The sequence below is a fragment of the Rhinolophus sinicus genome, linkage group LG11, assembly GCF_036562045.2.
Source record: "Rhinolophus sinicus isolate RSC01 linkage group LG11, ASM3656204v1, whole genome shotgun sequence".
NCBI lineage: Eukaryota > Metazoa > Chordata > Mammalia > Chiroptera > Rhinolophidae > Rhinolophus > Rhinolophus sinicus.
In genome coordinates, this window is record NC_133760.1 from 33,358,726 (window position 1) to 33,632,498 (window position 273,773).

Sequence of the window (273,773 nt, forward strand, 5' to 3'; positions counted from 1 at the left end):
TTAGTGTGGCATTCAAAGCCATCCAAAGATATCACAGCCTTCCTATACAGTTCCCATACTGGCCTGGAAAACTCATCTGATTACAAGCCTTAGCTCTCCTCTACCTGGAATGCCCATGCCCATCTCCCCACGTCCCCCAGGTCAAAGTTCTTCCTCCTTCAAGGCCTGGAGGCAGCTCAGGTGGCACTAAAGGCCATTTCTGCCATTCTGACTGGTCAGGTGGTAACCCATGAATAAGCTCTTAACTTGCTCACTGTCCTACCTCCCAGATGCCTGCCTTCCCTGAGCTGTGTTCACCTGCTTTCTTCCCCCAGTCTGCTGGCCTCTGACAAGCCCTATCTGCCCAGCAGTCCCACCGTTCTTAGTTACCCAGCACCAGGCCCAGGAGCCCTCTGCACCCCCTCGCCTACACCATCAGTTGCATGATTGAGTGGATGTGATTTCTACAACCTTTCTAATCTAGTCATTCTCGAAGGATGTAGTCTGCGGGCTACCTCCCTCTAGTGAGCTGGTTAAGATTACAGATTTCTGGACGCCCATAGACCTGCTGAGTCAGAACCTTTGGGGTAGGCCCAGGAATCTGCATGTTTGACAAGCTCCACAGTGATTCTGATACTACAGTCTGAGAATGGCTGCCTGTCCTCTCCAGCACCAACCCCTTCAGGTTCCTGGGCTGCTGGAGCAGCCTCCCAGCAGGTATCCTCGTCTTTTCTTCTATCAATCCATCCTCCACCTGCGGTTTCACACACGTTCCACCTGGCACCAGCTATATTTGAGCTCCCTAAAGCACATCACTGCCCACACCACTCCCAGATCCCAATTCTCTCAAGGCCAGCTCTCTGCCACCCCCAAAACACCGCAGGGTCTCCCCACCCAAGCCTTTGTGCCCCTGGTTTGTCTCTCCCAACATCACCCATCCAACTTTGCCTGTGTTGTCTGAGCCCCTACACACACACACACACACACACACACACACACTCCTCCCAGAGTCTTCCCACCTCTCAATGCCCTATAGCACTTTCAGTGCTCTTTGCCTTATAAGACCAATAATGCCAAACATTTGTGATCCCTTCCTGTGGGCCAGGCTCTGTACTAGATTCTTCATCATTTAATTCTAACAGCAACCTCATGAAATAAGTATTATGATTATCTTATTGTAGAGATGAAGACCCTGAGGTTCAGAGAGAGTATGTCACATGCCTAAGGTGACTGACAGCTGGGACTTAATGACTAGGCCTTATCGCTGTTAACTTGAGGGCAGAGCCTAAATCACTCTTCTCTTCACACTTGCCCCGGGATTAACGTAGAAAAAGTGACTAAATTTGTAACCCTCACAGTATGGCGAGTCCTTCAGATCTATAGAGACAGGAAGTAGGTTAGTGCTTACCTAGGGCTAGGCAGGGGGTGAGGAGTGGCTGCTGATGGGGACAGGGTTTCTTTGGGGGATGACGAAAATGTTCTAAACTTAGATTGTGGGGAGGGTTGCACAATTCTGATTAAAAACCTCTGAACTGTACATTTTAAATGGGTGAATTTTATGGTATGTGTTATATCTTAGTAAAGACAAGATTTTTTAAAAAGCCCTTCAGACACAGTGGAAATTGAATCTGGGACTGCTGTTACCAGGGATTTCTATCCCTAGATGTTTCTGGACCCCATGCTACCCAATTTGTACCATAAACACTCAGGGTAACCAGCTCTCTTGAGGTTGCCCTCCTACCCGCGACGTGCAGAACATCTATTTATTTGTCCTCCACCTGCCTCCAGGTCTTCAGGAAAGGTTTACCTGGTCCCAGTGTGTGGTGGCTGCATCTTTGGGCACCATGACACCTGACCTCTTGGGTCACTTTCCTGATTGGCCTTCCCTATTTTGTAGACTCCCAGTTCTGTGACCCTGTGTCCTTACAGTGATCCCCTGGACTGCCACTGCAGGCCACTGGAAGGGGACAATAACCAGAAGATATAGGAGAGGAGGGAGGAAGGGCCAGAGGGCCTAACAGTCCTTCCCAGGATCCTATCCCAGAAGCCCTGGGGCAGGCAGTTGGCAGTTTCCATTTCCCTCACCAGAGGCCCTTGTCGCCACCCCCCTGCCCATAGAACCTCGACACATGGACACGGGACACCCATCCATCCAAGAGGTGTTTAATGTGTCTTCAGTTCAAGGTACAAAACACAGGGCAGGGGCTAATCCCAGGAAAGGCACCTGCCACCCAGTCAGCCGCCTTGCCTCTGTAGCCAGGAGTCTCAGCCCCTAGAGCAGTGGACCAATGGCCTTGGGGTGCCTGGCTCCTTTCCTGTTTGGGGAATGTCAAGGGAGTAATGCAGGAGCCACGGCCACTGCCTCCCTTCCTCAGAAAGCCCAGACCCAAGGATCTGAAAGGTCCAGACTTGGATGCAGAGCATCAGATCCCGAGTGACCTGCTAAGAAGCAGCCCTGACCTGAAACCTGGCCCAGCCCTGTGGCCTTGGTCCTGGAAAAGGAGGGACTATCACCCCAATAATTGGCAGCAAAGGGAAGGAGATAAAGCAAGAAGAGCCAGATTCCCACTGCCCTAGAAAAATTGGCTACAACAGGCCGCAAAGCCCAAGGTTGAGGCCTGCTCCACCTCCCACCCCAATTCCCGTGAGGACCAGCCCCTTGAGGAACCTCATTGCCATGGCACTGTCCTTAAGCTGGTGCTGAGGGGGTGGAGGGCAGGAACGGCCAGCATCTGCTGAAGAATGACTGATGCCCCAGCTTTGGGGGCGGGAAACAGCTGCCTAGAGTGAGCCCAGGAAGACCCACTGGGGAATGGGCATCAGCTACCCAAGTGTCGGGGCCTAGCTCCTAGAAGCTCTGGACTGTGTCTTGAGCCAGGGTTAGGGCTTACTAAAAGGGAAGGTGGTAGGAGTTAGGAGCAGGGGCGATGGTGAAGAGGTCAAGGACCAGCCCAGGAGACCCTTCTGACCCACCCTAAGGGAGCCCAGTTGCTACTTAAGTCCAGGCCCCTCTGACCCCGTATCAGGCTGAGTGGGCTCCTCTGCCTTTTGTACACGGCACACTTCCCACAGGGGCTCTGGCCTCCTGCTCCTCCCTGAGTCCCTGGGCTACAGCCGGCCACCTCTGTTGAACTGGATGCACCAGTGGGAGCTGGCGGTGCCTGGGCTGAGGTGGGTGTGGCCCTTGTGTTCCATGAGGGGCTGTAGCTCCTGCTGCCGGGGGATGTCGGCGCTGCTCTCACTGCGAGACCGGCCAGCCTTGGCCAGGCTCGGGGGAAAGGCGAAGCTGGGGCGCAGATCAGAAGGCAGGTCATGTGGGGCCTGGGGCTCTTCAGCGTCCAGTGGGCGGGGAGGCAGTCGGGTCATAGCCGGGGCCTGGGTACAGGGTGGGGATGCCAGGCTCTCCAGGGATGAGATGCTCTGGTTCCAGCCTGTCTGCATGTCCACGGGCACAATCTTGGTGGTTTCCGAGGACACATAGACTGCCAGATCCCCCTGCCCACTTTTCCAGGGTAGCTCCTTCTCTGCACAGGTTGGAGAGGGAGGGATGATGCGTGGGCTTGGACACACCTCAAGGCTCCCTGGGGAACAGACAGTACACACGCGCTCATTACCAACACAATGGAACCTTTAAATATAAGCACATTTTCATAAATAAATTCATTCCACAGTTGCCATATTACATCTATTTGTGTGATTATTTGATGAATGGCTTGCTAAAAGGAAGCTCCACAGGTGGTTTTGCTCTCCATTGTGTCTATCCCCAGCACATAGCACAGGACCAGGCACATAGTAGGTGCTCAACAAATACCTATTGAAAAGTGAAAATAGCTAAAGCAAGAGAAAGCAGGAGCCAGGCAGCAAGAAAGCCCCATCCACAATCAGCTCTCACCCAACGTGTGGCTCCAACGTGTAGCTCAGAAACCACATCCTGCCTAGTCCCGTCCCAGACTGAGATGGCAGCGAGGGTGAGGGAGATCTCAAGGCTCCAACCAAAGGCTTTGCTGCTGGGAGCCCTGCCTGATCACCCACCGCAGCCCTTTGGTGGGACAGAGCCCAGGAGTGTGAGCTCATGCAAACCTAATAGCAGGCTAAAGCCACAAAGGCGATGCCAGAGCACAGGGTACATGAGCTGAGAATCCCAGAATGCTGGTAGCCAAGATGGAAGGCTCAGCCCCTGCATGACAGGAAGTCTGAGGTTCTAAAAGAGGAAACCTGGGAAAGAAAGCTCTCTGGCCACCTACCACCCCTAGCCCTCCAAAGTCAAGTGCAATGCCTTTCATATAGTCGGTGTTCAATACATGTCTGCTCATTGAGAAAGTCCTGAGCAGACCTATAAACGTGATTGAGTACATTATGAAATGTATTGATGCTGTGATTGAAAGTAAAGCTGCCTCTCTTGACAGACCTGGAATGTTACATACTAACAACAAAATTAAAACAAAACGTCAGCAACCCCAAAGGTCTCCAGACATTGCCAAATGTCCCCTAGGGGACAAAATGACTCCATCACCACCCCCTTGAGAACCACACCTAAAGGTTAAAAGAAATATATCAAACAAATGCAATATGTGGGCCTTGTCTGGATTTTTTGAACAAATCTACTATAAAAAATATATAATCAGGGAAATGTGAACGTTGACTGGGTATTTGATAACCAAGATTTTAAATATGATAGTGGTATTGTGGTTATATTTTTAAAGAAGAATCCTTATCTTTTAGATACATGCTGAAGTATTTGTTGATGAAGTGATTATTATATTGGAGATTTGCTTCAAAAGAAGCCAGTGAAGAGAGGGGCATAGTGAGGATATAGATGAAATAAGACTGATTAGGAGTAGGTAAGTATTGAAGCTGGGGAATAGATAGATGGGAGTTCATTTGACTCTTCTGTCTATTGTATATTTTGAAATGTACTATAATAAAAAGTGTTTAAAAAGACACTTGAGTGCTTAAACCAACTAGCAGTGATATTTAGCTTTATGAGTTAGGTCTCCACATATAGAAACATGTACATATTGTTTTTTATCCACAATAATTCCATTTTGATAAATTCAGGCTCCTTCTCCTAGGACAGGCTTCCACCCTCATCAGGGGTTCTACCTGAGGGCAGATACGCTGCGTATGGGTCACACCAGAACCTGGTGTTAGCCTTGTCACCTCATGTTTCTCGCCAAACTATGAAGGGAGAAAGCATGGAGGTGAAAAAGCTTTGGAGTCAGATGAGTCAGGTTCCAATTCTGGTTCCGCTGTGGGATGCTGGACAAGTCCCAAGTCCCTTTGGTTCTCTGGGCTCAGTTTTTCCATGTTGGTTGTGAGGGTTGACTCAGATCATGTATGTCCAATGTGTGATATAAAGGAGATGCTCAGTAAATGCTGGTTGGTGAGTAAATGAGTGACTAGGAAAAGGGAGTTGTCTGGAGTGGAGGCCATGAGCAAAAAGGGAGGAAGCCAACTGAACAGCTCCAGCTTGCTCCAGAGGGGAGGGAGACAGGGAGGTCGCCATTACCTGAGATCTTGCCCTCTTGGAGAATCTCACTGGTGGCCCGAGCCACAAAGATGATTCCCTCATCATCGTCCTTCTCTGTCTCCGAACTGTCGCTCTCGTCCTCCTCCTCAGACTCCACAGTTAATGTCACAGCAGCTGGACAGGGACACGAGATGAATCGGGGTGGCCAGCCCAGCGCTGCCTCTTGCTACTGCCCAACCCCAAACCAGCTCCCTGTCCACCCAGGCAGAGCCCTTGTTGGCAGAGCCACCTGCTTCCTCCTCTGGCTGCTTCAGTACTGGCCTAGGAAGTTGGGGGCTTAAGAAGAAGGGAAGTGGGGCTACAGATCCCAAGGAGGCAACCAGGGCAAGCAGAGTCCTCAGAGGAAGCCATGAGGGAAGTCACACTTTCTAGTTCCCCTATCCTCTTCCCTCAGCTTCAGATTCCATTATCAACTGAAAACATGGCCATTTGGAGAGCTACAACGCCCATCCTCCTGTTGCAAAACTCCTGGTTTTGCAAATGGGACACTGAGCCCCAGGGTCTACCCATCCTTCAAGGCTCTGACCAAGCTTCCCCCTTCTCCATGATACCTTTTCCAAATCCTCAGGGCCTGTAACCTGTAGTTAGCTATCAGACACCTCCTGTTACAAATTGTCTAATCACTGTTTTGAACACATCCAGCTTTGAAATCACATGTGCCCATCTAGTCCCTGAGGGAAAGAGCCCCAGCTCACGGCCATGACTACAGCAGAGGAGGCCTTCCAGGATTCCGGCTGATGGGCCCCTGCCCTTCCCCTGCCCTCCCATCCTCACCTCACCCCCATTCCCTGCTTGCCTGTGTCCTGGAAGCCCAAGTCTCGAGTAGGTTTCCCATTTGTAGTTGCAGTGTTAGCCACACCATTCTTCTGAGGACCAAGAAAAAAAATCTTAAGCCTCTGGCTCCAAACCCTAACCCTGTTGTCTGGTAGGGTCAACAGGACTAGACTTCCTGACCCAGCTGGGGGAGGAATCGGTGTCCATCCTAATGGCCCTTCATCCCTTGGCCCCCCAGGCAAGTATTGTGCAGTCTGAGTAATCCAGGCCCCAGCCAGGGCTCTCGATGCATCAGCCTGGGCTGAACTCGGGGTTTGTAGAGTTGGCCCTCAAGGAGACTGCCTTTCTCCTGCTCATTTCACCTCTTGTAGGAGGTCCTGCTGCCTCCCAGCAGGTGACCACATGGCCAAGAGGCTGATCTCCCTCTGAAGGCCTCACCTTCCCCTTCTGGGGCTCCAGGAAGATGCAAAAGAAAACCAGACTGCTGCAGCCACCAAGTCCCTGAGGTCCCCTTGAGCTGGATTCCAACACTTGGGGGTTCAAAATTGCATGCCATCAGCCTCCAGCCCCAAACAGAAGTCCCCAAGAAAGCACGTGCCTTCTTGCGGCCAGCCTTGCGGGGTCGCAGCTTGCTCTTGGCGAAGCAGACGTTGTGCTTGGTGGATTTAAAGGACTCCAGGCGCCTCTTCATGTTCTGCTGGAAGATCTCCTTGTCCTGTCGCTCCTGTGCGTCCTCCAGGATGAAGTGGCGGCTACAGCTGGCTTTGTACTGGCAATGACAGCCCCGCCCTGCCATGAGGCTGGGTGCCTCGGCCGCCCACAGGAACCCCAGGCTATAGCCCCATGTTCACCATAGGCCCTGCCGGCTGAGTTTTTCAAGAACTAGCCATGGATTAAAAAACAAAACAAAACAAAAAAATACAACAGGAATCCAGCCAGACATCCTATATTTATTCTCAGTTCACTGGGGGAAAACTTTCCTTTACCCCAGAACCTACTCCCCCAAATCTGGTTTTCCCTACCCCCTAGAGCCCTTGCCCAATTCTCTCTGATTTGAAGTCACAGGAGGCAGGGAGCCACTATGAGACCATATGGGATTTTTTCCTTGCAACTCATGGCGAACCTGGTACACTTGCCTGGCCCACACACCCCTTCTAGCCGCACAGGATTCTCTCTCCAGGAGGAATTCTCCACCTAGCCATTCCTACAACTGCCATGACACCTCGGGCTGCACTTGGAACTTCCATAACTGTCTCTCCTGACTCGCTGGAGCCTGTCCGTCCAACAACTATCTGTGCCTAATTCAGGAGCAACCCCATCCTCTGCTCCTTCCAACTCTTTGCCATAAAGACCGAGCCCACTACACACTCAGCAAGACCGCCTCTGTGTCTGCCCTCAGCTCTTGGCAACCTTTTTACTATCTCGTGGTAATCCACCAAGTACTGTCAGCATGGTTCAAGTCATCCTGTCTTGCCTCACACTCCCAGTCTGGGCCCTTTCCTACCTCATATTTTCTGCTTCCCTGAACCAGTTTTAAGAGCTCCCTGCGAAGTCTCCTGTCTGCCCTCCTCTACATCTCACCCAGAGGTACCTCCCTCTCAGACAGGTGAAGGGAGGGGTCCAGCTCCTTCACAAGGCTCCTCACTCCCCAACCACAGCCTCCACTTGGCTCAGCTCCCTCCTTCCTGCCTCCATCAGTTCCTTGCTCCTTCTACTTCTCCCTCTCCTGCTTCTTCTCCCTCACCACCGGCCCCTCCCCTCTGCTTTGAAGCGGGTTCCGACCTTACCTCCTTGAAGAAAGCCTTTCCATTGACGCCATGGCCTCCCTTTTGCCGCCAAATTTTCACACTTTGATTCTGACCCTTTCCCTCATACCCATTACTTCCTTCAATAGCAGAAATATGCCTGCAGGGTCCACACCACCACGGTGCTGCCTTCTCCCCAGTCACTAGTGCCGTGGCCTCTGGTTACGCACTGGCCTGACCTCTGCAGCATTCAGCCCTCCTCCTTCCCCAGGCCTCTGAGGTACCATCTGCTACTGCTCTTCCAAGGGTTCCTTCTGTCTCCTCCTTTTCTGGCTCCCCCTCCTTTCCTTCCATGTGTTTTCCTCAGTGTTGTCTTTGACCTTCCTCTATCCCCAGCATACCTGTCGTTCTCTCCGCTTCAGCTAGCCCAGTGGTAAACATCTGTGGCTCCCAAACACCAGCCGTCAGGCCAGCTGCATTTGAATCACCTGGGAGACGTTCTAAGAGCACAGAGTCTGTGTCCCACCCTATACTACAGAATCCAAATCTCCAGGTGAAGCCAGGAATATGTATTCTGGCAGCTCCACAGGGGACTCTGCGGTAGCCAGGTGAGAAAACCTCTGATAAAGATCGTTTCCAAATCTTTATCTCCAGCCCTTATCTCACTCTTAAACTATAATCTTGTATTTTTAACTGCATGCAAGACACTTCTGTCTCTCTCTGGTGATATTTCTGTGAAGAACATGAGGGATTATGGATTGTGTTATGGTATAACTAATGCATAACTGGCTGAGTAACCATACCCCAAAAATGGTTGCTCCATTTCAGTCTGGAGGAAAGTCCTTAGTAGCATGCCACAGGGCTCTGTCCTCAGCTCTATCCTGTCCAACACTTTTATGTTGATTTGGATGAATACAGGGTTAACAGGCTTAGCAAGTTTTCATGTGATGTGAATCTGAGCAGATGTTTGGTGGCAGATATGGTATCCAAACGATGGAATGATGGGCTAAATCAAATAAGATGACATTTAACAGGGATAAGCACAATCTCACTCCAGCTTTTTTTAATTGACAAGAACTGATTGGACTGAACCCACTGACCAATCTAACACACACACATCCATAGACAACCCGTCATTATGCGCACCCTGATGTGATACAGTAAGGAATACACAGCGTACCTATGAATGATCCTGAACCTGACCAGGCCTCTAGACTTAACTACAGGGGCGGGAGGAACACATTAGCCATAAAATGGGAAATTCTCTGAGACAAAGTATCCAGTTTCTTCACTAAATAAATAATAAGGGGAAAAAAGGAGGGAGAAGGAACTATTATAGATTTTCTTTTAAATAAAAAGACATATTTACCAAATGCAAAGTGTGGACTTTACTTGGATTCTGATTTAAACACATCATCTGGAAAAGGCTATTTATGAACACTGACTGGATATTTGATGTGAAAAGATACTGTTATCTGTTATAAGTGATAACGGTACTGTTTATTTTTTTAAGAGTTCTTCCTACCCAGAGATACATACTGAAATCTTTAGAGATGATGATATGGTGTCTGGAGTCTGCTTCAAGGTAATAAAGTGTGGATGGGGTGTATTGGGGGTCCAGGATGTAGCAAGATCAACTATGCATTGATAATTACTGGAGCTGGGTGATGGAAAAGGGAGTTATTTTATTCTCTCTAGTTTTGTGAATGAGTGTAATTTTCTATTAGAAAAAAGTAAACAAAACAAAAACAGGTTGGATGAGATAGGGTTTAACAGCCATTAACTGAGGAAGATGCTGGGGGTTTGCCTGATGGTAAGGATAATATGGGGCCTCAGGGTGGTGAGCCAAAGCTGAAGGGATTCTGGGCTACAGGAAGCAAATGGCAAGTCCTCGAACTAGAAAAGTAAGACATGCCTTATGCCCTTCCCTTGCCAACCACAGCTAGCTCAGCACCTTCCATTCTGGGCCTTGTTTCTTAAGACCAGAGAAGATACACCAGGGAGAAGAAATGCTAGCCTGAGGGCAGAAGGCCTGTGGGGAAGGCAACTGTCTTGAAAGCTTTGAAAACGGATTCTGCAGAGCTGCAGAGAGTTAAATCTGCGCTACTGGGAGCAAGTTAAAGGAAGCCAATTCTGTCTCAACGGTAGAAGCAGCCTTAACTTAAAACTGCAGGAATGGTTAACAGTTGGCTTCCCATTTTAGGAAGGTTCAAGGTAATGGGTTGCTGCCCCCTTGTGGGGTTGCAAGTTTCCCTCCTGGATGGGATGGGCCTTTCCAGCCCCAAAGCTTCACAACCCACATTGGACTAACTCACATTACCTAAAACATGTCTGCCTTCCCTATGCCAAGCTGGTCCTACAGGCTTTCTCAGCATTTCTGCTTCTGTCTGTGACACCATCAAGCCCTCTGTGCTCTATCTCTCCCCCCCACCCCACGGGCAATCACTCAGTCCTACGTGCTCCTCTCCCTTCCCACGACCCCAGCTCTAATCCAGTGTTTCACTCTGGCTTCCCACATGGCCCCCCAAGCCTCTCAACTACCCCCCTCTCATTTGATCTTCACTCTGCTACCAGAGAAGAAATCTTTCAACAGTAACCCTTACTCAAAAAGAAAAAGCTAAAAGTTATTACCGACAAGTTGAAGCCCCATACTCTTCAACCTGGGTATCTAAAGCTCCCCACCAGCATGTGTCAGCTGCCTCTTGAGCCCGTGATCATGGCCTCCTCAGACCACCCTCGCCCCTTCAGAACTCGTGCCCCGCATGCTCTCACCCTGCGGCGCGGCTTGTAGAGGCCTCCACAGAGCAGATGGTGCATCACTGCATCCTCCCGGTCCCGGCCACTACGGACCGTGTCGATCACCTGCAGATCCAGACATGCTCCACTGCCACTCTCCCTCCTGCAGGAAGCAGGGAACACATGTGCTGGGGAGAGGCCAGGAGGCACAGGCCAGGGGAAGGACAGAAGCAAAAGTGCTCACAAATCTTTCTCGGAAGGGATTCAGAGAGACCCCAGTAGAGAGGAGCTTGGGGCAGGGGAAGCAGGCTCAGGGACTTACAGCAGGTTGGTGACAGAGGTCTCTGCCACAGAATTGCGGCCGGGCATAGAGGGCAAAGTGAGCCCTGTGGAGGATAACACGTGGCCTCCCTGCAGGGGCCAAGACAGAGGTCAGGTGGCAAGCAGATGGAGAGTGGCCCAGACAGTCACAGGGTAATAAAAAGAATAACAATAGTTAACAATTATTCTGCTCTTTCGATGTTTCAGGTACTGTACTAGGCACTTTACCTATTGAGTCCACAAAACTATGACACAGGCCCTCTTATTTCCACTTTCTTACAGTTGAGGAAACTGCGGCTCAGAGAAGATAAGTGACTTACCCAAGGTCACAAGTCTATAAGTGATAAGAACTAAACCACATCTGTTGACTCCAGAGTCCAGCTGTTTCCCACCTTTCTCTACTGCCTGCCAGACTTTGAATATCAGCATCAGGCCAGATTAGTTCCTGCAACTGCCACTTCACAAGACCATTGAGTTTGCTAGGAATTCTCAACTCCCTGCTCAGGGCCTGTCTGCTGTCACTCATTCCTGCCCCACCCTACTGGCCACCTGCCCACATACCACTGGCTGCCAGCGCACCTGATCCACGAAGCTGATGGCATCCCGGATGTTGAGTCTGTAGTACACATCCCAGATCTGGTCCCGGATGCGGTAGGCTGACCGCCGCATCAACAGCTGACTCAGGTACTTCTTGTCAAACTGCTCCCACCTACAGAGGATGCCAGGCCCGGCCCTGAGTGCCATCCCCAAGGCTGGCTGGCTGGCCCTCCCTCAGATGGGGCAGGGGCACCACCAGTCCTGGCCTGGCTGTCTTGGTATGGACCTCAGTCAGGGTGAATCTTGATGCTAGTCCCTGCCCTTCTGGAATTTACAGTGTTGTGGGAAAGCCTGACATTAACTGAAGCTATTACAAATTGCAAAATTGCAACCATGACAAGAACGACCATGGATAATTATACAGTATGATCGGGCTTTGTCCTAGTTGGGGAGGCCAGGGAATGCCTCCCTAAGGACGTGATGCCTATGCTGAGATCTGAAGGATGAACAGAGGTTAAGTAGGTGAGAGGGAGGTGAGGGAGTGTTCTAATAGAGAAAACAACATGTGCAAAGGTCCCAGTGGCCAGGGTGGGAGGAGCATAGTGAGTCCTGAGGTTCTAAACCAGGGTCCATGTAATTAGCAGGCAGACAGTCAAAGGCAGAGCAGAGCACAGTGAGGCTGGAGTCTTGACAGCTGCCAGACCATGCAGGGCCGGGCAGGCCAGCCTTGTCTTATCCTCAGGGCACTGGGATGCCACTGAAGGGCCCAGGCAGAGGTCACCCAGTCTGAGCTGGCTGCGTCCCTTCTCAGGAGTATAGCACACCCCCACCCCTGCTGCCCTGGCTGGGGCTGCGGCTGCTGAAGGAGCCTCGGGGCAGCTCCCTCACCTGTCCCTCCAGTAGTGATAGCCATGGTGGCCCACAACGTCTTCCACTGCAGCCAGAATGTGGTCAAAAGTCTAGAAGGGGGGTGGGTAGGGGGACTGGATCAGGACTCTGCTCAAAACAGGCAAAGGGACAGAGGGGCAGGTGGTGGGATGGCGTTCTGGTACCCACGTGCTCATGCAGCTCCTGGTTCAGGGTGGGTTTGTGATGCTCCCTCCTCTTCACCTTCAGCCACTTGACCAGTGGCTTGATGGTCAGGCCCTACAGACAGGCAGCAGGTGAGCCCTGCCCTATCTAGTTCCCTGATACCTGTCTCTCCCCATACTTAGGCCTTAGCTTCTGAATCCCCACCTCACTGCACTCGGTCTAGGAAGTCAAGTCCCTCTATCCCCAACAGGAAGAGGAGCCCGTCCCGCCTCCAAGGCTCCCCCAGGGCCTGCCAGCCCCTCTCCCCACCCAGCCTTGCGGGCTCTCCCACCTGTACAATGACTGTGAAGAAAATGACCACAATAGTGGTGGCCACAAAGTAGTCCTTGGCAGGGACCTTGGTCCTGTCCAGTAGGATGACGAGCGCGAAGGCCACAGCCCCCCGCAGACCCCCATAGGACATCACCACCTGGTCAATCTTGTCCAGAGGGACCAGCCGGAAGCGATTCAGCACCCAAGTCTGCAGGACAACGCCTGCAGCAGGAGGGAGGCCAGTGGGAGAGGGGTTGGGAGCGGAGGGCACTGGGAGTGACATTACCACGTATCTGGGCTGAGGTCTGCCATGGGCTGGAGGGGTGGGCAACAAGGGGAGGCTTAGGAACTGGCAAGGCTGTGGACTCAGACTGGGGGACGGCTGGGGCAGAGGCAGGAAGAAGAGTGGGAAGGCAGAGCGTGCCAGCAATACCGAGGGCTCGGAAGAACAGGATGAAGAAGAGGGTGCCCAGCACCAGCCCCGAATCCCAGGCCCACTTAGAAGAGTCCACAGCCGAGATGCCAAGCAGCATGAAGATGACCGTCTCAGCGCAGCTGGCTAGAGTCTTCATTGTATATTTGACAGTCGTGCGTGACTTATGGGAGATGTTGGCCTCCACGTACTTCTTACAGCCCAGGCCACACACAGTCACCCTGGGAGACGAATGGAGAGACAAGGCCAGTGACGAGGGGCTGCAGGAGGCACAGCCCCTGGGGTGTGAGCATGCTACAGGAGAGGGTGTTGCCCATCCTAGGATGCCAGACTCAGAGCGGAAGCCCAGGAGGCATGGAGGCAGTTCAAGGATAGCTAGTGGTAGTCCTGGGATAAGGGTCCAAATCTCCAGGCTTCCCACTCAGCGCCTCTGAGCACTTCCCCTGTGGAGGGGAAGGTGGGAAAAACATGTTCTGAAGAGCGTACTGTCTGAGGCACCATTTGAAGTGCTGTGGCCACCAGGGCCAGTGGCACCAGGCCTTGAAGCCAATTCCAGGTCAGCCCACACCCCACAGAGCACTTCAGGCAGAGGAACATTGGGTTCTGGGAACAGAAAGGTCTGAAGGCGGATCCTGGAATATTACCTGAGGTTTACTGTCTCCCAAGGGGAGTCTGAGGCTCCCAGTACCTCCAGGACTCAGGGAAACCTATGGACTCCTCGGGGTCCTGTTTCTGTCCATATGAGGGTCAACCATCTCTAGTACCCCCTCCCAGCTGCCTGCCTGCAAGGCCCCCAGGACTCACGCAAGAATGGCAGAGAGCGAGGCCATTTCCGCAGTGAGGTAGGCTGCGTAGGCGAGGAGGAAGACCAGCAGCGGCTCGATGATGCGGACCCGCTTGGTGAAGCGTGTGGTCAGGGCCAGGAGGAAGGCAAAGACTAAGCCCACGGCTGCCCCGCCCAGACTGACCACAAACAGGGAGGCTGGGGAAGGAGCGGGTTGTCAGCGTGACCCCTGGTCCGGACCCTACCCGGGCTGACAAGACTGCTGGCTGGCAGGGAGGAGAGGGTGATGCCCACTGCATTCCCCGGGGGGCAGGATCCCTATGCCAGGATCCTGGGAAAGCCCCTCCTTCTCAGGTTCTCAAGGCCCCATTTCTCCATAGAGAAGGGAAGGGAACGAGGCAACCTGCATAGCCTCCTGAGGCGGTGGGGACAGGACTTAGCAAGCCAGTGGAGGCAGACCCCCAGTGCCAGCTGAGAGGGGCAGATACTGACCGGCTCCCTTCAGGTAGTCAGCGGCCTGCACATTGGCAGAGCCCATCTCCACAAAGGAATTGCAGACCTTGTACAGCACCTGAGTGAGGAGAGGAGAGTCAGGAGCAGGAAGGCAGCAATGGGACTGCTGGGAGACGAACGCAGAGACTGTATTTCTTCCCCAGGGTGCCCAGAGGGAGGGTCTAAGCCTGCTCAGACACCCATTGGTCAGGGCATGGCAGCCTGGGCTGGGGAATGGCAGCCAGCCTAGCACTCTCACCACGGTGACTGCGTCATTGAGCAGGGACTCGCCAAAGACGATGATAAAGAGAGTCTCGTTGACGTGCACCTCCTCAAAGACAGCCAGCACGGCCACGGGGTCCACGGCTGAGATGAGGCTCCCGAACAGCAAGAAGTCCAGCAAGCCAGCCTGGACTCTAGGGGCTGTTGAGGGACAGATGGGGACAGCAATTGGGGAGGCATTGAGTCTCCTACAGCTGTCCTGGTGACAAGCCCAAACTCTACCCCACGGTTAAAACAAGAACACCCAGAAAGGGCCGGCCCACTGGCTCAGGCGGTTAGAGCTCCGTGCTCCTAACTCCAAAGGCTGCCGGTTCGATTCCCACATGGGCCAGTGGGCTCTCAACCACAAGGTTGCCAGTTCAATTCCTCGAGTCCCGCAAGGGGTGGTGGGCTCTGCCCCCTGCAACTAAGATTGAACATGGCACCTTGAGCTGAGCTGCCTCCCGGATGGCTCAGTTGTTGGTTGGAGCTCGGGCTCTCAACCACAAGGTTGCCAATTCAATTCCTCGACTCCCGCAAGGGATGGTGGGCAGTGCCCCCTGCAACTGAAAAATTGAACATGGCACCTTGAGCTGAGCTGCCGCTGAGCTACCGGATGGCTCAGTTGGTTGGAGCGTGTCCTCTCAACCACAAGGTTGCCGGTTCAACTCCCGCAAGGGATGGTGGACTGTGCCCCCTGCAACTAGCAACGGCAACTGGACCTGGAGCTGAGCTGCGCCCTCCACAACTAAGACTGAAAGAACAACAACTTGAAGCTGAACGGCACCCTCCACAACTAAGATTGAAAGGACAACAACTTGACTTGGAGAAAAGTCCTGGAAGTGCACACTGTTCCCCAATAAAGTCCTGTTCCCCTTCCCCAATAAAAATCTTAAAAAAAAAAAAAAAAAAAGAACACCCAGAAAGGACTTGGGACGGGGAAGACAGCATCGGCCTGTTGGTCAGACCTGAGCTTAAGACCTGGCTTTGCCAATTACCAGCTCTGTGATGTGGTGCTGTCATTGTCACATGACTTCTTCTAGCCATGCCTCCTCATCTGCCTACCTCACAGACTGCTGCAAAAACCAACCCAGGAGATGGCTACGAAAGCTCTATGTAACCTGAAAAGCTAAAGTGGCACAGTCAACGAAAACTGCAGCGGCAGTAATAAGAACCACTAGCAGATGGAAACTGGCTGCTGACCGGCTTTATTATGGAGAAGAAAAGAACATGCTTTCTCCCGCACCTTGATGCAAAGCCTAAGGGATGTGACACTCACAATTCAGCAGGAGGGGGAGAGGGTACCACAGGTGGGACTTGAACACGTCATTTAACTTCTGAGCCTGAGTTTCCTCATGTATATGCTGGGAATAATAACAGTATCTCCCTCACAAAGTTCTTCATTTATCCAGTGCCTAATACATAGAAAGTACCCTATTATAAGGGTTACCAGTTTTATTATGGTTTCATGTCCTCCCCTCCCTTTGTGCTCAAGGAATTCACTAACCCATTAGGAAAAGCAGGCTGGAGTCCCCAAGTGAAAATTGCAAACCTCCTGTTGCATCCTGAAAGTCTGAATTACCAATATTCAGGGCTGAATGGATTTTGGAGGCAGGAAATGAGGAAGAAGGGACCTCTCCTGCTGATATCAAGTGAGTTTAAGGGCCTCTATTTCCTTATCCATTAAATGGGACAATTTATGCTCCAACAGGCTTGCTGTGAAGAGTCAGTGGGATAAATAAAGCGAGAATACCTCACGTAGTATCTTGCATTTTGTGAATATATAACATCTGTTTATTAAAAATAACAATATGAGCCAGGATGGTAGGCCCTCACAGGAATGGTGAGCTATGCCTCAGAGGAGCCGGGCTGGCAAGTGGTAACAGAGGGCAGGAGGCAGCAGAGTAGTAACACAGGCTTCCCAGCCTTGGCAGCCCACACAGAGCTGGGAGCCAGGCCCCTGCTCAGCTGTCATGCTGTGGAGGCCTAGACTCTACTGGCAAAGACTAAACGAAGGCTGAAGGCCCATCTAGAGCATTTCCTTGCACTCCAGGTGGGAGAGACCCAAGATGGAGCTCTCAGGGTATGGCTCTCGCCAACATAGGATCTCTAGAGCTAGAAAAGGGGGTTGGACGATAAGTCTGGCAAAGCCTCCCTCTGCCAGCTCAGGTATTAGGGTCACTCACCCACAAGTCCAGCCTGCTGCAGGCCCCAGAGGGCAACGCCTGTTGTGAAGGCATTCCAGAGTGTGCCCACCACAGCATAGGTGAGGATGGCACCCAAGTTGTCAAAGAACAGCCGGCTAGGCATGAAATAGCCTGAGTCCAGCACGATAGGAGGAAGCAGGAAGAGGAAGAAGGTGCCTGGCTCCAGCTGGTACTCAGCTTTCTTGGCCACAGCCAAGACGATGCCTCCAAGCACCAGTCCCAGCAAAATCAGCAGGCAGCTCTCAGGGACCAGAGATGTCACCTTCCGAGACAAGTGAAACACTACAATACAAGAAGAGGGCCGAAGGTATCAGCTCATGGGACACACACACACACACACACACACACGCGCGCGCCTATAATCTCCCAGTCTCAGAAGGTTATTCAAAGTCAGGACTCCTGACCCTGACCCTGGGACCAAGGAAGGAGAAAAGAAATGCAGGAGTCCTAGAATCTCCAACCTCCCAAGGCTACAAACCCGCCACTGCAGCCAAAGTTTTCTGTTTCTTGGTTCTCCTATCATGGTAACCTAGGCCATTGCTTGCTTTTTCTAGTTCCAGAAATGTGCCTCACTTTCTACTCATCCTCAGGGGACCTCACCTTTCTCTGATTTCCCTTATCCATAGCCATTATTTAAATCTCAGCAAATGCTACTCAGTATACTTTTAGACGTATGTATGACATAATTGTAATTAGACGTATGTATGACATAATTGTAAAAGTCAGACCTCTGGAGCCAGGCTGCCTGGGTTCAAAGCCTAGCTCCTATATTCGTATTTACTAGTTCTGTGACCTTGGAGCAAATAACTTCACCACACTGACTTTCAGTTTTCTCAAGAGCAAAATGAGAATAAAAACAGTAATGATCTAACAGGACTGTTGTGAGGTTTAAATAAGATAGTCTACTCAAAAGCACTTAGCTCAGTATTTTATAGTAAGAGTTCAAAAAATGTTATCTGTTATTATTGTATCCTATCTCCCTACCTAGACCATAATGCATATTATATACCTCCTAGGAGCACTATGCTAGTCCAATGTGCTTTTCATTATATAGGTTCACCAAGGACTCAGTAGTTTTAAAAAAGCATTGGGTTTAGCAGTCAAAAGATTTCCAGCTCTTCTCCATCACTTTCTAATTGTGTGATCTCAGTTGAGTTATTTCATTTACCTGAACTTCAATTTCTTCTCCTGTACTATAGGAAAAATACCCATCACACAGCGTGAAGATAAAATGGTATCATGTGAACGTGCCCAGTAGGATGTCAGACACATAGCAGGTTCTCAACAAACATTAATTAAATATGACTCTGGGGGGAAATAATAACAGATCCATCCCTAGGGAAAGAGAAGGAAGTATGAAATGGGTTTCTAGCACTATTGCCTCTACCTTTGCCCCCTAAAATAAGCTATTTTGGCTTTCCCTTGGGCCCTGGGGCCATGAGTGAACACCTCTCCCATACAATCACTGGGATAGAGGGTAGGTGGGGAGGCTTCTATGTTAGCCTGTGTGAGACCCAAAGGGCCTAGGACAGTGTATGGCATATAATGGGATCTACACAAAGATTTGTTGAATAAAAGGGGAAAAAATCTCCCAGCAATGAAGCTGAGGGAAGTTATCCCAAACATTCTATCTTTCTTCTTCTAAGGATTTGGGTATTTGGTGTGTGTGTTGTTGTTTTTTTTTGGGGGGGGGTGCTGATGAGAAGGAGGCGTCTTCTGCTACCTGCAGAGGAGGTGTCATCCAAGCTAGGGAAAGTACTATGATTTATGGGGGAAACTCCAATAGTTGCTATAAACCGTAAATAAGACAGGAACTCTACTGCAACTCAGACTTTTCAGCAAACCCAATTCTTGGCTCACAAATCTGAGGCTCCTCCCATCTTGCTCTCATTGCTACCAGGCCTAAGGTAAGTTCAGTCACAGATCTCCCCACACACATCCCTACCTTTCATCCCCATCTCCTCTCCTTCAGGGACTGTATTCCATCCTCATCTCCAGAGCATGCATCAACCCCAGCAATCCAAAACCCACCACCAAATCCTGTTTGACAGAATTAGGCTTCCCGAAGGCATTTCAAGCCCCATTTTCCATTATTAATGGGCTGCCTGCCACAGCAGACTGGAGAGAGTTCTCCAGTTCCTGCCCACACCCTCACCCCCTGTAGTGTCCCTGGGGGAGGAGGGGCCAAATTCTAGGTTGTGTGATTCCTCCATGAAGACTGTATTGGTGATATTGGAGTACAGGCTGTGCCAGCATAGATGGGGAGTGAATAGCAACGGCTCAGCTATAATTAGTCACCCCCACAGCAGAGCCTGCACAACAGGGAGAGGGAGGAGGGTCTCTGGTGGGAGGAGGGACCACTGGCTGCTCAGAAGTAGGGAGGACCGGGCTGAGGCAAGGAAAAGCAGCTCTATTCAAGGAAAGGATTCTGAAGCACAACCTTCAGTGTTATGCAGACTGAAGGAGGTCAGATGCATGGAAGCATCTAGTGCAGGCACCACATAGTAAGGCCCCAATAAATGGAAGTTTCTTATACCCTGAAATGTGAATACTGTAAACCTGAGCTGGGGGGGTTGGGGGGGGTTCCCATAGCTAGGCATGGGACATCTTTAGGAGAAAAGAGGAAGAGTGGCAGTTTAGTATCCCAAGAGAGTGGACGCTTGGACCTGGTCTCCAAAGAAGACTATTCCTCAGGACCAGGATGCCTGGGTTTGCCAGAGAACACATTCCCCTCAATGTCCCCACACGTCCTCACCGCTGACAGAGGTTTCTGGGAGGCTGGGGATAGATAGGTGGAGGAGAGGCCAGCCATAGGGTTTACTGCAAGGGGAAGAGGGGAGCAGAGAGGGCACAGGAGTCTAGGGATAAGGCTGGAGAGAGCTGGGGCAGCCCTTAGAGAAGGCAGGTCCTCAGAGCTCCCATGCGAGGAGAAGGGGAGGAGGGAGATCCACAAGAGGCGGCGCAAGAACTCTGTGAGGAGCCCGGATTGTGGAATCGCAACCTTAGTCCCGGCACTTGCAAGAAGCCAGCTCGGATCTGGGGAGGACTGAGGGGATGGGGGCAGGTCCGTAGCCGGCAGCCAGCGCTCGCACATGCACTCACCGATTTTGGCCAGGCTGGCCACCAGGATCCACAGGGCTACCAGGTAGGGGGCCTCCACCTCGTGCCACTGCCAGCGTAAGAGCGCCAACCCTGGGGGAGGCTCGCCCAGAGACCCCAGCTCCTGGGTAGGTCCTCTGGTTGCTGCCGCCTCCACCAGGGGCAGCCAGAGCAGCGGCAGTACGACGCGCAGCATTCTGCCTCTGCCTAGCCGCCCTCCCGGCCCTGCACGGCCGCCGGCCCCGTGTCGCTGCCGCCGCCTACCGGCTGCCCCCGCGTCACAGGCACGTGGGGCGCGCTCCCCACAATCCCGGCTCCGAGACCCTGCCTCGGGCGTCGGTACTCTGACCCCCGGCTCCTCCCGTCTAAACCAGTCTCAGCTCTGAAAATTCCCCAGTGCAGCCCTCCCCCAAGTCCCGCAGCCGATTCCTTCCAGTCAGCTCCCCCAAACCTGTCTAAAACCTCCCCCAAGCTGTATTCAAAACTGGGAGCAGCCACAGCCCTCCAGAAGCATCCGCGCGTCCAACCCGCGGGAGGCGACACTCGCCGCAGGTCGGACAGGGATCTGCGGTGGGCGGGATCTAGAGCGAGGGTCTCCTCCAAACCTCGCAGCGAGCTGCCGCCCCCTGGCACGGAGGCCGAAGACCACGGCGCTGCCGCACGCAAACGGTAGGGGGCAGCGCACAACCGCCTTTCACCCGGCCCCGCAGCGCCTGGGACCCCCTTCCGTCCCCGGACCTGACCGGAGTTGCGCACGCGCACTGGGCGCTCCCAAAAAGCCGTAATGAGCCGCGCTGTCCCCCCATGTCCCCAGAAACTCCAAGGCCTAGGCTGGGCCCTGCACATTCCAGGCTGAGAGGAGGCCGTTTCTTTTAAGCTCCCAAACCGAGGGGCACCTGGCCTCCTTTTCCCTCAAACTACGGGAAACTCTTCTCACCTTTTCCACGAACGTGAAGAGACTGCATCTACCTCCTCCCTCAAACTGAGTCATCCCATCCTTTTCCCAGCACTGAGGGGCACCGGTCCCTTGTCTTCCCCCAACTAAAGGGAAATAAATGACCCCACCTCTTACTTCAAACTGAGTGGAATTTATTTTCATTTCTTGCTCTGAAAGAGATCCATCTCCTTGCTTTCTCCAAATGAGGGAATGCCATCCACTTCATCCCTCAAACTAAAGGGCTCAGGACCATCTGGTCCCTAAACTGAGGGGACCTGGCCGGCCACTATCTGTAGAAATTTCCGCCCCACCTGCCCCAACAATCCCTCGGAGAGATCAACCTCACCGCTCCACGCCCAAAGAAAGCGTCCCGCCCCTCTGCGCGTTCTCCAGGGCGGGGCGCGAGCTCGGGTTTTCCCGCCCTCCTAGCCAGTGAACTAACAGGATCACGATTGCGACCTCTGAATGGCTGGAGACAAGCCCCGCCTCCGGCAGTGATTGCCCCACCCCCGACGTTTTCTGGAACTATTGGCTCCACCCCCTTCCTCAGCCCCGCTTCAGTCTGGCTCCGCCCCTCTTCAGAGGCGTCGGGTCCGGCCCGGCCCAGACAGCACAGCTAGTAGACTGCGGCTGGTCCGGGACCCATCCGGAGGCGCGCAGCGCGAGCCAGTAGCAGAGCCATGGCGGGCGGGGAAGACCGCGGGGACGGGGAGCCGGTATCAGTGGTGACCGTGCGGGTGCAGTACCTAGAGGACTGCGACCCTTTCGCATGTGCCAACTTCCCGGAGCCGCGCCGGGCCCCCATCTGCAGCCTGGACGGGGCGCTGCCCCTGGGCGCACAGATACCCGCGCTGCACCGCCTGCTGGGAGCGCCGCTCAAGGTGAGGGGGACTGAAAAAGGTTGGGGGTGATCAAGGTTCAGGGTTGGCGCCAGGAAAGCTTTTGGGAGGTGCCCTTCGTGGAGAGGCTGGAGTGGGTGCGCTCCTCCCGGTAAGTCATGGGCTAGAACCCAAGGTCCACGCGACCCGGCTAGTGGGGGATGCCTCTCAAGTTGAAGGGAAACTAAAGGAGGGAGATGGGACCTTGTGGTCTGCACCACTCTGGCTGCCCCTTGAAGTGAGGACCACCTGGAGAGGTGCTCCAGAGTCCATTCGCTGCCTGTCTGCCTGAGTAACTGCCTGGGATAGGGTGACGGTAGATGTTTGAGTGGTAGCGGACACATGCGGCAGAGCTGGAGCGGGACCCGCTTCCACCTGCTTCAGGTGAGGTGGGGCGGGACTACGAGGAGGGGCGTACCGGGGGCGGGCCTCTAGAGGTGGCTAAGGTCGAGCAGTGTCTGGATTGGGTCCTGGCGGATAGAGTGTAGCCCCTGCAGGTGGGGTCGGACTTTGGAGTGCCGGCAGAGAGGAGACTTCACTGGGTGAGCGTAGTCCTCTGGAAGGGGCCCGGCCCGGGACACGCCGGGCACGAGAGGCTGCACTGGTGGAAAAGCCCTTTGAGTCACCGCCCCCACCATCCCGTACTCGTGTCGCTGCGAGCCAGCGGCTGGAAGGCAGGGGGCGGGCCGGGATAATTTTAAACCGCCGGTTTGCCCTGGTTTGCCTGCGCCGCCGAGCCGACTAATGCAGTCCCGGGAAAGGCCCTTTTCCAGATGGCCGTCCCTACCTCCCCTCCCGCTCTCCGCGCTCAGGCCCCCGCAGGCAGCCCTTTCCGGCGCGCTGGGTTTCCGGGCCAGGACTCTGGGAGGCGCACCACCACCCCCCGGGGTTCTCCGCCAGCCAGTCCGCACGGAGTAGCAAGGAAGAGGAGAGAGAGTTGGTGTGGGTGCCCTCCCCTGCTCCCAGCCTTAGCTGAGCGTGGAGTTGCGCAAACTTGCCCCCCGGGCCCGGGGTCTCCCCTGGAATGTGCCCCGGGCGCCTGGCCCCCAGCCTGCATTCCTCGTGCTGCAGGCCAGCCCCGCCTCCGAGTGCGGGCGGGAGAGGTGGTGAGACTCTTGGCCTGGGGAATGGCGTGTGCCCGGGCAGAGCCCGGGCTTCAAAACCACGACTCGAAGGTTGCAGCACATTTGCCCACTCCAGAATCTTGATGCAACCCCTCCTTGTCCTGTTGAAAGGGGCAAACTGAGGTGGACCTGGAAGAAGCGCACCCAGCCCAGAGCCACCTCCTATTCGGGACAGGCACTGGGGAAAGAGGGGTGCTGAACTGAGGCCAGGTTCCTGCCTCCAGGCTCCTGGAACTCCTGGTGCTGAAATAAGCCTGGAGCACTACAGAGAACATATTATTCCTCCCACCCCCCACTCCAGGACAGGACTTAGCACTGACACCCCTCTTTCCAATTAGGGGCAGGTTTGGGAAGTCAGCGACAGGTACGAAATTCAGAACACCCCTCCATTTAGGGACCCATGTCCCTACCTTGCCAGGTGCTCTGCCCTCTATTCTCTGCTCCCTAGCTGAGGACACTACTGAGCTCAGATAATATATTGTTTCCCCGCCCCCAACTGAGTCCTTCCTGGTCTCCCCATTTTCAGGATCTCCCACCTGGTGTATCTGAGGACTGCCATATCCACCCCCCCACACACCCCACTCCAGGCAGGATATGGTGGTGGACACACTGGGTTACCACAGTGCCTGGAGCCGGGACTCCCTGGGGCCTGCAGCTCTGCCAACAATGGTCAGATACACTGTGATGTGCTCATCCCAAATATAAACTGTGACCACAGCCCCAGAATAGAAGGCTGGAGAAAGAAGGGCTGAGAATAGGGCAGGGGCAGGGACATCAGAGAGCTGGGGGGGCGGGCAGGGGGGAGTAGGGCTTCTCATTGCAGGAAATGTCAACAGCTGGTTCTGCCCCTAGTCCTATAAGCGGGTAACCCAGAGGCACAGACATGACTCAGGCCAGCCTTGATAGTCTTGTAGAGGGGAGAGGTGGCCCAGAAACCCAGGTGTCCCTGTGCAGGGTTGTAGAGCGGAAATGAGAGGGAGGGGTTCTCTACTCCCTGCTTTATCCTCTGTATGGTTATCCAGCAGAGGAACAGGACACAGCCAAAGTCTGCCCTCCCACACTGGACACTGACCCCCATCATCCCGGCAGACCCTCCCCCCTTCCCTGGGGATGTAAAGAGGCCAGGCCCACTTTCTCTCTGGGGCTCCACCCCACACACCCCATTGGGCTAGGCCTAGCCTCTCGAGTTCCTCTAGAGGCTTCCTTTTTAAACGACTTGGAGCTTTCAGATCTAAGAAGGCCTTGCTCATTTCCTCCCAGTCTAGGAGGAAGCTGCTGGCCACAGCCTCTGACTCATCTCCTGGCTCTTAGGGGGTAAGGGGAGTGTGTGTGTGGGGGGGTTCCTAACAATGCCTTGGGCCATGCCCCAGGGGAACCCAGAAATATCTATCTTCCCTCCAAGCAAGAGCCTCTCCCAGCCCAGGGACATGCCCCTGCCCCAGGGGAGAACCTGGCCCTCTGGCCCTTGTCTCATCTCTTTACCCAGAGCTGCAGAGTCTCACCACCCTGCTACCCTTTCCCTTTCGGGTGGTGCCTCAGGAGTCGCTCCCTAACTCCCAAAGGCCCTGCCACATCTGGAATAGCACTGACTTCTCCCTGGGCTCTGACCCTGAGGCAAAGGCCAGAGGAGCCCCCTACTAGCGGCAGAGATAGCCCCCAAAATCTGTTCATTATAACCTGAAACTAATAAAAATACATAAGTAAAATAAAATAAAAAATCTGTTCCTTATCAGCAACTTTGTTTTCCTCAGCTGTGGCTAAAGATTAGCGTGGACGGGGTGGCATTACCCTGGAATGTTTCCTGACCTTGCCCCCTCCCTGGACTAGCCTCAGTTTACCCCTCAGAAGCAGTTGTGGTAAGGGGGCTAAAGTATAAACCTGAACTGCTGGGACGGAAACCAACTGGAGTGGTCCCATAGGATCCTTAAGGATATAAGATGGGGTGATCTGGTGGGGAACTGAACCCTTTTGTTTCCTGATATGGCCGTTTCTTTGGGAGACTGTATGATTGAAATGTGGGTATGAGTCACGGCCTCCTCTCAGCTTTCCCTAGGGCTGGCATGTCCAATTTGCTGGTCATTCTGGGCTAGGGAGCCTGGGCTGCAGCCTAGTGGGGGACCCTAGGACCTCGGTCCTGGCAGAAGTAGGCACCGTTACCCCAATATGTATGATGTGTGTGTTCATTAGTATTCCCTTGCTGGAACTGGGAAGACCAGTTAGGGGTATTTGCAGAGTCCAGAAAGCTGAGGGGCGGTCACCAGCTCTCAGCAACCCTAAAAGCCCCAGCCCTCACTCCACCTCCACTCCAGGGTTCCCTAGAGCACATCCAAGGTCCATCTGTCCGTGATCTAGGTCAGTTAGCCCTTGTTCCATTCCTGGTTGTTCAGTCTGGGGCAAATTCACCGAATTTCTGAGCCTTGGTTTCCTCATCTGTGAAAGGATTATCAGGAGAATCAAATAAACTAGGCAGCCCCGTGTATGACACAGGAGGCATAAAAAATGTGGGTTTCTCTCCTTGAGGCCCATACATGTCACAGTCTAGTTGGAGACCCAAGATAACAGGAAAAAAGAGTCGTCAGAGCACAGTCTTGTGTTTGTACGCAAGGAGAAGAAAAAGGCCATTAACAAATTATTTCCTAAAACAAGAGTATTTCATCATATAATACTGCCTTCTTCTCCAGCTTCCTTATGCCCTGACCCTGACATGTTCATTCTCATCTGATTATACTGCTATGAAAAATATTGGGGAGTAGACACCAGGGTCCCCTAAGTTTGGCCCTGCATATAAAACCGTATATAACAAGTTGGTTTAGGCAGCCAGAAAAACCTGAGCCCAAAGAATTAAAAGAAAACTGGGCTAGAGACCGAAATGAGGGGCTGAGCCTGGGAAGAATGGGGAGGGACTCCACCCCAAGACAGACAGCAGAGAAGTGTGGAAGACAAGAGCCAGGAGGGAGTCAAGGCTAGAGGCCCCCACTGACCCTAAGCACTGTGAGCAGGGAGGGTTTGGGCCTACTCAGGCCTGGCCCAGCCCCAAGGTGTGAGAAACAAGGCCCAGAGGTTTGGCTCCAGAAGGGTGACCCCAGGAAGGGGCCAGAGGTGTGAGGGACAAGCACCCCCCTGGCTGGCAGCAAGTCTCTGCTCTTTGCTGTTTGCCTGACCCTGACCCACCCCCACCCCACTCCCTCACATCTCCACCCAGGACAGACAGCTGGCGGAGGGGGACAGCATCCTACAGGCTTTGGGCTGTCTATCACCCCTGGAGCTCCTCCCCAGTAATGGGACCCTGGCAGGATTTGACAGGTGACATAGTTAGGGAACTCACTGCTACCAGCTCAGAGGAAAAGGGTTTAAACCTGCTCATCTGAGGAGCCTGGGGATGGTAGAGCACATAGTCGTCAGGCCCCTGCCCCACATGGATGCAGCTGTCCTGGAAGGCGAGGGCCATTCTCTGCTCACTTGGGACTAGAGCATGCAAGTGTGCTGGAGGGGAAGACCGAGTGCTGGGCCCGAGCTTACTGTGGGTGTGCCTCCTGGGCCTGTGAGTGGCCAGTGAGCATATGTGTATACGAGAATATACCCGATCATAAACCTGGGTGTGTAAGCAGTTACCACACATAATCTGATCACCCCTCCAGTGTTTACCTTTACCGCATTCTGCCCCTCCCCTTTCTTAGCAGCCTTGGCCATTGTGCTTTTATTCTGCATTTATTTCTGGCCTTTTTCTGAGTGAAGCCTACCTGCCTCTTCCACTGGACTGGAAGGCAAGGAAGGCAGAGACAGTGTCTTGTTCCCTGTTAAAACCAGCCCAGTTCGTGAATGTTTGAATGATTAAGCTGTTCTGTATGTGTGTGCTTTGGGGATCACTAAGGGGTGTTGTGGCTGTGGGTTTCTTTCGGGTCCCAGAATGCTCCAGTCCAAGGTGAAAGGAGATGGGTGTGGGGAGTGGGGGTAGGCTACTGAGTCATCCCATGGGAAGCGGGATCAGGAGGAATGTGGGGCTGCCCTCAGTTGAGCTGGCCCTGGACTAAGCACCCCAGCCCTGGGGCCTTGCGGCCCCATCTAAGGCCTATTCCCAGTGGGCTTTGCAGAAGATGACTCTGGTCCCAGAGAGGAGAGAGGCCAGGCCTGCCCAAGGCGCGTGAGGGGAGGGCAGGCAGCCAGACAGGAAGCAGGACAGAAAACAGGCTGGAGTGTTTGTCCTGTGTCCCATGTCCCAGGCAGTGGGGGAGGTGGTCACCCAAGGGCCTCATAGGCTGAATTGCCAGGAAGGAGCAGGGTCAGGCTCTCAGGCAGAGGCAAGGGTGGGGGCAGGAGCTGGACTCCCTTTTCCCCCAGGGGACCAAGGGTACCTGGAAGCCCTTGGGCTGGGTCCAGAGCAAAGCGGGGCTGACTGAACAACAGGACAAATGTTGGGTTTGTTTGTAAGATAGAGACGAGAGGCACCGTGACTCTCCAGAGGGGTCTCTTCCTGGGCCACTCAAGTCAAGGGGACTTTGCTATGGAGGAGGTGTCCAGAAGAGACACAGTGCTGCCCTCAGATTCTCCGCAGCCGCCTCACTAGGCCCTTCTACAGGTACTTCTCAAGGGGCCAAGTGCCCAGTGGTGGAGCGGAGCCAGGCTCAGTGGGGAGAGACATGGGAAGCAGACACATGGATGGAGCATGCGCCTTCTTAAATGCAGGTTTCGGAGACCCACTGTAGATTGACTGAGTCAGACCCTAAAAATCTGGTTTTGAGTAGGCCCCCTGGAGGCCTCTGAAGTCCAGCTAGAACCATGGTAACTGTAGCCCACTGGGGGCAGGGCAAAGACCCTCAGGCCTGGAAGGACTGGAAGCCTGTGGATTAGCCCCTGCTCCTCACTGTCTTAATTTGGAGATTTAAGACCCTCCCAGCTGGGTTTATACCTCCCAACATACGTAACCCTTTCTCCCTGGGCTTAAATGTGTTGTGGCTGCAGCTTATCACCCTACAGGGCTGTGAACTTCCTTAAAGGTAGAACTTCCTCCCATCTTCTCTCCATTCCCCTTCCTCATTTGTGTTCATTAGCTCAGCAAATGGTTAGTGAGCACTTACTGTGTGCCAGACGCTGTGCTAGGCTCTGCAGATATAGCATGCAGCGAGACAGACATAAGGCCGAGTCCCGAGAACACACGGTTACAGGGGAAGAAGACTAATGTCTAGGACAGTATAATGCTGTGGGGAAGACCTCAGAGTGGGGTACACACACGGGGGGGTGGGTAGATGGCATAGCATTGGCTAGAGGAGTCCTTCAGGAAGGCTTTACAAAAAAGCATTATCTAATACAAAAATTAAAGAATGGGTAGGTGTTAGCCAGCAGAAGACATAGTACAAAGGGCAAGAAAGTGTGGCACCTGAGAAGGATGGACTTTGCACATAGTAGGCGCATGAGAAATGACTGGAAGAAATGTATGGCTGCAGTGCCGACTCTGTGTTGTGCCTCTCTGCCAGCATCCTGAGTAGGAGATGGGAGGTCATAGGGTCTCTATACATACCCCTGCCACTCTTCACCAGCCCTGACAACTGTTCCCTTTGCCCCCAGCTAGAGGACTGTGCCCTGCAAGTGTCTCCCTCTGGATACTACCTGGACCCTGACCTGTCCCTGGAAGAGCAGCGGGAGATGCTGGAAGGCTTCTATGAAGAGATCAGGTCAGAGATGATGAGGCCAGGAAGGCCAGGCTGGCCCCACCCTGCCGCCACCAGGGGCTGGCTCAGGTGTTAGCAGCCAAGGCACTTGATCTCTATCTAGCCTTGGTCACCTCCTGCTGCCCCAGGGAACTATGCCAGGGGAATCCCAAAGCTTGGCCAGTGTTACCTGCTGCCCAGTTTGGGAGTGTGAGGGGGCTCTCCCACATACCTGAGATACCTGTGTTTGCACAAACCCTCCTGTCTGGCCAAACTTGGGCTTGGAGGAACAGTCGGGAAGAAAGGCACTGGGCCAGGGTTAGCATATGGGGAGGTCTTTGGCTGCATTGGCGTAGGGGGAGGGACCCCAAGGAATGGGCTGGGAGCTGCTGACCAAGCCGCTTGATTCCAGCAAAGGGCGGAAGCCTACGTTGATCCTGCGGACCCAGCTCTCTGTGAGGGTCAATGCCATCTTAGGTGAGTGTGTGAGGGCATCAGTGTCCAGCACCCCCCACCCGAGCCCAGCGGGCCCAGTTTCTTTCCGGCTTGTGCTAGACAGTGTACAGGGCAGATCAGGACAGGATATGTGGCCCCTCCCCATTCCTATCCTGACCTCTCCTTCCAGGGCCAGGGCTGATGCCACAGCTGGACTGTGGTGAGGGTAGCCCAGAGTCAGGAAGTGGAGGAGGAGGTGGGGTGTTCAAGAGTACCAGAATATTCTTTGGTGGGGGGTTGTGGTTGTGTCCCAATAGAAGAGGGTGTCCGTGCTACCATGCCCACCTACCTACCCCTTGCAGAAAAGCTGTATGGCTCCAGTGGCCCTGAGCTCCGCCGCTCCCTCTTTTCACTAAAGCAGATCTTCCAGGTGAGGCCCAGAGGTGGGCTGGGGTGGGGGGCGGTATGCAGCCTGAGCCCTGCTAAACCCCCCCGCGGTGCCCCCAGGAGGACAAGGACCTGGTGCCTGAGTTCGTGCACTCAGAGGGGCTGAGCTGCCTGATCCGCGTGGGCGCCGCTGCTGACCACAACTACCAGAGCTACATCCTCAGAGGTCAGCCACGCCCCGCCCCAGGACCCTTGCCTTCAGTGACCTCTTCCTGACCGTTTCTTGTTCCTGTGTCCCCAGCACTAGGCCAGCTGATGCTTTTTGTGGACGGGATGCTGGGGGTGGTGGCCCACAGTGAGACGGTGCAGTGGCTGTACACGCTGTGTGCCAGCCTGGTAAGTGGCTCTCCACGCAGTCATGCACCCTTCTCCCAGTGCCTCTCTCTGGGCCTCAGTTTCCTCTTCTGGAAAGTGGGCTAGAATGGAGTGAGTCTGTGCCCTCCCCCCCCGCCCCCGGCTAAGCCTAGAAGGCACTTCAGCGCCTGGGTCTGGAGCCAGGGTCTTTCTGCGTAGGCTGCCCTTTCTGGGTCCAGCCCCAGGAGTCCTTCCTTCCACCGCACCAGAAGCTAGCACAGGTCTGGCCCAAGCCCCACTTTACGTGGTGACCCCTCTCCTCAGTCCCGCTTGGTGGTGAAGACAGCCCTGAAGCTGCTGCTGGTGTTTGTGGAATACTCGGAGAGCAACGCACCGCTGTTCATCTACGCAGTCAACTCTGTGGCCAGTAATACCGGTCAGAGACTGTCCCTCCTGCCCCCACCACTCAGAGCCCTCTCCTACCTGTCCCTGCGTGACTGCTCCCCCTTCTGTGTATCAGGTGCTCTTCCATGGGCCAATCTGGTATCCATCCTGGAGGAGAAGAATGGCGCAGACTCTGAGTTGCTGGTGTACACAGTCACACTCATCAACAAGGTGGGGGGGCGAGGGTTTGCAGGAAGGGGGCACCGAGTGCCCATTCTGGGCCCCTCAGACTCCTGACTTATGCGCCCCATCAGCCTTAGCCTTGCCCTCCTATCCCCACCCTCTAGACGCTGGCAGCACTCCCAGACCAGGACTCTTTCTATGACGTGACTGACGCACTGGAGCAGCAGGGCATGGAGGCACTGGTCCAGCGCCACTTGGGCACTGCGGGCACTGACGTTGACCTGCGAGCGCAGCTTGTGCTCTACGAGGTGGGCTGGGTCACTAGGGCCCAACTGGGTAAAAGGAGGGGAGGGAGGGGGCCCAGTTCCCTAGCGAGCCACGCTAGCTCAGCCTCTCACATCTGGGCTCACCTCTGCTAGAGTGCCCTACGGTTGGAGGATGGGGACATGGAGGAAGCCGCCACAGGTGGCCGGAGGGAGCGCAGAAAGCCCTCTTCAGAGGAGGGCAAGAGGAGCCGCCGATCTCTAGAAAGCGGGGGCTGCCCAGTACGTGCCACGGAGCCTGGGTAAGAATGTGCCCCAGTAGGTGGAGGGGGATGGATGGGCCAAGAGTAGCCCTGTCTCCTGACAGACCCCGCTTCCAGCCCTACAGGCCCCGCCTCACCAACAGGCCCTGCCTCCAGCCCTGTGGGCCAGGCCTCTGGCTTCCATACCTCCGTGAACCTCTTTCCTACCATCTCCATGGCGCCGTCAGTCGACAGCTCCTGTGAGAGGAGCATCTACAAGTAAGTAGGGAGACAGAGGCCACCCCCAGAGCCCTCTCTCCACCTGTCCTTCCAGTCTGCACTCCTCCACGGACACTCAGCCTCCTCTGCCCAAACGCGTGCTTTCTCTCTCTTTCCAGACTTCACCAAACTGCTCCTGTTTGGTAAGTGACTGCTGGGGAGGGTGGGGTTCGGCTCTGACTGGACCTCCTCCTCCTGAGGCTTCTCTTCAGTCTCTCTCTGGCATTCCCCGGTCCAGCCATCGTCATCTGTCTCCCTACACCCTACTGTCTTTCTGTTTCTGTCACTGACTCTCTTGTTCTGCTCTGTCTCTTACTGCACCCTGTCCTGCTTCATCAGTCTCTCCCCTCCACTTACAGTTTCCTCTTGTTATGCCTCCCCCACCCCCCTGCTCTTCCCACTGTGGCTGGGAAGGAACCCCTGATAGCACGTCCCAGCTCCATGTTGGTATGAGCAACTGGGCTTTGGGGTGGAACAAGCACCACAATTACCATCTCTTCTTTCGTCCCCCCTGCACCCAGCGCCCCTGAAAGCCCTCCTGTCCCCCAGACCCCTACTGGGCAGGCCAGGCTGGAGTAAGTACAGAAAACAGCCTGCCCTGCCTGCCATGTGCTCAGGGCTTCAGCATTGCTTCCCCCAGCGGGGGTTCCACATGCCTGATGCAGCCACAGCTGGGGGACTCTGAGGCCCATTCTCTCCCAGACATGCGTCCTCGGTTACCTAAGGACTAAGCATTGGGATTAGTTCACTGGGGTCATAATGGTCCCTGTGCTTTAATAGTGACACCTTAATAGCTTTGACCAGAGATGAGGACATGGACTCCCAACCTGGAGCCCCTTCCCCCATGTCCTCAGGCCAGAATTAGGGAGGGGAGAGGATCTCAAATGCTGTGGTGTGGAGGTGGAGTAGCAACCTGGGTGTAGGTCATAGCTTTCAGAAGTGGCAGACATGCAATGGGAGGGACAGTGTGGTGTGCCCATTGGGACAGCTATCCCCTCCCCCTGCTCTAAGGGCTCTTGTCTAGAATCAACAGCAAGGTTGCAAGTTAAGACATTAAGTAGAACTTCTTTCTGTATGTTGAATTGGGAATGCTGGGTTGATAGTGACGCTCCTCAGATGTGGAGGATTGAACAGGGGCTGACCTTAAAGGGGGGGTCCTGGATCTGCTCAGCGCATGGACTATTCCTGTGTGTGTGTGTGTGTGCCTGCAATTAGGGGCAGTGCCCAGGGGCCCAGCAAGGCATGTGCACCACCCTGGGCTGAGGTATGTCAGATGTCCTCACTGACAAGTACCTCCCTCCAGAGCCCGGTTCCTGGAGAATGTGGCAGCAGAAGAAACAGAGAAGCAGGCTGTGTTGGCCCAGGGCCGGGCAGAGACATTGGCTGAGGCCATGCCTGATGAGGCTGACGGGCACCCAAGTAAGTTGGTGGGTGGGCAGAGTCTGCCCATGTTGCCAAGTTGTTCCACAAAGGGCATGATGCTGACAGCTTATTTCGTTTTCCTAGACACCCGGGAACTATGGGAATCTCCCGAACCAGTCCCTGTACCCAGAACACCCCAGAGCCCTACACCCCGAGTCCTGCTCCGGGCCCAGCGGAGCCTTGAGCCAGAGCCCAAGGAGCCACTGGCCCCACCGAGCCCCAAGGCTAAGCCCACCCAGGAACTCCCTACCCGTGTCCCCAAGCTCTGCATTGGGGACCTGGACTTCTCAGATCTGGGGGAGGATGAAGACCAGGACATGCTGAACATGGAGTCTGTGGAAGCCACGAAAGGGGTCCCACCCCCACCACCCCTACCGCCCCTGCTCTCTGGAGGTTCCCCACCCCCTCCTCCCCCACCTCCCCCACCCATCAGAGGCCCCATGGCACCTCCTCCACCCCCAGCTGCCCCTCTTCCCACCTCAGCGCCTGATGGCCAAGCCCTCCCCACAAAGAGGAAGACAGTAAAACTCTTCTGGCGGGAGCTAAAGCTAGCTGGGGGCCAGGGAGGCTCTGGGAGCCGCTTCGGGCCCCGCTCCACCCTGTGGGCCTCACTGGAGCCTGTCTCGGTGGACACAGCCCGGCTGGAACACCTGTTCGAGTCCCGTGCCAAGGATGTGCTGCCTTCCAAGGTAAGTACACCCTCATCTGCAAGGTAACCCCAGTGGAGAGGGGAGGGAATCAGAGCTCCAGGGTCTGAACTGCTGGGGCTGCTACTCATTTTTCACATGGAGAAACTGAGGCCAAGGAAAGAGGAGGGACTTGTCTGAGGTCTCAAGAAAGTGTCAGCAGAGCCCTAACTAGCATCTAAGTTCATCCCAAGTCCTTACACATCCCAGCTCCCCGGTTGTGGGGGGCCATTTATAGGGGGGCCTTGGAGTGCTCTTTTAGATGCTTGTTCCCTTTTTTAATCTTACACTGTCCCTCCCCCAACCTCAAAGAAAGCCAGCGAGGGCCGCCGGATGATGACCACGGTGCTGGACCCCAAGCGCAGCAATGCCATCAACATTGGCCTAACCACACTGCCACCTGTGCATGTCATTAAGGCTGCCCTGCTCAACTTCGATGAGTTTGCTGTCAGCAAGGATGGCATTGAGGTGGGGATACCCAGCGGGAGGTGTGGAAGGGAGGCAGGAGGTCCAGCCCTCTTCTTTGGTCAGTGGCCCTTTCCTGTCCCTCCAGTGGTCGGCATGGGCTTGGCATTTCCGCACAAGTCCCCAGACCTTGGGTTCCCCCACATGACCTGGGGAGGAATTAAAATGAAAACCCGAGGTCTCAGGCCAGCAATGAGTGGCCTATGTGGGGTGGTGGCTGCATCCTCAGAAGCTACTGACCATGATGCCCACGGAGGAGGAGCGGCAGAAGATTGAGGAGGCCCAGCTGACCAATCCTGACATACCTCTGGGCCCAGCTGAGAATTTCCTGATGACTCTCGCCTCCATCGGGGGCCTGGCTGCCCGCCTACAACTCTGGGCCTTCAAGCTGGACTATGACAGCATGGAGCGGGTACCTGGATCCTGGGATGGGACAGGCAGTGGGGGCAGGTGAGCATGGTGACCATGTAGTCTGAGTCCCTGGCCTCACACACTAGGAAATCGCAGAGCCACTGTTTGACCTGAAAGTGGGCATGGAACAGCTGGTACAAAATGCCACCTTCCACTGCATCTTGGCTACCCTGCTAGCTGTGGGCAACTTCCTCAATGGTTCCCAGGTGAGTGACAGCACATGAGGGCTGGGGGCCAGGGCTCTGGAGCCAGCCAGGCCCAGGCTCAGATGAGGTCCTTTCAGAGCAGTGGCTTTGAGCTAAGCTACCTGGAGAAGGTGTCAGAGGTGAAGGACACAGTACGCCGGCAGTCACTGCTGCACCATCTCTGCTCCTTGGTGCTCCAGACCCGGCCTGATTCCTCCGACCTCTACTCAGAAATCCCTGCTCTGACCCGCTGTGCCAAGGTTAGCACCAGCCAGAGGCTTGACTAAGACTGGCCACGGCGTGAGGGAGTGCTGCTTCCTGGGGCTGGCTTTTCCCCTTCTATTTCGGCTGCTATGCCAGGGCTTGCTCAGCTACAGGTGTTTGTGTGGGCTGTGTCCTCTGCCAGAAATGCTTTCCTCTATTAGCCTGCCTACACCTACTCAGTTTTTGGGTCTCAGCTGCCACTTCCTCTAAGAAACCTGTTCCCCATTGGATAAAATGGACTTCTCCCGCATTACTGTGAACACTTGGAGGTCAGGGGCCAGATCTCATCTGGGTCCCTACGGCCCAGGCTGAGCAGCGTGGCACAGAGGCATCCTCAAGTGGTACCTTCCTGTGGAGGGGACAGCCTGTGTACCCGCTTTTCCAGGTGGACTTTGAGCAGCTTACTGAGAACCTGGGGCAGCTGGAGCGCCGGAGTGGGGCAGCTGAGGAGAGTCTGCGGAGCTTGGCCAAGCATGAGCTGGCCCCAGCCCTGCGTGCACGCCTCACTCACTTCCTGGCCCAGTGTGCCCGCCGCGTTGCCATGCTGCGGGTGGTGCACCGCCGTGTCTGCAACAGGTAGGGGCATGGGCCAAAGAGGCAGGACCACCACCACTATTCCTCACGCCCAAGCACGACTCACCATCCCTTCCCATCCCAACCTGCCTAGGTTCCATGCCTTCCTGCTGTACCTGGGGTACACAGCACAGACAGCCCGTGAAGTACGCATCATGCAGTTCTGCCACACGCTGCGGGAGTTTGCACTCGAGTACCGGACTTGCCGGGAACGCGTGCTGCAGCAGCAGCAGAAGCGGGCCACATATCGTGAGCGCAACAAGACCCGGGGACGCATGATCACTGAGGTGGGGGTTCCTTCCAGGTTTTGACTGCCACCCCCAGGGTTTCCTTCCCTGGCCTCCAGCTCACCCTTCTCCCCTCTCCAGACAGAGAAGTTCTCAGGTGTGGCTGGGGAGGCCCCCAGCAACCCATGTGTTCCAGTGGCTGTGGGGAGTGGGCCAGGCCAGGGTGATGCGGATAGTCACGCCAGCATGAAGAGTCTGCTGACCAGCAAGCCTGAGAACAGCACACATGGCCGCCGCAGCAGAGGTGGGACCTGTGGCCACTGGGGACCATGGGCTTTGCTTTGGGGCCACCTTGGCCTGACCTCCCTATCTGGCCTCCCTCAGGCCTGGTCCAGAGCAGCTCCCCAGTCATGCCCACAGCAATGGGTCCCTCCACGTCACCCCCAGAAGAAGCAGCAGGCTCCAGTTTACCCAGTGACACTGCAGATGAGATCATGGACCTGCTGGTGCAGTCAGTGACCAAGAGCAGTCCTCGCGCCTTAGCTGCTCGGGAACGCAAGCGTTCCCGTGGTAACCGCAAATCCTGTGAGTATGAGCACTCCCCACCTGCCCGCTGCCAGCCTACACCGCATCAATGCCCTCCAACCCTGCTCTGTCCCTGCAGTGAGACGGACCTTGAAGAGCGGGCTCGGAGAGGACCTGGTGCAGGCACTGGGACTGAGCAAGGGTCCTGGCCTGGAGGTGTGACGCTGCTGTGACGATACCCATCTGGGCCCCAGCCTGCATGCAAGACTATAGAGTGAGGAGGGACCAGAGCACAATTCTGGGCGTCGTCTGTACCCTGGGGCCACTCTGCCCAATGGCCAGTGCCTTGAACAGTATTAGCTGTGTGTACCTGTGTGTGTGTGTGTGTGTGTGTGTGCATGTGCACGCGTGTGTGCATATATGAGCTCCCTGAACACATGGAGCATAATAAAGTTTTCTTAGCCAATCCAAGAGCCTTTTTCTTCTTTTAAGGTGTAGACCACGCTGGCTACAGTAGAAGAGAAATAGCAAAGGGCTGGTTCTTCCTGCCTCGTGCCTCATCATCACCCACACAGCCAGTAGCCACATTCTAAGCCATTTATTCAATCCTAGACCTCGATGTTTTTGGCCCTCATTGCTCCTGGCATGGGGCCATGCAGCCCTGGTAGAGCCACCCAGGCCCAGCAGCCTGTGGTCACAATGTCAGTGGCTATAACCGTTTCATCTGCCGCCGTTCCTGTCGGCGCTGCCTTTTCTCATTGTGCTCTGGCACTGGAGCACCACTGTCTGCTGTGAACCAAGGGCCCAGCACATTCACCCACAGGAGGTAAAGGGCCCGGCCTGGAGCCTAGGAGAGAAAAGGTAACTTGAACCAGGTACATGAAATAAAAGAAGAGAATGGTTAGATGCCCCAGCCCCTTCTTGGGAGCCCAACAAGCCACGCACCAAAAGCCAGAAGGACCAGATGTAGAGGGAGAAACAGCTGAGCACCTGCACAATGGCTGTCAGCAGGATTACATCCTTAAGGTGCCTGTGGATAGAAGGGAGACTGCAAGGGCCAAAAATAGTCGATGGGCCCCAACTCAGCTCCTTTACCACCCTCTTCAAGTTGTAGGCAGCTGTGGGTCTTGGGCTATCTGGGCCCCAGCACCCCAGCCCTGGGGCCGCTCACCTGGGCTGGCGGTGGGGGACACTCACTCTGCCATGCCCTGCTCCATGTTGAGGTCCATTCCACCATCCATCAGGGCCCCATCCTCAGAGAAGGCTGCCCGTGCCATCGAGCTCATAGAGTGGTAGCTGGCCCCGTATATTGCCAGACTAAAGCCTAGGGCTATCTGCAGAACAAGAATGGGGGTATCAAAGGCCAGCCACTGACCTTATGTGCTCATCCACTTCCCAAGATAGGGGACACTTACCCAGGCCCAAAATGAGGCAGATGAATAGAAGAAGACCAAGGTCACAAGACAGTAAATGGCCTGCAAGCAGACACAGGATCAGGCTGGGATCAAAAGCTACCTTAAATCACAGGCCTCCCTCAACTCTGACCAACAGTTAGGCCAGGCTGTGGAAGGAGACAGGTCATTTTTTTATAGGGTGGGGGAAGAAGGGGTCTGCTCCCCGAGTCCTGAGTACCCAGACTCCCCTCTGACATGTCAGTACAAGAAAGAAATCTGTGTATTTGGGATGGGAAGGCATTTCAAGTCCATCTGAAACTCACATCCTCATTTTGGTTTGGTTTGGTTTTGACTAAGCATTCTCTCTGTGCTAGGATCCTTTCTCATTTCTTTTTAATTGGAGTTTTCTTCTGAAGTCTTGGCTGTCACATCAGCACCACCACCAAACAGAGATGAGGATTGTGGGGCTTGGGTGGGCACAGAAGCAAGGAGGCAGGCACTTACATTGGCCCCCAGTATGATCCGCAGGTAGAACTTCAAGGTCTCTCTGTTCTCTTCAAATATCTGCTTCTTCCCTCTCGTCCCCACTTTGCCCTTGGGCTGCAGAGGGATGATGAGATACTGTCAGAGCCCTCCTCAGCAGGTCCTCCTCACCCTCCCCACCAGTCTGATTAGCTACAGAGTTCCTCCTGAACCTCAGCCAGGACCCCATGGTGCTCAAACCTAGTACAATCCTTGGAAAGTCCAGCTCTCCTCCAGTCCATCCTGCTTAGGGCTGACACCATCTTTCCAACACCCCCAGGTATGATCGCCTCCTGCACGCCCTGGAACAATCCAACACTAAGCTGATATCACCTGGCTCCCCTGATAAGGTCCAGCTTTGGGCTGATGACCTACCTCCTCAAGGGGGACTCCTGAGTGGCACTGAATAGTGCCCCTCTAGCCTCTGTTGGAATAGTCTGGATCTCGGCTGACGCCCACCCCCGTTAGGCCCTTCAGCTCTTTGGCCAGCTCTGGTACTATCTGGTACTGACGCCCACACCTACATCTGCACCAGTTCTGGTACGGTCCTGGGCCGCTCCATTCCACCCGCCTCGCTCTAGTACGTTCCGGCCACTAAATGGCACCTCCCTCTGACCGACCCGTTTCTCTTGATGCCTTTCCTCTGTTCTCAGTCTCCCGGCCCCGAGAACGCTTTGCCCATGCTGATCCCGCCCTCCGTGCCCTCCTCACCGCCATGGTCCGACGCAAATACCCAGCCGGGGGAACAAGGGAGAGCAAACGACACCGCAGTCAGGATACCAACCACATCGGCAGCACAGGCACTTCCGGTGCATACCCAAATCGTAAGCAACCGGGACGGAAGTGGGTGGTCCACTTCCTGCCCTAGACCCGCCCCCAGAGTCAGTGGGACTATACTTCCCAGTAAGACTTGCGCGGGGGCGGAGGCGGTGGGGCTACGATGGCGGAGTCGCTCCCGCTGGAGGTGAGAGGGGGCCGCCCTCAGGCCTAGCTCGCGACAGGCCCCGCCCTAAGGGTCCTGGGCTGTGGGGAGGGGCTGTCAGACAGTTCGCCGGGTCCCGTCTGTCAGGCGAAAACAACCTGCAGGAGGGATCCCAGGACCTGAAAGCTATGGGTAACGGCCCTGCCTTTGGGCCACTCCATGCCCTTAGCTTGGGGGACCATCCTCTTCTTCTCCATCGGCCCCTGGAGATGGCTGCGCTGTCACCTCAGCGAGGACAGGACCTCTGCTTACTCCCCTTCTCTCGAAATGGCCATCCCTCCCCCTCAGGTCTGGAAGATGTCTGCTCCATCCCATCATCCCCAAGGGTAACCGATCTTATCCCCATTCGCCCCTTAGGATGATCGTTCCATTCCCTCCCTCTTGAGAGACGGCTGTCCCCTCCCTCGCGGTGGGAGACAGACTGCCTCCTCCCAGCAACTTACGGTGGCTGAGTTCTTTCACCAAAGACAGGCCTGCTCCCCACTCCTTCAGCCCCTAGTAATGGCCGCCCCTACCTCCGTTGCCCCATGGGATGTTTGCCCCTTCTCCTTAGCCTGGAGCAAGATCACTTTGCTGCCCATGTTCAGACATGGAGAACAGCTTTTGTCCCCATTGGCCTCTTAGGATGGCCTCTCCATCCTTTTTGCCCTGAGAATTGGCCGCCCCTTTCTACTCCCAATAGGAGACAGGGCACCCTTTCCCCGTGCACCCTGGAAGGGCACTTCTTCCCCTTGGCAAAAGTAGGGCTGCTCTTACCCCGTTGAGTCCCCTATGATGCCATTCTTTTTCCCCTTGGCCCCAGGGGATTTCTACTCCATCCCCATAGATCCCAGAAATGACCAATCATATCTCTAGTAGCGCCTTGTGATGAGGTTTATGGGATGGCCATTCCATCCTTATCACTGCCTCCGCCAGTCTCTCTAGAAAAGGTCACCACCCTCCTCAGCCTAAAGAATGGTGTTCCCTTCCCTCCGTGAGGACAAGCATTTTTTTTAAAGATTTTATTGGGGAAGGGGAGCAAGACTTTATTGGGGAACAGTGTGTACTTCCAGGCCTTTTTTTCCAAGTCAATTTGTTGTCCTTTCAGTCTTAGTTATGGAGGGTGCCGTTCAGCTTCAAGTTGTTGTCCTTTCAGTCTTAGTTGTGGAGGGCACAGCTCAACTCCAGGTCCAGTTGCCATTGCTAGTTGCAGGGGCCGCTGCCCACCATCCCTTGCCGGACTCCAGGAATTGAACTGGCAACCTGGTGGTTGAGAGGATGCGCTCCAACCAACTGAGCCATCCGGGAGGCAGCTCAGGGAGGCAGCTCAGCTCAAGGTGCCATGTTCAATCTTAGTTGCAGGGGGCGGAGCCCACCATCTAGGAGTTGAACTGGCAACCTTGTATTGAGAGCCCACTGGCCCACATGGGAATCGAACCGGCAGCCTTCGGAGTTAGGAGCATGGAGCTCTAACCGCCTGAGCCACCGGGCTGGCCCCAGGACAGGCTTTTTTACCCTCTCCCTTTGCTCCTTGGGTTGGCTGCTGAGCCCCAGAAGACAGGATGGCCACTATCTTATCTTGGCTCAGACAGACTTCCCTGCCTCCCCCTCAGATTGGGGTCTTGGTCAGTCCCCATCAGTTATCTCTTCCCTATGTCCAGCCTCCCTGGCCCAGAAGGCTTTTCTCCCCTCTCAGTAATTGATCTGCTTTATCTCCCCACCTCTTCCCTGAGCAAACCTTTGGTAAAAATAGAGGTAGAGAACTGTCCATCCTTAATTCAATCCAGTAAGTATTGGCTGAGCACCTTCTGTGTGTTACGAATGAGAAAAGAGATCAGAATGGGCAAGCTTAAGGAAGGGCATTTCATGAAAGAGACCCACATAGGCAAAAGGAAATAGACATGCTATGTTTGTAGGAGAGTGGAGAGACTGGATTGGGGAAGCTCTGCTGACTCAGAAGTGGAGACTTTGTCCTGAAGGTACTGGGATACCCTGAAGGTTTTCATCAGGGGTGTGCTGCGACTGAAAGCTGTTTTGTAGGAAAATTAACCTTGCTGCAGTGTGCAGAATGATTAGCAAGGATGAGCCTGGAGGAAGAGAGGTCAGGTGGGAGATTGTGGAAGGAATCCAGGTCTAAAATGACGAAAATCTGAACTACTAAGATAGTAAAATTTCAAAGGTAGAAATATTAGTAACAGCAATCTAGCAGCCATTTATGGAACACTTACTAGGTGTCAAGCACATATCAAATGTATATATGTACATAAAATTCTATATACAGTTTAATCCCCGTAAGACTGTGATCTAGATTTTCTAATATTCCCATTTTATAGGTATGGAAACTGAGGCTCAGAGAGGTAAAGTACCTTGCCTGAGGTCACACAGGTTACACAGCTAGGAAGTAGTGGAGCTGCAATTTGAATGAGTCTGAGTTAGCCTGGCTTAAAGCCTGTGCTTTACACCTATATCTGAGAGCAAGGGACAGAAAAGCGTCAAGAGTACAAAGTATTATCAGGATCTTCAGGCAAGATACACTGTTGGCATTGACGCTCAGGCACTGGAAAGTTGGGAGGAGGAGCTGCTTTGGACGGAGGGCAGAATATGAATTTTGGTTAAGATCAAGGTGATCATAAAATATTTGGATGAAGGCTCCTGTGAACAGTTGGCAACACTGCACTAGCACATGAATAAGACAATGAGGAGATATTTAGTTGTCGGGTTTTTCTATAAAGATAACTGTTGAAGCCATGCAAATGAATGTATTATCCTAGGAAGTAAACAAATTGAAAGACACAGGTCTGAGCCCTGGGAGCCACAGAAGAATCCAGAAACAGGGCAATTGGAGTGGAGAGTGGAGCCCTAGAAAACCAGTGTCACAGGAGTCAAGGAGGGAAGATTCCAAAGAAAAGAAAGTGAATATCAGATCATTCCTGGCTCACAGGCGACCCCCTCCCAGGATCCTATGGGGCCTCCAGCCTCAACCCCTACCCCACCCCAGCCTCATAGAGCATAGGTGGAGTGAGGGCCTGCACCTCCCAAGTTTTGCTGGGATTGTATCTTACCAGCTGAGAAGGCAAGTTGGCAGTGGAGAAGACAGGAAAAGAGTGGATTCCTGGAGGCTGACCTGTGAGAGCAGGAGGGAGAGGTATAGCTTCCTGAAGATCAGAGGAGGAGTGCCTGACTTGCTGTGTTCTAGATCCTATGCAAAACATGTTACTATGTTATTTAATTCTCTCAATAACACATTTAAATCTCACTACAATTGCCATTTTACAGATAAGGAAAACAAGGCTTAGAGAGTTCAGCTGATAGAGTAAGGATTTGAATTAGGTTTATCTGGTCCCAGTGCCCAGGCTCTTTTTACCAAACTGAGCAAGAAATTTGATTTTTATCAGTCAGTACAAACCTGCAGCCAGGCGGTGCTCAGGAAAGGTTTGCTCGCTGTAGATACGTGGAGGCTAGAAAGGGGAAGTAAAGACTCTGTGAAGCTTAGGATCCAAGATGAACTAGAAGACAATGGTCTAGTCCCCTCAGACCTACTGTGCTATGAGCTGGAGAAGGTTCCAAAGACCCCCAGCTCTAACAACCCCCAATGCCCTGTCTTTTTCCCTCAGATGCTCACGTATATTCTGAGCTTCCTGCCTCTGTCAGATCAGAAAGAGGCCTCCCTCGTGAGTCGGGCTTGGTACTGTGCAGTCCAGAATGCCCTTCGGGAGGTAAGGTGCCCATATTCACCTGGCCCATTCTCAGTTGTCTCTCACTTCAGCTTGCTCATGGCCCTGCTTATATGTCGTCCATCCATTCATTTATGCATACATATTCATACATACATTACATTCATACATACTTGGCTCTGGGTACAAGGCTGGGCCTATACAGATGAATAAGGCATAGCCCCTCCCCCAAGGGGCCCATAGTCTAGTGAAGGAGAAAGATAAGTGATTGTAATATTGTATGCTCGGTGCTGTGACACCGGAATGAAGGGTGCAGTGGGAACATGAGAAAGGACATCCAAAGGAGACTGGCAACATCAGGGAGGGCTTCCTGAAGGAGTAGGATGAGGATGAAGGTTGGTCTTCCAGGACTGGTAACAACACAAGTGAAGGCACCAAGGTGGGAAATAGTTCTGGGAACGCCCACACGAGTTCCATGTGACTGGAACTTAGATCTGCGTGGGAAAAGTGGTGGGGATAAGGCTGGAAAGGAGTCAAACTGCAAGATGGCAGATGTGCTAGGAGGCATTGCTGGGGCTTTCTCCTGGTTACTCAGAGAGTCTTTTAAGAAAGGGATGTCAAGGCAGGAGAGTGACACAGGTGATTGTGTCTTAGAAGTCTGCAGTGCAGAGTGGCCCGAAGAGGGCGAGTTGGAGTATTAGGGAGACAGCCCAGTGAGGAGGTGAATGCAGACATCTGTGCTCGTTTGAAAGGCAGGCAATGATAACTCTTTGTTTTGATTTTGACTTCTTTGAACAGTTTTCCCATTAGTTGACCATTTATATTTCCCTTTTTTGTTTATTCATGTCCTTTATCCATTTAACTATTGGGGTTTTAGTATTTTCTTATCTATTTGTATGAACTTTTTATACATTAAAGAAATTAATCGTTTACATATTTATTGAAATATATTCCTAGTATGTTTGCCTTTTAATTTGATTTGTATATATGTGTTTATTTATGAGATACAGAGGTTAAATTTCTATGTTGTTGATTTTGAACATCTTTTTCTTTCTTATTTCTTCCATTGCTTTTTAATTTTAGAGATCCCTTTCCTCTCCAGAGACTTGATATACACTCATATTTTTCTTCTGTTTTTTTATTAGACTTTATTTTTTAGAGCAGTTTTAGGTTCACAGCAAAATTGTTTCTTCTGTTTTGTGGTTTTAATTTTTATATTTTTTACTGGTGAAATTTATTTTGGTTTATGCTCTGTAGTAAAAAACTAAATTAATTAGTTTTCAAATAGCCCAAATACCATACCATTTATGTATAATCTTCCTCTTCCCCTTCCCTGCTGGGTTGGAACCCTCCTCTCTCACATATTAAATGTGTAGGACTTGTTGTCAAGTTATCTATCCATTGTCATTGAGCTTACTGTTTAAAGGAATTTGATTTGCAGTTGTTAAAAATTTGAAGTGTGAGACTCTGGATGGTGAGATCTAGTTGGTAGTTGGCTTTCTGAGTGAGGAATCCAAGAAAAGGGTCTGGATAATAAATATACCTTGGGTGTTATTAAAGAATGGGTGGAAGTTGAAATCATGGAAAATTCCCGCAGGGAGAGCATGAAGCACCAGCCATAGGAGCAGCAGGCCACAGAGAATGAATGGCCTAGGGGACGACACCAGTTCTAGGGCATGGAACAAAAGAGCCTACAGAGGGGGCTGAGGAGACCAGCGAGGAGGGCACAGAAGTCAAAGGCAGAGAGCGTTTAAAGTATGGAGTGGATGCTAACAGTGTCAAATTCCACAAAGAGCCTAGAAAATAAAGAACAAATAGTGTCCATGATGTTTGAGCTACAGGAAGGTCACCAATGGCTTCAGCAGCATTTGGTATCTGGAAAGAAAAGCCAGGTGGGTTGAGGAGTGAATGAGAGAAGAAAAGTGTGAAGAGTGACCTTACTTGCAGTAAATTTCCCCACAAAAGGAAGAAAATCAGTGAGAGGTTGAGGTTGACCTGACAAAAGGAGTTGAATTGGGCGACGTCTCCAATATGTTTATCTGCTGAATGGAGTCCCGAGAGGAGGAGTGGGTGTAGGGAGGAGAGGTCAGGAATGGTGGGTGCCACCTGAGGTGGTGGCAGAGGCAGGCTTCAGTGTCCAAGCCTTGGTCTTTGATAGGATGAAGACGATGTCACCTCTCCTCAGGAAGTGGACGGGTGGGGGTGACAGGGTGGAGCCATTTGCTGAGCAAGTTCCTCAGAGGCTAGTGGCCGCTTTGCTTGGTGAATTTGGAGGCCAAGTTGTTTTAGGGGATTAAGAAGAAAGGTAGAGGCTGGGGCATCAGCAGAGAGGTTTGGAATATTCCCAGGACAGAGAGAAGATGGACAGTTACCAGAGACACAAGAAGAGGCCTCACTCAGATGTTGATGCTTCCGGTCTGTGCCTCGCGCTGCGCTGGGCTGGGCCCGGGGGGTGCAGAGCTGAGGAAGACATGGCGCTCAGGAGTTGGTAGTGAGAGGCCTAAGGAGAGGGCAGGGTGCTGCCCTTGTCTCGTGAGGCACACCAGGGGTGCAGAGAGAAGGTTCAGAAAAGGTTCCATGGAGAGGAGGATGCTTGGACTAAGTCTCAAGAGAATAAACATTTGCTAAATAGTCAAATAGGAGGAGAGGGGGGACACCCCACCACATCCAAGCAGGAAAAGCAGCTGAGCAGAGGCATGGCAGCATGAGACGATGGTCAGAAGTTGGCATCCCCAGAGCCGGGGGTGGGGAGGAAGGGGGCAGAGGCGTGGGAAAGCTGGAGCTGGAGAGTAAGCAGGGGTCTGACACAGAAGGGCTTAAATGCCAACCAAGAAGCTCAGCCTTACCCTACAAGTGGAGAACCATCAAACGGTCTGAAGATCATGGTCAATTTGCCTTTTGCCCGGTGACAATACCAAGGATAGATGGAGCCAGAGAGACTGGAGGCCAGGACCCTGATAAGGAAGAAACTGCTGTAAGATATTTTTGACAGACAATAAGGGGACCTGAACTAAGGCAGAAGCAATGAGGTGGGAGCTTCCTAAGGGACATATTGCAATATATCAAGGAGATGGAATGGAAGGGACCTTGGTCATTGGATGTGAGGGAGGAGTCTAGGATGACACCCAGATTTCTGACTTGGGTAACTTTGTCGAGGGCGCTGAGGGTTTAGGAGAAGGGCAGAGTTGGGGGATAAAACAGTGAATTCAGATTCAGGCGTGTTGCATCCCTGTATCTAGAGAGCGGTCCATCAGGTAACTGGCTCCCAAGGTCTGCTGTTCTGGAAAATGACGTGGACCACCAATAAAGTAGTTAGAATGGGATGAAGTACAGGGTACATGTGGAGCAGTGTGTGTGTGTGTGTGTGTGTGTGTGTGTGTGTGTGTGTGCGCCTTGAGTGGAACCAACCATGGGGAACACACTTACCTATGGACTGAGTCATTCTCTTCTTTGGTGACTCCCAAAGAGGCCGATGGGGAGTAGGCTAGAAGATAGGAGAGCCAAGTCAGTTGCAGAACCCCCAGTGGGAGACAGCATCAGGGGGAGACTGGCCATCCATAGCAGGTGGCATGGCAGAGAGGACACTGGGAGGTCTGCAGAGGAGCCCCCAGATGTTGATGACCTTGCTGGAGAGGAGCTGTTGCCAGGAATGAGGGGGGCAGTGGTGGATGGGTAAATGCGTGAAGCCAGGGGTAAATAGGTGAGCATAGTGGGTGCGGGTGTGCCCATGTGCTTCCAAGAAGCATGACTGTGGAGAGAAGGGGAGAAATAGGAGAGGTGAGAAGAGGGGGTACAGGATCTAGGGAGGCTTTTTGTTGTTTAAGACTCGGGGGTGTTTGTGGACTCTGAGGAAGGAGCAGTGCAAAGGCAGAGGCTGTAGGGTTCTCAAAGGAGAAGAGAGGGGACAGGCTCAGTAGCCTGGGAGGAGAGAGTTGCCTTGAACTGAAGAGCAGGAGAGGGAAGGAGATGAGAACGGATTCTGCCAGGAGTGGCCTGGTGGATGTGAACAGAGGGTGGCCTTCCCACCTGATTGCTTTGGTTTCTTTTGGAAACAGAACAGGTCATCTCTGGGAAGGCTGGGGCGATGGAAGGTGTTGTAGTATCATCAGGAGCTGAGAAGGTGGTGGGCTTGGAGAGAAATCGCAAGGGGGATGAGAAGAGAGCCAGGAGGCGGAGTGGGGGAGGCCAGTGCTGACTGTGAGCAAGAGGGGGACCCTGGGTTCCTCAGCACAAAATTCCTTGGATTTCCTACAGAATGCTGTATCCCAGGCACACACCCAAAGGAGGCCGTCATCTCATCGTCCCTGGCCAGGCAAGGGACAAGGAGAATGGGCACATCAGCATGAGGCCCCTAGGGAGGTGTCATCAAGGCAGAGACCTCGTGGAGTCCAGCAAAGAAGGAGAGGGCAGAAGCAGCAAAGTAGGCAGGCTGGGCCCAGGGTGTAGCTGAGATTGGAATAGAAGTAAGGGAGGGAGGTGAAGAAGAGGGCAGCGACAGACTTCGGGATCTTTGAGTCCACCATTTTAGCACTGGGGCTGCTCCAGAGAGAATGTTGACCAAGACCCATTTGGTGCCACTGCAAAACTCTGCCACCAGCACCCCCGGGGCTGGAGGCACTGGGAGGCCAGGCTGCAGGTACCTGGGCATCGAGGGCCCTGCTGACATCCCACCCCACCCGGTCCCAGAGAACAACGCACAGAACCTTACTGGCAGGAACCATCTTCCAGGGCCCAGGTGTGGGCAGGCTGATAACGAGGTAGTGCCCCAGCTAATAGGAGCTATGGAAGATTCTGGTTTACCAAGGCCAAGCGGGCACCTCTGGCTCACCAGGCCAGGCTAGAATGCTGGCCTTGGTGACTTCTTATTCTCCCTGACCTACCCCCACTTAATCCGTTTTTCTCACAGAAGATAGACAAAGGCAGCACCCCCACAAACGCCCAGGCGCTGCCCATTCCTGGGGGGCCCTGGTGGCCTGCTGCTGGGCTGGTCACTGTGAAAAACTCAAGACGGCTCAGCTTCTGCTCTCCTTTGCTTCCTCCTGCCAGAGGTGTTTATAAAGGCCTGAAGGTTTAACTCCTCTCTAAAGACCAAAGGCCCTGGGTGCCAGGATATATGTTTTCCCAAAGACCTTCTAGAGAACAGGTGTGTTAGCTTTGGCTTCCTGTACCAGCAGACATTTCTCTATCAGATGGCTTTCTGAGTCTGCACACCGGCCTTCAGCCTCAGCTCAGGCTTCAGTAGGTACAGTGAAATCCTGGCTTCTCATAAGGGCATGTGTCACTGTTAGCAGATGTAGGGCATTTCCCAAATGACTGAATTTACTCTTAAGATGCCAGAATTTGGAAAGGAGGAGACCAGGAGCTAGTAGGCCCCTCTGGGATGGGGTGGCTGAAGCTAGAGTAGGTACTCTTGCAGTCCTCCCTTGGGCATCTAGAAGCATCTTCCTAGGGCCCGGGAAGGGGGACTTTCCTATACTGGTGCCAAAGACAGGCCCCAAGAGCCTGCTTTCGCCTGCTGCTCTGCCCCCGCATGGAATCCATATCCCTAAATGGCTGCTCCTGGGCTCTTGCACTTTGAGTCCAGGCTAGACCACCTGGGTGGTGACTTAGAGGCTGCCTGCTCCCCACTAAGAAAAATGGTGGGGAGCAGGGAGGTGGTCTCAAGTCTCATACCACCCCATAGCTGGAAGTCCTTTAGGCCAGGCCCTGCCCCTGTATTGGGTGGCTTTTGCTGCCACCAGCCATCCCTGGACTTGGACCCTGCTGACTGCCAGTGCCTTCCCTTGGCCTACCTTGTTCATAGGGAGGCAGTGCCAGAGGGGAGAACATTCCTGGCCCCCTGGGTTCAGGAAGAAAGGGAAAGAAGGAAGACTAAAGACTCGGGGAGCTGGGTCCTATGGGGGTGGCATGTGACTGTGGGGGCGGGTGCTGCACTCCCCCAGCCATAGTTCACTCCCTGCGTCACCAGATTGACTCATCTGACATGCTGGGCTTTGAAATGGCTGGAGGCCTGCTTTACCTTTCCTTTCCTTTGTAAAACCTTTCCTCCCTGATCTTTTCATCACCTCCCCACCCTCACACACTGGGATCTTCCCAGCTCTCCTAAAATCCGAAAGATGAACCCAGGTCCTTGGGGGTCCCAGGAGCTGGACACTGTCCCAATGTCCTCGGGATTTCGGGAGAGTGCTCCTCACCCATAATGACCACATGTCAGACAGAAATAGGGTCTGGAAAGGGAACCTGGTTTGTCCGATTGCCGTGGACACAGCCAGGAGCTGGTCCCCAGCTCAACACATGCTCCTTGCAGTGATGACAGCCATGGTGGCCATAGGTAGCTACTTCTCTCTGGCAGAAGCCAGGCTGGTTTCTCCATACCTGGAGATGAATTCCGGTTGTCTTCCTGGGAGGATCTGGTTCATAAGCGTCTTGCAGGAGTTCATATTATGTGTCATTTCTACTTTTCTGCTTCCCTTTGATGGTGCTCTGTGGGGTACAGCAGGGAACGTGAGCTTATTCTTGCAATTGCTGACAGGACAGGTTTTTCAGGGAGCTTGCTTTCCTGCACCAGGATCATATTGGTACATTAAGACATGAGCCTTCTTTGAGTACCACTTGCCTGTATAACCTGGGCATCTTCAGGGATAGAGAAATGTGGCTGATTATAGAAGCCAAGCCCTCTTCTCCCTCCTCCCACAGACCTATTCCCAAACACCTGTACCAGCTGCCCTTTGGCTCCCTTTGGCACAAGATCAGAGAAAGTTCTGTGAAAAATCTCAGCTGGGGACTCCCCAAACTACATAAGCCAGATTATTCCCACAATGATTTAGCCCAGAGCTGGCCTCCCGCCCACAGTCACCCCACTCCAACCATGTGCTCCCCACCCTTGCACCCCTGTTCTTCTACGGCAGGGCCAGCTCCACTTCCTTGGTGCTTCTAAGATTCATTCTCTTAGCTCCTTCCCCCAGAAATGGAGGCTTCTCTTTCCTCACCTGGATAAGATGGACCCTCCAGAGATGAGCCACAGGGATCACAAGTACATTTTCAGCTGTGGAGCCTGCGGGGCCCACACATGTTAGCACATGCACACACATACATGCATGCATGTATTTTCACTTACACACAAAACCCAGTTTTGCAAACATTCACGTGGCCACAACACTGATGCCACCAGGGAACCTCGGCCTCTGCCTGCCCCAGATCTCTGGCATTTGGGCATCAGGGGGTTATAGAGAGTGACACCTCACTTCTTCCCACCTTCAGCTGCTCGGAGGGCTATTTATATGCTCTCGAGAGTGTAGGGGAGGCTGGTTGCTTAGCTAACGCCAGGCTCTGAGTCCCTAAAGTAGGAGCTGAATCCATGAGTCTCGGCCACTTTCTGAAAGTCCCAAAGGTTGGGGTTCAGCATACTTTGTCCTCTTGCTCCCTGGAGGCTTCACTGGATCTCTTCCAGGACACCCTCAGCCCTCTTGTACCCAGCATGCCAACGCCCCACCCCTCCATGGGCATCCAGTCCTGTCCATCACTAACCTTCCTGCCCTCCCCTCATAGTCATCCCCTTGGACCCCAGTGTGACATATCCTCCCAGCTCCCACCTCCCACCAGACCCCGTCAACCACACGACACTGTATACTACAGTGGGTCCCCCAGTAGAAGGGCCCTTTGCTGGCCTGCCCTCAGCCTCTGGTCAGCGACTTGCCACCAGACCCGATGCCTCCCACTTTCTGAGGCCAGAAGACTAACCCAGGCCTGCTGCCCCCCAGACGAGCGTGCGCTACAACATCCCCGTGGCCTTATCCTCCCTCCCGGCCATCAAGAGCCTGGGCCTCAGGGGCATCTCCTGCATCAGCCTGACCCACCTGGATGGCTCCCCAGCTTCACACCAGGTGCTACAGTCTGTCACCTACCACTTGGGCCCCCACCTGCAGAGCTTATGCCTCGCTGGGGGCAGCCCCACAGAGGCCTCCTTCGTGGCCCTGCTCCTGAGCTGCCCGGCCCTGCGTAGCCTTGATCTCAGTGGCTGCAATAGCCTCTTGGCGTCAGGCCTGCTGCTGGCTCAGCCTGAGACGGCACAGCGGGTCCGGCAGGCACTGAGCGGCCTCCGTGAGCTCAACCTGGCTGGCCTGCGGGACCTGGCTGACTGCAGCTTCAACCGGCTCAGCAGCTGTGCCCCGAGCCTACAGCGCCTCTCCCTGGCCTACTGTCACCTCACCTTTGAGCTCATCCCAGCCCAGGGCTCCAGCAGCCCCCAGGCCTCCTCCCCCTCCCAACTCTCCTTCCGCAACCTGCTGCGATTCGTGAAGGAGCGGGCTGGTAGGCTGCACGCCCTGGACCTGAGTGGCACTGGCTTGTCACCTGAGGCCCTGCAGGCCCTGGGCCAGGTGGCTGGCCTGCAGCTGCAGGAGCTGAGCCTGCACGGCTGCCGGGACCTCTCCACAGGGGCTGTCGCCGCCCTCTGCTGCCAGCAACCAGGCCTTACCTCCCTGGACCTCAGCGGCTGCTCAGAACTTTCTGACGGGGCACTCTTGGCCGTGAGCCGGAGCCTGCGGCACCTGCAGCATCTGAGCCTAAGGAAGCTGCAGCAGCTGACGGATGCAGGATGCACAGGCTTGGGGGGCCTGTGGGAGTTGCGGAGCCTCGACATGGCTGAGTGCTGCTTGGTGAGCGGCCGGGAATTGGCCCGGGCCCTGGGCTCAGTGCGTGGAGCTCCACCCCCACTGGCCTCCCTCAGCCTGGCCTACTGCTCCTCACTCAAGGTGAGCCTACCATCCCCCACCTTCCTCACCAGTGCCAGGGGCTGGATACCATTGGGCAGGCATGCAAACAGATCCAGATGTTAGCACCAGGGAGGAACCGCTCAGTGTTTGTGCCCAAGAAATAGTAGTTAGAACTGAACTTGGGACACAGTCTGGAAGGGGAAAGGAGCCTACACAGACAGTGCTGCCACCAGCACTCCTCCCGGCAGCCCCTCCTGTGGGTTCAGGTACAGGGAGACCAGGATGGCCCAGCCCATGAAGGGGCACACATCTCATGCCAGTGCTCGCTGACTGCTGCACTGAGGGCGGGTGTTTTGGAGGCCAGGAAAACTGGTGAGCAGAGGGGACAGGACCACGCCCTGCAGGGAAGGGGCACTGAGGTTACTTACACAAGAGGGTGCTTGCGCAGGGCCTGAGGGAGACACTGGATGTGCCAGTCACAGGGTCACTTGGCTGAAGCCAGTCCCTTCCACAGGACTCAGCTGTCTTTCCGTGTGGCATCCCTGTCTAGGCAATGTCAGTCCTTTTAGTGGATTCTTCTTTCAGTCCATCAATGTGACCAGGGTATTCACAACCTGAAAACCACCTCTCAGCCTTTCCCCACAAACACCTTTCTTCCTCTCCCCACTCCATGTCTCTTAGCTGGACTCTGGGGCTTCACAGTCTTGTGTCTCTGCATCTCTCTGCAAACCAGCTTCCTCTGCTCCGCCCTCAGTTTCTGCTCCCCTAACCATGACTGCTTCTGGCAGGTGGCAGCCCTATGCCCACTGTGACCTCACACTTCTGCTTCAAATTCTAGAGGGAGCCTATATGATTGGCTCAGTTGGGTCAGATGTTCACTGCTAGTCCAATATGCTGTGGCCAGAGGGCCGCCTCGGCCCACCCCTGCAGCAGGGCTTGGGAGCATGAGCAGGGCAGATACCTTGGAAAGGTCCCCCAGCATCCTTCCTGTTCCAGCCCAGCGAACTTCTCCTGGTTTCCTACCCCATGGCTCACCCTGTCCACTCTGACCTTTCACCAGCACAGGGCCATTGTTGCTTCCCTCCAAGGACCCCTCTGGTAGTTCCTTATTGCCTGTGGGGCAGAACCTTCCTAGTAACCCTGCCACGCCTGGTGACACAGGCACAGCCACCTCAGCCACCTCTGTATTGTTCTCTCCCTTCCCTACTTCCCTCCTAGGATGCCTCTGTGCTCTCCCTGATTCCATCACTGGGCCCAAGCCTCAGGGTGCTGGACTTATCCTCCTGTGTGGCCCTCACCAACCAGACCCTGCAGGCCGTCTGCACGCGTCTCACCCACCTCTCAGTCCTGCGCCTGGCCTGGTGCAAGGAGCTCCAGGACTGGGGGCTCCTGGGGCTTGGGGAACCAAGTGAGGAGCCAGCACAGGGGCTCCAGGTACCGGACCCTTGAGATCATGGAGGGTGGGGTCCGTGGGCTCAGCTGCCCTTCTGCCCCGCTGAGTCTCAAGGATCATTTGAAGAATGAGAAGCAGGGAACTCTTCCCACAGCCACACGGAGAGCTGGAGCTTCAGGCCTTGAGAAACAAGGAGCCCCCCCAGCCACGGGGCCCCTCTCTGCTCACGCTGCAGGCCTTGCAGGAGTTGGATCTCACAGCCTGCAGCAAACTGAGTGACGCCAGTCTGGCAAAGGTGGGGCTGGGCTGTGGACAGGCTGGGGCTCCCGGGGGTGGGGGGCAAGAGCCAGGGGCCTGGGCCCACCCACTGTGGGCTTGGAAAGTTCTTCTCATTGGCTTCTACTGCCTGTGACCACTCCTCTGGCTGGGGGTGGGGAACCTGGAAGGGCCCCAGGCCCTGACCTGCATGCAGTGCCACACGATGCCTCATCCTTACAACCCACATCCTTGCAGGTGCTCCAGTTGCCCCAGCTAAGGCGACTGTCACTGAGCCTGCTGCCTGCACTCACAGACAAGGGCTTAGTGGCTATGGCAAGGGGCTGCCCCAGCCTGGAGCGCTTGGCGCTGAGTCACTGCAGCCTCCTCAGTGATGAGGGCTGGGCTCAGGCAGCCGGCTTCTGGCCGAGGCTACAGTACCTCAACCTGTCCAGCTGCAGTCAGCTCACAGAGCAGTAAGTGTGTCCGATGATGCTGCGGGGCTGGGCTGGGCTGGGCTGGGCTCCCACACCAAGTGGGCACTCATCCAGTGGCATCCCTGCAGAACGCTGGATACCATTGGGCAGGCATGCAAGCAGATCCAGATGTTAGATGTCGCCATGTGCCCTGGTATTAGCATGGCTGCCGTCAGGCGATTCCAAGCCCAACTGCCCCAGGTGACCTGCGTCCAGTCCCGCTTCGTGGGAGGGGCTGACCTGACCTTAACGCTCTGAGGCCAGGTCAGTAAGCAGCCCTGTGACTCAGCTTCCATTTCTCAGCCTGGGGTTTTTGACCTGGGGTTTCCCTCTGCAACATAGCCAAGCCCTTTCCCCCAGCTAGAAACCCTTTTCTAGGACTAAAGAAGGAACCAATCCAGGGCAGCCTGGGGCGCTTCCTGCCTCACAGCCCAGCAGGAACCTCTTTCCAGCTACATGTCGCTGCCATAAGCCCCTGGAAACACCAGCTGCTGCTCTCTTGGCCAAGCCCGATTCCAGAGGCCCTAGGCCCACAGGGGGCCGGGTCTGGTGCTCAGGAGCAGACCTGTGCCTCTTGCTCTGCCCACTTCTCACACCTAAGGCCTGTGCCCCACCTTTCCCTACAGTAGTTCTCCCAGCCCCGAGCTTTAGCAGCCAAGCCACAGTCTTTGTTGTAAACCCAAAGATTAAAAATTCCAGATTTTACCTCCTTATCTGAAGTTCTCAGATTAAAGGGCCCCTTCCCTCTCCACCTCAGCTGAAGCAGCCCAGCCCAGGGACAATGGCGGAAACACCAGACAACTTCTTCCTCAGGCCTGGCCCAAATCCCTACAGGTGCCCCAGCAGGTCCCAGCTTCTTCCCCATGTGGTGGGAGACTCCAGAAGCCTGGAGGCCTCTCCCAGCATGAGCCCCCACGGAGGTCCTTGCAGAAAGGCACATCTGTGTGCACTTGGCCCAGCCAGACCCCAGGGACACACTGCTGAACGGTGCCTGAGTCCATGAAGCTGTCCTCGGGGGAAAAGGACAAGAAAGGCTAACATCTCTGGATAAGAAGGGTCATTAGAAGTCATCTAGTCTAACCTCTTCAACAGGGCCAGTGACATCAACAGCAGCTCAGAGTGTGGCCCTCCAAGCAAACAGAGCGCAAGGAGCTGCTGGCTGAGCTGCCTGAGGGCCTGCAGGCACTGTACTCTCTGTGCGGATTCAGAGGTGAGGGAGTGCTCCCAGCCCCCAGGCCAGGGGAGACAAATTAGCCCACAGGCAAGGACAGTGTGCAGGGTGTGTGCACGAACAGAGGACTGGGAACCCAGGGGAGCAGTGAACTTAGCCTGGAGATCAAGGCCGTGAAAACAATGAGCAGAAGGGAGAGAAGGGGGCAGTCAGAAGGGACTGGGAGATGCACATGGCAGACCAGTTCTGGCGCTGGGGTGTGTGTGGTGGTGGGGGGTGTCCAACAGGGTACAGGGAGGGTGCCAGCATGGACCAAGTACCCAGAACCCTGCAAGCCACAGGCACTCTATCGGAAGGCCATCTCAACTCTGTTCCTCATGGTACTGTGACTTATCCCTTGGACAATAGCGAGACACTGAAGCATACAGGATGGGGTGTGTTTGTGTGAGTGCGATCAAATCAGCTTCGCATTTGAGAAAGCAGCTGGGGTAGCTGGTACTGAGAAGACTGGAGGCAGGAAGTCAAGAGGCTTTTGTCAAGATTATGGCGGCCTGCACAAGGGACTGGAGCATCGAGAAGGAATGTTGGGAGAGTTAACTGCATCTGGGATCCCCACCACCATTGCCACCTTGAACTCAATAGCCAGCGATTCTAAGTGTGGTAGGAAGTCTGGTCCCTGGATGCCTGAATCAGAAGCATAGCTGGGGGAGGGGAAGCTCATTACATTCTCCAAAGAGGATGTCATTTCATCACTTTTCAAGGTAATATGTTGATGGTTAACACTTAAAAAAGATTTTTGAGGAGGCGTTGGGAAAGAGGTAGTGAGAGGCATGGAAAAGGAAGTCAAAGGTTGGTGGCAGCCTTCAGCCTGTCCTGTGGGTGGATGTGCCCCTCTTTGCCTCAGAGGCTTGGGGTCCATGATCACAGCCTCTGAGGTGACCTCCAGCTGGGGCCGACAGTCCTAGCCAATTCTGCCCCCATGGGCTCTGGCCTGTCTGTGCCCCCCCCCCCCCCCGCAGTAAGCTTCAATCAAACTGCAGGCTTTCTGCACTGAATTCCCTGTTGTCAGAATCACTCCATATCCTCCCCACCTGGGGATGTCTTCCAGAATCTTGAGTCTGCCCTTCAGCACAAAGTAGACCCAACTTCACATCTCTCCTTTTCTGCCTATCATCAGAGGGCCTCCAAGTCCCTCAAAGGACAAGGAGCAGGCCAAGCATGGTTGAGGACTGCGCTCAGACTTTCAGGAACCTTCTGGAAACATGGCTCCCATACTAGGCCCCTGTTAATACTGCTGAAGGTATCCACTTGGGGCAATGCCTCCTGCCCTACCACTTCTTCCTCACCAGGCAGGCAGATCCAGACCTCCCTTGGCTAGGGCCCCCAAAACACAGGCCATCCCTCTCTGCAGGCCCAGCACTGAGGGAGGCTGAAAACTCATCCTGGGGAAGGACAATAGGGCCAGCCTGTCCCCAGCCTCCTCCAGAACACCAGCCCCTCAACTGTAGCTGCCCAGCTTTGTGGCCCAAGTTGTGGCCCTGGCCTAATGCCCCAAATCTCATTCACCAGCTAAGTTTGAAGGTAGGCGTGGCCCACAGGGTTCAGAGCTGGTTCAAAACATACCCAGGAGCTAAGCAGGCTTTATTTCTGCTGCAGCCTCTGCTGGTCAGGGAGTCTGCACTGCTCCAGCCTCCACTGGCTGTGGCCCTTGGCCAACCTCACTGTCAAGGTTCAGCGATGTTGCAGTCATAGCAGAAGTTAAAGTTGGTGGGGGGCGGGGGGATGGGAGGTGGCTGTTCAGGGATGGACACGTTCTCCAGCTCCAACAACCGTAGCTTGGTCTCCATGGTCAGCAGCTGCTCCAGGTCCAGTCGTGTCTGCTCACTGCCCATGGGACTTCCCAGCAGGGTGCTCAGCCCATCTGTCCACAGGTGGAACTGGGGACAGGGCTCGCTCCATGAGGGCCTGCCCTGCCCATCTCTCCCCCTGCCCATCTGCCCAACGCAGCTCAGCCTTCCCAGGTACTCACCTCCCGTTTGGAGGGGGCGATGAAGTTGAGGTACGCCTCTTCCTCCCCGTGGTCGTAGCTGACTGAGAAAGCTAACTCATAGAGGTCCTGGGGAGGCAAGGGAGCCGTGAGCCCTGAGCAGCGGGGAAGGGGCAGAGCAGACAGGAAGGAGGCCCGACCCCACTCCCTCACCTTGTTCTTCACGGAGCCCTTCTCCCGGACGTGGGGGCAGTCCTTGCCAGTCAGTAGTGCTCTGATGTCAGCCACAGGGACTGTGGGAAGAAGGCTGGGCTGACCACTGGTGCCCCAGTGGTCTCAGGGCATGGGGTGGTCTGGGGGAGCAGGTGTCCAATCCCTGCCCCTGCCCTCCTTACGCTGCTCAGGGAGGCTCTCGGGGGCGGGTGGCCCAGCACTGTCCTCCACATCCCCATACTGCAGCACCTTGTGGTTGGGCGACAGGCAGCAGAACCACAGCTTGTCTGGGGGCAGCAAGGGGGAGAGGGAAGGCATGATGAGAGGGGCCCTGACCCCAACCCAAACCCTCTCTGCCCCCTGCCCACTCAACAACCCTGGCGCCTCCGGCTGCTGATCTTGCGGAAGAGTGTCCCCTCGCAGAGGCGAAGCAAACGCTGCTGGCGGATCAGGCCCAAGAGCTCTGGCTTCAGCTTCTCTCGCAGCTCCCTGGGTGGGGAGAGGGGGCTCACTGACTGGGACCGACCGAGGGCAAGGCCCATGGGGCACCAGGGAAGGTGGGGACGAGGACTGGGACCCATCCCCACCAACTCACAGTATGGGAGGGGCCAGCGTGCCCTCCTGATGCAACCGCTCAGTCTGCCGCAGCCGCAGCACCTCCCCGTAGGTGAGCGCATTCACCTTGGTTCGGAAGAGCTCCAGAGAGCTGGGCTTCAGGGCCAGTGTGCGGGCCAGCTGCTCCCGAACCACTTGCATGACCTGGAGCCAACCCAAGCTCAGCTCAGGGCCTAAGCTCTGGGCCCCGACCTGGCACAGCCCCGGGCCCTGGCCCAGGTCTCCCAGCTCGCACCCACCCACCTTGTCAAAGTCCTCCTGTGTGGCCCGCATCTCCTTCCAAGTCTTATTCAGCAGCTGGATGCTCACACAGAAGAGTTCGTGGAAGCTCTGGTCTTGGCCGAAGAACATGGGTGAGAAGTCCTGGGCTGTTTCGGAGCCTGGAGCAGGGGGGCAGGAGGGGCTCAGGGAGAAAGTATGTGCAGCCCCTGGCCCTCTCTGCCCTTCCGTCCCCCGTTCCCGGACACACTGTGCCTAGCCCCACTCACAGGGCTCCCCGACTCGGAGCAGCTCACACAGCAGCACCGTCAGCTGGATGCTGCTTCGGGCAAAGGGGCACTCGTGCTTGTCCTCACGGCTGCTGTTCTCCAACACGAACTGGGGGCGCAGGAGCAGAGAGTGGGGCAAGGAGTCACGGCTAAGCCCACGCGGACCCTGCCTAGGTGGGCATCCTGCTCTACCACCCCGCCCCATCACTGACCCGGCTGTAGGCACTGGGTGCCTGTCTGGAGAAGTAGAGCATGTTGTCCAGGGCCAGCAGGCCGGGGGGCACACGCTCTAGGTCCTGCGCAGGGTTGCTGTTCTGGGGGAAGGAACAGGCAGCTAAGGAAGGACCCCAGCCCTCGGAACATTGCCCCCTGGAACAACAGGTTGAGGCAGGGTGGGGAGCTGGGTAGAGGTCACTCACGGAGAAGCCCAGTTTGCGGAACTCGCGGGCACAGAGGGAACGGCGACGGTCAGCACTCAGCCCGGCACCAAGGGACTCCCCCTCCGGCTCAAAGGCAGCCTGGCGCAGGGCCTGCAGCTGCTCCCGCTGCTCCTGGGGGTCATTATTTGGGGAGGGGGTCATGCTCATAGATTTAAGGCCAAGCTGCAGCTGCTCCCAGCCTTGTGTACCCCAAAGGCACCCACCTGGCTGTAGGGGTCCACTGGTGTCCGCATGCGCGGCTCCAGCAGCCCCAGCGTAAGGGACTGCAGTACATACAAGTGGTGAGCCATCTCGTCACCCAGGGGCGCTGCACTGTGGATGATGTTCTAGAGGATAGCCAGTCCACGGGTGTGAGTGTGGGTTCACAGGGAGAGGAGGCGTGGGGAGGGGGCGGCCTGGCCCGGTCATTCCTACCTTATAGATGAATTGGCGAAAGTTTCTCTGCCACAGGTAGTCAAGCATGTGCTGAGGTGGGTGGGAAGGGGGCTTAGATGATTTAGCCCCATTGAAAGCACCCACCCTGTAGGCCCACAGTGGAGCACAGTGCCCATCAGCTCCTGCCCCCTCCAGCCACCACATGGACACCCACCTTACGTTCAGCAGGGCTGGCCCCCTGCAACAAAGCTGTCAGCAGTGCCATGGCCTTGGTTTGCAGCTCCTGGTTCAACCTGGGGCAAGAAGGCTCTCAGCCGGCCATCCAGGATCTGGCTCCGCTCCCATCACGTGTACCCCCCCCCCAATACACTTACACCTGCAGGTGCACCAGCAGCCTATCCAGTGTAACCTCACTCTTCACCAGCTGAGCCAGGGCAGGGCTGCTCAAGGTCACACTCTCCAGCAGCCTGAGGGCCCGGGGCTGCACAGACGCGTCCATCAGGTTCATGTTCACATAGGACACCACCTGTGAGAGGGGCAGGGGCTGCTCATCACCGCCTGACCCCCGGAGATGGCCGGATCCTGACACCCCCCACTGCCCCAACCTGCTGCCCCTCGAAAAGCCCACCTTCCTAACAAAGGGGATGCTGAGCGTCTCCCAGGACACCACGCCGTGCTCCATGAGCTCCAAGAAGGCCTTCAGTGCCAGGGCCAGCACCTCCCCTAGGCTGGGGGAACATCTGGGGCTAAGCATGGCCAGACCAGGAACCCCAGCCCCACCATGTCCACCACCCACCACAGCCAGCTGCTCACTCATCCCCATCCTCAATGATGGTGCCTAGTCTCTGAAGCCCATCACGGCTGATAACCTCCTGGGCAAAGGTCATGTCGGGCGCCAGCTGGCCGAGGTGCTGCAGGGCTTCCCGACGTCCTTCACGACTCCCACGCTGCAGCCCACCCAACAGTTGCTCAGCCTCAAGGTCCTGGCAGGGGCGGAAGCAGAAGCAAAGTTGAGGAGGCCAATGGAGGTAAGGAGTGGGAGCTGCAGGTGTGGGAACGCGGGTGTCCATTAGGTGGCGCACGACAGGGATGTGGCTGGGGCAGAGGCACAGGGGGGCAGAAGGGAGGCACCCCAGAAGGGAGGGGAATGAGGATGGGACCAGGAGCGGGCATTACTGGGGCAGTGCTGAGGCACAGGATGCTACCATTCTTGATCTCCGTGCGGTTCTGGAGAAGACAGCAGAAAAGGGAGATAAGTCAAGAAGAGCTCTGAGGATTAGTTAATTGGGGTTGTCAATAAGGGAGGATTTGGAATTCTGTGAAAGATCACATTCCAGTGGGATGAGGAGTCTGAGGAATCAAGGCCAGGAATCAGGAATTAGAAGGGGCCAACAGGGAAACGGGACTCACATTCTCAGTGATGTATCTCCTGTGCCCATCAGCAAACTGCAGGGCATAGCGCTCAGAGTGAGCTAGGCTCCACCTGCGGGCAGAGCAGGCTCAGTGAGGCCGGTAGGGGGCGCCCCCTCCCTCCTGCCCTTCCGTTTCCCCCTGGCCTGTCAGGCCCACACTCACGCGTCGCACACCTCCTTCAGCACAGCGGCCAGGGGCTTTGCCTGCAATTGGAGAAGTCACTCACGGGGCCAGGAATGGGCAAGAGTTGGGGGAGAACCTGGGGAAGGGGTGGGGTGGGCTGTTCCAATGGGAAGGGGGCGACCCAAAGGTGGGTTGTGGGGTGGCTGTTGGCCGGACAGGCCGGGTGACCTGGTCCAACTGGATGAGCTGCGGGATGGCGTCACGCATCTGGACGGCGATCTTCACCACGTCCCGCGGGGGCGGCATGCTCCGGCTGGTACGGGGTGCCTTTACCTTCCAAACCGTGCAACCTCCTGCCGAGGGCGCACCTGGTCTGGGGCCCCTGAGGATAAGGAGGGCGTCCCTGTGTCCACCGCCTGACCTCCGTGGCCCGCACTCACGCCCCGGACCCACTCCTGGCCAGGCGCCGTGGCCTTCCCAAGGGAACGGAGGCTAGTTCCGGGTTGTAGTGTGGGGGCCGGAGGACGGCGCCTGCCCTGCCCCGCCCTGAACAGGCGGCCCTGCCCCGCCCCAAGGTGAGGTAGGTGGGGGCAGAGTGGGCGGGCTGCGGGCTCCGCCACACCTCCCAGCAAGGTGATCCACCCAGCCAGCACCAATCCAGCAGTCCCAGGGAGGGGCCCGCAAAGAACCAGACCAGAAAGAGCCTTAGGCAAGATCTTTATTCACTTGGACACTGTACAAATATTACAATTTTCTTTTGTTGCAAAAAGTATAAAAATAATCTTTATATAGGAATCCATTGTTACTGCAAATCTTTCTAAATCTCTGCAAATGGCTCTAAATGAGGGTAAATGAATAGAGAGGTGGGCTATGGGGCAGCAGCAGGTTGGGCCAATCCTCAGGGACTCACCTGCCCAGATTCCTAGCTAGAGACCTCTGCTCCTTTCTGTTGGCACCCACCACCACCACCTACAGGTTCTCAAGGCTAAAGGCCAGGCAGAAGGGGGATACAGGAGAGGTGCAGGAGGGGCTATAGGCTCAAAGGGTGGGAAGAAGTGAAGGAGGCTAGGGGTGGTGCTGGCAAGTGCTCAGCTCCACCCCAGCTTCCCTCTGTGAGGGGGAGGACCTGGCAGGAACAAGCTGCTCTTTCGAGTGAATTCGGGTTCTCATTCTGACACTGGGTGTAGCAGCCGATCCTGGGCTCGGGGAGGGCACAAGGTGGGGAAAGCCCCAGTACAGGAGAGGCAAATATTCTGGCTCCACCATGGAGGGGGCTGAGCCCCTTTCCCCTGCTCTCCCAGCCCTGTACTGGTGTCGGTGGTGTAGTGGGAGTTGTGGCCAGAACTGTGCAGTCAGGAAAGGCTGGGGAAGCCAGGAGTCTGTGGTTCTCAAGCTGGGTAGGAGTGGGGTGGGGGGAGATCCCCAAGCAGCCCTCAGGTTAGACAGTCTGTGTCCCAGCCACACAGGGCATGTCCCCCGTCAGTCAGAGGTTGAGAACAGGCACATCAAAGAGGTCACAGACACCTTCACTCTCATCCAGGTTGTAGATGTAATCATGGTCTCCGGGGGGCGGAGAAAGGCGGAGAAGAGGGGCAAACACTGCAGAGAACACCAGGCTGAGGCCGTCGTCCCACCCAGCAGCTGTCCAACCCCCTGCCCACACCCACACCCACCTTCTTGGGCCACCCACCTTCTGAGGACATCAGCTCCTCCAGCAGCTCTGAGCTCATGCACTCTGGGGAAGGAGGGAGAGCTGTTACATTCTGGGTCCTGCCTCTCCACCCACTAAAGCTGATAAAGGGGACCCCCCCCACCTACCCCTCAGGAATTTTTACACTTTGCCCAAATACCGAGCGCCACCATAGGTCCTCAGAAGGGCAAGAAATCAGCTGTAAGACCCAATGAGCTATTACCAGCCCCAAGAAGGAATGCAGCCCTACCTCGTGTGGGATCAAAGATTTCTGACAGTTCTTTGGGGAGTTCCAGAACTGAAAGACAAAAAAAGCCATGCTCAAGGGCCCAGAGGTCCAGTCTGGTCCCACTCTAGCCCCCAATTTCCTCAGATCCTGTACCACCCACCCTGGGGCTCCACACAGCTGAAGAGATGGAGGCCCTGCCCCAGGCCACGCTGGCATCGTCTGTCAGTCTCCCTTATTGACCCGAATTCCTCAGAGCTGGGCCCAGCGTACCAAAGGCCCATTGTAGGTGACAGGTAGAGCCCTTCTAACTTGAAGTACTGCAGAAGGGCAAGCAGACCCCCTCCCTTTCTGGGCTCAGCATGCATATCCTGTCTGATGCCCTGTTCCTCCCACCTTTGCTGAGCACTAGCTCAGTGTCAGGCTCAGACACCACATCCCAGGTCACGTCACCTGGCAGAGGAGGAGGCAGATATTTCAAAGGGCTAGCGCTTCAGGGCGACAACTCTGCTACAAAGGTCTGACTGGGAAGACACACATGGGAAGCAGAGGAAAATGAAGCTGGAGAGCAGTGCTGGGGCTGGATGATGAGGGATTTCATAGGCCACAGTTAGGGGCTTGGTTTTATCCAGCAGGCCTTAGGGAGCCATTAAAAGTACTTTTGTGAACAGAGAAATGCCAGTTAGGCTGTGTTCAGATGGGGTAAAGAGGATGCTACAGAAGAATTTAGGATAGAGGAGACCAGCAGTGGTCCTGAGGATGAAAGAGACCACCGACGGGAGACGTCTGGAACAGAACTCATTTAGCTGTTGTGAGGTGGGGAGCAGAAGGAGGGAGAAGGAAATGGAACTGGAGTTGACGCTCAGCTGTCAGGCCTGGCTGACAAGGGCCAAAGGTAGGGTATAGAGAGGTGGAAAAGCAAGTTTCAGTTGAGGACACGTGCGAATGAAGTGTCCATTGGATGTGCACAGGAAGGCATGTGGACACAACAGATGTGGGGTTCCAGTAAAAGACCAAGGCAAGACAGAGGTTGGGGGTTCATCTACCCAGAACTGGGGCCCTCCACAGTTGTGGAAGGGAACAGAGACCTGGGAAGTGCCAATGTCTAAGGAAATGCCAGGAAGAGATCAGAAGAGAAGCCAGTGAGAGAGAAGAGCCGAGATCTGGCATCATTAAAGCCAAAGGAGAAAAAAAGTATCCATACGGACTAAGCACCAGAGCTCATCAGCCTAGAAACCTGCTAGGGCTGGCAGTCAGGGTTGGGCAACTTATCAAGAGCAGCACTAGGGTAGCATGGGAGGTGGAGTGGGTGCAGGACTCCTGACTGCTGGAACCTGGAGGGTGACTAGGAGACCAAGATATACAGTGGAGTGGGGGTGATTTTTTCAAGGAGTCCAGACAAAGAGGAGACAGGGGAACACAGGACGAAGTATCACTTAGTGAGGAGAGAGCGGTGCTTGTGGGCTGAGGAGAACGAGTCCTAGGAGAAGCAAACACGCAAGTCGCTGGATGGAAAGGAAACACCAGGCAGATGACACCACCTCTCCTGGGAGGGTACTGCCCACCTTTGCAGCCTGAGGACCATACCACAGCCCCTTCCCCAAGTGAGCGCATACGCTTTCCTGAGATCTGAGTCCAAAGGTGGCAAGCAGGGCTTGAGAGAGAGCCAGGGAGTTCTGTCAGCCCAGGAAGGGGGGCACTGAGCTGGAGGCCAGGCTCTCCTCATCCTGGCTGGCAGAGCTCTGGTCAAGGAAGGCTTGATGGCAAGGGCCAGCCCTTGGGCTGGCCAGCTCTGGCTGAGAAGATAGAAGAGCTGGGTTCCAGCCCCAGTTCTGTTTCTAACCTGTGATTGGCTGAGGCTGTGTTCCCCCAGCTCCCGAGGGAACAAGTACTCACCACCTGTGGGGTCCGCCTTGATGGGCTCAAAGGAGGTAGAAGGGTTGGGTCCAGATGAACTGCTATTGCTGCTGCTGCTGCTGCTGCTACTACTGCTGTCCAGCAGGGCAGAGGACTGCAGTGGCCGAGTGTCCAGTGCTGTCAGGCCCAGCGGAAGTGAGCTGAGCTCACCACTGTCCTTGCTATTGGTTCCAGGGCCGCCACTCACTGCAACCACATGCCCCAAACCCAGTCACTTGGGGGCAGGAAGTAGGGCACTGAAGCTGGCCATGCTAGAACCCACACCCAGGATGACTACAGCTCTGGCTCCCAGGCCCAAGGAGGTAGGCACTGCCAGTCACCCATGAAGAGATAACCTAGAAATGATGCCTTGAAGGGGACAGTGGCATAAGACCAGTAGGAGGGAAGACTCACGGACAACATGGCTACTGAGACCACACTTCAAGAGGGGCTGCCAGGGCAAGTGAGCCACAGGTGGATCTGGGGAAAAACTGCCACCACTAATGCCCCTTCACAGTCAGAGCTTGCCTGTTAAAAAGGGCTCCCCTGCCATAGCAAGGGAAGGCCAGCTGGCAGCCATGAAAGGGACAACCCCCATAGGGTCTCTTGCAACTCTGAGTATGGCATTCCACAACACAGAAGTATTGCCTCTTGGGCCCCAGAGATCACTCCATCCATCACCAGATGCCCATCTTGCCTTACCTGTGATTTCAGCTGATGGACTGGTCACCCCTTGGGCTTCGGTGCTGCCAGGTACACAGGTGGGGGCAGTCATCTGGGGACTACTTGGGCGTGAGACATCCTGGGTCAGGGCCATAGCAGGTTTGGGTGGAGTTGGAGGGGTAGAGACAGCAGGTGGGCTCTGGAGCAGATCTTCAGGGGGTGGCACAGGCACTGCCACCGGCGGCGAGCTCCATGCCTCCTTGTTCACCAACAGCACCTCGATGGGGCCGCTCATGCTCTTCAAATGAATCTGGTACTTCTTCTGCCCATTGAGGCCCTGGGGGGTGGGGCAGGGGGCATTGGAAGCAGGCTTGGCTCCTGCCTGACTCTGGGCCGGGGCCAGTGTCCTCTCCCACCCCAGGCTGCCCGTTCTCCTAGATAACCCCAAAGCCCAGGCCTCAACCTACCTGCCCCACCCGGAACTTATCGGGCTCCACAGCCAGCACCCGCCCGCAACCAACCCCGCCTGCCTGGGCTGAGCACCCACCTCTGGGATGGGTACCTCCAGGCTGGTGCCCGATGGAGCCCGGATGGCCAGGAGGGTGTCTCCTAGAATAACAAGGAGAATGGGTCAGGCTCCAGGGACTCAGTTTGAGATGGGAATAGGGGTGCCTGTCCATTGGAGCAAGGAAGGAGATCACAGTCTCTGAGGAGCTAGACAGTAAGTCTCACCCATCCCCCACAGTGGCTGAGGCAGAGAACTAAAGCTTTTCTCCTTCCAAGAGCCCGGGGGGCGGGGGGGTTAGTAACCAGAAAATCTGGATTCAAACACGTGGGACGAAAGATTGCTGGCCAGGGGCACCTCACTCCTCAGTTGATGGGGCTGCTCCCTAAGTGCAGGTGTTCTGGCCAAAGCCAACATCCCTTCCTCAGAACTAGTATGTGGGGTGCAAGATGAAGAAAGAACAGTTCCTGTATCCATAATGCAATTAAACTGTAAGTTGAAAGCGGGAGTCACTGCCCTCTGCATACAAGCATGCACACACACATACCCCCTTATGCTCATCACACCTGAGAAGCCAAAACCCGGGGCCGGTGCAGATGGGGGCTGACCAGGGACCCAGCCCAGGACTGTTGTACCCTCAGTATGGTTAGCCTCCACAGGGTCCCAGTGACCCTCAAACCCAGGACTTACCCTGCCTGGTTCCTCTTTGGGCAGGCCCCAGGAACCCTCTTAAGAGATGGAACTCTCCTTGGGCACTGAGCCCACAGCTCAGGGGGGTGGCTCAGCCCAGCCCCACCCCCATCTCCCCCGACCCAGGCTCTGCTCACCAGCAAAGCATCTGCAGATGTCCTCATGAGTCACGTAGGCCAAGGTGTGGGGGTTAAGGAGAACGACTGATACCCTGCCTATGGTGACAGATGGCAGACCACAGAGAAGACCCAGCTCTTTAGGAGAAGTCTGACATACAAGCCCTCAGAAGTACTAGGGCTTGGGGGTCTATGTGGAGACGGATCACAGGCCAAGACTGTTGGGGGAGGAGCTCTGAGAGGGGAGCTGGAGGCTGGGATCTGGCCAGAAGCTGCAGGACCATCCTCCCAAGAGGCATAGAGCCCGGGGCACCACAGAGCAAACCCAGCTGACTAGAGGGACCCTCGCCCACTCCCCGGGAGCATGGACTGCCAGGAGGATATCAGCTGTTCTGCACGTCCTCTGTGACGTTCCGGATGCTCTGCTGCACCCACACCTTGTGCTGGTCCAGTTCTTGCTCTCGCTGCTGCAGCTCCTCGATCTCTGCCTTGAGCTCAATCAGCTTGTCCGCAATCTCCCGGGTATTGCAGCCAGGCCCCACGCCCCTGAGCCCAGGGAGTGGGGCTGAGGAGCTGCCGGGAAACTCTGGGTCCCGTGGCCCCTGCTCTCTCCTGCACCCTCCACCCCCCACCCCTGACACTTCTGGATAGGAGATCCCATTACCCTCCCAGGTGCCCCCACTCACTTCCACTGGATGCTATTCTTGGATTTTTTCTCGATCAGCCCAATACCTTCCAGCACGTTGGTAATGTCGTAAATCCGCCGCTTCTGGCGCACAGCTAGGGTGTCAGCTGCCTGGCACACAGAAGAGAGTGGAGGATGCTCAACCCCACTCTCAGGTGTACCCCCAGCTACCCTGAGACTTGGTCTGGAGCGGTCTGAAAAGGGGGTGAATTAGGTCCCAACCCTCCTCCCAGGCACTACAGCAACTCAGGACCGCGGGGCGGGAAGAGGCCTGGCGCACCCTGGACTGATATGCTGATGCCCTTTTCCCCACACCAGGCGGGGAGGGCCACGAGGATCAGCACCTGCAGCCCGGAGACTAGCACACAGCGGACACCCAACGGCCTCGGCCGAATGAATGAAACCGCGCCCGGTCTCCTTCCTCTGAGAAAACACACGGATGGCGGCCTGCTCTCTGAGGGCTCCGCTGGGCCGCCCCGGGGGTTCCCGCTACCGGCCCAGGCCTGGTCCACCATTCACCCCTGTCTTCCCTTAGCCCGGGCCGCACCAGCTTGAGGTCAAGCACGCCGTCCTTGGCCTCCTGCAGAAGCGACACGAACTTGGTAGTGAGAAGTCCCAAGCTCTTCTCATGCCGGCTTGGGGTACCCGGGGGCGGCGGCGCCTGTGGCCCGGCCTCCGCCATCGCGCCAGCCCGCAGCCTCCCTTCAGCCAGGCCAGGCCAGGCCGGCGCCGCCGCCACTTCCGCTTCCGTTCCTGGCCACCCCGCCGCCGGCGCCAGCGTATCTGCTTCCGCTTCCGCTCCGCGCTCTCCCAGGGAACCTGGCGCAATGCCTTTCTGCCGGCATGGTCGCAAAACTTCGGGGACCATCAGCAAATGTTCAACCGCCGAAAAAGACGAAAACAACCCGCAAATCCTGGGAGATAGGACATGGTGTGGAGGCATGTGGAACAAGTCGGTGGGCAATCCCGACAGTAGAAAAAGGGCAGCCACCAGAACCTTCCTGACTGGCCAACCTGCCCCAACTCCACTAACTCTGTCCCAGCCCCCCATCTTAGGAAAAGAGATCATGTTGCCTAATGAACCCAATATATTTTCCCAATTCTGCTCCTGGAAGCTGCCCTACTCTCTTGGGGTCATCCACCCTATTTTCATACCTCACTTCCTGCCAAACAAAAGCACTAACTATATCTAGCTTGTCCACTTGTCTCCATTCTCTTTCCCCTTCCCTGATTCCAGCCTCATCTTTTGTCTCCATGCTGCAGTGCTCAGAGACCATGGAATTATAACCAGTTTTCAGCCTATGCAAACATGTTTACCGGTGTATGAATATATGTAAAGCACTTAGAGCAGTTCCTGGCATGTAGGAAAAATATGTGTTTGCCGGTATCATTTTGTTATTTTACACATTGTCATTATTTATCATTATTTATTATTTTTCATTTTAGGTCAAGTTCTCTGGGAAACAGACTTTGAGACAGGGATCTGCCTGCAAATCCCTTTATTGGGGGGTCCACGCTCATAAGGAAGTAAGACAAACAGAATTGGACAGAGAAGGAATTAAACTGCAAGGCAGTTAAAATAGAGGCTTCAGCCCATCCTACTAGGAGAGGCTCTGAAACTAGGGTGGCCTTCCCAAGGCGTTCCACATCCAGGCAAGGGTACTGGGTCTTTGTATCTCAAAATTGACCCAGAGACTCAGCTGTGAGACCTTAGCAGCCTACACTCCTGGCAACTAGGGGAACAAGTGCCTTTGTCCTGAAGGGTAGATTTGGATGGTTCACCAATGACCACTACATTATTACTATCCTGTAGTCCCTTCCGTGGCCCCCTTTAACTCTCAAGATAAACAGCTTTCATACCCTTTGGGCCCCTCTCCTGCCATCACCTACCACAAGCATTCTTCACAACAGCCTGTGATCTCTCACTCCTCTGTAGAGGTACACACCCTCCTCTGAGGGGCCCATCAACACAGTTTTCATATTGTGACATTGTTGTCTGCATCCGTGTTTGCACAACCCACTCTGCACCCCAGGTTGAGGCCACCTGGTTCATGTCTGTGTCCCGAGCACTAAGAGGTCCTGGGTGGACTCCCCGCCCCCCAAGGAAGTGGCGCCCTGCCCTCCCCACCCCATCCCACAGTGCAAATGCTCTTTCCTGTTGGGAATAAAATGCCAGAGTCAGTTTCCTTCCTTTCTCTACGTGGCCTTGGGGCAGGAAGGACCTTGGAGGGAGGAGGAGGCTCCTGGGCAGGGAGGTAGGACACAGGCTTCCTTGGGAAGAGGAATTTTGCTGTGTGCTGAGGTGTGGGCCAGGGCCACCCAGGCCCTCTGAGTTAGTGGAGGGAGTGTCCAGTTCTGCTGCGAGGGCTGGGGGAGAGGGCCATCTCAAGGCCAAGGCTGTGTGAGGAGGACGGAGGACTGGATGCCTGGTCAGGCTTGGTGAGTTCCATATCAGACTGTCCTCTGCAACTCAGCAGGTGAGGTCTGTGCCTACCCTGCGTCACTTGGCATCTACACAGGCAAAACTAAGAAACCCAGCAGGGGAAGGCTTCCAGGGTACCTGCCCATCACACCACCTCCCTTGCATTTCCGCAGGGGGCTGGACAAGAACTTCCCTCCTCCTTGGAGGGGCCTAGGCAGAACCTGCAGCTCAAAGGAGCATCCACTCTGCCTGCTCTAACCCAGATTCTTGCCCCAACTCCCACCTCAGCTCCCACCTCAGCTCCAGCTCCTGCGGGGCCTGTCATGGACTCAACAACCAAGAACGAAATGCAGCCTGCACTTCTCCCTGGTATGAGACCTTCCGGGTGGGTTGGGAGAGGGATGTGGCAAGAAAGATGGGAATGGTGGGGTTGGGTCCTCCTTGCCAAGTCTGGCTGGAGCTCTATCGGTCAGTGGGATGAGTGGACCACCCTGGGGGCCAGACTAAAGAGCAGGAAGGGGAGCAGTTTCGGCAGCTGCTTCCTTCAACTGACATGGCTGCCCAGGCTCTTCCTGCCCAGGCTCTGAGTGGCCGGAGCAGGAGAGGGCGGAGCGGCTAGCCCGGGGTGCAGCACTCAAGTGGGCCTCAGGCATTTTCTACCGGCCGGAGCAGCTGGCCAGATTGGGCCAGTACCGCAGCCGTGAGGTGCAGCGTACCTGCTCCCTGGAAGCACGCATGAAGGTGGGCATCCGGCAGGGGGCAGGAGTGCTGGGGCTGGGCGGCAGGGCTGGCCAGGCCTCACTGGCTGCCTCCCTCCCACAGTCAGTGGTGCAGTCATACCTGGAGGGTGTGAAGACTGGTGTGTGGCAGCTGGCCCAGGGCCTTGAGGCCATGCAGGAAGCCCGTGAGGCCCTGGGCCAGGCCCATGGGTTGCTCCGGGGCATGGCCGAGACTGTACAGGCACTAGAGCCCCTGCGGGAGCAGGTCAGCCAGCACAAGCAACTGCAGGCCCTGTCTCAGCTGCTGCCCCGGCTGCAGGCAGGTGAGTATGCAGGGGCCCTGGGCCTCAGCCATCCAACAGTTAGTCAACAAACACCCATCAAGGGGCTGGGGCACTAGTGGGAGACTGCGTGGAGGGACACACCAGGAACCTCCCAGAGAGTAACTCAGGCTTCAGATGGCATATGAAGCAGGGTGCACATTAGCTCATTCTGGTGTTCCTGAGCATGGGATGTCTGAGTCAGGAAGGACACCCAGTCAAGTGGCTCTGGCCATCCTTGTTGTTAAATTGAAATATTTCCCTAACAGAGTGGGTGAATAGCCATTAGAATGATCCTTCAGTTCCTCCCTGCCTTCTTTCCAGGATCCCTGACTTCCTCATGTCCCTTTAGCTCAAGGGTTTACCCCTGGCCCACCCGGCCTCTAGGACCTTCCCTGGATCCTTTCAGATTGGCTAATGCTCTACTATACTGGTTATTAAATATTTTACACATCATCCCAGCCCCAGGACCTCCGCATCTGATCCTGAATCCATTGCACAGGTGGGAAGGCTGAGACCCAGGGCGGTTTCCTCTTTTCCCTCCTTAGTGCCAGCTGCAGTGGCCCACACACAGTCCTTGATTGATGCCCACCGGCTCTTGGAGGCATATGTGAGCCTTCGAGAGCTTGAGCAGCTGCAAGAGGAGACATGGGCATCTCTGGGGGACATGGAGTTGCCAATCTTTGAGGGGTTGGGCCCTCTGTCTGAGGCACTGGGCCAGGCTGTGGAGGCAGCTGTAGGGGCCGCAGGACAGCTGGCACGGGAGGACCCAGCCCTGCTGGTGGCTGCTGTGCGTGTGGCAGAGGTGGAGACGGGCCGCACAACTTCCCTGGAGCAAGCCCCCCGGGACTGGCGGCAGCGCTGTCTGCGGGCACTACAGGAGGGCCTGGAGCAGGTCCACTTTGGGACACATCTGCTGCCTGGGCCAGGGGCCCTAGCAGGTTGGCTGGAGGCTCTGCGGGTGGCTTTACCAGCCGAGTTGGCCACAGCTGAGGCGCTAATAGCACCCTGCTGCCCACCGCACTACAAGGTGGTCCAGCTATGGGCCCACACCCTGCATAGTGGCCTGCGCCGCTGCCTACAGCAATTCCTGGAAGGGCCTGAGCTGGGAGCTGCTGATGCCTTCACCTTACTGCATTGGGCACTACATGTGTACCTGGGGTCAGTGCTCTTTGGGCAATGGGAAGTGGGTGGATTGGAAGCTGGAGGCTCAGTGTGACACTGGGCCACCTATCACCAGGCCAGAAATGATGGGGAGCCTGGACTTGGGGCCTGAGGCTGATGTGTCTCAGCTGGAGCCCCTCCTGACCCTGGAGAATATTGAGCAGCTTGAGGCAACATTTGTGTCCAAAGTCCGGGTGAGTAGTTGGGGCCCAGGTCCAGAGAAGCTCTGCTACCAGTTGTGGGCCTGTATTTGCAGAGTCACATGTCTAACTGTCTCTAGCAGGGTCAGTGCCCTGCTATATCCTGCTGCCCCTCATCCCTTCCCCCAGGCAAATGTGGTGCAGTGGCTGCAGAAAGCACTGGATGGGGAAGTAGCTGAGTGGGGCCGGGAGCAGGAGCCTGACACAGACCCATCTGGCTTTTACCACTCACCAATGCCAGCCATCGTGCTGCAGGTGAGTGGGAAGTGGTGGGCAGCTGGGCAGCTCCCATAGGGAAAGGGGAGGAGGGCAAGACTGGGACTCTGCTAATGGCTGCCCATTCCTGCCTGTAGATCCTGGAAGAGAACATTCGAGTAAGCAGCCTGGTCAGTGAGTCACTGCAGCGGCGGGTGCATGGCATGGCACTGTCAGAACTGGGAGCATTCCTGAGAAGGTCTGCCAAGGCACTGATCCATTCCCAACACCTGGCCTTGCTCCTGGGGCAGCCCAGAGGGGCTCTGAGAGAATAAGGCCCACCAGTGGGAAAAGGCTCCTTCAAACAGGGCCTTGAGTATCTTGGAGGTGGGGCTAGAGTACCCGGAACAGAGATTGTCGGGGCGCCAGAGTGACAGCAGGTACAAAAGCCACCTCTGCCCTTTGCAGCTTCAGTGATGCCCTGATTCGATTCTCCCGAGACCACCTCAGAGGGGAAGCAATGGCCCCTCATTATGTGTCCTACCTACTGGCTGCCCTCAACCACCAATCAGCACTCAGGTACCAGAAGTCTCCCACAGAACCCCACCTCCACTAACCCCTGACTGAATATCTATTAGGTATCTATTCAGCCACATTGGGCCATTAGGAACTTTGGACTCACATAGCTCTGGGGTTCCAATCCCAGTTCTACTAATTACTAGCTGTGTGACCTTGGGCGAGTTACCAAATCTCTCTGAATGTCACTTTTCTTATTAGTATTACATTATATTATATTATATGTATAAGAACTGGACCTTCTGAGAATCACATGCAATAACAGGTGTAAAGTACCTACCACAATGCCTGGCACATAGTCTCAAGCATTTATTTATTCAACATATACTTACCAGCTCCTACTCTGTGCCAGATAATGTCTGGGGTTACAGCAGTGAACAAAACAGAAAAAAAAAGCCCTTCCTCTTGGGTCTTACGTTCTTTGGGATGGGGTCAGAGAGAGCAGACAAACAAGTTGCTAATTTTTACTCCCTCCAGACTGGGATAAACTCTCTCCCCTTACGGATGAGTAAACAGAAACCGAAAGACATGACTTATGACTTGCTCAAGGTCACACCACGAATTAGAAGCTGGGCCGTCCGGGCTGTGTCCCTGTTAGCTCACTGAGCCTACCACTCCATGCTTTAGTTGACACCCCAGACCTTCAGAAGCGCGGGGAACCGCCCTTGCCCCCTCCCTCCACACACTTGCGCCACTAGGTGGCGCCCGAGCGGCTGGACAACGAAGGTCCGTTAGGGCCTTGGCCTTGGTCCTGAAGCCGTACTTTTGGTTGGTCCAGCTCCTCCGTGTCGGTCTTGCAGCCCGACGGGGTGGCTTTAGGAGCCTTGGCTCCGGTGGAGGCAGCGCTGGAGGAATTGCAGAGGAGGATATGCCGCCTGGTGTTAGAGGCACTGCTGGTGGAGCTACAGGTGAGGTTTCAGGTGGGGTGGGAGGAGATACAACGTATGTATGGAGGACTCTACGTGCAATACGGGATCTGCATCGGCCTTCCAGTCCCGCCTCTGTCCCCATCCCCTAGCCCCTGTTCATGGCTCTGCCCTCGCGCCAGTGGCTGTCGAGCCCGGAGCTGCTGGATGATGTGTGCGAGAGGACGGCGCGCTTCTGCCGGGATTTTTGGCGTGTGCGGAATCCCACTGTCCAGGTGCGACTTGGGGTAAGGAGGGTGAGGGGGGAGATCCAATGGAAAAGGGGTCCAGGACCCACCTGAGTGCCCTCCCCGCAGCTGCTGCTGGCCGAGGCTGAACGTACCGTGGTGCTGCAGTACCTGTGTGCGCTAATGCAGGGCCGCCTGGTGTGCCGTGGTGCCGACGAGCGGAACCAGGCTGCCGAGCGCCTGCAGCACGATGCCATGCAGCTCCGGGATCTTTTCCTCGATTTGGTGAGAGCTTGTTGGGCGAACAGATGGGTGGGAATCTCAGTGGTTGGGTGGGAGCCGAGGGCCCGCACGAGACCTACCCCGACGTGTTCAGGGCCTGGAGGAAAGCTTTCAATGTGCGCCGGTGCTCCTCACTCTGCGAAAGCTGCTGAACCTCCGCGACCCCACGATGCTTGGCTTGGAGGTGGCAGGCCTGCGGCAACAATTTCCTGACGTGAGGTGCGAAGACGGTCGCGAGAAGGGAGGAGGGAACTGGGAGGGACGAGGAGGGGCTGGGCGGGGCTGACGCACCTCCGTGGTGCCCCGTAGTGAGGATCACGTCTCCGCCCTCTTGGACCTGCGCGGGGACGTGTCCCGAGAGCAGCGCCTAGCTGCACTCAGCTCCCTGCAGGCCGGCCCGCAGCCATCGCCCCCCGCGGGTCGCCGCGCACTCTTCAGCCTCGTGCCAGCACCTACGCCTGCTCCATCCTCCTGCCTTCCTTCGGGGCCCTGTGCCTGACTCCCGACTGCCAGCAGAATAAAGCCTCGGCCCCTGTACGCGTGAATTGTGTGTGTTGGGGAAGGGAGGAGGTTGAAATAAGTGTCCGTGAAGATTAGGGGGTCCACACGCAGTGACACGCCTAAGGTATCCTGGCTCCAGTCCTGATATACCCGCTGTACCCCACCTATCCCAGCATCAGTGCCCGGGCTTCTGCCACCGTACGCGAACTGTATTCCCCCGTATCCATCCCGGGGCAGTGAGTTCGTGTCTCCCTGGCCCTGACTCCGAGGCCGGGTACCAAATGAAGCTCTGAAACCAGCCTGGACCTCGTGAAGAGGGCGGGCTCAAGACAACGCCCAGCCCATGGACGTGACCTAGTGGCGGACACCGTCCCTCTGCCTGGCCTGGCCCCACCCCCAGCTGTGTTCTCGGGCGCGCGCCGCAGCGGAGATTGACGCGAGTCCGCGCGCTGAGCGTGCGCGCGCCCGAGTGCGTGCGTCCCCGGCGAGAACTCCCGCGGGCCGGGAGGCCGGCGACCGGTGTTTCAGAGGGGGAACGGCGTCGGCGAAAAGAGCAGCGAACAGGTGGGGGTGCGGCACGGAACCCTTTCATCCCCTAGAGGCCGAAAAGGCGCGCGATGCGACCACGCCTTACTTACCAGGGAATTCCCCCTCCATTGTCCTCTGGCCCCGCCCTCCATTCGGCACGCCCTTTGTCTCATCCCCCTCCGTTTATTGGCTGCAGGTGACGCCCCTCTTCGATATACCCATCCCCATTGGCTCCTCTTTCACGTTATCCTCTACCGGAGTTTCCTATTGGCGCAGGCCACACCCTCTCATTTGTCACCAGACTCCGCCTTCAGTCTGGGTTCCTCCCCCAGCCATCTTTCATTCATTCTGCATCTAGTGTTGGGTGTTTGAGACAATGGGGTGAATCAAATCCTTCCCTGCCCTCAGGGAGTTCAGGAGATGGTGGGGAGACACGGACCTAGGCTATGAAAATGACAGCCTAGGGCGGTATAGAGGCCGCCTAGGCACTGGGAGCCTCTAAGACGCCTGGAAGGCTTCCCGGAGGAGGTGAGGCCTAAACCAAGCCCTGAAAATGGTTAGGTTTGCTCCAGGGAGACATTGGGAGGGCATTCTTGGCAGAAGGACCTGAGACATGAAAGAAACAGGCGTATTCTGGTAATTATGAAGAGGTAGGTGGAAGAAAAGGAGGAAAGATGAAGGGGGCTGGTCCAGTTAGAGGACAGAAGACCCTGAAGGAGTCCAGGAAAGTGTGTAGTTAGTTGAGGGGAGTGCAGCTTGAGGCCTGAAATCTTTTCAGTCAGCTGGTCCCTAGGCGGGTAGAAGGAAGTGGGATGGGGGGAACAGATCTGGATGGGGAAACAAAGTGCAAGGAAGGAATGATTCCAATTTTGAGAAGCAGAGGGCTCTTGAGCAACTGCTCTGGGTCAGGTACTATTCTGGGTTCTGGGAACACAATGAACACTCAAGGAAACAGCAGATAACTAACAAATATACTGTACTTCAGATGGTGACAACTGCTACAGAGAACAATACTGTGGGGAAGGGGAGATTGTGGTGTAGAGGAGAGGGGAGGTTTACTATTATATAGAGAGTGTTTGTTGTTAGGGAGGCTTTTCTAATATTTGTGCAGAAGTCAGAAGAAAGTGAGAGTGACTCCTGCAATTACATGGAGGGAAAACATTTCAGACAGAGGATGTGTTCAGTTTGACATGCCTGTTACACATTCCAGTAAAGATGTTGAATTGAGAACTGGCAACACTGGTCTGAAGTTTATGGAAGATGTCTGGGCAGATGATTTTAAAACCTTGAGAGTGGATGAGATCACCTAAGGAGTGAGCATAAATGGAAAAGGGGAGAGAAGTTTCCATAGAAGTTTCCAGGTCCTGGGGCATTACAGTGTTAAGAGGTCAGGAAGATAGGGATGACCAACAAGGAAGAGCAAGAACAAACAGCCAGTGAGGTAGGAGATTTGGTGAGCCAAGTGGATGAAGTGATTAATTGTCAAGTGCATGAAGATCATTGATGACCTTGGTCAGATCAGTTTCAATAGAGATTGGGGGGAAAAGCCTAACTGGAGTGAAATTTAAGAGAGAACAGGAAAGAAAGAAATGAACAATGAGCATAGATGACTCTTGACATGTGCTGCAGTGAGCAGCTAGAGGGGTGGTGCTATTGCTGGAGGAGTGTGGGGTCAAGTGAGGGTTTTGTTTTGTTTTGTTTTGTTTGACAAGAGAAATGACAGCATGTGTTTATGCTGATGGAAAGAATCCAGCAGAGAGGAAGAGTTTGATAATGTAGGAGATATAGGGGAGAGGAGAAATGCTGGAATTGTGTCCCTGAGCAGACAAGGGAGTTCAGAGCCTGGAGCCTTCAGTCAGTCTCTGGAGAGAGACTGGATTGGACTGAGCCCTCGTACAGAGTCAGGGGTGAGTGCCCCGACCATCTAGGAAGATGCTTCTGATAGGAGACATACCAGGGATTGGCTTGGATTTGCTGCAGTTTCCATCTGCCCCCCAAAAGCTGATTCTAAATTGGATTTGAACAGATAGCCCAGCGGAGAGAAAGCATTCCAGCTGGAGGGACTAACATAAGCAAGGGGTATGCAGGCATTCAAACTGACTGACGCCAAATGGTCTGGAGGAGGTGGGTGGAGCCAGGTGGGAGGGAAGGGGTAGAAATGAAAAATGCCATAGGTGGAAGGCAGGTAGAAGGTAGTGAGGCTCCCCTCACCCATCAACCCAGCAGCTGAGGCTATATTGTACCAGCTTCCAACCTGGGTGAGTGCTGAACACAGGGATTAGAATCATGAGTATGGGCTCAGGCCTTGCTATCAGGACCTCACAGGCTGAAGGGCATTCCAGGAACCACCATCTAGGTGGGTGTATAAGACTCTTCCTCCTGCTTTCTCCCAGCCCAGCTTGCTTTGGTGAGCCTGCTGAAGGGAATGGACACGGGTGGGGTTGAGAGGGCAGGCACCCAGACTCCGGGGGACCCAGCAAAGGCAGTGTGGAGCACAGGGCCTGCTGGTCCTCAGGCCACACCCACTCATGCTGTCCTCCACATGCCCTTCTGTGTCCCCAGAAGACGACAGTGTGGGGAGTTGGAGTGACCAGGCTGGATGTGATCCCCAGGACAGGATGGTGCTCGACTCAGGGGCTCAGGTGTATGAGCAGGCACTCCCCAGCCCACCAGCCAGTCCCTCATCCTTGGGCCGTAGGCTGAAGCCCTCAGACCAAGATGGGACACCGCTGTACCCTTGGCCTCGGTCCCTGGCCTTGCCCCTGGCTCTGTCAGTCTCCTCAGGCCTGCAGCCCCGGCCTGAGCGGCAGTCCTTCTCAGAGCTGCGCTTGGGCCGCCGTGGCCACATGCGTCGCAGTGAGAGCACCCACACCGTCAATAGTACTGGTCGGCGGGGGGGCAGCACCCAGGGTCGGGCCCTACCTGGACGAGGACGGGATCCAGGTGGGGGCACCCTGCGGTCTGCAGCCTCCCTGCCTCACATAGCTAAGACTCGAAAGGAGGTAGGCCGTGGTGCCAGCAGGAGCCCCTGCTTGTTGGTGGCCCTGCGGCCAACCAACATGGACCATGAGCGGGACAAGTTCTTCCAGTCCCATTACACCTACAACCCACAGTTCGAGTACCAGGAGCCGATGCCTACAGCTGTACTGGAGAAGTACTGTGAGGCCTCTGGACAGTTCATCCATCAGGTCAGTCAGCCTGCCCACCTTACCCTGGCCCTGACCACCCACGAGGCCTTGCCTGACCAGCCACTGCGGCCCTGTGTGCAGGCAGTTGGCATCATTGAAGCTGTCCTGGAGAAGTTTGGCACCTACGAACACTTTGAGGCTGCAACCGGGGGCCAGCTACTGACCAAGTGCCAGATCTGGTCCATTGTGCGCAAATACATGCAGAAGGAGGGCTGCGTTGGGGAGGTGAGCTTGCCCTGCCTACAAGGCCCCTCTTCTACATGCCCCAAACTAGGCTGCCCAGTGGGTGGTGCCAGGCCCAGCTCCATACCTGGCCAGCTAGTGACCCCTGGCAAGCCCCTGTCCCTGCCCCAATAAGGTGGGAGCTGGCTCTGAGCAGAGATGGTAACGGGTGGGTAGCCTGGCCAAGTGTCCAGCCTGGTGGCACTGTGGCATTAGTGGGTTGGTAGCCATGGCTCAGGACACTGCCGCTGCCTACAGGTTGTGGTGCAGCTGAGTGAAGACCTGCTGTCCCAGGCAGTGATGATGGTGGAGAATAGCCGACCGACACTGGCCATCAACCTGACTGGAGCCCGCCAGTATTGGCTGGAGGGCATGCTGCGGCACGAGATAGGTCAGGGTGTGGTAGGTGGGTGGGTGGGTAGGGATGAGAGGGACTGGGATGTGGGAGGCAGTGAGGGGCCCCAGTAACTCCAGCCCCGCTCTTTCTCCCCCTTCCCTTCGAGGATGGGCCCTTTCCCTTTGTGAGCAGTCACCTCTTCCCTCTGGCTCACAGAGGGAGGCCCAAACACCCCTGCCCACTCTGTGGGCTCACCCTCCTCTCTCACTCTTCTTGGGTATCTTTTTCTCCCTCCACTTTCTCTCTGATTTCCCTTGACAGTAGGGACAAAGCTGCTGGGGCCCCAACAGGCCAGCGGAAGAACGCTGAGGGTCCCACTAGCCCAGCCAACATATAGGCCCTCCAGGGTGGAAATGGAATTGGCTGAGGACACACAGAGCTAGGTTTAGGAGGGGACAGACCAGACTGGAGAGGAGAGCACAGGACACTAATTACTACTGTCTGTCCCTCATCATCAAGAATCCTGTTGCTCTGGGCAAAAGGTGGTTTTTGATGGGGACATCAGCATGACAATCAAAATGATATGGGTGTGCAGAACGCGGGGCTGGGGTGGTGTGTGAGTTCCTGCTCCTCTCTGGGGGGTTGGGGGGCAGTGGAAGTTCGGGAGAGGTGTGTGTTTGTAAGGACTCTTGCATGTGAAACTCTATGGGTCCTTGGGTGCAAATTCACCCCAGGAGGGTCTTCATGGGTGAGTATGCAAGGTGGGGCAGGGGCGGTGGAGAGGGTTTATGTGAGAGCCTGGGTCACTGGCTAGAGGTGCAGCAGGGTCGGTCCTCGGATGCCCCGCCCAGCGCTGCCTCCGCCTTGCTCTCCCACAGGCACCCACTACCTGCGGGGTGTGAACAACGCGCGGCAGCCATGGCACAACGCCGAGGGTCGGCTGCAGTACGGGCTGCGGCCAGCGAACCCCACCGAGGAGGGCCTGGCCAGCCTGCACAGCGTGCTGTTCCGCAAGCAGCCCTTCCTGTGGCGCGCGGCACTACTCTACTACACCATCCATCGCGCTGCGCGCATGTCCTTCCGCCAGCTTTTCCAGGACTTGGCGCGCTACGTGCAGGACGCTGATGTGCGCTGGGAGTACTGCGTGCGGGCCAAGCGCGGCCAGACGGACACCTCACTGCCAGGTAGGTGCCTACTGGGGGAAGTGCCCTGAGCTGGGGTTGGGGACGGGGCTGGCTTCAGGTGTAGGGGCTTACTGCTCTCCCGTGCCCACAGGCTGCTTCAGCAAGGACCAGGTGTACCTAGACGGCATCGTGCGCATTCTGCGGCACCGCCAGACCATCGACTTCCCGTTGCTGACCTCTCTGGGCAAGGTGAGTGGGGGACCACGGGACTTCATAGGTCCCAGGATTTCCTGATCCTCTGATGGATGCTCAACTGAGTCCTGGGTGCCAGGCCTCTGATGAGACGCAATGAGGCTAGCAGGTGCTTGATCTAGCTTGCAGGGTGTGTGTGTGTGCGTGTGTGTGTGTGTGTGTGTGGGGGGGGGGTGGATACTGCATCTCAAAGGAGGTATTCCAGGCCAAAGGAGCAGTCAGGAAGGAGGCCTGGGGAAAGAGGCTGGAGAAATGGCCAGGGACCAAGTCCCTGGCACTGGGTATTTTTGCCAGGCTGAAAAGGTGAACTTCACCCGAAGCAATGGGGTGTCAGAGGAGCTTGAAGCAGAGGAATGGCACAGATGTTTGCTTTAGAAGGCTCCTGGATGTCAGATGGGAGGTGGATTAGAGAGAGGGGCTTAGGGAAGGGAGTTCAGGGGGAAGAGGAGGAGGTCTTTCCAGTCACTCCTGTAGAACTGATGGAGAGGGAGGGTGAGCTGGAGAGCTCTTCCGAGTGGAATTCCTTGAACTCAGTGGCCAACCTTAGTGGGAGGGTGACAGAATCCAGGGCCCCTCCCTGGAATCTGACCTAGGGGACTGTGAGGAGGGTGGGGCTGGCATAAGGTGGCATCTAGGAGTTCACTGCTGGATGTGGGAAATCTGAGCTGCCTGAGAGCTATCCACGTGAAGGTGTTCAGAAGGCAGCTGGATACCAAGGTTTGGAAGTGAGGGGTGAAGCTAAGCAAGTGACAGGAGTAGGACTGTAGGACCTAGATGATAAAGTGTTGAGAGAAAGCGTGAACACCCAGGACTGAGCTTCAGGGTACATAACATTGGAGTGGATCAGGACGGGGAAGGGAAGAGTTCCAGGAACAATGGGCAATGAGCCATTCATCGGTAGAGATCTGGGACTAGCTGTCTGAAAGCCAGGGCCTCTGCCTACCCCTCAGGCCCAGCTTCCTCTCTACAGGTGTCCTATGAGGATATAGACCACCTGCGGCCCCATGGGGTACTGGACAATACCCGGGTACCCCACTTCATGCAGGACCTGGCACGCTATCGGCAGCAGCTGGAGCATATCATGGCCACCAACCGGCTGGATGAAGCAGAGCTGGGCCGCCTGCTGCCTGACTGATGCTGGCTGAGGGCTACAGACAGAGGGCCCCACATCAGCCCCCAGAACATGAAGCTGGCTGCTCTGTGCTTCCATGACCTGGGTGTTTCTTGGGGAACTGGAAGGGCAGGAGCATCTCAGGAGGGAGGAGCAGCAACATTAGCGGGTTTGTGTCCCTTGCTAGCCTCCCTGGGGCCTGGGGACCAGCTGCATGTCAGGCAAACTGAGTGCCCTCCTGCCTTTGTCTGTGGAGCAGAGGAGAGGCGTAGGGGCAGCAGGGAAGGTGAGCATGGATAGGGACGGGGAGTGGTTTCGGAGTAGAAACCTGTTCTTGCATGAGATGGCTTCAGGTATCTGTCTCCTCCAGTCTCCCTTCCCCCACCTGGCCCCTTGGTGCTCCTTCAGCTTCTATGCTGTCTACCTCTCACTGGGTCCTGGTGGGTGGTCTCCCTTTTCCTGGGGTGACTGCCTGAGCCTAAGGTCCTGGCTTTCACACAGACTCAAGGGGCAGGGTCCTGGTAGTTAGAGACCCAGCTGGGCTGGGATATGCTTTCCAGCATTTAGCCTGTCCTACTGGTCGTGTATTCCTTCCCTATTTATGTCGTACTTCCTGGGGCTGGGAGGCAGCAGCTTCTGCAGGTTTGGTGGGAAGGCAGAGGGCTCCTCTGGAAGGCACTGACTATTCTTAGCGCCACACACACACACACACACACACACACACACACTCACACACTCCTTCAGGCCTTGTGAGTGGAGCCTGAGTGCTCACTTGCCCCCCACCCCCTCCACTGGCCTCTGCTATCCTTATCTTTGCCCACACCCTCACAGCTGGTCTCTGGCAGAGGTTGGCATAGTCTGGCTACAGCCACAATCAAGCCTGAGGGGCAGGCCCCTAGTTTTTGTCCCAAGTCCTGAGTTCATCCTGGACCAGGAGAGGTGCAGAGATTGTGGTTGCCTCCAGTTTCACCTCAGACTCCGTTGTGTGAGATTGACCTAGTCCCACTCCCACTCTTGGCATTAGTTTTCCCAAATGTAAAACTTGGAAATGCAACTGGAAAGTCCTTGTTCATGTAGTCAGTGAATATGCGTAGAACGCCTTCTGTGTGCCAGTCACCGGTCAGAACCCTCACTGAGCTCCCAGTCCTGAGAGAAGCCAGACAATTAAAACAATTACAGTGAAGTGTGTGGTCTCTGTCTACCCACGATCCCTTCCTTTTTCTCTCTCCTCATCTTATTTCCCAATGCTGTGAGTGCTAGCCCTCCCTAAGTGGAGAGAAGTCCCTCTTCTCTTCTCTGGCTCTCTGCTCCAGGCCCAGGGGCTTTCATGGGGTAGGGCTGGTGACTACACATGCCCCCAAATGGTTCAGGAAGGTAAGAGGGCCCAGGTCAGGCCACTGTCCCCCAGGGGTGCAACTTGAGCTATTGATGAAATAGGGCTGAGGACTAAGTGGTGGGGCACAGGACTACCCAGGTCACTGGGACGCAGAGCACGGTTCACACCCTAGTTCCTGGGCCAAGAGCCAGAGTCACAGATAGCCCAGGTCGACCCTCAGGAGTTTATTCACTTGCAGTGAATACTGGGCCAGGCAGAGTCTTGGTGGCATCCCACCTTGCCAGTCAGTGCAGGATCCCAGGTCCTATCCGGCTTGGGCAGGGAGCGACCTGTCAGCACTCTGGCCTTCAGGAATCTAGAGACAAAGGGGTAAAGTGGTCAGTCAGTTAGGGCCCACCCGCCCTCCCTCCAACTTGGCACTGGGTTTGGGCAGCCTCACACCTTCAGACTCATTCCCTGCCTGGAAGTCTGCCTCTGGCTCTGGCTCTGGCTCTGGCTCTGGCTCCGGCTCTGGTTCAGGCTCTGGTTCTGGTTCTGGTTCTGGTTCAGTCTCTGGTTCTGCCTCTGGCTCTGGATCCGGATCCATCTGTGGTTCCAACGCTGCCTCATCCCCTTCAGAGGATTCAGGCTCTTCGGCGGCCTCAGCGTCCACCTCTGGCTCAAACTCCTCCGAGGTGACGGATCGCACTGCTTCCGAGCCCTCACGATCTCCAGCCTCATCACAGTGTGAAGCTCTGGGCAGCCCAGGGCATGGGGTCCCTGAGCTAGCTGCCTCAGGCGTCCAGTGGCCTGGGCATGGAGGGTCGTAGCTTCGTTCCCGGTAGCCTGGGACAGAGGTGAGACGTCTCAAGTTCAATTTCCCCTTTTGCAGTTTCCCCTGCACACGTCCATCTCTGCGGAAGACTAGGACCCCGCCCCCGCCATGCCCCCTACTCTGACCTAGGTCCTGCCCCGCGAGCGCTCACCAGTGCCCACATGCTGCCAGTCCCAGGTGGGGTCGGGCGCGCGTGCGGTCCGCTGGGCGCAACGCAGTAACTCATGGCAGGCGGCTTCGCCCTTGCTCTGCACCATCAGCAGCAGGCGGCGCACCCTGCGCTCGGCATCAGGCAGCGCGTCCAATGCCTCGTACTCGGGCCCGGTGAGCACGCCCCGCGCCAGCAGCGCATCCAGCAGCAGTCCGGAGTCCGCCTGCAGCGTCTCTACCAGGCGTTTCCGTTCGCGATCGATCGTCTCCGAAGGCCTCTCCTGCGCGTTGCCCATAGTCAGGGCTGCCTGGGGAAGGGGGAGAGAGGTAGTGGGGGCCGAAGCTCCCCCGCTCTTGACCTCTCTCCCAGGGCCTGAGTGAACACTGGTGGCAGGAGTCTTAAATTCACCTCGACCCCAGCAGCGGGACAGCCCCGCAGCACCGTACTCCTCGTGTTCCTGCCTCTCCAGCCTTTTCTGTCCGGTCTCCTCATCAGGCTTCTCCTTGGGTCCCTAAACATCAGCTGGCCCTCCTCTCCTCTCCTCCACTCCCCAGGACCCTTATCTATCTATGATGGCTCTCACCAACCAGGACCTCCCTCCTGAGCCCCAGCTTCCTGCAGATACCGCGATCTGTTCAGACCCAATTTATCCAAACTAACTTCTCTTTCCCAAACCTGCTTCTCCACTTTAACAGGCAAAGACCCACACCCAGATAACGGTCAAGTCCTTTACATTCTATCTGCTGAATAATTTCTGTCATCCTCACCTCTTTCATAGTCTAGCCTTTCATCTCCAGCCTAGACCCTGCAGAGGCCTGAATCTCCTCTGCACCCAGAGCACAAAGTGCTGGGAGCCTCCCCTGCTGCTCTCACCCACTGGAAGAAGTCCAGACCTTTTATTCTGACCCTGAGCTCCATCTTTCCAGGACAGGCTGTTCCCCTGCACTCCCTCCCCCCACACACACTAATGCCACCACCATGTTGCAACCCCAGTGTGGTCGCATGGCCCTTCCTGGTTCCTTACCACCTGAGCAGGATACCTAAATTGTTTTGAATCCTAGCTCTGACCAAGATCTTCTGACATCACCTGAGACTCAGCTGTCTCCCTGCTGCACTGGGAATGACTCACGGCCATCTCTTGCTTCATCTTGTACCCAGGGCCCAACTCGTAAAAGCTACCAACAAATACTTGCCAAACTTTTACTGTTTTCCTCCATAGATCCTCCCATTTTGAAAGACTGTCTCTACCAAACAGGCAGGTGTTAGGCAGAAATTAACCTGCTCTGTCCACTAAGGACAATGGCCCATCTCCTCTTGGGTGGCCTGACCCAGGCAGCCAGGCTCCTGGCATTAAGGGGCAAAGAGGTCTGCCCCTGTACCATTCCTTCTCTCAGCCCATTTCCGCATAGCACCCTCATGGTACTTTGTCCACATAGCCTCCTCCTGTCTCATCCTCCCTTTAGGGTCCCTCCTTTCTTGGCTCTAGGTCTGGGAGAATGGATTTGGTCCTAGCCCCCATCCTGCCTCCCAAGTCTCCCTCACTATGACCTGGTATCATGTTATTCAGCCCTTCCCCTAGGCCACTGCTCAGAGACTAGGAGTACCTCCTGCCCCTCCCTCTCCATTCATGTTCTATCTGTGACAAATGCTGCTCCTCCACTTCTCACTGAGTCTCTATCATCATCCCCCCACAAACCCTCATGATCACCTCATCTCCTATGACAGTCTCTCTGAGTACCTCTCACTCCCATCTCATTACCCCGACAACACAGTGATTTTGACCATTTTCTGGGGCAGGATTTACTGTCCCCATTTTACAGATGAGAAGACAGGCTCAGAGAGACCAAATGGCAGAACTGTAATCTGACTTGCTCCAGTCTGAACTACAATGAGATCTCCAGCCAAGCAGAATTTCAGCCCTTACTACCTGCTCCCCACTGTCCATCAGAGAGAATTCAGACTATGCAGCCTGGCTGCTCTCCCACACCCCTGGACAGCCAGGCTTTCCCCAACTTCCCTCCATCACTCAGTGCTGGAAGAACTCATCAAGCCCCCTGTACTTCTGAATCTTTGCAGATGCTGTTCCCTAAGCCTAGAATACCATTCCCCTTCCTCCATGCTGTGGACCCATCCTCCAAGACTCAAATGTCCACTTGTCCACCCCAATACCTGAGTGTGTCATAGGCAGACCGATTTCATCTCATCTGCTATTACACCAGTGAACAGCATATACCCTCGTCACTGCGCTGACAGTACTGCACTGTGTACACGCGGACCCTCTGCCCTCTTTGAGTAGCTGAGGCTTCCAAAGCTGCCCCCCAACCCGGGGTGCAAGAAGGGTGAGGGGATAGAACCTGTTCTTATACCGGTGCAGAGGGAGGGGGCAGAGTGGATTGGTCCCTCATCCTCCCTCACTCTTCCCCAAATTAGTTTTATGTTAGCCTCCAATTCCCATCACGCCAAGTCCTGTCCTTTGTCCTATCTTGGACACAGAAACCCCAGATGGTCTGGGCCCTCCCTCTGAGACTCACTATTCAGAAGTAAATACTGTACCAAGTTATATCGCCGCCAGTCCTTCAAGCGTCACAGGCCAGATTCTTCTCGGGGCACCAGGCAGCTCCAAGTTCGAGGCGAGGAGGGGGGGTCTCGGCCCCCCTCGCCACCTGGCTGCGCGTGCTCCTTTGCTAGGGAGCGAGGGTTGTGGGAAACTGCGAGAGTCTTTGCACAGGTGCGACCACAGGCTCCCCTTTTCTCCCTCCACTGGGGCCCAGAGTTAGTCCCGCGGAGGGGCGGGGCTCACAGACCTAGTAGCGCGGCTGGTTAAGCACGCAGATTCTGCCCAATCTCGGTTTCTTTTCCCTCCCCCAACAGTATGGGATGGAGCTCCAGGTCCGGTGAGCTCCGAGCGGCCAGACTCACGGGTCGGGCCTCGGCGGGTCAGGAGATGACGAGGCAGAAAGGGCTGGGCGGGGTGGGAGCAGCAGCTGTGGCGGGGGCGGGGCGGCCAGGGCTGCTGGGAACCGGGAGGGGGGTGGGGGGAGCGGGCTGTTCTCCCAGCTGTAGAAGGCAGGTCGCCCGAGGCCGTGTTTCGCCTGGGCTCTTACACGTGGTTCTCTTTCTCCCCCCACCCGGGGCGCACTGAATGAGTCAGCGAGGGGGCAATGCGACCCACGGCCTCGGCTCCACGTACCCGGCAACCACTCTGGGCCTGGCAATTCCCAGGCTCTTTACCCCTAAATTCTTGTCGACCCCTCTTTATCTGTTACAGATAAGGCTCAGAGAAGGGGACCAGCTTATCCAGGATCACGGAACGGATGCATTGCGGAGCTGGGTGTGAAGCCCAGAGCCTCCACCTCCCGGAGATTGCAGTGGCTACGCCCCAGCCCTGGATGCAGGCGGGAGGATCGGGGCCTAAGCAGAACTAGAAGCCGGCTCCCCAAGCACTCCACTCTCCAGTGGTTCTCCATTAAAGCCCTAGGATCTGGAGGCTTCTACGAATGCAAAGTAGCCCCCATCCACCCATGACTTTTGTGCTCCCTGGTCGGTAGAAAAAAGAGACTAAAAACACAGGGAAAAATGCGGTTTATGTGCACGACTTGGTAATGGAAAGGGGCCACCGAATAGTAGGGTCTTGGCTCAGCCTCCGCCAGGGGGCGCTGGGAAGCCGAGAAGGATCTGCGGCTGCAGGCCAGCCCCCTCAGTCAGGCTGGCTTCAAAGTGGAGAGCTTCTCAGGGGAATGGATCAGCGCCCGGGACCAGGTAGGAGGCCCGGCTCTCAGGGGGGCTGTAAATGGTTAAAGCTCCAGGCAGGCCGAGAGCTGGGCTTCCCAAAGCCGCGTGGACGTCCAGCAGGAGTGGTGCCTCTAGAGTGGAGTCCTTTCCTACGAGGAGTGAGGCTATACTCAGCAGGGAGAAACAGTTCCCCCTTCTTGGTCCCCCACCCCCACCCCCCCACCCCGTCCTGTCTTCAGGGAAGGAGAGCCTCACCTGACTTGCCATCTAGAAAGTTAGGATGAAACATCCATTCTCAACCTCCCCACACTCATCCAGTGGTGAGGGGATGGGTGGCTTTAGTAGCTCTCTGCAGGGCAGCCTGAACTGACATCACTCAAAACACAAACAGCCCAGTCTATCCAATCACGGTAGCTCAGGCCATTCAGGGCCTCCCCGAGGTCCTGAGTCACCACAAGCATTACCTGGGTCTGGAGAATTTAACCCCTTGACCGCCAGCTCAGTCTCATCCTTCTCTGGAACCAAGGGTTGCATCTGCATAGAAGAACCCCAAGAAGCAGTTGCGGAGCAGAGCTGGGGCTCTGGCTGAGAGAGAATGACCATGGACCAAAGGGCTTGGCTCAGCAACCCATAACCCCCTAACCTCCTCCCTCTTCACCCTCATGTTACCAGAGACAGCTCCATGTCCAAGTCCATCAGGGTCCATTCCTTCCCTTGGAGGCTGGGGCCCAGCACCTGGGGGGAGCTCTGGGTCAGTGGTGGCTTCCCCAGGCTGCACAAACAGCTGGACCCCAACAAGTACCATGCCCCTGCTTGCTGAGGGTGTACTCACATCCAGGGGCCCTGCAGGCTCCACACTTTCAGGAGGGGCCCGAAGTAGCATTGAAGACAGCAGACTCTCTGGGCTCTGGCCCTCCCTTTCCAGGCCCAGAGGTCCCCTGTGTACAGAGAACTGCTCTTAGCCTACAGTACCCCCCACCCAATTAGGTTCCCAAGGAACCTGGAGACATCAGGATCTAAATCTGACAATATATAGAGAATGCTAGGAGAGGACCCACCGTGCATGTGCGCAGGCACGCACACACAGAGGGCACATAAGAGTGCCTTTGCTTCCGAACTTTGGCCTGAGGTTTGGGTTGTAGAGCTGGGGTCTTGGGATATGTCCCCTCCCTATGCAATTGTCAATACCAGTGCTTCCTAAACTGATGTGTACATTACAATCTTTATAACCACCCCAATGAACTCATTTAAAATGTAAATTCCTGAGCCCTACCACAGAGATGTTTCCACTTTCCAGGACCTCTGATGCTGGTACTCCTTAGAGCAACTCTGAGAAATCAGGTCAGATCATAGTGCCCAACAGCCCCCCAGCCACCAAGAGGCGGACAAGGCTGGGAAGTTTCAGGGGCCTACTTAGTGCTGGTCTAATTGCAAAAGTGGCCCACAGGGCTCAGTCAAGAATGGGCTCTCTGCTCACCTGCCAGATACCTCCCTGGGGCCCCTTGGTTCAGGCTGTTGGGCATTCCTGGGCCCCTCAGGGCTGAAGCTCTCTTTCCCTTCCAGGATGGCCTGCACTACAGCCACAGGCAGCGGTGGGGGGGCTGTCACGCAGAAGTCACACCCATTTGGGGCCAGGGCCAGCCCAGCCTCACCTTCCCCCGCTGGGCTGGCCGGCTCTTCTTTGAGCAGTGCCAGGCCCTTCTCCCTGCACCAGAGAAAAGCTTCAACCAGACCCTGGCACTGACTTCTACCCTACCCCCCCACAGCTATCTGTGCTGTCAGGCCCTTCCCCACAGGCCCCCCAGAAGGCTGCCCTTGTCTGTCCCTCTTACCTCTTGCCACCACTGGAGGGAGAAAGCCTGGTTCCTTCAGGGGATGGAGAGTCTTCTGGGATGTCAGAGATGGTGGGACCACTGGCCCTGTAAGGGCTGCTGAGGCCCAAGGTGGTCTCTAGGTGGGGCTGTAAAGAGAACACTAGGCCCAGCCCTTCACCTGAAGCCACAGAGTGAACCAGAACCCAATCAGTACCCACATGGACCAGTTCTAAAAGGGAAGGTTTGAAGTCCATGCTGAGGCGCCTGGTCTGGTGTGAGAGAGGAGATGCTGGCCTCCATCTTCTCTTCTTGTGGGGGAAATGGAAACGAATAGGCTCTTCATAAGCTCAAGGGTACCCTAGGGAAGGGAGGAGAAGCAAAACCTACCGACTGGATAAAGTAGTGGTCTTGCAGGAGGGCACCAGGTAGGGGGCAGGCACTGAATTTGGCCGGTGTTGGACATGAGCTCCCCTCATCCAGCATCAGGGACCTGTGCAAGGTAGGGGAGCACAGGCAGGGTTCTGGGTAGGTTCATCTCCCATGCCCCTCAGCCTGTACCACCTCCCTCCCACAGGCCCCAGCAGCCACGTCAGCAGAGCTGAGGCCTGTTGCCAGGGCATCAGTCACATGCTGGAGGCAGAAGGGGCTCCCCCCAGAGATGGAGGCCCTTTGGGGTTAGAGAGAGGAGGGAGGGAGCCTGACTTGAGCCCCAGACCCTCTGATGTTGGGATGCTTTTGGGTGAGGGGGAAGAGGCTGCTGGGGTGGAAATTTGAGGATAAGGTCCTAGAACTGAGGGATCTGAGAGTGGGGGATTTGGGGGTTTTGGTGGTGAAATTGGAGGAGAGAGGAAAAGTCCTGGAAGGGGGTTCTTGGGGAGATGGCTATGGGGTGAGAAAGACTGGTGGATGGGGTGAGAATGAGGATTCTTGATGAAGAGGTTTCTGGAAGGAGTCCCTCCAGCAGGAAGAGTGCTGACAGAGGAGGTGCGGAGGGTGAGTGTCCCTGGTTTTCTCACTCACAGCTTTCTCTTAGCTCCTGCACTGCTGGACCCTCCCTGAAGTGGCCCAAAGAGACACTGGATCAGCTGAAGAGGAAGTAAAGGGTTAATTCATCCTTTGGCCCTTGCCCCCACCCTAACAAGGCACTTCCAGGTAGGTTAGAGGACTGGGGGAGGGGGAGATCCAGGGGGAGGAGAGAGAAGCGGGGTGGGGGAAAAGAAATACCTTGCCAATGACCCGGTGCTGCTGACCATGACTCTGCCGCAGCGACACCACCTCCCTCCATAAGATATCGTTCTGCCTGGGGGGAGGCGTGGGAGGGTGCTGAGGCATCTGAGAGTTCGCCCAGTCACCACTCCCCACACAATGGCCGGCCCCAACCCGCGACCACCCGGATAATCATGCATCGAGAACAGAGTTCTACAGCTCGGCCCATTTGTTTGGATGGAGGCACCAAAAGCATGAGAGGAAGGAGCTGCCCAAACCTCCTGTCAGCCAGTGTCTTCTCTCTCAGACGCCCCTGCCCCCTCCCTGCCCCCTCCCTGCCCTCCTCCGGCTCTTCCCCCGCACTGCCTGAGCTCCCGCAGCCGCGCCTCGGTGCTCTCCTGTACTCCCCGTAAGGCCTGCACCTCGCCCAGCAGCCGGCCCAGGTCCTCAGGGCGCCAGCGGCCGTCGTCGCTGCGCAGCGCAGGCACCTGCAGGCGGGAGGCACTGTGGGGCCTGAGTCGCGTAGAACAGGGCAGCCGCCCCAACACCCCAACCCAAGCTGGCTGGTTCCTGCATGCCGCCTCACCTTGCGCCGCACCCGTTCCAGTAGTTGCTCGCGACCGCGCACGAAGCTCGGGTGCTGGAACTCGACGTGGTCGCGCTCAGGCCTGAGCAGGCCGCCGTGCTCGATGCTCACCACCTTCCGAAAACCATCTAGGGAGTGGGACGTGGGGGCGTAAATTGCCCCATCCTGGCGCACCAGGTCATCCATCCCCGCTTCCCGCCCGTCCCTAGGGACTCACACATGTTCAGTTGCCGCACAAAGCTGGCCATGTTGCTGTGTTTGAAGTACTGGGGCAGCACTTCCTTGGCGAAGCGGCTCTGGTCACTTACGAGGAAACTGGTCCCGCTCTGCAGAGAACACCATCCGTCCACCCACCATGCGGGCGGAGGCCCGACACTGTGAGAGGTACCCGCCCACGGCCAGGCCCGCGGGCGCGCACACACACTCACACTCACTCTGGGGACTGTCACTCATGGAGACACGGGAGGAGACCAGGCTAGAACCAGCTCTGAGTCCAACCCTGGGGCGGGCGACCACAGTAAATCCCTACCCCAACACGACCCAGACTCCGTACTCGGTTCTCAGGAAGGAGGAGCAGAGGCCAGACCTGGGTCCCAGCCCTGCGATGTGACTGAGCTAGAACCAGACTCAGGCCTTCTCTTCTGGTCTGTTTTCCGATCTCTCTGATGACGTGGGGTGGGAAGTAAATTACCACAAAGATTCCTCTGGCTCTAGGTCTCCAGAAAGCTCCCACCCTTTCCTCGGCCCGGAGGAATTCGCCTCACCTCCATCTCACACACGCCCTCCAAGATAAACTACCCTGGGCAGCTGAATTGAGGGGCCCACAGCCACATCCCAAGCCACGGTTGGGTATGGATGTTCACTGACGTTGAGGGATCCCGGGTGTCACTGGGGGAGTCGAGGGGCCCCAGCCCTCACCGGGCTCCAGCGGATCAGGTGGTCGGTGCTGGAGTCACCCACCAGCGTCCACAGCTTGCCCAGGAAGGCAGGCACAGGGCTGGGGCCCGGCTCCGTGGGCAGCGCGGCTGGCGCTTCCAGCATGGTGCAGTCTCAGCCCGGCAAAGCTCTCGGCCCCGGGCGCCGCGGGCTTGTCAAAGCCGCAGAAAGTGCTGTGTTTGCCTCCCGCCCCGCCCTGCCCTACTCCGCCTCCGGGAGCTGGGTCAGGTGGGGGCCACGTGCGAACCCGCCAGGCGGGGCTCAGACCCAGGCCTCAGCACGGGCAGACTGAAAGGGCAGGCTGGGATCGGCTGTGTGTGAAGGGGTGTGGTGGGAAGGGAGACCTGGGTTCGATTCCACCCTTGTCAGGCCTGCTGTTTCCCGTTTTTTGGGGTGGGATGGGAGAAATAGCTGATATGGGCTGGCAAAGTCCTAGATAGAAGGCGATGGCCGTGGGAAAAGTGAAGCCCAGAGTAGAGCGGGCCAAGAGGGATAGGGAAGGGAGGGGGTGAGAAGTGGACACCTTTCCGCCGAACCGTGGGCGGAATTCCAAGAATGCGGGATGCTCTCGGCCCTGACTCCCGCAGCCGCATCAGTACACCGGAACTTGAGGTCTCGATGTTTCTCATCCCTGTCCAGCCGGCTCCTCGGGCCTCTGCAGGCTCCCCGCCCTCCCTCTCCAGAGCCAACCCAGGCTTTCACAGGATGCAGGGTTTATTTCACTCACTCTTGATGTCCGGCTTGCGCCTGTGTCATCCCCTCCCACACCACGCTGGGGCTGCAGAGCTAGCGCAGCGTTTGCAGTAGACGGAGGTTGGAGGAGGGTGGTCCCAGTACAGGGACAGTGGGTGTCGGCAGATGTCGAGAGCACCGAGTGGACTCATGGACCACCCACCCCATCCCCAAGAGGCAACAGAGTCCTGAAGGAAGGGCTTAGCAGTTGGTGTGTGCCTAGGCAAACCCACCCAGCATCTTAGAGGCCACACATCAGCTGGGGCAGGGGATGGGGGGACGGATTCGCCTTATCACGCCACATGCGTGGGCCTCCAAGGATGTGGCTCCCGCGTTAGTTTAAGAGTGTAGCTGCGCAGGCGCGGGCAGTGAGCGCGAAAGGCCTGCAGAACCGAGGGTCGTACCACGCAGAAGCAGTGCACTTCGCGCAGGCCAGCACAGCGCGCCGCCAGCAATTCCAGTGCGGCGTACAGCTCCGCGGAGGCGGCGGCGCGCACCTCGAGCACGCGCAAAGTTGCAGCGTAGTGCTGCGCTGCGAAGTGTAACGGACCTACGGTGTCTGCAGAGAGGCAGAGGCGCAACGCAGCCACGGGTACTGCAGGCTGCAGGATGCGCGTAACGCTCTCAGCAGGCAGTGCCGGTTCCAGTTCCAGCTCCACGGACAGTCCAGGGTGGCGGCGGCGCAACGCGGCCCAGGCTTCATCAGGGAGAGGGGGTGCTCGTGCGTCCTCAGGGCACGCGCATCGCAGGGCCAGGAGAGCGAAAGGCGTGCGGTGCGGCGCCGTCAGCGCCTGGAGGGCTGTGTACGACAGGCTGGCTAGGGGCAGGCCGAGGGCGCGCAGGCACGGGCAGGCCTCTAGTAGCTCAAGCACGGACCCTGGACCCACGCTGCCCACCAGCGTACTGTTGTTCAGGAAAAGGCTACGGAGCTCGGGGCAGCCGCGTGCCACCTGCAGCACTAGCTCGTCGTCTAGAGTGAAGGGCAAGCGCCGGAGGTCAAGGTGATGCAGCTGGCGGGCGGCCCGGCAGATGGCCTGCACGGCGTCCAGGACGTCGCGGCCCGCGTCGAAGAGTGGTTTCTCTCCGCGGCACTCCAGGCAAAGGCTTCGAAGCCCCGGGGAACGTCCCACAAATGCGGTCAGCAACTCCGTGGCCGCCCTGCGGCTCGGCTTCTTCGACGGCTCAAATTCTAGGCGTAGGTTGTGAACATGGTCCAGGCCGGCGGACAGATACGGTAGCAGTGTGCCTTCTCGCTCACAGTCACAGCTTGGGGTTACAGAGGTGGAGAAAAGGCATCGGCCATGTCCCCGCGAGCCGAAGAGAAGCCTCTGCCCATTCCTCCGCCTGGTTGCCAGATACTATCCCCTCTTCCTGCCCCCTACCCACACACCTCTGTCCCGACCATGCCTGGTTGCCCCAAAGTAGCCACTAATGCTAGGAGAGAACACCCATCCTAGCAAATTATGAAGACTTCTGATGCGTCTGCCACAAGTTGAAACTCTGGCAGGGAGAGCCAATGATATTTTAGGAACTGGGCTTTCTCAGCGGTCTCTAAGGAGGCGGGGCATAACCAAGTTCACATTCTGCCCGTCACTCCTTAGCTGAATGATCTACAGGACATGATTAAATCTCTGCCTCAATGTCCTATCTGTGCAATGGAGATACTACTACCTATTAATTAACATATGTAAGGCACTTAGAATAATCGTTGGTACATACCATGTTTCCCCTGAAAATAAGACCTAACCGGAAAATAAGCACTGGCATGATTTTTCAGGATGACATCCCCTGAACATAAGCCCTAATGTATCTTTTGGAGCAAAAATTAATATAAGACCCGGTCTTATTTTTGGGGAAACATGGTAGTAGGTGGCCAAGAAAGGTTAGTAATGATTATGCTTTTTAATATGGGGAGAGTCACTGAATCTCCCCAACCCCTGACTCTACGTAGAGGGAGAAGGGGGTAGGGTGGCAGGAGGAAGGAGGGGAGAAGCCAGCTTACCTGATGTTCGTGTCATGCCACACGGTACTGCAGGTGGCAGCAGCAGCCCAGGCTCTGCAGACCCTGGCTGCTGCCCCACGGTCCCGCAGGGACAGGTGGCGAAAGATGAGCGCCAGCACCTCCTCAGGCAGTTGCTGTCCAGACTCGGCCATTGCCCGGGGCTGGGTGGGGGCTGCACTACTTCCAGCAACTCCGGCCTGGAGAGAGACGTCCCTGAACTCAGTTAGGCCAGAGTGTTGAAGGGAACACTGGAGCCTATGTATACTCGTGGCCCAGAAGCCGCTACATAATTTGCAGTGCAAAATTAAAATGTGGTGCTCTTTGTTCAAAACATTAAGAATTTCAAGTCAGTGACAACAGCATTTAACCAAGTTATTAAATCAAGCATAGGGCCCTGTGCGACTGCAGAAGCCTCAGACCCATATAGTCGGCCCTGGATGCTGAAAGATTTCTGATTCTCCTTTAAACTACGTTATCACTTGTTGAAAATAAAAATGCCCATTTTATGCAGTATTAGAAGGAACGCAACCATGCCCTATGCGCAAAGTTGATAAAGCCCAATACCCAGATTTTGGACGATGCTATTGGATCTTCCCCCCAGTTACTAAAGCCTTTCATGGGGAAGTTGGAGGGCGCTTGCACAAGCCTTGACTCTGGACAACCCGGTCCTCCCCACCCCCAACTCAGAGAAGACGCCTCGCCTTCCCCTGCTTTCCTGTACATGTACAGAGTTGCCAAACTAATCGTCCAGGGGTCACAGAACTGCTTCTCTCCCAGCTTCGACCCTGAGTACTAAGAAAGGACTGGATCCAAGCCTCACCAGAAGAGCCACTGAAATCAGGGCTTCTCAGACAGCGCGGGACCACATAATCACCCGGACACTTGTTCACAATACAGATTCCGCGGACCCAACTACGGGACTAAATCAGGCTCTCCGGAAAGAGTAAGGCCTAGGAATAGGAATTTCAACAAGCGCCGGTTGACTCTACAGGTCCCAAGTTGAGAAACCCGTCCTAACCCCGCCAGTCACAAGAGAGTGACGACAGGGTTAATCGGGCAGCTGCATTAGAGATTTTTAATTGGCAGAGATCACAAACCAATCAGGAGGCGGGGACTCGGGTGGGGCACCGTTGAATCCGCCCTAAAATGGGAGGTTCCTTGCCTTCTGCCACTTCGCTGGGGAGAGGTTCTGAAAGCCTCCAATGAAAGGCCGGTGGGAGAAAAGCTTAGGCCGGAGGAGCTCTGGGTTCAAGTTCAGATCCTGACCTCGGAGCAGCCCAGACTTCCCGTGGGATTCTGCAGACCCAACCCAAAGTGCAGGCTTTCCCCGGCGGGCGTTGTTGGAAAGTGTGCGTCCTCTTTGAAGCTGCCAATTTAAAGCTGCTTGAAGCAGCTTAAATGTACACAACATTGAACACCACCTGCCGGTTTTCTGTTTTCCCGTATTTTCCAAGCTAATGGTCCTTGCTGGAATTTGCACGTGTATCCTGGAGCTTCAGATACCCTCGGTCAGGCTTGAACCTGGGATCCACCAGCACCCCGTTCTGAGTGTCAGGGAGTAGCAGAGTTCCTCGAGCTCGAACCCTAGAAGGCACCAGAAAATTCTGTTCCCCAGGGGACGCCCCCTTGTTGATTCATCCGTTTCCCGCCGGAGGAAGCGGGGCAGCTCTCATCCTGGAGCCCTAACGGCCTTGTAAGAACCGCAAGTCCCTGAATCCCCTTTCCGCGGGCAGTTCTTCCTATGGTCTAACCTCGGGTGTCTTACCTGCTCAGTGGGCCAGGTGGGCTTTCCCCAGAGGCTGGGGACTCGCAGTGGAGGAGTGGGCTAGGAGCCGCGGGGAGTCGGAGGGGCGGGACGCCGGGGCGGACGGGGCGGCTCGGACTGGGGCGCCGCCTCTGCGCTCCGCGCACACCCGGAAGCAGCACGAGTGCAGTGGAGCCCGGCGGGAGTAGGAATCGGGGCCGGGCCGGGGCGGCCAGGTTAGTGCAGAGGGTGGGGGGGAGGGCTTCCCGGTGCGGGAGCTGAGGTGGATCCTGGCTCAGGAGCGTTGGTGCGGCGTGGTTGTCACCAGCGGCTGCCCGGGCCAGGTGGGTGCGGCGGCCTATTGGGCTGTTTCCGTGGGAGGCGGGAGAGAGGGTACTGACCTTCGCCCCCGCAGGTTCCAGGTCCCAGCTAGGGGCTTTCGGGAGGCCGTAGGGCTCTGGAGGTGAGAGGGCGGGGCTGGTTCTGAACGGATCTGTGAGCGGAGACCCCTTGCCCGCCCCAGCCAGCAGCGCCTGCGGAACACCAGTATGAAGGTGGGCTAGAGGGAGGCTGGGGAGCTTCTCTCGAGAGCTCGGAAGCGGCGCAGCTGAGCAGGCGGCACGCCTGCCTGGATACTGGGAGTCCAAAGCTTTCAGGCCGTCGCCGCCTACCTGGCTGGCTGGAGGAGGGGCTGCCTCGGAACTGTTAGACTATGTTAGTGGAGCTCTGGCCCCTGGTGGTAGGGGCGTATTTTCTTGAGTCGGTACCCATGTGTCCGTCAGTCTCAGGTCAGGTAAGCGTGTCCAGGCCCAAAGAGAGGCGGACACCGGGTGGGTGAGCGCGGGGCTTCCCAAGGAGGGGCTTCTGTGGAAGGACACGTAGGACGGAATTCCCAAGAGGACGATGGGAGCCAAAGGCTCCAGCCGGCCTGTTTGACTTCTCCCATTTGTCCAGTCCTGTAAGTGTGATGGCGCATCCCCCACTCCTCCAGGTTTCCAGTGCCCCCTGGCAGGTCTGAGGGGAAAATTCGGCCCAGTCCCGCCCCCACTTCCACCCCTTGGGCAGGACCATATCCATCGGGTCAGCACCCTCAAGTGAGAGGGCTAAGAAGGCATGAAAGAGAAAGAGGAAATGTTTCCAGGATAGGTTCCTACACTCGTCTACCGCCTGGGCCACTCCCCCAGGGTGCCTTGTCTCCCTACAACTCGTGGTCTCGCTTGTCACAGAGTGTCTCACCTTTTTTTTTTTTTTTTTTTTTTTTTTTTTGGCTTTTTAAGAAAAAACATTTGCCTTTTTAAAACAAAGGAAATGTGTCTAATTTATAGATAGACTATTGTTAAATACAATGAAAATTAAAATCCCCCAAATCTCCTCCCACCCCCATTGACTACTAATTTAGGTAAATACACACGTATTAATATGTTTTCTATCAAAAGGTTACTGGCAGCTGAGGGGGGACTCAAAAGGCGTGTCCCCTGTGCTCAGACCCAGAGTAGGACCATCACCAGGTATCATTTCTCTTGCCAGGTCTGAATGATGCTGGGGAGGGCCCCTCCCCAGTTATTGTCCCAGCTTTGGCTCTCAGGTTAGGGCCCGGGGGCAGATCTGAAACAGCCTCTCCTTTGAGCTCAGGATTCCTACTCCCTCCCCAACAATGTCCAAGGCTTGTGGTCCTGGCTCTTTCTGGTATCTCTCCCCTGAGGTTCCCTGTCCCTCATGTAAATGGATGCCAGCTGGGGCTATCTGCCCTGCCCAGAGCAATGATGTCCAGGGTGCTCAAAGCTAGGGCTCAGCACTCCCTCCTAGCCCACCATATGTAAGTGCTGAATACCAGAGATTGAAAAAGTGTGGTGGATGGGGCAGGAGGTGGGGTCTTGAACCTATGTTTCAAGAGTGGGCCTCAGGGGAGGAGGTGAGGAAGAGGCAGGGCAGTTTCCCACCTACTGCCTCATGGGAAGCCACTGAACTGAGGCTCAGTGCAATGGTTCCCTGGCTGGGAATTTTGCCCCTTAGCCCTCAGGATTTTGTCAGAAGATAGATGGAGGAGATTCTAGCACTAAGGGGCCCTGGCTCTGTCTGGACAGGGAAGAAATCTGTAATAGAACAATTTGAGTTGCATAAGACAAAAGCCCAGTTTCAAGGCCTTTAGAACAAAAAGGAATGATTTAGCTCACATACTGTGTTTCCCTAAAAATAAGACCTAGCCAGACTATTAGGTCTAATGCGTCCTTTGGAGCAAAAATTAATATGAGACCTGATCTTATAAGACCGGGTCTTATATTAAGACTGGGCCTTATATTAATTTTTGCTCCAAAAGATGCATTAGAGCTGATGGTCCGGCTAGGTCTTGTTTTCGGGGAAACACAGTAACTGAAAAGTCCAGAGTGCAGCTAGAGCCAGGGGCATAGTGTGGTTATGATTGCACCTCTTCATCTCTGGGCTCTGCTTTCTGCTGTGTCAGTTTCATTCTCAGCCAGGCACTTCCCAAGCAGTGCCAAAGGAGACCCACCCTTCCTTCCAGCTCAGCCTCAAAGGAAGGGAAAAAACTCCTCTTTCCTATTGGTCCAGCCAAAGTAGCAGGTTAATGTAATTGGTCCAACTTGAATCTACCCAACTCTGAGCTAATCATTTCAGAAAGATGAATGGAATATCCAGATTGGCCAGGCCTGTTTCACATGGCCACACCTGGACTAGGGAGTGGGGCTGCCCTCCCACAGGCACATGGATTGAGAAGATGGAAAAGGGAATGCCCCAAAGGTCAGTCAGGATTGTGGAAGGGAATCTGGTTAGGCACAAACTATAGGTGTCCTTTAAAGTGAAAAAACAGGATTATAGTAGGCATGTCGGTGAGAAAACTGCTGTGGGGGAGGGGAGCTGTGGTCCCACAGGGATCAAGTTTAAGCTGAGGGCTTACCAGGGCATGGTTCCTGTTGGCTGTGGGGCATGGGCACCATTCAGGATAAAGATGTCTCCTGTCAGCTTTGGTAAGAGACACCCTGTCCTGAGGAGGGGACAGAACTTCTCTGCCCCCACTGGAGGACAGTACCTCTCCTCTCCTGCCACTGTGACCCGGGGCTCTTTCTACGAGAAGGCAGTGGAGGGACAGTCCTCACTGCAATTTTGGGCTGAGCTGGGCTGGACTGTGCAGAGCCAGACACACAGGGCTGCCTGTGGGATGGTGTACTTCCTCTCACAGGTGTGCTAGGTGGGTGGACAGCTGGGCCACGTGGGACTGGAAGGTTGTCTCCAGGGCTGGGATGGGAGTAATCTGGATGCCTGTCTGCATCTCCAGGAGGCAAAATGGCGGCTGGGCCAAAGGGGCTGGAGGAGTGGGTGGGCAGCGCATACCTGTTTGTGGAGTCCTCGCTGGACAAGGTGGTCCTGTCAGATGCCTACGCTCACCCCCAGCAGAAGGTGGAGATGTACAAGGCTCTGCGTACTGCATTGGCAGGTGCGTGGTTGACCCGGCACTTGGAGCGGAAGGGGCGGCCTGGGGGCCTTTAGTGGGCGGGCCAGGGCTGAGACCCCACCTTTCAGTTCCGTGGGCCTATGCTTAACCACCGCGTTAGGGAAAAGATTTGATGGGGAGGAGAGGGGGTGGACGACTGGCTTCATAGGCTGTCTTCTGTGTTATGCAGGTGTGCCCTTGGGTGTAGACATGTGTCTCCGTGTCTTTGTAAGATCTGCCTATGAGTGCACTAACCTCCTGCTGCTCGATGTCCCTCGCTCGCCAGACCAGCCGGGTCACTGCTTTCTACTAATCGCACATCTGTTTTCCTCTCTTACTGCTGCACTCCTTGCCCAAGACCCCTTCCTAGTACCTACCTTTCGGGTCCCCATTTACCATGTCAGGGCAGAGGCGACAGGAGGCTGAAGCCGGTTGGGGGATCTGGCTCGGGCCCCAAAGTGGCTAGAGCCCCTCTCCTTCCGGGGCAGCCGCGTGCTTGGAGGCGGAAGATCTGAGACCTCTCGCCCTCCCCTGCCCTGCCGGCCCCCTACCCAGATGGCTTGGCTGCCCAGGGCATACTCCCCTTTCTGTGCTGCAGTCTCTCCCCCACGTCCCTTTTGCCCACCTTAATTTGGGGCTCCAGGGATGGGGCTGGCGGGCACTCACTCCGCCTAAGGGTGCTCCCTGTGGTAGGTCCTGGCCTTCATTCTGGGTTGTTGCTGTTTGCCTCCCAATTTTGTCTCCCGGCTGGGAGCTTTGGGGTAATCCCGCGTCCCCAGGTCTAGGGATGGGAAGGGCTCTGAACGTGGACCTCACCCCTCCTGCGTCCCCGCATGGGGACCGCCTGACGCCTGACTGCCCGTCTCGGCAGAAAACGGGAGCCCAGACATGCTGCAGATGCTCAAGATTCACCGTAGCGACCCGCAGCTGATCGTGCAGTTGCGTTTCTCAGGGCGCCAGCCCTGTAGGCGCTTCCTCTGTGCCTATCGCGAGGGGGCGCTGCGCGCCGCGCTAGAAAGCCGCTTGGCTGTGGCGCTCGCGCTGCGCTCCTTGCGATTGCAACTGGAGTTGCGCGCCGGCGCGGAGCTGCTGGACGCCTTGCTCACGGATGAGGAACGCTGTTTGAATTGCATCTTCGCCCAGAAGGTGCGGCCGGGCGGGGGCCAGGACAGGGTGGTGCGGGGATCCGTAGCCAAGACCCCCACCGACTCCGCACTCTCCTCCCTAGCCCGACCGGCTGCGGGATGAGGAACTCGTTGAGTTGGAGTATGCGCTTCGGAAGCTGACGTGCGGCTCCGGGGGCCAGGGTGGCGACGTGGAGGTCGCTCTAGCCCCCTCGCAGTCCCAGTCGCCCACTCCATCGGAGGAGAAGCAGCCGCCGCCATCTGGCCAGACTTTTCTGTTCCAGGGTCATCCCGTAGGTGAGGCGCACACAGAGAGGCAGAGGCAGAGTCACCGGGAAGATTGAGTTGGGGAAGGAGTGAGGTCTGGGTCGGGAGATCGCCGGGCGGCAATAGCAAGGTACCGGCACTGTGGCTCCTTGAGCTTACTCCGCTTCCTACTCCCCCCAACCCGCAGTGAACCGGCCGCTAAACCTGCAAGACCAACAGACGTTCGCGCGCTCCGTGGGCCTCAAATGGCGCAAGGTGGGGCGCTCTCTGCAGCGCAGTTGTCGCGCGCTGCGGGACCCGGCGCTTGATTCCCTGGCCTATGAGTACGAGCGAGACGGGCTGTATGAGCAGGCGTTCCAGCTACTGCAGCGCTTTGTGCAGGCCGAGGGCCGCCGCGCCACGCTGCAGCGCCTGGTGGAAGCGTTGGAGGAGAACGAGCTCACCAGCCTGGCAGAGGACTTGCTGGGCCTGGCGAATCCCGATGGCGGCCTGCCCTAGGCTGGGTACCAGACAAAGGGGCGATCAACTAGTTGCCCAGCCGGGGTTTGGAGCACCTGAATGATCCTAGGTTCCCTTCTGCTGCTGCTGCTGACCTCCTGTCCACCCACAGGACCCTGAGAGACCACAATTACAACCCTACTTAGTCAAACTGCTGGGCAGAGTTGACCGCCTTCTTCATGAGTCAGACACCCACCATGCCTACTGGGGTGCCACTGGAGATTCTGCCCAGGGTCACCTGCTGCAGAAGGGGGCCTCACCTCACCCCCCCCTAGAAGAGGGGCTTTAGGCCAGCCTTTACCTCTTAACTCATTGAACAATCGCTCATTAGGCATCTGCCATGTCTTCGGCCTCATCCTGGGTACTGCAAATACTGTGGTGGACAAGATAGAGGAATCCTGCCTGCCCCCAGTTCACACTCGGTGTCGGATTCCGAATATTAAGCAACAGTAATAAAATATTACCTGTTTCTTAATGTGAAAAATACAAGGAGTTGTGGGAGCACTGAGCAGGGGCCTAACCCAGGTTAGGGGTTAAGCTTCCTGGGAAAGACGAGTCTGAACAGGGGAGGAGATGAGGGGGCTAACAGAAGGGTGATGCCCTGGGCATAGCCAGCCTCAGGTGAGGTCTTAAGGAAGATAAGAGGGATGGCAGAAGAACAGAAAGTTTGAGTGGCTGAATCTAGGGGTAGGTAGATTTGCAGAGACCAGTTCCAGGTGGGGAAGGTAGATAGTGTGGGGTCTGGTAAGCCATTTTACAGGGTAGGTTTTATCCCAAGGCAGGTGAGAAGCCTTTAAAGGGTTTTGGGAGAGGGGGCTGGGAGGTTGGTGAGGACGCAGTGAGAAAGAGGTCAGTGGCCCAGGCTGGGACAGTGGCAGCAGAGATGGAGTCAAGGGGTGAACACCAAGAGCAGTTCAGTAGGCAGGATAACAGGCCTGGTGACACTGGATAAGGAGAGGTAGGAGGACCCAGGAGTTTCTGCCTTTGCCAGTTGGATGGAGGGTGAGGCTTCCTGCTGAGATGGGAGCTGGGGGAGGTGAAGTGCTTGCTGTTTGGCATAAGTTGGGCATGATGTTCCTGTAGAACATCCAGGGAAAGTCTGAGGGCAGCTGGTTCTATAGTTTTGAGTTCAGCAGGGGGTTAAGGCTAAAGATTCACGAATGGACAGGCGGTAGTGGGTGGGGAGGCCTCGGGAAAGGTCCTGACAGACACTAACCAGAAAAGGAGCAGCCCAAAGAGGGAGATTTGGAAGCCAGGGAATTCTCTCCTGCTGTGATGGGAGCTGCAGATCAGTCAAGGCCAAGGAATGTTGCTGGAGTCAGGGAAAAGGCTACTAGGTGGGGGCTGTTTCTGGGACATGGTAGGGACAGCCTGAAGCCAAACCACAGGAGGGATGGGAAGTGAGGCAGTAGAGAAAACCAGAACAGAAGACTCCTGAGACGTCTGTGAACAGAAGAATGAAGCTCAGGAGGTAGAGTTTGCTTTTTAAGGGAGAACATTGGTGGGAAGAAGTCAGAAGGAGCAGACATAGCCACTGGAAAGAAGATGGGGCTGGGTAGCAGTGCTGGTTCCTGTAGCTTGTCCTCAAACTCTGGGGCAGGAGCGGGGGTTGTCTACTCCAGGCCCCACTGCATGGTTTGGGACTGGGAGCTCTGAGTTCTAGGAAGACCGTTGGCAGCAGAGCTAGGCAAGGACTGGACGCTCAATCTCCAGAGCACCTCTCTGCCTGTCTGGGTCCCAGATCAAACCTTTTGCTCACTGGCCTACTTCAGGAGTCCCCCAATCTGGCCTTCAGTGGCCCAGGCTTGGTTATTTCTATCTGCAAGGAGGCTATGCTGGTCTGGGGCACTAGGGAGAGTGGGCCTCAGAACTGCCTCTAGAGAGACGACTGAAGGTTAAAGCACACAGGGTGGGCCCGTCCTGTATCCCAGTGGGGCCAGGGAGAATAGAAGAGTTGGGGACAGAATTCCAGAAGACGTGAGGCAGTGCTCTTACCTTCTGCCTGTATGATCCTGGGCAAGTCACTTAGCTCAGGAGTAGTTTATGGGTCCTTTCTGGTGGAACCAGGGATCCTGGTGAGCTGAGGAAAGGCACTTCCAAGGATGAGCTGGGATAATGGCCCCGTGGATGACTAGGACACTGGGCCCTAGGGATTTGGGACCAGCCTGTCCTGGGGCTTCTGCCAGCCCAGACCCTGCCCCACTCCAGAGAAGTAGGGGTGGGGGTGGGAAGCCTAATGAGAGAGGCTAATGCTTCTTCCTGCCTGCCTCCTCTCAAAGAAAGATTTGGGGAGTTTGAGCCTGTAGCGAGACTGGAACCCACCTCTTCCGGCCTTCCCAGAGTTGCCCATAAAGATCCCACTCAGATTAGTCCTCACTCGGACACAGCGCTCCCTGCGGCGCAGGGGTGGAGCTGAGCTCCAGCTGTCTGGGCGCGCACAGCTGGAAGGTCACGTGGCAGCGGCTCCAGCCCCCCTTCCTGCCAACGCTGCATTTGGCCCACGTCCTGTCCATGGCCGCCCTTGGGACCCTGCGCTGAGCCCTGGAGGCCCCGGCGTCCGGGGCTGCGCCGCTCCCAAGGGCCGAGCGCGTCAGGATCCCAGGGACAGACGTGGTGGGTAGGAAGGGGTGCAAAGGATTCGGTCTCAGCGTGGGGAAGGCGGGCGGGGGTGGTGCGGAGGCTCAGTGTTTCCCCTGCCCCGGCCTTGGGGCACGGTCCTGGGCCTGAGCTGAGGGGGTGGGAGTTGGCTATTTGGGGGACTTCTTGCCCTTTGCCGATGCGGGTGGGGTAGTCAGGGCCTAGAATAAGAGGACACCGGAGGGGGATGAACGGCCAGTAGTTGGAGACTCCCGGGGGTGTGTGGCACCGTCCCCTGGGGGGTGCGGGACGGCGGGGATGAAAGCCCCTATCCGCGGCTGGCTCCCACATCGCGAGCTGTTGAGTCTCTTTGCAGGTAGCGCGGGCTGCGGCCACACAGACATGAGGCGGAGGCTGCGTCTACGCGGGGACGCCTCGCTCACGTTGCTCCTGGGCGCCGCCCTCGGCCTCCTGCTCTATGCGCAGCGCGATGGCACGGCCAGGACGACCAGCGCGCCGGGAGAGCCAGGGAGGACAGTGCCGGGGCCCACACCCGGGTTCCGTTTATTCCACGCTCCAGACAAGGGCGCAGACCTGCAGGCCTACGAAGAGGACACGCTGGAGCCGCCCACGCCCACTGGACCCTTTGACTTTGGCCGCTACCTGCGCGCCAAGGACCAGCGGCGCTTCCCCCTGCTCATTAACCAGCCGCACAAGTGCCTAGGCGGTGGAGCACCCGGCAGGGGACCCGACCTACTCATCGCCGTCAAATCGGTGGCGGCGGACTTTGAGCGGCGCCAAGCTGTGCGCCAGACGTGGGGTGCTGAGGGTCGCGTTCAGGGGGCACTCGTGCGCCGTGTTTTCTTGCTAGGCGTGCCCAGGGGCGCGGGCTCAGACGGGGCAGGCACGCAAACTCACTGGCGCTCCCTGCTGCATGCCGAGAGCCGTGCGTACGCGGACATCCTGCTCTGGGCCTTCGATGACACTTTCTTCAACCTAACGCTCAAGGAGATACACTTTCTGGCCTGGGCCTCGGCCTACTGTCCCGACGTGCGCTTCGTTTTCAAGGGCGACGCTGACGTCTTCGTGCACGTGGGAAACCTGCTGGAGTTCTTGGCGCCTCGGGATCCGGCGCACGACCTGCTTGCGGGTGACGTGATCATACAGGCGCGGCCAATCCGCGTGCGAGCCAGCAAGTACTATATCCCTGAGGCTGTGTACGGCCTGCCGGCCTATCCGGCCTACGCAGGCGGCGGTGGTTTCGTGCTTTCAGGGGCCACGCTGCGCCGTCTGTCTGGCGCCTGCGCGCAGGTTGAGCTCTTCCCCATCGACGATGTCTTTCTGGGCATGTGTCTGCAGCGCCTGCGGCTCACACCTGAGTCTCACCCTGCTTTCCGCACCTTTGGCATCCCCCAGCCTTCAGCCGCGCCACACCTGCGCACCTTCGACCCCTGCTTTTACCGTGAGCTGGTTGTAGTGCACGGGCTCTCGGCTGCTGACATCTGGCTTATGTGGCACATGCTGAATGGGCCTCATGGGCCACCCTGTGCGCGTTCAGGACCTGTAGCCGCGGGCGCCTTCCAGTGGGGCCCCTAGCCACCTACCACAGCCCCAAGCACCCCTCATGCAGACCCAGGATAGGAGTTTGAAGGGTAGGTTTCCCAGGTGGATTATTGCAGTGTATGTGGTTGTTCCCCAGAAATTGGCCGAATTCAGGATCCAGTTCCAGATTGCCAGGTGTCTGCTTCCAAAAGGTTTCAGGGAAGATTGAGCCTGGTTCCTTTTGTCCCTACTGGGAGCGGGTCAGGAACCATCTGATGACAACACTTAGAGATAGCCAGGGCTGAGGTGGTGGAGCACCAGACCCTTTGTCAAGCAGTGGGATATGTTCCATTCTCCAGTACCAAGTAGGTGATGGTGGGGGTCATGGAATCTGACTAGACACCTTGGTCTGGAACCCCTAGGATGTTGCAGACACATACATGCAGGTCTTTCTCATGGTTGGACTCCGCAGGTGATGGGGCCTGGCTTCAGGATTCATGGAATTGGCAGGCATTCTGTCAAAACTATTTGAAAGTAGGCATCTTGCTTCCCACCTGTCCCTCCAAATTGGATTTTAGTACTGCTGAGGTCTTTAGATCTTCTTTTGAGGTCTTTCTTGGAGCCACCCTGTCCTGGGCCCTGGTTTGGCTGGAACACTAGTGATGGAGGCACAGAGGGACGACCATGCTTGCTCCTACCTAAAGTCCTTCCCCACCTCCAACTACACTTGGTACAAGGGCCTGTACCCACACAACTATGCCAATCTCTTACTGGAGGCTGTGCTGTCCCCTTCAGAGGAGCCAAGGAACCTCTTCTCCTAAAATGACTCCATTATACATTTTCCCATTCTTAAAAAAAAAAATAAATCAATGCCCCTAAGCTTATTTTAGTACAAACATCCCAGCAACAGCACATGGTGAGCTGTTGCTGACAGGATAGGTCTTTATTTGAGGAGGGGTGTGGGTAGGGCATGAGGAAGGTTCCCCCATTCCAGGGGATGAGAACAGTCCTGGCTTACCCAACAGTGGGATATGCGGGGGTCTCTGGCCAGGCCACAGTCCAAATGGGAAGACACCAGTCAGTCACAAAGTCACGGGAGTGCCACACAAGCCTGGCTGTAGGCCCAGGAACCACACAGAAGCCCGGGGCAGGCCCCCTGCACATTCATTGTTAAACTATACAGGATGAGGCTGTACATGAGTTAATTACAAAAGAGTCATATTTACAAAAATCTGTACACACATTTGAAAAACTCACAAAATTGTCATCTATGTATCACAAGTTGCTAGACCAAAATATTAAAAATGGGATAAAATTATACATTTCTCTTTTCAATTCTTTTCAAAAGGTTATTTTTAAAGCACATATGCTACTTTCCTTAGCAAGACCCATGAAGAGACTGAGCAGCCCAGCCCTCCTTGAGTCCCCAGAGGCCTTGAGCCACACATGGGCCAGACCAGGGGACACTGCCCAGGGTCGGGGCAGGGGAGCCAGCCCACAGTGCAGAACAGAATGCTGAAACACAAGTGGAGGAAGATGTCTTTGGCTGAAACTTTGGCATTAAATAAAAGAGGCAAACCGGATGGAAACATGCAGCCCTGCCAGTCAGCTCGGGGCAGAGCAGACACAGGTGACCTTGAAGGCTGACTCCAAGAGGGGTGAAAACCAGGCCTGGGTATGTAACCTGGATGGTAGAAAGCTGTGTTTCAACCAGCTGGGTGTGCCTACTGGGCCTGGCAGGGAGCGCGTGCAAGAAAGGAACAGGGAAGGGCAGGTGGGCCACTTTGGCCACAGCCAGCTCATCAAGTAACTAAAGTGGATGTAGTAGTGCAAAAGTCGCAACCAAGTACTATGGACATGCCACCTGCTGCCTTAAGGGTCATGTGGCGATGCTGAGTCAAAGGCAGGACCCTGTCCTCATCCTGGGTGCCTGTGTCCTTAGCCACAGAGAGCCCCACGTTTTCCAATGTGTGTGGGACAGGGGAGACAGAACCCTGCCTCTTTACATGTTAGTCGAGAGATCCTGGGTCCAGGTATCAAGGCTCAGAGTTTGTGCTTCTCTTTACAGTCTGCGTCCCCTGTTGGCACCAACAGGCTGAGGACAGACAGGAATATCTGGGCCTCTCACCCCAGGACAGAGCACCCAGCCTGAGCCCCACCTCAGAATATCCCAGCAGCCCTTCAATACTGGCAAGGTGTCCAATAAAACCCACAGGGTGGCACATGAAGGCCCGCCAAGGAAGATGTGATGCACAGTTCCACAGGGCACAGGGGCATGGGTGGTGATGTCCCTAAGGGAGCTCTGCTGTTCTCAGATGGGCACCAGGCCTGGGGGGGCCATACAGGGTCACCGAGGCAATGTGGTTATTCTGCATGACCTGGTGTGAGAAGAGGACAACAAGTCAAAGGGGAGGAGTAAAAAGGCTGCAGGCGGAGCAGGCAATCAGACCCGCAAAACCACCAGTGGGGTCAGCACTGGGGCTGTGACTGCAGAAGAGACCCGAGGCAGGTTCTGTGCACAGGTGCTGGCGGTGTGTGTGGACAGTACACCTGCACACAGGCTGGGCGGACCCTCAGCGTCCCTTAACTCATGCTAGGCGTCCTCTCTGCCCCAGCGTCTGCTGTGCCTCATGCGATACCTAAACTTCGCATACCCTTTTGCCCAGTTCTTTTGGAACACTTAGGGGCCTGCTGAAGGTATGGCATCCAGAAGGGAAAACAGGAGCAGCCCACTGTTCTCCCAAGCCAGTGTGGGACCTCGATAGCCACTCACCCACCGCATTCAAAGGTCCCCAACACCCCTGGGATGAGCCCCATTTGCCTTGTGTTTCCCATCCCTGCTGTACTGTTTGTAGATACAAAGATGGGGTCCCTATTACCTCTCATCTTGTTAGATGTAGACCACTGCATAGACCACTGCTTTAGTTTCCATGACCCTGATTTTCTCAACCCTCACTGTTAATTGGGTAAGCCAGGTTCTCAGCACCCAGAGTTGCTGGGGAGGGATTAACCTGCTCAGCAGGGCCGTTAGTTCCGCCCCAATCTCTCTCAATCATTTGCTTGTCCCTCCCATGACCACTGGACCCCGCCCCCAGGCCTTACCTCAAAGATCATCCGCTGAAGACCAAAGCAGAATGTGGAGCCAAATGGATTGGTGTTGTTTGGGGAGGAGGACCTAAGGCGGGGAAGCCAGAATTAGAGGGGCAGACAGAGGCCAAGGCCAAGCAAAATAACCAGTCCCTTCTGGGATGGGGGCTCTTGGCAAGTGGTCTCTATGTCCCACACAGGCCCTTGAGGTCCTAGAGGTAGCAACAGGTCTTACTCAGCTCTGAATCCTACACAGCCCAAAAGGGCACAGAAAGTTATTGTGCAATTGGACTGGGTGGTGAGAAATCAGAGGGAAGGAGAGCCTCAGGTAACATGGCAATAGGTACTGGGTACTGGGCTGTGGACTACAACAGGTAGCAGCTTTGATGGGAAAAAAAGAGCCCAGGACAGCCAGTGAAAACTGCCTCCCTTTCTAAATAACAAGTGGTTAAAGGGCCCCCATACTTGGAGGTAGGTGGGGGAGGGGGAGCTATCCCCAGTGGGTAACCTCTGGTGCAGGTAAACATGTGGAACAGCAGGCCCAGTGCTAATGTGCAGGGTTGGGGGCAGGAAGTATGTTTGTGGCGATACCAGAAACTTCTGTCCTTTTCTAAGCAATTGCTAGGCTTCCCTGGGCCTTCTGGGCCATGAGGAACTGGCTGGGGTGGTCAGAGACAGCAACCTCCCACACTCACCTGTGCAGGACAACAGGCTTCTCCACAGGGTGACCCAGGAGCTCCTGAATATTGTCCCACTGCAAGAGGGACGGAGGCGGCAGGGGTTAGCAGGGCCCTGACCATGCCTGTGACCAATGGCTGGCCCAGAGGACATGGGCCCCAGGCTGCTGGCAGGCACATGCCCACCTCATTTTCAGGCTGCACCAGGTGGGAAAATAGGAGCTCACCTTGCTGTAGGTCGTGCATGTTTCTGTCTGACCTTCTGCGTTTTCTGAAAAGAGAACACAAGGTGGTTGGTAGTCCACCTGTGACCCCAGCCCTAGGCAGAATCCAGACCTGGCCACCCTTGGCATTGGGGTTGGAGTATGGAGGAGGATAGATAGGCTGTTTTTAGAGTTCCTGAATGGAAGAGAGTGAGGGGTTCACAGGAGGTCAGCCAGGTGTGAGCTACACCAGGCAGCAGTGGACAACAGTCACCAGGCTGGGCAGGGAGCACCCAGATGATCACCTGTAAGTAGGAAACTCTCCCCTCCAGAGACCAGTGCTCCCAGGGCCACAGGAAATGACCTCGAGGGCCTCCCGGAGACTACAGACCAGGAACAGAGCATCCCCCAGAACAAAGAGCTCAGCCCAGAGGAGATGAGGGCAAAGACTCCACAAACCCATCCTCTCTACTTGGGTCACTTGTTCCTTCTCATCATGACTAACCCCAAACCCTTTCCTTAACCTTGAAGACATTCACTACTCACCTTTCTTTATGGCTAGTGGGATCTTGAACTCACAACGGTGATAACTAAAGAGAGAAGGCAGACGGGTAAAGGCTAGACCTCCTGGGAGGCCTAACCACCCTCACATCCAGGAAAAACAGAATCAAGCACACCTGACCAAAGCCCTGGCATTGGGCCTGACACAGCATTCACTGGGGGTGGGGTGGGGGGGGAGGGCACATTTAGGCACTGGAGTTCAACAGAAAAGGGCATGGCTGTGCGGTCTGAAGACTTATCACCTTGGATAAGACACTAAGCTTTCTGAATCTATTTCCCTATTTGTTAAAACGGGTACACACTACCAGGAACAGAACAAACACTCAAGAAATGTTCACTTCCCATGAAACAGCAAGAATTCAGATACAGATAAATTAGCGAACTGCAAAGCCCTACGCTCTTTCCTAGGGATTTTCATCCCAAAGCTCAGTTCTCAGAGGGGCACATACAGGTATACTCACATATTAAAATTATAATGCCCAGGGTAATTGGTGTGAAGGACAAACTTCTTCACTTTGTGTGTATTCGCGTCGAAGAGGATGTCCTGGGATAGAAAACAAGGATTCTCAAGTAGGGACAGTTACCGAGGCAGTGCAGGAACCTTTCCAAGGGCATGTCCAATTTGGAGACACCCACTCCACAATGGGGAGCCTACAGGCAAGAGCTTCCTCCCAGGGAACAGTCAAGGTTACAGCTAAGGCCAAGAAGCCTTACTTAACTGGATATATTCAGGGAGGGAGGTACCCAACTATCCATAGGCCTCCCCATTCCAAACCTTGGACCAGCAGTTCTGGCAGGCAGAGGGGCTACAGCTCTTACTGCTTAGGAACTCAAACAGATCAGGGAGATCTTTCCTAACAAGCACTGATTAAAAAAATCTGAGCACAGATTTTGGCTTAAAGGCTACCAAGAAGATTCAGAGGACATCTGCCCCGAGGGGCTCAAGGCACCTGGCTCTTCTGATGCTGTGACCTGCTAGACCATCTGGTTTCCATTAGGCCCTCTCAATGGGAGTTAGCAACCCCTGGCACTGAAGTTCTAGCCTTTTACCAGGACTCAGACCTGGATTTCACGGTGCCTAGTGAACACTTCCTCCTATCCCACACACCCTTCCCAGCTTCACACCCTGCCAGCTGTTCAAGCCTGTGACCCTAAGGTTCCCGACTCTAACCCTCCACACTAAGTCCTATTAGGGCCAATGCATTTGCTCCATCTTCCCTGCCACCCATCATCACTGGCTCCCTTGGGCTCCTATTTGGTCTTTCCCACGTCTCTCCTTTTTCCCTCTCTGGAATCTACCCTTTCCTTGCTGCCTCAAGACCTCAGGCTCCAGACAGCTCAGAGGTTTGGGTCAGCCCGGCCCTGAGATATATCTTGCTGGTGTAGTGTTTACACAGTCATTTCTCACACAAGCAACCCATCCACCAGCAAAGATGGTGGCCATCAGCTCCATTCAACACCCTTGGTCCAGAGCATAGGGCTGCAGCATGCCTCTGGGGGGATCCCCTAAAAATATATAAGCACACTCCCACTGTTTTTGGGCCTTTTTAGTCTGCCTGTTTTGTGACTCCAGAAGAAGGTCCTATGCTCTATAAAAGGGTAGTTCCCAAAACATCTTAACCTGAATGATTCCCAAAGCCTCCACCTGTGGAGCATGTTTCTGTCAGAAAAGAAGTCAAGACATACCACAAAATCCCGTGTGTCTCAGCAATCTTAGTGGCAGGAAAGGTCTACTTTGGGGTACCAATGTAAGAGAACATTGGGCAAAGCCAGATGGGGCTAGGTTCTCTGCTGCCAGGCAGCTATAGCTGCATGTGTACACACAGATGTGCCCAGGTACACTGCCCACACGCACAGAAATGAAACGCTTCTCTAAGGAATCATAACTTACCACTCCAAGAGTGAAGTAGTTAAAAAAGTAGTCATTGCACTTGGATGGAACTTGCTTATGAGGGGAAGGAGAATGAATTTTCATCTATTAGGGAAAAAATAACAATGAATTAAAATCCAACCCCTTAATCCAGTTCTCGGGTTAAAAGGAAGTCTAGTGTTTCTTATATAACATTAAGCTGTTCGGTAAGCAAGAGTATGGGAGTCCCAGCTGCTGGTGCTAACCAACCCAGCCAGCTGTGACTGACTATAGACTGGGCCCGGTCTCCAACGAAAGGCAGGACAGTCTGACCAACAGGGGTCAGAAAAGAGCTTTCAATTTACCGCTCCATCTGCTTTAACAGAACAGGTTCTATGGGAAATAGCAAACAGTTTCTATTTACTTAATATTAAGTTCATGTTGATTTAAAAAAAATTAAATTGTTTTATAAACACATTTCCCTTACCTTATCTTCTGACTTATAGAAGACTTTGTGTGGAGAGCCAAGCATGCTAAGAACATCTTGGCAGGAATCACCAAAATACACTGAACGTTCAAATACCCGCATCTTGGCATCTGCTAACAGGCCAGGCCCACAACCTGCAGAGAACAAGGGAAAGGTACTCAGGTTCCCGGTCAGAGCCTGAGATCCTGAAGCCCCGGGCCCTGGGGGCCCCAGAGAGGCTACTGGCTGCATACTGCATTGTCAGGTCTGGCGGAGGGGCAAGACTTCATGCAAGCGGAAATACCAGGTTACCAGGCCTTGAGACGCTACCAGAGATCACTACTCCAAATCTACCATTGACTCACTCCATCCCACAAAAATGACACGGAACCAGGGAACATCATTCACTCACTCAGCAAATATTTACTTATTGACCACCACGGGCTAGGACGCTTTGCTAGATGCTGAGGAAACAATGGTGAGCAAAATAGGTGCAGTCTCTGCACACACGGGAGTTTATGGCGTGAAGATCACAATTAGATCATCACACACAGCTGAAGTACAATAAATAGCAGCACAGGTACTATGCAAGTATATAATGGGGTGTTATTTCCTGACAAGATACAAGGTACTTCAAGAAATACTTCTCAATGGTAACCCAACAAGAGATTGGAGCTAAAAGTCACTCTATTAAGAGCCAAGAGTGAAGCACCTATTAACTCACTACCTAATTTTACAAACACCTGACAGACACACTAACACTCAAGAGACAAATCAGGGAAGTGGGAGAATGAAAAAACCTGATTTGTCACAAGTTTCTTCTTTGGGAAGAACCTTTAAACCCCGAGTTTGTCTAGCACATTTTACAAATGGTTCCAGTCACACACACACACACACACACACACACACACACACAGCAGTGGTTGTGTAATAGCAATAGACACACCAATAGTAAAATTTCCTCCATTCTGTGGATGGGAAGACAAAATGTTTAGCTCCCCACCAAGCCACTGAGATTCCTGGTCCCATGATAACCACCAACCTCACCTTACTCTGCACAGGGCTTTAGAGTTGACAAGACTCTTTCATGGATAACAATCCATTTGTTACACACAGAAGACTTCAGGGATCCAAAATCTGAAATAACTAGATGCCAAATACTCCAACTAACCCAAGAGTCTTTATTCACCGCACATACACATGGAATGGCAAATAAAGACTGTTTAAATCAACTAGGTCCTGGGCAAAGCACAGACCACATTAACCTCTGTCCATAAATTTTGCATCTTAGGCAAGTCTGGAACCCACCAAAAGTCCTGTCAAGCTGGACTGCGTGCCCAGTCTCCAGGTGCCAGAGACTTATGAATGTCCAGATGGGGCTACAGGGAAGGCAGCCTCCACAGGCCAGCGAGCTTTCTCTTTTGTCTCACTTTGCTTGAAGCCTACCCAGGTAAAATTACCTTTATTTTCAGGAGACTATTTTATAGTTTCTCATTCCCTGGAATGAGTCTTCCTATAAATTATTGCAGGGACCAAGATAGTTGAACTGACTTTCTGTGTTAAGAACACGACTGTAGCCATAAGAAAACAGATGGGAGAAATGAGTTGGCTGAGACAAGCTACGCTTCAGCTTACCAAAGGAAACTCTCGATGAGTACTGGGGTTTCAACAATAACTCAGTGAGGCCCTGATTTAACGAAGTGTTTTTCCCACTGACCCTGTAAGCTGTGAGATGTGACTGTTAGGAGTGTGCTGTATAGGGTGGCAGTCAGAATTGGCTGAGACACCCCACCCCCAAACAGGTTCCTCCTGCTGTCATCTGGGGTAACTGCGCCACCCTTGATTTTTCTGTTGTTTCAAGCAGCAATCCGTTGGAGAAGACAGACCCTAAATCACTTGACCTCTCTGTTACATCTCAATTCTCTCAAAAACTATAGCTCAAGTGCAACACTTCTTTAAGTGGCTGGTGTTCTGCCTTGGCTGAACAATCACATTTTAAGAAATTTCTAACCTGGAGGTTGTGAACTGTGTAATTGTTCAGGGCAGTAAATTCAGTTTGTATACCAGATTCTTAACAGTTAAGAACCAATATCCAGAGACTGAAGCAAGACCCCAACTTATGAACAAAGTCCAGCTAGACTATGAGTTCTGTGAAGGCATACATACCTCTGTGTCGGCTCGCAGGCCGTCTATGAAGGCAAACTCCACACTGGATATCCCTGTCTACTAAGCAGGATCCAAGGTCCCAAGTAGCTGAGATTGGCCAGGTACAAGAAATCACAAAACAAAGCCTGCATCCTGGAGAGACTAGTTACTGAAGGCAGCAACTCTGTTTTTTAAGGTTAGCAAAGCTCTCAGCAAGGTGTGGCCAAACCACAATAAAACAAGTCCCTGTCAGCCTGCTCTGAGAACTGGACATAAAGGGTGGAGAACACACAACCCTGCAGCCCACAAGGTACATCTCCAGGAAACAGCTTGGGAACCACTGCAAAGCTACATAAGCAGACAGAAGGCGTATGCACACGCTGAGGGAAGTAGTGCTGTTATATATTAAGACATGCTGATAAGACTATGTCTTGTCCCTTCACAAATTTAAATGAAAGCTTTCATCATAAATATCTGTATCATTTGTCTTCCACCAACTACCTCTAAGCAGTGGGATTTTAGACGGCCTCAATATGGACATAAGAGGGAATCGACCACCCCAAAGCCAGTAACTGACCTGCGGCAAGTAGGCGAAGTCGTAAACCTGAGGGTCCAGTTCCATCTCGAAGAACATCTACACTCTCAGCATACACATTGCCCAGGAAACAGTTCAGGGGCATCACAGGAGCCCTGGGGGCAGGCACAGAATAAACACAGGCTTTGCCTTCCCTCCCAGGAAGCCCGTGGCCTTAGCATGAAGCTCGTGCTCCCTAACACGTACTTGGTATCCTGTAGGCTATTTCCACTGTAGATGTACATTCGTTTCACAGTTGCTCCGTGGGGTATCTGGAGAGAAGCTAGACCATGGGCAAAATTGGGCTACAAACACAGGACAAAAGTTTTATTAAGGGCACACAGCAAGCCATGTGACTCAAGCTTTGGCATTTCCCAGCACTCATGGTCTTCAAGAACTGGCCAGGTCAAAGCACACAGTCAAATCTGGCTCTGAGTCAATAAATTCACCCCAACCATACAGGTTCATCTTTAATTTGGCTTAGTTTTTCTTTCTTTCATCAGAGAAAAACTGCAGTAATGCCTCCTTTAATAAAATGTAAGCCTTACGAAAAGCTATTTCATTACCCTAAAGGGCGAATGAAACATTTTGCTAAAAGCAACAGTAACTAAAAATCTAGGATGAACTCTCCAATTCTAGGCCATTGAAAAAAACACATTGATTAGGTATTTTAAAGCAAGGCATTTATCTCTGACAAGTGAGCTTGACCTCTGCAGTGGTAGGTGCCCTCTTTCTGGGAATGCCAGCTTGGGCTTTGTTCTTCCTGTCAACCCTACCCACTCTACCCCCCTTAGCCCCTGGGGACCTCAGAGACGAGGACACCAACGAAAAGGTACCTATCCAGCCTCCCTTAATGGCACTGTCTGCTGACCCATATCACCTGGGCACTGGGCAGCACATACTAGGGGAAGGGAAGGGCTAACCTCGTACTTGGGAGCCTCTGTCCATGAGTCTAACTGAAAAGAGAAAGACAGTCCTCTGAAGTTGAGGTGGAAGAGCTGCTCCGCGGAGTTGTATACTGTGGGAGCGGGGAGAAGAAAATGACATGGTTGAGTGGCATCAGAAGTTGCAAACACAAACCAGCCTGGCAGGGAGGAATGACTGACAATACCTTCCTTATGTCTCATTTCTGAACTGACCTACTAGTGGGGAGAGCAGCTTTCCCTCACACCCAAGTACCAACCCCCATATCCTATAGGAACCTGGCTTCAGGGGGTTGTGGCTGGGATGGTACCACTTGCCAGGTTGATCATTATGGGCTGCCACAGATGACCAGAGGAATCAGATGCACTTGGCTTACCTCCAGGATGGGTTGCACCAAAAGACTGGTCAATCTGCTCAATGGTGGGAGCTATGGCCTGAGAGTTAAAATGTACTCCACTGAAAAACAAAGATATTTTTCAATACCAGGCTTTGCAGAATAGGCTCACAGATCATTGGAGATGGTGACTAGAAGAGCTATTCTTAAAACATAGGCAGGGAGTCTACAATTATATCAAAGAAAAGTTTAATTAAAGAACTTTTAATAAGAGACAATTGAGATCAGAACAAGTCAATTCTTCTGAGGCTGGTGTACAGCACTGATACTCTAGGGCCTCCCAAGACCTCTGTGGCCACGAGGCACAGTTCAGAAGGAAATAAATCCAGTTTTAGCCCCATGGCATTCAGACCTGGATAAAGAGTAGCCACAAGAGTAGAAAGTCGCAATGTGTTTTCCCAGGATGCCTACTAGTAGTTTGGCTTGAAAAAGGAACTTTCTTAAAAGGGATGAACATCTTAAGAGAAGAATGTAGCCAAGCAAGCCCGCCTGTTTTCCTAACAGGCAGAGGAATTGGGTGAATGGGTAGATGGGTGGCGGAGGGATGGATCCCATGCAAAGGAAACACATCTGGGGTTTGGGCTTGGGAGTCCAGGGGGGGCATATGATTTCAGATGATGAGCATGAAGCTAAGGCATTTATGACTTTAAGTAGAATGCTTAAAGGTTAAGAATAATTTTTTTTAATTAGTATCATTTATGGAACATCTCTTCTTAACTAGGCACTGTGCTACATGCTTCACTAGCATTATCTCATGCAATTTTCTTAACACAGGAGCCACATTATTGGTTTCATTTCTCTAATGAGAAAACAAGCTCAAGAGGTTAAGTGACTTGCCCAAGGTCACAGAGGTAATAAAATGATGAAGCCATAACTCAAACCCAGGGCAACCTGACTCTAGACCTTACACTCTTAACCACCACTGACTCTTAAGAGGGTAAAGAGAAGCCAGACATCAAGGTATGAAGGCCCCAAGACTAAAAGACAACTAGAGTCTGCAGAGGCCAGGGCTAGTACACATGTTTTATCCACTCCTTTATCAGCAAATGCTGCTTGAGCCAGCCCCAGAAACGCTCTCTCAAAGGGAAGCCTGTTAAGGAAGCTTACTGAACAGAGCATTCTAGATGCTAGAACAGCACCTTGCCATAAAGAGAGCTCAAATATTTGTGCATCAAACAGGCCATTCCCATTTGCATTCAAAAAAGCAGATTTTGGCCCGAAATATTGGTCCCTTTGGCATTTTCTTTAGCGTAGGCTTTGGAGTCAGACCTGTCTGGTTTGTCCCACTTCTATTGCTCATAAAAGCATACAGAGGAGCCAAAAGAGGCTTTGCAGAGGAAGGCAGCTATGACCCAGGAAACAGTCACATCACCTCTGAGCTGAGGTCCTGCTTTGTTGTGAGGATTAAATAAGCTGACATATATGAAGTGTTTTACACACAGCATGTTCTTAATAAGGTTTCCTTCTCTTCCCCTGGAAACTGAGTAAGCTTAGAGGCTACCTGAGGGAATTATGGCACTACTATAATCCTGGAACTACTGAAGATGAGATTTCTTTACTAATATAATGAGGGTAGTAGATAAAGCCCACTTGTACCAAGCCTGTGACATATGCTAGCAGGGGAGAAAACTCACCAATATTTTAACTTTACTTTAGTCAAGTCATATACTTCAATCACCTAAAAAAAAAAAAAGTTTAAGAGTTGTTAATGCTCTGTAGTTGAATATTAAGAAGACATTTATAAAATAGTAAAGAAAAAAAATCTATCACTAGCTGAAATTCTCCTGAAATATTGCACATTACCTTTAGTTCTCATTTTTAAATTTGGAGCAAAATCCCGTACACACACACAGCATAACCTCTCCTTCCCCATCTTCCAGTGGATTGTTCAACAGATGTCTGTGGATACTCTGGTCAAGGTTCTTATATCTAATCTACTGCTGGGTCACAGAGAAGACTGCACATACCACCCCTACAGGACAGTGAAACCCCCCACAGAAACAAATTCATGCAGCTTGTTAAGGTTGTACCCTTGGACACGGATCCTCCTTCCTTCTATTCCATACTTGGCTGAATTATAAAACCCCAAATCAAGTCACTTTCAAATATAGCTTCAAAATACTGTGGTTTATAAAACAAAAAGATGGAGGGGGTGGTCTATCGTGCTAGAAAACAAGTCATAATACATTAACTTAGGACAACTGTGAAAATATTCAGATGTATCTCTAATGAAAGGCATCTGGTTAAACCTGGAAAACCTTAGGACCCTTGTGAAGTTTTGGCCCCTTGGCATCACAATGGGTTCAGTCTTGAATGTGATGCCAAGCACTAAGGGCAGAGACAAATGAAAAGGTATTGAACACTCAGCCACTAGTGCTCAAGTAATAAGCACTACGAAGCCCTCTATGCCAGTGGTGTTGAGGCCCTGGCAGCCAGCAGGATGGTTTTCTGGGGCCTGGAGCACCATCTACCATTCTCCAGCTGGGAGGTCTGGCCCTCATTGTAGAGGCACAAGCAGAGCTGGGTCAACGTCTGTTTGCCCTCACAATCTGGGCCTGATCCTGGTCGGGGCTGTGGGGCGTTAGGAATAGAAGCATCTGGCATTGCCATAGAAACAGATGTAATAGGCAGTATATCCTTGGCCAGAGTTTGTTTCTAACTTTGTTTAGCGATCATAACACTGAACCACAAGTTGTACAGACATCTCTTAATTATAGTGCAGCCATTCTGATCCTACCTGCTGCTAAGAATTGCTCCCTGCTTGGCCATCATAGCACGTCAATCAACCCCTTCCTATACTACTTGTGTATGCTGTTCACAGGTCCCACTAAAATAAGCCCTTTGTAGTCTGGCTCATTAGTTTGCAAAGGGGAGGGACTCAATACATCAGGCGAGTCCGCCTGGTATGAAGCTCACTAAGGGCAACATGAAGCTTGAAAGTATGAAAATAGATGCCAAGAGAGGTCATGTAAGGAAGGGTAGGGAAATTGCTGTGATTCATGACACGTAGTGTCCTTTCAGAAAGCCTGGGCATGGCAGTGTCATACCAAATTGGTATTCCGTTTCACTGAGGCCAAGGCCCCACGTTGGAAGAGGGCCTTAACCGTCAGCCAGAAGCCCTGCTTGTATAGCAGGGCCAGGCACTTTGCCTTCCTGATTACTACTCCCACGGCCGGCCAATGGCCCCTCAAGGGCTTCCCACTATCCACCCTGTGGGGGTGGGCCTCCAGGATATCCATCCTATGCCACTGTCACCCATCTACCATAGCTCAGACCAACACTTACAGATGCTTCAATCCTGCCTGCCCAATGCGAGAATAGTGGAACAGAGTTAATTATAGGGTGACACTTGTGGTAAGGGACTGACAGTGCTGACCACCTTGGAATCCTTCATGTCACCAGGAGAATCAACAAGCAGATTTTGGTCTGTGGAGCCTACTGGGCCACAGCGACAAACAGCTGGGGAAGTCTAAAGCCCATGATTTTCTACCTTCTGGGCTGAAAAAGGCCTTGATTTTACCAGAGAGGAAGAGATATGGCAGCAGCCAAGACAAAAAAGGAAAAGTCAGGTGGCTGTAAAGGTTGTGACTTGTGAAGCCTCACTCCACAGAGCTTGCTCCCAGGCAGGGAGTGAGGGCTGGGGAAACTGCAGGAAACAGCATCAGGTCCAGGTAGATTCTGACGCCCTTGGATGGAGGGGCAGGCAGACGGGTTAGATCTGACCTGGTACCAAACAAAGGTACCTGAGAGTCTGCTTCTTCAGCTTCCAATGGCTCGGGCAGGGCCCCAGCCCCTCCTTTTTTATAGGGACTACACAGAAGACAGAAGACAAGGTTCCACTTAACCTCCTTTCCCATTCTCATGTACTTCCCATTCCTCACATTTTTACACAGTGTGCTCACACTGTCTTTTTCAGCTTTTATCACATTTACTTCTCATACCCGTCAATAGAGCCTAAGCCATTTCAACTCTCAGTGGATAGTAAACACTCACTGGCAATATAGGGTTAAAAGCTTGGCGTCAGGCAGATCACTTATCCTCTGTCCCTCCACTGTCTCACTGTAAAACGTACCTCTCACAGGCTTGTGAGGACTAAATTAGGAAATGCACGGGAAGCCCCCAGCCTCGCATCTAACACATACCAAGTGCTCACTAAATACATGATTCTGTCTTCACCATGCTGTGATTCGACGATGGGCGGCCTAGCCATCTCCTTTTGTTGTCAGTGTAGGTTATTTCCAGCTTTTCATTACTATGAAAAGTGCTGCTATACACACCTGGCAACATTACCCTCTCCATAACCTCTCAGTGATGTTTCCTAAAGTGGATCTACCAAGTCCAAGGCAAATGACTCTTTGCAAAGGTGCTTCCAGGTAAATCCCCCCAGTTTGTAATGAAGTCACAGTGCCGGCCACCCTCGACCTCTTCCTGTGGGACTGCGCGTCAGTGAGGACAGGGTGACTGAGTCCACAGGGAGAGGCAAGAAGATGGGCTAAGAATGTTCACATCAAACTCTGCTTTCTGAAAAACCACCACAAGTGAGGAATTCTCACTGCATGTATAGATTCTTTTCCATGTTCTGTCTTGCCTCCTCAGCAGCTCAACTTGAATGAGATGTCGAGAACTAGGAAGTCTTTTGGAAAGGCAGCTGCATAACCGACCCAGGACAACAGCTTTGGCACGCCACTGCTCAGAGCTGCATTCAACATGTGACTCTCAGGCATGCGTCTGATGTCACATGACTCACCTGTGATGCCCAGGCATTTGTAAATAGTGTATTAAAAACATCCTGGACTGAAATAGGTATTAGTAAATTGCACTTGAATGCCAATGAAGACAACCCATTCATGCCAGCAAGTTGTTGGTTTACAGCTCCTCAAAGGAGTTAAAGAATCAACTCACTGCTGGTGGTATTAAGCCCCAAGCCCCCGCATTTTAGGAAGAACAGTTCCATTTTTCATCTTTTAAGTCATATTGTTTGACCCAAGAATGAAGTAAAAAACAAGGTACATAAAGCTGACTAAAGTCTTTTGGTTCTATCCCGTAGTTGGGCTCCATTTTTGGTACCTTTTTAAAGGCTCAGGATAATCTATGCCAAATACTTAGCTCCCTTCTTGTTTTTCTATTTAATATGAAAGCCCCGTCTCCACAGCATGTTCCCTAAATTCTCAACATACTTTCCCCTTCATCTCTAGAGCTGGGACTGGAGTCCTCAGAATCTTCCCAACCACTTCACCCCACCCCCAGCTTCCCTCTTTTAGGGAAACAGGCATATAGCTTCAGTCCCCTACATCGAGGTGGTCTCTGAACCACAAAAATCTATTCCCACTTAGGAACTTCAGAAACATCTTACAACAGCATATGTCAGCCTAACATGAAACTTCAGTTGTCATTTATAGTTACCTTAAGTCTCTGATTGAAAGCATCAAACAGTAGTTTGATCCCGTCCTGAGTCAGGTTAAGGATGAGGTCATGGCTTAGAGGAGACTACGAAACAAAAATAAAACATGCTCGGAACAATTACTTTACTCACCAGCACCTACTGAAAGCTTTACAATATAAATGCAATACACAGAGAATATCTAAGTGCAGACAGCCACTCCCTCCCCCGACTAACAAGATTTGGAAACCAGAAACAAACTGTTGCGTGAAAACACAGCACAGTGTCCTCTATTTCCAGCCTACAGCTATGGCTTCATAATATTGCTGAAAAGAGCTTCTTTCTTCCAGGCTTTGACTAATAGTACCTGGGGGAAAGGGCCAAAATTATGTGAGGATATAGGCCACTTACTTTTGAGAGTCTAGGGTCCACATTTGTAGCATGGGTTTACTGCTGTCAAACCTACAGGGAGCTGATGAGGAAATGTGAAAGGCCATGTGAAAAGGCCTCATCAGGATCCAAACTCAGCAGGTAATGCTCAATATATGTCAGCTGAGCCTATGTCCCTTCACTCCCAGGCTGTTTGTATCATCCACAGAGACCACATTTTATTCTTTGACTGTTTCAGTCCCTATTCCAGGACAAAGAAGTATTTTGTGATCTGATTAAGTATGAGATGACACTCTTAGTCTTTCCTTCCCTCCCTCCACCATCTCATATCACATGTGCTTCTTTCTAAAAGACACAAGTCTAAGATCTAAGGAGTCGTATTTCTACATTTGCCCCTTCTGAGTCCTGGGGGGAGGGGAGTAGCACCACAGAGTAGTGGACAGAGCTGGCCTTGAGTCTTGGTGAACTGGTGACCTTAAGTGACTCTCAAACTTCTCTGAGCTCTAGTTTCTTCATGGGAATACCATCATTCCTTCCCTCCAGAGTTGTGAAGACAGGAGGTCAGAAAGCACCAAACACAGCACTCAGCACACTGCACTCTTTCTTCATGTCTGCCCCACTGCCTGCCTCTGGTCCAATGCAATCAATTCAAGAACTCAACATCTGAAGACTTTCCATAGCCCTAATCCCGCTACCCAGAAGAAAAACACCACCATCCAAAACCATGCCCCGTCTTGAATTTGGCACACAGCTCTCAAAAGGGTTTAGAGAAGTTTCTTTATAGAGCTTCTCAAGGTAGGCAGTAAATGATGGAGGTGTGGCTGTCAAGATAGAGATGAGCCACTGCTGGTGTGGGTCTCACTGGAAACATTCTCTCCAAAGTGCCTTCTGGGATCACACTGCCTGCTCCCCTCCACCCCAATGATCTTCACAAGGTAGCAGGCACAGGTGGCACCATCATGCCTGGCAAAAACTAGAAGAGACAATGTTGTAATTTTCCAGTAGGTCTGTATGAATGTCTAAAACCATTAGGTCTCAAGCAAGATAATGAAATAATGAACCCTGACCTTAGGTCAGTTACTCTCCATCCAGAACACACAGTGCCACTTCTGAGAGGCCACTTCACGGGGAAAGTGAGATGAAGCAACGTTTTAGCATCTTTCAAGATCCTTGCTTGGAAGGAGGATGCTGAGAGGATCTGGATTTTCTTATACTCTCCCAAGATCTGATCGTTTTCTTTCTGGCATTGTTACAATTCAGGACATAACTAAGCAATTTTCAAAAGCAAGCAAATCATCTTCACAGTCAATGTTTTATAAGTACTTTGTATCTATAGAACCAAAATACCCAGGGTACTTAAGCAGGCCCTTCCAGTAAGCCAGTGCTATGTAGTCCTCCACATGACACAGTTCAGCAAAACCATCTGCTTCTAGTCAGTAACATCTTCTCCCTCTAAGAAAGATGGGACCTACTTGATACGCACATTTAATTTCCAGGGTGTGATTTGCTGCACGGAAGATATTGCTGAAACGTTCAATAGGGCCAAATTATTCTCTGTACTTGATGGGAAGCAAGGAGACAAATAGGAAAGGAAAGAAGGAGGGCAGAAGAGGACCACATGTAAGAAGCACCATATCGGAGTTCTGAGAGACCGTCTTCTCTTGATCCTCATCAAAAGACTATTCTAAGGAAACTATATCCATTTCATAGGCGAACCAGACTGGTTTATTAACTTGCTACAAACCTCATGACAAACGGGAAGAGCAAGGAACTGAACCAAAGTCTGGACTCAAAATCCCATGTTTTCCATCTGATTTCAGTTGCTTAAAAGATATTGGGGAGAATTAGTTTAATGCTAAAACTGCTATTTGTACCCAAAGACTGGAACAACAGACAACAAAGATAGTGATATAAAAAATAAAACTCATTTTTAAAAATTGGTTAAGAATGTTTAAAGCCTACTTACAAATATATCTAATGTTGGGGTGCCCAAATTTTATTGAACTGAATGTGCAATGACTATAAGCTCAAGAACAAGCCTATTCTCCCTGTTTTGATGGCTACTACTACTTGTCATGAGAAATTCCCTCTTGATCGAATACTGAAAGTCAGATTAGGTTAGCGATGAGCTGAGTGCAACAGAAAAAGCTATCATACTTCACTTTATAAATGAGAAGCCACTTTGGCTCTATGGCTCGAGGAGCCCCTGCCCACTCCTACAAGTCCTTTGTTTTGTGGTAGGCACCACAAGAACATCCAAGCACTTGCTTGAAATTTGATTAAGCTTTCCCTGTCTCAGAAGGATCCTTTGCATCGGGCCCCACTAGGCTGGCAGAAGGGTACAATATGAACATAATTTCTGGGTAGAGGTTAACAGGCTCAATTTGATACTAAGCCAAACTGGGGAGCTTGACAGAAATCTCACCCACTTCTAATCCACAACATTCTTCATGTCAAAAATAATGTCATTTGTTTTAGGATCTGAAACTAATTAGAACAAATGGAACTAAAATAATCAAACTGGTACTTAAAAGGGTCTCAGAAAAGCCTCAGAGGGCATCTTGTAGCCTATGTAGGCTCAAAACTATTCCCTGAGCTTTGTGACACACCAGGCACCACAAAGGTTGCATGGTCTTTGTCACAGAAGAACCACAGGTTTCAGAGAGTTCAGTGGAAGGAAGATTGTATTTTTAAAAAGAACAGTCCTATTTCTAAAGGCCTATAGAAAATAGTCTCTACTTTTATGTACTTAAAAAACCAAATATTATTTTTAAAATTCTGATGTTCAGGAAGTTCTTCTCTGGTGCTAACCTAAAATACAGAGGATGCCAAAAAAATGTATACTATTTTAAGAAAGGAAAAAACTGTATTAAAATTGTAATACTCAATATATACAGATAACAAAAGATGACTATAAGTCATGTGTATACATGTTTTTTGGCACTCCTGGTATACTCTTTCTGTAAACTGAAAAGGTCTTTGTAGGTACATGCAACGTTATACTATAGGGGTTAATTCCTGGCACAATTAATCAACATTTAATAGAGACTACCATGAATTGGACAAAACAAAGAGTAAAATATGTTCATTAATTGGGAGTTAATATCTTGCAATCTATCAGATCATTCTCACTAAAGGCGTGAGGTATACCTCTTCAAGTACAGGATGCTGTTAGCTAGAAACTGCACTGTAACAATCCTGAACACAAACCAAAGCAACTAACAAAGCAGAAAAGAGTATTTTAAATTAAAAAATGGAAAGCAAGCCATCCTAGAACAGGCAGGACCTGAGGTGACCTCCCACTGAAAAGTCCCTGTCTAAGGGCCAGTATGTATATCAAACACAGTAAAAAAAACAAGTTCAGTTATTACTGCTCTTCAAAACCTGGCAGCACTAGATTATCAAGATCAAAAATTTCAGAATGAAAAAAAAGTGCTTGGTAACTGACTAGTACAGTAGAGTCTCCCATTCAAACATACAATTGACTCAACAATCCCGGTCAGAGCATCAACCTATGGAGGTGACTCACTGATTAGGGATGCTATTTCAGTAAACAAATCAACTACCACTCACCTGTTCACTGTAGAGAACCTGGACATTTTTGATGATGCGACAGTGCTTCTGAAGAATGGCTACTGCCTGAGCCAGAGGCATTCCTGAAATAAAGCAAGGACAACTGTGTGGTTACTTGGGCTATCCATTTACTGACATCTACCAGTGTGTCAGGCATTAGTCCCTGCAGTAAAGCCTCGGCTGGGAGTGGGGTGCCACTAAGGTCTATAGACATATAAGTAAATAAAAGTTCAATAAGCAGTAAGAGCCTAGGGCAGTTCCTTCCTCTCCTCCTTTGTAGCATGTGTCCTCATCTCTCAAATGAGAGTTGCAGGAGCACATGACTTGTAAGCGCTCGTTAAAAGAGTTAAAAATCACACATGTACCAGAATCAACTTATTTTACTAAAGATTTTCACTGGATCCTTACTGATCTACCCACAAAATCCTCTAAATGTTAACACTGATTTTTGAACTCATGACCCATTATAAATAGATTTATATATGCCCACTATTTAAGAAATACAAATCCCAATGGCATCTCAAAGATTTCAGGGACTCACAGAGAACACCAAAAAGTAGGTTTTCAGAGTCCATTATATTTTGAAACAAGAAACATACAGAGAGACAAGCTAAAGCAAAATCCTAGACAATCCAAAAACAGACTCATAGCTTTATGAATCCAAGAACAATATGCCTGTGTTATTCACCTCTCTGGATCCTCAGCACCCAGCACAGGGCTAACCACGTAGTGGCTGTTGAATAAATATTCAGTGCAACTGAAGGATTATGGGGTAGGTAATAAACAAGAGAAAGGGAGAAAGAGGGACCACCATGACATTGGGGCAATACAGTGGCTCACATTCAAGATCAGTTTACCCACGATTCAAGGAGAGAAGATGTACACAGAAGAGCTTACACACAAAGAATTAGAAAGTTAAAAACATATGGCCTATCTACATTTAAACAATGATCCAACCCTGCCTTCATTCAATGGTCCATTCTCCAGTTTGAAGAAAGTTGGAGGGAACCACACCTTAAACAAGATACTTTCCAGCCTTCTATAGCATAGGGCCTGGCACATAGTAGAGGTTTAATAAATGTTAGTTGAGTACATGAACAAGTTGGACACATCACTCAGCTTTGCTATTCCTGAAATGGAAGAGCATCTGTGCTGTCTCTCCCAGAGGGAACCAGCAAACATCTATGTGGAGAAGACAGATAAGCTCAGTTAGGGGTTGAAAAGGTCACATGGCTTCTCTGACCCATGTGGCACAAACCAGTTTCTTGAGGGAAGGTTGTTTTTCTTCTAATCACATAAAATTCCCAGTCTTGGAATATCTGCACCCTGAGTCATCAGGGAGAAACCACCTGGAGGAGACAAAGCAGCCGAGATGACCAGTCGTCACACAGCTGCTAGTAAGGAAGGCTACAAAAGGCCTTCAAAGGGAACCAGTCATACATACAGCAGAGAAACCCAAGCACTGTCCCAGCTCTAATAGGTTACCTAACCCCAAAAAGGGGGTGGAATCTCTGGTTAGCCTTCTAAACTATGCAAATCCTTGTCTTACAGATCTCATTATTTGCCTGCTTGTAACCCTCCAATGGCTTCCCATTACAGGGGGATAAAACCTAAACAAAATGCCATCACCTAAAGGCTTTGTATATTCTGTCTACCTCCGCCTTTCTTTTCACCGCTCACTATGTTTCCCTTTGTTCCTAGCACAGGTCAAGCTTAGGCCTTTGCACTGGTTCTTGACTGCTGCAATGTTCTTCCAAAAGCTGGTTTCTTCTCATTCTTCAGGCCTTAGCTCCCACCTTACTTCCCTGACTGCCTTATCTAATGAAGACTCCCATCCCACTTATTTTCTGTTCGTCTCCTCTACACCTCCTTAAGGAAAGACACGTGGCTGTCTTACTGCTGTATCCCCAGGCTGTATTACTGCCTGGCACAACAGCAAGTGCTCCTATACACTTGTTGAGCTCTGAACGAGTGAAACAAGGCAATTAGGAAAAACACATAGGTCCTGTACCATAGACCCTGGCAATGACCCTCCCTCTCTGAGAACTTGTATCCTCTCTCCTCTACCAACAGCACTCTCTCCTGCCATGAGTTCAAAAATCAGTGTTAAGATTTAGAGGATTTCCCGTAACTGTCCGTATCTCTACGATTGGCAGTATTTCCTTCTGCCCATCTCTCATTCCTTCAACCATCTAGTTTCTGACTCACACCTCAGTCTATTTTCTGTATATACCTAAAGGCAAATAAAAAGTCGACAGATTAAAAGTATTTTTTCATCTTCTCTTCAATCTGGCTTCTCCTTTATATTCTGGGTCTCACTTAATACTGCTAATATCTACCCAGTAACTCAAGGTAGAAAACTCTAGATTCCTCCTTCCCCATCTCTCCAAATCTAGCCTCCAAATTTTCTTCCTAAACCCATGCCCACAAAACACGTTACTAACACATACCCTCTTTTCCAGTGAACTCAGAGACTCTTTGATAGTGTCCCAGGCAGCTACCACCAGAACTGGGACTCTGGGGAACCTATTTTCTACTTCCACTAGCACATCATGCTATAATGATACCAAATTGCTTATAGTTCCCTACATAACATCTATCTTTCCCACTGTTTTGTTTTGTTTTTTAACTTGAATGGAAGATTTATGTCTATGGAGACAATGTAGATATAGGAAATCTGGCAGTAAACCTCTGATAGCCTGCCTGGTGCTCACTAGTTCCAGGAATGGTACTGGCTCCTGTCGATTGATGGGAAGCCTTCCCTGAACCCCGCAGGTCAGGTCAAGTCCCTTTCCCCTACCATAGCACCCTATGTAACCTCCACCCTCATTATAATGAAATGAACCTTTTCTGTAATCCTTCCTTCCCACTAGACTAAGCACTTCAGGGCATATGACCATTTCTTATTCAATTTTCTATTTTTTTTCCTCCTCCTTTTTTCGCCTCCCCCCCACTCTGGTTCAAACTGTTGTTTCTCAATCTAGTTGTGTAGGACACAGCTCCCTGGCCCATACTGGTATTTTGAGCCTTGCACCCCCCCCCCCCTGCTGAGGCAGTCGGTCACCAGTCGTCGGTCGGCCGCTCACAGCAGCTCACGGCAGCTCTCTCCGGCTGCCGGCCGCTCCTGGCAGCACACAGCAGCCTGCAGTTGCTCTCGCCGACCTCTGGCTGCTCATGGCAGCCCAGCTCCAGGGAGAGCCGAACCAGCGACCTTGGCGTTAGGAGCACTGCGCTCCAACCACCTGAGCCACCTGGCCAGCCCCTTCTTATTCAATTTTCAATGTTTGTAAGCGGAGTCCACAGAGGTAGATGCTGCCTTCAACAGTGAGCCTTCAGTCTCTCTGGAACAAGGTAATCTCAAAGGCTATTCCCCAGTGACCCTTTAAATCTATCCTCTTTGGGCATTTACAACACTAATTTCAAAACCAAATTCAGAGGCATGCCTCCACACCAATACATTCTGCAAGTCTCATTGAGAACATTTCAAAGTTGCACTGTCTCTGTTCCACCACTGATCAAGTCATCAGTGGCACACTTCCTCTGGGCCTAAGCTTTCCTGTACCTGTGTTGTTGGCACTTCCCTAATCGCCCAACATCAAACAAAAGCCAGGAAGGCAGCCAAGGAGTTGGATGCAGCTCCATTATGATACCAGGAGGATAACGGCAGGGGCTGGATACATCTGCATTTGCACAGATTCCAAAAACAAGCCTGGAGATAAAGCTGAGCCCATCCTCAGAAGGGCAGAGCAGTGGGAAAGAAGAAATCCCGGTCCCCTTGTCTTATTAGGGAGACCACTTCAGGGATGGTGTAGATGCCTGATCACTGCACTGTACACCTGAAGCTGAAGCTGAACAATAATGAATGTCAACTACAATTTTATGTATATATAGTTACAAGACGTGGAGTACAGCATTAGGAATAGAGACAGTGGAAATGTAACGCTGTATGCGATGTCAGAAGGATAGTAGATTGGGGGAAGGGGAGTTATCACTTTGTGAGGGATATAAATGATAAATGTCTAACTATTACATTGTTTTGTACCCCTGAAACTACAAAAAAAAAGAAAAAAAAAAGAAATCCCTGTCCCACTCTTTTTTAACACCTCTACCTTTCTGAGCCTGTTCCTCATCTGGCAAATGGAGATTACTTTACAGGGTTGTGGTGACTTGAATTAAACACTGCCTGGTTCTTTAGCCAAGGAATGTAATTCTAAAGCACAGATCCACTTCTTAGACCTATCCCTACCTATCAGTCCCAGCTGCAGTTTAGATGTGTTGAGGGCTGGGGAGACCGAGAGGGCAAAATGACTGCTTTTTTTTAGCCCAGGGAAGTTAAATGATCACCATCTCTCAGGCAGACATGATCTTATTAAAGTGTGGATTTTTAAGACCCACAAAGGAATTACCAAGGTTCAGCCCCTATATGAGCTTTCTCTTAAAGTTCAATTCTGGCCCTAATGTATAGTAATGCTCTTTTCACTGTTTTTGGTTGCTATTTAGACAACTTGAAAGAACTAACTATACCCTTGACTCCTCAAAACTGGCAAAAGTTAGTAGTGGGGGTTAAAGTATCAAAACAACAGTTGACAGAGGAAGCCTTGCTCTCCCATCCAGCTTTTTGGAAACCCTGGTATCAACTGATATCCTAACCACTACTTTTGGCCAAGAGACTGTACCACAGAGATCCACATCTTAGTTGCAACATCAAGCACAGTTTGAAGCTATCGTTGTGGTTCTCGCCCTGCCCTGTTAAGTCCTGGTAGGAGCAGAAGCTGTGGGTGGGGAGATTCTTTCCTAACTAGAAGCCAAACAGCACCAGCATGATGAATGGGTCTGGAGGCAAAGATATCAGTGGCCTCCCAATCAAGCTCTTTGTGCTTCACAAGAGGCTGGGGAAGAACTCTGCAGGAGTGGTGTCAGTTATAAGAGAAGTTGGCTGAGACCTCTCAATAAAACTGGCTCCTACAACCCAGAGGAGACATAGTTTCGTTCATGTAACAACTGAGCACCAGTAGGGCCCTACCAGCAACCTGTCCCACACAGTTTCTCACGTACCCTGTCTCCCAGATGAGTCTTTCAGATTCAAGGATAAGTTATAGCTCAATGGAGCAGCTGACTCAGCCCAGTAGCCCAAATTAGTGTGACAAAAGTTCAGGCCTGCACAAACAAACAGCACCAACACCTGCTCCCCACCTCCTTTTCCTAGTGCCAGAACATCAAAGTAAACACACATTAGCATTACTAAAGGCAAATATGTGTACACAAAACAGTCCTGACGGTGGAACACTGGGCCCAAAAGCATTTTCTACAAACTGAATGTTCCTTTCTTTCCCTGAACTCCTATTTCATTCTCGGCTAAGGTCTGGGTTTAGGATTACACCACACATCCACATTAAAAACAAGGAGGAAACAAGTCAGAAGTTCCTTGAACGTACACAAACTCTCCTCCACGCCTCTGACTAGATCCCCAACATCTGAATATGGGATCCGAGCCTAGGTTCCCCTTCTGACAGCCCAAAAAAGCAACAGGAGACAGACTGCTGTGACATTTACGGGTGTCAGTCACTTCTCAGCTATTTCGTTTGTAAACTGGGAACAGGAATAATAAGAGTCCCGAACCTCAGACCCCAAGGAGATCAAGTTGAGATAATTACGCACCAGACAGCAGGGCTTGGCCTCGAGTGTTTGGGGCGTGTCAGTCATTGTTATTATTATTACCACGGTACCACTGCCCCGGGAGGGGCCGTGTTGAGGCCTGAGGCGAGGGCTTCGGGGTCCAGTTGAGCAACACACGGGCGGGTCAGGCCGGTCGGAGCGGGTATCTAGTGCCTGGAGCCCAAATAGTCAAGCGGGCGGAAAAGGCCAGGAGCCGCGGGCTCAGGAGAGTAAGGGTCAGAGACCAGAGCGGGAAGGGCCCGGAGGGAAGTAAGGACCAGAGAATAGAGTCCTGAGGGTGGACGCTACCCTTACCCAGCGTGAATTCCCATTGCTCGTTTCCCAGAGAGCGCTCGGGCACCACCTCCAGATCCAGCATTGGTTCGGCTCGCCGGGCCGGGGCGGCCTCTCTGCGGCAGCGCAGACGGGACTGGAGCTGAGGAGGCAAAGCAGGAGCTGACCCGCCGTCGCCGCCGTCCCGCGGCGGCCCTGCTCCCCACCGCCTCCCCAGTCGCCAGCGGCACCGGCCCAACACTACACCTTACCTCACCTCACCTCACTAGCAGCAGTCGCGGCAGCAGGGGCAGCGGCGGCAGCGGCAGCGTCTGCTGCAAAAGTGGTGTACCGGGCCGTAAAGTGTGGCGAGGGCGGGATTTCGATGGCAGGGGAGGAGTCTAAGGCGGAGTCGCGCACGCGCACACTCCAGATCAGGCGGCTGTGAAAGTCGGGCCACAGGCTGAGGAAGACCTGGCAGTACCATGCGGAAGGGCTCTAAGGAAGAGCCGCATTCTCCGTGAACCCCCTCATCTAGACCGCGCACGTTTCACACGTCTACACAAGAATATGTACACCACGCAACGTACATATGACAACCCCCGTGTGCGGTCTGCACGCCCGTCCCACTCACATTCACGGGTCGCAAGGCGAGTTCCGAGGGCGCACCGTCTGAGGCCCAGCAGTTAGGAAGGACGCGGAGGCCGTGAGACCCAGGGCCCGCAGGCGCCCTCCCACACCGGGTGGGAGCGAGACTGACGCCGGCTGCAGCTACCTGTAGTTGTCCAGGAATAACTCCCCCACCAGGCCCCCCGGGCATCAGGTCTAACTCGACGCGAATGAGGAGTGTGTTTGAGTTCCTGTGTTGGTGCGGGTGGGGGGGAGATGGGCGAAAGGAATAGATAGAAGGGAGAGGAGGTAGTCGTGGGCTCCCAGCTGAGCACATCCAGAGGTCGCCGGCAGCAGCTCAGACCCAAGCCAGCCAGAGCTAGCTTTGCTGCCAACGCTGTGTGGCTTGACCAACCTTTGGTGATCTTTGTGCCTCAGTTTCCTCATCTACAAGTCCGGGGAGGCGCCCCTTTAGCCGATTCAGCCTGAGTTTTGGCCTGTGCCCTGGGTCACTCTAAAACTAAAAGGTATCCAGGCCTCGTCTGGAGCCAAGCCTTCACGGAAGCCGTTTCTGGATTCTCACAACCATTCTGAGACGCAAGATAATGCCTCACTTTACAGGCAGAAAAATGAGGCCCAGAGAGGTTAAAGAGGCCTTCTGGTTTTAGGTGGTAGTACCCCAGTTCCTTCTTTTGCATTGCCCCTTGAAAAGTTTTTAGCAGGGGAGAAGAGTGACATACTATTCTCAAACTGGCTTAGTAGGAGCGTAACTTAGGAGGCTCAAGCAAAACTTAAGGTCACTGCTATTGGAAATAAAGCAAACATGGAGAAGCATTTCCATTGCAGCAATGCATGCCAGGACAACTAAAACTAAACTCTGATATATGTAATAGGATATGTTTTAAAAATGAAGAATATCCCTTATATGCTGATGTAGAAACTAAGAGAAAAAACCAGGAGCAAAATAATAAAGTATGACCCTTTTTTTCTATAAAAACAGAAATATAAGAAACATTGGCCATATCACAAGGAAGAAAGAAAAACAAAAATTATCAATATGTAACACAGGGAGGGAAACAGGGAGCAGGGATTAGGGGGACATTTACCTCTTACCATGCATGGCAAACATTAAAGATGTGTTTAGGAATAGTTGGGCCACTGGCCTAGATAGTGTGGGAAGGAAACCTGGAAAAAAAACTTCGAAGGCTGGTGAGGAGTAATCTTAGTCAATGTAAAATGTCTGCATTGAGCTCAAATCAAACACTAGGAATGGTTCTTCTATTCAAAAAACACTTGGAAGGATTCCTGTCTGGTGGACAAAGTGGGGTTGGGCAAGCCGGGATGGGTGTGGGAGAGGCAAGACAAAGTGAAAGAGAAAGCCACACACTCTGGATAACACTGTGAAAAGGATTTTGTTTGGAAAACCCAAGAAACAAGAAGAACAAGGTTGGGAAGGCCCCTAAGAAATTCCGCTGGGATAATAGGCAGATTTCTGTGAACAATGTCAGTCAATAACAAAATGGTTATCTTTGCTCATTGTACTATCCCCAAACCTTTGGAGTGGGAGTGACAGCTTTCGGATGGTGATCTGGGAGGAGGCCATAGCCCAGAGGCTGGTATACAGAGCGGAAGACATGCCTCAGGGGAGTAGGCCAACATGGGATAATGTCAGCAACTGCCATTCCCCCAAACTGAGGTTGGGAATGTTCAGAAACACTGAACTGGCGGCTGGTGGACTAAGTGTATTCAGGGAGCACAGATAGTCATTGCGGCAGTCCAAGCAAAACAGGCAAGAACAGGCTCGGGTCAGAGTACAAGGTCAAGCACATGGACCAGGAATTTGAAACCCAGTTCTGCCATTTGATAGTTTTGTGCCTTGGGCAAGTTGCTTAACTTCTCCATACCTTTATTTCTTCATCTGTAAAATGACACCTCAAAGATGTATTAGGATTGCACTTACAGGAGTGTCTGACTTATAGGTAAATCTGCTGTATCAAATTTTTAAAAAATCTAATAGTGACAGAGAATTGATGGAATCCATTGGTAGGATCTACAGATTGGATGTAGAAGATGAGAGAGAAAAGGAGTCAAGAATAAAAACACGGGTTTCCAGCTTGGGAGCTGGATGGACAGTGGTGTCAGACAGGAAAGTGACTGGAGGAACTGACATTGGAGGCTGGAGGGATACCAATACCTCTATTAAAACTGTCACATGTCGGGGGGGGGGTAGTAGATGAGGGTAAAAGGGATCAAATATATGGTGATGGAAGGAGAACTGACTTTGGGTGGTGAACACACAATGGGATTTATAGATGATGTAATACAGAATTGTATACCTGAAATCTATGTAACTTTACTAAAACAATTGTCACCCCAATAAAAAAAAATTAATTAAAAAAAAGGAAGAAAAACAAACTGTCACATGTGATAACTTACAGGGCAGGAAAGGTACTATGTTTGAAGCCCTAGGTGAAGAGCTTGGAAAACAGAATCTTAGTACCATGGTTACTATAGATTATATTTGTCAAGGTAAAAAAGAGAAAAAAGAAAAAGCCAGTTTGAAAGCAGAAATAAAAGGATAAAAGGTGACTGCATCCAGCAAATCAGGGATGAAGGCAAGGGTCATGGAAAACAGTGGATTAGGAGCCCTTCCCAATCAGCCTTACAAAGTACTATCCCCTTAGAGGGCCCTCAAATGGTCTCCCCAGTAACATTTCACAATTATTACAGACTAGTGACTTTATTCTTCCCCTTTCTGAATGGAAGTGTTTCCTGCAGTTTTCCTGTCTCTATTTCACCACTGTATACTGGCTCTGTAGAGGGCAGATAACCACATATCCTAGAATTGTAGCTCAATGCCTGACCAGCTGGGGCCTTTGAGGTTGTCTCCCATGGTAGATGTATTTCGAGGGAAGGAGAGTAAAATTAAATATTTAATAATTGAAAGGGTGGCTAGTGATAGTCATTAAAGCTATTCACAAATATTTTGACTCATTTCTGGGCAAAAGGTATGATTGTAGTCCTCTGCCCAGATAGTTGGACATGGCTCTGTGATTTGCTAGGTTCAATGAAATGTAAACAGAAGTCAACAGGTATCAATTTCAGGTCAAATTTAAAAGCCAGTGCACTTTTAATTACACTATCTTCTTGACTGTGACACATGGCTGGCAACGTTCCAGTGACTGCTCTATCAGCTTAGGTCAATCACTGATGATTATTTAGCAAATAAGAGATAAGCCAATAGAATTTGGGGGGTTTTAAGGCAACACAACCAACATATCCAGGTAAGAAAAAACTGGTGGCTTCCTGTTTGTCCTTGGGAATGGTCCAAACATTTTCACATGGCTGGAAAAGCCCACCCAGCAATGCTTGTGGCCCTCACCCTGGCCTCTGCTGACCCTTTCAGATTCACCTCACTCCTGTAGCCCCCTCCATTCCATGTTCGTCATCCTCAACTGCTTTTAGTTTCTCAAACTTGCAATGCTGTTGGCCTGGCTGCCTATATTTTTGTCATTTTGCTGGCAAAATGTCTGCCACTCTTCAGATTTCAGCTCAAATGTCTCAAGGAAGACATTTTTGACCACCCAGACCAGGTTACATGTACCTTGTAACAGCCAGTACTTCTAATAACTTAAAACGTTATTGCTTTTGGTCAGTTTTTGAGCTAGACTATAGATTCTCTGAGGGCAGGAACCATGTATATTTTGGGCACTAAATATACATTTTTTCCCCCTAAATATCCTAAGGGGTAAAATAATCCTACTTTGTTTTAATCTTTTTTAAAACAGTAATAGCCTCAATATTTTAACTTATTTTTTCCTTTTGGTTGTACGATCTATGCCTTTTGCTCACTTAAAATCTTCATATTGATATGAGCCAATATATATAATTATACATTTTCTAGTAGCCACATTAAAAATGAGGATAAAATATATTTTATTTAACCCAATGTATCAAAAATCAATATAACTCATAAAAATATATGTAATCAAAATAAAAAATTAGTGAAATAGCCTACATTCCCTTTTTTATAATAGATCTTTGCTATCTGGTATTTCATATTAACAGTGCATCTCAACTCAGATACTAAATTTTCAAAGGCTAAAGTGAAATGTAGTCCTCTCAAAGGATCTGTTTAACAGAAAAATATTTCACACTGAGTTTTAAAATAAAAAAAAATAAAAAATCCAGTTTCTCAGTTCAACTAGCCACATTTCAAATACTGCATAGCCACACGTGTCTAGTTCCTACCATATTGGACACTGTGGATATAGATTATCTTCTCTCATCAAAAATTTCCCTCTGTATCTTCAACATTTCCCAGTTTCTGAAACCTGAATAAGGTCAGATAAAAACTTAAGTTGCTTAAATCATTCTAACCAAAAGTTGGGAGTTGACTAATAGTGCCTTACTAACCTGTTTGAGTACCCTATAAACAAACAAACCTAGCTGCCATTTCCACCCTACAACTTTCTAGCCTCGAAACATTTTTGAAAGGCTATATATGAATACATGATGGTGATGCAAGAAAGGAAATTGATGTTATCTAGGGGGAACCATGTTTTGAAATCTGCCTGCAAAAGACTAAAATCTTACCTTTAAAAACTGGAAGATCAAAACACCAATGCTGTCTTGTAAAAACACACACACACACACACACACACACACACACAGAGTTGTGGCAATATGGCTATGGTTTTAAAATTACATCCATAAACTCTTTGATATCCCATGCTTCAAGAAATGAAACTTAATACTCCTCCCTTTGAGTATGGACCTAACCCAGTGACTCACTTCTAATATACAGAATATGGCAACACAAGATTAGGTTATTAAAGATTGTGGCTTTCATCCTGGGCATGCACTTTCTTGGATCACTTGCTCTGGGGGAAGCCAGCTTTTAAGCTATGAGCTGCCCTATGAAGATACCCACATGGCAAGGAACTGAAGGAAGTCTCTATCCCAACACCTAGCAAGGAATCAAGGGTTTTCCTACAACAGTCTCTGAGAAACAGGCCAGTCAATGACCACATGAGTGGACTTGGAAGGGGATCTTTGAGATGACTGTAAGCCCAGGCTGACAACTTGACTCTAACTTCGGAAGAGACCTTAAACCAGACCACTGAACTTAGCTTCTTCCAGATTTCTGACCCACAGAAACTGTGAGATGATGTTTATTGTTTTAAGCTGCTAAACTTTGGGGCAATGTGTTATGCAGCAATGGAAAATTCATACAACGGCTTATAGCTTGAAAAAGGTCCCCACTGCCAAATGAGGCATAAATCAAGTAAGGTGCTTCTTTTCCCAACAGTTCCCAACTAGTAGTATCCAAATACCTGTTTTTAAAGGTGATATACTTACTAAAACCATGATGCTACTGGCTCAAACACCTTTTGAAATTAACCCTGAGTATGAATCTTATTCTTTGGAATTGTGCTTAATGGTGCCAATTCAGCATTTAAAGGTATTTGTCGTTTGCATTAAATCTGCTGGGGAATAAATAAGTAAATATTTTCATATGGATCAAACTTAAGGCATGCTTCTAAAGTAAAAGGCTTAATTTTCTGGTGTAGGAAAATGCCAAGGAAAGTCCTAAGAATGTTTTTTTTTTTTTTTTTTAAATTTTTGGGGTGACAATGGTTAGTAAAATTACATAGGTTTCAAGTGTACAATTCTATAATACATCATCTACGTATCACATTGTGGGCTCACCACCCAGAATGTTTGATATAACACCCAACAAAATCAAATTAAGTGTATACTCCTAAAATGACTAGCTTGAAAGATGGTACTAATTTGGATGTGTAATTTTTGGAATTTTTCTTCCCATCCAAGGTCACTACTTTATAGTCATATCTCATAGGATGGGTAAAGCAAGCCAGACTTTTTGAAAACCATAATATACATTGGAAAATTAGTATTCTTTGTAATATTTACATTAAAGGTTTTCTTTGGAATTAGCAGAAATGACCACTAGATGCCAGTGTTGTTGTTTTTTTAAGGTTAAAAAGCAGGCTGAAAGGACAGTTCAGAAAAATCAATGTTCACGTCATAACGAATGCTAGAACAGAAATTATTGGATTATGTCAATAAAGAGTCAAGACCCTGTTTTCACTACACAGAAGTTTATTGTGAAAGTAAATTAAACATACAAACACACAGTATGGCTAATGATGGCAAAAGCAATCTCGTAGCTTAAGGCAAGTTTTAATGGAGATGAATTTAGAAAAGATGATGCAATGATGTAATTTTGTTTAAATATAGATTATGGAAAAATATCAAATTGCATCAATAACTTAATAAAAGTAGTTTTCAAAGCCTGCACTACTGGAGAAAAAGGGCTCATGATCTTAATGCCAGCATTAAGACAGATGGAAGCAGCACAGTGCTAAATGACAGGAAAAATTCAGTATTTACAGAAGGATGGCAACATGAACATTTAACAATATTTGATCTAAGTTACCGGTGGACTAAAAGCCCTCAGCTAGAAGCAATAGAGAAAAATGTACCATCATCATTGTGTTTATTTTTTAAAAAATTTAAGTGCATAAGTCAAAAATCAAGGAGCTCTGTGATAAAGTAACCTTAAAACACCACTGTAAGGACCACTTAAAAGGCGATTCCCTCAGGGGAAATTAGGGCACTGAGTGTGTAAACATATGAGCTGCACAACACCAAATAACAACCAAATTCATTCATAGTACTTAGTTATACAAGATCAGCATGGTCTTTTATGATGCATTATTGTTTATTAACAATTTAAACACACTCCTTACCATGCATGACTTCAAATATATAACAAACATTTTTATTCTGAGATACAGGATATGTTTATGAATTGTAAGACCTATATACAATGAAAGTCACACCTCCCTCATTAATCAAGTGTGTGTGTGTATATATATATATGTGTGTGTATATATACATATATATATATATATATATATATATGTATATATACACACATATATATATATATGTTTTAAATGCAATGACCTTATTCAGACTTCAGTTCATTTTCTGAATTGACCATGTCAGTTTTTCATTCTTTAAAATAATGCCATTCTATTATGATAAAATACATTTTTGCAAAAATTCAGAAATGTAGTAACATTTAATGAATGTGATCATGAAAAATATTTGTAAGGAGGTGCCAAATGACTTAGCACTTTTTTCCAGTTTTGTATTAAAAAAAAAAGTTGCATTCAATTTGACAGTGAGCCTATTTAAAAAATATTCTTATACCAATTTATTTCAAAAGGTTCTAATAATCCTTTTGGAAAATACCTATATATAACCTGTGAATTTTTTTCCAGATTAATGGAAGAAAATGTATCCTTTTTCCAGATTAATGGAAGAAAATGTGCACAGATGCACATTCTCTCTGTAAGACTAATCTTTCATCACTCAGAACTGTTTTTACAAAAGCATGCATTATAAAATACACATCAAAGCAGCTATGTTAAACATGATTTTAATACAATATTACCTTTGTAGCTGATTCATCACTGTCTCCAGTTTAATATGCTGTTACATACATGAAGAAGCTCCAGTATCCCTTTTCTGATTGACTTAAAAAAAAACACAAAATCCCTGAATAAAACAGAAGCCAGCCTGCGACTTCTTTAAGCATTTCAGTAGAATATTATCATCTGTGGAGAATATCTCCACACCAAGTCATGATAACAGAACAGAATCTAAAACAGATCTGGGGCAGATTAGAGTTAATACCAATTTAAATTTTTTATGTTTAAAAAGGAAAGTAAAGGAGCTGATTATCAACATTTAAAAGGATACTGCAACTTTAACAACTGTAAACTTTGTGTTAGAAGGCTGTGGCAGACAGCTCTATGCTACTAGGTTTTTAGCTTGTAAATAATGCAAACACATCAGCAGTTTTTAAATGCCATAGACAATAAAAACAAGGCGAAAACAAAATAAAATACCAAGAATGCCTAGCTAAAGTAAAGCTGTATAACCAACACATCTAAAATTACAGAAAAAAAAAAAAATTAGAGCAACCGATTAGGGGGAAAAAACCCCTTATAAAAAAAATTTTAATTTCTTGACTAGTTTCTTGACTTTTAAATTAAAATGGAGGGGGAAAAAGAGCTTTAGAAGTACATAGTTTCCACTTACTAAAATAATGCCAACAAGGTAAGCTTGCATAGAAAAAAAATTAAAATTATTACTGGCTACATGCATACAAAATTAGAAATGCAGATATTATAATCATAGTGCAAAACCATGGCAGTTTGTGATGTCTTGTTACTGCCTAAGGTTGAGAAGACCGTAGTACCTCCAGTTATCACAGTTTCTGGTCTTTCAATCAATTATTTTTGCCGACTAGAAACAACGTATATGTAAAGATTGGGTAGCACATCTGCTGTGCTACTAATTAACGAAGTTTGAGGTCATCACCACCACCTATATTGGAACCAGGACTAGGGTCTTGTTGCCTTCTTGCCTGCAATGACAAAATCATAATTTGGGGTCAAAACGTGTTTTGAAAATCAAAGTGCTAGAAAAATAAAAGACAGTAGCATATAAGATTACAACTAAAACATTTCAGCTAATATCACTCCACATGTAAGAGAAAAAGGAACAATTTAAATAAATTATGTACAAAATATTTTGCTAAAGTTTTCTTAAAAACCAAGAATAAAAATCTCATATTTAAAAAAGCATTACTAAAATATCTACTGTGCATAAAAGAACAACATATCTACATTTACAGTTTTGGGACTAGAGAGTTTAGCACATCATCCAATCACCTTAGAAGCAAACTTTCCCTTTTGGTAATAGCTGACATTTACTGAGCACTGTTCTAAGTACTTTTCACGGATGAACTCATTTAATCCCTGCCAACCACCTGCAATATACGTATTATTATTTATCCATTTTACAGATAAAGAAACTAATCACACATAAATATATAGTCTACTAATCACATAATTGAAAAATGTAGTAGTGAATTTCATCTCTTACTGAATTCCTTTTCTGTCAACTGACTTCGAACTAAAAACCTCTACCTCAAGTAAATCCAGAATTATTATGGATAAAGTCTTTTGTCTCAAAAGCAAAACAGAAATATAAAATTAGCCTTTGGTACACTTATATACCTAGAAATATCTTTACAACAATATTTAATAACTAAGAGACTGGACAATTACAAATACTGAGGATTTCAAATTTTACTTTAGAAGATTTCTAGTTAAATTATTGATGGCAAATTAGTTAATAGAGAACATTTAACAACTAACATACTGTGCATAACATTCTGCTTAATAAAGTTTTATAGAACATGCGGTGCCCCTTTGGTCTACACACATTTACTTTCAATCTCTTACAAAAATCCAGTGCATGTTTCTTCCATAAGCATTCTTTAGCAACTACAGATGTCAGTCAAGCACAAACATCTGTTTTGTAGACTGAACCTGGCTCCTTCAGCAACAGTTTCCTTATGTTAAATAAGGACAACTCGATTTTACCAATTGTTTAAGCAAAAACCCTTGAGGTCACTCATAACATCTCTTTCTCTTACACCCAAGAGCAAATTATGACAGCTCTACATTTAAATACATCCTGAATCTGAGCACTTCTGACTACCTCTACCATTGTCACCCTAATCCAAGCCATCTTCTTTCATCTGAATCTTGTTTTTAGCCACCTCTCTTATGTTATATGCCAGCAATTGGGACTAACTGCAATTACCTATGCAAGCTTTAACTAAATGGAATCATGTATTAATATCACAATTCAATCTCCATTGTCTATGTCAGTTTTTGGAAACAAATTCAACCAAAAATCAAAATACTGATTTCAATTCTTAAGATCTCAAACAGCTGTTTGAGAAAGAGCATTCTTGATCTTCAAAGAAACATCTCAACAAGTCACACTTGTACTGTAAGATCAAGTTCAATCAGAAGCTCCAGCTATGTAATGTCATCATTTCTCAAGAGGGTTATGTTGTTTAGACAGAAATGACACTGCCTTATTCACTTTCAAACAAATCAAATAACACCCAACACAAACTTCTGTAGTCTTTCTTATAAATGTTGACATAGATTTTAACTATTTATTATCAGATGGCACACTGACTAAATTTTAGCACATTCCTCTCAATTTACTACTCAGGTTAAAGTTATACTGCATGGTTAGACTAAAAGAGCTAACCATGATCCATAGAACACATATGGATCAGAGAAACAATTTATGTTCCCTACAGAATCAATGCTAAATGTAGTGTAAGGACAGATCAATTCTGCAAATCAGAGATGGTGATATGAGCATCTGGTTTCAGTCAATGAAGGTCAGAAAGGGGCTGAGCAATGAAAAAACACAGAAAAATCAATTCTAATTATATATTTATACATCAGTACAAACCTACCAATTATACTTTGTGAAAAGATATTTTAGCTTTTGTCTTGGGATAAGAGTAATTTTCAAATTATTTTAATAATGGGATGATTCCAAAGGAGTACAAAGAAGTCATCAGCAGCTGGAATTCTCCCTATTGGTCACGGCTGTGCAGAGGTTGCCATGGGTTTGTTTATTATTTTTGGTAAAAGCATGGAGAGGAGTAAAGTCGTTTTGCTATTTGTGTTTTTAGTTTCTATTTACATTGTGAAGGAATGAGGAAGATGCAAGGAAGACATTGTGAAGAAGGGTCAAGAACAGGAAAAATAAAAGAGGAGGTGACGTCTGATAGAGTATGAACGAGAGCAGAAGAGGGAAGAACGAGAACTGAGAGACTGGGAGGAAATTTAACGCGAGAAGGGAAGATGTCTGGATGGTCACGTGAAGGACACAAATAAGAGAAACAGACTTAGGTTCAGTGAGAGAGCTTCCACAGGACTGGAATTCAACAACTGGATGAGTTGTCTTGAGAAGCAGTGCTTTGTACTGTGGCAGTTTTCTAAAGAAGGCTGGATGTTTTAGAAGGAATTCTTCTGTGGGTAATAAGCCTGACTAGATGATGGCAAAGAAATTCTCTGCACTTGATTATTCTAAAAGCATAAAGTCCATAATTTCTAGTTTCTTTCTCCCGTCAATTCACATGGGCCCTTGATTCTAACTTATTAAGTTTTTCAGAATAGGATTTTAATATAAAGCAGATACCCACAAGCCTGTTCAGAACATAAATGTGTTTTTAATATTTATAAAGAATTAATCTACATATTTTACTACAGACTATCAGTTGCTCCTATTATTTTTCTTTTTAATATATCATCACCCAGAAACACGGTAAATCCAATTTCTAGGAGGCCATCGTGGCATGAGTCCAAGATGAAGAGACAAAAAGTCACCAGGTGCTGGAGTTTTCCCTACTGGTCAGGGCTGTGCAGTAGCAGGCAAGAACAGGGATACCAAATGAAAAATAAAACTTCTTGGTTGATTTGTTCTTTTATTATCAAGACCATCAAACTGCTGAACATTCTTCAAGAGAAAATAACTTAAAATAGCTACTATTTAGGGAGTGTACACTATGTCCAGATACTGTGCTAATCATTTCATGTTTGACACCTGGCTAAAAGAACACAGAATTACAGAATTTTAGAGCAGCACAGTACTTCAGAGATCTGGTTCCACTCTCATTTTACAGATGATGAGCCAGAGCCCAAGGAGTTTAAGCAATTCCCCCTAAGGTTAGGGTTGGCTGGTGGCAATCAGACCTCTGGAAGAAGACGAACCTTTAACTCACAATTAGCATGAATGTCAGCTCTTAAATCATTGCTATTTTTCCCTATTGCTAAGGCTGGAGGAGACACAAAGCAGAAATTTTAAGTCCTAATATGAAAGAAAGAAATGCACTTTTCCCAAACTTGTAAAAAAGGTAAAAACCAGACAATTATAAACAACTGTCACATAAGTAGACCACAAGTCTAACAGCATGTCAAAAATAAAGTTCTTATAAAGAACTTTAAAGAACCACTTCAGGAATACTTAAAATATAAAGTGACATTTCAAAATAAAAGAGTGGAACTAATCTACATTTCTGGGCTTGGATGGGGATGGTCTACCACCTTACAGCTTGGCTATGTGACCTTAGACAAGCTTCTTATCCTCTTTCAGCCTCAGTTCCTTAAAATGGAGACACACCTTATAAGAGCATTTAAGAATCAAGTGTAAAGCAAATATTGTAGTGTATCCAGTATGTCATCATTTCTCACAGGTGGCACATAGTAAGCACTCATGCTGCTGTTATTACAACAAAGCTGCTCATCACTTCCCAATTTATCTGTATAAACTTTTCAAATGTTAAAATCTGCATCCGGCAGATAAGAATAATTTTTACAAATTAAAACAAGGTTAAGACAAAATAAATTTTAATAAAGTATAAATCTCTTACGACAGACAGACTCTCTTAGTATGGGAGAAGACAGATCTAGTATCCTGTTTCTCATTAATCCTTTTACGATTTTCATTCTGAGTCTGAATTCATATTCCCAGTTCACTCTCATCTACTGCCTTTACCCCAAACATACCTCGGGAAGGCCCAGTACAGATTCTTATGTTAATTTGTCCTTACACAAATATGAGTGTTGGTAAAGTGATTTGAAAACTGAAGTCTGTGGGAATTTAAAATAAATAAGGCTGGGATTTTTTTCTTGGACCACACAGAACTGAAGGCTCCCAAAACACACAAAATACAAATACAAAAACCACATAAAGACTCTTGACTGTTTTTATTTCCAAATAGTTTCCACATAAAATTCTCCTATGATTTGCTGAATTGTATTAAAACTGCCTATAGAATAAACAATAATTATTTACCCATTTTCTGACACTATAGACAACAATTTATTTGTTAATGCTTTATAACATAACCAACTGAAACGATTTTCTAGATAATAGAGAAAATCCCTTTCAGTGCCCTGTCACCTTGCAGCTGAATTAAGAGCCAACAGTACCATGTTACAGTTTTAGGTTAAGAGGCCAATCAAGATGAAAGCAAGCCTCCAAACACAGAGTGTGTACAAGCTGCTGTCAAGCAAATGACAGAAGTATCTTTCCAATTTATCTATGATTAGAGCACTCATTCTGTCCCTTACTGACCTCAATCTCCCTTCACAAAAGCCAAAAGTAAGGTATTTGAATAATAGTAATAGAGATGTGTAACCTCAAGAGAACTACCATGGGTTAAATCAACATTTTCAAAAAATAGAAGAATTCTCAAGTAGAAAAGGCACTGGGCTACTTCTACGTGGCAACAGACACCAAACGGGTAATCATTTCACAGAAGAAATGTCTGTGATTATTTTTTCTTTGTTAAAGTCTACTTTTTATTAAAGTACTGAAGAGTGCACAAATCATAAATATGAGGTGCAATCAAAAAAAGGAGAACGCTGCTGCCGAGGAGCACGCCATCCAACAGAAAGGCAGGGATCTTCAATATGGGAAGCGGTGCGCTGAACCTTAGTAACAGTGTGTGATAAGTTTCAATTAGTTCGGTGGAGTCAGTTGGGTGTGAGCCATGATTGAGAGAAAGTGTGTTTTAAAGTGTGCCATATATCATCCTCCATCATGACAACACTCCATGTCACACATCGCTGCTGGTATACAGCAATTTCTGTCAAATGAAAACATTAGTGTGTCCTCACCCACCTTATTCACTGGATCTGGCACCATGTGACTTCTGGCTTTTTCCCAAAGTTAAAATGACTATGAAAGGTAAATATTTTGAATCGATTCAGGACGAGGCAGCCACAACAGTGCAACTAAAGACATTCATGAAAGAGGACTTCCAGAACTGCTTCAGAAAGTGGCAAGAACGATGGGACAAGTGTGTTTGAAGTGTGTGTGTGGCGGGGGGAGAAAGGGAGGTGTGTGTGTGTCTTTTACTATAATAAATCTTTTAAACATTCACCACATTTTTTTGGTCACACCTTGTATATAACTAGATGAGTTTTCACTAAGTGAACATACCCATGTTAACTAGCACTCAGATCAAGAAGTATAACATTAACAAAACTTGGAAAGTTTTTGTATCCTTTCCCAGTCACTTACTTAGTCCCCTATGTAATGGCTATCTTGACCTCCCACAAAACCAAGAAGTTCAAAATCCGTTATTGTTGTTAACAAACAGACAAACAACACCAGGATCTAAAGTAGCTTGGGAAAAAATATCTGAAGTTAAGATACGCCTACCTTTATTGCCACTTCAGACATGCTGTGAGCCAAGGTGCATAGAATGAGGGGGTGAAGAAACTAGCTTTCACTGGGCCCCAATGTAAGTGTCAGATACTGAGCTAAGCAGCAACCCAGGAGGAAGGGTTGCTGTTTTACAGATGAGGTTCAAGAGAACAGGCAGCTTTCCCAAGGTCACATAGCAATAAGCAGTGGAGCTAGGATTTTAAACCAGGGCAATCTATTATAAACCTCATACTCATTCTTCTATATCAAAGGTTCTCAAGTTACATGCTGCCAGTTACTAGGTTCCGTGAAAATACCCCAGAGACTCCAGAGGAAGCCCAGAATAATCTCTACCCTGCTTCACTCAGAGAAGTGTCCCTATATCTATTTTGTATATTAGGATTTTGTATAAAATTTCAAATGAAGAAAGGATTTCATAGTTTTAAAAACAGCCTATATGCCAAATACAGATAGCAAGTTCTAGAATCTTCTGTTTTCATCATTCTGTGTTAACACTAAAAACATTTTATTTTTTTTTCTTTTCTTAAATTGCTGTTGGTAATATCACCAGTGGCCACCATGTTTCTAAATCCAATGGATACTTCTCCCCTCCCCTCCTTCCGCCTCCCCCCTCCCCACTCCGGTTCAAGGCATTCTCAGTCTAGTTGTGTAGGACACAGCTCCCTGGCCCAAGGTGGTATTATGAGCCTTGCGCTCCCCCGGGGCTGAGCAGTCAGTCGCTGGTTGGTGACTCACAGCAGCTCAGGGCAGCGGCAGCGCTGGCAGCCCAGCTCCAGGGAGAGCTGTTGCTCACAATCTTAGCCGTAGAGGGCGCAGCTCACTGGCTCATGTGAAAATCGAACTGGCGTTAGGTGCACGGCGCTTCAACCACCTGAGCCACCAGGCCGGCCCTTTATTTCTTTTATAAATAGGTAAAACAGATGCACATGACACAAAATTCAAAAGGCACAGGAGTGGCAGGATGGCTCAGTTGGTTAGAGCGCGAGCTCTGAACAACAGGGTTGCCAGTTCGATTCCCACATGGGCCAGTGAGCTGCACCCTCCACAACTAGATTGAAGACAATGAGCTGCTGCTGAGCTTCCAAAGGGGTGGCCGGATGGCTCAGTTGGTTAGAGTGCGAGCTTTCAACAACAAGGTTGCTGGTTCAATTTCCGCATGGGATGGTGGGCTGGCTGTGACCCCTGCAACTAAAGATTGAAAATGGCGACTGGACTTGGAGCTGAGCTGCTAGACTGAAGGACAACGACTTGGAGCTGATGGGCCCTAAAGACACACACTGTTCCCCAATATTCCCCTATAAAAATTTTAAAAAATTCAAAAGGCACAAAAGATAAATAGAGAAATCACCCTCCTCATGGTCCCTAGACAGCCAATTCTCCTCCACAGTTTCCATTTCTAGTTTCTTACATACCCCACTAGAGAGACTATGAGCATTCAAATAAATATGTTTATGTATTCTTTTAAAAAATACCCACGGGGTAAAATATTATACAGTGTTCTATACCTTTTGGTGTATAATCATTTGATTATACACCAAAGATTTAATGGTATTTGGACAAGATTACAAAAATAATGTTTCTTCAGTTCACTATAGTTTTTCATTTGCCAAGTTAATGATAATCTGCCATTATCTCTGAAAGGTAAAGAAAATATACTATTAAATTATCCTTTTCCAGAAAAATCAGAAACAAAATGCTAAATCTTACCATGAATGATAGATTGAAAACTTTCTAAATTTTATAGATGATGAAATAGAAACACGCCCAAGGAGTCTTCTAACTGATTTCAGGTTAAAAGATACTGGCGAAAATCAAAATACCTTGAGCCATTAACTAGTTGGAGTTCAGCTTCCCACTGTCAGTAACCTCAACCTTAAACATATATTAAATGCCCATGAACACCACCATTACAAGTTCAGTATGGCAGGGCCAGAGGCCTCAGAGGTTATCCAAACAGGGGCGGGACATCGCTATGCCTCGATGCTGCCAGGATCTCAAGCTTCCAAGGACCATCTCCTGGGTTACTGCCACCCAAGAGTTACCACTGTTCCTTGGCCCTCGTCTCCAGTCAGGCATCAGGACCACCCACTGGAACCATCATTATTCTGTTGTGCCTCAGCTTTTTCTTTTCCAGGCAAAACAGTTTCTAATCTCTCCTAGCAGATTTTATTTTTCAACTTAATCATCTTTATGGGTGATGTGGAAATTCATTTCCCAGTGCTAGGCTGTATTTGTAGAGACCTTTTGGTTAGGAAACTGGTTTACGTCTTCACTCTTCCTTGCATTAACCAACTATTTGAAAGAAAGCAAGTCAATTTTTCTCAGAGTCTCAGTTTCTTCAACTGTAATAACAATGTGAAGTGAATGTAAGAAAACCATATTTTTATAAAATTGTAACTTTTTAAAAAACAAAACCAAGAACAAAGAATGTCCGATTACATAAGGCCTCCTACAGATGTTTAAATTACAGGAGAGGAAACATTTTTCTCCAACATTCTCATTTTAGGAAAAAGTAGTTAAACTGCAAGAAAATAAGCTGACACAAGGAATTTGTTATGAATTTTTTTTAAGGGAAGAAAAATTACACATGTGCAAAGTGCCAAAAGACAGCACACCCCAAACTCCCCTAAGTGACTGCCAGTGTGACCTCTGGAGTCCGATTCCAGCCCAATTTTCTAAAGGACAGTTCTCTACAAGAACTGACATTTTAAATTACTGCCACAAGGGACTACAGAATCTTAAATCATTGATGAAAATCTAACCATTTTTTTCTATGCTCTAGGTCATAATGTAGGGAAAGTGCCCTGATATACTTTAGAGAACTAAAAGGATGTTCTTGTTAGCCAGATAATTCAATTAACTGGAACCATCACTGTGGTAGAGCTTTTAGTGCTAAAGAAGTACTTTAGAGCTATTATTTACTGTAGGCATACACATACCAAGCACCACACTAAGTGCTTTACAAGCATTTCCCCATTTAATTCTCACAACAATTTCTATGAGAAAACAGGCTTAAGAGAGATTGGAAAGTAATGGAACAGGAGTCTCACCTAGGCCTGACTACAAAGCCCATGCTCTAAAATCAATGACATAAAACCAACTGGAAACAATCTATCGGAGCAATAAATTCTTCAACACCTCCATCAACAGACTATGTTTTTGTTCATGAACAAATAATAAACACACACATATAAACTCACACACCAAAATGTTTTTCTTCAGGTAACATTATTTATAAAAACAATCAAACTAACATTTTAGAGAAGACAATTCTTTTTTTTTTTTTTTTTTTTTTTTTTTTTTTTTTTTTTAACAGAACTTTATTGGGGAACAGTGTGTACTTCCAGGCCTTTTTTCCAAGTCAAGTTGTTGTCCTTTCAATCTTAGCTGTGGAGGGTGCCGTTCAGCTTCAAGTTGTTGTCCTTTCAGTCTTAGTTGAGGAGGGCGCAGCTCAGCTCCAGGTCCAGTTGCCATTTTCTAGTTGCAGGGGGCGGAGCCCACCATCCCTTGCGGGACTCGAGGAGTTGAACTGGCAACCTTGTGGTTGAGAGCCCACTGGCCCATATGGGAATCGAACCGGCAGCCTTCGGAGTTAGGAGCATGGAGCTCTAACCGCCTGAGCCACCAGGCCGGCCCCCGACAATTCTTAGTCTCAACTAATTTAGTATTTTATTTAAAGCAAAATATATACAACTTCCTAAATAACTGTTATATTGTTAAATAGTTATTCTTCAAATATGATGTAGCTGAAGGGCACTTTTTAATAAAATTATTCTTACATTCATTTAAAGCCATGTTAGCTTGCTTCAGAAAGACTGACCAATCATATTCTCTGACATGGCAAGATCTCTTACTCCTTCACATATACTACTGTTCCTTCTGCCCAGAATGTTTTCCCTAGCTTGTCCACCTGGTAAACTCACACTCTTCCTTCAAATCCCTGAAAATGTATTCTCTTGTGAATCCCCCAGGCAGAGGCAGATGTAAGCAATTCATCCTACACAATGCCACTGTTCCCTTTCTGAACCTCCATTATATATGGCTGCTGCTCACGTAGACTGCAATTATCTGTTTACACATTTATTTTCCCTCAAGACTGATAGTTGCTCAAGGACAGAAACCAGGCATTTTCATCTATATATTTTAGTCCCTAATGCAGAATCCAGCACAACACAGTTGGGGTTCATTACTTAATCAATATCTAATTAATATAGCCCAACAAATTATAAACATTTTAAATCTCTCCAGAGATCATTAACATGTATTGTTCTACTTTAACCTACAAGCTATTCTGTAACTCTAGTTTACAGACAAGCAGGATAGGAACTGTTTTTTGATGACCTCCATTTGACAACTAAATACAATGTTAAAAAACACTGTGGTGGGTAACGTGAAAGTTAAAAAATGAGAGGCCCCCGTCTCATTGGGGAACGTAACAGAGTGGAGGACAGACACATTTATAATTGTTTCAACATACTGTTCAGTAAGAACAATAATAGAAATAAGCGCTCTGGAAACTACAAAGGGGAAGGGCTAATAATGATTAAGAAGACTGGAGAAGAGACTGACAGATAACATTTAAGAAGGGCCTTGATGAATGAGTGGAAAAGTATATTCTTGGTTAGGGAACCAACAGCATAAGTCAAAAGGTTCAGAAGTATAACAAATACATATTACATATTTAAAAACTTCTTACTATTACAGATACAAGCATTCTGAAAGAAAATGCTGTGGGCAGTTTGATCACAAGAATTATAAAAGCTTCAATGAACAAAAATGTATTGCATTATAGCCCTGTTTCTTCTCCTGGCTAGTAAGTATTCTTGGGGACACCATCAGTTACTATCAGACTGTTAAATCAATTCATTCATTGATAAAGGGAAATATTAATCATTAAAAGATAATTTCATTAACTATGGAGCAGGCTTGAGTTTTTTCATTTATTTTTAAAAAATTGTAACATAATAGGAAATATATATATGAAATAATATCAATAATAGCTGACACGTAGCCAGTGTCACATACTCTAAAAGTGCTTTCACATGTATTTACTCATTTAGTCCTCACAATGACCCCACTGAGAGAAGCATGATTATTAGCCCTATTTTATAGATGAGGAAAGGCAGCCATAGAAAATAAGTTGTCTGATGAGTGGCAGAGCCAGATTCAGAACTTGCAGTCTGGCTCTCGAGTCTGGGCTTTTAACCACTGTTGTTGTTCGCGTGTGTGCGCGCGCACACACACATACACATTTTTGTGTTAATTTAAATAATAGTGTACATAAAATTTTGTGCATGGAAACGCCACAGATTTTCTGTATTATTACATAACACTAACTTAAAACTTTTTTTTAATGTGGTAAAATACACAAAACAAAAATTACCATCTTAACCATTTTTAAGTACACAGTTCAGTAGGGTTAAACATTCACTCGCATTGTTCAACTAATCTCCAGAACTCTTTAATGCCTGGAAATTATTCTATTTAGTTGATACACCATAATTATAATTCCATTTCTTTTGATTATCAAAGATAAATGTGTTTCTATTTCTATTTCTTTTGTTTCTCTTTCTATTTCTTCTTGGGTAAAATGTTTATGTTGATAATTAAGTATATAAACTCAAAGCACATGACAGAATATTAATATTTGACAATATTCTCTTTTAAACACATGTTCTAATCTCGATTATTGTTTTATTCAAGTATATTTTTTATAGAATTTGGATTTTTTTTTTTAAACTTTTATTTAGTTTAAGTATGTTTTTCCAGGACCCATCAGATCCAAGTCAAGTAGTTGTTTCAATCTAGTTGTGGAGGGCACAGCTCACAGTGGCCCAAGTGGGGATCAAACTAGCAACTGTGGTGTTACAAGCATCACGCTCTAACCAACTGAGCTAACCAGCCGCCCCTAGAATTTGGATTTCTGAACAATCTGCAGATACTTTATTAATTTTTATAACTGAAGTTTGCTTAAAGCAGAATATAATTTTACCTAGAAAAAAATTAAACATCTGTGTCACTTAAAAGTCTACAACATTTAAACACTGGACAAGACTAAACTTGAGTGTCTAAGACTAAAGTAAACATGGGTAATAAAACTACTATAGAAAGACACAAGAAAGTGGTTACTATAAAAATTGAGGTAAGGATTACTTTTGAGAGAAGGGAAAGGGTCATAATTAGATGCATACATGGAAGGGGCTGCTGGGTCAGCTGTCAAAGTTTTATTTTTTGACCTGAATGATATTTATAAGGGTATTAGCCTTAAAATAATTAAGCTACATATTTCTTTTGTGTAGATTTCTATATCTGTATTTTACTTTACCATAAAAAGTTTAAAAGAAAACTAGTTTAGGTTAATTCCATTCTTTGAATAGTTTGAAATACTAAACTAGCCTCTAGTAAAGAGAATAGAATACACAAGTGACCGAAAGTTATACTGTTACAAAATCAACACAAATATTCATAGAAAAATGGAAAATATTACTCAAGTTTTAATAATGTTCTCAAAATGTTAATATGTATTCTATGATAACATAAAGAATTTTTTTCCCAAGTAATCTGAAACATAATTAAGAAAAAAGAGGTAAGGTGTTCGGATCAATGAATTAAGAGAAAATACATCTTATTATACTAAATGATTTTTATAATGACCAATAAATAAGGAATTCATGCACAACCTTAAAATTAAGACTAAGTTTCTTTATAGCAATTACATCTAATAAACACAAAGTCACAGAGTACAACTTTTTAAAATGAAAGACAAAATTAAACTTAAAACTACTTAAAAACATTATGCACAAATATCACAAATAGAGCCTGAGAGTTTTGGGGAAAGTACTAACCAGTTACTGCCAGCAGCTGTGAAACTCTCACCTCCATTTCCTCCCGATGAGACCTGTCTCTATCTTCAAATTCACGTGTCCTTCTCCGAGCCTCTTCAAAGGCCTGTTGTGCTAACGCATCCTCCTGCTATCAGCAGAATACAATAAATGGATTTTTAATTTTGATTTATAATAAAAATTAAAACTTAGGGTTATTTTATTTTTGGAAGGAAATAACAGCAGGATATTTCTCAAAACATCAAAACCACACACACACAAAATCAATGTCAGAGTTACTTTTAAAAAAAAGTCAGTATTTTCATGTTTCATATCACAATAGTAATTGTGTTCAATCATTCTAACAACTGAAAATGCTCTTCCCTTTTCTTTCCTTACCTCATCCTATTCACCCAAATAAAATCCTGATCAAGTCAATATTTAAACCATAGAAGTACAAGAAAAAATATTTGGTATATACTACCATAATTTGGGATAAGACAGGCCAGGCTCTCTAATTATGACAATGAAGTCAGAAACATAAAAGGGAACAATTACAGAACTGATTGTACAAATATTAGAAACTCCTAGACAACCGAAAGTAAATAAAATTCCAAGGGATATTATCAAGAAAAAATACTTGTGACATCTAAAAAATCTATCCTAATCCTTTCCCAATTAATGGATAAAGATCTGCACGTGAAGGAAACCCAGATATCTTAAACTCACTGTCGTCTGAAAAGGCAATCAATTTAGCCTTTCTTTTTTAATCTTTAGTCTCAGTTGGTGGCACCACTCATTCATTTTTGCCAGAAACATGAACCACCTTTGATTCTTCACTCTTCCCCTGTCTCCACAGAGCCAATCACCACCAAGTCCTATCCATTCAACCTCCTAAATATTTTTAGACTCGTTCAAGTCTCCTTCTTATTCCTACAAACATTTTTCTAGTTCAGATTTGTAAGCTCTGACATAAATCACTGCAAAGGTCTCCTAAACCGTCTCTTCCGGCTTCCATTCTGTCACCCCCCAATCCACCACACAGCCATCAGAGCATTCCTTCTAAAGCACAATAGGACCACAACACCCCTCAACTTAAAAGACATTTCACCTCTTCTCCTTTCTGGGAACTGATGCAATGCCCAGAGATAGAGTAGCCACCTTGCAAACATAATAATGAGGATATAGTCACATACAGCAGGAAGATGAAAAGACCTAGGGCCCCTGATAATATAATTCAGTGCTATACCACCAGGCCTGGACTATACTGACGGATATCTTGTTCTGTGTGATAAATCCTTTGTTACTGTTAGTAGAGTTGTTTAATACTTAAATTTTCATGGACATAAAGCGTATAATTTAAACAAAATCGAAAGGTGTGATCAAATTTCCATTCTTTGTTTTTGTAAATAATGTGATTCTTTTTTTAAGCTTTTAAAAATTTATTTATTATTTTATGTGTGTTTTTCCAGGACCCATCAGCTCCAAGTCAAGAAGCTGATGTTTCAATCTAAATGTGAAAGGTGCAGCCCACAGTGGCCCATATGGGAATTGAACAGGCAACCTTGTTGTTAAGAGCACTCACTGCGCTCTAAACAGCTGAGCTAAACGGTCACCCCCAAATTTCCATTCTTATGATGCATTTACTAGCTGTATGTCTCAGGGCAAGGTATTTCATTTCTCTAAGCCTTAGTAAACTGGGCATAGTAGTAATACTTACTTCACAAGATTGTTGTAAAGATTAAATGAGATAACATAAAAAAGTGCTTAAGCATACTACCTGACAGCATTCAATAAGTATTAGCTATTATTGTACAAACATTTATAGATATATAAAATTTACACAGTTAACTAAACATTATTACACATAGCTATTGCAGTCTCAGAATGTACTATATAAGGCAGAGGTACCTGCAAAAGAACACTGTTCCCAACTCCCAAGGGCTTTCTATTACTTAGTTAGGTATCAACCAGGACACATATGCTGATAACAGAATTCCCCTTCTGTCCTGTGCATTCATTCATTCACTTTTCCACTTATTCCACAAATATCTAGTGAGGTTTTATTACGCTCAAGTCACTGTGCTAGGTGTCATGGATACAATGTGAGGAAACAAATGGTGCTTTTCCTCACAATTTCTAGCCTATTGGGGCAGATGGACAATGAATTACAATAATTACAAAATAATTACAAAAATCAATATATAATTATCAACTGTGATTTACTATAGTAGAGGAAAATTACATGATGAAATGAGAGCATATAACATGAGATGTGATCTAATTCCCTAAGGAAATGAATAGCCACTAATGTGTATTCTAGCAAAGGTCATAGATTTTTATTTAATTAAAAAAATATATTATTACTAATAGTTGTAGTAAAATAAGCCAAGAGAGATTTGGTAGCCCTCCACTCTCGAATTCCAGCTTCTATCTTGGTCTCTTCTAGTGAGATGTGAAATAAATATGCAGTAAACAGCTTGCATTTTAATAAATGGTTAAGTCTGAAAGATGATCAGCAATTACTAGTGTTATCCTGATCCTTTCCCAATGCAACCTTAAGTAACACCTCCCTTTCAAGATCAGTGTAAAAGGGTACTTGCTGATAAAACTACACACTCAAATGGCCAGGGACAACTACCTCACTCTACCAGTCTCCGGTAGTAGTGGGAGAGGCTTTCAACACTCTCATCACTGCTGGCAACTTATGACATACGAATCTGTGACTCCATGGTCTAAACCACAATCTGCACAAAGTAGTCAGGTGGGGTCATCATAAAAGGTGGTTGGATGTACGTGAAACCCATGTGGAAAATACAGGCCTAGAAGTTCTTTCATAGAGCATCTACAGAATATTCTGACTATTCTTGCTGCAGTGATTGTGTCTTTACTGTATTACATAAATCTACAATTATATTAATTTTACAGTTTGGTAATACCTTTCTGCAGCAATGAATTTAAAAAGTGGAAGTGCATGTTTAATGAAAAATTAAGAATCAAATTCGATCAAATACATGGTGATGGAAGGAGAACTGACTCTGGGTGGTGAACACACAATGGGATTTATAGATGATGTAATACAGAATTGTACACCTGAAATCTATGTAATTTTACTAACAATTGTCACCCAATAAATTTAAAAAAAAAATTTTAAGAAAAAGGATAAAAAATAAAAGAATCAAATTCATTTCCAAGAACATTGATGAATGTGTAATTTGCACAAAATAATGACATTTAGTATTTTCTGTGTGGACTAGAATGGTATCAACTGATCAAATGAAAAGAAATAAATCTGCTGAAAAAGCATCAACATATACTTCAAAGAAGACAATTTAACATGTGCAGCTGCAAACAATACATTTAATGTCCCTTTGTAGAACGTAACTTTTTATTTAAATCAAATGACTCTTTTAAATTTCACTCTCTCAAGCACATACAAAAAAAGCTGTTGATATGTTGGCTTCATAACAGAAAAACCTTGCAAAAAGCTAAAAGACACAAATTTTCCATCAGTGTCATCAGGTACTTCAAATAGAAAATCGGTTAATTCCAATAATAGTTCCATTTTTCTAATGTGATCAGAGAATCAAAATAAAGGCATACCTCGTTAATTGTACTTCACTTTATTATCCTTTTTAAAAAAACAAAGAAACTGAGGGTTTGTGGCAACCCTGCCACAACAGATTACAACTTGCTGAAGGGTCAGATAGCAGCATTTTTAAGCAATATTTTAAAATTAAGATATGTACATTGTTTTTTAAAAAATATAATGCTATTGCACACTTAACAGACTACAGTATAGTGTAAACATAAGTTTTATATGTGTTGGGAAACCAAAAAATTGGTGTGACTTGCTTTATTGCGATATTTGCTTTATTGCAGTGTATGGAACCAAATTCCAAAATATCTCCAAGGTATGTCTGTAAAACTTTTTGAAAGGTCAATACGTTGAAGGTAAAACATACTTTTGTGAATGCCAAAGTAAATTAATTTAAAAAGTATATCAATGAAGATTAAATTATTGACTCTTCTACTGATAATACAAATACAAATTGGGGCACACATTTGATAAAAAATAACGTTCTCAGTGAATTTTTAAAAACTACAAATAGAAATTTACTAGGAACTAATTGTGGTACACACATAATTCTTAATTGTTATCCAAACAATTCTTATTCAAAGAAGTAAGATATTCTGCCATTTAGAAGTTACAGTTACATAAATTACAAATATATTTATGTACCCAGTTAAAATACCTGAACTATAAAATCTCCGTGACAAAGCAGATGCTGAATACAGAAAAATTCATCACAACAGTATGCATGCACTTTGGGTTTTAGAAAATATGAGCCTTTTAAAAACTACTCTGAAATCAACTTAGTGCCTATAAATGGCATAGACTTTTTTTTTTTTTTTGGTAAATGACTCCTCAGTTACATTTTATTCAAAATTAGTTGGAAATCTCTAATTAAAGTATTCAATGCTAAAGTGCCACATTTTTCAGTTTTTCAAGCTTTTACAGAACTGCAATTACTGAAAATATTGAAATTTATCCCTATAAATTACAGAAAATAAAAGATGAAAATACAATCAGCAAACACGATTTAATTGTGAATTTATGTAACTGTACTCAGAAATATCTTCATTTGTGGGAAACTTAAAACATTTTATTGAACTACATTATGTAGTTATATGTTGCACAATGATGGGGATATGTTCTGAGAAACACATTGTTAGGTGACTTGGTTGTAGTGTGACTATCAGTATATCACACAAACGTAGATGGTATGGGCTACTGCACACTTCAGCTATATAGTACAGGCTATCGCTCCTGGGCTACAAACCTGTACAGCATGTTACTGTACAGAATACTGTAGGCAATTGTAACATAATGGCAAGTATTTACATATCTAAACATCTAAACATAGAAAAGGTACAATAAAAATATGGTATAAAAGATAAAAAATAGTACACCTATAGGGCACTTACCACGAATGGAGTTTGCAGGCCTGGAAGTTGCTCTGGGCGATTGGTGAGTAAATATAAAGTCCTAGGACATTATTGTACACTGCTGTAGACTTTATAAACACTGTATACTTGGGCTACACTAAATTTATAAAAAATATTTTTTCAATAATAAATTAATCTTAGCTTACTCTAACTTTTTTTGGTAAACTTTCTGATTTTAAAAAAAACTTTTTGACTCTTGTAATAAAAGTTAGATTAAAACAGAAACACGCTGTACAGCTGTACATAAACATTTTCTTTCTTTATATCCTTATTCTATAAGCTTTTTTTTATTTTAAAATTATTTGTTTTTGTTAAAAACTATGACACACACACATTAGCCTAGGCCTACACAGGGTCAGGATCATCTACAGAGAAGCGCTGACTGCTGACTAGATTACTTAAGACCTCTTATTTTATTAGTTTACTATCACAACAGCTGGCACTTTGTAGTAATAAAGTTCAATTTGTGACTGGGGCAACAAGGCTTGAAAAATTCTAAGTATGGAAAATGCTGTAGGTTAAACTAAAAATTTTTACCAATCATTCTAATAAAACATTTCAGTTTTAGAACTCAATCTGAAATTTTCCCTTATATAAATTTAATCTGTTGTAGCATGTCTTACAAAAACAGCCTTCAAAATGGCCAATTATTTGAAAGAGTTGAGAACTAATCCCTATAGAAATCAAGGTAACAGAGATTCTTTCTTAAGAATTTTAATTTTAAATCTTAATTTTTTTACTAAGAAGGTTTTCACATTCCATATATGGAGAACAACATGGGAAGAGATAAGAGAAAAAAACAACAAAAAGAAAGCTCCTTTTTATTCTTATTATTTTAACTTTAGCAAAACGATTAGTATTGAACAACTGAAAGAAATTAACACTTGATAATAATCAGATACTTCTACGTGTTCTTTCAGCATTTTGAACTTGTTATCCTACTACCTGCTGGCCTTCGTAATTTCAACAGATGTGACTCCCTTGTATGTGATGCAGTGTTTTTCTTGCTGCTTTCGAGATTCTATTTGTTTATTAAGTTTGACTATGATGTATCTAGATGTGGATTTCTTTCTGTTTATTCTACCTGGTGTTCACTGAATCATTTATTGGACTTTGAAGTGGTATGAAGATTAGTATTTTCTATCAAATTTAGAAGATATCAGTTAATTATTTCCTAAAATATATTTTCTGCGCCTTTCTTTCCCTCCTCTCCTTTTGGGACTTTTCATTAAACGCATGTTGGTATGCATGCTGGTGTCTGACAGTCTCTGAGACTGTTCATTTTTCTTTCTGTTCTTCAGCCTGGATAATCTCTATTAATCTATGTTCAAGTTTACTATTTTTTTCTTCTGCTAGCTCAAATGTACTGCTGAGTATGTGAACTTTTCATTTCAGTTTTTTTTGATTCTAGAATTTCTATTCAATTCTTTTTAATAATTTAGATCTTTATTGATATTCTTTAATAAGAATATAAATTTATTCATAATTTTCCTTTATTCTTTGAACATACTGATAAATAATTGCTTTTAAGTCTTGTCACTAAGAACCAACATTTGGCTCCTTCAAAGATAGTTTCTATTGCCTGCTTTTTTTCCTTGAGCATTAGTCATACTTTCATGTATTTGCATGTCTCAATTTTTTGTTGAAAACTGGACATTTTAATAGTATACTGTAGTAACTCTGAATTCTGACTCCTGCATCCAGCTTGTTGCTTTTTTGTTTCTCTGTTGAGTGACTTGCCTGGACTAATTCTGTAGAACCTGTTTCTCCAGCAGTGTGCAGACTCTGATGTCACTGCTTAGTTTAATTTTTTTTACGCCTTGTTTTCTGGGGGTTGCCCCTGGATCAGCATAACTTAGTGGTCAACCAGTGACCGCTCAGAAGTTTTGCTTAAACATCTGGAGTCAGTAGGCTTTCCTCCTTTGCCATTGTATCTGTGTACAGCTTGGGGAAACACTGTCAAAGTACAGGGATTTTATCAGTCTACCCTGTGTTCAGCCAGGGATTAGCATCTTGCAGAGGCTCTCTGTTCTCTCCTAATCAGATGTAGCCTTGCATATGCACACAGCCTTCTGGACCAGGAGGGGTAAGTGTAATCTTAGTAGGGCCCACTTTAGTTATCTCTTTCCCTAGATCTGTGATAAATTTCTGCTTAGTCTGCCATTTTGTTGCTTCCTGCAACATTAGCTAGCCCAGCCTGGACTGTTTGCCACAGAGACCTCTATTGTTTTAAGTAACATCCCTGGACATGGATTTTTCCAAGCGCTCCTTTAAATAAAGTCAGATCCCTCTGACAGGAGAACAGAGCGGCCAGCCCTCAGGGCTTGCCCTGCTTGCCCAGGGCAGAACTCGAGAGAGCATAGAGCTGAGAGAAAAGATGGGAGCAACTCCTGACGAAAATGCCACAGACTATCACTGTTGCTACTGAAATTCAGTAGTTTTGTTTGAATATATACCACTCAATTTATGTCCTTTGGTTAATGTCCAAAGACCTTAAATGGTTTCTTCTTCTTTTTTTTTGTTTGTCCAGTTTAATCATTGCTTTTTGGGGAAAGGATTTGCCAAGCTCCTCACTCAGCCATTCCAGAAATGCTATTTCTACATTTTATTTTGAACTGTTTTTCTTTCCTCATAATGTTCTAAAGATCAAGAACAAATATTAAACAGAACCATTTACTGGACTTTGAAGTGCCCCATTCAGCAGATAAGAATAAGCCAATGAAATTTAGAACCACTGAAGGAAAAACTTACCTAGCACCAGCACCAGAATTTGGGTCTCAACATCTTCAGGATTCCTCAATATTACTTGAACCTAAGACTTCCTACACTTACTCTTAGAGACTGGGTAAAATAGATCCCCAGACAAAGGCAAGAATAGGGATAAAGGGACCATGCTCAGTAAAGCCGGAAGTCACCTACCTGGGCTCGCTCCTCATCAAACTCCAGGCAGCCCATACCATCCAGTCTCTGGAGATCAATCCAGCCTTTCCAGATAACACAGACTCCATTCAGAATCATGGGAGCCTTCAAATATACCTAAGACACAGAAAACAAGGATGAAAATCAATGATAAACCACCGCACACATGAAAAACAAAGGACAAAGTTACTTGTGAAAACTGTGGTTTTCTCAGGAAATAACAAGATGAATACAATTATAAAATTAAGAATTATAGGGAAGTATACAAACTATAGCCTCTGCCCATGTTCTGTAAATTAATCTGGTTTACTAGAATTTTATTTCTGGTCACAATTCTTCCAGATTACTTTTAAAAGTAAGTTTTAGGGCAGGCCCAGTGGCTCAGGTGGTTGGAGCTCCATGCTCCTAACTCCAAAGGCTGCCAGTTCGATTCCAACATGGGCCAGTGGGCTCTCAACCACAAGGTTGCCGGTTCAACTCCCGCAAGGGATGGTGGGCTCTGCCCCCTGCAACTAAGATTGAACACAGCACCTTGAGCTGAGCTGCCGCTGAGCTCCCGCTGAGCTGCCGCTGAGCTCCCACTGAGCTCCCGGATGGCTCAGTTGGTTGGAGCGTGGGCTCTCAACCACAATGTTGCCGGTTCGATTCCTCAAGTCCCACAAGGGATGGAGGGCTGCGCCCCCTGCAACTAGCAACGGCAACTGGACCTGGAGCTGAGCTGTGCCCTCCACAACTAAGGCTGAAAGGACAACTTGAAGCTGAATGGTACCCTCCATAACTAAAATACACAACTAAAATAAATACAAATAACTAAAAGGACACAACTTGACTTGGAAAAAAGTTCTGGAAGTACACACTGTTCCCCAATAAAGTCCTGTTCCCCTTCCCCAATAAAATCTTTTTTTTTTTTTTTTTAAAGGAAGTTTTACAGATTTTTGTAAAAACTACAGTAAGATGATACTTGAAGTAGACATCACTGCTCTTCCAGCTGAAGCTAGGACAATTAGGTACTCTGCCTTGATTTTTGAATCTTTTTTATTTTAATTAAAGTTTATTGGGGTGACAATTGTTAGTAAAGTTACATAGATTTCAGGTGTACAATTCTGTACTACATCATCTATAAATCCCATTGTGTGTTCACTACCCAGGATCAGTTCTCCTTCCATCACCATATATTTGATCCCCTTTACCCCCTCATCTACCACCTCTCTTCCCCCTTACCTGATTTTTGAATCTTGAGTAGAGACATATAAAGATGGAAAACAACTGTAATCACTAGCCCCTGAAGAGAGCACGCACTGCTTCCCTCTGCTGGGATCCCTGGAGCCACCCAGGGTCAGGTTCTTTCACAATTCCTTTCAGCTTTATAAGTAATCTCATAGCTTCCTGATAAGTAATGCTGCTTTTTCCCTTTTTCTTTTTTCACTTAAAGTTAGCCAGAGTTGATTTCTACTGCTTCTAAGCAAAGAACCTTAACTAATGTAGCATTTACATCTTCACCATTCTTTTTCAAGTAAATAAATAACCCTACAGCAAAAGTCACTTTAAGTATGATTTCCAAGTTCAGATCACTTTCATTTTTAATCACCAAATTAATTCTCATATTACCTGAAAATATAATTGTTCTCGAGAGCAATTAAGGATCCATCAAAAAAGTAAAGGTTCTAATGCTATGATCTTGAGGTGAGTATTTTACTGTGACAGTGAAAAAATATAAGAAAAGTTTACTAAAGTTCTTACAATATCCCCCACCCTAACCCCATACTATTCTAATAGTTACTTTAAAAAATGATTTTACATTTAAAAAAAATTTACTTTAGGTCTGTGCTATCTCATTTAACATGGGCTTCTAAATAAAAATCACCATAATCATTTATGCCTTAACAAGACATTTAAAATGCAGAGGAAGCAGGGTTTAAATGAATTTTCAAAACTACAGATTATCAAATATCTTTATAAATAAGGTTCAGATTTCATCTGCCTATACCAAATATACTTTCTATGGATAATCCTAGTGTTTTTGTGAGCTAAAACTAGCATTATTTATTACCTATAATTATATAAAATCAGTAAGACAGCTTCTCATTTTGAGGGAAAGGCTGAAAACATCAACTTTTCCTTTACTCAATTTAGCAATCTGTACCATAAAAAACCTTGGGGCATTCTTGTTTTTAGAGAGATTTCATAGGAATAATTGACTATCAATAATTATAAATATTCCAGAAAAATTACTACTGAGATACCTGTAAAATAAAACCCATAGGATTTTTGCCTTCTTAGTACATATTTATATCATTCCTCTCCACTACTAAATACAATCATTTTTCCTGTGAAGGACTCCAATCAACCATGCTGAATCAATTTCTACTTATACTGGAAAAAAGCCAAAAACATAAGGTTCCATTTCTCCTCCCATTTGGACCAAGGGAAATAGTCTACAGTTATAGCTGAAACCGTTTAACCACACATTTCCTTCTGTTCTGATAAGTGCTCATTCCCTTCCACATTATAAATTTAAAACTCCACTGATGTGCACTAATTCAGACAAGTGACTATGACCTCATATTCAACACCTCACAAAACCTACAAACAATACCTCTCTAGAATACTGCATATCAATATAACTTGACTTACCACATCTTCTCATCAAGATTCCTACCTACTCTTTCTAAGGGGGCGGTGGGGTGTCACACAGTGAGGAGTGTAACATTTCACATATCAATGTGACTCATTATCTTAAATTCTCATATTAATCATAAAGAGAATTCTTCTAATGGGAGAGAAAGGTCAACTTCGCAATCAGATTCTATGCTCTTCATTAATGGTTTATATCTTTTAGAATCAAAGATTCCAGAAATGCAGCTTATTCATATTAATTTACGTATTCAAAAATATTTTCATCAAGAAATTATTAAATTTTTTAAAAGCCCATTTATTACTCCTTTATAAAAGTTCTCTCATGACAAAGAAAACCACTGATCTGTTTTGGGAAATTTCTAAATGGGTTCAGAAAATGGCTATAGTTCTTAATCAAGGCTAATGGGTAGAATTGTAATTTAAAATAATATTTAAATGATCCTGGTGATTTATTTAGATGTTCACATTCAAATAAATAGTTTTATGTGTAGATCTTTAAAGTAAATGTTTGGTAATTTCATACATTCATGAATACCAAACCTCAAAATACAAATAAAATAAAATTCCGTCTCTTAACAGTGTGACATTTTGTAATGTAATTCAATAATGTCATTTAAACACTAACACATTTTTCACTGAAAATAATGCCTTATTTCAAACTGTGAAAAGGAAACGTATTAAAATATGACCTAAGTATTAAACCCATTGTCCTAAAATACTTTAGGAAAATGTTCACTTTATACAAAATGAATTCTATAAAGTCTTTAAAATGGGTAGAATAAGCTAATTGCACATAAAAACAAAAAGGCCTGCTTATCTTTCCAAAAGTAAAATATCAGAGAATATATGTTTGAAACTCCACAGAAAGTTAAAAGGGAGTACAGCTTCACATTTTGTGCTCAGTATTTGCGATATCATCAATCCAAATTACATATATCACTTAATCTTCATTTCTGTAGCTTTAAATTCCTTATCACTGTAGCAGCAGAGCTTCAGGAAAAAGATGTATGCACCATCAACTGTGGCATTATGCATATAATAGAATATTTGGCCAAATAAAAGGAATAAAGTATTGATACATGCTACAACATGGATAAATCTTGAAAATACTATGCTAAGTAAAAGAAACCATAAAAAGGCTACATATTATGATCGACATATTATGAAATGTCTAGAATAGGCAAATACCGAGACAGAAAGGAGATTAGTGTTTGCCAGGGGCTGACCGGAGGGGGTAATGAGGAGTGATTGTTAGGTACAGGATTTCTTTTTGGGGTGAAGAAACGCTTTGAAATTAGAGCGGTGATGGTTGCACAACTCTGTGAATATACTAAAATCCCTGAACTGTACACTCTAAATGGGTGAATTTTATGGTATGGGAATTTTATCTCAATATATTATAAAAATATTTGCAGAGCAGGCCCGGTGACTCAGGTGGTTGGAGTCCTGTGTTTCCCAACACCGAGGTTGCCGGTTTGATTCCCACATGGGCCAGTGATGCCCCTTCTACAGCTAAGATTGTGAACAACAGCTCTCCCTGGAGCTGGGCTGCCTTGAGAGCTGCTGTGGGCTGCTGTGCGCCGCCAGGAGTGGCTGGCGGCCAGCATGAGCGGCAGGCAGCCGGCGAGAGGGGCCGTGAGTGGCTGACCAACTACCTCAGACGGAGGGAGTGCAAGGCTCATAATACCAGCATGGGCCAGGGAGCTGTGTCCTACACAACTAGACTGAGAAACAACGGCTTGAACAGGAGTAGGGGGTGGGGGAGGCGGAAGAAAGGGGGGGGAAATATTTGCAACAATTTTTACCTGTTATATAAGTGACACCTATGATGCCTAAATGGAGATTTTTGAGTAGGCAGTTGCCAATGGGATTCTAGTACTCTAAGAAGAGCTATGGGCAGATGATGTAAGTCTGGCAGCCATCAACAATACAGTGGCATTTAACTCCAGGGGAAAGAAAGAGATTTGCCAAGCAGTAAGTAGAAGGAGAAAGGGGCGGGGGGCAGGAAGAACCCTGAGAAAATCCAACTTTTGAATGCTGGTTAGTAGAAAACAACCCAGCAAAACATGCTATGACCAGCCAGTGAGAAAAGAGGAAAACATGTAAGGAGCCTAGGGGCTGGGCTCAAGGTTAAGTTATAAGTCTCCAAGTAAAAATTCCCTCTTTGTTGGATGCATTAGATATCTAAATATTATGTTACAGGATCTTTTAGCACTCATAATTTTTAGCAATGCTTTTATCTAAGGCAGGAGTTCTTAGGCTGGAGTTCAAAGAATCTACAGGAGTTTGGGTTTATGGATAAGTTTCAAGAACAGAAACCCCCTGAAATTCTGTGTAAAAATGTATGTTTGTGCCCATGTGCATTTTTCTAAGAAAGTCCAGTGCTTTCATCAGATTTCCAAAAAGGTGTGCAAGACAAAAAGGATTCAATTATGATAGTAAAACTCCATTGTTCCCCTGTCCTCACAGATACCAAGGCACAGAGCTTGAGAGATGATAAATACCGTTCATTTAGGAATTCAATGTTTTTAGCTTTTAGGTAGCTGGGTGAATGGAAATTGTAGGTATAAAGGGAAAGCAAAAAGAGTTCCCTTGAGTGGTCTAAAGAAGATAATTTCAGATAATTAAAACAGAGTAACTGTAGATTTGCAAACAAGACTCCCATGCACACCACTACTGAGCCATAAAATCAATATACACAGAAACCAAGTGTCAAAGCTATTGACAAAAGCAAAAGGCAGATACTTCACTCTCCAAAAACCCATTTCAGTTGGAAAGAATATTTCACTTCTCTGTAGCAAACCACTACAGATTAAACATTTGTGACTCTATAAATTGAAGTATTAGGGAAAACAGTACGAGGGAATGGTCAGCACCCCTTAGACCCTCAGAAAATATTTGAATAACGATTAAACAAAGAGCAGAAACACAGCTGAAATTTAGGTGTTTTTCCCCCCTCCTTGTATCTTCCCTATAAATTCAATTTGAAAAGATCCACCTATTCCACAAATGTTTATTACTTGTCATTTTGTAAGAGTAGTGGGAATATGTAATTTAAAAGATTTATATCCCACCACCCAAAAAAGACTCCAACACTAGTTAAAGTCTTTAATGAGGAAGAACTGAATACATAAAAGAACTGTTAGAATTAAAATTGAATTATCCTATTACATTTAAGTAGAACTTACTTAATTTAAGATTAATGAAATGAATGTACTACTGATAGTAAAATTATAAGCTGGATCCAGCAGCTTTGCATACTCCTTTTAAAGACTATAGATCTAACAAAGGTGCATATAAATATGACTAGGATATATTATCTAAAGTTATCTACCTGAAAAACCAAGTGAATTAATGAGTTTAATAAAGTGGCTGGTTATAAAAACAATACACAAAAAACAACTTTCCTATATTACAATAGTAATTATTTAGAAAATAAAATGAAAAAAGAAACAAAAAACCAAAACCCTTATTTTAAAATAGCAACAAACGTATCAACTACTGAGAATAAACTGAGTAAGAAACATGTAGGTTCTATAAGAAAAAAATACCTTATTTCTGAAACATAGAAAAAGATTTGAATGCCTAGTGAGATGTCATGTTCTTGAATGTAAGACTACAAATGCCAATTTATCCCAAAGTAATCCTTATTTAAAAAGAATTCCACTGGTCAGAATGGCTATCATCAACAAGACAAATAATAGTAAGTGTTGGAGAGGCTGTGGAGAATAAGGAACCCTCATACGCTGTTGGTGGGAATGCAGACTGGTGCAGCTGCTATAGAAGGCAACGTGGAGGTTCCTCAAAAAATTAATAATCGAATTACCATAGGACCCAGCAATCCCTCTCCCAAAAAATCTGAAAACGTTTATCCGTAAAGATATATGTGCTCCAATGTTCACTGCAGCTTTATTTACGGTGGCCAAGATATGGAAACAACCAAAGTGTCCTTTGATAGATTACTGGATAAAGAAGATGTGGTATATAGACACAATGGGATTCTACTCTGCCAAAAGAAAAGATGAAATAGTGCTGTTTGCGACAACATGGATGGATCTTGAGATTTTTATGCTAAGCAAAATATATCACACAGAAAACGTCAAGAACCATATGAATTCACTGATATGTGGGATATAAAACTGAAAGCAACAAAGGAACAAGACAAATAAAAAAAACAAAAACTCAAACACAGACAACAGTTTAATGGTTACCAGAGGGTAAGGGAAAGGGATGGTAGATGAGGGTAAACAGGGTCAAATATATGGTGGTGGAAGGAGAACTGACTCTGGATGGTGAACACACAATGTGATATATAGATGATGTATTACAGAATTGTATACTTGAAATCTATGTAATTTTACTAACCATTGTCACCCCAATAAATTTTCATTAAAAAAAAATTCCAACAAAATCTCAAAATAATATTTTCTGGAATTTGAGAAGTCTATGGTTCTTACAAAAGAATCAGACTATCCATTAAAATATTAGGAAAGAGTAATTTTCTGCCCTTTCAAATATTAAAACACGTAACAATGCAATCAGTACATTTGTAGTAGTGCTGTGGCAGTCAGAAAGAACTTAATGGAATAAACAAAAACAAAAATCCAAAAATGAAACCAAGTATACAAGCACTTAATAAATGAAAAAGGCAACATTTCAAATCAATGGTAAAAGGATATTTTATTTAACCAGTGGAGGTGGCAAAACTGGCTAACCATTTGGAAAAAATGAGTTTAGAACAAAATAAATATAAATGGTCAAAAACTATGAAAAATTTTCACTAACAGTAATCAAAAAAGTTAAAATAACTATAACTATTTCTAAACAAATATAAATATAAAAAACAAAAACGTTTTAACAATGTTGATGAGGAGAGAAACCAGGTTCTACTACATTATCAGAAGCAGTATAAAGTGGCTAACAATTCTGGGAAGGCATTTTTGGGCAGTAAGTGTGAATTTTCCTTTGACCCAGCAATGCCATGTCTATGAACGTATCCTAAAGTTTAATCAAAGATGTACACAAAATATTTTATTACAAGGATGTTCACGCTCAAGGGTTAATGATGGCAAGAATTAAAAATAACCCAGATGCCCCAAATCTTACTGTTATTCAAAGTTAATGAATCAACACTATATATAAAACAAGGTGTTTTTAAACAAAAACACAGATTAAAACAAGATTTTGTATTGATTGATTGGTTGAGGAAAATGCTGTGAGCCAAGACACTTGCAGGCACCTAATTCTGTATTTTCCCTGGAAGCAATTGTTCAGTATTTGCTAATTCAAGCCTGCGGCGACTTTAGGCATGAGTATAGAAGACAACTGCCATAAATAACAAGAATCAACTGTAATTATTTTTAAAAGGAATAACATCACTACACATAAACCCAAGACAGCATGGGAAGAGTGAAAACAAAAATATGCTTTGGAACCAGATAGAACTTGGGTTTAAATTGTAGCTCTATCAATGTGTGAGACAAATTATTTAAGTTTGCTAGTCAGCCTCAGATTCCTCACACAGAAAATCGGGGCTAAGTAATGCCTCTTTCATAGGAGATAGAAAAATTAGTAAATCAATGTACATAAAATTTATGAGACATATAGAGTACTACAGAAACACTGATTGCTTACATACACATTTCCACCAATGTTTTATATAGTAACTTCTTTCCAAGGGAAAGAAACCATTTTTTGGAGACAATGAACAATTATTCCCACCAATAAGCCAGCAGACAAGTAGTAATACTGCGATGGCCATGGGCAGCAGAAAACAAGATATTCCACTAAGGAACAATGTATCCTGCTATTCGGTTGTAATAATTTCTTTTGTCTATTTAACAGATTCCTTTTAGAAGATACTTGGTTCTGACTCATCCTCCTTTAGCCACATGCAAAGACCTCCCTGTTCAGTCAGCCAGCTGCTTGCCTGTTGGATAATCGCTAGACAGTCATTCAATCTCATTTGCCTGTGAATCATAACTGGGTTGCATGTAAGTATAAAAAAATAGCTTCTTCTACAGTAATTTAATGTAATTGACCAATCTACCTCTTACAGTTCCAAAGAGAAATCATAACATGGATTAATACAGAATGTGCCTGGAATTGTGTGTGTGTGTGTGTGTGTGTGCATCTACATATACACACATACTGAATAAAAAATTGATAGTGTACATATTTTTTGTACCTAGTTTTCAGAATCTGGTGTGTACTTTTTCATATACAGCATGTCAATTCAGACTAGTGGCATAAGTGTCTAGTGGCTACCATCCTAGAATCACATTTCTAATGCAGTAGAAATGCTGTATCTTAAGTAGCAGGTACATGGATGTTCCTTTTTATTGCTATTACTTATGTTTTTATCTACTCTCTTATTTGTAATATACATTTAACAAATGAAAGATGAATTGCATTTAAGGGGAAAATGAATTAAATAAGGAACATGTTAAAAAATGTAGAACTAGCCCACCTAATTTGGAATATAAGATATTGTAAATGACTTAACAAGAATCACATTGTTGCAAAATTTAAACACAAAATGCATGCTGAACTATTATACTTGTTTTATCATATAGTTCCACAGAAAGTCAATGTCATGTGTTGTAAACTGAACCATTTTCACTAAACACCTTTTCAGAAGAATGCTCCACATAGAAACACTGATGAGCCCATTGTCTGGAACAGCCATGCCTTCTATGCGCCATCTGAGAAGAAGCTTTAAGCACCAATTACACTCAAACTCTGAGACATACATGGTTTTAAGTAGAAAACATTTTAGTCTAATCTAAAATTTGGGAATATGTAATATGATTTATATTCTTACAAAGAATTTTTCTTCATGGAGGTATATTTAAAATACCTGCTGGCTTTCCCACTATATAAAAAAGTAATGCTACATTAGCCTATGCATCACAAACCACCATAAACTTCAACACTGCTGAGATCTCAAATGTTATTTCTGGACTCTGCAAGTCCATGCCTCTACTTTGAACTCACTTTGCTTAAAGAAGTCCCTACCCCACCCCAAAACAGTTCCAGACAGTTCCCTTCATTTAACTCTGTCTTCTTAATACCTTTTCACTCAGGTTTCCTAGCATTACTACCTTAAGTTTATATAAATTTTTCATAGCTTTCAAAACTTTTCCAAGTCCTATTTGACCTTTACAACCATCCAATAAGAAATATTTAAAATGAGGAAACTAAAACTGAGAAAGATTAAATAATTCACTGGCAGAAGGTCACACAGCTAGTAAGTGGTAAAAGCTATCACCCAGAACTCCCAACTCTATATTTACCTAAACCACAGTTGCATTAATGAATTGTATTACTAATGTTTTCTAAGTATTTCAGGGTATGTGAAAATAGACTATTTCCCTCAAGAATAAATAGAGACTGGATAGTAAATTACATGGTTAAATCCACAGCATCTAGAACAATATTGTGAACTATTTACATAACTTTACAATATATCATATGATTACTTTCCCCTCCCCACAAAACAGACAGCTTACTAATTCTGCCATCTTCATTCTATGATTCAAAGTAAATTATGCATATTTAAGACAGTCCTAAAACATTTTGACCCCAGGAGGAATGTTCTAACCCCAGAAAGTATAATTTTAAGTGAAGTGTACAAAATTAAATTATAAAATTCTTTGTTTCTTAATTAAGATAAAAAGTAATGAAATAAAAGATGCAGATACTATTTACTGCAATCCATTCCTGAGTCAACTATGTAAGAATTTTTAAAGTACTACAGTAGACTTTACCAAATTATTACCGGTAACGTAATATTAACAACACAAAATAATTGATTATGTGTAGAGTTCCAGAAGTGATCATCACAAAAATCTGCACTGAAACTTAGTAAAACAATTAAAGTTAAATGTTAAAAGGGAAAAAAATGAGGGGTGGCCTGTTAGCTCAGTTGGTTAGAGAGCGGTGCTAATAACACCAAGGTTTGATCCGCGCATGGGCCACTGTGAGCTGCGCCCTCCTTAAAAAAAAAAACGGAAAAAGATGAAGTTTAAAGGCTGTTTCAAAGTCATCAAAATGAAGTCTAAAAAGACTATGTTAAAATATTAATGGTTATTCATTCTGATGGTAAGAGTAACTTGGTGGGCCAAAATAATATAGACTTTGGAAGGTGGTATGTGGAGTTCCTGGCAACTTAGGGTAAAAATTATTTATTAGCAGCAATGTGGTACACTGCAAAGAACACAGACTCCGGGGTATAAAAAAAAACGGTTTACATGACTTTTGAAGATTTATTTAGCCTCTCTAGGTTTCAATTTCCTCAATTGTAAAATCAAGCTAACACAAAATATGTTCTAAAATCAAATAAAAGACTTCATTTATATAGTGCAAGGTTAAGAAAATTAGTGATAAGGTAAATCATGTGGTGGCCACTGGTGATGCTGATCACCATAAAAACTGGCTTGCAGGTTGTCAAAATGTATTTGAAATGGTCTAGTAGAGGTTACCAGAGGGTAAGGGGGCGGGGGGTGGGAGATGAGGGTAAGGGGGATCAAGTATATGGTGATGGAAGGAGAACTGACCCTGGGTGGTGAACACACAATGGGATTTATAGATGATGTAGTACAGAATTGTACACCTGAAATCTATGTAACTTTACTAACAATTGTCACCCCAATAAATTAATAAAAAAAAAAAAGAAATGGTCTAGAGTTCTGAAAATGTACTGGAATTAGATAGCGGTGAAGGTTGCACACTGTAAATACATTAAAAACCACTGAATTGTATACTTTAATGGCAAATTTTATGCTTTGTGACTTTATTTCAATTTTTAAAAATGGCCCAGAAATTTTCTGGATAGCAAAGGGACGGCAAACCAGGACTGAAAAGCTGGCATGATGAATAGGCAATATTCTCAAAAAATTTAGAAGGTTCTCCCAAAGGCTATTATTTAAAACAATATTCTGCAAGTAATGCCAGACTCTTATTAGAAATTGTCCTTTAAAAAAATATGGGCAGGGGCCAGCCCGGTGGCTCAGGCAGTTCTGCTCCGTGCTCCTAACTCCGAAGGCTGCCAGTTCGATTCCCACATGGGCCAGTGGGCTCTCAACCACAAGGTTGCCAGTTCAATTCCTTGAGTCCCTCAAGGGATGGTGGGCTCTGCCCCCTGCAACTAAGATTGAACACGGCACCTTGAGCTGAGCTGCCGCTGAGCTCCCGGATGGCTCAGTTGGTTGGAGCGTGTCCTCTCAACCACAAGGTTGCCGGTTCGACTCCCGCAAGGGATGGTGGGCTGTGCCCCCTGCAACTAGCAACAGCAACTGGACCTGGAGCTGAGCTGCGCCCTCCACAACTAAAACTGAAAGGACAACAACTTGAAAACAAAAACAAAAAACAAACAGACAAAAAAACAAAAACAAACAGAAAAAATATGGGCAGAATATTTTGTTTGAAAAACATCTAGGCCCAGCCAGTTGGCTCAGTGGTTAGAATGCAGGGCTCATAACACCAAGATCGCTGGTTGATTCCCACATGGACCAGTGAGCTGTGCCCTCCACAACTACGTAGATTGAAGATGACTTGACTTCAAGCTGATGGGTCCTGGAAAAACAAACTGTTCCCCAATTATAAAAAAGAAAGAAAAACATCTAAATTCTCCTAATGGAAATGTTGAAGTCATATATTCTAGGCTATCCTTTTATTTAAATTTGAAGATTAATTTGCCTTAAATCTGAAGTTTTGAAACACGAAAAGGCTCAGGTATTGGTTGTATAACATGGAAAAAAGGGCTTCTTCATCCACAAATACAACCTCCAACCATTCCCAGACGCAGCCCTTTCCTTCTTAGGATACACAATATAGCATAGCATCCGAGTCCTAAAAGTAGTTATACTGCCAAAAGGCACATTTTAAGTGTTATTTTAAATTCTTAGTTCCTAAATACAATTTAAGAAGGCCCAGCCTAAACTGAAAAGCTCATGATAGATAATAATTCTAACTGTTTACATTGTATACTTCATAAAAGGTAACAATTAAACTCCCTACGATATCACTGTCTATAACATCAAGAACATGGTAGCTAGTCTGTGGCTTCTAATCCTCTGTAGAAAACTAAGTACAAACAAATGATATTGAAGAAATAAAATCTCTGGTCCCACTCAAGCTAAACAGCATTAAAATTTACTAATGTTTTCTTTGCAGTAAAATGGAGATCATAAAAGTATCAGCATATGTTATCTATGTATCGATTAAAACAGAGCCTGGCACATAGCCAGTGCTGCAGAACTGTTATTAGAAATTCTAATTCTTAAATGATGAAATAAAAGTATACAGTAAAAAAGGGAGCCCCATCTACTCAGAGGTAGTTAATAAGCTCTTTCAGCCCCCCTCAAATACCTTTACTAAAATGCCCAAAGTTTTCTGTGAGAAAAAGATTCTTCCTATGATTGCCACCCATACAATTATGACTACTGTTTCCTAGATGAATTTGCAAAGGATTCCTGGATGGATGCACATTGTATGTGTGCTCATTAAGTACATCCATGTCTACTATATTTTTCATCTTTTCATGCTAAAAACTAACACTGATAATCATTTCGTTGCTTCTTTCTTACACAGAAGTATCAACTTATTTCTAATTTTTCTGTTCTTTCATGGTTAATAACAGTAAGATCATAAAGACATATATATATTTTTAAATGTCAGATACACAGTGAAGGCCACCTTTACTTTAAATTTGACTCACAATAAAACTTCAATCTGATACAAAGATCTTATATTTAGAATACATAAAAACTCATATCTCAATAATAGCCTGATACAGAAAAATGTGCAAAGGATGTGATCAGACACTTCACCAAAGACATACGAATGGCAAATGAGCACACAAAACATGCTCAACATCCTTAGTCACCAGGGAGATGCAAATTAAAACCAAAATGAGACTATGCAGTCACTAAAATGGCTAAAATCAAAAAGACTGACAGTACAAAGTGTTAGCAAAGATGTGAAGTAACTGGAACTCTCATACACTGGAAATGAGAATGCAAAATTGTACGGCCATTTTAGAGAACAATTTGGCAATTTCTTAATTATCCTCATGAAATGACCCAGCAATTCATGCACTACATACCTACCCAAGAGAAATGAATACATAAAAAACTTGTATGTAAATTATAAAAGGAGCATTATTATAGTCAACAAAAAGGGGAAAATAATCTAAATGGCCATCAACTGGTAAATGGATAAATAAAATGTGGCACATTCACATAATGAAATACTACTCAGTAATAAAAAGGAACAGACTATTATATATACAACACAGATAAATTTCAAAAGCATGTTGTTAAGTGACAGCTAGACACAAAAGACTACATACCGTATGATTCCATTTATATGAAATCTAGAAAAGACCAAACTATAGTAACAGAAAGCAGATCAGTGGTTGCCCAGACCAGGCAGTGGGAGGACTGACTGCAAAGAGGCCTGAGGGAACCTTCTGAGGTTATGAAAATGTTCTATATCTTGATTGTGGTGGTGGTTACACCACCAACTACACACTTGTTACAGAATTGTACACCTAAAATAGGTGAATTTTGTTGTATGTAAAGCACACCTCAATAATGCTGATTTAAAAAAATCAATTAAAGAGAAAGCGGGAAGCAGTAAAACCAGGATATAGCAGTCCTACTCAAAAATTAATTCCTTCAGTTGACAACATTTCAACAATCTTTATCCTTGCAGTGTTTGGACTAATCATTAAAAAAATACTGGGGTAGAAAGTAGAAGCAAGGAGAGGAAGAATTAAAGATTTCCTCTCAAACATATTATTTATGTCTTCTCTAATTTGGAATATATCATTTAGATAAAGCCAAGACTGAAATTTTACCTATACACTAAAAGATAAATCTAGGCAAATAATGTAATTCAAGAGAAGGGAAAAAGGGGCCCGGTGGCTCAGGCGGTTAGAGCTCCATGCTCCTATCTCCGAAGGCTGCAGGTTTGATTCCCACATGGGCCAGTGGGCTCTTAACCACAAGGTTGCCGGTTCAACTCTTGAGTCCCGCAAGGGATGGTGGGCTCCGCCCCCTGCAACTAAGATTGAACAAGGCACCTTGAGCAGAGCTGCCTCCTGGATGGCTCAGTTGGTTGGAGCACAAGCTCTCAACCACAACGTTGCCAGTTCAATTCCTCCAGTCCCGCAAGGGATGGTGGGCTGCACCCCCTGCAACTAGCAACGGCAACTGGACCTGGAGCTGAGCTGCACCCTCCACATCTAAGACTGGAAGGACAACAACTTGACTTGGAAAATAAAAGTCCTGGAAGTACACACTGTTCCCCAATAAAGTCCTGTTCCCCTTCCCCAATAAAATCTAAAAAAAAAAAAAAAAAAAGAGAAGGGAAAAAGAAGAATATACAATCTTCAAATACTTCAGAAATACACTTACCATGTATGCAAATTAATGTAACTGGGAGGTAATATGACATGACATCCTAATTTTTAAACATTCTTCTTTATTCATGAAGCCAGTCAACTCTCCCTCTTGGATTTAAAAATTACTGAAATAAAAGTTTTTGTTTAAAAATATTAGCTCATGGGGCCGGCCCGGTGGCTCAGGCGGTTAGAGCATGTGGTTAGAGCTCCATGCTCCTAAATCGAAGGCTGCCGGTTCGATTCTCACATGGGAGGGTGGGCTCTCAAGCATAAGGTTGCCAGTTCAATTCGAGTCCCACAAGGGATGGTGGGCAGCGCCCCCTGCAACTAAGATTGAACACGGCACCTTGAGCTGAGCTGCCGCTGAGCTCCCAGATGGCTGTTGGTTGGAGCGTGTCCTCTCAACCACAAGGTTGCGGGTTCGACTCCCACAAGGGATGGTGGGCTGTGCCCCCTGCAACTAGCAACGGAAACTGGACCTGGAGCTGAGCTGCGCCCTCCACAACTAAGACTGAAAGGACAACAACTTGAAGCTGAACGGCACCCTCCACAACTAAGATTGAAAGGACAACAACTTGACTTGGAAAAAAGACCTGGAAGTACACACTATTTCCCCAATAAAAGTCCTGTTCCCCTTCCCCAATAAAATCTTAAAAAATATATAAATAAATATATATATATGCTTATGACTTCTAGTTCTAAGTTCTATGACTCAGTTATTACAAGATACTTAAAACAAATTTTTTAAAAACCAAATTACTTATGCACTAAACTGTTGATAACTAAATGCTGAAAAATATACTTCATATTCTAGTTAAAGTGAAATACTCAAAATCTAGATCTGACAAGCTAGTTACAAAGTTGCTTCAATTTCTCTTGGGGAAAATCACATTCCAAAAAGCTTTACCACAGATATCTTTTATTTGGAGTGACTGGGTTGTCAAAGGAGAAGGAACTTGTTGAGCTTGAATAGAATTTCTCAAAGCTAACATCAAGGAGTCCTCTAAACCCTGCCAAATTGTGGATGGTATATAAACAGACACAATATTTATTTTGGGACAAAGATCCTGCAGGCCAGTAAGCAAAATGCTCCAGAAGAAGCAGAGTCACAGACCTTTAAGCCTTTAAGAAGCCATTTAAAACAAGAGTCTGTCCTCATTCATTAAATCAAATGCTGTTAAATTTTGCTTTGCCATTTTATGGTCATGAAAAACAATGATAAAAGATTTTTAAGTATAAAAGTTCAGAAAGGAAAAACATAACTTATCAAAAAAGGTATCAAAAAGTACCTACTCTAATGACATATACTTTACAACTACTTCTCAATATATGCTATGTTATCTATCAATTAAAATCGTAAGTTATAAATAGGAATGTAACATCTGTAAAAACAGAATTTAAGCTCTTTCTGGGGCCAATGTAGTAAAACTAGATAGTACATTCATTTTCCATAGAAAAAATGGTAAACAAACAGTAGCACTGTAAAGTTCATCTTTTTAGTTTATATTTTTCATATTCTTTATTTTTATACTCAAAAACTAGGATCATGTAGTAAGGATATACAATCATTAATTCAAAATCCCAATGAGGCTTTATGAAACACAGAATGCACGCAAAAACCATTAATCTGACCACTCAAGACTAACAAGTTTTGGTCAACCATAATCATTTGCATTTGTTTGAAATAAAAAGTAATTGGAAATGGGTCCTAAGAGGAAAGATCAAAGGAGTTGCTTGGTCTACAAAAATTTAATGTAAGAATGATTTAAATTCTGATCTTGCTTTCCTTGTCTTCTGACAGCTAAATTAGAGGAAAGCAGTTTAGATTAAGGAAGAATTAGGAACAGTTGGCTGTCAGGATTTATTAAGACACTGTGATGGACCACTTGGGAAAAATGTGGTTTTCCACCACTGCACAGCTACCTGAAGTAAAACTGATTTAAGGCACACTACAGCACCAAAACTCCATGATTTAGTTATCTATAATCTCACCCTACAAAATCATCACACAGCCTAACTTTGGATAGAGCTTCATAATTTAAAAGGCATTTTCACGTATTCTAGTACCTCATTTAATCCTCACATGAGGTATATGAATAGGGGAGACATTCTGATCCCATTTACAGGTAAGGAAAATAGTCATGATTGTCTTTTGACTCAAATCCAGAGCTCTTTCCGCTACAATGTATCACTTTTAAACCCTCTTCTGAGAGACCCTTATTAAGAACCAATGTAGACAGTTCTCTAGACACCAGGGTACAGAAGTTTCAAATACATTTGTATAACAGATTATAAATTGTGTGCTCTGACTTGATCATACATAAAAATACTTATTTATGGTCACTTATCCATTAACGGACCTTCCTTATTAAAGACCCTTGGTTTGAAAATATTCCTACAAACACAAAGGCAGACAGAGTAAGAGGACTGATTTTGCTGAGCCCATTTTCTTAGATCATAAAGCCGTATTTCAAATCAGAGAGAATATAGAGCTTCCGTTTCCTACTGACATTCTAATTTTTTCTGAATTCACTAAATCTAAGTGAATATTGTGGCAGCCAGCCTCCAAGATAGCCCTAATAATTCCAGCTTCCTGGTATTCACACCGCTATGTGTGAATAAATCTCCCCCCTCCCTAATGAGTGGGGGCTAGACATAAGTGACTCACTTCTAATGAACAGAGTAAGACACAAAGTGATTGGAGAATAGATCATAAAAAGCAGGTGACTTCATTCTTTTTCTATGGAGAGACACACATGACTAGGAACTAAAGCCATCTACCAATAACCATGTGAGTTGAGCTTGGAAGTGGATCCTTTAGCTCTAGTCAAGTCTTCAGAGACTGTACAGCCCCAGCCCTGACCCAGAAGCATCCAGCCAAGCCACTCCCAGATCCCGGTAAAAGGGCATGAGGGAGCTTTTGGGAATAACTGAAACATTATCTTGATTGTGGGGGGCTTTTACATGGGTGTGCACATTTGTTAAAACTCAAATTATACACTTAAAATAGGTGCATTTTATTGTATGTAAACTATATTTCAGTAAAGTTGCTTCTTTTTAAAAGGCCACTGAACTCTTGAGATAAAACATATGAAGGGTCATTTATGAAAAAGCAGTGCCATAACTTAAGGGTAGATGGTGAGAAAATAGAAGCTGCAATAACAAGCTACCACCACAAACTCACATGTCCTAAACTGCTCCTCAAAATTGTTCCACCCATAGCCTTTCCTATCTCAGATGACAGCAATCCCATATTCCCAATTGCTCTAGCCAAAAAAGTAGGAGTCATTCTTGACTCACACCTCACATCCAATCCATAATCAAATCCTGTTGGCTTTACCTCAAAATACATTCAGACTATGACCACTGCTCACCAATTCCACTGCAACCACCCTAGCCTCAGCAAGATTACCCTAATAGTCAAATTGGTCTCCCTGCTTCACTCTTGCCCCTATAGCCTATTGTTTACCCAGCAGTGAGAGTGATCCTTTCAAAACCTAAGGCAGATCATATCATTCATCTGCTCAAAAACCTGAAACTACCCCCCATTTCCACTCAAAATAAAAGTCCATCTTGTTACAATGGCCACCAAGGTCACATAAATTGGCTCCTTGTCATCTCCCCGATCTCATCTCCTATACTCTCTTGCTTTCTCAGTCTACTCCAGCCACACTGGCCTCCTTGCTGTTTATCAAACACACAGTGCATGCTTCCACTCTAGGGCCTTTACAATGGCTGTATTCTCTGTCTGGAACATCTCTCCTCCATACCTGCATGGCTCATCATTTCATAACCTCCTTCAGGTCTCTGCTCAAATAAGAACTTCTTTACCCAGACCATCCTACTGAAAATCCTACTTATTGATCACCTTATCCTACTCTACTTTTCCTTTTTTTCCAGAGCACTTGTCATTTTGTAATATAATATGTAACTTATTTATTATGTATATTATCTACTCTGCCACTCCTTCCACTGAACAACCCCCAGGGCGGGATCTTTGTTTTATTTACTGACGTATTGCAAGTGCCTAGGACAATGCTCAGTACAGAACAGGTGTGCAGTAAATACCTTCTGGATGAATAAATTTTTGAATAACTGTGCCAGGTACCAGGCTAAGCACTTTACAGACACTATTTCAATCATTAGGGCAACCCTAGGAAGTATACATTAACCTCATTTTACAATTGAGGATCATAAAGGTCAAATAACTTGCCCAAAGTTACATAGTAGTAAATTAAACCAGAATTTAATTATGCCTAACTCTAAAGCCTTAACCATTAGTTTTCTCACAGCTGGGTGTGGACAGGAAAAGAACTAAGCTGCTGCAGTTGAGAGTATGTGGAAGGAAAGACATTAATTTGTGATCCAATATAAGGAGCAGAGGCAAATAATTAATGTTTGGGGAAATTCCTTCAATTTTTCTTTGCTTCTAGTCCTAGTCCTGTGGGAACAGAAATAAAAGCTAATGGTTACAAGAGGCCACAAAAAAGGTGGAGGAGAAAGAGACCACATAGCCTGAACTCCATGGATGAGAAAACATGGGTCAGTACCTTTTCTCCAAATTCATTGCTATACTTTATTTATTCCAGCAGTGTGGGGCAATATACAAGCAGTTTGTTTTTTTTGTGAGGCCTTTTTTTTTTTTTTTTGCTTTAAAATGTCTTCTCCTCTAGATTCTTCTGGTATATCATAGGTGGTGGCAAAATTATATTTGAGATATACATGATCTATACATAAACATTTACAGATTTAAATCTGAGGGAAAGGATACTGATTTCTGCCAGTGCTACCATTCTTGGAACACAACCACACTCATTTGTTTACAATAGCTCCTTTCACAATCTAACAGCAGAGTTAAGTAGTTGCAATACAGACCATTATGCCTGCAAAACTGAAAATATTTAATATCTGGTCTTTTACAGAAAAAAACTTTCTAAAACAAATATTAATAAAGTGTAAGTTTCCTGATAGCTTATATCAGTTTTATCACTTTTCCTGATAAATTTGAAAACATATCCTCTAAATACTAGAATAAGCCATCCAACATTTTTGTTACTATTGGTCACATAACTAAAAACATCTCAATGGCTTAAGTAAATAGATATCATTAATTCAAGTAAACATACTTTCTAGTAGAATTAACACCCATTTAATAGTTATTAAATACTGGAAGACTTAAGTAACATTGAGATGTCAATTCTGAAGTCTTAAAATAGTTTAACATTGAAGTTCAAAGGAAAGGTGTTTTTTTTTGTGTCTATGTCTATAGTATTTGAGCTACTATGTTAAACTTTAAGGAAGTGTTCTGAACAAAGAAAACAATTTCTGGGGCGCACAAATGGCTCAGTTGGTTAGAGCATGAGCTCTGGGCAACCGGGCTGCAGGTTGGATTCCCACATGGGCTGGCGAGCTGCGCCCTCCACAATTAGAATGAAGTTAATGAGCTGCTGCTCAGGCTCCCGGGTGGCCAGATGGCTCAGTTGGCTGGAGAGCGTCCTCTCAACCCCAAGGCTGCTGGTCCTCGACTCCTGCAAGGGATGGTGGGCTGCGCCCCTTGCAACTAACAACAGCAACTGGACCTGGAGCTCAGCTGCGCCCTCCACAACTAAGATTGAAAGGACAACAACTTGACTTGGAAAAAGTCCCGGAAGTACACACTGTTCCCCAATAAAGTCCTGTTCCCCTTCCCCAATAAAATCTTAAAAAAACAACCCACAAACAATAATTTCTTCATTTAGTCACACATACATGCACCAAATTAGACAAAAAAGCAATAATCCTACAATAACTAATACTTCTCCCTTATATATAAGAATTACCTAATAGTAAGATCTGGAACGTTTGCTTTTAATCTTCCAACCAAACAAGCTAATACATAGGAAAGCAAATTACTTAGTATTCATTTTTAATATTCTGTTATGTATTTTCCCTCTCCCTTTCCAAAGATTAGTTGGTTTGTCACCAATAAAAGATCAAACCTTACTTTGTAAAATTAAAGAAAATAAAAAACCTCTTCATTGTATACATACAAGATCAGAAATCCTTTTCCTAATACAAAAATCTTTTAAGTTCCTCAAAGGAATATTTAGATGTTTCTTATGTTTTGCAAACATAGTGATAGGTTGTGCTATTCACGATGACACTTAGAAAAGTAATTTAGCAAGTTGTTAAAACCAGGTACGCAAACACTGCAAAGAAAATGGGAAAAACTGAATATAGAATGAGGTCAAAAATTTCTTTCTTTATTGAAGAAACTTCTTATTTTATTGAAGTCAACTTTTACATAAAAAGATGAACTGGTCCAAGATATTAATTAAAATTTCACCAAAATCATATAACACATTTAACATAGGTTTTAATAAGGGCTGTCAACTTAAACATTTCCACTTACATTTTTCATCTTCATCCTAAATTTTCAACATAAAAATTTTAAGCCATCTATTTGTTTTCTCAGAAGCTTTTTCTCAAAACAATTATTTCCAAGTCAAAGTTTTCATATTGTTTTTTCCAAAATTAAATTAAAATATTAACAGAAGTAAAGTTATCCATGACCTATTTCTAAATATTAAATGTTAAGCCTACAGAGCCTTTTCCCATTTTTCCCTTAATTTCTTTTTTACAGCACTGTAGTCACACACATTTTAGTTTAAAAAAAAAAGAAAAAGAAAAAAAAAAAGAAAAAAAATTCCTGTCAACACTTAAAGAAATTAAGTTTTGAGTGTTATGTGGAAGAAAGCACACTATTCTGCTTAAAGGCTAGAACTTTCTATGGTGAATGTTATATACATGAAATTAGTAATGAAATGATATTTAAAAATTTGACAGTGATTTTTAAAAATTGTATTATATCCTTATAACATGAAAACAAATCTGACCATACGCCTGTATAATCAGACCTGTAGTCTTTTTATTAAATGTAAGTCATCAGACAATCTCTAATAAAACAATCCACAGTATTTCAAATTGCAAAGAAATGTTTCTTACCTTGCCTGCTTCTCTTTCTAAGTCGACATACTCCCGGCTAGGTGTTTGTCGCTGTTCTCCCTGCCAACTGGCCGGAAAAAACTGGAGAGACAGATTGGTTCCTGTGGCCACAAAAGCCTTTTAGAAAAATCAATATAAACAGGATCAGGAGCAGGACATTACATAAATTATGCAGGCAGTCATTTATTTTTACATCAGTTTCTGTCTTAAGCCAGGCAGCACCAAGAATACTTAAAAGTAAAAAACATGCACTCATCATTTTTCTTAAGTATTAAGTTACAAACATCTGATTCCATTTTGAGGACATTTGCCATTGGCTGTTTAAATATAAAATCAAGACATGGAATCAATACTTTCTTTCAGGTCATTTTCTGCTGACGTTAGGATCTTGCATTGCTAATGTCTAACCAGAAGCAACCATCCCTGAATTTAAAAACTTACATTCCTAAATGTGAAAATCACTGAAGATCTAAATATTTTGAATTTTAAAGCATACCACAATTTAAAGTTGTGTAAATGAGACATTTTAATTTCCCTTGTTCAAGGAAACACTATGCTCTAAAGCCCATGTTAAAAATACACAGGACCGCCTCACTTATGATAAACATACATTACCACCACAGCACTTCCCATTCTCTCTAAAACCTTGGGTGATTAAAAAAAATATGCATTTTCTAAAATCTGACTTTAGGATAACTGGATTTAACTATAACAAAAGAGTATTCACCTAATATTTATAAATGATTTGGATGGCACAGCTCAACAGACAGAACAACCTAAAACCATTTCAATAAAGTGTCATTCTATGTAGTCCCTAAGCAAATTAACTATATTTCCCCCACGTAAAAATGGAAATAACATTATCCCTCTTCCTAAGGGAAATTAAAAAATAAATAAGTAAAAAGCATTTTGAGAAAAATACATTTTTCATCATATAAATGTAAACTCTTCTTTGTTGAATTTTTTTTGTTTTCTTTTCCTAATTAAAATAGAATGATTTTGTTTTCTTTTACGAATTAAAGTTCTAAAGCATAACGTGCATGTTTTCAAGCACAGAGTCTTCATCTGAAAACCAGGGGTTCACATTTTCGGCAATTTGTTTAAAGCCATTAGCTGACTCAACTATCCACTAGTTACCCTGATGATTAACAGCTTAGATTCTTTAGAGGTGAAAATTGTACTTCCTATTTCTATTACTGGTACCATTAGGTACAACTGTCAACCTAACTGCTAAATCTCTACATCTTTGACAGCATTTCCCTAATCAACTGAGATACCCTTTCTTGTGGTATTTTATATGAACAGTGAACAAATGTCATTACAATATTAACTTTAAAATAATCTTACCTCATTATTAGCATAAGTTTAAAAAACAATCAAGTGAAATAAAATGAACCAACAATAGTTCAAATGAAAAACAGACTCGAGGAGGCAAACTGCCTAGGATATTTGACCTGAGGCAAGTTATTTAACTCTGTACTTCAGTTTTCTCACTAATTAATATTTTCAAAGTGCTTACTTAGAACAGTGCCAAGTAAATGCTATATAAGTATTTGCTAAATAAAATAAGAAATAATTTTGAGCTGAATAGAGCCAACTTTTTCACCCTCAGATAATGAAATTCTCAGAGCCAGAGGGGTGGCAGATAAGAGATTCAGCCCATGAAATGAATGCTCTGTGTCAGAATCTCCCAGGTGTGTTTCTTCAGTAGTCACCTAGTAACAAATCCTTCTGCCCCCAGTGTACCCCAAATCAGCTCTGTGCTAAGACAGTCTACAGATCTCATGACTTCACCTCCTGTCTGAAGGCCAACCTCAGAAGACATTTCCTGCTTTGTCACTTTATGCCCATTACCTCATCAAGACCCCTCTCTCTGAGACAGGAGAAGTGATAAAAAACACATCATTCTAGAATAGCATTTCCCAAATTTATTTGACCATGGAACTCTTTTTTTAGTGGAATACCAATACATAGATAAGGGTTGGGAAAACTCTGTTTGAAATATAAAAATGCTACACTGGTATCAGTATTTCATGTGTAAAATTTCCAGATTGTCCCAATTGTATTTTGTAGGTTTCATAAATTATAAAACAACACACCTTGTGCCAATCCAACATAGCTTTTATCCTTCCATGTTCAGAATTAAAATATAGTTTTTACTGCTCTCACAAAAATCACCATACCTGTTATTAGTATTTTTTTCTTTTATCAATCTTTAATGTTGAAGACATCTCCAACACTTTTATTACAAGAACTCACATAGGGAATGAATCAGAGTTTACCAAATAGATTTTACCCCTTATCCATCATCACTTTTATTTGTGCTATGACAGGGACTCTGGGTAAGAAGAGATGAGCGTCACAGCCCTTAAATTGTTTTACATCTAAATACAAATTCACTAACATCACATCTAAATTCATTAACCTCAACTGATACATTAAAGAGATATTCAGAATAAAAAGAGAAAAAAGGGTTGGGAATAGCTTTGGGAACTCTGGATATATTTTACTGTATATAACTGCTGTCAAAATAGAGGCCAAAGAATGCCTTTTCCACATCCATTTCCACAACCAAATAAGTAAAAGCCACTGCCTGTTCATATGTCAAAAGATAAATTTTAGGCATTAAATTAAATAACCTCTAAATTGAATTAATCAAGTATCTATGACGCAAAAGGCACTGTGCAAAGTACCTGCATAGAAGGGAATGTATTAATGAATATACCACAGAATTAATGTGGCCTCCACCCTCTAGGAACTAAGAATACTATAATTTAAATGTGCAGAACACTGAATTAAAGGGGGGAAATGAGAAAGAGGGGAAAATGTGAAACTCTTTCCCTAATACAAATAGTTACATTACTTAACAAATGAAGACATATATGCTGTCTTAAGTGCCAATCTTACACAGAATTCTATCTACCTTCAACTTTTAATACTTGTTAGATATTAAGAACCTATTAAAATTTGTAGGATCAGATATTGGGAAGAGGGGAAGGCCTAGAACATCTGTCTGATTTATCCCTGGAAAGAAATTTATGACAAATACAAGCAACCTATAATACTGCTATATTACAGCAATATTATAGAACAGCAATTCAGATATACTGTGGGTTGAATTATACTCCTAGTTCATAATTACAGGCAGTAAAGTCTGATACGACAGAAAAATCCTAATAGCGATGCTTCACTAGGTTTCCAAAAAAAACCCCCCTCAGCTTTAAAAAGTCCTGACAGTACTTTCTACCTTATCTTTTACACTTACATCAATTACCTCCAGCAAATCCACTGGTATATCACCCACCTTTTGCAAAAGGAAACCCAAAGAATGATATAATCAATGGGCCAACTAATGAATGATTCTTCTACCACTCAATGCCAAAACCAAAATATATTTCTCACACGTTGTAATAACTATTACAACTACTCAAGAAACTTGGCAGTGGGCATGGCTCAAGTCCCAAGATCTTTCAGAACATGCGATAACAACCAACTATTCTAGAGCTCCTGATAAATTTGGCCAGAATCTTCTCATTTTCTGTAATACAATTCTAAAAAGCCTACATTTGAAATATCAATATATTTATATTCTTTAAAAATAAATTTGATTTTAGTGATGAAAATGGAGAATTTTATGGTACATGACTTATATCTCAATAAAAATAAGTAGATTCTCTAGAAAGGAGAAGGGAGAAGTAAACGTTCCAATATGTCTTCCTATTGTTAACCCATATTCAAACTGCACTGTCGCTTTCAAGTCTTCAAATGTACTGGGCCCAATTCATGGAGTAGATAACTGGATTCCATTATACAGCACTTCAACTATTTCTTTTTAAATAAATAATCAACTTTTCTTTCATTTCTTCCTACCCACTCTTTGGCTTCTTCATTCCCGCATTAGCAACTCCAATAGAACAAACCAAAAGGAGATGAGAGGCACTAGAACACTTGAAATTTTTTAATATCAGGTTTGGTGGAGGCGAAGCACCTACCACCTAAATCACGGCCTAAAACACAGCCTCAAGATCAAATGTGGTTTTCGCAAATCCATGCTGCACCAACGGGCTTTCTTAGGTTTGGGAAAAAAAAAGAAAAGAAAAGAAAACGATCATGGTTTCTTTCTGATTCTCCTGAGGTTTAACATTTTAAGAAAAAAACAGGGCACGTTCCTTAAGGGCTTTTATTCTCAATTAGGACAATAGATAATATTGGCGTAAAGATTTATTCTCAGCTATACTGGGCGTGAGAGCTTCACACATAGATGTACCAACAAATCTAGCGTCTCAGAAACAAACTATCGCCCAGGAGTCAGAAACTTGAGTGTTTTCTTTACAAACACCCCGACCCTTTACTGGTATCACTGCCTCGACAAACAACTTTTTCTTGTTTAGCTGGCCTCTGGTTTGAGTTCCACTCGCGGCAAGCCGCCGAGTCGTGTCTGGGAAACATACCCACCCGCCGAGGGCCACAGGGAAGCGTCTCAGCGGGAGGACGCGGCCCGCCAGTGTCTGGTTTCGCATTTTGAATCCCGAGTAGGAAGTGAGACGGCGCCCGCTCAGTTCCGGGAGCCGCGGAGTCCGCGGCGCGATCCGGAACCGGCCTGGGCCGCGGCGGCCCCAGCGCAACAAGTGACGCGCGCGCCTTCATGCCCCGCGCCCCCCGCCCCGCCGACTTACGATTTCCGAGCGGCCGTCGCGGCAGGCGTTCTGGAAGCGCGCCTGGCGCTCCTCGTGGGGCCGGTCCCTGAAGCCCGTGTACTTAATCTGCAAGGCAGAGACGGCCAGAAATCAGGAGCCAAATCCGCGGCGCCGCCCGCGCGCCCGCCCGCCCCGCGCGGCGCCGATAAGGGCAAGCAGAGTCTGCGGGCAGACGGCTGCCGGGTGAGATTGCCCTTCGGCGGGCGCGCCGACGCGGGACTCCGGGGGCCGCGCCGCCCAAACTTTTCTCCGCTCGGGCCCACTCGGGGCGCGCCGCGGCCTCTGCGCCGCCCGCCCGCCTCACCTCACATTCGCGGCTCAGCTTCCTGAAGAACTCCTCGTTCTCGAACTTGCTTCTCTGGTCGGGCACGACGCGCGGCATCTTCCCGCCCTGAGGCCGCGCCGGCCGGCCGGGTTCGGGGCTTTCGCGGGCACCCGCTGGCCGGCTCCGCGCTGACCGACTGACCGCACACCCGCGGCGCCCAGACTCTCGCTTCTCTTTGTTTCAGGCGCCCGCCCGCGTGGGCTCCTGCTCCCTGGAGTCTGAGGTGCCTCCGCCCGCTGGAGCCCAACACACGCCGTCGCAGCTGCCTCAGCCGTTGCCTACCGCCCGCGCGGACCCAGCACTCGCCGCCCCCAGCCGCCGCCGCCACTTCCTCTCGCCTCCCACCTCGCTAGCCCGCCGGCCCCGCCCCCGTCGGCCCCACCCCTCCTCCTCGCGCGCCCGCCCGCCCCAAACTCCGGCAAACAAAACGCACCATTCACAACTCCGCGAACCCGCGCCGCGCATGCGTTGCCCTCCAGCTTGCGGGCCGTTGGGCTGCAGCAAACCTGAGCTCCTGCAGGGCGGCCCTCTTCCCTTTGGGGGCCCACGGGCCACTCGTTGTGCACCGCCCTGTGGGGATCTGCCCGGTCCTTAGAGATGGAGAGGCCCATGCAGGTCTTTCTTTCGACTCTGGAACTTTTCGGCTCCCCAGCAGCGCGGAGTAATTGTGTCTTGAAGACAGGAAATTTAAGTCCTTGGGGACTTGGCGTTCCTAAACCGATGGGGAGAGGTGTAAGCTGTGCATATCAAAGACTAAAGGTGGAAACAGACCAAAGCATCCCACTGAATCTGCATCTTGATAGGAAGGTCGGAGCTGTTGCTGTCTGACGCGTCCTAGATGGGATCTCACTCAACTCTCCTGTCTGCTGGCAGGGGCCTTAGACAAGCACTGGACCTCTAAGCCTCCGTTTGCATGTTTCCAAAATGCAGACACACGCTCACAGTGTTAGCGTGAGAGCCTTTATATACGTCTAACACATAATGAGCACTCAATAAATTTAAGTTTCTAAAGAACAAGCTATATATATATATATCTCCAAATGCCAGTCCGTATATTTACCCAAATGTGCGATCAATATCCACAAGTTCTAGGAAAGTCATTTAGCCCAATCTGGAGAGTCTGACATGGGATTTATGACAGACCTCGACTCAAAGTTGGTCCTCAATAAATTTTCATCCTTAAAATACCAGCTTGTCAAAAACAGTCCAAGGATGGCAAATGTTGTCAATTCTGATTGACAGTAGCTGGCCATATTGCAAAAGATTGAGAAGATACACCTAAACTCACAGGAATTAGTGCCAAGAACAATTGGCAATGTCTGCATAAATGCAGGGTTTGGCAGAATTTCCTACCCCTGTCTAGTCCAATCTCATTTTTACAGATATGGAACTGAGCTAGGGTGACCAACTGTCTTGGTTTTCCTGAGACTGTCCGGTTTTAGCAATAAAACTCCCATGTCCCAGGAAACCACCCAGTCCCTGGCAAAATGGGATGGTTGGTCACCCTAACTAAGATCCAGAGAGTGATCCATCTCCGGAGTTCAGGGAAGGAATTTTCAGCAAAGTCAAACCTGTAGGCTGGTGGTTTTAACAAATACACTCTTTCTGAATAGCAAACATAGAATCAATTCCTTCCAAGGGCATTTCTCCATTTCTTCTACTGCTTAATTCTCTCAAGCTCTCTTGATGGCATTCATTTCCTGGCAGAGAATGGGAGCAGCCATTCTCCATCTCCAAGTCTCAAAACTCCTGGGAAGGACTCTGGCCCAGTCTGAGTCACACTCTGCCCTCTACCAAATCACCATGTCCAGACAGATGTGATGACCTGGCCAACTTATGTCACATGCTCTCCTTCAGGGGTTGGGTGCCTGGGATTGGCAGCCTCAGAGACAACCTAATGGTTGAAAGAGGGGAAGAGCAGTTTCACCCAAAGGAGGGAAATGCCTTGTGGGCCCACTGAACAGTTTGTATCAGCTACACCTGGCAAAGGATGTCATTTTTATTTTGCTGCCTAAAGGCTCTGGTGAAACTGGAGGGGTAACTCCACATCAGCACAGGCAAAGTGCAGACAAAACCAGTCTTAAAACATCTGCAACTTATTTTGAGAGGTGAGTGAGGCAACCTCTACCTCAAAGCACCAAGGCAGAACTAAGTCACTCACAGTAATAGAAGCTTTCATCCATCTGCTGCCTCTATTTCAAGTCTTCCCAGTTCAGCTAAGACCTTTGGACACTAGGACAACACAGACATTGTTAAATGAGAGGAAGACGATGACTTTGCTCCCACTCAATAAGGACTGTCTGAAGGCCAGTGGTCAGGGAAGCAGTTTGTGCTGTTGGCCCCCACGGTAGGAAAAAAGGATATCCCCTGTGATATCATTCAGCACCATCATATTCGGTTTAGGTAGACATTTGTATAAAACTTTCCATTCCTGTCTCTAAAAAATCCATAAGGCAGCAGCGGCACACTTACTCCACAATGGGACCAGGTAGGGCTCACAGACCTGCAGCTGATTCTGGTCTTTGGACTCCAGTAATAATTGTTTCTGCCATGGGCAATATGGAATAAATAAAAGTTGAACCAGCACTAGAGTGGCCTAGTGTCATGCGGGGGACCCTGCTCACTGCGCCATTTGTCGTGCGGGAGACCCTGCTCGCTGCACCATGTGTCACGTGGGGTGGCCTGCGGGGTCTCTGGTCCCGCTCCCCACATAAGAACGCAGGATATGGTGAGGCCAAAAGGGAACACCCACGGAGCCATAGGTAGGGGAGTCATACCATTATAGTCTCGCTAGCGGCTGGGTTGGAGAAACAGGAAACAGGAGCCACACGATCCGCAACCCTCACTCCACCTCTTGTTAGCTCAGCCACCATCTTCTTGCTAGCCCCCATTTTTTGCTAGCGTAGCCACGGCAGTTATATTAGTAGCCAATGGCTCACTGGTTACAGCTGACAGCCAACTAGCCACAGATGATGGCCATCCAATCACAGTTGATGGCCATTTACTAGCTGAGCCAGCACCTTTCTATGTGAGGCCGAGAGCCTGGAAACTGCTCTCTGGGGCTCTGTCCCCACACCTAGATGCCCAGACAGACACCAGGAACTTTGACAAGGAAAAGGTCAGGACCAAGACAAATCTTTTCTATGTTCAAGGGAGCTGGAGCAGGAGGAGTAGGAATACGGAACAAGGCAGAGTACTCTGTCAGCCACATGAGGGTGGGAAATGATGTCCTGAGGGAAAGGGATGAGAAAGCCTGCCAGGCAGACCCAGAACAGCAACACCACAGACAGCCGGTGGCAACTCCAGGCCACAGGGTAACCCACACTCGGCATTGTCTGGCATCCAACCGGCCAGGATAACTGGGAAACAAGCCGGAGGCTGAAGAAGGCCATCTCCTCAGCTGACCTCTGTGTGCCTTTTTTGTTGTCGTTACTAAAATATTTTCACTTATTTTAAAAATTGAATTAAAGGAAATTAATAAAGAAAAATTTCATCCATGTCAGCTATATTTAGCTCTGTGCTTCTGTGCAGCTGGGTTTGGATTGATCCAGGCATCACCCCATGGAGGGGTTTGCTAAGAGCTGGCTTTAGGAGGGTCCACAGATGAAAGCCTGAGGGTTCATTGCCTAAAACCACCCTCCCTGCCCCCAAAATCTGGCTGAATTATCTGAAGCCTCACTGCCTGGAGCCAGGGCCTCCTCTTTCTTAGTTCCTGGGAGGGCAGCTGCTCCCAGACTGATATTGTATGGATGGGTGGAAAATGCACAGTAACACTGAGGAGGGGATGGGAACCCTCAATTTTCTGGCCCAACAGTGAGCTAGGTGGTTCTATGCCCCTTGTCTCAGTTAATTCATACAACCACCTTCTAAGACAGGTCTTCTTGTCCCTATCTGACAAATGAGGAAATAGAGATTCCGAAAAGGTAAATAAGTGACCATAGGACAGTGATAAGACCTTGACCCATTGAAATAACAAAATGGCAAGGCATTGGAGTATATCATCTTTGTTCACTCCTTACCATAACCCTGCAAGTTTGGTATTATTGACCCTATTCTACAGATGAAGAAACTGAGGCTCAGAGGGGCTGATGATCCCAGGGTCTTGCTCTTAACCATTCCATTCTAAGGCCTCTGCTGCTGGAGATGCCAAATGTCCTGCTTATCTCCCTAACTGAGCTCATGAAGAGCTGTGGCTGGGATTGTTCCTCCCTATCATGCTCCCAAAGGTCCCCAACAGGTTGGATGAAGTGGTCCTACTGTGGGCCTTCTGGCAGGATGTGGCTCTTGCCCTTGATGGTTGTGCATTCCTGCTTCCAAGTCCAACTGTTTGTCCTTTTTTGACTTGAAAGATCAAGGCCCAGACGTCTTGTCTCCTCAACTCCAGCAGAAAGGATGGCTTTATCCAGGTCTGGTGACCCAGCCACCTACATGTGCCTCTCCTTGAAGAGAGTGAGGTCCTCCCAGGTCCCTGAGCCTCTGGTTCATTTTTCCTAAGGAAACAGTTTCCCTTCAGTTACTGAGGAAATAGTGTACCATCTTGAAGCTGAAATAGGATCTGGAGCCACAAAGGAGACTTGAAGGGGGTGGGAGAGAAGGGAAATAAGTGGCTGGCACAGTGCCTAAAGCCTTAGCTCTATCCAGCTTCTAGTTTCTGGATGGAGATGGGTCTAAGTCCAGGATAAGGATGTCATCTGCCTGAATGAGGCAGTTTCCAGAATCCTAAAGAATTCTTTTCTGAGATAGAATTTATATACCATAAAAGTCACCCTTAGGCCCTTAAGGATTCCCCCTCCCAGGAGGTTCTCCCTCTTCTTAGCTCTCTTGCCACCCTCCCCCAACCAGCTCAGCCATCCCAGAGGGAGAGGAAAATGGAGAGGAGCAAGTTTCCCCAGAAGAACATTTCTTCAGTGTCGGGATCAATAAACCCGTTTGCTTAAAAGGAACCAGATGATTTCATCCTTGTAATTACAAGTTTGACGTTTGCAAATCTTGCCCAGGCTCCAAATGAGCCTCTTTGTCATAGGAGGCAAGGGTTTTGTCTGGGTGCCTGGGGATGGGTACCAAGCCTGATGTGGTGGGAACAGGGCCAGGCTGGGGTCAGGAGGCCTGGCCGACCGTCTTTGAGGGCTGCTTTGGACTGCTCCCCTTCCCCTTTACTACACTCAAAGTTTCTGGTGGGTGATGGGAAGCAGACTAGACTAGGGGGCTAGAGAATGACAGTGGTGAGCTCTAACCACACTGCCCTCTTGCCTAAGCCCCTCCCCCCAAGTCTCCAATTTGCCTGTGGCAGAAAGGCAAAGGCCCTCAGCCCAGCATTCATGACCCCCTGACAATAATTACTTTCCTTTCCAATCTCATCTCCCATCATCTCTCCCCATGGCACCCTGCAATCAAGCCATACTGGCCTACTTGCATTTCCCACATGTCTTAGGGCCTTTGCTCTTAACTGTTCCCTCTATCTAGTATGACTTTCTCTGCTGGAAAAACTCATATTTTTTCTTTAAATATGAGTTCGGGGGCCTTTGATTGTCCTCCACAGTGTGACTGCCCCACATTGTCCCCTCATGCTATCATTTGGGTCCATATGATGTGCCAGGGAGATGGTCAGCACACCTAGGATGCAGCAACACTCTGGGTTCTGGGAGGATTGGGCTCCCCACTAATTTATGTTTATTTTACTACTGCGCAACCTTCATAACAGTGTCTCTCACCCCACCCTTAACTTTTGTTTTAATTATTTAAAACTTGTACATATTTTTGGTAGAAAATAGAGAGAAAGAAGAGAATCTTACCACCTCAAAATAATCATTGCTAACATTTCAGTATATTTTCTTTGGCCTCCTTCCATCCACATTTCTTCGCATAGTTATGACATTCTATAGGTGCAGTTTTGAATGCTCCATTGTTACCTACCCCTACGGCATACATATTTTCCCATGTAATCATATAAAACTCCTAATGGCATTTTGGCCTATCCCCTAATGTTGGACATTTATTTCAGTTGTTTCCTATTATTCGTTGTTATAAAATAGGCTTCTGCAAACGTCATGGTGTTTAAGGCTTTTTCTTACAAGTTTTGGATAGTGTTTTTAGGGTCAATTTCCAGAGTAGAACCACCATATCAAAAGGTATGGGCATTTTAAGGTTCCTGATACCTGTTGCCAAATTTCTCTTTGATATTGCCTCTTCCCTCTTCCTGAGTCTTAAAAATCTGTGCCCTACCCCACATTTCTCTTGTCAGTGTCTCAGACACAGGAAATGCCAACCAAGAATAAACCAAAACCTGCAGATAGAGATCAATGGATCAATAAAGGAGGTTGAATAATTCAACATGCACTTCTGGCTCATTATCGACTCCTGAATCCAAATGCATCCTCTTTTACCTTCTCTCCTTTTGTGTCCCTGTAGATGATACCTTGACACCGTGCCCTGTTCTTGGATTCTTTCCCAAATTTTCCAAGCTCTAAATCATCTTGGCAGGCTGGGTATCCCATCATGCTGTAACATTGCCTTGTAAACAGGCATTCAGAATTACTAGCCCATGCCACCTCACCAGACTGCCTTCTCTCTAGGAACACAAGAACAATGAATAAAGGAGACAATAAATCTCTTCTTCTACATGATACTTCTGAATGAATGGGCAAGGAGTTCACCTTCAGCCCTGGCTAACTTTCTCTCTCTAGCTTGCTTCTCTCCTCTTTCTCAGCCAAATACATTTATCCTCTTTCCTTAAGTGTGGGTCCAGAGGCCTCTGAGAAGCCTTTCTTGACTGTACTGGGTCGAATGACACCCCATAGCATCCCCTCACCAATGCCTGCCCTGGAGACTGAACCCAACCTCCTCAAAGGCACCTCACAATCTTGGTAGCTTCCCTAGTCCCACCTTATGCTAACTTCATCTTGCTCCCTCCTGTCCAAGGGAAGCTCCCAGCATGCCTTGCAACCTAGGTAATGTTGGTGATTGAGATGGACTCAGAGATAGGCTGAAGGGAGTATGTTGGGCTGTAAAGACTACCCAATGTGGATATTTTGGGTTAGGTGGTGACCGAGCAGTCAGCTAATCGGAGCCTTCACTGAGGCACGTATGGCATAAATGTGTGTATAGGTGGCAGGCCCAGAAAAGGCAAGTCATGGAGCTCGGGTTATATCCAGGGGCTCATTCACACTGTAAAGCAGGTAAGTGGTGCCCCCTGGAGATGTGCGCTGCAACAGCTCTTTTGCCTGCCATGCTTGGGTGCTGGCTGTGAGAGGAAGGCATATGCTGTCCAGTACAATAGGTTCCATTTCCAGGCTGTTTCCCTGCTTTTTCCATTAGACTCTCACTACCAAGGTTTGTTTGAATATGGTTGTATCCTCACTCTTGGAAAAATTATTCTTTTCCCGATGTGCTGAGTCTTATAGAAGCCAGGTAAGGTCAGGATTTCTCCTGACAGGGAGGATCAGTGAGGCCAACTGAATGTCAGAGATCACACAGCAGTGGGAAGAGTTGTATTAGCACCCATGACCCCTGCCCATCATCAGCCTTTCCTAGCAATGCAGAATCCCATGGTTCTGGAGCAGCAAATCAATGGGGGCACCTCCGACAGGTGTTCAGAGGCCCAGCATCAGGACCAGAGATTTAGAATCTTGGGCCTGGGGTCTCTGGAAGGCCCTGGAGAACACCAGTCCTTCCCCCAGGCCAGAAGAGCTACCCCTTAAGGCAAGAGACGTGAATCAGCCACAAGCACCTCTACCAGCTTTTGATGAATTGTCCCGTCACTGGTGCTAATTTCCTGAAAGGTTTTTCTTCCACCTTCAGGCTCCCCCTCAAAAGGGTTCTTGTTCTTTCACAGTAGGAGATCCATAATGATCACTCAGAGACTCCTTGGGGAGGTCACCAGCATGCTCTTCCACAGTACCTGTGGCTAAAGGGACTGAGAGTGGAGAGGGAGCCTGGACCACGGTTGGTGGGGGCTGGGCTAGAGTAGTGTCCTACCACAGGCATTGTTCCCAGGGCACAGCGAGGAGAACCAGGCCCAGAGACACAAGTGGCTTGTCTGAGGACACACACAGAGGAACAGGCCCAGGCAGGAGCATGCAGTTTCCAGCTCCCAAATTCTGCCTAAAAAAGGCATGCTGAACTCTGTTCTGCGAGGCCATGTGATCTCAGCCTCTGAGGTCTTTCAGGGCTCGAATGGGCCTTCCTCCCCTTCTGATTTGCTCCACAGACAAATATGCATGAACCCAATCCCTTGTGGCCATGGAGCTATCATTGAGATTACAGAAGGTCAGTGGTGAGAGGCTAGATTGCTGTCCTGATTGGCTTTCTATGGGGGGAAGAGGGCAGTAGAGGAGCTGCCCCAGCAACACCTGGCCCTGCCTGTATCCCTCCCACAGATTGGACTTGCTCTTAGGGCTTTTCCTGGGCCCAGTGGGTGGGGGCTGAGGTCCCCCTGACCCTGGGGAAGGATCACGTGAATTCCTGGGCTAGGCTGGGGGAGAGAACTCTGAACCAGAGTGCCCCAGGGACCATCCTATGGGTGGTAGTGGGGGTGGGGTGGAGTGGGCAGAGCTGACCTCCTGCTTTGGCCCAGAAACTCCTTAGAACAACAGGACACCAAGAATCTCTCTCAGCTTCTACCTTCTCTCCCCTCATTGTCAGCAAGTCCTTTCCGTCTGCTTTATGAACTTACTTGCCCTGTTCCATGAAGGACGTATTATCCAGTTTTGCATGCGCCCTCCACTGGTCTCCCTGCTTCTACTTTCTCCTCCTCTAGTTACTCTGTACTCTGTAACCTCAAAGATTCTTCTGGAAGATAAGTCTGGCCGGGATATGTCCTTCCCATGGCTCCCCAGTGCTTCAGGGTAGGGTCCAGGCTCCCTCCCAGGTTTAGAGGTGTTGTGCCCCAGCTCTGGGCCCTGTTTCCTCCTCTCTTAGACTTCCTGTGTGGGCCATACTAACACAGAGCTGCTGGGATGGAACAGGCTAATTCTGGCCTCTAGGTCTTTGCTCCTGCTGTATCCTCTCCACCTCCATTCCTTCCAGGCTTTCCTACTTGTCTTTTCAGACACTCCTTTGGGAAGCCTTCTCTGACTCACCACCCCAGCCCAAGTTAGGTCATCTCCTTAGTGCTCCCACAGCCTTTCCAACTGACCCTTTCCATCATCCCCCAGGGGATCTCAGGGGTCATGCATCTGGGATGAGGAACATCCCTGCCCACTGTCACTTTCTGCGTGTCTAGGTACTGCCTTTCTCCAGCATGAACAGCCCCAGTACTGCCCTGGCTCGCTGTCCATGTGCCTGTCTGGCCATGTGTCTACTTGCTTCTGTTTCCTTCTTTACCCGCTGACTTTCTTGACAGTCAGTCCTGGAGAAGCATAAGGTCTTGAGCAGAGCTGGCCCTCTCAATCGCCGGAGACTGGTGCTGGCCCGCTCCCACCTCGTCTGTCCGGGGCGCAGGCTGTTAGGGTACAGGAGTCCTCACAGGGAGAGAGGCCCCATCTTGCTTGCCCCAACCACCCAACTCAGCTCCAGGCGCCCTCGCGTCCGCCCGGGGATGTGGCCCCGCGCCAGGCGGCTGGATCTATCACTGGCAGTTGGCAGGAGGCCGGATGGCGCGTCCCGCGGGGCTCCCAGGCAGCCAGAGCTGTCGGCCAAGCATGGAAGGCGGCGGCGGGAGCTGTGGTCAGCGCCAGCACAGCGCAGGGGCCGCGTCTCCCGCACTAATTGGCCCTTCCCCAGCCACCTCGGCCGGTAATTGCTACTTGGGGGTGGGGACTCGCGGGGTGTTGAAGGAGAGGAAGGGGCGCCGCTTCCGGAGCGGGGACTGAAGCTCCGCAGGAGCTGAGCTTCAGGGGCCCTCAGGAGACACGTGTGTGCGCTGTTCCAACGCCAGCTTTGTACTGGGCCCTTCGTCTTAGCCGTGGCCTGGGGAAAAGCCACAGAGGCGTCTTGGGGCCTTCACCAAGATCAACCAGTTCTGAGAACCGCTCCTTGAGAGGTAGGGCCTGGCTGGGGCTTTAGGAAAGACTCTGGGTGGCCTCAGGGGGTGCCAGTACAGGGTGGAGACAGGGCAGTGGGCCCTCCCCTCCCATCTCATCCAGCAGTGCCACCTGGGGAGGACCAGACAATAGAGGGGTATCTTCCCTAGGGGATGGGATAAGGGCAGTAGGAGGCAAGGGCCAGCCCATGATCCAGTCTGCTCAGCCCATGGAAGTTCTTCCAGGCTCAAGTTTCTAAAGGAAGTCCTAGGGTTTCCTTGAGAGGCCTTTCTGATCCTGGTATCTGCTGCTGCCTGGATGGGCCCTGACTGAGCCTCTGCTCCTGCTCAGGGGCACTCCATCTAATTTGGGAAAGGATAGCTTCCAGGCAGGTGGCTGTTTGGAAAAGTTTACTTCTCCAGACCTGTTTGAGAAAGGCTGGAGGGGAAAACTGAGGGACCCTTTGAAGCAGGCCTGGACCAGCCTGGAGTCAGACCTGTGGACCGGGTCCCAGGTCAGGATGAGCCCTGTAGGCACTGGGGTGAATCAAGCCCAGCTGAACCTCAGTCCCTGTTCAGTTCTGCATAGGTTGCCTAGGACCACCTTCCAGGGGGCTGAGCTCCCAAGCCTCACTCAGGCTTCCACTGATGAGTGGCTATGAGGTTGCCTGTCCCCTTGTTAGAGGTGGGCAGGATGTTCTGCTGGCTCTGCCTCCCCTGAGAGTGGAGCTGTCATACTTCCTCTGGGGGCCACTCTTCCCCAGAGATTGCTCCAGATCTAGACAGAGGCCACAGGTAAGTCAGACAAGCCTGGATTGAATTCCCACTCTGCCACCACGAGGTCATGACCTTCTGCAAGACTTTTAGGTCTTGTGCCTCAGTTTCCTCATCTGTAAAATAGGGGTAATAAAATCCAAGGGAGAATGTTACCGTGAAGATAAATGTTTGCTTGAAAGGAGCTTCCCCCCCCCTTACAACTATCCCTTTGCTTTGGGGGCTTAGATGTTGGGGTATGAAAGATCTCTAGTAGGCCACCAACTCAGAGCCATCGTCCTTGGAAGCAGAGCCCAAGAGGAAGGTACCTCCTGGGAACCAGACCATCACCTGGGCAAGGAAGGCTGAGCCTGGGCGTGGCTGTGGGGTGGCAGCGTGGGATGGCATGTGGTTGAAGACTGAGTACTCACCGGCAGTGGAGGGTTCCCATGTGTACGCACTGGCACGTGCTTGTACAGTCCTCGCTGAGGTGCACCCATTTGTATTGTTTCTACGTGTTGCGGTACATAGAGGTGACCTGCAACCCTAAAGGATTCCTGAAGGCACCTGTGACCACCATGAGGGTTTGGGCCCAGTAAGGCTGTGGTAGTGCGAGAATGGTTTCAACCCAGGTTTCTCAATGAGGGAATAGAACCAAAAGGAAAATCCAGGCAGTGTGGTGTGTGTGTGTTCAGACATGGAGGTTCGGGTCCAGGGATGGGAGGCATGTTGGTCTCCCCAGGATCCACTCCTCTGCCTTGCTCCTTGCCCAGTGGGTCAGCCTGGGGAGAGGTTCCCTGCTCCTGTTGGAGATCCTGTTGGTGCTGTCAAGTCAGAAATCTGGGTCCTCTAGACACCTCCCTGTCTTTTATGCTTCACCCTCCGCTCAGTTTCTGTTCTGCCTCCCAAACAGCTCTTGAGTAGGCCCCCTCCTCCCATTGTAGGGCTGCTGCCCTGTGAAGGCTGTCACCACCTCTGGCCAGGACACTGCCCCAGCCTCTTCACACTTCCTTCAACTCATCCTCCATACTCTGGCCAGAGGGACTGATAGAAAACACAAATCTGACCATGTCACTGCCCTTCTTAAAACCTGCCCTGGCTCCCTGTGCCCTCAGGATAAAGTCCAGATTCACCCACACTAACCCAGGCCCTCCTTTCCATCTAGCCGTCTTCTTCCCAGCCAGCCTTCACTCCAGCTGCACATGGCCCCTTGCCTCCCACCTCCAAGGCTCTATACCTCTGTCCTCTCTGCCAAATGGCTTCTCCTCTGCTCAGCAAACTCTTCATGTTTGATGTCCAGCTCAAGTGGTGCCCCTTCTGTTGGGCACTTCCCCGTCTGTGCTCCCCAAAGCGCTATCCACCATTGATGAGGGACATGGATGGGAGGACAGGAGAGGCAGGACCAGGGAAGTAGGGGCTGCCAGTAGCTCCGTCTTTCTGGAGACCAGGTCTCTCTCTTTGGACAACATTCCTCTTCTCATTGCCTCACTCTGCCAGCCTCCCTGTGGGTTGTGAGTAGCCACTTCAACAGGAATATAGGGTCCAGTCTATGTGATGGAGCTGCTTGTTTCTGCTGCCCAGTCTCTGACAAGGTTGGTTTAGCTGTGTGCACTAAGCATGTGTTACTCAAAGCAAGGACCAAGCTGGGAGGTGGTGGAGAAGGCAGACAAGACTGTGAGTCCACCTGCCAGGCCTGGGGGCCAGTCACATGTAGAAACCTCCACCCAGCTGTGCAGTAACTTGTCCAGTTCTGTGTGAGTCTTAAAGACTGGTCCTGCCAACAGCTGGCTCCACTCCAGCCACCTCTCCCTGGGGAAGAAACAACCTTTCATCGGCTCGTATGGGAAGTAGATGTGCCAGGCCAGGGACCTCAGTGGAGTGCCTAGGACTTATGTGGGTCCCATCCAATACTTGGCCAGGTCAGCTAGGTGGCGCTGGTGCAGCATTCTTAGGGATAAGAAGCTGAGATTCTGGTATTTAATGCTAGGTGATTCCTCCCCTGAGTCACCTGGAAGCCTGTTTTTTTGGGTGGAGACTGAGGCCCCATCTGATCCACTATTGCGGTGGGGTGTCCTTAGAGGCCAGATTGCAGAATGACGCCAAGGTCCTAGAAAGAGGAGCCTGTGCTCAGAGGTGGCCTAGCAGGTGGTGGGCCTTGGGGAAGGCAGAGTATGCTTCTGGGCCCACTAGGATTCACACTTGACCTCCCACACATAGGGGGCAGTAAAGGGTACCTATGAGGGTGAAAGAATCATCTCACTGAGCTGAGATCCTGAGATCCTGAGATCCTGGGCCCAAGCTGCGTGGCTGTGGGAGGGCCCTCACAAGAGTACATCAAAATGGGAGGAGTTACTCTTCTCCATTCCACAGAGCATCAAAGGTAGCAGCTGCAGGGCTGGGAGAGTGTGTCTCTGTCAGGATGGAATATCAGGGAAACTTCTGGAACTTCAGGCTAGCAGGGATTCAAGATGACCAGCACTGAGGAGGCCTAGAGGCCAGTGCCAAGGAGGTGGTGGGTCGGGGGGTGGGAGTGTGGCCAAGACCAAATCACAGAGGTGGATGCATATAGGATGCCCTGGGAGTGGCTTGGCCAGTACGCCTGGCGACCTCTGTGTCCACAGGTGGCTGATGAAAAAAGCACAGTTTCAGCTTAGCTGTGGACTTGATGACTCCTAGGGCTCTTCCATGGCCCAGAGGCTCCTAAACAAAAGAAGTCCAAAACTTATATTCTGAAAACTACAAAACGTTGTAAGAAATTAAAGTATAATAGATCTAAATGAATAGGAAAACATCCCATGTTAAGGGGTGAAGACTTAATAGTAAGATGGTACTACTCCCCAAATTGATCTACAGATTCAATGCTATCCATTCCTACAAGGATCTCAACTGACTTCTTGGTAGAAATTGACAAGTGGATTCTAAAATTCACATGAAACTGCAAGGGGTAGCCTAAACCCAATCTTGAACAAGAAAAAGTAGGAGGTCTCACAGTTTCCTATTTCAAAACTTATTACTAAGAAATGGTAATCAAGAAAGGGAGGTACTGGCATTAGACAGAAATGTAGATCAACAGAATAGAATTTAAGAGTCCATAAATAATCCCATGTGTCTATGATCAACTGATTTTAGACTAGGGTGACAAGACGATTCTGTGGGGAAAGAATGATGGTCTTTCCCACAAATGGTGTTGGGACAACTGGGTAGCCACATGCAAAAGAATGAAGAAAGTGAAGACAGCCCGCAGAATGGGAGAAAATATTTGCAAATCATATACCTGTGTAGGGACTTACATCCCTTAAAAGATATGTAAAGAACAGAATATATAAAGAACTCTTAAAACTCAACAACAAAAAAGACAACCCAATTCAAAAATGAGCAAAGAATTTGAATAGATATTTCTCTAAGGAATATATTAAAAAGAACAATAAATATATGGCAAGATGTTCAACATCTTTAGCCATGAGGAAAATGCAAATCAAACTAAATTAGATATGTCTTCACACTAACTAGGGTGGCTAAAATAAAAATGTCAGCTATAAATGTTGCTGAGGAAGTGGAGAAGTCTAAATTTTCATAGACTTCTGGTGGGGATGTAAAATGGTGCAGCCAGGGGGAAAAGCCTCAGAATTGGGGTGGAGGGGTGGTGGAGGGAAGGCTGAAAATCAGGGGGGAAAGGCTGGGAATCAAGGCAGAAAGGCTGGGAATCAGAAAGTATTACCTGCTTCAAATATAACCTTTGGTCACCATAAATAAAGCAATGCTGGCTCCAGGAGGAAGAGAAGGGAGGATCTAAGAGGTCTGCTGACTGGGGGGTGCTCAGGGAGCTTCTCTGGGGCTCGAGAGTCACATCCAAATTACCAGGAAGTATGTTTGGGAGCCCCTGGGAGCATGGAGAGGCCCCTAGGTGTTGTTATAAAGTCCACAGCTGAGCTGAGACTACACTTTATTGAAGAGCCAGCCGTAGATACAGAGGTGCCAGGCACACTGGCTGAGTCCCTGTCCAGGTGGACCTGCCCCCTGTGGGTGGGCGGTCGGGTCAGAACCCTGGGAAGTCCCGAGTCATGCTCTCTGCCATTCCCCAGGCCCAGCGGCTGAGCCCACTCTGAGTACAAGCTCCTTTCTCTCCAGGACCTTGGCCTCACACTGTAAGGACACCCCATCCCACTTGACAGACATGCCTACATATGTCTAAAGCCCAGTAGTGGATCAGGTGGGCCCTGGTCTCCCCAAAAAAGGGATGCCAGATGATTCAGTGGAAGAGTCACCTAGTGCTACATATCAGAATCTCAGGTCTGGCCCAGCCAAGACTCCTTCTAAATGTCCTATTGTTGTCATCATCATTATCATTATTCTTATTGTCTAGGTAAGGAAACTGAGGCCCAGAATGGAGAAATGACCTGGCCAAGGCCCACAGGCCATGTGAGCTGCAGTGCCACAGATGGAAGCAGGCTTATTGCCAGTAGGAAAGAGTGGGAGAGCAAAGGATGGGGCCTTCGCTTCTGTTGTTCCCTTTTTGAGCAATGCTTTCCCCTGCATTATCAACCAGGTGAACCACCACTTATCCTCCAAAACTCAGCTCATCCCCTTCCAGGGTGTCTTTCTGGATGTGCCAAACTCCTACAGAGCCAGACCCCTGTAGTCCCTTGCACAAGACCAACCTGCCCCGCCTTATGGCATGGACAAAGAACCGGAGTCTCTTCTGAAAGGGAAGGACCTGACAGAGCTCATGGAGAGAGACCCATGGCTCCCAAAGACTGTGCTGGCTGCCCACGGGTGGGCTTACCCCATAGCCTGGGATCGGGGTTACAGAGTTTAAAGCTCAGACCTGAGCCTGTTCTCATCAAACATCTGATCCAATGAGATAATTCAGGAATTCCCACTGCCCACCAGCATTTTTCTGGTGGCCCTAACATGGGGCAGTCCCAACTGTGGCCTGAGAGGTTATGAGGTATCTTCAGACCATTTTGCTGCCGCTGCCAATGCTGTCTCTGTCCTAGAACTCTGGCCTGGCACTTCTGGTGCTACTCCCCAGGCCCAGGCTGAGACCCAGCTGTGCTCCACTTGGCTCCCTGGGGGCCAGGGCACAGCCCTGCAGGAATGGAGGTCCTGGGGACCAAGGCGTGGTGTGAGACTCTGGGAGGCTGGGAAAGGCCAGGAGACACACCTGGGTTTTGGTAGGAGGGTCATGGAGAGCCTGACAGGGGCTTCCCCACTGGGAGTCACATTCCTCCTGGCCCTCGGGGTGGTGACTTCAGGCAGTTCCCACCCCAGGGGATGGTCCTGGCAGAGGCTGGATACCAGCTTCTGGGGGCTTGCCTGGCTCTGCCTCATCCCTTGTCTGCCACACAGAGGTCCCTTCAGGACACGACTACGTAGGGGTGATGGGACTCTGACCACCCACCTGTCATTCTTGCTGCTCTGAGACCCCTGTGGTGACTCTGGGTCTGCTTGGAAGGGCAGCTTGGTCTCCTAGGAGGCCTGGGGTGGGGAGGCTCGGTGCTCCCACTGCTGCTTACTTCACCTAAGAGGAGTCATGGCTGGGCTGAGTCTTCACTTCCTGGGGGCCTCAGATGGTATGGGGGTATAATGGGGCCTGGACACTGGAGCGAAGGATGGCCTAGATGCGACCTCCATGGGTAGGGAGGCTCAACCCAACCTTTTACCTGCACACTCCCCATACCTGCAGACCCAAGCAGTGGGGGTGAGGCCCTGAACTCTGGCTGGGGCAATATTGTGCACACTGACAATCCCAACATCCAGGCCAGAAGGTCAGGGGGCGCTTGTGCTGGCATCTGAGAGCAGCTCTGTGGGCAGTGCTGCCACAGTCTGAAGCTGTCACCTTGTAAAACCCCTCTCTCTAAGCCTCCCTTGCCAGCCTTGCTACCTGTTAGGCTCCCAGTCCCTCCACCTCTGTCAGCCCATAGACCTCAACTCCAGCAGTTGGAAAACACGCTCTAGATATGAGGCTACATTCTGGAGGAGGAAGGACATGCCATTTGGAGGCCAAGAGACTTGAGTGTGAGTCCTGGCTCTGTCCTCACTCTCTCTGTGGCCTCAGGCAAGGCACTTCCCCTCTCTGAGTCTCAGTTTCCTCATGTGTAAAGTGGGGATCCACTCAGGACACTGGAGGACTGTTCAGAGACCTGAAGGAGAGGATGGATGTGAGTAAGCTTAAGCGTGGAGGAGAGCGCAGCAAGTCTCACTGCCATCAGATGGCCTTATGCCCTGGGCCCTGGTCAAGCCCCCCGGAATCAGGAGAGGCTAGCTCAGGGACAGTAGGGAGGGGCAACCCCACCTCAGGAGAGGCTCAAATTGGCAATGACACACCCTCAAGGCATAAGGGGTCTGAGATGGATGGGAAGAGAGGCCCAAGGGCCAGGGCAAAGGAGAAGGGATGTGGGGCATCACTATTTGCAAGTAACAAAGCTGGTGGCTCCCTGTCAAGTTTCTTTCTGTTCTTTGAATAACCTTCCTAGGGCCTGGACAAGCTGGGCAGTGAACTGGAAAAGTTGGGGAGGAGGTGAGTTTAAAATCCAAGAGGAGGGGCTGCAGACAGAGTGGGGACAGACTTGTGATGGCTTCCCTGAGACCCTGAGGGTCTCTTCCTTGAGAGGGCACTCGGCCCGCCATCCAGGACATCATAGGGATCCGCCTGCCACCTCTTGTGGGCAGATACAGGCCCAAGGGTTATTTTAAGGTGGAAGAGGCCAATGCCAAAATCATGACATCCCTTAACATCTCCCAATCCTTCCATCTTTAAATTGTAGGCAGGGAGTCATGATTTTTTTCAGACAGTATGATTGGAATCTATGTCCATACAAATACCAGAAAGCATTGTTTCGCGCATTTGCTATGTGTCAGGCACTATTCTAGGCACCTCACAGCTAATGATTGTTCAATGCTCACAGCAGATCTATGAAGGGAGAATACTATCATTGGCCTCATTTAACAGATGGAAAAACCAGGGAAAAATAACTTGCTCAATGATACACATCCAGTAATATGTGGAAATGGATTCAAACCCTATTAGTGAGCACGTGTGACTGCCCGTGTGTGTGTGTGTGTGTGTGTGTGTGTGTGTGTGTGTGTGTGTAACTAAGTTTGTCTATGTCTACTGCGAGCATCTGCCCTTGCCTTGGCTGGGTAACTGGGTCCTGGGGTGCATGTCTGATCCTGTAGTACCCCCTAGTGGTCACATACTCACACTGCTCATAGGGCTTTTCCTGTGACTACGCCACATGGGAGGCTCCCTGAGTCCACCAGTCTGCCCTGCAGGCTCTGGTCAGTCTGCCCCCTTGCAAGTCTGATGTACTCACGTTGAATATTTGCTACTTGGAGTGCAGGGATCACAAAGATGGAGTCCCCCATCATCTCATGAAACTGAGTTTGGGGGGGGGGGTCCCTGCTGTCTCCCATGTACTCCTCCATCAGCAGGTTACAAAACTCAGGAGGCAACATCTACCCCAGGTGGATCAGGAAGGGTCAGGTTAGGTAAGCTTGCAGGGGCAGAAAGGCAGCAGGGTCAGGCCTGGGGAGATGGATCCTGGGATGGGATAGAGCATGGGGGGAAGAGGCCAACCTCTTGAGTGAGCCCAGCCTTTGCTCATGAGGGACACCGTACAGACAGGGTATCTGGGGGATGGGTTTTCCCTACCTCTCCTTTGGGGCAGGATCCCGGGAGCCTTATCATCATTGCTAATATTTTCTGTAGAACAGCCTTCATGGTCTCTCTGTCCATTTCCTTCTGGTTTCAGAGATATCTATGCCCTGGGTAGTTGGGGAGTCTCAAGTTGGAGGTAGGATGGGCCTAGAGCTATGAAGCCCTGAGACCCCCCCCAACTGGATGGACTCCCCAGCACCTAGGGCATTGGGGCTTGGCCTCACTGAGGGGTTGAGCCAACTATACTCATCGTTGTTGACAACACTGCTATTGGGGACAGGTTGAAAGTCAGCAGAGGACAGCAGCTCTTGGGGGTGTCTGGGCAGGAAGGTCTCATCCACCACGTTGGGGATGATCTTTAAGCATTGAGGGGTCACACAAGGTCAAGTTCCCAGACGTTTTCTGATGTTCTGAGTGCTTTCCACGTCTTCCTGGCTCCCCCAGGATGCTTACACCCACCCCAGGAGGTCCTAAATCTGGTTTAGCATGGCCTGGCCTCGATTTCCCTTCCAGGGTTGGGAGGACATCAAGACATGGAGATATGGTAACTTGCCCAGGGCGTATGAAGGGCATACTGCCCCAACCTATTGGCTCCCTTCTTCCACAAGCATGTCCATTCACTCTGACCTTGCTGATGGCCAGAATCTTCTCTTCACTCTTGCTCTGCAAGCAGTCCACCAGGGCCTTTGAGCCAACCTCGCCACAGGCTGACCAGTTGGCCACCATCTGTAAAGACAGCAGGTAGGGGCTGGCTCATCCTTCCAGGGAGGGGAGAGGGGTTTGTTCAAGGCTCCAGTCTGGGGGCAGGTGCACCCCAAATCTTAGAAAGTACAGTGTATGGATTCCTACAATTTTGAAATTGTTCCAACTTCTCCAACGCTCAGAGATCTCAGCCAGAGGAGCCATCTCACTTGCCCATGATGGGGACCCCCAGGGTGGCAGTTTTGTGGGCCAGAGAATATCCTCAGCCTCTGCAATGGCAGAGGTCTGTGGACTCTGACCCCTCAACCCCTCAGCAATCCCCAGATAGGTGGCAGTTCCTGAAGGGCTCTGATGGCAGGGGAGTGCTTATTATCCTCATTTAACAGGCAGAGTAATGGAGACTGAGAGGTAAGAGATAAGGCAGCAACTCTGGGCTTCCTACAGCTGGGGGCACTCGTGGAGTCCACATCAGATGAGCTGGTGATAAAGCTGAACATCAGGACTACCCCACTCTCCACGATGGCACAGTGGAAGGGTCCTTGGGACATGAGGGACATAAGGTGAGAGGACACAGTTATGCCACCCACGGATTTGACAAAAAATGGTGACACGGCCAGGGTCGCCTCCAAAGTAGGGGATATTCTGCTGAACCCAGCATAGCACAGCCCCTTGGCCCACGTAGCCCCAATTGCCGATTGCATGCGTACCCTGTGCTGAGAAGTGGCAGGGACGGGGACCATGGGGCTGCCCGGGCTCCGCTTGGCCTGTGTTGCCCAGCCCAGCCCACCTCACCTGAAGAAGGCCAGCACACCCAGGCGGTACTGGATAATGACTATCAAAGGCTGCCAGAGAGGCGTTTATACATGGAGGCCATGCCCGTCAGAAGCCCAACACCATGGATCCATACCATCACCTGAGGAAACTGAGGCACAGACAACGCGTGGCTCCAACCCAGTCCAAACCCCACCAGGTCTACGACCCAGACTAACCACCACTTTGGCTCTGTCACATGTGTAACCACATAGAACTCCAGTGAGACAGGGTGGTGTGTTTAGGACTTCAGCCAAAAGTGACCCAAGTTTTATCAGGAAAACCGGGCCTCCCATACATTGGGGTCCACCCACGTACCAAAGCCTGGTTCCATTTCTTCCAGAACCCTCTTTGAGATGGAAAGAAAAGGGGAGTCTTTCTGATCATCCATGTGCACATTAATTTAAAGTGGCTTCCATTTTCACTGGTCCAGTAGATAACCCACGGCTGGGTCTCTGGCACCTGAAAGTGCAGTCCTCAGGCACCTGAATGGGTCTCCTGGGTATGAGTTGATTGGGCGAGTCCTGGGTCCATCCTGGGGCCACAACTTCTGACCTCTGAGGGCAGCCAGGGTTCTGTGACCCTGTGTCCAGAGGTCAACCACCCACACTGGGTAAGAAGCACTCACGGACCTGATATTGAGACTTGTCAAGAGGGTTTACACTGCAGCGGGGCCCTGGCTGATCTTGTTCTTTCTAATCTTCTTGCAGAGGAAATGCCCTCCCATGGCCCAGCCAGCTGTGGCCTGGCACTCATAGGCAGGTTGGAGCCCTTGTGGGTATGGGCAAGTGTGTAGATGCGGAGGTACACGTAGTGTTCAGACACGGTGGTAGAAGGCAGGGTCAGATTCAGCAGTTTCAGAAGCACTGCACCCACGCTAGCATTGTCCTGCTGACACCTGCTGGCCACGGCTGGCAGTCAGTCCTGAGGCCATGCTGTGGCCCAAACCAGATCCTGGGCCGATTTGCTCCCAGTGCCCTTAGTCCACTTCCCCATACCCTGCTCATACACAGTTCTTCCCTAAAGCCCTTCCACGCCAAGTTACAGGCCACAGGCTCTGGGGAAGCTGGGATGGAACCCCATCTTCTAAGGAGGGCTCAAGGTTAGCAGGGCCTTGGACACTAATCCTCGTGAGGCTGGGAAAGCTTGATTCTTGGGGGTCTCTATGAGAACCATCTGGTGCATGTGTTGAATTCACCACTGTATCCTTGTACCCAGCCAGGCCTGGAACACAAAGTAGCCCACGTACCTGTGCTGCCTGAATGAATGGATGTTAATTTCTCATGAGAAGGGCAGTGGTTCATCCCACATCCCAAGTCAGACTCTCAGGAAACCTCATCGCTCCCCCCATTTCCAGTTGTAAGAACATACACATACCCCTTGGCCCATGGCACCGGGCCCTGTTGGTTGGCGCAATGACTGTGCAGAATGGGGGTCCCCTACTCCTCAGGGAACTACAGTACCTGCTTCTAGAGTCAGGGGCTCCTACAAAGTTCATGGAGCCCACCCAAACCTCTCCCAGAGACACCTTCCCTGGTGGCAGAGAACACTTGGCATAACTGGAACCTAGGGAGATATATGTCTCTGCTCATCCTTTTGGCAGGAGCTAATGCCCTAAGTGCCAAGCCCTGAGCCTGGGAAAGTTACTTCACCCTTCCAAACCTCAGCAGGCTTAGAGGAAATATGCATGTGGGAATCCACCAAACTCAGAGAGGGAACTGGCCATGGGGTTTAGATGAAATGACAACTGCAGCGCAGCCCAGAGTTCAGAGTACCCTTTACCCCAGGGTGTGGAGTTCCCTGAACGCCCTGCTTACGTGGTTGGGTTGGAGGTCCCATCCTTTACACCATTCCAAGATTCAGGGGCCTCTCAGGGTGCAAATTGCAGCAGCCCTGGAAGCGACTTGGCAAAGGGATTTCCCAGGAAGGTTTGGACCCCCACATTGGTGCCCTTCATGTGGGTGAGGCTCCCCTTCACCTGTCTCGTTTGTGTGGTCCAGATGGGGCTGGCAGAGTCCTGGCTTGTGGGCAGAGAAATAGACATTGTGTCTACCCAATCAGCTGCCCTCCCAGACTATTGATGTTGCCCACTCCTTCCCATCCTCAGCTCAGTTCAAGGGACTCTGATCTACAAATATTTGTTTTATAAATTTCCTGCCTGTAATCCTGCTCCACCTTCACCCACTACTGCCTTCACTGGGTCCAGCCCCAGCCTTTTCCACACTTAGTGAAGCCCCCTGAGGCCTGGCACCATGGCTTAGTCCAAGGAGTTTCAAGCAAATGGTCACATGAGTTTGATGGGGTGAGTGTCCTTTCCACTGACTGCATGCCAGGTCATATGAGGAGTAGGAGAACTGTGAGAATCAGACATTCAAGGTTCTTGTCTCACGCTCTAGGTGGCAAAAAATGACTTAAAGAAAGCATCCTCCAGACACAGAGTGGGGTTATGAGGAGAACTACAAAAGAGAAGTGGAGCTATGTCTGCAACGTAACAGGCGCAGCCTGTCCTGCTATGGGGATTGCCCTAGGGAGGGAGTGATTGAAAGTTATCTAACAGTGAAAAAACCGATATTCTTAGTAGACAAAGAATTTCTACAAATAAGAAATATGCCGGCTGTGCATATCTGGTGAAAGAATATGAAATGGTGAAAGAATATGTTCAGATAGAATAAGGAAAACAAATAAATGGCTCTTACACAAATGAAGAGATGTTCACCTCACTCACGCTAAGAGAAATGCACATTGAAATCTGTTATGTCAACGACTTATTTTGTCACAAAAAGCAAGACACTCAGACATTGTATGTTTTCTATTGGAAGTCCATAGTACCACATGTGAAGTAGTTCTGCTCCCAAACAAAACAAAGTAACACATGAAACTTGAATCTGATAAAGCTTCTAGAATATAAATACAAATTTATAGGCATACAGGGGACAGAAAAACAGTTAAAAGACACCATGGGGTATAATCAGCAAAACCCAAACTTTGGTATCCACTCCAGAACAAATAAACTGGTTTCTTCAACACAATGAAATTACAAGGAAAAGAGAGGCAGAGGAGGAATCTGAAGATTGAAAATGACTCATGAAACTCATAAAAAAAGATAAATAATAACAAATATTGGTAAGGATGTGGGAAAACTGAAACCTTCATAGATTGCTGTGAGAAGGTAAAATGGTGCAGGTGCTCTGGAAAAGTCTGGCAGTTCTTCAAGTGATTAAACGTAGAGTTACCATATGACCCAGCAGTTCCACTCCTAGGTATAAACCCAAAAGAACTGAAAACATGTACACACAAAAACTTGTACATGAATGTTCATAGCACACTTATTCATAATAGCTAAAAGTGGAAACAATCCAAATGTCCATCAACTAATAAATGGATCAATAAAATGTATCATATCTACAGAATGGAATATTATTCAGCAATAATAAAACAGAAGAACTGAATATGCAACAAAATGGATGGACCTTCTTTTAGTGAAAGAAACCAATCACAAAGGACCATATGTTGGATGATACCATTTATATGAAACATTCAAAATTGGCATATCCACAGAGCTAGAAAGTAGATTGGTGGTTGCTGGGGCTGAAATTGGGGTTTGGGGTGGGGGAAAGGGGGAATTGATGTGGTAAACACTGTGAATATATTAAACACCATTGAATTGTTCACTTTAAATGGTGAAGAGTAGTAAGCTATGTGAATCATATCTCAAAACTGTTAATAAAAAGAAAAACATATTTACAAATTTTCAAAGTATAGGCCTTATTTGAATCCTGATTTTTTTTTTAAAAAAACACCCTGTAAATCTATCATTTATGAGATATGAAATAACATTTTAGATATTTGATTATATATACGTATACACAGCTTTTTTTAGTAGGACATGATGAAAAATTTATAGATGATATGTTTGGAATTTGTTTCAAATAATGGTGCATGGGAGAGGTGATAATCCAGACAAAACGAGCTTTTTGATCATTGTTGAAAGTAGATCATGGATGCACTGGGTTCGTTATACTATACTCTCTACTTCTGACAGGGAGCCCCTTGGTGTTGTGTGGCCTTGGGCAGCCCAGACCCTCTCTGTGCCTCAGGGAGCAGGGAGGTATCCAGTTAGGCTCCCCAATTCCCTGGTGCTATCTTTACTGACTCCCACCTCCCTGGTGCCTTCCCTCCTGTAGGCTCAGATTCTGCATCTGCGGAAATTTTGCAGATCTGAGCCTGGTTTCATAATACAATGTAAAAAATGAAAAGAAAAATCCTCAGGGAGTTGTACTACCCTATACCTTTCAGACCAACATGAGTTAATATGATTGATGCCACCTGATGTGAATAAGGCGAGAGTCAGCAATTGCCACAGAGGGCAATTGAGCGATGCCTTTCCAAGTCAGAAAGCCCACCCCTCTCCTGAGCGACATGCTGTCTACACACAGTTCCTTGCAGATGTGATGTTTGTCCATGTAATTCACTGCCACCACCAGCCTCTAATGCCTGATGTTTGTTATCGCTCAGGTCGGGAGTTTGAACTGGGCAGGGAGTAGGTGGAGCACGACAGGTGGGCGACAGAAAGGTGGGTTTGGCAGGAGAGCCGAACTGAGCAGGCAAAGGTCAGTGGCAGGCGGGCACTGGCACGGCCGCTTCCCCTCTGCCCAGGCCCCCGTGGGTCACCTCGGAAGGGGCCAGCGAGGTTTCTGCAGCCCCTCTGCAATACCATGAACCCTCTCCTCAAACCTGAGTTCACTGTCCTTATAGTTACAGGCCTGACAAAGGTGTTCCGGGGTGGAGCAAGGGAACTCTAAGCCAGGAAAAGGGAAGGGAAGAAGCCAGGAACCCAGGAGAGCTTCCTTGAGGAGGTGCACCATCAGGATTCCCACAGATGGAGAAATGGGAACCATCTCGGTTCAGCATGAAGGGAACCGCATGAGGAAAGGCAGGGAAGTGTGACCGCCCTTCATCCTGAAAGTTCCTCCTTCCTTTCAAGATCTTTCCTGGGTCCACCTTCAAGGTTCCTTATCTCTTTATTGTCTGTCCCTAGTCTGAGGGTCTCCGCGGACCCCTCCCTACTGCGCCATAGCTCACTTTCTGAAATGCACACGTGACTGTGGCACTTGTTTTAAGGCTACCCCCAACCCTACCACGTGGCTTTCCCTCTCCCCACCTCCCGCCAAGATCGAGTTAACGGTCACTTATTCATTTGATAAACATTTAAAGAAGGTCTCCTGATTTGCACTGTGGGAACCCTGCAGGGTACTCCTTGGCCCATGGGGCGGCAGGGGATGCACGCGCATCCCCGGGAGGTACCGAAACGTACGCCAGGAAAGATGCAACTATGGGAACCGGAGCGGCCGCCCCGCCTAAGGGACAAACTTCCGAGGAAGTGGTGCCTGAAGATACACCTGGCTCAATCTCAGACTGGTCTTCAGTGCCCCCGAGAACCAGCTGTGGCCTCCGCGGTCCAGCACGCTACGGGACCTCGCCGCCCAGCGCGTCTTCTCTGCGCCGAGATGTAGCGGTCACAGCTTCCGGAGTCGGCATAGCGAGCGTGCGAGCGGCGCAACCCCTCCCACAAGGCCCAGGCCGACCGGCCGCAGCACTGCGTGTCCCTCGCGCGACCCCGTCGTCCCGCTACGCCCCTTCCCGTTCCCCGGAAGTACACCCTAAGGAGCGGAAGTGCTTACCGACTGGGGGCTGCAGCGGTTCCGCGATGGTGGGCGGCAGTGGGACGCGGCATGGCCTCCTGGAAAACGCTAACCCCCTCATATACGAGCGCTCCGGGGAGCGGCCAGTGACCGCGGGCGAGGAGGACGAGCAGGTTCCGGACAGCATCGACGCGCGCGAGATCTTCGATATCCGCTGTTGCCGGGCGCGGGTTCGCAGGGGTCTGGGAGGGGGCATGAAGTGATGTCCGATAGTCGGTGGAGCTGTATCATGTCCAGGCATTCCCAGAAGGGGGTTCTGAGTGGGCAAAGGCGCAGAGTCCGCTTTCCTTCACTTGCCACATCTGATTCGCTCTATCAATGACCCGGAGCATCCACTGACGCTGGAAGAATTGAACGTCGTAGAGCAAGTCCGGGTTCAGGTGAGTTACTGCCAGCGTCCCAGGTGAGCGACTTGTTTGGGAGAGTCAGAAAGGCGCAGCCGAGCGCCCAGGGTCTGGCGTTCTTTCAGTTCACGGACGCTTCAGGGGATCTTTGGAAGGGGGGATTGTGTCCATTTTATGGATGAGGAAACTAAAGCCCATAGAGGTTAGACGACTTGCCTGAAGCCACAAACTAAGAAGAGGAGCTCTGGGCTAAAAGGGCCATGACTAACACCCCCCACCAACCAGGTGAGCGACCCTGACAGCACAGTGGCAGTGGCCTTCACACCCACCATTCCTCACTGCAGCATGGCCACCCTTATTGGCCTGTCCATCAAAGTCAAGCTTTTGCGATCTCTTCCTCAGCGTTTCAAGGTAAGCTGGAAGTGAGCCCTGGGGGTGGGGCACGGGTGAGCATCTGCTAGTACTAAGGGGGACATTGAGAGCATGAACATGGACATCAGAGTGAGACCTGGAAGGATCCCAACTAGCCCAGATGAAACTGGGAGGAGACTTTTAATTGAATGTGACAACAAGAATAAAGGCCTGCGCTGCAGGTGTGAAAAAATAGTGAGGAGTGTGGCAGGAAGCACAGTACGGTGCTATAGATAGATTTGGAGCAGGGATGGGGCACTGGAAGGCCTTTAACAGCAGTTGGCCTGTCCTTTGAGTAGAGATGGCAGTGGCCCTGGGTGGGTTTGCGGTGTACTGGAAAGGCCAGTGTCCAGAGGCATGAATAGGAAGGGAGAGAAGGGGGTAGGTCAGGGGCGAATGCTCAGACTCCGCCTTACTCCCTCCCAGATGGACGTGCACATTACACCAGGAACCCATGCCTCAGAGCATGCAGGTAAGAGAGGGCTGGTGTTGAGGCATTGGCCCTGAGGCTTCCCCCTTGCCATGGTGGTTTGTAGGGCAAGGTGGGGGGAGGGGTGCTGGGTGGTGACTCCTCAGTAGAGACATCAGCTTAAGACTGAAGCTGGACTGACTTGAGTCTCCTGTGCTTACTATATTCCCCCGCTCCTGTCCTCTCCCTCTCCTAACTACACAGGACCAGGGGTGTCAGTGTTTATAGTAGTACAGGAGGCAGGCATGAGCAGTTAGGTGGGAGGAGTCCCAGAAGGTGGCATAGGTGTGGGCTCAGTTCGTTGGGGTAGCCTGATCGAGGCTTGGGGTCCTGGAAAGGAGGTGATGGAGGGCTTGGTTGGTGGGGGTACGTATATAATTCCCTCCTTTCTACCCAGTGAATAAGCAGCTTGCAGATAAGGAGCGGGTGGCAGCTGCCCTGGAGAATACCCACCTGCTGGAGGTTGTGAACCAATGCCTGTCAGCCCGCTCCTGAGCCTCGCTTTTCACCCCCAGTCCCACCCAGGGGTCATGGCCTTGTTTTCTTGAATCACTGACAATGAGAAATTAATATTTGCATTGTATAATAAATCCTTAATTTATATTCATTTCTCAGCATGTCTTAGAGTCTTTCTTCGTGGTGGGATCACTCTGGGTTTGGGAGGGGGTGATGCTAGGTCAATGAGGTGCAGTTTACTTGTATTTAAAAAATTTCTCCGAATGGTTTGATTGGAAAAGTTGCGAGTATACCAAAAAATTGAAAGACTAGTGTAATGAACACACCTATGAGGTGTGATCAAACAATACAGTGAATGTTTAAATTTAAAAAATGTATTACAGTAAAAGACACATTGCCATCAATCCTGCTCCAAATACTCCCCCTCGCTTCAAACACACTTATCCCATCGTTCTTGCCACTTTCTGAAGCAGTCTGGAAGTCCGCTTTTGTGAGTGTCTTTAGTTGCGCTGTCATGGCTGCCTCGATGTCCTGAATCTATTCAAAACATTTACCTTTCATAGTCATTTTTACTTTGGGGAAGAGCCAGAAGTCGAGATCCGGTGAATAAGGTGGATGAGGACACACTGTAATGTTTTTGACAGGACTTGCCATACTAGAAGCGATGTGTGACATGGAGCGTTGTCCTGATGGAGGGTGATTTATGGCATACTTTGAAACACACCTTCCTAGTACCATCGAATATCTAGTCATATATGAATTTCCCCAAAATGTCATTCATAGTTGTTTTGTAATCACGCTCCAATCAAGGTCCGTAGCTCACACCTGACTGACTGCACTGAACAAGTTGAAACTTGTCACACACTGTTACTAAGATTCGAAGCGCCGCTTCCTGTATTGAAGATCCCTGCCTTTCTGTTGGATGGCACTTGGCAGCAGCATTCACTGTAGTTTTTTATCACAATGACTCCGTGTCACACATCATTTCTGCTATGGCAATTTCTGTCAAATAAAAACATTACGGTGTATCCTCATCCATCTTATTCACCAGATCTGGCACCGTGCGACTTCTGGCTGTTCCCGAAAGTAAAAATGACCATGAAAGGTAAATGTTTTGGATGGATTCAGGACATCGAGGCAGCCACGACATTGCAACTAAAGACACGAAAGAGGACTTCCAGAACTCCTTCAGAAAGTGCCAAGAATGATAGGCTAAGTGTGATCGTAGCGAGGGGGAGTATTTGGAGGGGGATTGATGGCAATGTGTCTTTTACTGTAATACATTTTTTAAATTTAAACATTTACCATATTTTGTAATCACAACTCATACATACCCACCATATAGATTCAACAGTTAATATGTTGTAACATTGGCTTTATTTGTATGTGTATAATAATATTTTTGAGAGTAAGCTGCAGACACATGACTCTTCACTCCTAAGTACTTCATCCTGTGTCTCCTAAGAGTAAGCGGTATAAGCACAGTACTGTTTTCTAGCCAACAAAGAACAATTCTCTAACACTATCGAATATCCAGTCATATATGAATTACCCCCAAATGTCATTCACAGTTGTTTTTTTTTTTTGTTTTGTTTTTTATAAAAACAACTTTTATTTATTTAAGAGTGTTTTTCCAGGACCCATCAGCTCCAAGTCAAGTAGTTGTTTCAATCTAGTTGTGTAGGGTGCAGCTCACAGTGGCCCATATGGGGATCGAACCGGCAACCCTGCTGTTAAGAGCACCGCGCTCTAACCAACTGAGCCAACCAGCCGCCCCAGTTGTTTTTTTAATCAGGCTCCAATTAAGGTCCATGTATTGCATTTGGTTGTTGGCTTTCTTTAGCCTTTTATAGAACTCTGTCCTTGCCCCCCCTTTCCTCCCCTCACACACACGCCTTTTTATCTTTCTTATCACCAACTTTTTAAAAGTCCAGGTGAGTTGTCCTGAAGAAATCCCTCAATCTAATTTGTTCCTTTGCTGTGTTTTCTGTAAACCAGAAATTTACTGATTTCAGACTTAAGTTTATTAGTGAGAACCTTGCCCAGGAGTGTTGCATGTATCCTTTAGCATCCACCAGTTGAGGGTGTGGTGCCAGCTTGTCCTGCTGTTGGTGATGTTCAGCTTAGTCTGGTCCCCTGGTCAGTGCAGTGACAACAGAGTCCTCTGTTGAAAGGAACCCGAAGCACCCTCTGCCAGCACTACTGGAGGTGTGTGTCACCCAGCTGCTCAGGTCTAGGGCTTCTGCCTCTCCCAGCCCTGTGACCAGAGCACAATTGGTTACCAGGACAAATAGTGGGTCTTAGACCTCGGGTCAGCCAGTTAGGAGCCATAATGATATGATTCCCCACCTGTTTCTCTGAAAATAGATGAGGAAATTAAGCCTTGCTCTGCCCACCTCATGCCTGCTGAGGCTCAGATGTGACAGGGCAGAGGCCTCAGCAGGGAGCCTGGCACTTGGCAAATCTTTTTATGAGGGCCACTGACAACAGTGAGCCTAAGAGTGGGCATTGGCAGAGGGCTTTACATATACTACCTAGTCTGGAAATTCTTAATCCAGCTCTGTGTTATTATTCTTTATTATCCCTATGTTGCTGGTGAGGAAACGGGCTGGAATAAGTAATTTATTCCCTAAGACCTCCAGATAAGGAGTAAAGAGGAACCTAAGCAGTTTAGCAGGTACTGCTCAGCTGGCAGGGGGTACTGTTGCCTGGATGGAAGGCCTATGCCCACCCGCACCCCCCAGTTTCAGGAGAGAGTGGCTTTTCCACCTAGTGACCCAGATCTGGCTGCCCAAGCTCAGAGGTGAAGTCATCAGCACAAGTTGCCCAGTTTCTTCGTGTGTGATGTGGGGTAGTTGTGACAATTGCGTGGAACTGCTCTGTGGAGATTTTCCATGGATCTGGGCCTATGTCAGGTAACCTTCCGGGCATTGTACCCCCCCACCCCATTTCCACAGCTAAAGAAGCTCAGTGCTCCAGAGAGGCAGGGTGACCAACCAGGACCCCTCAGGCCCATGGGAGCTTCCCAACCACCGATACCTGGCTGTAGGCTTCACCATGTGTATACACCTCTGCACTGACGGCCCCGATCTTTCTAAGGTGTCTGTGGTGTCTGTTCAGCTGGGGGTGGGAGGTCATGGGGGCGGCAGGTGTCACTGAGTCATTCAGCTGACCCTCCTGGCAGCCAGGCCACGGTGAGCGAGGGTCATCTAGCTGCTCATATCACAGCTGGGATGTCAGCTCCCTTTGTCAGGCTTGACTCATCTGCACCTGGCCCATGGCTGCCTGCAGGGACACCATCTGTGAATCCTGGGGTTGCGCCCAGAGAACTTTCTGGAACCCAGCTGCAGTCTGAAAATACGGGTGCAGGGTGATGGGGGTAGTCGTGAAGTTTTATGTCCCTGAAGCCTTCCACCAGATGTATCTGGTTCTGCTGTTTCTGGCCTGTGACTTCTCAGGCCTCAGTTACCATGTCTACAAAATAGTAACAACAAATCATAGCTAAGGGAGATTGATCCAGGGACTAGATGACATGTATGAACATGCCCAGCTATGTCGACTTTTGCTCATCATCATGCCCACAGCACAAGGGCCAGGCCCACAATAGGTACTTCGTAGAGGTCGGTGGAATGAAGAATGATTTGGGCCTTAGAACAGAGGAACTGGAGTGGGGGGGGCTGTTGTGTGAGGAGAGCTGGGGATACTGAAACCCAGCCAAGTTCCCTTTGCAACATTTTGCTACTTGAAGGGGGGAAGGGTGTGGGGTCCCACAGAGAGAAGTAGGTATGGGACAGAAGAGGTATCTGTGTCTGCCCCTCTCCTAGGCTAACCACTGTTCTGGAGAGAATGAAGCAGAAGCAGGACAGGCCTTACCGGTTCACTCAACCTGCCCTGTCCAACCAAGCATGACAATAAGTTTTATTGAGATACTCTGTACCAGACATGTGCCAACCACTTTATGCCTTTCATGTTATTTATATCTTATAACAACCCCCGTGAAGAGATTGTCCCCGTTCTATGCAGAAGGAAACTGAGGCTCAGCCAGGATAAATGGGCAGAGGTGGGATTTGAAGGCTGAGCGATCCAGAGAGCTGGGAGGACCAGGACGTGGGAGTGTGGGCTGTCTCCCACATGTCCTGGTCTTGGTTCCGGGGGCCCCTGGCCATACCTAGGCTTGTGGTGAGTGTGTCTGGCCTGTTGGGGAATGCCTGGGGCCTGAGTGGCCCAATGTGGATGCAGCTTCCATGGCAATGAGGAAACACTGCTGAAGTCAAGAGCTCAGATTACCAGAGGGGAAACCCAGCCCTAATTCCTTGCATGGCTCCCTGCTGGGAAGAGCCACAGGTTACCCCCCATCCCCCAAACCCACTCTCTGGGTCGATAACCAGGGGCTCTTTTCAATGGCAGAGTCATGTGTGAGGAGGGTAGAAGGGGCCATAAACAGTCCAATCTAACTCCTGATGGGAAGTGGTTTGCTGGCTCTTGAGACTTGCATCCCCTGACATCAGGCTTGACCCATGATTCCCTTTTCCCACTGGACTGAGTCCAGGAAGCTAGAGCCAGCATGGGGTTGCTCAGGACTCCAAGACACCCCCTCCCCCCAAGGGCATGTGAAGGACACAAACGGACAGGCCACCCCGCAGTTTGGTCCTTGCCTACTTTGGGGTTCATGAGAGGGGCCTGCATGAACCCCCTAACACCTAGCCATGCCCTCCTCACTCCAAGTTTCTCTCATGTTGCCAAGGAAACTGACACAGCAGCTAGAGAGCCATACCAGGTCTCCATGACAACTTACAACAACCCACCAGGATCCATCCATCTGTGATGTCGCCTGAACCCTGAATGGGTGCCCCTCACCCTTGCCACACTCTTTAAAGCCAAACGTTACATTCTGATAGCAGGTCCCTGTCACCAGTGCCTCACCGTCTGCCTGTCCCCAATCCTCACACACCCCAGAAATGAGCAAGGGGGAACAAGTCATGCCCAATTGATAGGTGGGCACCCTGAGGCTGGGACACAGGAAACTGGAGGCAGAGCCAGGACTAGAAACCAAGCCTTCACATTACGTCTCCTCCCCTCTGTTACCCAGCGCCAACCCTAGGTCCGAAGAGGGGGGTGAGCTCTGGGCAGTGGTGGCACCAAGTGGTGGTGAAGAGCTTTCTGCCTCCACCCCACATCTGTGCCCTTCATGGATGGGAGTCTGAATCCCAGGCCCTGCATATGCCCTGAACAGCAAGCTCAGTCTGGGGCTTAGAGGGAAGGAGGGAGACATTGAAGACTTCAAGTGGCTAAATCCAGCTCTGATCCAGTTCTGGTCCAGTTCCACCCCTAACTGTGCCTACTGGCATCTGACACCTGCCTGCCAGGATTTCCCCAACTTTGGGCAACCTCCAGCCCAGGAGCCGAATGACCAGGGCCAGGGCCAGGTATTTTTAGCAGGTTTGCTGGCAGATGTCTGGAGGGTGCTGGGGGGTGAGGTGGTGCTGAGTTCATCCTTTCCTTCTCCGGGCCTGTGTTCCCTCCCCAGGATTCAAGCTTGCATCTCTACCTTCAACACACTGCCAGGGGGCTTCCCTTCCTTACCGTCTCCCCCAAACAGCTCTCCAGAGGCTCATGGGGTGACAGTAATCCTCACCCTGAAGGGCAGGCTCATCAGGTGGAATCTTCCCATTCAGAGGAGTGGGAAGAACTTGGTGTTGAGACTAGAAGCCCAGTTTAGGACCCCTAAATTCTAGCTCAGATATGGCTGGGTGGGGTAGGTGTTAACAGGGCAGAGAAGGGTGAAATTTCTCCAGCCTGTAACTGTTCTGCTTGCTTGGGCAACAGGCCAAGACTAGGCGAGAGGGAAGGGAGAATTCACTTTTAAAGGGCCAGACTTAATTCTTCCCCAGAGAGGAGTGGAACACTTGGTTGGTCCTTGCCCCAACCCATGATGGCGCTCTCCACCCCCACCCACCTCCCCAGCACCATTCACATACTCTCCCCCCTTTCCTGCCCCCTCCCCCAAGCACACTCAGGCTTTGTCTGCCAAGTCTGCCTCTGACCCAGCCCCGCCCTGGCGAGTGGGGCGGGGTCTCTGGGTGTGAGGTACTAGGAGGAGGGTGGGGGATCCCCCTGGGGGGAAGGGGAATGACACGTCAGCCCCCGCCTCAGCATGGACGGGGGCGAGAGCGGGGGTGGGCAGAGGCTTAAATAGGAGGCTCTGGAGCCCCGACCCAGTGCGGACGGAGAAGGCAGCCGCGGGGACAGCACCGAGTGCCCGAGCCCGAACCTAGTCCTGACGGTGTCGGTGTGCGAGCGGGTGAGTGTCCTCGCGGAGCGGGATGGGGGTAGTCGCACCCTCTGGGCTGCCGATCAGGAGGATCAGTCACAAGTCGGGGCGCAAGGACCATCACAGCTGGGATGGGACAGCGGCAGGTCGTCAGCCCCGAGCATCTTGCCTGACTGCGGGTCGGGCAGGTGCGCCTGGGATCCAGCCTCTCACTCCAACTCCACTGTGGCTTACATGGCCGTCCCGATTCTTCCCCAGACGGCGTTGGACGCGATGACTCTGAATGGCGGCGGCAGCGGAGCAGGCGGGCGCGGCTGCGGGGGCCGGGAGCGTGAGCGCCGTCGGGGCAGCACACCCTGGGGCCCGGCGCCTCCGCTGCACCGCCGAAGCATGCCGGTGGATGAGCGTGACCTGCAGGCGGCGCTGGCTCCCGGTGCTTTGGCAACGACTGCGGCAGGGACCGGGTCCCCGGGTCCGAGACTGGACTGGCCTGAGAGTTCCTCAGATTCGCTCAGCTCGGGGGGCAGCGACTCAGACGAGAGCGTTTACAAAGTGCTGCTGCTGGGGGCGCCTGGCGTGGGCAAGAGCGCTCTGGCACGCATCTTCGGTGGTGTAGAGGATGGGCCTGAAGCAGAGGCCGCAGGTGAGGAGCTGGGACTATTCAATGGACGGGAGATCCCAGGGTTAAGACTGGAGGCTACAGGGCTGGGGACCTGGATTAAAAGTGGGAAATACCAAGGGATTCTGAAGTCAATTTCAGAATTATGTCTCTACCTACCCATTTCACAGATGAGGAAACTAAAGAAGGAACCCCCAACTTTGGTAGGGGAAGAAATGCTGAGTAGAAGGCCCAGAGCATACATAGGACTACTCTGTAAGATGGAGACAAGACATCCTTCCCCGCCCGGACTGGCAGGAACACAGCCAAAGGGAGTTTCTAGGAGAGGTCCCCTAGGTGACCAAGGCCCTCAGGGCATGTGACTGTTACTCTTCTAACTCAGGCCACTGTATTCAGAACCACCCAGGGGCCCAGGCAGCAGGAGGGCAGGGAGCATAGGAGTAGCCATCCAGGACACTGCTAGCGTGGAGAACGGGTGTCAAGGTGGGGGTCAGGTACAGCATGCTCTCCACCCTCCACTTCCCAGCCCCATCACTTCTGTTGCCACATAACAGCCATCAGTGGAGGGGAAGGTTGAGGGGGCTCTGGGGAGGATTTGGAGGACGTGGCCTGGCACAGGGGTGGGCTTTTGGCAGCCACAGGCAACCTGACTACTAGTCTCCTGTTTAGGGCACACGTATGATCGCTCCATCATGGTGGATGGAGAAGAGGCATCGCTAATGGTCTACGACATTTGGGAGCAGGTAGGATGCAGGCTAAAACCCAGGGCAGGGTGGGAGGGGTGAGCTGGGGGTAGGGGCCTGACGGGAGTCACAGCCTTATTGCTGGGGTGCAAGGATTATTAGGTAGATGTGTGTGTGTTCTTTAGGATGGGGGCCACTGGCTACCTGGACACTGCATGGCCATGGGGGATGCATACGTCATCGTGTACTCAGTGACGGACAAGGGCAGCTTCGAGAAGGCCTCAGAGCTACGAGTCCAGCTGCGGCGGGCGCGGCAGACAGATGATGTGCCCATCATCCTAGTGGGCAACAAGAGTGACCTGGTGCGCTCTCGCGAGGTCTCCTTGGATGGTAAGCAGGAGGCGGGCTGGAAAGAGAGGGAGATCCTGGCTGGACTCCGGTCCACTCAGTCTTGACTCAGCTCAAGGGGATCATGGGTGGCTAAGAATGTTCAGGAAGAAAACTTGTGGGGCAGAGGGGGAGGGAGAGAGCTGCTGTCCTCCCACACGATTCCCCAAAGTCTGAGAGCGCTGGGGAGAGGAGCAAATGCACTAGGAGAGATGCAGGCTGCTGGGTCACCTCAGAGCCCTCTCTGCTGTCCTCTGTCCCTGGCCTGACAGATGAGGGTGAGAAGAGTGCAAGGAACCAGGCCAGGAGGTCAGAGCCTGGATCCCAGGCCTGGGCCAGTCTCGAAGTAGGCTTGCCTCTGGGGAGGATGCTCCCCTCTTGGACTCAGCATCCTCCTCTGTGGCCCCCAAACTGAGCCTCATAGGGGAACCTAGCAATGACTTGATGATGTTCTACTCCCTCCACCCCACTGGTCATCGAATCATAAAGCGCTAAGCTATCTGATCAAGTTCTCATCTCTTGTGTTGACTACTGCAGCACTTCGTTTACATATCAGACTTCAAATTATTTCAATAAACGAGTCTCCTTTCATGGGCCTTTGTGAGCTCCTTAAACTCTGTCAGTTGGGTGACTCAGCAATGCCCGGCACCCTTGGTCCAGGAACTGGGGTCTGTTTCTGGGAAGGACCCAGGCCTCCACAATCCCTTCCCCGCAGATTCCTGAGTGGTAGCTGCTATGGGGTGGAAAGGATTTGAGTAGGCTCTTCACACACCCACCCTTTGTTTACTGATGTGTGCCTGTCCTACCTGCACCAGAGGGCCGGGCCTGCGCTGTGGTCTTCGACTGCAAGTTTATTGAGACATCGGCTGCGCTGCACCACAATGTCCAGGCACTGTTCGAGGGCGTTGTGCGCCAGATACGCCTGCGCAGAGACAGCAAAGAGGCCAATGCCCGTCGGCAAGCAGGCACCCGGCGGCGAGAGAGTCTTGGCAAGAAGGCAAAGCGCTTCCTGGGCCGCATTGTAGCCCGCAACAGCCGCAAGATGGCCTTTCGCGCCAAGTCCAAGTCCTGCCATGATCTTTCGGTACTCTAGGCCCCACGGACACTCACTGCGTTGTGCAGATAGGTGGGCAGATTGGTGGGCTGGCCCAGCCAACTGCCCTAGGTGCCTCACGGCTTGCTCAGACTCTGGATTTCCCCCACCTCATGGTCATGGACAGACAGTGCTGCCCAGGGAAGTGGTTCCCAGGGTCCGTCAAGGGCTGGGCCCACAGAGGTGGGTATGCCGGCCCATGTGCATCCCAAGCAGCAGCCGGAGCCAAGCCCATGGGGCAGGCCTGTGTGTGGGGAGAGGACACTGCCTTTCTCTATACCCAGTATGCATGCCCTGGAGGGAGGCTGTTCAGTGCAGTGGCTATTTGTTTACATGCAGATTTTTGTAATAAAGATTATTTCCTGGTAGGTCAGGGCTGTCGACTCTGTGTTTCCTTGGTGGGGGTGGAGGGATGCTGCAGGACCAGGCAGGGTTCCCTAAGTTGAGGGATGAGGGCTCCCTGCCCCACCCAGTGTGTGGCCTTGACTATCCTAATGCTTGGGCCTGGATATAGCCCACTGGGTCAGAGGGAGCAAGTGTGGGTTGGGGTCTGGTTGGGGGTCCAAGCAGCAGGAGACACGAACCCCTCCCAGCTGTTATCCCACTTCTTCTCCTGCACTGGGGCCTGGCATTGCCCAGATGATCCAGGGTTTAATCACCCCACTGTATGTAAGGGAAACTGAGGCTGCTTGAGGGACCACGCCCCGCCTCAGGTCTTGTGGCCAAACAGTAACCTTGGGTCTGGCCCTTGGGCTGGTGTCTCTGCCCTGCTTCCCTGGAGGGGCTGCAAATCCTCTCAGGTGGGGTGACTATGGAAGGCTTTGAGACTCCCTGGCTGGGGAAGGAGGAAGCTAGTTTGTTAAAGGTAGGGTGAGGAAGTCACATCCCTTGGACTTGACTCCACATTGCTCCCCACTTCCCTGCTGAGGCTGGGCTACTGAGGGGGCTCTCACTGTTCTCCCCAGTCTGAGTGGCCAGGCCAGAACTTCCCATGCTCAGCACTGGCTAATGTGGTCTTGGTGGGAACATGTCCCTGGAGCCCTCCCTGCCTGGAATGAGAGGGAACGTGTGCATGTTCGCTGATAAAGGTGTGCTTGTCTCCCCACAGCCCACATCCAGACAGAGAAGCCCATCTAGGCACAGGTGCCTACTGGGACTTTCACGTACATCATTTCATGAAGGAGTATCCCCATTCAGCAATGGCATATGGGGAACAGAAACACTTGCCCAAGGTAACGTGGGTAGAAGTGGCTGAGTGGGGACTGGTATACAAGTCTGCCAGTCTCCAGAGCCTGTAGGCAGCCTGGGGCAAGGCTGGGGTCCATACATTCCTTCATTAGCTCAATTAGTTAATTCCACTAGGAACCCTCACAACTTGGTTAGAATCCTGATTGCAATTTTTCAACCGTAGGAAGAGGTTTAAAGGCTGCTCCTCAGTTTGTGTGACCTCTGTGACTAACCCACATGCCCCCCAAGGCAATTTTAACTGCTCACAGCTGCTGCTGCTCTCCACTCCCACCCTTCAACATACTCTAAGGCATGTGGGGGGCATAGTTTCCTTAGAGCAGGTGAAGGTCTTGAGGCCTGAAGAAGAATCCAGAATTTCCTGGCTCTGCTGTTTATTGGCTGTGTGACACTCAGCAAGCCACTCAACCTCTCTGTGCCCCAGTGTGTGACATGGGGATGATGTCCCCTTCAGAATGGAGTGGGTGAAGGTATGTGCTTAGAGCAGTGCCAGGCATGTAGTGAGAACTTAACACGTGTGAGATCCCTCAATATCCCTATACTGCACTGCTCCAGGTTGGGGTGCCTGAGGAGCCTGAATGACTCTGAGGCAGGCATTCAGCTTGTGACAAGGCTGGGGGCAGCTGAGGGGTCCTGACTCAGCCTCCAGCCTGAGAGAAACTAAGCAGATACATAGTGGGAAGGACTCGGGGCAGACCATGGGAAACTGAGGGCAAGGAGAGATGAGAGACCTTGTGATCCTTCTCACCCTCATTCCTCGTCCTGGGCTTCCAGGCCCCAGAAGCTTCTTTTGGCTCTGCTTGGCTGCCCTCACTGGGGGAAGGGCCCCTGGTCAGCTCTGCAATTCCCTCAAGGTCACCTGAGCTGGCTCAATCTTTTCTTTCCTTCTCAGAGGCACCAGCCAGTCCATTGTTTCAGCCCTGTCCGTGTCCAGGGGCTAATGTGAACACAGGGAGCCTCAGGAGAACTCACGGCCACTTTCCTCCCGCCCCCAGTCCACTGGTGGGTGGTCTAGAGGCCTGAAGGCCCAGTTCAGGTCGTGCACTGCTTATCTGTGCTTCATGTGCAACCCCCAGCTCTGTGTCTTAGTTCCACAACCCAGCAGGGAGCTGCTGAGGCCCGACAAGGGCCAGCCGGGTCCCGGGGCGCTGAATGCTGCCCTGGAGGCACTCCCAGTCTGATGGAAGAGACAGACAATGAAAATCTGGTGTCCTCTCTGCATTGGGGTGAGGGCTTGGTATTTTCACGAGAACCCTGAATAAGCCTGGGAACCCAGGGAAGGTTTCCTGGAGAAGGGACTATCTGAGCTGAGTAGTGATGCCTGAGCAGGTGTTTACCAGACAGAGGAAGGGGTGGGAAAGGCATTCCAGACAAAAGGAACAGAGTGGGCCAAGGTGGAGCTACGGACGCTGGTGCATGGAGGAGAAGTGGGATCGAGTCTGGCCGGAGCCACAGAAAAAGTACAGTCATCCTTCTGTATCCACAGAGTATTGGTTCCAGGACCCCCACAGATACCAAAATCTGCGGCTGCTCAAGTCCTTTATAGAACATGGTGTAGTATTTGCATGTAACCTATGCACATCCTCCTGTATACTTTAAATCATCTCCACAATACTTAATAAATCTTATAAACATCTTATAACACCTAATCTTATAATACCTAAAACTTAAATCATCTTACAATACTTAATACAATGTAAGTGCTGTGTAAGTAGTTGTTATACTGTATTGTTTCAGGAATAATGGCAAGACAAAAAGTTTATACATGTTCAGTACAGACACAGCCATCATAGGCCTAACCAAATAGGACATGTCAGCAACAATGTAATCATTTCTTTTTGGAATATTTGCAATCCACAGTTGGTTGAATCTGCAGATGTGAAACTCGCAGACTGTAATGTCCAAGCCCAGAGGGCTAAGAAGTGCCCACTGGGCTGTGTAAGGTGAGAGGAGTGCCAGGCTGAAGCTCTCCCCACCGCCTGGTGCTGGCAGTCACGGATGCTGAGCAGCCCCCAGCTTTCCAGAGTCAATGAGTAACTTGGGGGGCTGGGCAGGGCTAGGCCTGCTGCTGTGGGCCCAGTGGTGTTTTCCACTCCTGAGCAAGCGTGGCCGGAACGCCTACCTGCTCAAGTGTGTGCCTTGCCCTCCTCCACCTGGCCTGGCCTGGCCAGTGCTCCTTGGAGAAAGAGCCCTCTCGCCTGGCAGCTGGACCAAGGGAGCCAGCTTCAGGCACCAGCAGGTGAGGGCCTAGGAGTTGGGAGTGGGGGTGTGGGCAGGGCTGAGGTGGGGTTGGTGGTGGGGGAAGGAGAAACACGGCCCTGTGCTCCTGTCGTCCAGGGAAGATTGGACTGGTTGTTTGTGCTCTGTGTGCCCAGCTCTATGCTGAGTGCTGGAAAATGCTGAGATGAGGACAGGTCTTCTGCCCTGAGGGGACTCTGAGTCTGAAGGATGACAGCAGAAGGAAGAACAGTCCTGCAGACCCTGAACCAAGTGTCCTCTATGCCAGGAGGAATTTGCCTACGGTTAATCCTCTGTGACCTTGGTCAGGCCCTGTCCTTCAGGCCTTGCCTACAACATGAGGCAAACTGCAGGAAGAGACTTGCAGAATCGTCAGGGTCTTTCCAGCATCAAACTTTTGTGATTTTTCAGGGCTGCTGGGAAATTACCACTTTGGGATCCACTAGCTGGGCAGGCTAAAGTGGGAAGGAGACAAAAGTCTGGAGGTAAAACTCCCATGGAGATCCTTGTGGGGGCGTAAACCAAGAGGCAGCAGGGTGGCTGGGCCTGGCTGAGCAGCTGGAGGCTACTCTGCAAGCAATGGGGAGCCACAGGCCCTTCTAAGGGGAGGAAGAGGAGTCTGTCATGAGGTCACTCTGGCTATGTGTTTGGAATAAGCTGAGGCAGGGGACACGGGTAGGAATGGGTGGTGACAGTGTCCATGTGGGTGGGTTAGGGAGGAGCATCTCTGATAGTTGCTGGGACAGCATAGAAGGACAGGGCACAGGAGGAGGCCTGGTTGCCTGCCCCATAGTGACCAGGTAGGAGGAGGTGTAGCTGAAGAAGGAGGAACAGTTACATGCCATGGGGATTGGGGAAGCCAAGGCCTGGGGCTGAGTGGGGATGAAAGAAGGAATACTTTCTAGGGGGAAGGTGATGGGAGGGACCCCCTGCCCAGCAATCTGGGCTGGATTCTTACTGCCTTGGCCCTCAGGTGTGTCCCGACCATGGTCCCTGCCTGGCTGTGGCTGCTTTGCCTCTCTGTCCCCCAGGTGAGCTGGGCCCTGCTCCCCTCCTTCAGATCCTGACTTTGAGTGTTGGTGCTCTTGCCCCCCACTCCACCTGGACTAGTTACACTGACCATGGATGGTAGTAGTTGGGGGAGGGGTCAGAGCTGGCTATAGGCCTGTTGTGGCATCATGAAGTCAAAGGCCAGAGGGTGGATGGGCTATGGCATGGCCAGGCACAGGGAAGGGGCAGAAGTTCCCCTCTGTGCCAGGTCCCCAGCACCCATGTCAGGGACATAGGGCCTGGGGACAAGGTGAGCATCTTCCCGCAGGCTCTCCCTGAGGCCCAGCTTGCAGAACTATACGTAGAAGTCCCGGAAAACTATGGTGGAAATTTTCCTTTGTACCTGACCAAGGTGAGCCTGAGCGCTGGGGTGGGTTATCCTCCCCCCGAGTCATTTTTACCCCACCTTCAGTACTCCTTTCTCTTTTCGCTCTGGCTCACTTTTAAACACTGCTATCCAGAAAATATGTGATATAGTATGTATGACTAGCAAGATTTTAATCCCCGAAAAAAGTAGAGCTTTAAGTTAAAGAACGAAAATTTGGGGGAGGGGTTTCAAGCTTTAGAAAGAATGGCAGGGAGTATTAGGGAGCGTCAGGTACAGGGGAAAGAGCTCTGGCTTTGAACCTCAGTCCTGTTACTGGCTGTGTGACCTCAGGTAACTGCTAGCTCTCTCTGAGTCAGTTTTCCCATATATAAAACGGGACCATTGGGTGCTGGGGCCATCCCCCAGGCCTGCCCCCCCCTTTACTTTTGTTCTCCCCTACCAGCTGCTGCTGCCCCGTGAGGAAGCTGAAGGCCAGATTGTGCTGTCAGGAAACTCAGGCATAGCAACTGAGGGCCTCTTTGCTGTGGATCCAGAGTCTGGCTTCCTGCTGGTGACAAGGGCCCTGGACCGAGAGGAACAGGCAGAATACAGGCTACAGGTAGGGCTGGGCAAGGAGTAGGGGACAGCAGTGAAGGTGGAGCAGGGCACTGACTACCCTTCCCTGCAGGTCACCCTGGAGAATGAGGAAGGACGCGTCTTGTGGGGCCCACAGCTTGTGCTTGTGCATGTGAAGGATGAGAATGACCAGGTGCCCCATTTCTCCCAGGCCATCTACAGAGTTCATCTGAGCCAGGGTACCAGGCCTGGTGAGTCCCCAGGGCAGCCGGCTCACTGCAAGGTCAGGTGGGCACTGACAAGAGAGCAGAGAGTAAAAAGATTGCCAGAGAGTTGGCATAGGGACAAGGCAGCTAGGGGGCCAAGCTGCCCCTCCCATTTTTGTCCCATTCTGTATTTCACTGAGGGTGTTCAGGTGAATCCATCCTTTTTGGGCCTCAGTTTGCTCATCTGTGAAGTGGGATGAAATGCCATGGCTCACCTCGAGTCCTGATATGATGATGGATATGGAAGGAAGGACCAGGGAGCAATAGGGAGGCATGGGAGACACTCCCACCCTCCCCAACCCTTAGGTTTGCCCTCTCCATACACACCAGGCATTCCCTTCCTCTTCCTTGAGGCTTCAGATGGGGATGAGCCAGGCACAGCCAACTCGGATCTCCGATTCCACATCCTGAACCAGGCCCCAGCCCAGCCTTCCCCAGACATGTTCCAGCTGGAGCCTCAGCTGGGGGCTCTGGCCCTCAGCCCTAAGGGTAAGCCTGAGCTGGGAGTGATGGGGAGGGAGGGTCAGGGGAAGCTGAGGAAGGAAGGTGGTAATAGAAGGACGGGTTGGAGCTTGAGAGATAAAGATGAGGAAAGAGCATTCTAGATGGAGAGAATAATAAGGCAAAAAGCCATGCTTGAACAACACTTGGAGGCAAGACCCTGCATGGAGAGTTAAGAAATGGTGTGGATGGAGTATCTCAGCTCTACATTCTGGAGACTCAGGTCTAAGGTACAAGGATAGGAGAGACCTGAGGGAGGTTAGCCTAGGATGTTGCTGGGAGACCTTTGGACTGACAGCAAGAGAGACCTGGACGTGGGAGTTCAGACCAGAGGCACGGGCTGGGAGGAAAACTAATCATACCCCCAGACCCCAGCTAGCTACCCACTCACTTATCTACCACCCAACTATATATGCAGTCCATTTACCCAAACATCCACCCAAGCTAACCCATCCACACACCCAAATCCCCATTCATCTACTGCTCCCTAAACCCCCATCCACCTACCTGATCAGTCATCCATTCATCCACCAGTCATCTGCTCATCTACCCATCCACCCATGTGCTTCTACCCCACCCCACCACATCCTGGTAATTCACCCATCCAGTCCATTAGTCATTCGTTGTGTGGATAGGTATGCAAATGACTTTGGAGACTATCAGGTCCCGCTTGGCTGCTCACAGTAGAGATAAAAGTCCTTCTCATCCCTTGGCCAAAAGCATATCCTGAACACCTGCCATATGCTTGGCTTTGTGCTTGGTACCTTGCTGAGAAGGGTGCCCTGAACATGGCCTTTAGCTCAGCTGACCACCCTGTCCCTTCTAGGGAGCACCAGCCTAGACCAGGCCCTGGAGGGACCCTACCAGCTGTTGGTACAGGTCAAAGATATGGGCGACCAGGCGTCGGGCCACCAGGCTACAGCCATCATAGATGTCTCTGTAGTAGAGAGCACGTGGCTGCCCCTAGATCCTGTCCACCTGGCAGAGAACCTCAAAGTTTCGTACCCACACCAGGTTGCGCAGGTGAGTAAGTGGCTGTCAGCGGCGAAAATAGCCCCCTGGATGGTATAGCTGGGCCTGAGTCTCATGGAGATTTTGGGGGGTGGGTCCAAGGGCCCAGCTTGACTTCTCTGCCTCCCCTACCTGTGCTTCTCCCTCCACTGTCCCTATCAGTTCTCATCATGCATTGGGGCATTCAAGGTCCTGGGACCAGGCTCACAGCCCTTCACCTGTTATCTTCTGACAGGTGTGGCTCTGTGTTCTGACCTCCTGACCTTGCCCCAGGCTTCCTCAGGAGGAACAGCTGCCACCTCCCTGCTGCCATGGGGATTGTCACCCAGAACAGGAATGTTTCAGGCCTCTTCTAGGAATGCCCTGGGGTCAGGCCCAGCCAAGAGGGCAGAGAATTAAACAACCTGGTCATTCAGGCACTTTGGGCAGGGTCCAGGCTTGGACCAGGGCAAGGCCACCATGGAACTGCCACAACCACAAGTGCCCCAAACAGAAGGACCCTCCCTGGACTCCAGGGAGGACAGCAACTTGCCTGGGGTCACACAGTAATCGGGGCCCAGTCTTCCCACCTGGGAACAGTTGGGCAATAAGGGCTGACACAGGCTGTCCTTGCCTCTTGTCCTGGGCTGCTCTCATTCTGTGTCCCTTTCCTAGGTACACTGGAGTGGGGGGAATGTCCATTATCACCTGGAGAGCCAGCCCCCTGGACCCTTTGATGTGGATGCAGAAGGGAAACTCTACGTGACCAGGGAGCTGGACCGAGAAGCTCAGGCTGAGGTGAGGTGAGGGGGAAGCCAGGAGGGCTGACTAAGGGGTGCTTGGTCACTGACTGGTTAGCTTCTGGGGGTATCACATTCACCTCAGGCACGGAGGCAGTGCAAGAGTGCCCAGAAGAGCTGGAGCTGGCCACCAGAAGGGAACCCAGACCCAGGCCAGGCTGAAGCTGCCCTTGGCCTTCATCTGACGCCCCCCCCCCCCCCACTGCCTACTACAGTACCTGCTCCAGGTGCGGGCTCAGAACACCCGCGGTGAGGACTACACAGAAGCTCTGCAGCTGCAGGTGGTTGTGATGGATGAGAATGATAACGTGCCTGTTTGCCCCTCACCTGGTGCCTCAATCAGCATCCCTGAGCTCAGCTCCCCAGGTGGGCTACGGTTCTTGTCAGGAGCTGGGGGAAGGGTGAAGTCCCTATGAACCATCCGTCTTGCTCTTCTTTGAGATGGGGCCAGCCTCAATGTCCTCCCACAACACACACACACACACACACACACACACACACACACACACACACACACTCACGCGCACACACACACGCTCATGCACTCAGATTTAGTCCAGTACAAAAGAGGAGTGGGTGAAGTAAGGCCTCCAGACTGGGCCCTGGTCCCACTCAGGTGGGTGCTGTCTTTGCAGGCACGGAGGTGACTAGGCTGCTAGCAGAGGACCTGGATGCCCCTGACTCCCCCAATTCTCACGTTGTGTATCGGCTGCTGAGCCCTGAACCTGAGGAGGGGACAGAAGGGAGTTCCTTTGAGCTAGACTCCACCTCAGGCAGTGTGACACTGGGACCTCGTCCACTCCATGCTGGCCAGAACTTCCTGATTCAGGTGTTGGCCGTCGACCTAGGAGGAGCAGAGGGCGGTAAGTGCCCTGACGGTGACCCTGATGGCGACCCAGTCTCCTAGCCCCCTTTGTTCCTATCTTGGCCTCCCCAACATGCCCTCCCCTGCCTCAGGCCTCAGCAGCACCTGTGAGGTTGCTGTCACAGTCACGGACATCAATGACCATGCTCCCGAGTTCATCACTTCCCAGGTAAGCAGCAGGGGAGGAGGCCTTGGGAAGGCGCTGATGGGGGACTCACGGCCCCTCCAAATGTCTCCAGATTGAGCCCATAAGCCTCCCTGAAGACACAAAGCCTGGGACTCTGGTGGCCACACTCATGGCCACTGATGCCGACCTTGAGCCTGCTTTTCGCCTCATGGACTTTGCCATTGAGGCAGGGAATATGGACGGGACCTTTGGCCTGGATTGGGAGCCAGATTCTGGTCATGCCCAACTGCGACTCCTCAGGGTAAGGGGCTGGGGGTAGGAGAGGGGCACACATGTGCACTCATGCATGCACAAGTATGCTGCACCCCGGCCCACACAGTGACCCAGGCCCCACTGTTCTAGAACCTCAGCTATGAGGCAGCTCCAAGTCACAAGCTGGTGGTGGTGGTGCGGAGTGTGGCAGAACTGGTGGGGCCAAGCCCGGGCCCTGGAGCCACAGCCACAGTGACTCTGCTGGTGGAGAGGGTGGTGCCACCCCTCAAGTTGGACCAAGAGAGCTACGAAGCCAGTGTCCCAGTCAGCACCCCAGCCGGCTCCCTCCTACTGACGATTCAGCCCTCAGACCCCATGAGCAGTCCCCTCAGGTGAGCCAGAAACCCAGCCCCTTCCCTGAGCTGGACCTCCCCTGCTCCCCAGGGATGACCCCAGGGCCCTAGAGGTGGCTTGGAATATTCCTCAGACCGTGGCTAATGCCAAGATTGTGACTCCTGGGGCTGGGGGGTGGGGGTGGGCTTGGGCATGGGCAGTGTGGGATCAGGGCTGGGTGAACTGGACAGGACATGGAGAGGGGTGTTTGGACCCCGTGAGACCTCAGACGGTGCCTCTTTGTGCTGCCTGGACGGGGCCCTCCTCCAGCCCATCCCCTCATCCAGACAAGGCTGTCCTAGGTTCTGGCCCCATCCTGGCCCTTTGTTGGGGTGACCTGGGACTAGTGGAGTTGAGTCAGGTCCCCCAGGCTCTGAGGGTCCCTTCCCCACCCACAGTACCCTTTCAAGCCCTGACCTCCTACGAGTCCCTGAAGCTGGGGAGAGAGACTAGGTGTGGGGGGCACTGCTGCCACCCCCAAGTCACAGAGAGGCTGTGGAACTTGAGCAGGTCACACGGCCTTGGAGGTCTCTGGGAAAGACCCCATATATGGTCCCAGTGCCTCCTCACTACCCCCATCTTCTCTGGGCCTCAGGTTTTCCCTGGTCAATGACTCAGAAGGCTGGCTCTGCATCAAAGAGGTCTCCGGGGAGGTGCACACGGCCCGGCCTCTGCAGGGAGCCCGGCCTGGGGACCGGTACACAGTGCTCGTGGAGGCCCAGGATGCAGGTATGGCCAGGCGGCGGTGGGGGCCTCTGGAATTAATACACTCCTCAGACAGACAGATGGATAGGCAGGACCAAGCTGCCTCCCTGGGGCCCCTGCTGGCATCTACTTTGCCTCAGGCAGGAGGGAGGAATGAGGGGCTGGGTCCAGGGTCCCTCTCTAAGACCTGGCTAAGACGTTCGTCTGGCCTCTGCCTTCCCTCTCGGATCACCCTCCCGAGCCGGACACTTGCAATCTCAGAGGACCCTTTCACCCCAGAGGGCCTCTCAAGGTGTCAGCTTCAGACACAGGCTGGGAGCAGAGGGTGTGGGACTGGGCAGATGGAAGGAGGGCCAGGGGCTGTCTCCTGGGACAGGTGAGCTAGGAGGTGGGCCTGAATGGGACACTGAGGCCAGATGTGGAGGACTCTGAATGCCACTTGGACAGGATAAAGAGCTGGCCCAGGGAGGCAGTTTTCAGCTCTGAGCTGGGCTGTTCTGTGCTGTAACACAGACCCAACAGGGATGAGCTCCTTTCCAGTCAAGACATCTCCACATTGTTGCGTCCTGGCACCAGTAGTGTGACTGGTGGTGGTGGCGTGGTGAGGGCAAGCTTGGCATCCAGAAAGGCACAGAAAGGTCTGGCAGCGGTTTGGATAGTGAAGGGGATGAAGTGCATTGTGAGGACGAGACTGGCGTGGGGATTGATGATAGGGATGGAAAGGAGAGGTAGCGTGGGGGGAGGGGGGCTGGCAGGGGAATCTGCAAGGCGAGATGATGGGCTGTTGGGAAAAGGACCAGCCCAGGGACTCTGGACTCACGCCGGCCTCCACAAGGGCCCAGGCCAGCTCAGCAGTGCTTCCTCTGCAGGCGAGCCGACACTAAGCACCTCTGTGACACTCGTGATCCACTTCCTGAAGGCCTCTTCTGCCCTGGCCCCAACTCTGATCCCTGTGCCCAGTCGACACCTCTGCACACCCCGCCAGAACCATGGCGTGGTTGTCAGTGGACCCAGTGAGGACCCCGACCAGACCAATGGGGACAGTCCCTACAGCTTTGCCCTTGGTCCCAACCCTACGGTGCAGCGAGATTGGCGCCTCCATGCTCTCAATGGTGTGTGGTGGGGGAAGGCGGGGAGGCTGTGGCCCAGGCAGGGAGGGGTGGCACTTGGAAGTGAGATGCCCTTCTACTGCGAGGGTGGAGCTGGGCCTAAGGAGAGCAGCCCCCAAAGGGCCTGTCCAGGCTAGTGACTCTGGTCACATGGTTCCAACAGGTTCTCACGCCTACCTCACCCTGGCCCTGCATTGGGTGGAGCCACGTGAACACGTAATCCCTGTCGTTGTCAGCCGCAATGGCCAGATGTGGCAACTCCAGGTCCGAGGTGAGGCCAGGGCTCCTGAAGGAACCACTGGCTGCTGGTGGAGGGGCTGGGTACAAATGCATGCAGGCTCACACAGACAGTATAGCCTGTGCACACCTGCGGCCGGGCATACAGACTCACGTGCACCCAGGCACGTGCACAGAGGAGCATGCATCCCTTTCCCCACATGAATGTACGCGTGCCAAAAAAGACACATACCAGCCAGCTGGGCCATGCTGGGGGCTCCAAGCGGCTGGGGAGCCCTTCCCCTCCGCCCTTACCTTCCCCCCGTGCTTGCCCCCAGTGATCGTGTGCCGCTGCAACATGGAGAGGCAGTGTATGCGCAAGGTGGGCCGCATGAAGGGCATGCCCACGAAGCTGTCGGCGGTGGGCATCCTCGTGGGCACGCTGACAGCAATCGGTAACAGAGGCTGGGCTCCTGTACGGGGGAGGGCAATGGATGGCCAAAGCCACAGCCTCCACATAAACAGTGGCCCTGTCCCCATCGTGCCCCCTGGGCTGGAGAAGGAACCTCTGCCAACTCTCCTAGTCATTATACTTTTCCTCCTGTTGTCACACTCATCATCATCACCATTAGTAACAGCATTTACTGTTACATTATTACCCAGTGACTGTGTGTCAGGCTCAATGCCAAGCATAGGATTATTGCATTGAATCATCCCTACAACCTTGTAGAATCCTGGCATCTCCCCATCTTCCAGATGAAGTCTCTGATGGTCAGAGAGGTTATGTGACTGGTCTAAGGTTACACAGCCAGGGTGTGGCAGAACCCAGGTCTTGCTAACCTAAGTCCAAGCCTCCCTCTCCATCGTCTTTTTTCCTTCAGCCCTTCCACCCCAAATGTTTTCTTGGCTAGTTCTAGCACAATGCTACCATGTGGCTTTCTCTCAGAGGTCCGTGGGAACAACTCACAGGCTCCCCGGTGACCCCCACCCAAACTGTTTCCCAGAAAAGGGGACCTGGGAGGTGGTGTGTTCTGGGGCAGCCTCAGGGGGGCAGGGCCTGGTGCCAGCCAAGCAGGCCAAAAAGTCAGGCTTCTTCAGGCACTAGGGCCACAGCGTCATACCAGCCCAGCCTTGGGGATGCTGTCTGGGAAACTGCCTCCTTATTAAACCAATACCAATAATGGGGAGGCCCTAGTGATGGACACGTCCCACGGCTTCTTCTAAGGACTGATCCATCCCTTTCGGGCCCCTCAGGCATCTTCCTCATCCTCATATTCACCCACTTGACTCTGGCAAGGAAGAAGGACCTTGATCAGCCAGTGGACAGCGTGCCCCTGAAGGCAGCAGTTTGAACGGTCCAGGCAGCCCCAGCTGGGAGGTTGGCCTCTAGCTCCATCTGAATCCACTGGGAGAGGACCCAGCACACAGCAACATGGGGAGCAGGACAGAACAGAAGTCCCTTCACCTGCCCTGGGGTGGAGGCAACACCACCAGACATGTCTGCACACTGGCTTTATGGGCTGCCCGCAGGAGTGCTCCAAATGTTGGCATGTTTGTTCAATAATAAAACCTCGGAGAGCTGGGTATGGGCCCTCAGGGATGGCTGTGCCCATGGCCAAAGGTCCGTGTGTGTGCGCGTGCGTTCACTGTGTCCACCTGCCCCTTTATCCTTTCTTTATTTCCTGCTGCACAGAAAGGGCTTGGGGACTTGAAGGACAAGTGGGGGTCCCCAGTAGGAAAAGTCACGGGGGTATCATATGGGCTCTTGGTGAGATCTCGACGCTAGAGGAGGGTGGGTCATTTCCATGGGCATTCGGAGACCACTGGCTGTAGACCCTGGATGGGTCAAGTCTGTCCAGGTGATGGTTGAGGAGGTCGTCCTCGAGAGTGTCATTTCTGTGTTTTTCTGCATATCAGCTTTGCTATGAGAGGACACTTTGTAAGTCCATGTCCTGTGCTCATGTTCCTATACATGAGTCACCTGCACACGGGTGGGTAGAAGTCCCTCAGTCTCAGAAGGGGTTTGGGCAAGAATTGTGAAGGCCCCATGGGGCTGTAACAGGAGAGGTGAGGCTGGGGATGGGTTCTTCTGCCCCAGTGCTGGCCCCAAGGCACTTTTGGGTTTCACACACCGGCTGATGAGCACAAGGGGAGTCTGCAGCAAGTCAGAGAAGGGGGAATCACTCAGATGGATACCTGGGGTAGGATAGAAACCCCCATGGCTACCCCTGCCCCAGGTAACCCCATCCCCTGGCCCAAGATTGAGCCACTGCCCTGGTGCCCTGCTGAACCCTAGCCACACCTCCAGACTGACCGCTAATCCCTGACCCTTAACTGACCCCAGACACATGCTGATTCCCCACAACCCCATGCCAACAGTCTCTGGGGAGCCAAGGTGGGACTTGCTGTCCCAGGCACCCTGAGCTGATGATGGTAAATCACGGGGAAGGGAGAAAAACAACTTCAGTGGGGCCCAGGCCCTATTTTTAGGTGATAATCTCTCCACTCCTGGCAGATTCTGTGGGATGCGAGCCAAGAGAGATGGGGCGGGCATCCTGGTTGGCCTGGGGGAGCCTGTGAGTCTCAGCCAGTATCCCCAGCCTAGGGATGGACTCTGAGGCTGGTTCTAGCCGTTCTGGGCCCAGGACCCCACACTGGAGGCTCTGCCCACTATTGTGGTCCAAGCAGAGCTTCCTGCCCCTTTCCCAGGATCCTCCGCTAGGTCTGCACCCACTTATAAGTCTTCAGGGTACAAAGCTCTTTGAAGGCAGCATCTAATCTAATCTTCCCATCAACCTGCACTGTGGGATTACTGGCTTCATTTTCCAGTGGAGTATCCTGAAGATCAAGGAGGTTAAGTGTTGCAGCTGAGAGTCTTGGGAATAGGGCACAAGGTGGGACTGTCTGGCCAAGGTTTGTTACATCTCCAGATGTGTCCACCGCCTTCAACTGGTCTCTGCTCCATGAGAGCTCCCAGAAGGGCCTTAGAGATCACCCAGGCCAGTTCCTTCTTTAGGAGAATGAATCACAAAGAGGTGGAGGAATCTCCCCAATTCATCCAGCCAGTAGAATGCAGCACCTGAGCTGGAACCTCAGAATTATTTGCTTTTTGGGTCCTTGTTCTGGATGGATAGACAGGTGGAAAGGTGGGTAGGTGTATGAATGAATGGATGGTTGGGTTGGTACATGGATGGATGGGTAGATGGGTGGATGGATGGATGGATCAGTGGGTGGGTAAATGGATGGATGGATGCGTTAGTGAGCAGGTGAGTGGGGCACCAAAAAAGGAAAAAATGGATGACAGGATACCAGGGCAAATTAAAGCATCTGCCCCAGTTTAAGGCTTCTTTCTTGGGCCTCCAGGCCCCAGGGCCACTCTCTGATTGTGTCAATACTGGGATTGACCACAAGGTCCACAACCCCCAATGACACAGGCTCAGTTTCCCTGAGCATCTCATAAGCCACTCCTGTGATCCTCAGCTCATTTGTAGAGGAAAGTAAGGGTCGGAGTGGGGGTATGGCTTCTCCTAGGTCACAAAGGGAGAGAAACATGAAGCTAGCACTGGTTTATGGGCTTGGTGGTGGGTCAGCACACGCTTGTGGAGAGTCACACTAATGAGGTGGGCTTTCCTCGTCAAGCTGGCAAGGCCTAGACTCTGCTAGGGCATGGTGGGTGATAACTGGCGGCTCGGTGTGGGCAGAAGAACATGTGATGCATCCTTGCTGTGTGTTCTCAGGTGAATCACTTCACCTTTCTGAGCTTTGGTGTACTTGTTGATAAAATGGGCCTCACTAAAATGGAGATGTTGGGAGGACTACATGAGGTAATCCTCACAAAACACATTTAGCACGGCAGGAAGAGAATGTGAGGACCAGGCTTTTGGGAGGGAGTGGGCCCCAACTCCAGCCCCTACATGGCCCTGTTGGGTGACCCAGGGCAAGACACACCCCCTCCAGCATTGGCTCCTTGCCAGCTCCAAGGCGCTCTCTGGGTGATGTTGAGGAGTCTTGCAGAGTTCAGACTGGTCTGGAGCTGAAGGGAGTGACAGGGTTCGCCCCAGTGGAGAGCTCATGCTCCCCCACTCCCAGGCCCCTTCCAGAGGCGCAGAAGCAGATCAAAGGGACCCAGCACTGAGGATCGGGAGGCGGGCTTGGAAAGAATGTAAACATGAGGATATTTTTAAACTTTTTCCAGCCCTAGCGATTAGGGCTCTTGAATCTAGAGGCCCAGAGGTCAGTCCGGCCCTCACTCATGAAGAAAGAAAGAAAGAAAGGCTTGAGACCTCAGAGACCCCCATTCCACCCACACCCACCTCTACCCACCCTAGGACTCTAGCTTGGGCCTCAGGGCAGAAGTTCTTACTCCAATCTCAAGTCCAGACATCCTGCTTCTACAGGACCACAGGAAAGGGTCTCAGATGTGGGAGGAGCCAAAGGATTACGGGCGTGTGGGAGTCTACCTGATAGGTCTAATGTTGACAAACTGAGTTGGAGACCTCTTAGAGGGCCTGTCACTCCATCGTGTGTGTGTGTGTGTGTGTCTGTCTGTCTGTCTGTCTGTCTGTCTGTCTGTCTGTCGGTGTGTGTTAAAGTCTGGTCTGCCTGTTCCCTATGTCACCATGTGTAAGCATAGCAGGAACTCACCTCAACCCTTGCCTTCTTCCCCTTCCCTAGCATCCCTGTCCTCCTCCCCCTGGGACTCCTTGGGTCATTGGGGGACATTGGAGGAGAAGGAGGTAGGTTTGAGGGTCAAGGGGAAGAGAATGAGCGGAAGATGAGGAGAGCAAGGAGGCTGGGTGAGGAAGGGTGGGAGGCTGGGGGAGGGGCCTGGGTCTGGTTCAAACAATGGCAGTGAGTCAGGCGGTAAGAGCTATAGGGGCCACTGACGTGGGGACTGGGGGACTTGGCTCCCTTGACTCCCCCAGGTGTCCCAGTGACTCAGGAACTTATACACAAAGCTCCCAGATCTCCCCGCTTTGGATGTCACAGTGACGCTCACTCTGGGTTCCATGACAACAGCCTCTTCCCTCAGAGTGATGAGACACCCACCCACACTCATGCAACACGGTGGAGCACATCCACAGGAGTGTCACAAGGAGACTCATAGAGGGGACTCAGTCACAATATGCCCCCGCCCCCCCGTCATGATCATATCCCAAGGACTCCTACATGCTTACCCTATCCACATCCCCCTGGGCCCGGAAGTCAAGGATCAGAGGTCCCAGGGGCATTCAGACCAGGACAACAAGGGGCCCTAGGCCCAGCAGAGGCCTTGCTGACTGTTTCCATGCTGCACCGTGCTGCTGTGCCACGGTTCCCCACTTAAGGGCCCAGAGAGGTACAGTGCCAGCTCCGGGTCACACAGCTCCTCAGTGAAGGGCAGGGCCCTGGCCCCAGGCCAGGATCAACAAGGCAGTGTGCTCTCCCTCAGATCCCCTCCACTGAGGCAGAAGCTTGGTGCTTTAAAAGTGTTGTATGGCTTCAGGCCCAGGACAATGGGGGAGCCAGATGGGGCTGGAACGGATGGGGAAGGGGACCTGGAGAGCTGTCTTCAATCTATGGGCCAGGGCTGCCTGCCTGAAGATGTTGCTATGTTGTCCCTGTGTGTATGCCCACTCATTGGGGCTGTTGCTATTCTTACCCACTTGGTGGTGGCGGCAGGGTCAGAGATAGTGTCTGGGTGGGAGGCAGTCATGAGCATTAGCCCCTTATCTGACACATTCCCTGGAAACTTGGCAGGGTCTGCCAGGCTCGGGGGGCTAAGCAGGGGGGAGGAAAGGTGGTCACGGGGACAGGTTGTGGGTTCACCTGGAATAAGGCCCTGAACCAGTTACCTCTCCTATAGCCAGGCAAGGTTCCATCAGAATTGGCTTGGGGGTTTCCACCGGGATTTCTTCTCGTGTGGTCATTGAGACCCTCAGCTTCCTAGCCAGTCAAACCCACAATGTACCACCTCGGAGATTTTGATGTCCCAGAAGACAATGTGTTACTTTCCCAGTGAGGCCATAGGCAAGGGCTACTTCTATGGGGAGAGTATACTGTGAGCCACAGAGGCCCAGGCTGGCCACTGTCCTGCCAATTTCCAGGCTGTGTGACCTTGGGCAAGTTACTTCCCCTGTCTGAGCTTCAGTTAGCTCATCCTTTTCCTGGGCTGTTGTAAGGATGAGAAAGTCCAATAGTTGGGAAGTGAGGCTAAGGGCTGTAAGAGTGTGTGTGTGTGTGTGTGTGTGTGTGTGTGTGTGTGTGTCCCTGTGCTTGCGTTCAGGGATGGGCGGCCAGGATGGGGACAGGGAGGTACATGGGTCCCCCACCTTGGAGACTCCCGCCTCATGGATTTTCCATTGGCACGTCGGCACCCTCTCCCCTAAAATAGGCCCTAGGAGCCGTGTGCGACAGAGCCCAGACTGAGGGAACTTTTTTTAGCTGCCCTTTGATTGTCAGCTCTCAAACTGCCACTATTTTGAGCCCCAACGCCTAGAGGAGTAGGGCCAAGTGGGGGCTGGGGTCATCTCAGTGGGCCTGGCTGGCTCCCCAAAGGCATCCCCGAGGGGGCCAGCCATGCCCTCTCACGCCCCGCAATGCTGGCAGGGACAACACAGCATCCTCTGTATACTGAGCTTGAGAGCTCATCTGTCCACCTCCAGAGAAGCTGCAGAGCTGGCAAAAACCACCCTCATTTATAGAGCTCACTCAATAGGCCACTGGCCACGGCCACCGGCCACCGAGAGAGGAGCACACACGGGGATTAACTGAGATGATACAAGCAAAGCCCTTACTTAGCACAGCGACTGGCACATAACTAGCCCTTGGAAAATGGGAATAGCTACTATTATTAATGTCATTACAGTTATAGTCACTCTCTGTTGTTACAGTAACATTTTTATCAGGTTTCCTTTCAGTCTTTTTTCTATACATTTATGTTGTTGAGTTCAGATCACAATACTCCGCCCCCAACACACCTGGTTTCAGCAGAGAGGAATCCCTCCAAGACTGCTGGGGTGCTACTCTATGCACATCTGGGCTCCACACCCAGGGATCACCCCTCTATAAATGGCCTTTGGGTCCATGATCCTTGAGATTGTAGTTGACCTTCCAGAGTGTCAGTGGTATGCTTTGGTCATCTCCTCAAATGCTATCAACTGATACCCCATAGGATTCCAGGGCCCCAGATTCTATAGGTCAAGTTCTAGATGCTGGATCCCTAGATGGCTCCTGCACCCGGCCTCTAGAATCCACTAGCTGGAACCTAAGGAAATGGGTTTGTCTCCACAGCTAGATGTGAGAAAAAGTTTTCTGGCTGTTCCGGTGGGTAAGATTTAGTAATGAGGACAGATGAAGATGCTCTGGTTTTCTGCTCAGAGTAATTGTGGGGGAAGGTGTGGGCTGCCAAGAAGTGGGGACAAGGTAGAAAGCCAGATTCTGGGAAGTTGCAAGGCAGAGAGAGAAAGGGAGAGTGGCTAAAGCAGGCCTCTGGCTTCCCTGCTGGGGTCATTTCCTAGCAAGACCATAAGGTCAGCTGGGGTTGAGGGTCACATGTTCCCCGTTGCCCTAAGTGGTTACTGCGCAAGGTGAGACTTCCTTCTTACCCGAAGAACAAAAATAGGTCCCAGGTGGCCAATGATCTGTGCCCAGAACCACCAGGGTTATTCTGAGAGTGGCCGGCACCAGGCCAGGAAAGGCTCAGTCAAGTGTGACTGAGCTGGAAGTGGCATCCTCAGCCCAAGCGCTCATCCTGTCCTTTCCAGAGTCCTGAATGGGGTGGGGGGACTGGAGTCCTCTGGAGCTGACCCTCGATGGGTGAGCCTCGAATCCTGACAGCTATGTGACCTTGGGCATCAGCTTTCTTCTCAAATGATGGGAACTTGATCCCTGCCTCTCAGGGTGGATTGAGAGAACTCTGTGAAGCTGACAGATAGTGCTCAATAGATGTGTGAATCTCCATTTTGGCTGTTCCAGAGTGTAGCCCCAGGGCTCCAGAGAAGGCAAGGGACTTGCCTGAGTAGCCCGGCTGCAAAAAGGCCCCCTGCCCAGCAATTTGAAGGAGCCAGAGTCAGGCACAAAAGCATGTTTCTGGAAGGACTTGTGGGGATTTTCCAGGAACAACTCCATCCAGCTGGAGAATTCCATTCCCAGCCCTGCTGTTCAGGGTCAGGCTAAGGAGGGGACGTTCCGGCTCATTCCAGTTCTGCCCAGCTACTGCTTCTCGCCTGCAAAGTCCAGGTCAGGGTGTCCACACCATGTTCTCTTGCTGTTTGCTGTGGAGTGTGGGGAGCCTGAAGCTCTGCACTCCCCTTCGAGGCCCTGGCACATATCAGTGCTGGACACATAGTGGGTCCTTTCCTGACTCCCCCATCCCTTCTAGGGATCCTCCCATTTCCTTCATCCAGCATGTCCTAGCATTTTCCCTGGAGCCAGCCCTTGCCCTCAGGGTTACCCCGGATGAACATGGACAAGCCAACACGATGGATGCCTGACGTGGGGAGAGACGGCACCTGATCCAGCTCAGGGTTGGTAGTTGACAAAGGCAGCTAGAGTGGGGATGGGTAGCCAGGTTGAGACAACTGCCTGGGGAAAAGCTCAGAGGACTGGGACACACCGTGACGTATTTGAGAGGCCGGAGGATGAAGGTTTGAGGGCGTCTGGTGGATATTGAAATCAAGTGTGGGAGTTGAACTGATTTGTTGAGCTGGAATCAGACCCCTGTTTCCTCTCGGCCCAGGCCTCTTCCCTCCACAGCAATACTCACCAGGGTTCTCCTGGGTTTGGCTAGAAATGGGGGATTCCTTTTGGGGTAGGGCCAGGCTGGCATATAGGAATCTCAAGACATAACAGGGTGTTAGAGCTGGGCTCAAGAGGACTCAGCTCAGCTCACCACAAGGTGGCCACCCTCTGGGATATCCCTGCACCCACAAAATGCACTCTTTGTCCACAAGGGTCCCTCGGGAGTAATGGGACACTCAGATCTTCTGGGAGCAAAGCTCATGTAGGGTCCCAGGTGGGCCCAGGGGACCCCCAGGCCTATTCTGACATTTTATCTCAACTTCAGCTCAGCACCTATGCCCTATCCAGCTTCAGCCACCATCTCCACCCCTAAAAGAGTGGGCCTCCACCCTCTAGGACAGCACCAAGGTTTATAAGCCAGCACAGAAGCCTCTGAGAACCACAGGGGTGGAAAAAGTTACCCAGTTCTAAATCTGCCAGCCTTTGGGTGATCTCATCCCTTTCCCAATATAGTAGTGGTCCCCTCCCCCACCAGCTGGCCGCTGGCCAAAGGGGTAAGTCACAAGGGAGCTGGTGGAGGGGTGTGTGTGAGGGCTGGGGGAAGGGTTTTAACTTGGGGTTACACTGTACATTCTGTTTTGTAATCTGATTTCCCAGCCTACCCCCTCATTTACAAGTATTAATATTTACATTTAGCAGTTTCCCATCAAATAATAAAGATCTTCCACTCTCTCTTTTTTCCACTATGACTTGTAAAAGTCCACGAGGATGGATGTACCAGAATCTCTTTGTCCAGTAAGTAGAAGGAGGACATGTCAGCGGTGTCCAGTTTCTCTCTTACAAACACAAGTGCCATGACCATTTTTGTTCAAATCTCCTTGTGCAATTGCCTGGCCCTCCCTCACTCCCCCCTTCTCAGAGAAATTCTGACAGGTGCTGGGCGGGAGCGCAGACTTCATTCTGTGACTGATGAGTTCTGAGCCCTCCCCCAAGCGAGAGGTGCCAGGCCCAGGGCAGGGAGGGGGATCAGAGACCAGTCCAGGGCCACAGCAGGGCAGGCTGTGGTCTGCTGGTCCCTCCTGCTTGCCGAGGCCGGCACCGTCCCCCCCGAACTTCCACCTGCTCTTATCCTCCCAAACCCACAGGCCAGGCTGACAGACCCATACACAGGGTCTGTCCTGTATTACATCCACACCCCCCCATCCCAGACACAAGCAGAGGGCACACCCTCAGGGGAGTCCATCCAATTTGCATCTTGCTAAGGGTTCCTTCAGCTTCAGCTAGAATGCTTCCATGGACAAACAGCTCACTCCTTCCTGCCAGGTTTTTGGAGAGCAGATAGAACGTGGATTGTTTTTCTTTCTTTTTAAAAAAAAAATCAAATAGATGTTCAATAGAATAGTGTCATGGCTTAACGATCACATGAAAGCTAAGAAGAAGCTTTGGAGTCAGACACTCAGCTCCACATTTATCAGTTTTGTGACCTTGGGCACATCATTTAACTTCCCCAGATTCAGTTTCACCTTCTGTAAAATGGGTTCATAACACTTGCTTCATATGGTTGTGAGATTTATTATGAGGGATTGGCTCATGTGATTATGGCGGCTGAGAAACCCCATGATCTGCTGTATACAAGCCGGAGGCCCAGGAAAGCCAGTGGCGTGGTTCCAGTCCAAACACAAAGGCCTGAGAACCAGAGGAGCCAATGGTGTAAGTCCCAGTAGGAGTCCAAAGGCCTGAGAACCAGGAGCACCAGATGTCCAACGGCGGAAGATGGGTGTCCCAACCCAACAGAGAGCAAATTTTCTCTTCCTTTTGACTTTTTGCTCTATTCCAGCCCTCAATGGATTAGATGACGCCCACCTGCTTCTTTACTCAATCTACTGGTTGAAAAGCTAATCTCTTCCAAAAACACCCTCACATTCAGAAATAATGTTTTACTAGCTATCTGGGCATCCCTTAGCCCAGTCAAGTTGACACATAAAATTAACCATCACTACCGTGTATCAGATTCACCAGTTATCAAGACTTTGCTGCACATTAGCTTTGTCAATCCCCAGTGTCACTTTGCTGCATTCAATTGGTTACAAGCAAGTTGCTAAAGCCAGCCGAGGTTCAAGAGGAGGGGAAATAGACCCCACTGCTTGATGGGAAGAGCATTTTTGGTCATCCTCAAAACCACAACAAGGAGCAAAAGGTGGAGGATTCCAGGCTCCATCCCAGGGGTGAACAGGGGGCCAGCCCCACTCTTGAAAGAGGTGACTCCACCTTGTGGAGGGAAGACAAGACCTCTTTCTCTTTTTTTGCTCCTTCCTACCTGCGAGACTATAGAACCCACCTGGGGAGGAGTGGAGGCTGGGGAGGCCAGCCAGGGGATCTGAGCAGGATTCTGAGCTTTCTCCCCAGGATGATGGGGAGCCATTGAAGAGTTTGAAGCAGACGAGTGACGTGGTCAGATTTGAGTCTGACAAAGATCAGTCTGACTGCTGTGTGCTGGGTGGAGTTGACTGGAGGGGCAACCGTTTGGGGGTGGCGAAGGATAAAAGTAGTTTGGACCATTCTTGGGACTGGGATGGGATGGGCAGGAGGGACTAGACCCCTGAACTACTGGGTGGGTGGCTGTGGGGACTGGCTGCAGAGAGAGAGGGGCTGGGAGTGGAAAGGGTTCAGAGGTGTGGGACAGTCCACAGAGGGGGATACCCACACGGGGAGAGACTAGAAAAAATGGCAGCAACTCCCTCAGGACCTACAACCCATCTTGGGACCCCAGCAGCCCGTTCCCCACAAGGCAGGGCTGAGTGGCCACAGGACAGGGTCCTCCCACACTGTATACTCGTTTCAGCCCCAAGGACGTCCGGGCTCTGGCGAGGCTTCCTGAAGGATGTTCTAGGTTGCAGTCCCAGGGAGACGCTACTCTGTCTGGGGGTGAGTCTCCGCGCCTTATCTCAGGAACACATTCTTCCTACTCCAGCTGCGGCTGATGCCAACATGGCCAGATGGCGACATCTAGAGGCAGCCTCTTACTTCATGTTGCTTTACCACAGAATCCCACAGCAAAGGGCCTGTGTCAGCCCGGGTCTCCCCATTGGTGCTCTCCTCCTGTCATCCTCAGGAGTTAGTGACTAAGCCACCAAGCAGAGCTTGGAAGAGGCCCAGCTACTCCATCTCTCCACGCCAAAGTGCAGTACAAAGCCCCTGACACCCCGAGTGAACCCTTGGATGGTCTCCACTCCGAGCCCAAGAGTACGTTGGCTTGCTGATGACATTCACCATCCCTCGCCCACTGCATTGCTTTGTCTCAGAGGGTCATCCCAGCAGCTCAGCCAACCTCTTCTCACAGAGCTGACTTCTCACCTCCACCTCACCATCCAGGCCTATCCTGTGTCCTGAATCCCAAGTGAGAATACACAGTGGTCCTCACCTTTTCTTAGTGGTCCTTTTTTTTTTAACTAATTGTCCGTTTCCACCTATCCGTACCCCTGATCTTTTCTGGTACTGGATGCTCCTCAACCCCTCTCCTCACTTCCACTCACGGTTTGCCTCCTACTTCTCTGACCTCTCTCACTTTTGCTCTTCCCTTAATCATCCGTCCACCCATCCATCCATCTGTCCCCCATCCTTCCTCACTCATTCTACAATCAGCAGGACAGGGGCTGAGCCTGATGTTACAGGGATGGGGTTAGGGAGGAGAAAAACAAGGACACATACTCAGCAGCACCTGGTTATAACACTGCAGGCAAAGTGGGAGGATTGAGGTAGGATTTTCTGTGCTGCCTCCATCCCACCTCCATGCTGATGAAGAGCAAGTCATGCCCAGTCCTTTCTGAGGTGGCTGCGTGGCCTTGCTCACTTCTAACCCCCGAGACCACCTGAGTGCTTCTCCTTGCCCACCCAGCCACATTTGGCTAGCTCCCCCTCAGCCTTCACTGCAACTCTTGTCCCTACGTCCACAATGCCCCTGGAGCCTGTCCCTAGACCCACTGGACCGGACCCACCTCTGTGCTTCTTTCCCTGGACTGGCCCCTCCCTATCCCCATCGTGTCCAGTGTCATGGGCATCTCAGCCCCGCTGGATGCCTGGCCCTGGGGTTGGCCAAGTGAGGGCTTTCCAGAATCCTGGAAAGGCAGGGAGAGTTAAGATCTGAGATAGAGCCAGGTTTGGAATGTCCCTCTACAGACCATTTTTCAGTGGGATAAGGGTAAATAACATGTCTGGTCCACTTATTCCCTTGCCGGCAGACGTCAGAACTGGAACTCTGGCCCTCTCACTCCCTACTTGCTCCTCCCAGCCAGGCGGTTTCCCATGTGGAGCAGATTAGGCAAGGGGCCAATGGCGCAAAGACATTCAGACCCACAGAAACCAGGTAAAGGTTAACCCATCCCAGAGGGAGGCTCTTGGAGTGCAGGCCATCTATAGTTCAGAGGGAAGAACTTAAGGACATTTAGTAGCATTAAAATGAAAATGAAAACTCTAGAGGTGAAAGGAACAGTATAAGTTTTTCCCACTCTAGTTAGAGTCCAAAGAGCTTAATTTTTAAAATATAATTCTCACCCTTTCCCCTCTATTTTTATCGTGTTCCAAAATGGTGGAATACTGGACCGTATACGTTAAATATATTTAGCTTCTTTTCAGCACCATTCACTTCTCCGCCCCATCCCCAACCCCCTGGGCCAAAATTGGGCAGTAAGAGATGTTTTGTGAATTGCTTTCCCTTTCTGAAAACTCAATATTGGGACAAGTGTTTGGACTGTGGACTTGGCTCAGATCGAGGCCCTACCATGGTGTCACAAGTTTCTCAACCTGTGGGCCTGTTTTATCACATTAAAAAGAGGGCAATAGCTCTAGTCATCCTTATCAGACTTTAGACACTCCCTTTCTTACCTTTCCCTCTCCAAAATCTGCTCCTCAAGGCCCAGTTTACCCTAGCCCATACTAAAGTGTTAATGCCTAATGTTAATAACATAAATAATTACTAATGTATTTGCATTTTAAAAAGTACCCACTGGAGAAATCCTTATGTGCTGTATCACTCCAGAGGCAATGAGATCGCTCGAGCTCAGTGGGGGTGAGTTGGAGTGGGGTCTTTAACTCTATCTAGGTAGCTGCCTAGAACTTTCCCCAAAGCTGGCTCTGCATTTAAGAGTAACATGAATTTAAGATTTAACACGCTCAGTTAAATACTATGAAATCCCAGCAGATAGGCCTTGGCACTGAGTGTGTGGGGACCCTCACAACAAAAGCTTTCACTTCCTTTTCCTTCTTTTCAGGTCCCCACACACTAAATGAGAACTTCCTGTGTCGTCAGGAGGCCATCAAAATTTTGCAGAGAAAACTCTTTTGGATGGACTCTTGAACAGACTGAAATCTTCCACGGCCTGATAGAGGTGGTGAAACAATGGCTGGCCTCATCTGGTACCCTAAGGACCTAAAAAAATGATTATTCAAACCAAAAGAAACCAAATTACATTTTGCTCCTTTTATTTACAAGTTTTATTTAAATATCTCTAATGGTTAGAAAATCAATGTCAAGTGTGAACATTGGTATACAGCTTAAAACACAAATGTCAGTAAATATTAAAGAACATGGTTAATGATTTTTAATAAAGTAAATTTTTAATAAAGTAAATGCTTGATAAGAAATAGTTTCCAGGAGGCAGGTTAAATGTTAGGTGCCTGAGGCCTACGGGACAGAGCCTCCGCCCATTCAGGTGATGGTAGCACAGCAGTCCAAACGTGTTTTCCACTGGGTGACGTACATGGCAGCTCGCATGACGTGGTACCACCAGCCTTTGTACCGCAGCTCCAAAGCCACACTGGGGCTTTTTCTGTTACAGAAAAGAGTCACATTCAAAGACAAATGAACCACTTGAAGATGAAACTAGGATCGCTCAGTTCCAGGACACTCTGGTTTAATCTGGGAGGTTAAGGCTTCCCCAAAATGGTTAAATGAACATAGGTCAGTGGGGGCTGATGGGCAAGAGTCAAGCCAGACTCATTCTGAACACATTTTCTTGTTCCATACAATTATTCTCTTCTTTAACTCAAGTTTGAGCTGTTTATATTTCATTTACGTATAAAAGGTTCCAGTTCAATTGTGTCTAACCTGAGCTTTACCCAGTGTGCCCAATACTACATATCCTTTAGGAGGATCATACTTCTGGGAGAAGTGTTTACGTATTAACATACCTCAAAGTTTACATTTTCCTTATAATAAATTAGCTTTAATGTTACAATTAACATCTCAGAACACTGAGTATCTAAGTAACTTGACCTAGCATACTAATTTGAATTTAGAACCAGTACCATCTTCCCTATCCATTTTGACCAATCCCCGAATCAGCAGAGCCATATTTTACTTATATATAAAATATGCAAATTAGGTCGATATTACCAAAATTTCTTACCTAATATGCTATTTAAAACACCAAAGCATACTTTTGAGTAAAGTTACCACCAAAATATTAAACGTTCAGTCTCATTTTTCAGTTCATTTTAGAAGTCTCAAAATTGAAATCTTTACATAAAAAGGATAAATGCTTTGGAAGAAACTGAGAAGTACCACCAACCCCCTCTCTCAAATCCCAAAGTCCACAAGCAGTGCCTCAGGAAGGCCAAAACAGCAGAACTATGGTCAGGGAGATACACACTGGGGTTTAACCAGGAGGCACCCCTTGGAGCATTCATGGAAAGAGCTGACACAGTTCACAGTAGAAAAAGGCAGACAATAAACCGGCCTTTCTTCTCTCTCAATATATCAATTAGAAAGCAGGAAATCTATGAAGCAGAGAAAAAAACACAGATACATTCTGAGGAACAGTTGGGAAGTCTGTATTCTCTCAGCTGTCCCACAAGTTATTGAATCAGATACATTTATGACCATGATGGCTCCAAAACGGATTCACACTCTGTAATCCAGGTAAATGGTCCAAGGGTGTGCCAGGGCTTAGCCGGCATCGAGGAAAAAGGTTGTCAGACAAGCAGTCTTCGGCTCTAGCAACAAACCTTCACATGAGCAGAATGGTAGTGATTCACGTTTAATTTCTGAGTTAAGATCTAGGAGATTACAAGGAATACCAATGGTTTCAGAATAAAAGGACCAAGGCTAAGCTCTCAAGAGAATTTTAGATGAAGCCATATCACTAAACAGTTGCACTGCAAAATATACAGGGAAACATCTCAAGCTAGAAGTATCCCAATGCTTGAATGAATGTCACTGGGACATGGACAAAAATGAAGCAGTCAAACCTAGTTATTTGCTTTTCTTTCAGTGGATGGCGTAAGGGGGTGAGATGAGGAGAAGGATCAACTAATGTAAAGCAGGAAGATAAAAATGTCAGTTTTGTGGGATTATATTTGTGTTTCCGTTCAGGGACACATTTCCTGTTGTTTAAATGCCACAGTAATTCATGAGAACATGAAACTCATACCCCAAAAAAGGATCTACGTGGTTTAATTTTCCAATGAACACAAAGACTGTGCAGCCCACGGAAGCCATTATGGGTCACATTTATTTTTGCCCCATTTCTATACTAAATATGGTCTAGTTCCTGAGAAGTAGCAATGACGATTTATCTCACATTCTAGGTGCAAGTGTCTCATCCAACAAATCTCCCTCCTCCCTCCTCCCCACCACCTCTCAGGAGGCACATAGGGAGCCTTGGTTAGTGACGGTTTCCAACTCCTTCATGTTTCATCTCTCCAGATTCAGGCTGAATCTAAATCCATAATCCACTGCATAAACCAGTCCTGCCTAATCACAAGGAAATCACATTTTCTCCCTCCCTGCAACCATTTGAAGAGAAAGCATTCTTTCCAGTTAGTCAGCAGCAGCGGGATGACGGAGTTTAGCACCACAAAGGTAGAAATTAACAGAAGAATGTTTGAGAGATATAAACAGAAAGGCTAAGTGGTATGACTAAACTTCCAAACGCTAAGCACTGGAGGAAATGTTATTAATGCAGGAAAGGCCAAGAGTTAAGGCTTAGATGGAAGTTACCTCCTAGTACAGTCTTGAAAGATCAGGGGGTAGGACTCAGTGAAAGGGACCAAAAGCTGCACAAATTCTGCTGGTCTAGAGGCCTAGCCCCTCCCACCCTCAGCTGAAAACCAAGACAAATCATTCTAAGCATGTTGACAGCAGGCCTGTTTGCAAGTTTGAGGACTCAGTTTTAAAATAAACTAAAATAGAACTAGAATGTAGCATTTCAAAATGTTTTCACAAGTATGATCACAAAAAAGGTTAGACTGTTGCATTGAAAAGTGTTCTGTAATGTCCTTTGTAAACCTAGGTCTTAGTAATTTAAAAATAAAAAACAAACAAAACCTTGCTTCATAGTCTAAAAGTCGATGGTGAATCGAGAATTATCAAGTTTGTAGATTTTGCAGCAAGACTTCAGGAGACCCTGAAGTTCTTCGCATGCTTAGAATCATGATTAAATTTACCCTTTGGAGGCTCAGGCTGACAGTTTACCAAGTGTCTATAAAAGGACTTGGGCTACTAGAGCCCAAGTCAATTCTGTGGTCTCTACGCTCTGCCCTCTCTGCGTAGTAGAGGTGACCAAAACACACAGGGACACGAAATCACTGCTTTGTTTTTAAACGTAGGCTGTTTTCTTTTTCTCACCTTAAGCTATTATTAAGCCAGCTATATCTGCCTGCCCTTTTAACAGTAAGATTTGAATAGCTAGTTTCCGAGTAAGTGAAAATGTCTTAGAAGAGCACTGAAGTTACCCTGGGCAATAAGATGGGAGCCTCTTAACCCCCCTTGTAATACGCATCAATTGAATCTGAGTTAAAATACACCACAGTGACAGTGATGTCATCCCTGTACATCCTCGCCAAGTCCTCCGGCAACGTCAGCATCGCCGCCAGGCGCTCCGGCTCCATCTCCCCATACTCATTGCTCCCTATGGCGTGTCGGATGAGACGCGTGGCTGCGTTTTGGTCAGCAGCGTGGAGCCCCTGGGCTTTCCTCTGTAGCAGCAGCCTCTGCATGAGGCCCAGCTTGGCGGGTCTCGGGGCCAGGTCTGGCTTGTGCCGACCTGCTTCCGTCAGATGCTCCACCACCAGCCTCACCACATCCTCATTATCTAGCACGTCCCACAGGCCGTCTGAGGCCAGCACAAGGAACTTATCCTGGGGCCTCAGCCTGTGGTACGTGACCTCAGGCTCAGCAGTCAGGTAGGGTGGAGTGTAGTAATGTGTGGGGGTGAACTGGTAAATGTTGAGGGCCTCGGTGTCAAAACCCCTCTCCAGGACACTGCGCTGCAGCTCTTTACTCCACTTCAGCTGGACATCCCCGAATGCCCTGCAGGGCATGAGGACTCCCAGCAGCCTGTCTTCCATGATGATTGTCCTGTCCTCTGATTCCGGATGCTCCCTTTTTAATCGTGACAGCTCAGCCTGGTTCCGGGCATTGTGGTCCTGAGTGAGGGGCAGACAAGACCACATGCCACTGTCCTCCTGGACACCAAGGATGGCCCGGCAGTCACCAGCATTCGCCACATGCAAGTGAACACCATCAACATGGGCCACGCAAGCTGTTGCTCCAGAGAAAGCGACCTGGAGTGAAAGGTTCCTTGTCATCTCGTCTTCCAGAGGAGCCTGGATTTCCAGCGAGATGTCAGAATCCAGCCTCTGGAAGGAGTACATTAATGCTTCCTTAATGTTCAGTCCCATTTCCATGTGCAGGTCAAGCAGCTCCTGCCAGTAGACCCGGAGGTGATCAAGGTGCACTGACGTGATATCCTTGTAGATACTGTCCCCTGGATGCTTCAGCCACTGCAGGATGGGCGGCATAGGCTTCATGCTTTCCATGGCTCCCTCCATCCTTTCCAAGGTCTGCTGAGACATTAGTGACACTGCCACGTAGTAGAACAGCCTCTCACTCACTGCTTGAGCGCACGCATGGCCACCATGTCCATCAAAGATGCCAAACATCAGCCCGTTGGTCTGCAGGCAGGAGGCTACACCTCGCCGGTCCTCCACTGGGGAATTGGCGGCCAGCTGATTGCTCTCAAACCGCAACACCGAATTTGGGACTCCACTGACGCTGACAAAGTCAAGAATCTTGTGGGCTGACTCACCAGCTCGCAGCACTTCATTTATCTGCTCAGGGCTGAGTTGCAAGTGGTAATCGTCTTCCTCTGTCGATGTGTGTCTATAGGCTTTTGGCAGAGCAAAGCCAGCACATGAGGCATTGTTTTTTAGGGTGGTTGGTGCCCAGGATAAGAGCCTCCATTTAGATGTATTCCTACTTGAGGTGCACCTTGAATATAAACGCCTCCCCCCCTGTAATGTGGCAACGCTGTTCCTTGCAGAATTTAAGATCCAGTAGGACACAGTACTTGACATTTTGAAACTATACCAGCAAACGGTCCTTCAGCAAAAGGGTTTTTTTTTTAAGCCTGAAAATGAAAGAGTTTAAGAAAGTTTCAAATTTAATATCTTAATAACGATGACTTCTGAAAACGCTTAATTTGTTACTATCCTGAACAAAAGTGATTTAAGGTGAACTATTTAAAAGAGTTGACTGAACTCAAAATACCAAACCAAGTCTCCCTACCTCCCTTTATAACACATAAACACATTCCAGAAAATGTTTTTAGATGCCCTCTGCTCTTACAGAGCCACTGAGTGCTTCCCCACAGAGCTCATTCATCCCTCACAGTTAGCCCAGCTTCCCTTTTTCCTCTCCTTCTCAAATCCTTTCCCTTGCTAGGGCCCAGTTGTCTAGCTCCCAGGTTCACTCTCCCCAGGAGACCATAAATATTTATTTAAGTGCTTTCCCACTAGTCTATAAGCTCCATGAATTCAGGAATCATGGCTGCTTTATCAGTGGCTCTCCAGGGCCCATCCCTGTACCTGGCACACAACAGACTCTCAAATGTTGGTTAAATGTGGATTTTTAAAGGTCCAATGGCACACTGGCTGTCTAGCATCATACACATTGCCTGAGCTCTGGTTGTCTATTGGCGGGCTAGGAATCCTAGTCTTACAAGGTTTTGTGAGGATTTAATGAAATATGACCCTTCACTCCAAAAAAGGTAGTTATTACTTTTATTATTAGGTGTATACTTCTCCAGTCATTCTGTACACCTTTTTAAATAGTTGTAACCACAACTTTGAATCTAGTTTACTTGGTAAGAGCATTTTATTCACGATATTACATTTCATGGATGTGTAATATCCCATTGTGGTATAAACAATCATAATTTACTTAACTATTCTCTATTGTTGGGGATTTGAAGGTCATTTCCACCGCTGTTTATAAAACACGGAACTACACTGCCTTATGCGTCAACCTTTTCCCTACTTAGGTTATATTCTACTTATTTCCCAAATGAGGCGTTAGTAGGTCAAAGTGTGTAGGGTGTAGAGTCATTGCCAAACGGATTTCCAAAAGGTTCACATCTGTCTCCACAAGGGCATGAAGGAAAGACTTTCCTAGCACCTTCAATGGCCTCCGGTGGTATTTTTCCTTAGATCAAAAACCAAAAAAACAAAACAAAACAACAACAACAACAACAAAACCTGCTCTATTTTTTACTCTCTATTTTCTTGGGTGACCCGGGAGAAAAGAGCGCTTCCCACGTGTTTTTTTGGATTTCGTTTATGAATCCTGCCCTCCCCAAGTTTGTCTATTGGAGTATCCGAGAGCTCTCAGAACTGAGAACCGTCCCGCTCCTCACAACCTACCCGGCTGAACTTGGGGCAGAAGCGGCAGATCAGGGCGCGCAGAGCCCTGCCCCCTCCCCTGCCCCGGGCCCTGCAGAGAAGCCTGGAAGCGGGGCCTGACATGAGGTGATCCGCGGCAGCACCGACCCAAACAATTTCGCGTCCCTAAAGGAAACAGACAGGTCCCAAGTTCAAGTCTCTGACCCACCGCTTCATAGCTAAGAGCGCGGCGGCCTTCTCAGTCCACCAAGCCGGGATCTTCCTCAAACCCGGGCGCCGCCGCGTCCCTGAGCCCCAGCTTCCCAAACTGCAAAATAAGGGGATTCAGTCGAGACACCGAGCTCACAGGGGAGCTCCTGGGGCTAAAGCAGCTAGCTTAATGGCTCAGTACGCAGAAAAGGGTCCTTGGCTAGTCGCGAGCCCACGTGGCGCGTGGCGTGAGTGGGGTGACCATGACTGTGAGGCCAGCTCTTCCCTGCCGGCTGCGGACCCGCCCCCTCACCTCACCTCACCTCACCTCACCTCACCTTTGCTCTCCACCGGATCACCTGAGCCGTTGCCGCAGGAGGGGGAGGCCCAGGCCCCGGAGAGGCCCGGCGGGATTAGAATGTCCACAACCCGCGCTCGTACCCTTCTCTACCTCGGACCCTCGCAGGGCTCTCACCAGCTTGCAGCCTCTGAGCAGGGGGTCCTTCCCTCTGTGCCGCGCGACTGTCACCACCCCACCTTACTTCTGAATACCACTATTGCAGATCCGATTCAAGGAGGAAGCATCCTCTCCCCAGCCCTTATTGGTTCATCTGCGGAGGCGGGACCTTGACGGACAGTGGAATTGCCCAATGGCTGAGGATGGGGAGAGGGCAGGCAGAAGGGACAAACCCTGAGGGGCCAAATCCGGTTGTTCCCCACCTACCCGCTACCCGCCCTGCGCCGCTCCAACCCGGAGTAGGTTCAGAGCAGGGCAACGGGACCATTCAGTCACATGGCTGAGAACCGCATTACGTGACTGCCCCTTCTGCACAGCCCAAACCCAGCAACCTTTCCAGTTCCTTACTGTTAGTGACACCCCACGGCTTCCTCTCCATTTCCGTGCGGGCCAGTCCAGACCCTTCTCCCAAGCACTACACCCTTATATTCAACCACGGGAGCACTCCCACTGGAGGCTTCAAATACAACTTGCCCCTAACTCATCTTCCTGCCAAACCAGCGTTTCCCCTCCTCCCCTAACCCAGTAAAGATCTTACAGTCTGCCGAAAGACCCAAGCCAGAATCCTGCAAGTCACCTGACTCCTCCCTCTCCCTGGCCCCCACCCCACTCTCCTGTCAGTTACCCAATACTGTTAATTTTACCTCCTAAATATTTCTTCAATTCAAACATTTGCCTCCAGCTGCTCTACTACCCTATTCCAAGCCTCTCATCTGGTCTCCCCACCTCAAACTTCGACTTGGCCCTAGCCACCTGTCTTCTACAGAACAGGCAGAGTGACGCTTCTAAAACTCAAATTCCTGCTCTAAAGTCTTCATTGGCTCCCCACTGACCATTGGGCCTTGAACTGACAGTTACATTGGCCTGACCACTGACAGTTCCCACAAACAGTTAGTGAGTGCTAGGTTGAGAAAGGCTGAGAACCAGGACACTAGATGTCATTCCCTCAGTCCTTTCCATTGTGGGATTCCAGTTATCGCCTGCTTCCTTATAAACTGCTTTAATAGAACTCTTCTACTAACTGTGGTAAGTCAGATGCAGCCTTTCCCTGGAAGCAGAGAAAAATTGGAGATGGCCAGACAAGGCCACTTAGAAGCCCGAGTACGTGGTCTTCTGGAAGGAAGACACACTGGCTTACCTGGGGAGCCTGGTCAGCCCATCTGGACCCAAGGATGTGCCTCCCATAAAACTGCTCATCAGACTTACCCCTGGTATGATATTTATACTACCCTGGCCCTTTCCGGAACTTCTACCAGTAAGTCAGAATTCGCAATATCTCTCTTTCTGGATGTTGAGAGGGCTGTCTCAGACTCAATCTAAAAATAACTGTAAGGGATTCTAAATAATTGGGTGTGTTGTAGTGAGAACGTCCAAACCTGTAGAGAATTTTTGTAAAAGTTTATAATATTTGAGCCAAAACTGACAACATATGCCGGGGAGCAGTCTCAGATGCTTCAGAGAGTAACAGTTTTGCAGCTTCTTTTATGCATTTGAAATTAATGAGGGAACATAAGGAAGATGACATTAGGGTGGGAAGAAAACAAGATGGGGATTGGATTAGAAGATTATGTGCTTTCTTAAGGGTGGTTATGCCTTCGAGTGACCTGCCCAACTAGGAATTTATGATTTATTATAGCACCCCTTTTTCATCCACAGGTGCAAAATGTTTTTTGTATAGATAGTTATTTGGGGCTACAGAGGGCCATTCTTCAGGACAGAGACAGCATAGTTTAATTACTCAATCTGCAGTCATTTATGGGTACCTACAATGTCAGGCTCTGGGCCAACTACTGGAGACACACAGATGGCTGCCCCATCATACTTTCCTGAGAAAAATTACATAACTCCACTAAATCTGAAATGCCAGTTTTTCTAAGCTACCACACACATACCACTTCTAAAGTAAAAATGCACCCTTGAGGATTTTGCGTGTACTGGAACTTTTATTTAAAGACTATAACCAGTTCAGTCACCTAATATGTGATGGCCAACTCAAGAACCCCATCTGATCTCCCAATGCTTCTTTGAAACAAGCTCTTATAAGAAGAAAATGAAGGTAAAGAACTTATTTCTCCCTGAGAAAGGGAAAGCAGCAGCTCAGTTGTCATTTTTTTGGAGAAAATATTTAAAAATATTCAGCCTCAATCAAAACTAAACAAATTGTGAATTAAAATGAGAGGCTGATTTTTGTCAATCAACTTGACAAATATTGAGACATGATTAACACTTAATGTCGGTGAGTGGGCATTGCCAACTTGGCAGGAGGGTGTGGAATTTGAGGCTACCCAATGGACAGATCTTTGACCCACTAATTCTATTTCTTTTAATTTATCCAAAAGAGAGAGTCAAAGATAAACATTACAAATTTTCTACAATAAACATGCAAATACATTACTCCATCTGGCATATCTTATATAATCAGAACCACTTGGAAAGGGCAGTTGTGTGGGCCTTGTTATTTGCACTCCAAGTTGCCAGTGACTGGTATTCTTTCTTGAAAGTAAATTTAGAGAGGAGTAGAATAGCTCTAGGGGTCTAGAGGAGGCAAGAGGAAGTTGGGAAATAGCCCTGGAGCTGCCAGAAGTGCATGCTGGTGCAGAGTAGGCTCAATTGGCAAGCAATGGCTGTCACGGTGCGGCTTGTGCTGCCCTGTGAACATAGTATGCCAGGAAATTTCAAGTGCCCAGCAGCTTCTCCATGCCACTCCTGGGGAGACCCCAACCCAAGTGCCTGGGATGCCCCTTTCAGGCGTGTGGGAAACTCCTCAAGGGGCCTGCAGACATCCTGGGCTCGATGCAGAGGTGGGGGTGGGGGTGGAATGTCAGCGCCTTGGTCTGAGAAGTGCCCCACCCCAGTGCCTAACAGGACACTAAGTGTGGTGTTGGAAAGGCCCAGAAGGAGCTAATAACCAGAACAGAAGTTCAGATGGAAAAACCAGATTACAGCAAAGAAAAGAGGGCCCTTTGATAATAACGACAATTATTTATTTGTGCATTTCTTCTCCTCCTCCCTTCTCTTTGTGCGGGTCTCTGCGTGCAAAGTTTAGAAGGACACATGCCAGGAGTTAACAATGCTTATATCTAGGTCATGAAAGTCTGTAGGAACTTTCACATTCTTTACCTTTCCATTTTCTTATTTACTTAAAAAATTTTTTTTTAACGCACAGCAGGTATTTAATAACCCGGAAAACCCCCAATAATGTCGATCCTACTACACATTTGCACTTAGGAGTGGGAGGGAAGAAGACACAGCACAGAGGGCTGTGGGCTGTCCTAAGGCAAGGGAAAAAGCTGTGGGGAGGGCAGGGCCTCCAGAGTGCTTTTTTATCTAGGAAATCTGGGAAGTCTCTTATGATAAGATAGACTTTGGAGAGAGATCTGAAGGAAGTTAGGGCATGACGCTGTGAGTAACTGGGAATGAGCATATCCATAGGACAAAGGTCCTGACCTCGTGGACCAAAGAAAGGGCTTGAATTTTGTGGCCTCGGCTGCCTGTCCCATCTCCAACCTTTGGACCAGAGCTGGAAAGGCCCTGAGACAGCATCTCACCCATGTTTTCCCAAAGTGAACTCTGTGAAACCGGATCTGAGAGAAAAGGGCACATCCCTACCACCTACCACTGGGGGAGGTACACAATGAACAATGGCATAGTCAAAGCACTGAAAAGTCATGCAGCAAAAGGAATTCATCCACCTGTATTGCAGCAGTGCCAAACATTTCACCATGAACCTTCTTTTTGCTGTAAATTTTAGTCACATCTGACAGAACCCGTGTACTTTGTGAGACACCCATATATTCATTCTTTGAAGAGCAAAATAAAGTCTGGAGATCTGAACTGATTTCCCCACGGTCCCAGGGGTGCCCAATTTAAGCTTGTGGCTGAGAAGGGTCTGGGCCCTGCTCTCTGGACTCACAGCCAAGCCCCTCTCCTACTGTGTTTCCCCCAAAATAAGACCAGGTCTTATATTAAGTTTTGCTCCAAAAGACGCATTAGGGCTTACGTTCAGGGGATGTCATCCTGAAAAATCACGCTAGGGCTTATTTTCAGGAAAACACAGTACAAGCTTCTTACCCATGTTTAACATCCTCAGGGGACAATTTGGGCTGCTCCAATCCAGAGGGAGAACTCCTGTACACCTCTCCAGGGAAGATAGTTACCCTCTCACCATACTGTGTTTTTGTTGAGCTATCTTTAGGTAAAGACCAAAATTTAAATAAAGCCTTCATCTTCATGGGTGCTAACAACGTACGAGTATGCGTCTTTTCTGAGCCTGGTCCCCCAGTGGGCAATGCAGGGCTAGTGCATTTCACATACACTTGTGGAAAACCAAATGTACTTTATTCAGCCAATAGTAAACAATCAGAGCCTCCACCTGAACACACCACTTCTCCTGGAAGGCTGAGAATTCACAGACTGGGTATTTTTTATGCCCTGCTGAAGACCCAGGGTGGCACTGTGGCCTTGGAGCTCATTTACAAAGTGCCTGAGCATTTTTTACACCTGCTTTTCTGAAAGGAAAGCATCTCCTTTGGAACAGGGTATGTATAATGTGGTGGTTTCAGAGGCTGGCCTTGGGGCAGGCAGACATGGGAACCCCAGCACTGCCATCTATTATATACCTGACTTGGGCAAGGGACCTCAGCTGAATTTAGAGCCTCTGTTTCTCCATCTGGTGAATGGCGACAGCCATTCCCATGTGTGTGGTGGGGGCAGACTTCGCCCCCCCGCCCAGCAACCATTAGTGGAAAAGAGGAGAGTATGTGAAAGTGTTGAGGCAGAGCCGTCCTCCTTTCTTTGGCTCCAAAGCTATTTCTGTCAGAAGAACTGGGACCTGTCCCTGTAATCAGGGCACCCCCATTCCCAGGCTATGCTGGAGACTGGGTCAAATTTAATTCAGTGTTTTTTTTCCCCACACTAACTTTCAGTTCCATGTAACTACCTCCAGGCCTTTGCGCCTGCTGTTCCCCCGTCAGCCCTCTTCTATCTTTCATAACTTTGAGGAATAGTGGGGCCACTGCCTCGGCTCTCCATGCATGCCCTTTCCCCAGTAGCCCAGTGGTACTCAGTGGCACTGACCAGCTGCCTGCTCTGCCCAGTGCTGGAGGCTGGACAACAAAGGAAGCAAGAGCTTACTGTGCGAGCAGAGCGGGAGCACAAACAACGTAAAAAATAGTCAAATATTTTGACAAGCAGTAACCTGCTGGATAAGGTTCTTTCCCAGCACAATTAGGCTGGGCCCCTGCTGCTGATCGCTGGCTAAGATGGACTAGAGGACTAGAGACCAAGCTACATCTTCCAACATGGCCACGAGGGGGCGTAAACACACTGCGGGAAGCACCTGAGCATCTCACTTCCCAGAGTTGATGGGGGGGTGGGCTGGGGGGGGGGGGGCGGAGTCCACAGTGTAACACCAGGCACGGACACTGCCAGTGGTGGGGAGGCTGGCTAATACCTTTTAAGGGACCTAGAGAGTGGTGGTTTAGGCTTGTCTCTGAGGTAGGTCAGTCCTGGCCCCAGCAACTCCTGCTAGTGACCTGGAGCAAGCATCTGATCCTCTGCAAAGTATTTCATCTGCAAAATAGAGATAAGAATGGTACCCACCTTAGAAGATCGTGGGTCTAATTCAATAGGTCAACCCATGGATTGTGTTCACTGTTGGGTCACCTCACAGGCCCATAGAGCATGTTCTCAGGGGCACCAACGGATGATGCATTAAAATAATTTATTTGATATTCTATTAAAATAAAAAGATAATGTGAGAAATTAGAACTATTTACCTTCTTTATAGTTATCTGTCAGTTTAGTATTATTTTGTATTATTTTTATATTTAATTACCTATGTGAGGGCCCCATAGTGTGTGGCTTTTGCGGGTTTTTAGCCCATGGAGGTCCTCACAGGGGCTGTGGTTGACAGGGCCCCCACTGTCTATTGTCCTTGCAGGGTCCAGGAAAGTGTAGGTCCTGGTGGCATCCTCTGTGCAGGAGCTGGGTAATGGGCAGCAAGATCCACAGAAAGTCCCCAACCGTCTATCTCCAGAGACCAGTCTGTTACCCCAGGAGCTAGCCACTAGGAAGCCCCACCTTAGAAATCAGTGCTCTCATCTAGGGGTCCACTTCCTTCAGGCCATGCTCAACCCGCTACCTTATGCCTTTTTCAGGGCCCCCTCCCTGTGGTTCTCTGACCCCTAGATGGCCTCCCCTCTCATCCCCTTGACTTGTGATACCACCCAAAGACCATTTGGGGGACTCTGGGGGCGGTTGTCACATGGTTGGGGAGACACAAGGGGTGCCAGGAGTCCTACGGGGAAGTTTCACACAACAAAGCATTGTTTGAGTCCTGCTCGAAGGTCTCACCTGGGTGTTCAGGCAGGTGAAGAATCTCCATTTGCGCCTACAACCTTGTTTCATTTAATTTGCAAACACAAAGTGATGCTTGCACAGTTTGAGTATATAGCAAATCATTGTACTTTGTGTTGTTTGGAATTTTATAAAGAGTTGTTCACCATCTAGGAAAACCATACCATGAAGGCAACAATATTCATATTCCTCTGCCCAAATGCATTTGTAGCTGCCATGTTATGGGGCTTCCGAATATGCGTGCAAACGTCAGAAGACCTCATCACATCTTTACTGTCCTTGTGCCTCAGCATTTACATACTGATACATGTATTACTTTATTAAAAATGACCTGTTTGTATGTATAAGTATATTTTATTATATATTATAAATGACTGTCCTTTACATTACAATTAAGGCATTAAATTGATTTTTTGAAATTATGTGTGTAGATAAATTATATTGTCTTTAATTTTCATTGAAGGCTCATAATGGGAGGTATTGCGTTTCTTATTATAAAAAGTCAGCTCTGAGAATCTCACAAACACAATCTGAGCCAAAAAAGCCAGAAACTAAAGTGGTTTCTGAAATGAATGATTTCATTTATTTGAAATTCAAAACCAGACAAATGTGATTTCCAGTATTAGAAGTGAGATGGTGGTTACTTTGGGGAGGATGGAGCTTGCTGAAGACGTGGCGGGCTTGCGGGGTTCGGGAAATGTACTTTTGCAGATCTGGGTTGTGGGTCCACAGGTATGTTCACATTGTGAAATTTCATTGAGTACATGTGTTTTTCTGCATATATGTTATGCTTCAATTTAAAAAGCCCCCAAACGAAAAAGCAAAGGTCACATCACCTGTAATGGGACAAATGAACATTGTGTGCCTGAGGCCAATACAGGATCACTTTTGTGATATTCCTACCAAAAGTTCATAACTTGAATCTCTTCATAAGGAAAAACATTTGACACACCCAGTGGAGGTCAAATCCTACTACCTAACTGTCCTGCACTCTCCAGCCGTGTCAATGTCCTGAAAGACAAAGATGGAGGAACTATCAGAGAAAAGGAGAGTGCAGGGAATGGACAACTGAATGCAATCACTGCCTGATCTGGGAATTTGGGGGGATTACAAAAGACATTACCGGGACAGTTAGCAAAATCTGAATAAGGTAGGTTGATGTAATGTAACAATGTTAATTTCCTGATTTTGATTGGTTGTGTTAGAGAATGTCCTTGTTTTTAGGAAAATCCACTGAAGTATTTAGGGGTAAGAGGTATCATGGCTGCAACAGTTCCAAAAAATGTACATATATGAAGAGAGAGAGAGAGAGAGAACAAATGTAACAAAATGGGGAGTCTGGGCGACCAGTCTGTGGACATTCATTGTGTTATTTTTTCCATTAAATCTGTAATTACGCTAAAGTAAAAAGGCTTTGGGGTAAGGGGCTCTGGCTCTTATAGTGGAAACCTAACTGTTGGCCGTTCCTGTCCTTGTTCCCACAGCTGCAACCCCAGTTCTCCTGGGTGTCAGTATAAAGAGGGGAAGAAAAAGAAGGAACTAAAACCTGCATTTCCTGGCATAGCCAAAGGCGCTAAGGGTCCATCTCGAGGGGTTTAAACTTATAGTATAGACTCAGTGAATTGGCTGAGGTAGGTCAGCTCTTGACTATTGCCAGACACCTGAGTTTCTTTCCTCAGCATGATCTCTGACCTCAGGCAACTCTGGGATGGACGCAGGTGCCCCAACGACTGACTGTAGAGCTGGCTGCTGCTGTTCTCACCTGAACCCCCAGGAGTTGCTGGAGCCAGTGCTGGCGCCAGTTAAAGCAGCCCTCCACCCCAACCTGGGGTCAAAGGACCCATGTGAGCAGCTGTGCACCTAGCAGAACTGAATCCCACAGGGTGAGGAGCTCCCCACCAGGTCCCCTCTACTTTCAACAGAAACCACAGGCTTTTGGATTTAATGCTGGGGCCAGGGTTTCAAAGCCTGGGCTGCCCCCAAAATATCTTTTCAGCTCACCTGCTCCTGCCTGAAATTATACCATTAAAGCTCTGCTCTCCTAGGAGGGAAAGCATTTCCAAGCACCAGTTTCTCCTAAAGTACAGACATCACTGTTGTATGAGTCATAGTTCATGGACTTGGTTATGTGAAACACATGGAATGTCTTTATTTTCTGTACATCAGTTAAATGTAGTGCAGACCCCTGTGGTTGGAAATTCAGCCTAGGTATTCTCCTTCACATTGATGGGCAAATGTCTGGGGGTCTTGGGAGGCTTTTGCAGTTACCTGTTACTGCCAGCTTTAGCCCAGCACCATGGCCACTTTCAGCTTAGGGGGCACATGAGATGACCCACATCCTGAGATCCAGAGCTGTCTGCCTCCAGCTCAGTCACAACCTGACTCTGCTTCTGGGAAATCTCCTTTCTTTCCTCCCTAAAGTCCTACCTTTGGCCCCTTGGGCCTCCCACAGACCCATTTTATAGATGTGGAAACCGAGGCCAAGAGAAGTCACACAGCAGACTGAAAAGGAGGTGATAAAATCGTTGCCAACCTCCCCGCCAATAAGGTGTTACTAACTGTGGCATTTGCATTTTAAAAGAGGACTCTGTCTTAACTGAGCCCTGAAGCTCAAATGGCAGGATTTCAGGCTCCATGACAGGCAAGTAGGGAGTTATTCAATGTAAGGGTCTTTTTGATATGTAAGTCTCTCCTGATGAGTGAAGCACACTGAACCAGGAGTCATGAATCCTGGGTCTCCCACCAACTCACTTTGGCAGACTCTGTTCCCTCTTGTGCCTCAGTCATTCTACCTGTAGAGTGGGGTCAGACCAGGAATTCTTTCAGCTTGGCTGCTCTGGGATTCCCTGGGCAGCTTATTGATCCGTGCTATGGCTTCCTCTAGCTGAAACAGTTGTAACCCCCAAACCCTACTCCTGAACACTCAGGAGCAGCAGCAGCAGCAAGGACCCACTTTCCAGTTCCCCAGAGGCCTGGGTAACTGGAGAGACAGGGCAATGTGCCCTCTGGAGACATCCGTGCCCAGAGCAGGAGCTAAGAGAGGAGAAGGAGGAGGAGAAAGAGCCTCTTCCTGAAAACCTGAGGGTCCCCTGGGAGCCCAACTGACACTGGGTCTCCTGTGTCCCCATGTCTTTCCCATAATGCCTGCCCCAAATAAGCAGCTCAGTTGGAATAAAGAGTCACCTGCTTACCCTGACATACACCTGAAGACAAAAACATTTGGGTTGCAGCTGGAGGGATTTAGGTTAGATTCACAGACTGCCAAGGCAGGAACTGTTAGGGCCCAGGCATGAATCCATTCTGCTGGGCCAAGGAGGGGCAGCAGGAGGAGCTAATGAATTGTACCTGCCAGAATTTGCCTGTGTTGGGAGGTGGATTTGGGCCAAAATGATGTCTAGTGCTGTCTGAGCCTCAGAGAGAATCCTCTCCTTCCAATCCAGAAGGACCTCAGCCCCTGCTCTTGAATTCCAGTGGCTCCTCATGGCCCCTGGATGGAAAGGGAAAATTTTGCCTGGCATTTGAGACCTCCAGAACATGGGGACCCCTGTGTCCCCAGCCACACATCCCGTCTTTGTTGATACTTGCTGGGAGTGGAGAGGGGAACAAGGTCTTCCTCTCTGTCTGGTAAATGTTCACAGGAGCTGCTGAGGATGCCAATTACAGTTGACCCTTGAACAACTTGGGGGTTAAGTGTACTGACCCCTTGTGCAGTCCAAAATTTGCATGTAACTTTGACTCTCCCCAAACTTAACTATTAATAGCCTACTGTTGACCAGAAGCCTTACCGATAACATAAATAGTTGATTAACACATCTTTATTATATGCATTATAATAAAGATTATAATATTATGATTAACACATCTATGTTATATGTATTATATACTGTATTCTTACAATAAAGTAAGCTAAAGAAAAAATGTTACTAAGAAAATCATAAGGAAAATACATTTACAGTATTTATTGAAAAATATCTGCGTATAAGTGGACCCGTACAGTTCCAACTCATGTTGTTCAAGGGTCAATTGTACTTTGTTTTGGGCCCCTCTTCCAGGAAGCCCTCCCAGACTAATCAAGTCTCTTCTACTAAGCCAGGACCCTTCTCAGGGATACTATCACCTTCCCTGACTCTCGACAGTCTCTTGTGGTCAGCTCCTTGCTGAGGGTCTTGGCCTTTCTCCTAGAGGAACAGCAAAGGTCCTGAAGGTGGCCTGGGGCAGGGTCAGCCTGGCTGGAGTAAGGTGGGGGTTAGGGAGGTTTCCTGGTGGAGGATGGAGGATGGAGGGAGCCAAGTTGGTATCAAATGTTCTGAGACTGCCCCCCTGTGGAGGACAGAGTCTTGGAGCAGCAGATCTGATTCACTCCTGCCTCCACCTTGCCTGACTACAGGCCAAGCCAGAGGGCCTGCATTGACACCTGGCTAGCAGGTGGCACTGCGAAGGGAGACATCCATTTCAGGCTGCACTATCCAATACGGTAGCCACTGTATGCGCATTTGGGCACTAAAGATGTGGCTACTCTGAGTTAAGATGTGCTGCTGTAAGTATAAAATACACACTGGATTTCAAAATTTAACACAAAAAATGTAAAATATTTTGTTAATTTTTTATATCGATGACATTAAAATGATAATATGTTTTGGATATTCAAATTAGATATACTTGTTTCTTTTTACCTTTTAAAATAGAGCTACTAGAAATTTTTAAATTATGTATGTGGCTCACATGATGTAATATCCATTTTACAGAGGAGGACAGAAGCTCCGGAGGGCTTGAGTGACATGTGGTGCAAAGCCCAGGTGTGAAAGCCAGTGCATCTACTCTAGAGTTTGTGAGCAGAGAAGACACCAAAAGGGATGCATTTCCCAGGCCCTGCCTCTGGCCGCAGGACATATACCAGAATCTTCCACGCTCAGAGTCACATTCCCCACTCGCCTCGAATCTTGATAAACCAGCAGTACATTCTGCCTTTGAGGGTGGACTCAGAGTTGGTGCAGTGATCCATGGACATGGGAGGCTCCCCAAGATGTCCAGGCTGGGCAGATACTGTTACCTGACTTCCCTCCCCATCCCCAGGCCAGTTCCAGCTGCAGCAGACAGGCCCCATCAGCTTGGATGTCAGTGTGGCCCCCTTCCAGATGTCGACTCTTTCAACAAGTTTGTTAGGTTACTTTGCCATCTTCATCTCAAACCCATCTCTGTCCCTGTCCCCAACCCTTGCTCAGGCCACAGACCACTCTCTCCACGGATGAGTGCTTTGGCAGGTGGGTATCCCTGGCCAGCCCTAAGGGGAGCCCCCTGCTCAGCACTCTGCAGCAGCGGAAGCTGTAGAGGTAACCATGGGTTTGGGAGCAAGTCTGCTGCAGGCAGATCTCTGTGGGGCTGGGTCTTTACAGTCACCTCATCTCCAGAGGCCCACCCCAAAGAGGGGAGACTCTCACTCTGGGGTCCAGGGCCTGGCTCCTCCAGCAGATGCTTTGGGGGAAACTGTGCCCCTACCCTGGGTATAGAGTGGGCATGCTGTGACCACTGGCCTGGACCCCCAGCGCAGGTCTCTTTCAGAGCCACCTTGGCTCCCCAGAGAGGGCCTCTCTGGGATCTTGGGAAGCAAGCAGAGCCTGTCTTGTCCTGAGTGCTCCAAATGTGCCCAGCATCACTCCCAGGAGGCAATCTTGGCTCAGATGAGGATTCAGGAACCAGTCCTGGGTCCCTTGAGGCCAGGTTTGCTGGAGGCATTTGGGAACCAGCTGGTGCATCCCATTTGGAGGGAATAGGGTCAAATCTTGGGGTATGATTATAACATAAAGTGGCCACTTTGGGTTTTAAAATAGTTTTAAATTTTAAAAATAAATTAAGGGGGAAGGATTTTGGGAGTGAGGATTTTTGGCAGCCTTGGGATAATTACTATAAAACCAGCTCCCATTTCTCAAGTCCTCGGTGATGCCACCATCCCCGGGGGGGTCTGGCCAAGGTCCCTGGCAGGACCAGCAATATCAGGCCTGTGGTATGACCTCCATGTGACCACCACCATGCCCATTTCCCCTCCCTTGGACCAAGTTGCTCTGGCATACAGCCAGAGAGTTATCAGATTTAGGTTCAAATCCTGCTCTGCCACTTGCCCAGTCTCATCGTCCTCATCTGTAAAATGAGGATAATGACAGTTCTTGGATCATAGAGAGAGAGTCAGACATCTGCCCCAGGCCCTTTGCCTGCCTTCAGAGGCAGCATTACCAACATTACTTCCCTGCTGCCACCAGCTCCCAAGCTGAGTAAACACTGTCTTCCAGACACCACCCTTCTTCTCACCATCACCTGAGACATGGAGGTAGAAAACGGCCCCTACATCAGACCAGGAGTGCCTGCACGGGCAAAACTGTCCTCCAGCCATCCTGGGCCTGCTCGCTTACCCACCACTTTAAGTTAAGAGGCTCCAAAGCAGCCCCCCACCCTCCACATCCCTTCTCAGCTCAGATCCCAACATTCCACTGCTTCCTTGGTCTCCTCTCCAGTAGCCTGAAAATGCTGTGTGCCCACACTAGTCAGCAACTCCCCAGGGTTCCCAGTCCACGTGGAGGCCCCACTTTCCACCTAGGGACGCACCCCAGACTCCTCTCTCCCTCAGAGATAGCCAAATGCTATCTTTTGGATTCCACCTCCTAAATCTCTCATCTAGCCCCCTGCTCCCCGTCTCTACTACCCTGTCCCCTTTCTCCTGGCCACTGCACCACCTCCTCCCTGTTGCCATTCCTGCCCGCCCGTCTAGTCTCCACAGGGGCCTTCCCCCTTTGCACATCTGGCCCTGCCTCTCCTCGACCCCAGATCCTTTGTGACTTCCCGTTAGTCTTGGGAGAGAGTCCCAGGCTCTCCCCCCGGGGCTCCAGCCCTACCGGTCCTTTTCAGCTCCACAAACACTCTGGGCTCTCTCTCACCTTTGAGCTTGCACACCTGCTCTTCCCTTGGCTTCAGACATATTCCCTTCTCCCTGCCTTGGAATACTGGCTGGAATTTAATTTCTTTACCAGATGAGGTAGCCTCCCCCTTTTCTCTGCCCCTACAGCCCTCTGTATAACCCTCACCTGCTCAGTACCCATGTCCCTCCCAACATACTGTGCTTGACTCATCACCGGCTCCTCCCCAATGTTTAGAACAGAACTTGACATAGCGTAGGCACTCAATAGGTATTTGTTGCATGGATGAATACATTTATTAATCATTGCATGGATGGGCTGTCATGTAGGTAGCTTTGGTAGCTGGGTGGGGATGAGGGGAGATACTACGTAAGCTGTAGCCAGTGCCTGCCCATGGCAGCTGGTGGCTGGAGGGAGAAAGCCATGTTACCTCCAGCAGGCTGGGTGCTGATTTTAATGGCCCGGCAGTGAGGTTTGTGCATGGTGGAGGCCTGCAGAAGAGGTAATGCTGAGAGGGCAGCTCTGCCCACTTCTAATTATTGCTTGAGTCTTTCTAACAATGCCAGCTGCCTGCCCCAAAGAGCTTGGTCTCGTCCATCACAGTGTGAGCTCACAGTGGGGTTGCTGCCACTGCCAGCGGGGGAAGACAAAAGGAGGTTCCTGGGGCCTTTGGGTCTTGGAGAGCAGAGGCAGCCTCAGACTTGGACAACACTCAGCTCCTGTCCTTCCTGTCCCCAGGGCAGTTGAAGATCGGGATCCCACCAAGAAGCCTCCAGGGTGGCCAAGGAACAAACCAGCTGAAGGAGGGGGTCCATAGCACCCCCAGGCAGGGAGCTTCATATGGTTTGGTTTCTGCTGATGTGGAAGCCCTTGGGAAGATGGTGCCCTAGTGGCTGGCTGGGTAGGCAGGCAGCTTAGGCCCAGAAGGAGGCCTTGACCACACGGCCCTTTAGCGGCTGAGTCGGCCGGAAGTTGTTCACCATGTGGATCCTCTCATCATCCTCTGCGGTGCAAAGCAGGCTACGAAACTTCTCCATCTTGAGAAGGCAGAAGAGTTACTCAGGGCAGAAAGGGGTGCTGTGGTCCTCTCTGACCCCAGACACATCATCTGGCATACCCCACCCAGCTAGCTCTGCCTCTTCCTCCTCTTGCCCCTAGGGCTTGTCCCCAATCCTCCACTCTCATTCTTTCTTTGGGACCCCAACCTCAGTTATTTACTCACGAAAGGGCCTCTGAACCTAGACCCTGCTCCACCTAGCTCCAGTTCCAATCCCGACGAGCTAAGACTTACCAGCAAATGCAGCATTCAGATTCGAACACAGCAGGCGTGATCCCAGGATGCAGGGATCTCCCCTCCCAGCCTGTGTCTAGGTCCTAATGACTATCAATCAAGCTAACTCCCATCTAAAAAATCTAACTGTTTATGAGCAAAAGATGGGAGCCCTAATGGTGGGACCACAGGCTGCGAGCTGCTGGTTGGGAGAGGTACAGTGTCTGGGGTGGGCCCTGAGGGTGGCATCCCTCTAGCCTGATGCACTACCTGGATGACTCACCTGTTTTTCCGAGATGCTGATAGGCTCCCGGAGCACGATCCAGGTGACGCTCTCGCTCAGTGGGGGCGTCGTCAGAGAGCCTGGGTAGGTCCAGTAGTGCCGGAGGGCAGGCAGGAGGCACTTGGGGTTGAAGCAGCAGAACTGGGCCTTGGTGCCCTGGGGCAGGGTAGGGGAACCCAGAAATCAGCATATACCTCCCACTAGGACCAGACCAGCAGCCTCCCTACCCATTTCTGTCAGCGGGAATCTAGGCTTCTCTTTGGCTCACTGATGCAAATTGTGGGCACATGTCTGTGATCCCAGATGCCATCTCCCAGCCGGGGCCGGGCCCTGTTCACCCATTTGCTTGTATGTAAAAGCTGAAGCTGCGTGACCTCTTTGGCCATCATGTCCTCTCCCGTGCCTGCAGCGGCCCTTAGTGGCATTGCCTGTCGGATGACCATTAACAAATATGACAAGCATCATATCAACCCTATACACACCCAGTCTGCATGCTGGGCTCTGCATGGAGCCACTGACCCTGGTGAAGAGGAGTCAGGCGCAGGATACTGCAGGCGGCTGACCTGCACCTTTCATCTCAGTGAGGGTTTGCTGCCAGAATGGAAGAGTGAATGCGTGCACTTTGGGACCTACTCTCTTCTTCCCTCCCCACCAGGCTGCTCTGGGTCAGAGGTATGGACCCCTGGTCTCACCTTAAACCGAACCATGTATAGCGCGTCTGTCAGACGGTTCAGGCCGGGGTGTTCATCCCCCATCTGGCAGGGAGACAGTAGTGTGAGCCCAGCACCACTCTGTTCTGGAACTATGGGTAATACCAGACCTCCCGTACCCCTCCTTGTGCTGGGTAACCCCCTCACCTCCAAGAAGACACCGACCACAGCCAGGCCATCAGGTGCTGAGGCTGCCTCCCCAAAGGTGCTGTACTTCCTGGCATTCCAATGAACCAGGTGCAGCTACATGGGTAACAACAGGCCAGGCCAGTACTTAGCGCCTCCCAGGGGCCAAGGGAGCTCAGAGCCTGGCTTGCCTCACTCCCACCAGACACTTGGGCCCTCTGCAGGAGGGGCAGGCTGTCAAACCTCTCAGGCCTAGGTTGCTAAATGGCCTTGGGGAGCCCCTAAAGGGCACAGAGAGCATCTACCCTGTTCTGGGCCTAACCCTTTCTTGAGCCCCAGGGGACCAAAGAGGAATCTGGCTCAGGCCCTGCCCTCCATGAACTAACCGTGAAATAGATAATGGCCATCCAGTGTGACACTCCCTGAGGAGGTGGCACCTGCAGTTGAGTCCAAAGAATAATTAGGGGTTATCAGATGGAACCCTGGGAGATAGGTATTCCAGGCAGAGAGAACAGCCTGTGCAAAAGCCTGGAGGTATAAAAGAGCCAGGTGTGGGCAGGGGATTCACCATCTGCAGGCCAGCACGAGGAGAGGTGAGGGGAAGATGAGGCGTGGCAAGGCCAAGGCCAGTTCGTACAGGGCCTTGAATGCTAAGCTGAGTCCTTGAGACTAGTTAGTGAGGGTGTAGTGGGATAGGACTTGCTCTTCAGAAAATTCCTTCTGGACACGGACCAGGACAGCAGTGGGCAGAGTGCAGGCGGAGGCCGTATGCTGGGGGTGGGTGGAGGGTGTCTCTCCCAAAG

The 273,773-nt window shown here is 49.7% G+C and overlaps 21 protein-coding genes and 1 long non-coding RNA gene across 76 annotated transcripts in view; 9 read left to right on the forward strand and 13 right to left on the reverse strand.

Moving 5' to 3' along the window:
• Positions 1–2,126: 2,126 nt before the first annotated feature.
• On the reverse strand, positions 2,127–37,410 carry SLC9A5 (solute carrier family 9 member A5). Of its 8 annotated transcripts, XM_074314745.1 has the most exons (17): positions 37,283–37,410; positions 30,486–30,554; positions 17,123–17,425; positions 14,935–15,098; positions 14,676–14,754; positions 14,204–14,381; positions 13,400–13,620; positions 12,986–13,188; positions 12,679–12,768; positions 12,511–12,581; positions 11,665–11,794; positions 11,087–11,175; positions 10,801–10,927; positions 6,882–7,052; positions 6,306–6,375; positions 5,489–5,623; positions 2,127–3,560 (listed from the first exon to the last, which is right to left on the reverse strand). In XM_074314745.1, exons 2-17 carry the CDS (start codon positions 30,532–30,534, stop codon positions 3,088–3,090), a joined length of 2,553 nt encoding a protein of 850 aa, XP_074170846.1. In that variant the 5' UTR covers positions 30,535–30,554; positions 37,283–37,410; the 3' UTR covers positions 2,127–3,087. The 8 variants fall into 8 exon arrangements, with proteins under 8 accessions (XP_074170846.1, XP_074170847.1, XP_019611245.1 ...); XM_074314746.1 differs by lacking the exons at positions 30,486–30,554; positions 37,283–37,410 and adding an exon at positions 21,315–21,527; XM_019755686.2 differs by lacking the exons at positions 30,486–30,554; positions 37,283–37,410 and adding an exon at positions 21,308–21,527.
• Positions 21,749–36,577, forward strand: FHOD1 (formin homology 2 domain containing 1). 2 transcript variants are annotated; one of them, XM_074314743.1, is made up of 24 exons: positions 21,749–22,060; positions 28,744–28,850; positions 29,239–29,303; positions 29,624–29,691; positions 29,769–29,874; positions 29,950–30,044; positions 30,327–30,438; positions 30,523–30,617; positions 30,734–30,877; positions 30,989–31,134; positions 31,213–31,353; positions 31,473–31,496; positions 31,875–31,928; positions 32,657–32,772; positions 32,860–33,464; positions 33,774–33,929; positions 34,156–34,338; positions 34,424–34,543; positions 34,621–34,782; positions 35,172–35,362; positions 35,454–35,646; positions 35,728–35,890; positions 35,971–36,171; positions 36,251–36,577. In XM_074314743.1, the coding sequence occupies exons 1-24, from the start codon at positions 21,860–21,862 to the stop codon at positions 36,331–36,333; spliced, it is 3,531 nt and encodes a 1,176-aa protein (XP_074170844.1). In that variant the 5' UTR covers positions 21,749–21,859; the 3' UTR covers positions 36,334–36,577. The 2 variants fall into 2 exon arrangements, with proteins under 2 accessions (XP_074170844.1, XP_074170843.1); XM_074314742.1 differs by lacking the exons at positions 31,473–31,496; positions 31,875–31,928.
• Positions 36,695–38,874, reverse strand: TMEM208 (transmembrane protein 208). Of its 2 annotated transcripts, none has more exons than XM_074314771.1 (6): positions 38,739–38,874; positions 38,010–38,105; positions 37,527–37,586; positions 37,309–37,445; positions 37,057–37,159; positions 36,695–36,958 (listed from the first exon to the last, which is right to left on the reverse strand). In XM_074314771.1, exons 1-6 carry the CDS (start codon positions 38,742–38,744, stop codon positions 36,821–36,823), a joined length of 540 nt encoding a protein of 179 aa, XP_074170872.1. In that variant the 5' UTR covers positions 38,745–38,874; the 3' UTR covers positions 36,695–36,820. The 2 variants fall into 2 exon arrangements, with proteins under 2 accessions (XP_074170872.1, XP_019611258.2); XM_019755699.2 differs by having other exon boundaries at positions 37,057–37,141; positions 38,739–38,871.
• A 19-nt stretch (positions 38,875–38,893) lies between these two features.
• Positions 38,894–54,205, forward strand: LOC109460324 (uncharacterized). Of its 4 annotated transcripts, XM_074314755.1 has the most exons (8): positions 39,002–39,335; positions 42,603–42,704; positions 50,423–51,415; positions 52,595–52,810; positions 52,924–53,064; positions 53,283–53,500; positions 53,590–53,764; positions 53,879–54,205. In XM_074314755.1, exons 1-7 carry the CDS (start codon positions 39,138–39,140, stop codon positions 53,756–53,758), a joined length of 2,037 nt encoding a protein of 678 aa, XP_074170856.1. In that variant the 5' UTR covers positions 39,002–39,137; the 3' UTR covers positions 53,759–53,764; positions 53,879–54,205. The 4 variants fall into 4 exon arrangements, with proteins under 4 accessions (XP_019611135.2, XP_074170856.1, XP_074170855.1 ...); XM_019755576.2 differs by lacking the exon at positions 39,002–39,335 and adding an exon at positions 38,894–38,991 and having other exon boundaries at positions 53,590–54,205; XM_074314754.1 differs by having other exon boundaries at positions 53,590–54,205.
• Positions 40,098–52,599, reverse strand: LOC141567502 (uncharacterized). Of its 7 annotated transcripts, none has more exons than XR_012490158.1 (7): positions 51,805–52,599; positions 49,038–49,145; positions 46,089–46,146; positions 45,509–45,616; positions 45,035–45,122; positions 42,395–42,446; positions 40,098–42,187 (listed from the first exon to the last, which is right to left on the reverse strand). It is a non-coding gene; the product is annotated as an uncharacterized LOC141567502 (long non-coding RNA). The 7 variants fall into 7 exon arrangements; XR_012490154.1 differs by adding an exon at positions 49,652–49,716 and having other exon boundaries at positions 45,035–45,616; XR_012490159.1 differs by having other exon boundaries at positions 40,098–42,112; positions 45,059–45,616.
• Positions 54,206–56,293: 2,088 nt separating the features above from the next.
• On the reverse strand, positions 56,294–60,860 carry ELMO3 (engulfment and cell motility 3). Its single transcript, XM_019755565.2, has 20 exons — positions 60,554–60,860; positions 60,365–60,405; positions 60,200–60,272; positions 59,966–60,016; positions 59,603–59,772; positions 59,418–59,517; positions 59,164–59,315; positions 59,004–59,082; positions 58,829–58,879; positions 58,618–58,740; positions 58,394–58,525; positions 58,187–58,288; positions 57,975–58,083; positions 57,730–57,866; positions 57,467–57,630; positions 57,248–57,360; positions 57,054–57,158; positions 56,872–56,951; positions 56,701–56,787; positions 56,294–56,608 (listed from the first exon to the last, which is right to left on the reverse strand). Exons 1-20 carry the CDS (start codon positions 60,629–60,631, stop codon positions 56,396–56,398), a joined length of 2,160 nt encoding a protein of 719 aa, XP_019611124.2. The 5' UTR covers positions 60,632–60,860; the 3' UTR covers positions 56,294–56,395.
• A 165-nt stretch (positions 60,861–61,025) lies between these two features.
• Positions 61,026–67,478, reverse strand: E2F4 (E2F transcription factor 4). The gene is made up of 10 exons (XM_019755592.2): positions 67,344–67,478; positions 66,798–66,907; positions 66,496–66,657; positions 66,133–66,176; positions 65,348–65,409; positions 64,840–65,137; positions 64,138–64,344; positions 62,266–62,313; positions 62,016–62,060; positions 61,026–61,924 (listed from the first exon to the last, which is right to left on the reverse strand). The coding sequence occupies exons 1-10, from the start codon at positions 67,476–67,478 to the stop codon at positions 61,809–61,811; spliced, it is 1,227 nt and encodes a 408-aa protein (XP_019611151.2). The 3' UTR covers positions 61,026–61,808.
• A 1,468-nt stretch (positions 67,479–68,946) lies between these two features.
• EXOC3L1 (exocyst complex component 3 like 1) lies at positions 68,947–74,304 on the forward strand. 6 transcript variants are annotated; one of them, XM_074314753.1, is made up of 14 exons: positions 68,947–69,235; positions 69,507–69,587; positions 69,784–69,959; positions 70,041–70,260; positions 70,806–71,418; positions 71,498–71,615; positions 71,751–71,876; positions 71,975–72,075; positions 72,285–72,395; positions 73,171–73,300; positions 73,441–73,533; positions 73,615–73,770; positions 73,862–73,986; positions 74,077–74,304. In XM_074314753.1, exons 2-14 carry the CDS (start codon positions 69,542–69,544, stop codon positions 74,264–74,266), a joined length of 2,205 nt encoding a protein of 734 aa, XP_074170854.1. In that variant the 5' UTR covers positions 68,947–69,235; positions 69,507–69,541; the 3' UTR covers positions 74,267–74,304. The 6 variants fall into 6 exon arrangements, with proteins under 6 accessions (XP_074170854.1, XP_074170851.1, XP_074170850.1 ...); XM_074314752.1 differs by having other exon boundaries at positions 68,953–69,235; positions 69,392–69,587; positions 69,799–69,959; positions 73,411–73,533; XM_019755544.2 differs by having other exon boundaries at positions 68,953–69,235; positions 73,411–73,533.
• A 144-nt stretch (positions 74,305–74,448) lies between these two features.
• Positions 74,449–82,213, forward strand: MATCAP1 (microtubule associated tyrosine carboxypeptidase 1). 4 transcript variants are annotated; one of them, XM_019755603.2, is made up of 7 exons: positions 74,449–74,832; positions 77,359–77,984; positions 78,066–78,209; positions 78,465–78,597; positions 79,422–79,727; positions 79,819–79,916; positions 80,890–82,213. In XM_019755603.2, the coding sequence occupies exons 2-7, from the start codon at positions 77,415–77,417 to the stop codon at positions 81,052–81,054; spliced, it is 1,416 nt and encodes a 471-aa protein (XP_019611162.2). In that variant the 5' UTR covers positions 74,449–74,832; positions 77,359–77,414; the 3' UTR covers positions 81,055–82,213. The 4 variants fall into 4 exon arrangements, with proteins under 4 accessions (XP_019611162.2, XP_019611189.1, XP_019611177.2 ...); XM_019755630.2 differs by having other exon boundaries at positions 74,450–74,832; positions 77,910–77,984; XM_019755618.2 differs by lacking the exon at positions 74,449–74,832 and adding an exon at positions 75,140–75,324.
• Positions 82,214–82,575: 362 nt separating this feature from the next.
• NOL3 (nucleolar protein 3) lies at positions 82,576–86,308 on the reverse strand. Of its 2 annotated transcripts, none has more exons than XM_019755653.2 (4): positions 85,885–86,308; positions 83,332–83,634; positions 82,808–83,191; positions 82,576–82,721 (listed from the first exon to the last, which is right to left on the reverse strand). In XM_019755653.2, the coding sequence occupies exons 2-4, from the start codon at positions 83,624–83,626 to the stop codon at positions 82,714–82,716; spliced, it is 687 nt and encodes a 228-aa protein (XP_019611212.2). In that variant the 5' UTR covers positions 83,627–83,634; positions 85,885–86,308; the 3' UTR covers positions 82,576–82,713. The 2 variants fall into 2 exon arrangements, with proteins under 2 accessions (XP_019611212.2, XP_019611203.2); XM_019755644.2 differs by having other exon boundaries at positions 83,332–83,638; positions 85,885–86,307.
• A 588-nt stretch (positions 86,309–86,896) lies between these two features.
• Positions 86,897–92,464, reverse strand: HSF4 (heat shock transcription factor 4). 7 transcript variants are annotated; one of them, XM_019755414.2, is made up of 14 exons: positions 91,588–91,727; positions 90,887–90,995; positions 90,670–90,797; positions 90,447–90,571; positions 90,102–90,177; positions 89,898–89,962; positions 89,265–89,367; positions 88,896–89,023; positions 88,716–88,768; positions 88,541–88,637; positions 87,896–88,001; positions 87,733–87,798; positions 87,528–87,648; positions 86,897–87,212 (listed from the first exon to the last, which is right to left on the reverse strand). In XM_019755414.2, the coding sequence occupies exons 1-14, from the start codon at positions 91,708–91,710 to the stop codon at positions 87,061–87,063; spliced, it is 1,452 nt and encodes a 483-aa protein (XP_019610973.2). In that variant the 5' UTR covers positions 91,711–91,727; the 3' UTR covers positions 86,897–87,060. The 7 variants fall into 7 exon arrangements, with proteins under 7 accessions (XP_019610973.2, XP_019610982.2, XP_019610964.2 ...); XM_019755423.2 differs by lacking the exon at positions 91,588–91,727 and adding an exon at positions 92,333–92,464 and having other exon boundaries at positions 88,541–88,768; XM_019755405.2 differs by having other exon boundaries at positions 87,528–87,597; positions 88,541–88,768.
• Positions 92,465–92,626: 162 nt separating this feature from the next.
• Positions 92,627–96,676, reverse strand: FBXL8 (F-box and leucine rich repeat protein 8). 5 transcript variants are annotated; one of them, XM_074314763.1, is made up of 4 exons: positions 96,485–96,631; positions 95,761–95,923; positions 94,340–94,536; positions 92,627–93,603 (listed from the first exon to the last, which is right to left on the reverse strand). In XM_074314763.1, the coding sequence occupies exons 3-4, from the start codon at positions 94,489–94,491 to the stop codon at positions 92,631–92,633; spliced, it is 1,125 nt and encodes a 374-aa protein (XP_074170864.1). In that variant the 5' UTR covers positions 94,492–94,536; positions 95,761–95,923; positions 96,485–96,631; the 3' UTR covers positions 92,627–92,630. The 5 variants fall into 5 exon arrangements, with proteins under 5 accessions (XP_074170864.1, XP_074170863.1, XP_074170862.1 ...); XM_074314762.1 differs by lacking the exon at positions 96,485–96,631 and adding an exon at positions 96,105–96,220; XM_074314761.1 differs by lacking the exons at positions 95,761–95,923; positions 96,485–96,631 and adding exons at positions 95,160–95,289; positions 96,105–96,208.
• On the forward strand, positions 95,432–101,909 carry TRADD (TNFRSF1A associated via death domain). Of its 6 annotated transcripts, none has more exons than XM_074314765.1 (5): positions 95,432–96,032; positions 99,376–99,534; positions 100,403–100,677; positions 100,760–100,952; positions 101,110–101,909. In XM_074314765.1, exons 2-5 carry the CDS (start codon positions 99,384–99,386, stop codon positions 101,418–101,420), a joined length of 930 nt encoding a protein of 309 aa, XP_074170866.1. In that variant the 5' UTR covers positions 95,432–96,032; positions 99,376–99,383; the 3' UTR covers positions 101,421–101,909. The 6 variants fall into 6 exon arrangements, with proteins under 6 accessions (XP_074170866.1, XP_074170865.1, XP_074170871.1 ...); XM_074314764.1 differs by lacking the exon at positions 95,432–96,032 and adding an exon at positions 96,242–96,319; XM_074314769.1 differs by lacking the exon at positions 95,432–96,032 and adding an exon at positions 96,269–96,319 and having other exon boundaries at positions 99,722–100,677.
• B3GNT9 (UDP-GlcNAc:betaGal beta-1,3-N-acetylglucosaminyltransferase 9) lies at positions 101,735–106,859 on the forward strand. 4 transcript variants are annotated; one of them, XM_074314760.1, is made up of 2 exons: positions 101,735–101,869; positions 104,374–106,859. In XM_074314760.1, the coding sequence occupies exon 2, from the start codon at positions 104,400–104,402 to the stop codon at positions 105,591–105,593; it is 1,194 nt and encodes a 397-aa protein (XP_074170861.1). In that variant the 5' UTR covers positions 101,735–101,869; positions 104,374–104,399; the 3' UTR covers positions 105,594–106,859. The 4 variants fall into 4 exon arrangements, with proteins under 4 accessions (XP_074170861.1, XP_019611018.2, XP_019611028.2 ...); XM_019755459.2 differs by lacking the exon at positions 101,735–101,869 and adding an exon at positions 102,053–104,033; XM_019755469.2 differs by lacking the exon at positions 101,735–101,869 and adding an exon at positions 102,053–102,891.
• On the reverse strand, positions 106,688–132,070 carry PHAF1 (phagophore assembly factor 1). Of its 3 annotated transcripts, none has more exons than XM_019755480.2 (17): positions 131,963–132,070; positions 131,733–131,853; positions 125,763–125,845; positions 121,823–121,906; positions 118,054–118,097; positions 116,402–116,481; positions 116,025–116,119; positions 115,309–115,406; positions 115,105–115,217; positions 112,404–112,537; positions 111,959–112,042; positions 110,529–110,611; positions 110,053–110,096; positions 109,531–109,574; positions 109,322–109,380; positions 108,642–108,714; positions 106,688–107,917 (listed from the first exon to the last, which is right to left on the reverse strand). In XM_019755480.2, exons 2-17 carry the CDS (start codon positions 131,794–131,796, stop codon positions 107,831–107,833), a joined length of 1,269 nt encoding a protein of 422 aa, XP_019611039.1. In that variant the 5' UTR covers positions 131,797–131,853; positions 131,963–132,070; the 3' UTR covers positions 106,688–107,830. The 3 variants fall into 3 exon arrangements, with proteins under 3 accessions (XP_019611039.1, XP_019611049.1, XP_019611056.1); XM_019755490.2 differs by having other exon boundaries at positions 131,973–132,068; XM_019755497.2 differs by having other exon boundaries at positions 131,968–132,034.
• A 6,337-nt stretch (positions 132,071–138,407) lies between these two features.
• On the reverse strand, positions 138,408–188,618 carry CBFB (core-binding factor subunit beta). Of its 2 annotated transcripts, none has more exons than XM_019755383.2 (6): positions 188,238–188,618; positions 187,913–187,999; positions 183,237–183,353; positions 161,207–161,323; positions 153,333–153,428; positions 138,408–140,766 (listed from the first exon to the last, which is right to left on the reverse strand). In XM_019755383.2, the coding sequence occupies exons 1-6, from the start codon at positions 188,313–188,315 to the stop codon at positions 140,698–140,700; spliced, it is 564 nt and encodes a 187-aa protein (XP_019610942.1). In that variant the 5' UTR covers positions 188,316–188,618; the 3' UTR covers positions 138,408–140,697. The 2 variants fall into 2 exon arrangements, with proteins under 2 accessions (XP_019610942.1, XP_019610945.1); XM_019755386.2 differs by having other exon boundaries at positions 153,302–153,428; positions 188,238–188,617.
• Positions 188,619–197,717: 9,099 nt separating this feature from the next.
• On the reverse strand, positions 197,718–213,679 carry CES2 (carboxylesterase 2). Its single transcript, XM_074316015.1, is given in 12 exon segments — positions 197,718–198,164; positions 203,753–203,760; positions 206,286–206,428; positions 206,658–206,776; positions 206,854–206,985; positions 207,251–207,355; positions 207,799–207,921; positions 207,923–208,044; positions 208,119–208,190; positions 208,193–208,244; positions 208,892–209,039; positions 213,612–213,679. Coding segments are annotated over 12 exon segments (1,539 nt in total).
• Positions 213,680–213,786: 107 nt separating this feature from the next.
• Positions 213,787–215,674, forward strand: CIAO2B (cytosolic iron-sulfur assembly component 2B). The gene is made up of 5 exons (XM_019755363.2): positions 213,787–213,990; positions 214,144–214,223; positions 214,473–214,598; positions 215,025–215,070; positions 215,465–215,674. The coding sequence occupies exons 1-5, from the start codon at positions 213,849–213,851 to the stop codon at positions 215,560–215,562; spliced, it is 492 nt and encodes a 163-aa protein (XP_019610922.1). The 5' UTR covers positions 213,787–213,848; the 3' UTR covers positions 215,563–215,674.
• Positions 215,675–221,687: 6,013 nt separating this feature from the next.
• Positions 221,688–224,944, forward strand: RRAD (RRAD, Ras related glycolysis inhibitor and calcium channel regulator). The gene is made up of 5 exons (XM_019755349.2): positions 221,688–221,824; positions 222,053–222,437; positions 223,083–223,156; positions 223,282–223,486; positions 224,299–224,944. The coding sequence occupies exons 2-5, from the start codon at positions 222,068–222,070 to the stop codon at positions 224,574–224,576; spliced, it is 927 nt and encodes a 308-aa protein (XP_019610908.2). The 5' UTR covers positions 221,688–221,824; positions 222,053–222,067; the 3' UTR covers positions 224,577–224,944.
• Positions 224,945–227,904: 2,960 nt separating this feature from the next.
• CDH16 (cadherin 16) lies at positions 227,905–237,840 on the forward strand. Its single transcript, XM_074314772.1, has 19 exons — positions 227,905–228,060; positions 228,471–228,544; positions 229,033–229,090; positions 229,378–229,461; positions 229,880–230,035; positions 230,105–230,243; positions 230,589–230,747; positions 231,586–231,782; positions 232,425–232,547; positions 232,765–232,915; positions 233,185–233,412; positions 233,507–233,583; positions 233,654–233,842; positions 233,944–234,185; positions 234,782–234,915; positions 235,761–236,003; positions 236,164–236,271; positions 236,555–236,671; positions 237,471–237,840. The coding sequence occupies exons 3-19, from the start codon at positions 229,046–229,048 to the stop codon at positions 237,566–237,568; spliced, it is 2,490 nt and encodes an 829-aa protein (XP_074170873.1). The 5' UTR covers positions 227,905–228,060; positions 228,471–228,544; positions 229,033–229,045; the 3' UTR covers positions 237,569–237,840.
• A 12,558-nt stretch (positions 237,841–250,398) lies between these two features.
• On the reverse strand, positions 250,399–257,390 carry PDP2 (pyruvate dehydrogenase phosphatase catalytic subunit 2). 6 transcript variants are annotated; one of them, XM_019755323.2, is made up of 2 exons: positions 257,278–257,390; positions 250,399–255,343 (listed from the first exon to the last, which is right to left on the reverse strand). In XM_019755323.2, exon 2 carries the CDS (start codon positions 255,288–255,290, stop codon positions 253,692–253,694), a length of 1,599 nt encoding a protein of 532 aa, XP_019610882.2. In that variant the 5' UTR covers positions 255,291–255,343; positions 257,278–257,390; the 3' UTR covers positions 250,399–253,691. The 6 variants fall into 6 exon arrangements, with proteins under 6 accessions (XP_019610882.2, XP_074170874.1, XP_019610876.2 ...); XM_074314773.1 differs by having other exon boundaries at positions 257,136–257,388; XM_019755317.2 differs by having other exon boundaries at positions 257,131–257,388.
• Positions 257,391–270,854: 13,464 nt separating this feature from the next.
• The window catches only part of CA7 (carbonic anhydrase 7), a 9,289-nt gene continuing 6,370 nt past the window's right edge, over positions 270,855–273,773 (reverse strand). Inside the window, exons 4-7 of one of the 2 annotated variants that reach the window (XM_019755287.2) lie at positions 272,992–273,087; positions 272,827–272,889; positions 272,135–272,290; positions 270,855–271,618 (exon numbers count right to left, since the gene is read on the reverse strand). In XM_019755287.2, the coding sequence (XP_019610846.1) occupies positions 271,496–271,618; positions 272,135–272,290; positions 272,827–272,889; positions 272,992–273,087 (438 nt within the window). In that variant the 3' untranslated portion in view covers positions 270,855–271,495. The remainder of the gene's footprint in view (positions 271,619–272,134; positions 272,291–272,826; positions 272,890–272,991; positions 273,088–273,773) is intronic. The other variant, XM_019755294.2, reaches the window with a different exon arrangement.

Excerpts from the sequence above, each read along its gene's own strand:
- CDH16 (XM_074314772.1), top strand. The coding sequence starts at position 229,046 with ATGGTCCCTGCCTGGCTGTGGCTGCTTTGCCTCTCTGTCCCCCAG. Across the intron at positions 232,548-232,764 it reads ACCGAGAAGCTCAGGCTGAG|TACCTGCTCCAGGTGCGGGC; the intron begins GTGAGGTGAGGG and ends TGCCTACTACAG. Across the intron at positions 233,843-233,943 it reads CCCAACTGCGACTCCTCAGG|AACCTCAGCTATGAGGCAGC; the intron begins GTAAGGGGCTGG and ends CCACTGTTCTAG.
- HSF4 (XM_019755397.2), bottom strand. The coding sequence starts at position 91,710 with ATGCTGGAAGCGCCAGCCGCGCTGCCCACGGAGCCGGGCCCCAGCCCT. Across the intron at positions 89,963-90,101 it reads AGCACCGGGTCATTGGCAAG|CTGATCCAGTGTCTCTTTGG; the intron begins GTATTTCTTTTC and ends CTTCCTCTTCAG. Across the intron at positions 89,024-89,264 it reads ACCACTACTTTATCCAGTCG|CCCCACCTAGAGACCACCTT; the intron begins GTAGGTTTTGCT and ends TTCTCTTTACAG.
- FBXL8 (XM_019755526.2), bottom strand. The coding sequence starts at position 94,491 with ATGGCCGAGTCTGGACAGCAACTGCCTGAGGAGGTGCTGGCGCTCATC. Across the intron at positions 93,604-94,339 it reads TGGCATGACACGAACATCAG|CTGTGACTGTGAGCGAGAAG; the intron begins GTAAGCTGGCTT and ends TGTAACCCCAAG.
- TRADD (XM_074314765.1), top strand. The coding sequence starts at position 99,384 with ATGGCGGCTGGGCCAAAGGGGCTGGAGGAGTGGGTGGGCAGCGCATAC. Across the intron at positions 99,535-100,402 it reads TCTGCGTACTGCATTGGCAG|AAAACGGGAGCCCAGACATG; the intron begins GTGCGTGGTTGA and ends CCGTCTCGGCAG. Across the intron at positions 100,953-101,109 it reads GTTCCAGGGTCATCCCGTAG|TGAACCGGCCGCTAAACCTG; the intron begins GTGAGGCGCACA and ends CCCAACCCGCAG.
- TMEM208 (XM_074314771.1), bottom strand. Across the intron at positions 37,446-37,526 it reads CTGCCTCATTTTGGGCCTGG|ATAGCCCTAGGCTTTAGTCT; the intron begins GTAAGTGTCCCC and ends CTTGTTCTGCAG. Across the intron at positions 37,160-37,308 it reads ATGGAGCAGGGCATGGCAGA|TCTCCCTTCTATCCACAGGC; the intron begins GTGAGTGTCCCC and ends TGGCCCTTGCAG.
- PHAF1 (XM_019755480.2), bottom strand. The coding sequence starts at position 131,796 with ATGCTGGATCTGGAGGTGGTGCCCGAGCGCTCTCTGGGAAACGAGCAA. Across the intron at positions 109,381-109,530 it reads CATGCACGACCTACAGCAAG|TGGGACAATATTCAGGAGCT; the intron begins GTGAGCTCCTAT and ends TCCCTCTTGCAG. Across the intron at positions 107,918-108,641 it reads TTCAGCGGATGATCTTTGAG|GTCATGCAGAATAACCACAT; the intron begins GTAAGGCCTGGG and ends TTCTCACACCAG.
- E2F4 (XM_019755592.2), bottom strand. The coding sequence starts at position 67,478 with ATGGCGGAGGCCGGGCCACAGGCGCCGCCGCCCCCGGGTACCCCAAGC. Across the intron at positions 65,410-66,132 it reads CATCTGCAGATGCTTTGCTG|GAGACACCCTCCTGGCCATC; the intron begins GTGAGCAGAGCC and ends TTGTTATTCTAG. Across the intron at positions 61,925-62,015 it reads GGAGCTGATGTCCTCAGAAG|TGTTTGCCCCTCTTCTCCGC; the intron begins GTGGGTGGCCCA and ends TGTTCTCTGCAG.
- EXOC3L1 (XM_074314750.1), top strand. The coding sequence starts at position 69,542 with ATGGACTCAACAACCAAGAACGAAATGCAGCCTGCACTTCTCCCTG. Across the intron at positions 72,076-72,284 it reads CTGGGAGCATTCCTGAGAAG|CTTCAGTGATGCCCTGATTC; the intron begins GTCTGCCAAGGC and ends TGCCCTTTGCAG. Across the intron at positions 73,987-74,076 it reads CAACAATTTCCTGACGTGAG|TGAGGATCACGTCTCCGCCC; the intron begins GTGCGAAGACGG and ends GGTGCCCCGTAG.
- B3GNT9 (XM_019755455.2), top strand. The coding sequence starts at position 104,316 with ATGAAAGCCCCTATCCGCGGCTGGCTCCCACATCGCGAGCTGTTGAGT.
- FHOD1 (XM_074314743.1), top strand. The coding sequence starts at position 21,860 with ATGGCGGGCGGGGAAGACCGCGGGGACGGGGAGCCGGTATCAGTGGTG. Across the intron at positions 29,875-29,949 it reads CCAGAGCTACATCCTCAGAG|CACTAGGCCAGCTGATGCTT; the intron begins GTCAGCCACGCC and ends CTGTGTCCCCAG. Across the intron at positions 31,929-32,656 it reads ACTGGGCAGGCCAGGCTGGA|AGCCCGGTTCCTGGAGAATG; the intron begins GTAAGTACAGAA and ends ACCTCCCTCCAG.
- NOL3 (XM_019755653.2), bottom strand. The coding sequence starts at position 83,626 with ATGGGCAACGCGCAGGAGAGGCCTTCGGAGACGATCGATCGCGAACGG. Across the intron at positions 83,192-83,331 it reads CTGGCAGCATGTGGGCACTG|GCTACCGGGAACGAAGCTAC; the intron begins GTGAGCGCTCGC and ends CCTCTGTCCCAG.
- RRAD (XM_019755349.2), top strand. The coding sequence starts at position 222,068 with ATGACTCTGAATGGCGGCGGCAGCGGAGCAGGCGGGCGCGGCTGCGGG. Across the intron at positions 223,157-223,281 it reads TCTACGACATTTGGGAGCAG|GATGGGGGCCACTGGCTACC; the intron begins GTAGGATGCAGG and ends TGTGTTCTTTAG. Across the intron at positions 223,487-224,298 it reads TCGCGAGGTCTCCTTGGATG|AGGGCCGGGCCTGCGCTGTG; the intron begins GTAAGCAGGAGG and ends TACCTGCACCAG.
- PDP2 (XM_019755323.2), bottom strand. The coding sequence starts at position 255,290 with ATGTCAAGTACTGTGTCCTACTGGATCTTAAATTCTGCAAGGAACAGC.
- CBFB (XM_019755383.2), bottom strand. The coding sequence starts at position 188,315 with ATGCCGCGCGTCGTGCCCGACCAGAGAAGCAAGTTCGAGAACGAGGAG. Across the intron at positions 183,354-187,912 it reads GCGACGGCCGCTCGGAAATC|GCTTTTGTGGCCACAGGAAC; the intron begins GTAAGTCGGCGG and ends TTTTTCTAAAAG. Across the intron at positions 140,767-153,332 it reads CTCATCGGGAGGAAATGGAG|GCAAGAAGGCAACAAGACCC; the intron begins GTGAGAGTTTCA and ends TTGTCATTGCAG.
- CIAO2B (XM_019755363.2), top strand. The coding sequence starts at position 213,849 with ATGGTGGGCGGCAGTGGGACGCGGCATGGCCTCCTGGAAAACGCTAAC. Across the intron at positions 213,991-214,143 it reads CGACGCGCGCGAGATCTTCG|ATCTGATTCGCTCTATCAAT; the intron begins ATATCCGCTGTT and ends TTCACTTGCCAC. Across the intron at positions 214,599-215,024 it reads CTCTTCCTCAGCGTTTCAAG|ATGGACGTGCACATTACACC; the intron begins GTAAGCTGGAAG and ends ACTCCCTCCCAG.
- ELMO3 (XM_019755565.2), bottom strand. The coding sequence starts at position 60,631 with ATGCCGCCCCCGCGGGACGTGGTGAAGATCGCCGTCCAGATGCGTGAC. Across the intron at positions 59,316-59,417 it reads GCATCCCCTTTGTTAGGAAG|GTGGTGTCCTATGTGAACAT; the intron begins GTGGGCTTTTCG and ends CCCCTCTCACAG. Across the intron at positions 58,084-58,186 it reads CACCCAGTGCCTACAGCCGG|TTCGTGTTGGAGAACAGCAG; the intron begins GTCAGTGATGGG and ends CTGCGCCCCCAG.
- LOC109460324 (XM_074314754.1), top strand. The coding sequence starts at position 39,138 with ATGGGTAACGGCCCTGCCTTTGGGCCACTCCATGCCCTTAGCTTGGGG. Across the intron at positions 53,065-53,282 it reads GTGACGCCAGTCTGGCAAAG|GTGCTCCAGTTGCCCCAGCT; the intron begins GTGGGGCTGGGC and ends ACATCCTTGCAG. Across the intron at positions 53,501-53,589 it reads TGCAGTCAGCTCACAGAGCA|AACGCTGGATACCATTGGGC; the intron begins GTAAGTGTGTCC and ends GCATCCCTGCAG.
- MATCAP1 (XM_019755603.2), top strand. The coding sequence starts at position 77,415 with ATGGTGCTCGACTCAGGGGCTCAGGTGTATGAGCAGGCACTCCCCAGC. Across the intron at positions 78,598-79,421 it reads CATGCTGCGGCACGAGATAG|GCACCCACTACCTGCGGGGT; the intron begins GTCAGGGTGTGG and ends GCTCTCCCACAG. Across the intron at positions 79,728-79,818 it reads GACGGACACCTCACTGCCAG|GCTGCTTCAGCAAGGACCAG; the intron begins GTAGGTGCCTAC and ends CCGTGCCCACAG.
- SLC9A5 (XM_019755667.2), bottom strand. The coding sequence starts at position 20,438 with ATGCTGCGCGTCGTACTGCCGCTGCTCTGGCTGCCCCTGGTGGAGGCG. Across the intron at positions 10,928-11,086 it reads ACCTCTGTCACCAACCTGCT|GAGGGAGAGTGGCAGTGGAG; the intron begins GTAAGTCCCTGA and ends TGCTTCCTGCAG. Across the intron at positions 3,561-5,488 it reads CCAAGAGGGCAAGATCTCAG|GGAGCCTTGAGGTGTGTCCA; the intron begins GTAATGGCGACC and ends TCTGTTCCCCAG.